General features: G+C 37.7%; 5 protein-coding genes across 6 annotated transcripts; 3 read left to right on the top strand and 2 right to left on the bottom strand.

Moving 5' to 3' along the window:
- Positions 1-760: 760 nt before the first annotated feature.
- LOC128523953 (inactive dipeptidyl peptidase 10-like) lies at positions 761-117,776 on the top strand. Of its 2 annotated transcripts, none has more exons than XM_053496192.1 (26): positions 761-986; positions 61,039-61,153; positions 61,934-62,029; positions 81,232-81,326; positions 83,193-83,267; positions 86,568-86,620; positions 86,716-86,797; positions 87,470-87,590; positions 90,081-90,235; positions 90,429-90,526; positions 90,957-91,080; positions 91,525-91,563; positions 91,765-91,872; positions 93,608-93,699; positions 94,716-94,763; positions 95,017-95,138; positions 95,847-95,891; positions 96,879-96,977; positions 97,217-97,286; positions 99,904-100,098; positions 100,212-100,266; positions 110,289-110,388; positions 110,656-110,714; positions 110,844-110,916; positions 111,016-111,089; positions 114,208-117,776. In XM_053496192.1, exons 1-26 carry the CDS (start codon positions 930-932, stop codon positions 114,343-114,345), a joined length of 2,388 nt encoding a protein of 795 aa, XP_053352167.1. In that variant the 5' UTR covers positions 761-929; the 3' UTR covers positions 114,346-117,776. The 2 variants fall into 2 exon arrangements, with proteins under 2 accessions (XP_053352167.1, XP_053352168.1); XM_053496193.1 differs by lacking the exon at positions 761-986 and adding an exon at positions 34,317-34,718.
- Positions 117,777-119,082: 1,306 nt separating this feature from the next.
- Positions 119,083-185,723, bottom strand: LOC128524507 (inactive dipeptidyl peptidase 10-like). Its single transcript, XM_053497096.1, has 26 exons — positions 185,641-185,723; positions 156,995-157,106; positions 154,609-154,704; positions 148,733-148,827; positions 148,032-148,106; positions 147,457-147,509; positions 146,946-147,027; positions 144,219-144,339; positions 140,106-140,260; positions 133,192-133,289; positions 132,956-133,079; positions 132,204-132,242; positions 131,998-132,105; positions 131,593-131,684; positions 130,356-130,403; positions 130,105-130,226; positions 128,757-128,804; positions 126,382-126,480; positions 126,147-126,216; positions 125,093-125,287; positions 123,421-123,475; positions 122,700-122,799; positions 122,468-122,526; positions 121,101-121,173; positions 120,041-120,114; positions 119,083-119,936 (listed from the first exon to the last, which is right to left on the bottom strand). Exons 1-26 carry the CDS (start codon positions 185,698-185,700, stop codon positions 119,811-119,813), a joined length of 2,379 nt encoding a protein of 792 aa, XP_053353071.1. The 5' UTR covers positions 185,701-185,723; the 3' UTR covers positions 119,083-119,810.
- Positions 185,724-204,656: 18,933 nt separating this feature from the next.
- On the top strand, positions 204,657-214,285 carry ddx18 (DEAD (Asp-Glu-Ala-Asp) box polypeptide 18). The gene is made up of 14 exons (XM_053496194.1): positions 204,657-204,804; positions 205,255-205,443; positions 207,736-207,912; positions 208,018-208,153; positions 208,268-208,368; positions 208,905-209,104; positions 209,306-209,420; positions 209,541-209,680; positions 210,879-211,040; positions 211,672-211,824; positions 211,913-212,026; positions 212,135-212,191; positions 212,298-212,475; positions 213,669-214,285. Exons 1-14 carry the CDS (start codon positions 204,699-204,701, stop codon positions 213,812-213,814), a joined length of 1,974 nt encoding a protein of 657 aa, XP_053352169.1. The 5' UTR covers positions 204,657-204,698; the 3' UTR covers positions 213,815-214,285.
- Positions 214,220-225,399, bottom strand: ccdc93 (coiled-coil domain containing 93). Its single transcript, XM_053496195.1, has 23 exons — positions 225,267-225,399; positions 223,480-223,593; positions 223,270-223,364; positions 222,797-222,908; positions 222,529-222,627; positions 221,807-221,863; positions 221,454-221,554; positions 220,446-220,482; positions 220,245-220,343; positions 219,110-219,160; positions 218,906-218,992; positions 217,817-217,930; positions 217,619-217,681; positions 217,353-217,426; positions 217,141-217,222; positions 216,958-217,032; positions 216,598-216,669; positions 216,414-216,522; positions 216,177-216,259; positions 215,773-215,810; positions 215,505-215,589; positions 215,289-215,402; positions 214,220-214,554 (listed from the first exon to the last, which is right to left on the bottom strand). Exons 1-23 carry the CDS (start codon positions 225,348-225,350, stop codon positions 214,498-214,500), a joined length of 1,902 nt encoding a protein of 633 aa, XP_053352170.1. The 5' UTR covers positions 225,351-225,399; the 3' UTR covers positions 214,220-214,497.
- A 1,861-nt stretch (positions 225,400-227,260) lies between these two features.
- Positions 227,261-232,050, top strand: insig2 (insulin induced gene 2). Its single transcript, XM_053496196.1, has 6 exons — positions 227,261-227,407; positions 228,130-228,427; positions 228,773-228,897; positions 229,544-229,710; positions 229,827-229,926; positions 230,301-232,050. Exons 2-6 carry the CDS (start codon positions 228,205-228,207, stop codon positions 230,340-230,342), a joined length of 657 nt encoding a protein of 218 aa, XP_053352171.1. The 5' UTR covers positions 227,261-227,407; positions 228,130-228,204; the 3' UTR covers positions 230,343-232,050.
- Positions 232,051-243,793: the final 11,743 nt, after the last annotated feature.

The raw sequence follows: 243,793 nt of genomic DNA, 5'->3' as shown, positions 1-243,793 counted from the left end.
TTTAGAGCTAACATGTCTCTCTAGCTGAGTGTTCATAGCTGGACCTGATCCACCGCTCAAAGCCACCCACCGTATAGAGCCTCGGATGCGGGGCTTCTTCTGCATGTTGCTATCATCTCTCAAATCACTTTGGTCCCCATTAGCTTTGTTGTATAGCAGTCATTCGGAACTGTGCTGTGTTTTATTTCAAACAGCAAGTACAGAGCTGTCTCTGGTGTTAAAAATGATCTCGTAGCATGTATACAGCAAAGCCCCTCTGTTGAATTAACTGGTTTGGTGTTCATTTGGTTCACTTCAGTAAACAGTGTGGGTGTTCTTGTTCAGGACTAGTGATTTTGCAGTGTGACAACATAGACGGTGAGTGTGTGCATCTGTGTTTACACAGTCCGCATAAACAGACCTCAGCTTGATATGGTTCAGGATAAAAAAAAAAGGTTTATTTAGGTGCATTAGTTTAATCTCAGAAGGAGTCAGTTTTTAGTAGACTGAATGACAGTGACAGGTGATTATTATTGATTTAAAAATGTATACCCTGGAGGAAATCTGTTCCAAACCTGTACACCATTTGATGTGCATTCTTACATTGTGAAAGCAAACTTAAAGATCATGATGCTTAGATAAATGGTGTGTTGCTGGGCTGTGCCCTACAGGTGCGCTTATATATATATATGTGTGTGTGTGTGTGTGTGAGAGAGAGAAACAGAGGGGAGATAGTGGGGAGAGTGGAGCAGAGATCCAGCTGAGCACATTACGCATCTGATTCTCCACGCACTACCGCCGGATCGCAGGAGAACACAGGAGGAGAGGCTGCTGTTGCTGCACATGATTTATTTGCTGCTACTTGTGGACTGAGTGGATTAGTGATTTTTTTCGGCTGGCTGAAAGTCCGGCTCAGACTGCGTCTTTCGGATCGAGCTTTGAACGCAAACATGAACCAAACAGCCACCGTTTCCCAAGTGAAGTGTCAATCATCCAAAACCATAAAGGTAAGACTTTGGTGTTGTCTTTCTCTTTCTGCACGGCTGATTGCTCAGCCGTGGCTGCGGTGGTGATCCGGTGATGAAGTTTGGCGACTCACCGCTCCAAAGTTGGCAGTTGATAATGATGAGGAGGATGCTGAGAGTGATGATGAATAGTTTTGCGCAGAGGATCTCCACCACCGCGCCTTTTGCCTGATCCACACCGCTGAATATCGCAGCCGTTATTCTGTCCCTTAATTCTAGTCAAGGAAAGCTGAGCACTTTCCATTAAACCGGATTTACACCAGGTTCCGGGCGTTTTATTTTAAAAATAAATAAATAAATAAATAAAATGCATGGTTATATTGGCATGCGTGTGTGTTGCTTTATTAAATAACCACGCTACAAGGAGCTGTATTAAAAGTGAATGCTTGGGCAAAGTGGAGCAATGTTTAGGAAGCGTATTTGGAGCTGTTGGAATTCAATGCACGTCGAATGCAGCATCGAGGAGAGCGCGAGCGCGTATCACTCCCTTTGCAATGCGTAGACATAGCGCGCGCGTGTGTGTGTGCGCGCGTGTGTGTTGGGCGCGCTATTTCATATCTAAAGGATTAGTGAGGTGCATTAACACTGCGGAGAGCCTCTGCTGATAACTTTGCACAACCAGCCCTCATTTCAACAGCTGACAATGAACTATCAGTCTTTCAGCATCCACGCGGTATATTGCAATCCCCCCCCCCTCTTTTTTAAATACATATGTACAGTAACTAGTGGATTATGTAAAAAAAAAATTAAAAAAAATGGCAGTGTAGACAGAGGTGGTGGTGTTCCACTTGCTGCTGGGGTTTTAATCTGACAATGAGAGATGAGAGAGCGTTATGAGCTCTGTACTGCATGTCAGTCAATACTCGGTGACTCTAAATTTTCATTGCAGTCTGACATTAATTTGTGTTGAAATGCACAACCATGGCAAGCATGAGCAAGGCAGGTCCATCTGCATGGGATGTTGAACGGTGAAGGTTTACTTTAACTCATGTCAAGAGGCTGTGTTGATTTGAAGTGTGTGCAATTGAACGAAATTACTGTATTACTATTAAATGACTGTATTACTATTGGACCTAGTGGGTTGTTATCGTGGATATTCATCCTCTCCTTCATCCTCTCTGTGCTCATTAACCATATGACTAAACCCGAGATCTAGAGATGTTCGACGGATGAGCCGATGTTCAATCCGCCCGCTGTTCAGAGAGCTGAGTGCCTTCTTCAACTGATGAGCATGTCTCCTGATTGCAGCAGGCACACAGCATGGTCAGCTTTATTAGACCTGTTAGGTCTTGTGCCTGCTGATCTGAGCATGCCTGTTGGGTGAATGCAAAGGTCAGCTGTGACAGGAGGTCAATCAATGAAGAGTTCAGTCCAATTACAGTGAGCAAAGGATTTATCATCAGCCGGCGACTAAGCATCCTGTCTTATTCACACACACACACACACACACACACACACACACACACACACAAACACACAAATCCTGGCAAACTATATTAATATGTTCTGTAATCTCAAAACAGAAATCAGGATACGTAGGATTCACACCCACTGGTTATGGAAGCATTCACAAACACACTAATTGGCACAAATCAAGTGCAAGATCCTATGTGAATACTGAAATTATGGTAGGGCAAAGAAAGAATATCAAATAAAGAAGTGAACTGCATTTTAGGATTGTGATCTGGTGCTACTTTTAAACAGACAATTATAAATGAATGAATGATTTTTTTATGGTTCCAAAAATATTTTGCTCATTCGTTTATTTAAACCTTTAGTAATAATGTAGAAGGTGGTTCCAGGTCCATGAGCAACATGACATAAAATTCTGTTGCCGTTGCCTAAGAACTGAGAACTGTGAGAAAGTGTGAGAAAAGCCTTGAGCTGCAGAGAAGATTGCAGTATTACATTACGCCCATTGATCTGGGCTACGCTGCCATTGTTTACACATTTATGAATCTACCAAGGGCTCATCCGTAAGTGGAATAATACCAAAAAGTAGGCTACTTACACACAAAAGATGTGGGAGATCATTTTTGAAGCAGCAAATAAGTTTCCATCAATGCTGTTACACCATTAGTGTGTGATTCTCATTGAGGCCTTTTATGCTCAATAACACATTTTTTTGTCTACATGCACACACACACACACAGACACACACAAAATACACTCGCCAACTTTATAAAGCATCAAAGCATAACAAGTTCTTTATCACGTATTTTCACATATTTTCCCCAGAAGAGTACATGGCTATTAGTATTTGTGGTTTTTGGCTTCTACCCGACTTTCTCTTCACACCATTCCACAATTTGCCACAGCCTTCTGCTAATAATGTTTAGACTTGGCTGACTTAAAGTTACAGTCTGTGATTTTAGAACAAGCAAATGATCCTGCCATTCTGCTTTGCTTGTAGTTATTTTACTCACTTTATGCTCATTATAGATCAGTACAGATTAAAACCAGTAGTCAGTAATCTAATGAAAATAGGTAATTCTTTAGTATCATCCAGTTCGGTTCAAAGAGAAGGTGATGAATTATTTGATATTTTAGCTAGATCCGTTGCTCTATGTTGCTATTTAGTTTTGGTGTATCTTAAAGACAAAATGTCAAGAATAAGTACATATAATGTACTGTAGTTTCATTTATGTTTTGGATTTTTTTTTTTAAATAGACACTCATACAGTAGTTTTATGATACCATTTAATGTATGAACAAAATTGGTTGCCATTATTATGACTATTTGTTTCCTATTTGTATATATACAGTATAAGGTGTAATAAGCACTAAACATCGAGTAATCAAATGGTGTAGAGAACTATAGACTATAGAGACATCTGTTTTCTGTCTTGATCAAGTACAGTACAGTGGATATTTTCTTTCTGGACATTGCCACCAGGCTCATTTTTAAACAGTGAAATGTTCACACCATAGCCCTGACATAAAGCCCAAAGTCCCAATCTAATAACCCAGAAGCAACCACACAGTAGGCATTTTACTTATTAGAGCCATTTAAAAGAATACGACCTGGTTCTCCAGAAATTATTAAAACAAACTTTGGACTAAAACACACTTTTCATGGCAGTCCTTTAACAAAACCTTTTTTTTTTTTGCCAGCACAAGGTTTATTGCATGACTGGGAAACATGTACAGTATATGGTGTGGCAGGCAGTATATTAGAGACATGCAGCATCTTTGAGTGGTCCACAAATCAGAGATTAGTTTCAGTTGTGGTGAACTAAGCATGCTACTTAGAACTGTCTATCAGTTTGAGGAATCTGTTATAAGAAAAAAGCATTTGCTGAGCACTTAGAGAAAAATAAAGCAAAAAGAAGCAAGGAAAGAAAGATGGTTTTCCATCTCCATGCTGTTGTATATTTTCTGAAACGGAATGCAAAGTTCAGATCTTTTTTCTCTATGAATGGTGCATTTGGTTCTCTCCTTTGACGTCAAATACAGACTTTTATGTTTCTATTTGTTTGTTGATGTGCATGCTGCGAATTTTGTGCTTCTTTCAAAGTTTTGTTGTATTATCCGAAAAGGCCAGAAAAACAGGCAAGACAATAGTAGTCTCACAGTGAATGTAAAAAAAGTGTTTTGGGGCATATATGTTTCAACACCATCAGATAAAAGGTTAGTATGGGCAGCAAAGTGACAAATCTGTACTCCAAACTGTCATCATAACTCATGCTACACACCACTGGGGTGTCTTCAACTCTACAATTTCCCTATGTTTATAGGACACATGCAGTAATTTCCTGTGGGGATAAGGATGCTATGATATGGACGGATTAAAATCAGTTGGAGCACTGGAGCAAGTATTTTGGTTGCTTTGGGGAGCATCTCTGAACATCCCCTTTGCCAGAGGAAAGATAAAAATCAGAGTTAGTAAGTGAGTGCAGGAGGATTTAATGATAAGAGGGCTAATAAAAAAATAAATAAAATAGACTGGAACTTGATTAAAGATCGTTTGCTACAAGATTACAAGCAGCAAAAAGAGGATGTCACACAGAGTTTAGAGATATACATCCAGCTTTTTGAAGCCCAAGTGAAACTGGTTCATAATTACTAAAAAGTTTTAGTTTTTCTTATTTCGGGTTTTTTTTTTTTTTTTTTTTGGGGGGGGGGGGGGGTATTGGGGGTTATATGTGTTACTGGATTCAGTTAAATAAAGGATAATCACCACATAGAAAATACTAAAATACTATACAGGATGCTTGCATATTTCTGTTTTCACCCTGCTTAATTCTGGGGTTTGGGCGTGTGTACTGTCTACATTGTAGTTGAACACTTATTTTCAGAGACTCATATTTGGTTAATGCAGTATGAACTTGTTTTTGATGCAGCAATCACATTACTGCATTTAATGCTTTTGTTGCTGCTTGTTAAGTAATTATAGAAGATAATTATAGAGCTTTAAAATAGCCCAAAGATGCTTTAGAACAATTATAAAATCACTAAGACATACTAGTGAGAAGATCCAGATTAACAAACATGGATAAGTCTGGTTTGTTGATTGAGGGTTGGGGAACTGCTCAAGTGAAGTCAAGGGTAAATATTTGTTTTAGATGCAAGAATAGTGAGCAAGGTGGATTTAAATGCGGAGATTGGAAAGGCCAGGTACATAAAAAAGGAAGCAGCATTTGTGTTGTGAGTAAGGAAAATATTCAATAAGTTACAGTATTTTGCTTTATGGGAAGCCAGGTTCTTAAATATTGATGAAAAATTGGACAGAGATCAAGTATTTGTGAGGAGCTGGGCAGCTAAATCTTTGTGAATTTGGAGCCTTAGGAGAGATACAGAACAGATAGTGGTTTGATAGTTTTTGTTTTCAAAACACTTTTTTTTTACATTCACTGGGAGACTACTATTGTCTTGCCTGTTTTTTTTTGTTTGTCGATGTGCATGCTGCACAAAATTGTGCTGCACATTTGTCTCTATCCACTTGGATTGTTGCAGTTTTGTCTACAGACTTTTATATTTCTATTTGTTTGTCGATGTGCATGCTGCAAATTTTGTGCAGCATGCACATCGACAAACAAATAGAAATATAAAAGTCTGTAGACAAAACTGCAATGATCCAAGTGGACAGAGACAAATGCATGAGTGAAGGGTACATCAAAGTGCGAAAGACAAGGACTTAGTTTCTCAATGTTCTAAAAATGAAAAAAGAGCTTTTTCACTACAGAGCTGATATGGTAGTCAAAGGAGAGAGTATGCTCTAGAATGACTCAGAGGTTGTGACCAGAAAATGCTTGAAAATACAGTAGGCCTGTTATCAATGTAAAGGATTATATATTTATTTTTCCAAGAATTGCTTTTGAGCTACAGTGTTAAGATCTGGTCTTATCACTCAAGTTTGTGAGTTTTTGTTGTCCAAATCATATATTCCGTAGACAGGCAACAGTATAGGCCAGTTGCAGGTATTAACTAATATTTAATTTAAGTCTGATTGTCAACAAAAGTTCAGGGAAAGTTAAGATTAACGCCTTGTGTAAAGTGGCTAAAAAAAGGCAAAATCTAAATTATAAAAGGCAATGGACTGTGAACAGAGACTTGAGGACCCCCTTGTGCAATAGTTGAGTAATGGTTGTGGTGTTGTCCCCTAGGATGGTATGGAAATGTTTTTTGGCCTGCAGATAAAGAACATAACTAGTTCACTATGCTGTGCTCAGCTCACAGAGAGAGAGTGGTACATTATGTCAATGACTATGTTCACATCTCATTAAAAGATTAATAGAAATTCCTAAGTAAGCAGAAGTAGTTGTAGTTACACTCCCATCATCTGTCTTACCTCATGGATGTATGCTTTTGTTCCATTCTGAGGTCTGCATATTTTTGAATCATTGATTTTTTTTAATTGCCTGATGCTAACAATCCATAGACATCACCAACATGGATAGCTGTTAAATCCCAGAATGCCATGTTTCAGCTCGAGTATTTGGTTTGACTACTAAAAAATGTTTGTTTTTTACCCATTTTACCTTAAAATGCTTTATAAAGTTACTTTACTAGTATATTTCAGTAATGTTTTTTTAAGCAAAACCCATCAACTGATTTTTTTTTTTTTACTTTATCTTGCTTCCATCAGCAACCACAATATCAATAATGACGAGTCTTGCCAGCACCACATTTAGCTATGTACGCATTATCCTGACTTCTAATCAGAGGACTTAACATCTTGATTCCAGAAAAAAAACCTCATCTAATTTCCAATGCAACACACTCATCTGATTTCTAATCGTTTTAGTCATCCACACCCTTATTGTTTTTCTGTTTATTCCCAAGGTGGGTTTTTTTTTTAGCCTTTTTAAATTTTTTAAACTACAAGTAAACAAGTGTTTTAGCTTTTTTTTGTTGATCTATTAACTATTTTCCATCTTTAATGAAAGAATTACCTGCAACTTCAACCATCTCTGACACCTGACATTGACTAAATGTCTTCTGTTATAGTGAAATCTAATTCTGAGTTTGGTTTTGCAAATTTCTCCATGCATACATTGCAATTTTCTTGGACGATAACAAGTTCCTTATTAAAAAGTCTGACCTGCAGATTCAGGTTTTTTATTTTATTTTTTTAATAAAAACTGTAACTGATAAATTCAATGTTTTGTTTATAAAAAAACATGGATTATTAAATATATTTTACATTTTCTCCAAAACTGAATAAAGTTACAGGACTTTAACTCAAACTAATTTCAAAATAAAGGGAGCACTTTTTTTATTACTGGTCATGCTAAAACCCTGTGGATTACAGTCATTCATTGCATAATCAGTGTGTCTGACTTTAAAATTGAAGTCTTTTAGATTTAGCATCTACAGTATATGCCTGTATAAGTTAATAAACATTTTTTGTAAATATTTATAGGACTGGGTGATACAACGATAGCGATATATACTATGATAAACACTTCCTCAATGATGATAACAAAAATGCTTGATCACATTTGAATCCTTATTATTTTATAGCTTTGTGAGTAAGGCTTTCACATTTTGAATGCTTCTTCAAATGTGGCCTTTCCCCTAAATATGAATGGTGTAGTTGTGTATTCTTCATGGCCCAACCAGAACCAAGGATATTAAAGATAAATATATATTTAAAAAATTATAAATATAATATAATAATAATAATAAAAACTTTCGAAAAATAATGATAAATAAAGATATTTATGTGAAATGGACTCCATGACAGACAGGTTTTCATAAAACCAGGTTAAGTGTTACACAGCATTAACCAATAGCAGTTCTGTGGACCAGAGCGTCAGTTCAGCCTCTATGATCACGCATTCAGCAGAAACTGCATAATCTTCGGCCCCTGAAATGGGACACACCTAACAACAGAAGCAATGTGGAACACAAGGGAGAAGATGAATGCATGGCTAAACCTTTTGTTTAACTTGTGGTCTAGTAAACTGTTATCAGTAAGACTTTTTTCTATTAAAGTATTAGAAGAATAACAATGTCCATAAGTACATGGAGTACAAGTGAGTGCATGAGTACATGGTTCACTATCAATTAATTATTATTTTTTTGAGTATACTATGATTAAAGTAAATTATAGAATATAATAATAAGTATATTTACTTATATTATATATTTTTTTGAGTATGTTTGATCACCATTTTTGGGTCCAGATTGACCATATTTCAAAGTGATGGGCTTGTCAGGGTAAGAAAGGAAGTGCATGAAGTAATGCACCTATCTGTACAAACCTCTGGAAACAGTGTTGTGCTCTGGGGTTGCTTCAGTTGCTCAGGTCTAGACTTAAAAGTATTATGTGGCAATACAATAAAGTCTGCTGAATGGTACAAGCATATATATAAAATGTTAAATGCTAAGTTGGGGCGGTGGTGGCTAAGAGTGTTAAGGCTCTGAGTTATTGTTCGGAACGTTTGAGATTCGGGCCCCAGATCTTCTAGGTTGCCACTCTTGGGCCCTTGAGTAAGGCCCTTAACCCTGTGTGCTCCAGGGGTGTTGTAAAACAGCGGACCCTGCTCTGACCCCAGCCTGCTAACAAGGCTGGGATATGCGAACAATAAAATAATTTCACTGTGCAGTTATTTATATGTGACAAATAAAGTCTGAACTTAAGCTTAAATGCTTTACACATCAAAGCTAAATAAAATATGATAAAGTGTGTGATTTTCTTTTTGGCGTGTGTTTTTTATTTTTTTTTTCCATGTGTGTTTTGATTTTCCTTTTCAGTGTGTTTTTTCAATGTCTGCACTGTGGCTGCACACCTCCAGCGTCGAGTGTTTGAGTCCCCCATCATGTCTGTGTGCATGTTCTCCCTGTGCTTGTTGGATTGTCCAAAGAAGTGTCGAGTAGGTTAAATGGCATTTCCCCATAGTGATTAAGTATGTAAGTGCTACTGCCCTATGATGGATTGGCACCCCATCCAGGGAGCACCTTGTCCAGTGCCCAGAGTCTCCTAGAATAAGCTCCAGGTCTCCTGCATCCCTATACTAATAAGCAGGATAAAGACTGAGTGAGTGTGTATGTCTTGATTATTATTATTTTTTTAACACTACATACTGAAAAACAATAGAATTTTATATGGAATTTATTAGCAAAAAATCTCGTTTAAAATTATTGTCTATAAACACATTGTGTTTGAGTCCTTGGCAAACTGATTTACTAGTGAGATATTTAAAAATGACTTAAATCAATGCCTGACTCCACACCTTTGATGTGAATACAATCTAACCCTTTAGCAGTTCTCTATGTATTCACAACTTCACACTGTGCTGGAATTAAATGCTGACTAAACTATCTTACTGAATATCTTCTGATAATGAACTGCATTTTTGTGATTCAAAATATGTCTCTAATGCTCTAATATGTCCCTTAGCTAGGACACCTTGTCCATGTATTTAAACGCTTGCTTTCAGATTGTACATGCTTTGAAAAGTTTGATATTATAATTAATTGAATATGGAAATATGACATTATAATGAATTCTATTAAAGCTTAAAAATAAGAGGGAAAAAAAAAAGAATTCCAAATCAAAGTAAGCGTGGTCTTGACCATGATGAATGCAAATTCAAAGCACTGATTCACCCAATTAGAGATCAAAGAACTCTTCGTTCTTGCCAAAGAAAGATAAAATTGCTAAACCTCTCAGAAATCAATGCAACTAGGAGTTTATGTTTTTGAGATGGTATAACGTCGTGTATAAAAAGTAGTATTTGTATATGCACATTAAGGGTAGCCATCTGTCCCTCCTCAGCAACCCCTGTGCTTCCTCCCTATTTACCAGCTGGTCTTGAACCAATGCCATGTTTGTATTATATAGTGATTTGTGTTTTTCCTCTTATCTGCCTGTTTTTCCTCTTAGTAGAACAAATTCAAAATGGCTATGTGGTTCTGTTTCCCTTAGCAATATTATATAAGGGTAATCTGAAGTAACCGCTATTCCCATTTCCAACAGTACTGTTTATATTAAGATTAGGCATTAATCAAAATCAAAATGACACTGCATCAACATATAGATCACACTCTATGCTTTTATGCTTTTAGAAAGTAAAAAGGTTAAGTCTACCATCATGTAGGTTTCTTTACTTTGCCACTCTGGGGTAACCTCAAAAGGCAGACTTCGAGCACTCTTTAGAGAGGCTGAGACATTCTGTCATAGCCATGAACGTGAACAAAGAACATGGCATGTAACAACAGGAAATCTTTTTTTTATTATTATTCTTTGCCCTTCCTTTGTAGCATATTGACAAATATAAAAGATTACAGGGTGGATGAAAATTAACTAGTCAATATTTAATGTCTAAAGAACTTGTAGTATCACCCAATGGAGCACCACCATGTTCACTCTTACTGTGCATGTGTGGTTAGACCAGCATTTTCCAGGATGCAGACCTCATGAATGGAATCAGAAAGAAGTCCAGCTTTCACTCCATGTGATTTTTTCCTGTGGGGCTACGCAAAGGAGGTTTACAGGTCAAAGCCTTACACACCGGATGGATGTGAAGGATCACAGATTCAGGCGGTTCTAAGCAATATCCCAAATGATTTCCTTCAGAATACTGTGCGTTTCATCCCTGGCTGTTTGTGGAAACTGCTTGACGCCAGCAATGCCTATGTCGAAATTTAAAAAATTGCCTTCATTTTTCTATGTAATAAAGTACATGTACAATTTGTTTTAATAAATTTGTATTAGAAGTATGGACTTTTATCACCAATTTTTTATGCCTAGTTACTTTTCACCTTGTACAGTATAGGCATTGTTATCTTAGTGGTAGGTTTATCGCCTGTGATGCGGAAAGCTCGGGTTTGATGTCCAGTTGATGCCCAAACCCAGCCCCTGGATGCAGTGCCTGTCCCAAGCCTGAAGGAATTGGGAAGGATGCATCAGGAAGGGCATCTAGTGTAAAACCTGTGCCAATTGTTGTATGGATTGGATGGTCCACTGTATCAGCCCTTTGATGGAAGAACATCAACATCTACATTACATTATCCTCAAATAAGGATAAGTCTCTCATTACTAACTGCTTAAAAAAGCTATACTATAGTTTAGACAACAGTAGGTTATGAGCTAAAGTGTCAGGGGCATGCTCCAAGTAGCTGATTGTGTAACTATTTAAAGATTTGTTTTACTGCTGGAAACTAGCACATAAAAGTGTGTATTGGTAAGACAATTAGATTCGACCCCTAACAACACATTAAATATTATCTTATTGCAGTATTTGTGATTCTGTTGGTAACTGTCAGTTGATCCTGTATGTTTTATTATTTCAAAATAGCATTCGCAGTTGTAAACTAGTTCTTATATCAATGAATCCCCTTGTGCCCTTGTGTAGCCTTGTGTTCCAAAAAAATGAAGTTTGTAATCTACTTAAGTCGAATTAATTCTACTTAATTTTAATTAGTTAAACCTAAAAATACTAGTTTTTACTATTATAACCATTATTTATTTTTGTTCAACTTTCATGTTTTAGTGAGTGGAAATTTTTACACTTAATTTAAACATTTTGTTGTATGATTTTTTTTTTATTGTACAGTGGTATTCAAATAAAAAAAGAAGAAGAATCACTAACCTCAAAAATGAGAGATAATGCTAAGATTTGCTGTAGCTCCTTTTTTTTTAACAGAAAAAAAACCTTCCTTACCTTTTTCAACAACATTCAATCTCTTATTAATGAGAAATCCGGCATAGAAGTGTTGGAGATTGAAAACATGAAACGCACTTGCAGAATGCAACACTGCTCTATGATGCAGTTGCACTGAAACTTGGATCGATCGGTTAAAGATATAGCACAGAACAATAAGCACAATAGCATTTGATGACATTATTAATATGGAAGTTGAAACTTCGGAACCTGATCTATTTGAGCAGAGTGTACATGTGAGGAGATACTGTAAGAGAGCTGGACTGACTAAAGGACTAATGTACTTCTGCATTGCTCTCCTTAGGTAAAGAAAAAACAAAGGATAAATCAGCAGGTAGCTGAACAGCTTTATGGGTAATGGACCCTTAAGGGGGGACACAGAATAACTCAATGAAAGAATTTGAAATGAGAAATTAAGGTCAGGAAATCATTAAAGATAATGTGTAAATAAAGAAGATTAATATGCAGGTCATTCCTCCAAATGTCCTGAAGCTTTTGCTCTGAAAAGTGGAGGAGAAAAAAGGCCTAAATCTAGGCCTACCTCAGGGAAAACCCTTAGAGGTATAGGCAGAACCATACAATAGCGGATTAGAAAGGCAACGACAAAAAAAAAAACTGTTATTTATAATTTGGAACCCTAAAAACATCCGGAGAACCACGGAGTGTTGTAGTGTTGAATCTCTGGTTGATCACTGAATTGGAGAAGGAAAGGCTTAGGTGGAAAAGGTCTCTCTCTCTCTCTCTCTCTCCCTCTCTTACACACACACAGAGTAATGTTCACTTTTATATAATATTTTGTGTGTGTGTGTGTGTGAGAGAGAGAGGGAGAGCGAGAGAGAGAGATTCACACAGTCAACTTGAGGCAGGAACTCATGCTGAGCACTGCTGTTAGCTGACACACATGGCAGGTGGCAGTTATGTTTTACTGTGCTTATGGCAGAGAGAAGCTCAGGCCTATAAGTGCCTTTGAGAATGCTGTGACTAATGAAGTATTTGTACACTCTCGTCACAAACACCCAGAAAGTCAACCTCACGCAACAGCTGTAATTATGCATGAGCGAGTGGTCGGGTTGGATGTAGCTGGGCAACTGTTGCCATGGTGAGTAAACAGGGGTGATGGTAAGAGGTGGGGCAAACTGAAGAGAAGCAGTGTGTGATGAGGAAGGGCAGCTCTCTGATGTACTGAGGGTTGTACAGTAATGCACTATAACTCTGACAGACTTTAAGTGCAGGGGTGAAGGTGGAGTTAGGGAAGTCTTGAACGTCAGTCCCTTCCAATGTTATCAAGGCTTCTACAAAAAAGAAATGTATGATATACTGTATAAAATGAAAGACTGTTATAGTTTATTATCCAGATATTTATTTGAAAGCATATTCTGCATCTCCTATAAATTAGTCAGTAACAATAGTGAAAGAAACAGGAAAGGTGTACATGGGCATGGGTGGAACCAGTTATGACGGCACTGAGCTTTGGACGTCAGTAATTTCGTAAGAAGTTAAGTTCGATTTTGACACTGTGACGTTCTGGTCACTGGCTGAGCCTCTTAAGCTACAAGCTGTCTACACGCACTTTCCTCGACTTATCTGTTCAACCCAGGATGTTTAACATGGACCTTTCTAAAATTTTGTTCTGATTACTATTTGAAAACGAGATATACACCTGTGTGCTTTGTTTATCCAGAATTTGATTAATGTTGCAGTTGCCACTTTGGTTGCATCTGAATGTTTTCGATCACGTCAAGACCACTGAAGGTCACCAGTTATGAGTGTTAACGGCAGCAATATATTTTTATCTAGGCTTTACAGTTATAGAGTGCAGCGGTAAGAGATGGCCTTCTTAACAGCTGTTATGTAGGCTTCTGTATGTTTCCCTATAGTGCAGCTATGGGCTTTGCTTTGAGTTGCTTTCTATTACATATTATTAAGCTAAGCCTATAAGCACTTTACACATATTCTGTTGTAAAGCCTGTACAGGAGTTATTATTCTCAGGAGAGGTTATGTTGTACTTGTTCATGTATATTTGTAACCACATTGTATTAAGGGTTATAATGCTGCTACTGAACTCACACAGACTGAATGTGAAATCTGTCGTGATATTAGTATGTTGTGCAATATTTCCCTGATTTGTTTTGTATTACATTACTGATAAAATTCTATGTATGGCTGTCAGTGTGTGTGTGTGTGTGTGTACATGAGTGTGTATGTGCACTCAGATGTGAACTAATGGTGTTGATCAGTGCCACTTGTGGGATTAGCAGGTTTTAGAAGTGGTGTGATGCTTCACTGATTGTGTCTCCATTTTACCTCCTCGCAGCAACACAAACACGCACACACACACACACACACACACACACACACACTTAAACTGTCATACTCATACTGTTGTAAAAAAATATGTCTCATGGCAAACTAGCACAGAGCATGCTAGAACAACCATAACATGAGACACGTGCACATTAGTGCAAGAATGATCACAAACCCTGATCCTAAAGAGCTGCCTTTAAACAGATTGCAGATAACCTGTTGAGCTTGATTAGGTAATTTAAATAAGGGCTGAAAATGAAATATGTAGAATGGTAAATCTTACAGGAACAATGATTATTGCTAAATAATAAACAGTTAAATATTAAACAGTTATTCTATGCAACAGAAATAATAGCAAACGTATGTAATATATGAGGCATGCGTTACCGCATCACCTTAAAATCATTCTTCTCAAGATAAAAAAGAAACCCAGGTTTTATGAGCCCTCATGTGGGCGAAAATAGAATTTCTTTTTTAATTTCTTTTCTGTGTCTTTAAACTGGAATAGACTAAACACGCATACAGAACATAAAACCCCCCACAGTAAGAGTGAAAATTTAAATGCAACTCAGAGCTTTACAGTGTAAAGATGGAAATGAAGCAAATAAACAAAAGAGTTCCAGATTGTCAGCTTATTGGATTAGTGTCATCATCTGGCACTACAGATAGGTATAGCTGTGTATCATCTCTATAGCGATGAATATCGTCTTAATGCCTTTAAATAAACTATCCTAAATGACTAAACTAAGTCATAGGTAGCATATACAAAGAAAATAAAAGTGGGCCTATTAATGAGCCTTGGGAGACACCACAGAGAATGTCATGCCTCTCTCAAATTAAAATATTAATAAAAATGAAAAAGAAAACCTAATCCTGGTTGGTTTTTAAAATTTTAGTAAAATGAAAACTAAAAGACTTTCAAATCACATGAGCCAATATTTTGTTTACAATAGAACATAAATGATTAAACAGAGAAATTTCACTCTTTTATCCACATATTGAGCTCATTTCCAAATTGATGCCTGCTAGAGGTCTTAAAAAGTTGTCATGGGAGCTAATAAAGTTGGCCTAAAACAAGAAATTTTGAAACTATTAAGCTGGGAGAACATCTAGCATCAGGTCTGTAACATGATTAGTTTAAAAAAGATGTCTTTGAGACGCAGAATCTCTCAGAAGTAAAGATTGGGCAAAGGCTCTCCAATCTGTGAAAAAGTGCATAAAAAGATTGTGGAATACTTAAAACACAACGTTACTTAACATCAAATTACAAAGGCTTTGCAAATCTCATCATCTACAGTGAGTAACACCATCAAAAGATTCAGAGAAACTGGAGAAATCTCTGTGTGTAAGGGACAAGGACGAAGATCTTTGTTGGAAGCCTGTGGTCTTCGGGCCCTCAGACGACACTGCATCACTCATGATTGTGTCATTGACAATCGTTTAAAGGCACTGTCATGTACCAAGGCTCATTTAAAACGGATTTAAAATGATCTCATTTTGTGCATAATAGTGTAAAGAATTTCACTTTAAACATTTGTTATGTTCTCTATGTTCTATTGTGAATCAAATAATGGCTCATGTGATTTAAAAGACTTTTGGATTTTCATTTTATTTAAATTTTAAAAACGTCCCAACTTTTTTCTCACAATTTGGGTTGTACATAGCAAACCAGTTTGATACAGGACATCCTTAGTGCCAGTTGCAAGCCTAGATAAAAATGTGTCAGGAAGAGTATTCGGGGTAAAATCCTGTGCCAAATTAAACATGCGGATCAGATGGTCCTCCCCTTCATGGGAGCAGCCAAAAGAACAACTTAGAAAACCAATTTAAAACATTACCATATAGACCTAACAACAAGGTATGTTGTAAAGGCCTCACACTCGTGCTCCACAAGTGCTGAAAAGACAGCGCTACTTCAGCACACCTAATATTTTAGACCAGCATGCTTGAATTGTCGGGCAGGATAACCACAAAGGGCTAGCACAGAATTATCATCACTGCTATCTTTACTGCCATGAGGAGCCTGGAGAGGATAAAAGGGTGACTCAAGCTCACTCGGTGCCATTCTTTTCCACACATATTTTCTCTTGGCCATAGGCCATGGCTCCTCTTCCGGGAGGGAAGAATCTCAGTGCCATTGTTTCCCAGCCTTGCTACCAGGCCACTACAGTATGTGCTGACTTTCCCCGTCTGCCCCCATGCCTCTGAGCCATCTGACTTCACACTCACCTCCATTTACACTAATTCACCTCTCTCCAGTTCCCCCAAAAATATAACACTCAATAAAAGAGCACAAGTTTTTTTTGCCAGCATACCTGGCTTCGACTTTGTTCCATTCTCTGCTGCATTGATTTTCAAGGTATACATGTCATCAATTTGAAACATAAACCAGTTAATTAATGAGGTGATGAGATGTCATTAATTGCATGTGATATAATAATGTTTTTTTTGCTTGTTATTATTCATTGTTTTGTTCTGCAAGTCAGTCAGAGGATCATTGAATATGCTACGGAATAAAATGCAGGAAATTAAAGTCATATAAGCGCAATTATTTGAGATAGAGAACATAAGCTAGTTCCTTTAAGTATTAAAGTTTTTTTTGCAAAGAAACAGAAATTAAGAGGGGTTTAAAGGCAGAAAAAAAGATTATATTGCTTAGGAATTTACACATACTCTGAATAAAACAATGTGGCGGCTGCAGGGGTCTTGAGCAGTGTGTTTCACTTTAGTGGTTTCTGGACACTTACAATACAGTAGCAAGCCTATTGGTTCAGACCTAATTCACGGTCTTGTGGTTTTGCTGCTATCTTCTGTTGCATGCATTAAAAAGAATGTAATAAGTGAGTTTCTGAAGTATCTTGAGCTGGCTAATAGGCCTAGAAAGTAGATAGAAGATCTGGAGAGATGTAGAACAGCTCAAAATGAAATATAAAACGTGCTGTGCATCTTCTAAGGAATTCGATGAACTTCATGAGACTTCAAGAAAATGCCACGACTTGCAACCAAAGACACACTAAATACAATATCACTATTATTTAATAAAATTGAGTTGTTAACACTATTGATGTAGTAGTTTCCTATTATTGAGCTTAAAGACATACAGTAAGACTGCAAAATCTATAATAGTATGAAGCCCTAAAGCATACTTGTGGCATACTGCCAAGCTCTTTTGTCTGTCATTCAGTGATCTGCCTTTTGAGTGCAAAGAAAGTTGTGGCTGTCAGTGTGAAATAATAATAATAGAAACAGTCCATCTTGGCAGAGTAATGAATGGTCACATGTAGTAGTGTCATGGTCAGTTCACCAGGAAATTACATTACCTTTCCAGTCAATCTGCTGGAATATAGAAATGAGAGTAGGTGACAGCTCAGGGACAGAGTAGCGAAAGTGGTGCAGCTCTCCTTGCAGCCGTATTTTTCTCTGTTAGCTTGCGCACACAGTGATGATGATAGTTTTGACAGGCTCATTTATGTGGAAGGCAGAAAGTCCCACAAATCTATAACTACATCAATAGTTTTAGTATATTTGGCCCTTGCCCTATTGATTGAACTGGTGCTTAAGTTAAATGTGTATTGAACAGGCATAGCAAACAGGGTACATAAACGCTACAAATAGTTGCAGTGATTTAGACCTGTTTAATCACAGAAGGAAATTTAGATGTCCATGTCAGACCATTTCAATGCTGCATGAGCGGTGGTTTACCACAAGAGGGCACCAGAGCTTCACTGTTTACATCATGAGTCTACAACGTTGCAGTAATGCCCTAAAGCAAAAGTAAAAAAAAAAAAGAAGTGCTTGATTTGAATGTACTTGACAGGTTGAAAATATTTAGTCTATTTCAATACTTACAGCAGTCATCTTTAGCGTTCATGCCCAAGCTGCCATGCTGCATAAGTTTGAGTGATTATTCATTGGTTCGTATTTTAATACCGTCTTAAATCTACCATGTTAAATAGACATAATACATCTCACTGTTGCCTGATGCTTTTCAGAAAAAGGGTTTGCTTGCAATTTGTTGGCTAATAAACACGAAGAAGCCTTGTCAGTTACGAAACTGATAAAAATAAGCATTTAAATTAATAATATCAAGCTTGAGAACATTGTTGGATTAGATTAGGGGAATGGGGTATTGTTATGGAAGAATAAAATACAATGCAAAATGGTAATTATTTGTAATAACTAGTTTAAGTAGTTGCTGAATAGTCTTTTATGGTTTTAATCCATCATCATGTATCCAATGTTGATTGTTTTTATGTTAATGCAGCATGGTGGTGCAGTGGGTAATGATGCTCTCTCACAGTCACTGGTTCAATGCTGAGCTCTTCCTGAGTGTGTGACGGTTTCCTTCTGGTCCTCTGGTTTTAGCCGTCCTCCCAAAACATACTAGTAGATGGTTTGGCTTTGCTAAATTACCCCTAGGTGTGAAGTAGGGTGTGTGTGTGTGTGTGTGTGTGTGTGTATGTTCACCGTGCCCTAAAATAGACTCCCATCATGAGCTTTCTCTCGTGTCATGCCAAATGATCCTGGGATGGGCTTTCTATCCACTGCAACCCTTTTAGAAGCGCTTACTGAAAATGAGAGAAATAATTGGTATTCATATTAGGAATAAAACATAAGAATGTATACATATATTTTAATGAAAGTAGTACCATTCTACAAAAAACCAAACACATTCTTGTAAACCTATCAGACGCTATATTACTGGATGGCAGTCAACTGGTGTTGATAGTAATACATGCATATATTTTCTCATTATGTGAAGTCTTACCAGTCTCGACAGTTTTGATTATCTGGCTAAATAAGAATTATCTGTGCAACATGATTTGCATCCACTAAAGTTGCCCACTTAGAAATTTGTTTGAATGAGAGACAAACGAACGACATGTCTGATATGAAGAAATCATTTTTTCCTACTGTTGGAGAAACAATTCCATGGTAAGAGATAAGATTCTAGGCAATCAGGGGGAAAATGAGATGGTAGAAGACAGATGCACTAGGCTAGAAGAGGAGATAAGAGACTCCATATTGAGCAGTCTTTGCTTCTGGCTTAAATTAACCAGAATGAGTGAAGTGTTACAGGCGAATGAAGCTTGCATACACAAATCAACAGTGTCAAGTGAAGTGGTTTCTTCAGCACAGCACTCTAAAATGTCTCCATACTAGCCATATAACTCATCATAGTGTACCGTTGGTTAAATCGGTTACCACATAATTGATATTTCCTGAGTCAGATTTCAATGAGAGTACAGAGAGAGAGCCAGGACTTGTGGTTTACTGGTGGGATGAGTATCTACAGGCTCTGCCCACATTCCCTGCCATTAAAATTCATGAGATGTATTGGCTTTTGGTTTTGACTGCCAAGGCTTTCTGAGAGAGAATAAGAATGTGAGAGACAGAGATAGAGGCAGGCAGTCAGAGAGATTCTCTCTAGAAAACAAAGAGAAGCGACCTCATGGTCCTGCCATTACCACATTTACATAAATGAACCTTTAAAGGATCTTTTATATTTTCAGCTGTTTTTCAGTGGTAGCTTAAGAATGCACTTGATGAAAAGATTAATATTTTTTTCTTGCCATGCATACATTCTAAGAAAGAAGCCTCCATCTGTCACCTTAAGAGGTTCTTTGTTTGTTTCTCTGTATGAATCCTTCTATAGATGAATTTGTGAAGTGGTTTTAATTAAATAGCAAATAAAGAGACAAAAATGGTAGATAAGTAAACATAAGTAAAATATGTTTTGGTTTATTCAGGTCTAAACTTCTCAATAATGTGATCATTTAGTATAATAAAATGCTTTTTTGTAAACTATAATAAGGCCTGATTAATAATCAAGGCCTGCATTGCTAGTGTATTGTTTATTTGTTCTGAATAGTTTAGTGTGTTTCTGAGTAGCAGAAACAAACTTATGCACACTTATTGAAAGAGAGAAAGAGAGAGAGAAAGAGCGAGAGAGAGAGAGAGAGAGAGATATCCATTGTCCTTCCTCTAGTTTTTCCTGTCTATACTTACAGCATTGTCTTTCAGTTCTCCTCCTGTGTAGAGGAATAAAGATCTATTCCTGGAATGCAGTGAGAACAGAAGAAAGTCAAAAGAAAGAGAGAGAGAAAAAGAGAGAGAGAGAGGATCAGTGAGAACAACATGTCCTCACAAAGTCAGCTTGAATGATACAAGTAGTGCTTTACTGTACATTTGTCTTTCCTTAACTCACTATCTATTTATTTACTTTGACAAGCAGTAAACCTAGATAAGTAAACATAAGTAAAATATGTTTTGGTTTATTCAGGTCTAAACTTCTCAATAATGTGATCATTTAGTATAATAAAAATGCTTTTTTGTAAGCTATAAAAGCTGTTCCCTCTGACATAATTCTGGGCATCTATTTAGACATTTATGTGTAAAAAAGTGTGGATTCTTGGATTTCTCATTCAGTATCTGTATTAAAAAAAATTAACAAATAAAAGGTTTTGTCTGTACATTGGTCAGAACTCGTTCTTTCAATGATATCTTTACATTTCATACATTGGTGGACCCGAAACCAGTCTCAGACAAATTTGGGTGTATGTCTGTCCAGCCAATTTTGTTACAGCATCACACAAAACTGGCTTGACAGAATTTAATTAAACCATGCCAGTCTTTCGCTATTTGCCAGAAGTTAAACCTGCACCTTGAATGAAATCTAAATGTTAAGTAGAAAGAACGTGTTTTGTTTTTTGTTTTTTTTGTGCCAGATTACATTATAGCAGCCAGCGCCTGTTTGGATAAATATAGTGCTTTTTACCCTCGGAGTGGGCGTGCCTATATGCAACACTCAACAAACCCAATCAAGGCAATAATTTACTGTATATAAACAAAGTATGCAAAAGACACAGAAACGACCATAATGCTCTTACAAACACCTAAATCCTTACAAAACACAAACGAACGAGCGACACAGCAAAGCTTACTCCAAAAAAAGCAGAGTACCTTATGAGAACTGATCCTACAAAGATGTATGGACAAATCATTGTATGTTTATGTACAAAACGTGGGCTTTAACCTGAAATAATAATTATAACACTAATTACATTAAAGATGATCAGCTTTAACCTTTTAACTTTTTCTACAAACTCTCTACCTATTACCGGAGAGTACTAACGCTAGTATTAATTACATTATTGAGTGCATTTCTTGAAAACGGTTTGTACTAGTGCAACCCTTTGTCATGGGATAATCTTACCTGGACGCTGTACAGTAGTGGAAAAAAATATTGACACAAAATGAAATTCAATGTTGTAATGACCACCAAAATATTAAGAGTAATATGTTATTTTATGCAATAAAATTGCTATAGAACAATCATTAATAAGTATGAACTCAAAACATGCTGGATTCGGTTGGGTATAGAATCAAAAAGACATCTGTAGTACTCTGGTGTAACTTGTTCAATCCATGTCTGCTTGATTGCTTCCTTGATTGCTTCATGTGCAGAAAGATGGGTTCTTGACTGCTATAGCTTTCTTCACCGCTATCCAACAGCCCCAGAAGCTGAATACCATGCTGCATAGCCGCTTTTTCATTGTTAACTACCACATCTCTTTAATTAGTAATGCTATAGGAGTTATAATACATTTCTAATTTCAATATATTTATTATATATTGAATATCAGTTATTCATACATTTCATAGACTGCCTTAATACTTTTGGCAAAATACTGTAGGGGTGAAACTTGGCAAAACCTTTACTTGTGTCAGATGAGGAGCAAAAGCATCAAACTGAATGTGCGACACCTGGATGCTCTTCTATATAGGCCCCCAGAAAGCCTTACTCAGATCTCTCCAAGATATTGAATTGATGATAAAAAAAAGTCATATCATTGAGTAAAGCCTTCTCCAGCACATCCCAAAGATTCTCAAAGGGGGTTGAGGTTAATCCATTCATGTGTGAAAAGGTGTCTCATACTCCCTAAACCATTCTTTTACAATTTGAGCCAGATGAATCCTGGCATCATCATCTTGGAATACTCCCATGCATGCATCAGGGAAGAAAAAATCCATTGTTAGAAATACTGAACTATATTCAGTATATTCAGGTCATCAACTGACCTCATTTTTGGGCACATAACATGATAAACCCTAAACTTGATCAAGAGAAGCAACCGCAGATTAAACACTGGTCCCACAGGGTTGTACAGTAGGCACAAGGCATGATGGGGACATCACTTCATCCCCCTCTCCTCTCACCCTGATGCAACTCTTTCTTACCACATGCCCTTTTTCCAATGCTGCATAGTTCATTCTTTATTACAGTAGCTGCACTGATGAGTGGTTTCCCTAAGGCTACACAGCTATTTAGTTTGCTTAGTTAAATCCAGGTAGTAACTTCTTTCGGCTGGGTAGTATATAATAAGTGACATTAAACAGAGAAAATAAAAGACAGTAAAAAAAAAATGTGATTAATAGAAAAGTATTGTTAAACAGACAGGAGAACTGATCTGTTTATGTTTGATGTTTATTTTACATTGGAAAAGAAGTAAGGTCTTTGGTTTTTCTTGTTATATTGAGCCAGTGTACCGTGGAAAGTTCATTTTAGGCTACTTTACAAGCACTTACGCATCCCCGAGTTCCATCTCGCCATCCCCACTAAAGCCTGCATTGGGCTCCTATCTTACACCTCCTTCGGAGCCAAGACATCCTGCACTGCCTCTCATATAACGCTTCCTGTCTAATCTCTTTTTTTCCGTTCTCCTTGTATTTTGACCCATGTCCCTTCTCGTCTATGCAGAGATAAGATAAAATCTAATGATGGTTTTATTAAATAGTTTTTGCTTAGAGAGTGATGGATATGAGAAGATTAGGCAAATGAAGTTTTACACAGTATAATTCTTCTTAAAAACCCCGAAGAATTTGTCTGGCATTGCTCAAGGGTGTCTCAGGAGCATCACAAATCAAAATGTGAAAAATACTCCTAATGGTTTTAAGCTGAGACTGTTGGTCACCTTATGCTAGGATTTTATTTTTTTGCTGCTGCTGTTGTTGTTAGAAAGTCTCCCCACCAATTAAGTAAAAGATTGAAGGAAGGAGATGGTGAAAGTCGACACGATTTAAATAACTTCATTAATGGTGTGGAATCCAGTGGGTGCTTCAGCAATTATCACTGTGACCCAGAGAAATTAGCTGCCAGTCCCACAGGACTTGACCCAATCTCACGTTAACGAGAACAGCTGCAGCTGTATTGCCCATCCCTACCCCCACTGCACAGGTAGACACACAGAATACACATCAGCAACTGCACCATCAATACACATGAGGTGAGAGGAACTGCATGAGAGATAGAGTTCAGGTCAGCACTGCCTGCATTGCTAGTGTATTGTTTATTTGTTCTGAATAGTTTAGTGTGTTTCTGAGTAGCAGAAACAAACTTATGTACACTTATTGAAAGAGAGAAAGAGAGAGAGAAAGAGAGAAAGAGAGAGAGAGAAAGAGCGAGAGAGAGAGAGAGATATCCATTGTCCTTCCTCTAGTTTTTCCTGTCTATACTTACAGCATTGTCTTTCAGTTCTCCTCCTGTGTAGAGGAATAAAGATCTATTCCTGGAATGCAGTGAGAACAGAAGAAAGTCAAAAGAAAGAGAGAGAGAAAAAGAGAGAGAGAGAGGATCAGTGAGAACAACATGTCCTCACAAAGTCAGCTTGAATGATACAAGTAGTGCTTTACTGTACATTTGTCTTTCCTTAACTCACTATCTATTTATTTACTTTGACAAGCAGTAAACCTCAGTATTTATTAATTATAACCGTAAAAATTAAAAATGTTCAACCTTGCAATAATTGATTACTGACAAACACCTGCAATATGTAATGTTTGTTCAGTGCAAGACTAAAAATATGTCCACATAAATTTTAGTCATAAATTCAATTACAGGATGTTTCTATATTTGGATAACTTAGATTGTTGCCAGGTCTCAGCAAAATGTCCGTCCATACTGACTCCCACATCCCAACGTCTTTTAAGTTTAAAAAGGAAATAAAACTAGCACTTTGATGTTGGCAGTATATGACAGAACATTGACAATGGACAGTAGTTTAAATTATTTTACTTAGTCCTTGGTTATGCTCCATGTCGCTGTAGTCCTGTCCTTAACTGAGAACAAAAACACTTTTTTCAATCTTAGCAAACAGGCCCATGAACTATTTTATAACCTGCATAAAATAATGACATCCACAGACTTCATTCCAAACTCACCAATTTGGTATTACAAGAACATGACCATGGCAGATGAGCAGAGTGATACACACAGTGAAACATCCCAGTGCAGTTATTTATTGGAAAGCACTGTTGCAATGTTGCTTGACCAGTCAAATTGGTGGAAAAGAAAAAATTGTCATATAATGTCAGTTATAGGAAGTTTAACGTAACCTGTTACCATATGACATACCCAATACATTAGTTTAGTGAAAGGTCTAATATTATGTATTTGTAATCATTTGTATGAATTCCAACAAACGTCATGCTCTTCTTATAAATAATGTATTTTCTGTAAACTTATAGTTTAGTACATAAGATAATCATTGGAAAGGGAAATCAGAATAAAATTGTTGAGTCATGTAGAGAAAGACCAATAGTGCTTATGTAATTGGCAAAAACAGCCAAAGTGGTGTTACACTGCCTCAAGAGAGGAAATAGACAATGATTGTCTGCTCCTTGGAGTGGGCTGAAATAACATCAAGGACAAAGTAAAAAGAGGATAACTTTCTGTAGTCTGCTGAAAGCTCAGTTGAGCTGAAATGTGTTGGTGCTCTGTGTCTGAACAGTTAATGAATACTTTATGATTTGCACTCTACAGTGCTTTTTCTCCCACCACAACTGTCTCTTTTTGATATCTGTGTAGAGTACATTACATGTTTTCTACTCTGGACTTGTTAAAAATTAAATAATAAGCCTTAATCTTTAATTGAAGAGCTTGTTTTATGATTGCAGTTGTTAAACATCACAAAAGTCTTTTATATCTAATTATTTTGTATATGCTCAAACAATGTGAATGGCTTCTTTGGTTGTGGTGTGTAGAGTGTGCATTTTGGTAGATGTCTGAAAAGTACAGTAAATATCTCACTGTCACAGAATCTGTTGTTGCTCCTCGCTCACTCTGTAGGCTTACTAAGTAGGCAGCCTCCCCTTCTGCAGGTGCAAGAAGGGGCAGGGCCGCTATTTCTAGGAAATAGGCACGGCTGGTGAATAATCATCTTTAATGGATCTCGGGCTTCCTCTACATTATAAGAACAATGCAGGGAGTTTAGATTGAGGTCCGGAGCAGAGTTGCGCAGCGGATGTTAAACTTTAGTGAGTGGCATGGGAGTGAGGTGATGTCATTCACCCAGGGACTGCAAAGGAAAGAATGAAATGCTGCCTTCTGATCGCCGCATTTAGGACAGCCAAGGAAGGACTCCAACAGCACATTCAGTCTCGCACAGAAACAGATTTTGTGATTCTGCCCCCAAAGAGGAAAAGGCCACATTAGGCCAGCTGTGAAAGCCACCTGATATCACAATGGCTGGACTCAATGAGAGCTGGTGGGGGCCGGTTGGCCAGTCAGCGAGAGTAGCTGTTCTAGGAAGCATACAGGAGCCCCCGCCCATGCAGGCTCACTCTGGCACTCTGGCCACCAAGTTCGCTCACCAGCCTTGTGCCCGAATGCCAGCGCAGCACTGACTCCAGACCCGCACATGCACACCTTCACCACTTTCCTTCCTCTTTTTTGTCCTCCTTTTTAAACCCTTTCCTTCCCCGCTTTTCCAAATAAAATTGCTCTTTTCCTATAAGACAACGCCTCGTGTCCGAGTGTCTGTGGTGCCACCCATGCATTAAACCATTTACAGTAACCGTTTCCTTCTTGATAGACAAAATCTAAAAGCAATATGAATACTATACTATAATAAGCAATACTATGAAATTACCATAAACCAAAGGTATTAAACACTAGTGTATTAGCCTCACTTGTATGTGCTCTAGGAGCATCATTAAGCTGTGAAAATGGATGGTTGTACCTTTGAGGTGCCATTGACATTAACTGTGTCTTTAATATCAAAATAGATCTGTACAGCATCACTGTGCACTTTTTCTGACAATGAGCTGATTATTGTAAACTATTACACTCTGCATACTAATTTGTCCTGGTCGGATGCCACTGCTTTTTAAAAATCCACATCACATATCATTCATTAAAAGTCATCCTACCTGGCTAATTGTCTCCAGTGTTTAGCAAGCTGTGCTTGTTTTGGTAGCAGACAGCCTGCGGTTGTATCCCATGCAGTTACACGCCTAATGATCTCATGAATATGAAATAACAATCACACAGTTGTCACAAATACAAAATGACCAAGAATAGCAGAATAACCCCAATACATAGCTATTGCACCAAAACTTTAAAATATTTTTATGTAGTGAATTAGCATATCCTGTTTTTGAGTCCATTTTTAAGGCTGAAGATGTGACAGTTTTTGAAAGTAAAAGTCGTATATTTATTTTAATACTTGCATATGATGATATTAAATCAACTAAAATATTTAACATTGTTTTTCATTTTCCGATGAGGAAAAACTAGCCCTAGTGAGAGAAAAGCACCATGATACTTACTGGCTATGTGCAGCACTTGACTAATTTTTGTTATTACTCACAAGGACTCATGCAGTCAGCCCTCCATTACTCAGCCATGTTTGAGCCCTTAGACACATTCCTCTTGGTAACAGCCAGAGCTAATCAGTAAAGAGAGACAAGAACCTTCAAGCTGAAGGATGTCATGAGCCAATCGATTAGATATAGATGATCAGACCAGCTAGAACAGATTTGTAAATTCTTTCACTGACACAAATCGCTGGATTTACACAGATTAGAAAACCGACATTAAATCGATATATGTCTGACATTTTTTGCATGGAGGGTTCTTTGCATGAAGGTGAAAATGCTGAAGTATATAAAAAAAAAAAAAACAGACAGACAATCACAGAAAGATTGAGTGAAATAGATTTAGAGGAGGTGGGCCTGTACTATTGGTATTGATTGCTTCTGTAAAAGACAGTTGACCATTCTGATTCTTAGTTTATTCACATCATAAAATTAGAAGTGGTAATATTTGTAATGTCTTTAGCATTATTATTGAATCTGTCTAATTAACAGGCCCTGCCAAAACAATAGAGTCTAAAATTAAGGTACAAAGTTAGGATGAAGGCTGGAAGCATGATAGGGCATGCTAGTCTCTCTGGCACCAGCAGGACCTGATGTGTCACTGTGAATGCACTGAAAGCTGACCTGATCTTAATGACTGGTGCCTTTGGGTCTGCGATTGATGAGAATGTACATGCTTTGTGATAGATTGAGTGTAATTGTAACCTCTTTTTATTGATTTAAGGCAAACTGTCACATCTTGCACCCTGAGCATACAGAGCACTCTCAGAAAAAGGTACTCAAGCATCCCTTTCAGGGTTTAAATGCTTGTCACTGCAGTGGTAACCATAAGGGTGTTTCTTTTGTACTTTTGTATAGAAGAAAGAGAGAATATAATGTGACTATAAAAGTTATTCAAGGTGTATAATTGGACCTGAATATCAACATTTACATTGCTTTTACCTAAGGGAACAAAAATGTACCCCTACAGTACCATTTTTTTCTGACAGCATAAACTCCCAGGTTTATGGTGCACATCCATTACTATGCCATAAAAGGAAACCTTTGTTCCATATACTGTATGTGCTGACATATTAGAGCCACTTTGTTGTATAAAGACATTTTCCATCCTCTCTTTGGACAGTCTTAGAATCTAGTCGCATTTAGCTACAGGACACTCTGTATATGCTTTGCTTTTTAATTCTGGTATTAGTCCCATTTTTTTCCCCCTGTGTGCAGTCTCAGTTGTGATCATTTTTGTGTTTGTTTGTCAAGTCTGTCAGTGCCTGTACTAACCACGATGAGCCAAACTAGATTTCATAGGCATTAAGGTTTAAGCTTAACTCCACCATTAATCAGCTGCTATTGATGCTTGCAGTTACATTCACATAACTGCATTTTAACTACACATTTTTTCACATACTGCACTCATTAAGGCAAACATGCAGTTGGCATGGAACACCTAAACACCTAGCTGCTAATGAAATTTATCATATGGCTTGTTATTAAAACCTGATGCCTGCACATTTATTTATCAGAATTAATTGCAATCTGAAACTCCTAATATTCTTTTTAAATCAAAACTCTTGCCATTTCGCAACATTGTACTTAACTAAATTCAACACATAGGAGTCTTATTGATCCTGAGGTTACCTACAGTGTTACAATCATGAGAAAACAACCCAATATTTTTAATATTATATATCTGTAATCTTGGCTCAGAGGGTTAAGGCACTAAGTTACTCATCGGAAGGTCAGCGGTTTAATCCCCAGATATGCGAAGATAGAATTTTACAGTGCAGTAATGTATATGTGACAAATAAAGAATTAACTTAACTTGACTATGAAAAATCTTTTCCAGCACACACCAAAGACTTTCAATGGTATAAGATCAGGAATCTGTGATGCCATTTCATGTGTGAAAATGATTCCCTATGCTCCCAGAACAACTTGTTCACATACTGTATGCTTGTGCTATTAGGAAAGGGGAAAAACCCTTTAGATGGGATAACCTGGTCATTCATTACATTTAGATAGTTGACTTCATTTTGTTTTCACATAATGTTGCCTAACCAACTGAAGCAACACCAGAGTAACGATGCCTCAAGAGGCTCATACAATGAATGCTTGACACGCTTCTCTTCAGAACCCACAGGACTCTTCAGTAACATATTTTTTCAATGGCCATAGAATACCTTCCAACACGGCTGTTTAAGTAACAAGAAGCCACTCACTTCATCAGTTAGCGTTAAAAGTACCTGCTAAAACTTATTAATGACTGCAGTAATAATACAGTCAAAGGTTGAGAAGTGTTTGCTTATCTACAGTCAGATTCATAAATTTTGGAACAAAGATTTTAGATAAGATTTTTTTTGGCGTTTGGGATCACATATAAAGAACATACGGATTATATATAATCAACACAGAGATCCCTATGGTAGGATAAAAATCCTTTTCAGTCAACAACTGCCTGAAGTCTGGAACCCATTAAAAAATTTTTTTGGGGGAAGGCAGTTTATTTACAACAGATCTCATTCATTTATCGTCAGTCACCGCTTTATCTCGGTCAGTGTATGAGTCATATCCTTGTAACACTGAGGCAGAAATGCACCCTTGAAAGAAAACCAGCTCATACGTGCACACATTTACACCTCAGAGCAATTTAGAGTATCCCTTCCAACCCTCAGATGCTTTTGGGAGTTGGAAGGAAACAAGAAACCCTAGAGGAAACCCACAGGGGGACACGAGGGACATGCAACAGACAGTAACATACGCTCAAGATTGAACCAGTGACCCTGAAGCTGTGATGAGGACACACTACTCACTGCACCAACCTGTCGCTGTGCAGTGAATCTGATGACTCTAATTAGTGTATAACGAACAAAAGTAGATGATCTTGATCACCAGGTAGGTGCCTTGTTGAGTTTGAATTTTAGAGTGAAGTTAGCAAATATAGAAAGCTCTTTTTCTACAGTAAAGTGGTGAAAAAATACTGTAAACAAATCAAGAAAGAAAAAACAATGTATGTAAGAAGCATAGTGCAACGTACCGAGCCCAGCAACACCTGTTTTTAAGAATCATAAGAATATAAAAAACAGATATTTCCTATGCGTATAATAAACCATGCTTCGTATCTGTCTTTCATCTGTATGTGTACTGTATGTATGTATGTAAGTGCAATTGTTTGTGTATGACATGAACGTACATGGCTGTGATCTGTCTGCTCATGCACTCACTCAGCCAGGAGTCTTCTGCAATTTAGATTACATTATAGTAGAGAGAGTGAGAGAGAGGAAGTACTGTAGGTCGGTTGTTGGCTTTGTGAGTTGCTTTGATGGTTGACTGTACACCAGTGTGACAGGAGCAGATGTTTGTATTTCATTTTGTTTTCACTGAATTTAATTTCTATGTTGAGAAATTACTCACATTATTTAATCATGACTATAAGCTGAAGCCACCATGCACTTATGGTCTTTGCTCCGAGGACTTTCTTGCAATTGGGAACTGAAATCAATAGCCAGCCAATCACCTGTCTTCACATTATCCCTGGGGGTATTTACTGATTCATGAACTCGATCTTATTTGTTTAAATGAGCAGGAAAAATATTTTAATTATCAAGGCTTAGTGGTATTTTCTGTTTAATGTGTTCTAATATGGCAGAAAGCCACACAACTGAAGTGAAAAGATGAGCAGGTGCTGTAACATCTGTTTAATTATCAGAATGTGGAATTATTTATGAAATATGGGTCTTGTGGGCTTTGATTTTGCATTTCATATGAAAATCTCCTGAAACCTACCTTTCAGCTGTACTTTGGGTTTTGGTTTTTCAGAGACAGAAACACCTCCATCTCTTAGAAACCCTGTCTGACCCTACTGAGCTGCTTCCTCTACTTCTCTATCAGGAATGAGCTGAATTAGATGACCTTTAGAAACCATGTACATGGGTACACTCACACACACCAGTGAAAGTGCAGTCTGTGATGGAGAAATTACTACTGACTTTACAGGACAGAAAATCACGCATCATTGATTTTAGGTTGCTATGTGTGCTTTCTATATTAAAATTAGAGATATACTGATTTGCAGAATATTTACGGATTTATCTTAATTTAAAGTGACTGCACCAAGGTCAGAAGTAAATGCATGAGGCAGATCTAATACTGTGGTTAATCATGCAAATGTTGCAACCTTGCCTGGCATTGGCTTGAATTGCAGAGTTTAATATGTGCTGTGATGTTGCTTGGCTAATACTTTCACAACTCAACTCCCATTCAAGTTTCTACAAAACACATCTTCTTTGCATCTAAAACTGGGCGCATAAAAGATCAGGCCCTGAATGCCTTAAAGTATGTACTGTATATATCCATTTGCCTAATGTTTCTTTGAAAAACATTTCCCCTTGGCTGCAGTAACGGCCTTAACTGTTTCACACTAGATATTGGGGTGTTGAGGTTGAGATTTAATTCTATTCAGCCACAACAACTTTAGTGAGGTTAGGCACTGATGGGATTTCAAGTCATACACAGTAACAAGAGTTGTAAGCTGTAGTAGGGACTCATAGTTGTAACGTTTTTGACACTTTATGCACATTACTGCTAGTTTCATCATGCTGCCTTCACCCACAGACACTATTGATTCATGTCTAAATGTCAAAACCTGCAGGGTATGGTTTGGACAGGGATTTGTCCCTTAGCTCTGGTCTTCCTCAACAGATTGTCATTTCGTATCTTAAAATATGATAATGTTAAAAATAAACATTTGATACAGCTTTATAATTTATACCATATTTCTTGCTGGCAATGTTTTTCCAATAGTATTCCTTTATGTCGGTCCATCTGTAATGATTACCTGCAAGCCTTAAACTCTTAACTACATGGGCACTTTGTCCGGACTCGCATTTTATAATTTATTAGACTTACAGTATGATGTGTGAGGACTGTCAGCTGCCAGAATGTATGACTGTAGGAAAAAACTAATACATACATTTTGGTCATACTGATCAATTTTGTCTGGAAATGCAGTATTTCATACTGGAGTTAGAAACTCTGACAGTTTTTTCAAATACATGAGCTTATTCTTATACATAAAGTAAAAACATACAGAGGGGCTTACAGTATATGGTGAGTGCTCCTAGACAAACTAATTAGAGACACACTAATATATTTATGAATTTTAATTTATTTTAAAAACATATTTGGATTTTTCTTCTTTAAAGCTACTTTGCAAAAATGTTCAATGTTAAAAGCATTATATATTATGTTTTAAAAATGACTAAAACATTGTTATTTAATTAATAAAATATGTAATCATTTTCTGATAACAGCCCATCCCACACTGTTTCCCACACTAGGCCTTCCAAACCGTCATCCAATGCATTAACTACTGAGCTATTCCAGACCGGGATATGCTGAATGCAACATTGTTAGAGATTGGCTTGCATTATTATTTTGAAAATGGTTTGAATGTTTTGTGATCCATCAAAAACCCCAACAAAAACACTTATCTAGATGTGTGAGACTGGTCACACATAACATCTCACTGTGCATAATAATAAAACTTGTAGGCATCTGTTACATATTGAACCTTTTGTGATATCAGTGTAAAAAAAATAACATTTCTGTGAGAATGATGTCTTATTCAAGACAGCAATGCCTCTTGTTGACAACATATTATCTATTAATGGGTGTCCTAAAAACCTCTTCTCTCCTGTGTTAGAAATTCTAGTGTGAAATTCTTATCACTAGGTCGCAATCTGAAGACCTTTACATGAAATAAATCTACAATCTGAGACACATCATAAACAATAAAACTTAATGGGCATTTCAGTGTTGCTGTAGATGAATGGGGGATAGCATAAAGAATAAATATAATCAACATATAAAGGGTATACTGTAAACTCCTGTGGTTTGGGATAATTAACTGTCCCTAATTAAAGTGGTGTTTACAATCATTGCTAAACATGTCCAGTACACACACACACACACACACACACACACACACACACACACACATCACCTAGGAGGTTGGGAGAGCAAAGAGATTCTCACAAATCCAATTTTTGTACCATCAGGATATATGCCTTATTTGTAAAGGTAATAGGTTGAGATTTTGTATTCCATTAACAAACAGAGATAACCGATATGTGTACATGTGACTGCCTCTCTCTCTCTCTCTCTCTCTCTCTCTCTCACTCTGTGCATGTGTGTGTTTAGAGAGAGAGTATCATGAGTGAATTGTTCTGAGTGGATTCAGACTGAGCTGTATCACGGATGAAAGACGTTATGTCTTGTCGTTACACACAGTGCTGCTGTGACTGAGTGACAGGCAGTGTTGAGCTCTTCATGATGGCACAGCATGAGCATTTGTGGCCTGTTCGATTGTGCTGTGAGAATAGGTTTGCTATGAACTACGGATGCAATCTACAGCAACACCAAACAAAAGCACCACTAACATCACCAACACCAAACAACAACACAGAATAGCACCAGCAACATAAAAATAACGCAGAAACAACAATGCCAAATAACAGCAACAGCAGCATATAACACTGTCAGCACTTTCAATACCACCAAGACCGAACAAAACCATCACCAATAACAAACATCACATACATCACCAAAACTGCCGACACTAAATAAGCCCAGCAACAAGACCACTAACAGCAACAACAATGATAACACTAGCAGGATCAGCACTATCACTAACAAAGCATAATTTACTACACCCCCAACCTTGACAATGACAACACTAACTTGCATACCTTTTTTTTCAGCCCGCACTCCTTAAAAAAGAAAATAATAAGTAAAGCCCTAGAAATTAACCTTAGTTACCGCCCCTTTACAGCCCCTCTGCATGCTGGTAATGAATACCAGTGAACTATAAACGACTGGGTGTGAGAAGTAGTGCGCTTGGAACTAGCACCATGGACAGCTTCACTCACAACACCAGTAGATAGACTGCATCAACTTCACATAATAATAATAATAATAATAATAATAAGTATTATTTTTTGACTGGATAAAGCGGAAGGGTCAGCTTTCTTTAAGGAGAGTGCAGTGCTTAATGTGTGTGTGTGGGGGGGAGAGAGGAGTGTGCACGCGTTTGTGTGTGTGTGTGAGAGAAAGAGACAGAGAGAGAGGAGAGAAGAAAGCGTGTGTGTAAGAGAGAGATAGAGCGTGTGCGCGGGAGACACTGTGTGTGTGTGTGTGTGAGTGTGTGAGAGAGAGAGAGAGGTCGAGCTCCCGCCCCCTAGAAGGAGCACCATCATCATCATCATCACACGCTGCTGCTTTCTTGATCACGGCTGAAATCTCTAAATTCTCTTAATTTTCTCTGCTGGAATTAAGGGGGGAAACAGCACAGCAGACGAAGGAGAAGAAGAAAGAGAAAGAGAAGGAGAAGACGTTTCCGTTCATGTTCGCCTGTAAATAGCGCGCACTGGCCGCGTCGGGACGCCGCGCGCGCTCCACCAAATACCCGGCTCATCTGAACACGCTCAACCCGAACAGCTCTCCTGATCCTCTCTATAGTTCAGTAGTGTTCGGGGAGATCTGTGACAGTGAAACTGCCTGCTGCCACCTCGACACCGGCGACAGGATTTAAGCATGACGGCCACCAAGGAGCAGCAGATCCAGAGAGCCAGTGCGCAGCAGGACGAGGTAATGTCCGTGTGTGAGAAAAAGAGAGAGAGAGGGGGAGAGAGGGAGAGGGAAACACTACCTGCGCCTTACTGTCATGTTTAGAAACCAGGCTAAATGTGGCTTTCTCGGTCTTCCCTTCTGAGTGCGCTTAGATGGTCACGGTTAGAAAGTCACGCTTGGTTTTCACGCTGTTCCTGAAAAGCACAGCAGGTGCGCAAAATGGGTAATCTCCGAAAAAAACACAAGATCACTAGCGACTATAAGTCGTTGCAGTTGTTTAAAGCTTTGCAGAGGTAAAACAAAAGAATAAAAAAGAGGAGGTGGTGCTGGACTCATCTCTTTCTCTCTCTCTCTCTCTCTCTCTCTCTGTTAGCTTTCGCTTCGCGCGCTATTTGTGGGAGCAAATGACGGGACACGGTTGAGCTCCGGCGGCGCAGATGTCACTATCAAAACAATTAGCGGCCCTCAAAGCGCGTTCCAGGCTTCACGCTTTCGGAATGCTAATCCCCACCGGTATCTAGCCTAAGGCTGGGGCTAGGATTTCTAGCCTGGGGCTGAACGTGTCGGACTGAAATGAACTGCCGACAGTATGCTTCACAGGGTAGGAATAGTAAACTGAGCGGTGGCCTTGTGCGAATCTGCATCTGAAGTCGAACCTGGCGCAAGCTTTCTCTCGTGCGCTAACTAACATAAATGTGGGCTGTATCGATAAGATCATTAATAACGAGCCCAGGAGAGAGCAAAGTACGAAGCTCTAATTTCCCTCCTCTCATCACTCAGTCTGAGCGTGCACCCCTGGAGAGGCTCAGCAAGGGAATAACATCACCTGCCCTACGCTAGAGGGCCTCTGGACGTGACGGCTAAAACAGTGGTAGGGCTTTTCGGGATCCTCAGGACGCAGTGGTGCTGAATAATTGATGGTGCGCTGTTGTAAATGTTTCTCCGTACATGATTATAACGTTGTGCTCGCTGTCGCACCTGCGCATCCGGGCTCTCCGTGCCGCAGGACTCACATCAAGGTTCTAATAAATGTTTGATAGAAGCATCGCGGCATTCCGGGACACCGCAGGCTTCTTACACACAGAAGACCTTCTTAAGTATAGAGACCAGTTTTAAACGTAGATCTCTCCGTTATCAGACCCCATTGTAAACATACTGTTAAGCTTTTTTTAAAACACAAAGTCAATTTTAAACAGATCTCATATCAAATATAATACCCATTAATTAGGATATTTCTTTATGAACACATATTTTAAATATAGATCCCATCATAAACAGATCCCATCTGAAATGCTGATGTCTAAACCAATCAAACAAACAAACAAAAAATAATTATAAAAGGTATTTCTATTGTATTTAGTAGTACTATGATGAAACTGGTTCTCATGAAGACCATTTTGGGAAACGAAGACCAAGACTTAGCACTGCTGCAAAAGAGAAGTTCATTTAGAGTTTCCAGCCTCAAAATCACCAATTAACAGCACCTCATATTAGAAGCCTTATGAAGGCTTTACAGAGCCTTACAAGTAGCACACGTCTAAACATCAACTTTTTTAAATGCGATTATAGCATGTTTTGAATGTCTTCACAATGTAAACATGACATAAAAATCATGAAAGACAAGAGAAATAGATGATGTGTCCAAACCTTTGACTGGTAGTGTATATAGCAAGTTATTTTTATTATTATTATTATTATTATTTTACAAAATAATATATGGCTGTGTCTAATTTTAGGATAAACAATTAAAGCTCATATTCATGTGGAAACTCATATCACATATCATGACAATTTCCCCCAGATTTCTAGTTATATCTTTCTTATCATTACTCTCTCTACCTTTTCATCTCTCTCTTTCTTTCTGTCTATCTCTATTTTATTGTTGGTGTTTTTAATTTCTGCATTCGTTTTACAGTTTACTTACATCATCTAGCAAATGGCCAATTAAAGATCTTAGTACCCACCAGTCAAATATTATAAAGTCAAAGGAAAAACAGAGCAGAGTGCAACATTCAAAATTCAGTGGACAGTGTACCAGCATGCACGAGTAGGCCTATGTAGCCTACAGAGACTCGATCTCATTATGGAATTTGTAGCTTCTGAACTCTTTTTTCAAAGCACAAGGGAAAAGGGATGTTTCTTCCGTATTTTTAAACACTGCATGCTAAGCAAACTTATGTTATCTGATATGCTTCCACTAGCATAGCTTTATAATACCAATTTGGTGGACAACACTTACATTTAACAAAACACTTTTTTATGGCATTTTAAAATACATACATATACCCTGTGATTGTGCTACAATGTTCAATAAGGTCAAAGGAAAAGAAAACACAATAAAGCTATGAAATGCTCTAATGATACTTCAGTGTCACTGCTGCAAAACTCTGCAATGCTCGGCCTCAACACCTACGAGACTTTATAATCTTCACCTCATACAAAAACTCAAGACACACATGTTTACTCAGCAAGTTCTTTCTCCCACACACAAGCCTAATATGTTCCTTGCTCACTCTTTTCCCTCCCCCACACAAGCCTGAAACTTTCATAACCTTCCTCCTAACTATCTTTACCTATCTCTGGCGATTTATTTTGCTTGTTTGTTTTTATGCAAGATCTCAGCCTCTTTCTGAGTTTATTTGTTAATTTGTACTGTTCATTAATTTGATTTCTTTTATATGGCTCTTGAACTTGTACTCCAAAGTTCATCAGTACCTCACTAATGCTCTTGCGGCTGAATAAGCAAATGCCTACAGCCATGCTCTAAAATCTAGTGGAAAGCCTTTCAAGATATTGCTTACTGTATGTCAGACTCAGTTATGAGTTAATGTTTCTTGATGTGATCTGACAACAGTGTCTGGAAGAGACCTTTCTCAACAAACTTGCACTTGATTTACATAACTACAAAGCAAGTGATTAAGCAGGGTTTAGTGATAAAGCTAGTTTCACAGGATGACATTCCCCATGATGCATTAAGGCTATATTTGATTGTTTGAACAGTAAGCTTAAATGCAGCTGTATGCTTTTCAGCTTATTTTGATTGTTTATGTGAAATTATGGCACACTGAACTTCCTTTGCTAAAATTTATGAAAAAGACACCAATTCCATAATCTTCTGACTCAAATACTGGTTGACATGACTCAAGTAAATTCATTTAAAAGTAGAGATGCATAACTCTATTTACCAGCTGTTGACATTTCTAGATATTGCTCTGGTTGGCTATCCAGTGAAATCATACAAAATATGATTCTAAATTTGCTGTTGCATAAAATTACATATCTATTGCTGTTCAATGAAGGATTATGATAGGATCACTGACCAAGGCTTACTGATTTCTAGCTCCTTTAAAAATGATCGACTTAAATAAATTAAAGCTTGAATGAGAAAAACAGTTTAACTAATGAGGAGTTAAATTAACACTGTTTTAACTGATTAAACAGGCTTAGCCATGTGCTGTAATACTGTATGTGACAGGATATAATGGTAAAGGTGAGACTGTAATCTGTGGTTTTCAATAGAAATGAAATCTGTAGAAGGTACAGTCCTTTTTATATCATCAGCTTTATATATCATTAAATACAGATCAAATGTTTCTGGTGGTAATCTAATGTTTCTAGTGGTTTTAGGGTCTGGTGGTTTCATGACTATTTTTATTTTTAGTTACTCTACAGAGACGATGATGTAGTGGTTATCACTGTCACCATGCACCTCCAGGTTCCAGGTTTGGTTCCTGCCTTGTGTCTGCGTGCTTGGAGTTGGTGTTTCCTCTGGGTACTCCGGTTTCCTTCCACAGTCCAAAGACATGCAGATGAGGTTAACTGGTGTTCCCACACTGCCCATATTGTGTGAATAAGTGTGTGCGTGTGTGTGTGTGAGTTTGCCCTTGCAATGGATTGGCACTCTGTCCCGGGTGTACCAAACCTCTTGCCCTAAATCTCCTGGTTTAAGTTCTAGGCCTCCGCAACCCCGTATATATGATAAGCGTTATAGATAATGAGTGTGTGAGTAAGTAAATTGCTCTACAGATAATTCTATTTTTTATGGGAGTGAGGTCCAGTGATTTTCTCTGGACAGCGCTCTGTTATGCTGAGTGAGCAAGTGACACACAACTCTAAGAATTAGCTCCTACTTGAGGGTTAGAGGATTTTAGTTTATTTTGTCAATGTGTTCTGCTTGGCCATGAACCACACAAAGGCAACATCAGAGTCTGGCCATTTTATGCAAAAATATATTTAATTCAGGTGCACGAATTATTGACATTGGTCATTGTTCATAGATTGTTACTCATTTTGGCAAATTATTATTTTCTATGGAACACAAGGTTGTCTATAACAAATCATTTTCTTTGAAAATCGCAGTTTAATCTAATTAAAAAAGATATATTTTACGCTTTGAGAAAAGCATGACTTTCATCCCTATTTTCTGTCACATGATTAGTGAAATAAGAGTAATTCCTTTGCAGCACAGTGGTTGCCACATGTGGTTTAAATATGTTTAAAGGTTTTTTGAAGAATGTTGAAGCTGGAAGAAGAAAGCTTACATTGTTTGCCATTGGATTCACTCAAACAGCAATAAATGACAGGTTTGCATTGCTTAACATCTGCAATACATTATGTGAAATAGGACATTATACGATTTGGATGTTGTTTAAACACCATTTTAAATACTTATTCAAACTATGCATGATACTACAGTGTAAGTACTGTGGTAAAGCAGAGAAATAATGTTATGTAACTTAAAATATATATAAGACAAGAGATGCACACACTGTGTATGCGAAGCTGTTGGTTAAAGGACATATCTTATATCTTATGGTAAAGGAAGAGGGTGATGATGTTATATTCTAAAAATGTGGTATTGCTTATAATGTTTGTCAAGATCTTCAACAATATTTCTAATTAAAAAGGTTTTGTGTGTAACTCACAACAAAATTACAGTCAGAGGATTAGTTATATGCTGTATTTGTTATTAAAACTCAAACGACATATTACTGATCTTAACTTGCTTAATTAAATAACCACAAACACTGGGTATTGTGACAGAACCTTGAAAAGTGGAGTTATGGCTTTTTGAAAAAATAAAATAAAATAAATCACACAAAATTCACACTTATATAACTCCAAAAATTTTGACAAAATAGTTTGCCATATTAACAGCTTTGTGACTCAAAGCAAACCTGTACCAATTTTTTTTTTCAGTATGTAATATTTCTTGCTTCGTGAGCTTCCTCCAGAAAAATAAAACTAAAAACCATGCAACTGAACCCATATTGTACTTTCAACCATAGAATGTCTGGCAGTTTTTAAATGTCTTTACATATGTGGGTTATAAAACATAAAATATATATTATCACAAACAAGCATTAAGTGTAATGCTATGACTGCACTCTCAGACCCTTTTTTCCTCCAAGTGAGGAGAAAAAAAATCCCTGTATACTCTGGTTAAAATTCATAAGTTAAAATTCACATACATTTTTGTATGCATTTGACGATCCAATTATTAGTAAAGCATATATCATGCAAGAGAACCAATAAGAAACACATAGAATGGTCTAAGCTAGGGTAGTGTTAGCTGATTTACAACATCAACTTGTGCATGAAATCACAAGCAAGAAATCATTCCACCTGCTAGTGCCCTCTCAGCAGCACAGAGAATATAGCTGTGTTACTGACTAGCATTACCAGGGACACTGGCGGCTCAGGCGGTTGAGGCTCCAGGTTGCTGACCGGAGGGTTGGAGGGTGTGACCCCGGTCACCGCAAGATCGCCACTGTTGTGTCCTTTCTCTTATGCACCATGCAACCCAACCACATCATGCAGTGATGGTCCTAATGCCAGTTAGGAAAAGGGAGCATTGTGACAGGAAGGGCGTCGGGAAAAAAAAAAAAAAAAAACTATGCCAGTTCTTGCTGGTCAAATAATCTGATGTGGCAATTTCTAAAGATAAAAGGATAAAGCCCAAGAAAAAAAGACCAGCTAGCATTAACTAGTAAAAATAAGAAGGCAGCAAAATGATCTTTTACTTTTTGGAACAACTCAAAAGGTAACAGTGAAGACTTTGACGGAATGTAATAAAAGATATGGACTGTATTTCTGTGGAAATTAAAGTTACTACTGTAGTAAACTGGAATGTCTGAATCTAGTGAAAATATTTCGGTGAGAGTCATGCTGTATTCAGTTAGAGAGTATTTTTAAAACGGAGTACACAGGACAGACAGTGAGGTCTGTCATATTGCACAATGAAAATCACTTGGAGCTCAATATCAGCAGAAGCAATGAAGTAGCGGTGCACGGTGAGAGGGAAAGCAGACATGTCATCCAGGGGGAAAAACTGAAAAGGGTTGATTTTTACAGGTACCTTGGGGTACAAATCACTAACAAACTGTACTGTTGAGCTACAACACTCAACACGAGTCCTCTTCAGGAAAGGACAGAGTGGACTGTACTTCTTGAGGAAACTGTGATCCTTTAATATGTGCAACAGGCTCCAGGATCTTCTATCAGCCTGCAGTAGACAGTCTGTTCTTCGTCGTGATGGCATCAATGATTGAAGGTCAGTAGTCACAAGAAGCTGTTACGGAAGGCTAGGTAGGTGAGGTCAGGTTAGAAGTGGATATTGTGGAGGCATTGGTAGACAGGACAGTGAGAGACAATATCAGACTTTTTGGGTAGCCTTTATTTGCCTCACTGAGGATACAGAGGCTCTTGAAAAAATCTGTATATATTTTTACATTTACAGTAGGTGCCACATCTTTGTTGTGTGGATGGGATTGCCATTCTCCACAAGAGAGACCACATGGACAAGAATGCGATTGATGTGAGATCACCTCTCTTGACCTTTGACTCTTAAAATGTAATCAGTGCATCTCTCCGGAGTGACTGTGCTGACCTTTGACAAGCAAAGTGTACTCAGGTCATCTTTAATTCAAATTGGAAGTTCCTGCCAACTTTAAAGAAAATTCCTTATATATCACATTACCTGAGGGAGGTGATGCCAGAGTGCCATTGACCCTTGACCTTAGACCATCGAAATGTAATCAGTCACTCTTTGAGCCCAAGTGAATGTTTTTGGCAATTTTTGAAAAAATTCCCTGAAGGCACTCCTGTGACATTGCGTTCATAAAAATAAGACAGACTGACTGGGATGGACGTAATGCCAAAGGGAACCTAGCTAGCTTACAACAAAAACTCCAACGTTGTTATTGTAATATTGTAACAACTCTGCTGGACTCTAAATAAACCGGACGTTTCTGGTGCTGGCGTAGTGATACAGTACAGTATGTCGACCTTCTGTAGTAAAAGTATACTTCTCCTAACAATACACCAAAACCTGATTGGTTATTTATGTAACCAATCTTAATTTGTGCCTGTTGCGGGGCAGGAACTAAAGCTTTAAATTCAGAACTTTTCTGAGAAAGCCTTTAGTATTCAATAACCATTTAGAAACATCAAAGATTGGCTGAATAGGATCCACCGAATCCTAAAGCCGCAGACTTTGCATAATATGTCTTACTCACTTATTCATTCATTATCTATACTACTTTCTTCTGTAGACAGGGTTAGGGGGGCCTGGAGCCTATACCAGGGGACGTAGGGCATGAGGCGGGGTACACCCTGGACGATGGCGCCAATCCATCGTAAGACCCACACATACACACACACTCATTCACACACAGATTTGGGAATGCCAATTAGCCTAATCTGCATGTCTTTGGACTGTGTAAGGAAACCCAAACAGGGGTACATGCATACTCCATGCACACAGACTCTGAGGCAGGAATCAAATATGTATAATATTTTATAATACAAGTGTTAAACAACCCAAAATGTGTTTTATTCAAGATTGCCTATTTAGTTTTAATGACAGCCTCACAATGAATGGTTTTCAGGTCACATGTGTACCTTGTCAAGAGTTAATTTGTGACATTTCTTGCCTTCTTAATGTGCTTTAGACCATTAGTTGTCTTGTGCAGAGGAAGAGTGCGTACATAGCGTCAATAACTCTATAAGTGCTACTAATGAATGTCAATCAATCTCAATCTTAAAAATCTCATGAACCTTGATTATATCCCTAATTGCAGTCACCAATACATTCTATGATGAAACTGGGTCTAATGATGACTGCCCCAGGAAATGAAGACTAAGACTACCTCGGCTGCAGATGATAGGTTTAGCAGAATGACCAGCTTCAGAAACTGTCAATTTACATAATATGCTTCTTGGAATTAAAATGGTAGACATAATACAATATCCATTGTTCACATTATCCAACTCTGTGTGAGTTAGGGCATCATGGTCAGACTGCAGCAAACAAACCATTACTTTGAAAAAACAACGAGCAGGTGAGACTTGCTTGGGTCAAGAAACACAAGGGATGGACATTAGATCAGTGGAAAACGGTCCTTTGGTCTGATAAATCCAAAGTTAATTTTTGGTTGCAACTTGCCATGTCTTGGTTCCTGAATGTGTGGTTCACAGTGTAAAGTATGGAGGAGGATGTACTGTATGATGAAATGGGGTGCTTTGCTGGTGCCACTGTTTGTGACGTAGTCAAAATCAAGGGCACACTAAACCAGCATTGCTACCACAGCATTTTGCAGCGACCTGCCCTCCCATCAGGTTTGCACTTCACAGTTTGGATGTCTTCAGTACTGTATGTACTGTATGTACACTGTTAAAAACAATAAAACACTGCAGGAGATTGTGTGTCCAACTGTTAACCTTTACTGTACAGTATATAATTTCCATCTCCCAGCAAAGACTTTTACTCTTGTTTGAATTTATCCCTGATGAGGTTATGCCAGTGCTATAAGCCAAAGTCTCCACTATCTCAGCCATGCCAAGAAAATTCTACATCATTGATCTTAAAAACTAAGAAACCCACAATGCATGAGCAAGATATACCTTAAACAATGGCAGAGTCCAAGTATTCACTCTCATTGAACCCTATCTCTGACTATAATACTGTATTGTTCACAGAGTGAGTAGGTGCATTGATTTGTTGACACATTTTATATATTTGTGTGGGATGATACATTCCCTGCTTTTGAGAGCAAATGCATAATTCCAACAGAAACATAAACTGAATCATGTATATATATATATATATATATATATATATATATATATATATATATATTCAGTGGTAGAACCCTTGCTTAGAGAAAGTCTGATTTCACATGGCTTAGGTTTAGTTCCTGGCCCATGCACCAAACCCAGCCACTTGGGTTGCACAGTTTTCAAAATGTCTGGCTTAGGCTAAGATAAATAAATATTCAATAGGATATAAAATTGGATGATTGCATCAGAAATACATACACTCTTACTAACTAACTCCTTCTCTATACCATATATCCTGTACAGGGCTTTGGAACCTATCCCAGGAGACACGGGGCACACACATATACTGTACACAGTCACACACTCATTTAAACATAACAGTTTGGAAACAGGCAATTTGGAAATGCCATTTAGCCTAACCTGAATACTGTATATTTGGACTGTAGGAAGAGATCAGAGTACCCGCCAGAAAGCTACCAAGCACAGGAAGAACATGCAAATTCCATGTATACAGACACAAATCAATCTGTCGACCATGGAGCTGTGAGACCACAGTGCTAACCACTACTCCATTGTGCCACCAGAATGATATTCAGTCAGTGCAAAAATTTTTGCCAAGATAAATATGTGGAAAGGAATTTCTACTGTGGCAACCCCTAAAGGATAATATATTATAACCGCCTGCCTAATATTGAGTAGGTCCCATTGTGCTGCTAAATCCACAGCACAAATCAGACTGAATGTGCAAACCTTCACTACCCACATGTATCAGTGAGACTTGGGCGCCCATTTCTTGCTACCATGGAATACTGGGAACAACCCAAAACAATGTTTTTGGTATTTGGCCATATAAATGTATGTACTGTATATCTCAACATGGAATTTTAAATGAAACATTCGAGATTTGAGCAAAGTCAAGACTTTCAGATTTATTTTGAGGGGTTTGACAAAAGTATTTCTTTAACCATTCAGATATTACAGCCTACAGCCCCTTTAATCATCGGTCAGGTCAATAAACAATCTGCTGGCAGCCATACAGGTTTCTGCTATAACACTGCCTCTACTGTGTTTGACATATGATGTGGTATGCTTTGAATCATGAGCTATTATTATTATCTCTTCCCATCATTCTAGTTCAAGTTAATTTTGATTAGTCTAAAGTATCTGGAATCAGTAAAGTATTTGATCAGTCTTAAGTATCTGGAAACGTTTTCTGACAAAGTTTAATCTGGCTTTCCTATTTTTGAGCTTTACCAGTGGTTTACACCTTGTTGTGAAGTGCCTGTACTGTATTTACTTCATAAAGGTGTTTCTATGGTTGACTATGGACAATGACATGCCTACCTCCTCAAGAGTGTTCTTGACTTTACTAGATGTTATCTAATGGTTCTTCTTCACTATTGACAGGATATTGCGGTCATCCACTTTAGATGACTTCTGTGGTCTTCCAGGCCTTTTGTTGTTGCCAGTTAATCACTTTTTTAAAGAATGTTCCAAACTATTGTATTGGGCACTTCAAATGTTTTTGATCTTTTGATTGGTTTGTTTGTTTATTTGTTCATTCATTCATACATTCATTCATTCATTCATTTGTTTAAGCCTTTACGTGCACAGACACCTCTCTGTAGCTCATGTTGAGTTGGAGTGAACAGCTGCTGTACCACATGCAAATGTAACACCAAGAAAAACTCCCAGGCCTTTTATCTGCTTGTGGAGTAATGAAGGAACAGCCACATCTGGCCATACAACTGCTTGTTAGTCATTTGTTCCATTATTTATGAGTCATCAAAATGTGGGTGTGTATGAAAATCGCTATAATTTCCAAATGGTTAATGTCACAACTGTTGCTTATTCACTTTACCTGTCAGTGGTTTTATTGTTATGTCTAAGGTGTTAAATAATTGGACCCTAGGTGCAATGACTGAGATTGTAATTGTATAGAATGAGTATGTATATGTATGAAAGCGCTATGTGCACATACATACAAGATTATACATACTGTAATCAAAGCAGCTCTGTCAAACTCCAAGAATTTAGAGCTTCAAACCATTTGGGCTAAGATCTTTGACCCCCTTGTTTTCTCTTACTCCTTGCGAATCCTACTGTTGCAAATATGCTAAGAGCCTGTTTACACCATAGCACAACATAATGGGATACAAACCTTTTAAACATTCTTTTACACTCCCACGTGCACATTAGCATGCTAACATCTAATTTCTTATGCATCTACTGTATTTACTACACACCGCAGCCTCTGACATAAAATCATATAATCATAGTGCATGACAGTTTTTGGAAATATTTTCATACAGAATTTTAGTAACTTAAACAAACATTGAATAAAGTAAAGTAAATGGATCGAAACCTATTTTATAAAACTGAATAGATTTTTGATGTTAAAATGCCAGCATCATAGCGTTGCCAAAGAAGAAGCTGAAACATTGTTTAAGAAGTACATTTGTTCTTTTTTTGGCAGCGTACAGCACAGTAACAAGCCTGGGAGTTAGTCACAGACCTACACAAGGTCTGTAGTGTAATGGTCTGTAATAGTGTAGGGCAGTGGTTCTCAAACATTTTCTGTCATTCCCCACTTAAAGGGGTGGGCAAATTTTCAAGCCCCACAACAAAATGATAATGAAATCAACCAAGTGTACTATTTATTGAAATATCAATTTCTAAGCCAATAAGATCAAATAACACCAAGTTCAAAACAGATAAAATACCTGTTTTGGTATTTTATCAATTGTTATAACAGGCTTATCTAGAGCTTTCTTTCAAAGAAGTCTAGTGGCTTATTAACGTGACTGGGGTGTGTTTAAATTATACATGTTTAAAAGCATAAACACCATTATTCTCTACGCCGTAACAAATGATTTAGGGATCATCGCAAAATGCCGCACACCAACAAAAAGCGTAGAATGATATTGATCTTCCCTTCTGTTCAGTGCCTGAAGGAGCAAAAAGCAACTTTGTTGCCGCACTGAACACTAGAAATGCCAGACTAGTACTGCCTGATAAAATATAAATTTTTTACAAAAATACAAAAACATCAGAATACACATTGGAATAAATGAAATTACATACATAATACCGAATGTTTCTTATATATTGTTCCTCTGCAATTAACATACCGACGTTAAACCGTTATTGTTGCACTATAGTTCCACTTTTTCTCTGATGTTATTTTCATTTACTTGTATTAATGATCCATTTCTTTGCGTGTAATGGTTTAGTTTCGAGTGTCCGATCTTTATTGTCAATAAAGAAAAGCATGAATTAGAATGGGTCCTATTATTTTCCACTAATTCCCTCCTGTTCATTGCGCCCCACCTGTCATGTCTGTATTCCCCACTGGTGGGGCGTGCCCCACACTTTGAGAACCACTGGTGTAGGGTTTGATTTGGCTAATAATACTGCTCCAGTTTTATTTATATTTTTACTTTTTAAATGCACCATTATCATTTAAACGTGAGTGAGAGATAATTCAGTCATGCAGTCTGCTGAAAGCTGAGACTATTTATGTTTCTTACTTGTATGAGGTGCCGTATAGGGCTTTAACTTCACTCATGCACACACATATGAAACACTTGCATACACATATATGAAACACTCACACACATACATATATACTACTAACTGCTCAAACAACTACATTTGAAATGCGCATGCACACATACGTTCATACTTTCCGCGCACACACACATACCTGTACACACTTTCCACATACACACATACTGTACATACTTTCCGCGCACACACACATACATACTTTCCACACACACACATACAAACTTCTCAGTGTAACCGGAAGGCATTTTGGTGTAACCGGAAGGCATTTCAGTGTAATCGGAAGTAAAAGAAAACTTTAAGCACGGAATCTGTAGCAAATATGGCAGAAAGTTTATAATGTGTGTGTGTAAAAAGTATTTGATGTGTGTGTGTGCGCATTTCATATGTAGTTGTTTGAGCAGTTAGTAGTATATATGTATGTGTGAGTGTTTCATATATGTGTATGCAAGTGTTTTATATTTGTGTGCATGAGTGAAGTTTGATTTAAGCCCTATACAGCGCCTCATACACTTGTTTGTTAATCATAGCACCAGTGGAACCTCATAACTCCAGTCACCAAATATGTTTTGGCTGATAAATTACATTTGTGATAAAGGGAAAATTGTCTAAATGTCATTTTTGACTGATGCGTTGTTGAAATTTTATTTTAACATGAACATAGGTGTTATATTGTTAGCTGGTACATCATGCATAAAAGGAGTTATGATATATAGTGTCCTCGTTGTGGGCTCGTAAATGCTTAGTTAAGTCAGTTAAATTTATAATAGTTTTATTAAATTTTTTGAAAAATCTGTTATTCGTTGTTTTTAAAAGAGAAGGTTTTACATATTTATTGTGATGGGTTTTTGCTCTTTATGTTAAGAGTTTTCTTTTCTGGTGATTTACTTGTTTTATTTTTCCTTAAAACAAAGTATCTGAGAGTGCTGTTTTTCCCCAGAAAAATCTTATAACAGGTCACCTTGAGTTACATCGTCCACCATTTTACGCAACTATGCTGCGAGCATGTAGTTATCTGCATTATATGCATGCACGTCCCGCTGACTTTTCATGCGTTTCTACTACACAGCAGTTGCCCAAATGTGCAAGAAAAAAAAACATTGCAACATGGCGCGTTTCAAGGATTTTTTAAAATTCAAATCAAATACCATTTTGATCATATTTATAGTACCTGCAAATGTACTATAGACGACATTCTAACCATGTGATAGTTAAAAGTAAGTAATACCTGAAGTATTTTAACTAAACATAATATGCTTTTCCATTCACATTAGACAACGAAGAACCGGAATCTGAGGCTATCATGAACAGGGACTCACACCAATAATTGGAAAAATAATGTAAATAAATAATAATAAATAAATAATAATAATAATAATAATAATTTAAAAATCATTATCGGCATTACAGGTGTGCACGTTCCTCAGACCCGTTTCTTCACTACACATTAGTTGCCTGGGTGCACAGAAACAAAAAACGTGCAACATGGTGTGTTTTAAACATTTAATATTCTAGATTTTGACATTAATCATTAATTAAATTATTTGATCATTGACTATAATTAAAAATCATCTATTCTATATATAATATTGCATCTTGTGGTAATGGATGAAAGGAAGTGTTTAATGATATTTTTAGTTGAAACCAGCAGTTGTGCAGTAATGATGCCGTTAATTATAATCACAAGCACGCAGGATTTTCTGAAGCTGTTTCCTCAGAACTTTTCTGAACACCAGGCACGTTTCAACTCCAGCTTGTGACCTCTCATCTAGTGTAGTATAGCATTCTGCTCTCAATGCTGAAAATCAGAGTCTGAGCAGGAGGAGCATATCAATGCAGGCATTTAAATATCCCAAGATGTGTGCAGCTGATTCCTAATACCGGACTGCAGGACACGAACTGCTAGGAGAATAAAATTCGGTCTCCTTTAATCCCCTGTAAAAATGTTTTATCTTGCTATGTTTTCTGAGTGGTAAAGAACAGAAATGAGTGGTTTGTTATTAAGGACAATGTGAGACTGAAGTCAGCAAATTCTTTACTGGAAAACAGGAAAATTCCCAGGTAAAACAAGCTTAGCGAAGGGAAAGCTAGTGAAGCTTCTATCAAAAAAAAAACTGCTGGGTCACTATTGGAGAACACGATCTGGGTTTTTTTGGGGGGGGGGGGGATTTTCTCCCTAATTTTAGTCGTGACCAATTCCTCCCCGTCACTAGGGGGCTCCCACATTAAGGCTACTACTACCATTCAGCCAGGAGGGCCGAAGACTATCACGTGTTTCCTCCGAACCGCGTGACGCCAGCCGACCGCATCTTTTCGAACTGCTTGCTCACGCACCGTTAGGGGCGGAGTAACACACTCGGAGGAAAGCGCTAGCCGCTCCTTTCGTGTGCCCGAGCTCACAGACGCCCCTGATTGGCTGTAGAGCCGTGATTAATGTGGGAGCACAAAGTACGTCTTATCCCCTCCTTCTGAGAGAGCTCAGCCAATCAGCTCGGCCAATTTCACTCTCCGGCTGTGAGAGGTAACAGCATAACCCGGGGCTCGAACCAGCAATCTCTGGATGATAGGGCAAGCACTTTACCACTTTACCACATCTGGGTTGTTTTGACCCAAGTGCTGGGTTTAACCACTTAATCCAGAATTCTGGGTTGTTCATCTGACCCAACCCCTGGGCTAAATTGACAATCTAGCTTGGTTAAATGTTTAAGTGCTGGGTTATTTTATTTGACTCAACCAGATGGGTAAAATTAATACTCTTGCTAGATGGACAGTAAATCCGAATACAGTGTTTAAACACTTTTTATATAGACGTTTTTAATACAAATCTTATAATGCCTACATGACATCAAACATTCCACATTTTAATATTTTACCTATTGGTTAATTAACTATTACTACAGTAATTATTTCCTTCAAAATGACATTAAAAACAAAAACGATAAAACTTTTTCTTAAAATTATTAATTAAATGTGGGGTGAAAAAACTGTTTTCCTCAAAGATTTTACAGATGAATACTCGTGTCTATCAATCTGATCTACAGTATGCTGGAGAAACTCGCAGGTGAGAAGACACTGCTTTGTGTATTTAACATCAAAGATAAAAAAAAAAAACATTATCTTCCTCCACCAAACAGTCTGTATCAATAGCATTGCCTCCAACAATGGAAAAGGTCTGTCATTTTTGTTAAGGACATACAGTAAGCTACATATGTATTTAATGCTAAATGTTTTTTCTCTCTTGTCAATACATAGAAATACATATTGTGAACATAAATTTTGTGTATATATCTGACTAATTTACCTCACTATTTAACATGTGAGGGTTAACAGGATACGGCCCTCCATCTGGATTTAATACATTTAATACAAAACATTCCACCCTTTTAAAACTCTCAACAAAAAGAAAAAGCTCGTTTTAAATACGACTTAATGATGATGCATACTCATTTTTTGAATAATAGAAAACAGAATGAGATGAAAATATTAATCTCACCATATCAAATACATTACATACATTAACTTACCATAAAATACTGAGTGCTCGGAATATGATCCAGTCAGAAGTGAAGAATCCAGAAAGTTCTCCAAGTGGCACTGAAGAAAAGACAGGAGGCAGAGTTGGAGGTAGCAGAGCTGAAGATGTTGAGGTTCTCTTTGGGAGTGACAAGGGTGGATAGGATCAAGAATGAGTTTATCAGAGGGACAACCCATGTTAAATGTTTTGGAGAGAAAGTCAGGCCAGATTGAGGTGGTTTGGACATGTTCAGAGGAGAGACAGTGAATATATCGGTCGGTAGAAAAATGCTGAGGTTGGAACTGCCAGGCAGGAGGTCTAGAGGAAGACCAAAGAGGAGATTTATGGATGCAGTGAGAGAGGACATGAAGTTAGTTGGTGTGAGAGAAGAGGATGCAGAGGATAGGGTTAGATGGAGGCAGATGATTCGCGATGGCGACCCCTGAAAGGAAACAGCCGAAAGACAAAATAGAAGAATTACTTTAGGATTACATTTAGTAAATTTAGTTTTTTATTTGTGTGTGCTACAAGCGCTCTTTTCTCATATAATACAGTACAGTCGACTACTCTAACAAAATATAAAATCATGAACTTCCCACACCACCATATCAAAATGCGACTTAAGAGTACATGGAAATGAGCTTGCTCCTACCACAACTACAACATTTAAAATTTAGGTAAAATTTTATATTAACTTACCATAAAATACTGTCAGTTTTAAGTAGCATGCACCTCGCTTCGGAAGTGAAGAATCGTTATAAAGAAAGTTTGTTATGCCGTATCTGAATTTCAGGAACGCATAGAACAGACTTGACTTGGAAGTGCACACTTGATAATGCGTAGCGTACAGGACTCGTCACATAGCCGCGATATATTATACCATAACCGTATTATACAAAAAAATTGCCTTTTGTAAATACACAAAGTAAAATAATTCTGCTGTCTTAACCACTACAGGGACATCACAACCAGCGGTAGTTTTCAGAAGTTCTTTCCGCGGTGAGGCAGCGTTGGGCAGATACATGAGTGCAGGGCACCTGTGTTGTCTGCCTGGAGCTCAAATTTCTAAAATTGTTGGGGCAATTTTTTAAATAGACGCTATCTTTAATAACTGATGGGGGTTTTGAGCTGTACACAAATAGATTCTCGCTGAAACAACTCTTAAAGCTACACTTTGTGACACAATAACAGTAGTATTTTAAATATTTTGCAGACTTGCATTTGGAAAAACCAGAGAATAAAGAAAAAAACAGTTGTTGGGTCAAAATAACCCAACCAGGTGTTCATTTGTAAATGACCCACTACAACCTATTTGACCCAACGTGAGCAACCCAACAATGTGTTTAAAGTACCCGAAATAACCCAGAATTTTAACCCAACAATGTGTTTACAAAAACAACCCAGCTTTTTTAGAGCGTAGTGTGTATAATTGGTGGTATTAGTATGTTATCTCTCGTCTGCTTGTGACACACTGACCAAATCTTCAACCTCAGACTTTTGTTTAAATATTTTATTAAAGAGAATTTAAATCATCACAGCAATGGAAAGTTAAGGAAGGGAAGGAGGAAAGTTGATGACCAATGAAATGAACCTGGTTCTGGTCAGCATAATACAGCATGGGGAATGGGGGCAAGAGATGTTGTAGAGTTTAATAATGTACTATGATTGATTGCTAATCAGAGAATTAGTACAGCATAGGCTTGAGCTTTGACCATCTCTTGCCCCCTATTAATCAATATATATATATACAATATCTATTTATTTATTTTTATTTTTTACCCTTTTATACACATACTGTACTGTAGTAGACAGAAAAATAAACTTACAAGTTTAAACTATTCCGTTTTTATTTCAGGCTTCTTTTAAATCCGTGCATGAAATTGGACTCCAGAACTATTTAAAATATCTCAATGTAAAATGCCAAAGTGAAAGATTCACTCTGTTATTTCATTACTTTAGTAAACATTAAATACAAAGTACATGACCTGCTGGTAACTTACCTTTTTATTTGATACTCAGTGCAAAAATGATAAAAATTCACATCATATAACAGACTGAATGCTAGTGTCACAGAGGTCTGCTGTGCTCCGCTCTCCAGTTAAAGTAGCTATTCACTCTGAATCAGCCTTTTTCTCAGTATTTGCGTTCATGATGGCTGAATAGGGATTAAGATTTGATGTGATAGTAATAATGGGATGTTGGAATGGCCGTAATGAGGGAAGGAGGAGAAAAGATTAATCTTGTGTCAGGCAGTAATCTTTCTGTCTGCCTGCATGTCTGACCATGTGCTCAGCAAGGTCGGACAAGTGGACGCTGGCTAAAAATAGGTTTCTTATTAACCATGCAGACACACTCTCTCTCAAACGCAGACAAATACGCACACACACACATACAGACATACACACACACATACAGTATACACACACAATGTCACATGTCTACTGTATATGCATAGTAACTTAGTTACTCAATGACAGGTGCAGAGGACATTGCAATTTATGGAATTGTCTTACATTAGCCAGTTCACATTAATCCAGTTGTATTTGCAATGAAGAGGAAGGTCAGTGCGGTAGAAAATCATCCTATGTTAACAGTAAAGCAGGGACGTCGTCTCATAAATGTCTAGTGAAGGTTATGATATAAAAAAAATCTGAATACAGTAAATTCGAAAAACAAATGAATTCTGTATTGTTATTACATTAATTTACACTGGCAGCAAGATGGAGGAAGTACTGAGGAATTGCATTTAAGTAAAGTCAAATAAGTGAAGCTTGTAAACTGTACAAATGCAAATGTTAACTTTCTCTAGCGTAATTAAACATTTATTGAGCTCGGGTCAAGGAGTGCTCAAGTTGCTCAAGTTCTGCACTCCAGTCTGGTAGATTATCCATCTGCAAACACACACAGACAGTTATTGTGCCAACTAAATCGTTTAGAATGAAAAGGTCAATACAAATGAGGAATTTTGTCTATTTTTATGAACTTGATTGAAGTACAGAAATGTATGATTTGTAACAAGTACTTTAAAGGTCAACATGATAATGTACAGGGTCAGACGTAAGTCTTTTTTCTTTCAATGTAATTAAAATTTGACAAATATTAATTACAAATGTAAGTAAATTTTAACAAATATTACATTTCAACAAAACTATAGTAAAATTAGTGCTGGTCAGTATGACCTCAAATTAATGTCATGATCACAATTGAACACATTGATTATGATTAATGAGCAATTGTTTGATTTTTCCACAATGTTGCTCCTACAGAGTAGGGTCATGTACTACACACACAGTAGTCTTAAGATAATAATACTGTACATGATCACACCCAGTTGGAAAAATAAATAACAGAATTAAAAAAAATAATAATTAAGATGGCATAGTGGTTAGCGCTTTTGTTTCACACCTTCAGGGTGGAGGATTCGATTCCTGCCTCGGGTCTGTGTGTGTGGAATTTGCGTCTTCTCCCAGAGCTTGGTGGGTTTTCTCTGGGTACTCTGTTTTCCAAAGACATCCAGATAGGCTAATTGTAGTTATCTGTAGTGTCTCCTGGGATAGGCTTCAGGCACCCCTTGACCCTGTAACATGATGAGCGTTATAACAAAATTACATTGGTAAGATTACATTGATTAGAGGTTCTGAATGATGATTCCGGGTTCAATTTCAATGAATCACCCCGCCCTGGTGTAAGTATTTTAAAAGTAATATAAAGTGTCGTAATAAAGTAAAATATCTAATGTATTGGCAACCCGTAATACAAGGCAACAATATTAAACATCTTTATCATACTCTATGAGCCTATCCCAGAAGACTTAGGGCACAAGGTGGGTTACACTATGGACAGAGTGCCAATCTATCAAAGGGCACATATACACACTCAGTCACTCATACCGGCAATTTGGAAGCACCAGTTAGTCTAATCTGCATGTCTTTGACGGTGGGAGGAAACCAGAGTACACAGAGAAAACTCACCAAGCTACTTCATGCAAACAGACCCTGAGGCAGGAATTGAACCCGGACCCTGGAGGTACAAGGTGGCAGTGATAACTACTACACCACCATGCATGCCTTACGTGATTTTAACTACTCTAAAAAAAACAATATTTGGGTCAGTAATCAGTATGTTAAATGAAAAATGTTTATTATTATATATATATTGTGAATTTAGAAATGTTGGAAATGCCTTTTATTATATTAGAAGAAAATAAATCAAATGTAATTGGAAAAAAACATAATCTTTATCACAGCTTTATGTTTCACAGTTAATGTTTGCAGCATGTACAAATCTTTTTACTATGGGTTTAATGAGTTTACACTCCAAGTGTCTCTGTCTGTAATTAATAAAGCATGAATTTATAGTCATATTAGGATCAGAGAGAGAGAGCGAGAAAGAGAGAGATTGATAGCTGTTATAATGATTAATCAAACATATCAAACTCTGAGTTTTGATGGTCAATTTAATGTAATTGCAAATAATCATTCTCACAACACAATAATCCTGGTAGTCTGTTTTTCTAAGTGAACAGCAATACAAGTAATTAAACACATTCCACATTTAGTTGTTTGAAGCATTTTTTTTGGGGAAAACTTTTTGCCTGAGCACCTTGGATTCAAAAGGATAAAACTTATAATGATGCTCAAAAAATCCATATTATAAAGTCTTCTTTAATGCATAAGGGTTGTATGTAAACCCTATACTTCTTACGTTTCAAATGTTTGAGGTCAAATTAGCATTGTTTTACAATCCTCAGAAGGTTACCCAAAATCATTTTTATCGACACTGTAGCATGTACATTGTACAATGTATATTGTGGATGAACCTACATTTCTCCTGTACCAAAGAGGAAAAAATAATTTACAACTCACTCAATTCTACATGCAGCTGTCAATCCATCTAATACTATACAGTACTGTATGTGACTGTGTGACACAAACTCAAAACTACAATTGTAAAACTCAACTAAATCAACAACAACAACAAAAAAAAAGCAAAAAAGGCAACATTTAACTAAATAATAATTTAAATTGGGTGCCACTCTAAAAACTTTTTGTTTGTTTAGAATAAAATTAAGGTCATTTTTGTTTATGTGTTTATTTTGGCAACACATAACCCAAAATCCTTTCCTCTTAAAAGTTCATTTCAATTTTTATTCTAAAATATTTTGTTATTATTAGTTAAAACTGCCCTTTGACTTCCATCATGACTAAGCTGCAAGTACATTAGCATTCATTTTTCCCAAGGCAGGGATGATATTGATACCACATTTATTACCTAACCCACTAGGCATGTGAAATCTCCAGCATACCTCCATAGTTTTGTTGCCTGCAGACACAATTTATTATGCATAAAAACTCAGAAATATCTTTGCTTGATTTTGTAGTGGTTAGCTCTGTGTCCTTGCACCACCAAGATCGAGGGTTTAATTCCCACCTTGTGTCTGTGTGCATTACGTTTGCATGATCACTCCATACAAACTAGGGGCTATTTTACCCTAGTCCACTGGGTTTGGCTACAGGCTTCTTGTACCCCTGTGCAGGATAAGCGGCATAGTAACGCAAAATTAAATTTCATTTAATTAGTTTACCAGAAACCTACCAATTACTTATTTTACAATTAAAATTACTTCAATGAAAATTTTGTCCTTTATTTAAATAGGTTTAAAAGGATTATTATTTACAAGCTAACTATCTAAATAAGCACATTACTACAGGCTGTGGATAATAATATACAGTACAATCATTATCTTATTATAATAAGAAATGGGATGGAGCACATTGTTTATGTGCCTTTGCCAAAAAGTCAGCATTTTGCTGATGTAAATGTTTTGGCTGCGAGTCTTTCCATGCATTGCCCATGAATAATATTACCTGAGTGTCTTTATTTTATCTGATATGACTAACTGTGAGTTAAGTATGTGTTGTGGCAGCAGGAGTACTATAAAAAAAAAGCTTGTGTTTTGCTGAAGTCAGTAATGATTTTTTTGTTGTTGTTGAACTTGAACCAGTGTGCCATACAACTGTAAATAAAACCTCACAGTTATATTTTTGACAAGAGCTCTGCCAGTTCCAAGCAAATAGGCTGATTATTTGTCCAGCTGTTTTGTAATCTTGTGAATATGTATCTGAATTAATGTCAGCAGTAATCATTCACTACCCACAGAAGAAGTCAATAAGGTTTGAGTTGAGAAAATGCTTCGATATTCCACCAAATAAAATGTATGTTGTTTGTTTCAAATCACAGAAATGACTGTGAGAAATACAAATCTCTAGATGCTGGCTATCTTGCCTGGTGAAGTCCTGTAAGCATTTAATGCATTGATTTTTTAGCTTCTGCTTGTTTTCCCTTTAGTCTTGTCTGTTCATTTATTATGCATTTTCCTCAAGGGAAACAGAAACTTTTATAATAATAATAATAATAATAATAATAAACACTGACTTTTTGAAGTCTTTAAGCTCTTAATCACACTATCTTTGAAGGAGCACACATTCCATCATTCACTTTATAAAATTAACTTTAATATAAGTTTCTTTCACATGGCAGATCCTTTAACTGTTGCAGAAGCCCTTTTAGCCTCCTATACACGTACCTACTCAATATGAAGGTCATTACAGTACTTTCAGTACATAGCCCAACAAAAAGCATTCAGTATAACCTACATGTAACGAATGTAAAAGAAATGAAAAAAATATATATATATAAAATTCTTGCTTGTAATTACTTCTCTTACTAGAACATGCCTTACAAACTGCATATTGCTGATCTTTCACCAAGACAGTGAAATACTCCCAGCTTATCACAGTCCACCTTGCACAACAAGAGAAAACTCAAACTTTAGCAGTGGGTGAAATTTGGAATCACAGATTCATCTACTGGACTGTTTTTGGTTTGTGGGAGGAAACCAAAGGGAACCCATACACTGGGACACTGGGAAAACCTGCAAAGGATCTCCACAAAGACAGGAACCCGAGTTCAGATACTACACCTGCCCCGCCATACCATAGGGTAATAATTTTTTAGAGAGTTATTTAGTTTCTCTGTTACTCTCTGTTACTGTTGTAAATATATAAAGTTATATAAACAATATGCTTAGGGTCCACTTTCACAGAAATCAAACTACATCTCTTTTATGCAAAGACCTAAAAAGCAGCAATGCTCTAAATAAACCATATGATTATATTTTCTGGAGATTTGTCAGATTTGATAGGTTTAATTATTAGTATACTTATTTTTTATCACATATTATGGTGTGCTGGCATTTTGTTGATCATTTATTATTTTCCATTACACTTACACTGAGAAGATTCCTTTAGGTTTTAGGGATTGGGTTCAGATTTGAGGGAATAATTGTCAATTTTAGTGTGTTAACAGCTGGTAGATTTGTTAAGACAGACAGGAGTGCACACACACACACACTCACACACACACACACACACACATTGACTGTCTCTCTTTCTCTCTGCCAGGTGTGAATTTATGGCTCTTTCTTCCTTTGCAAAATAACACAGTGATGGCCAGAGAGAGAAAGAAGCACATTTGGAAGATATAATGCAGCCGTGACAGAAAATCAAACATGAGAAAGTAAGACTCAGAAAGAAAAAGACAGAATCTGTGTACATGAAATGGATGTCCGTGCCTGTCCGGGTGACCTCGGCTTTATAGCCCTGCTGTTTGTTTGGACTGTAAATTGTAATGGAGGCTTGCCTTTTGGTATAACCGATGTGTGTTTGTGTGTTTACTCTATGCCTTCGAGGGCTCATCTAAGGCACTTTCTTTCTTGCTCGTAAAGCACATTATAAATGAACCTAGAAGGAACCGACGGAAAGGGGAAAAAAAGATAGTCACACATTTTTCAATTTATAATCACTGTCATTTCACAAGGACACACTCTCCTACTTACATACATGTACACACATGCACACACAAATGCACACACACACATCTTCATTGTGATTTAGTGGAGGTCAGAGGAAGCCTGAGTGAGATGAGTGGAGTAGAGGAAAGTGAAACACTTGAACCTGCACTGGCTTTTTACAACACAGCTCAAGTCTGCAGTATGAGAGATATCAGACTAAACTGAATATGGACAAATGCTTCAGTTCAGAGCCAGTCTTTCACAAAAAAAAAGGCTATTTTACAAACAATTACATTATTGTTTTTGTGTGAAAAATATGATTTCCACTTCCAGCAGCTTGGAAACCATGGTGCCCTTTTTATTATAGTCTGACAAGACTGACCTCATTTATTCTTTGTTGTTTTAGAATTGTTTCTGGATATAGATTGTACACATACAGGCATGACATAAAGGCACGGCGGGTACCATCTCACATCCTTACAGTCACCAGGTTGATCCTGAGCTGAGGTGTGGAGTTCTGCCATGTTCTCCCTGTTTTTATGAGTGATCTCTGGACCTTTTCAAAAAACAGGGCACTTGATGGATTTAGCCCTGTGTGTATGTGTGTGTGTGTGTGTGTGCGTGCGTGCGTGTGCGCGTTTGTATTTTCAGTTTTGTCAAGACTGTCTTGGGATCAACCTCGACCCCAGGATCCTTGCTATAAATGATGAAATAAATGATTATCCACATACTGTAATAGTGTAAAAACTCCCAAGACAGGTCTTAAAATGATTTGTGGCACACAAACAACTTTAGGCAGTCTAAGGTGCGGTTTAGCCAGATGTTATCCAAAAATTAATTTGTTATCCCAAGACACAGTTGACCTTATGTTACCTTCCATTAGAGCTGTAATGAAAGCTGCCAAAGTTGTCAGTCTTAAAGAAATTAAAACAACATACTGTACACTCCCAGACAAAAGTTGAAAGCAACTCCATGTTCCTCATTTTTACTTCTTTCTACATTGGAAAGCACTGTTAAAGGCAAACTAGTGTCTATACTGTACGTTTGACAGGTGTGTCCAAACTTTTGACTGATACTGCAAAAAAAACTTGGAATGAAAATAAAATATAAATAAGAAACAATTACATTATGTGGTTGAATGCAGTGAGTTGGCGTATGTCTAGACTAGGGAACAATGAGCCACATTGGTTTTGAATGATAATTGAAGTTAAGAATGTGAATTGTGTATGAGCATGTACAGTACAGTAAATGTAAATGCAGAATAACAGTAGACATAAGCAAAGTTCTTTTTAGAGGTGTAAGTAAGTTACGAAGAAAAGACTGTCAAACAATTGTGCTTTTTATTACATTTCGATTGAACATAAGATTCATCAAATGAAATAACAATAAATTGTTCCACAACTATCAGAAATTGCAGCTTCTATCCAAAACTACATTTAAGAAAGAAGCCTCAAAATCACATATTTATTCTCTTACAATGACAATGGCAAAAAAATTAAAAAACTTTCATTTATTGTACATGTTTAATAAATAGGTGGAACGGTGGGGTTGTGGTTAGCACTGTCCCCTTGCATCTCCAGGGTACAGGTACGATTTTCAGCCAGGTCCAATTTCTGTTTCTGTTTGCATGGAGTTTGCATGGGTTTCTTCTGGGTACTCCGGTGTCCTTCCACAGTCCAAAGACCTGCAGATTAGGCTAATTGGTACCTAAATTGCCAATGGTGTGTGAATGTGTGTATGTGTGTATGAATTAGCATCCTGTCCAGGGTGTACCTCGCATTGTGCCTTAAACCTCCTGAGATAGGCTCCAGGCCTCCTGCGACTCTGAATACAGGATAAAGCGGGAGAGACGGTGAGTGAGTGAGTGAGTGAGTGTGTTTGATCCACGTGTTGTAACTAGGGCTGGGTATCATTCAAGAATTGTTTTATACTGCTACTGGTACCAAGTAAAAATTTGGTAGTATTGTCGAATCAAAGTTCGGTATCCAGACACAAAAACGTTCCTCGTAATCTTTTTGCACATCAGCCTGAAAGATTCTTGTTGTGACTTTTATGCAGTCCAGATGAATTATGAATCACATCAGATGGCTGTGTACAACAAAGAATGACAGGCTAATATATAATACACAGATGGGGTTTAGTAATGTCCTGAGGCACATGGAGCAGAAAGAAAACACACATGCATGTTTTAGCAGCTTGAAACATAGACTGGCATAATCAAGCCCTCTAGCCATCTACTTAATCTCTGAAAAACATTTCTGCTGCGAATAAAGGCTGAGTATTGACTTATTGTTTTTTTTTTCCTTCTGTGAACTAACTCTTTATGTCTCTGTCCCTCTCTACAGGACTTGGGAGGAGTGAGTCCTCCTCAGAGAAACTGGAAGGGGATCGCCATTGCCTTGTTGGTCATTCTGTTGGTCTGTTCGCTTATAACCATGTCCGTCATTCTCCTCACTCCAGGTACACACACACAAATTAAAAATCATATGTCTTTATTCAAAGCAAATAGCCTTTGTATTTTCCTGTTGTTGTAATTTGGTATTTGTCAAATGTTGTTTGAGCAAATGTGCACTTTGACACTATTTAATGGTTTAAGACAGCGTTATAACCGCTGAAAGAAGGCATTACTTAAAGAAGAAGAGGCATGAAAACAAAGGCATTTGTATAATGCATAACCATGAGTTCTAAATAGCTTGTGTGTATTAATCCCACACAATATTTTACATTTGCCCACTCACACAAATCACAGTTAATAAGATTCGGGAAGCTACCAATATGCTGTAAATAGATGCCTTGTTTGTGTGAGGAATATATTTAATAGATTGTCTTTCACATTTAATTAAATGTGGATTAGAAGGAAAAGTCTATTCAAGTCAAATCTAAATACATAATTATGCGAGGATTTTTGCTGACAAATATTTTGCTGATCAGATTAAAGATGAAATTAACCCAATGTAAGTACATGAAAATTCGCTGACATACTCTGATAAACACAGTGTAGATAAAAAATATTCTCCATCCGAAATAGATGTGGTGTCCCTGAATTAACTGGTTGAATATAAGTTATGCATACTTAAGTTATTTCATTTAAATGGATAAATGAAAAAGTTTTTATTCATTATTAATTTTGATTATGAAGTTATAATTTTTAATATTACTTTTTAATGTTAATTCCTTATGAGGTTGCATTTGTTGTGTGTGTGTGTGTGTGTGTGTGTGTGTGTGTGCATGTTTTGACAGCGGACACTCTGGCTGGCAGTGACACTAAGCTGACAGTGGAGGATCTGTTTAGTCCTGATTTCTATGTGCACGATCCTGAGGCTCGCTGGATTAACGGTAAGACAATCTACATGATAAAGGACACTTTAGGACCTGAGTATTGTCAGTCCTGCTTTTTTTCTCTCTTTAAAACCTACACATATACAAATATATATATATATTGGAGTCTAACTCCATGATGGTTCCTGATTTTTATTTCTTTCTACATTGTAAAGGAATGCTGAAGGCATCAAAAATGCATTAATCTCCTTTAAACAATTGATATTGAGATGTATCTGCTACTTATGCTCTGTAAAGACGTCATAACGCCTCTAATCTGAGGTGCTGTTAATTGGTAATTTTTCAAGCTGATAACTCTAAATGAACTTCTCGTCTGCAGCAGAGGTAGGTCTTAGTCTCGTCCTCCTGGGATGGTCTTTATGAGAGCCAGTTTCATTATGGTGCTTGACAGATTTTGCAAATGCATTTGACAATTCTGTTCTTGCAAGAACTATTACAGAAAGGCTGACCTCTGTGTCTTAAAATAACAACTATTTGTTGTTTTTGTTGTTGTTATGTAATTACCTAATTCCATACAGTATGTGTTATTTTATAGTTTTGAAATCCCCAGTGTTGTTGTAGTATGTAGAAAATAAATCACTAAACAAAAACAAAGAAATTAGCAAGTGACCCCAAACTTTTGAACGTTAGTGTATATATATATATATATATATATATATATATATATATATATATATATATATATATATATAAACTCTCAATGGCACCTCTTGCTTTCTCCTGTACAGAAAGCGTGCATGTCATGTCAGTAAAGTGGAAAAATATGGTGCGTTAGCTATGGATAGAGCATGGGTGTAAAGGGTATTTACACAGATATTTGTATAGGGATTTTCTTAATTTATGATAACATCAGCTGTGTATAAGCTTTACTACAATAATCCGTATGTGTTATAGATAGATATATTCTTTGTTGAATAACAAAATGACTTATATCCAGTTATAGCCTTGTAGCTGCTGTTGTTAAAAACTGTCGGTATAAAGAATTAATCAGCATTGTGCTGTAAATTATATAACAGGTTGTACAATGTTAAACCAGAGACTTTTGGCAAGCTTTTTGCTTACAGAACCTTAATACTGCTCAGTTAAAAGTTACATTAATGGGCTCTCAGATGGCACAATAAAAAGCACCATCCTATCATTCAGACATTGAAAGTTCTAATCCCCATGATGCCACAGTCATCCATGGTCTGGAGTCCAAGTTTAACGCTAGCCAATCATAAGCATCCATAAGCTAATGCAGGTGGAAGTGGGTAGACAGCACTTTCAGCCTTTATATTACGTTGAAGGCTGACATTTTGTGAGATACGGTGTGAAAAGGCTTCATAGCTTCTGTGCTTCTTATCCGTTGGCCATGACAGAATTAGGGAGGAGAAAATTATATCAATGCAAATATATCTTCAAAGGTTTATTGGTATTTCAATAGTGTTCCAAGCTTTTAAAAAGCTATCTCTGAGGATATCAGCTAGTGTCACGTAGGGATTTAGGAGAAAGACGCTAATGAGATCACTGTTGATGTTGGCTTTGGTGCAGACTGCATTATGGGCACAAAATGGGTTCCTGGCGAGAGACATTTGACCCCCAAAATGAAAAAGGGACATTGTATGGTCTTCTGAACCTTATGTGCAAACAAATTGGGTCCACAAGTGCTTTAGTGCACCAGGCCTTGTGAATACTGACATTTACATTTATGGAATTTGGCAGATGCCCTTATCCAGAGAGACTTACAGAAGTGCCTTGAAGTCTCTATTAATAAATACATCCTGATAGTGGTTCACTAGGTCATGGACTAAGAGTACCATCAGTCTGAAACTCTGTTGGAGAGGTCGTATAGTAAGAAAAGCACGGAGACAACACATTTTTGAAGTGCTAATTTAAGCACTTCAGAAGGAGTTAGGTCTTTAGATGTCATTTGAAGACTGCCAGTGAGTCCGCTCTTCGGAGGAAATTCATTGCACCACTCCAGGTGAGAGGACAGAGGAAAGTCTTGCTGCATCCCTTTCTTGAACCCTGAGAGATGGTAGCATCGGTTGAGCAGTGCTAGATGATCAAATTGAGCAGGTGCAGTGCATGGTGCTTTGAGGTAAGTAAGTTCTTTGGCTTTCTAGGCAGGATTACTGTTTTAAGTCTAAGTCAGGCGTGACAGGAAGACAGTGGAAGGGGGTGGGGTATAGGAATGGGGTGGTATAGGAAATCCTGGGAAGATTAAAAACAATCAGAATCAGTTGCAGAGGGTGAATGATGCTCAGGAGCGGACCTGCTATGGGTGAGTTGCAGTAGTTAACTCTTGGAATGAGGGGACAGAATGAGCATCTGAGTGTCCTGTGGAGAGTATTGGAGGAATATTTTTTTTGATATTGTAAAGGAGAATTCGACACGAGCATGTCAGAATACCAAGGTAAGTTAAAAGGAACAGTTGGTACATGGTTACCCCAAGGTTGCATGTACTGACTGAATATGTGAGGATTGTCCAGGGAGATTACAAGATCCTGATGTGGGGATGAGTCACCTGGGACGAGCAGCATGGGATTGCTGGTATCAAGTTTTAGCCGATGAGCAGCCATGCATGATGATATTTCGGCTATCTGTGCTGTGAATCTGAGCAGAAACATGAGTGTTTGAGAGAGATGGAAGGAGAGGATGAGCTGAGTGTCATCAACATAACAGTGGCATGAAATCCCATGTAAGGATTTTATCAACTGAAGATACTGAAGCAACAGATAATATATACAACATAATATATTTGGACACTATGCTATGCATCTGATTCCACATAAATCATGAATTGTCCAGATGTTTTACGCCTGTGACTGTCATATGCTTGTGATTTCTGAGCCCTTGAAAAAGAGTATTTATTGCATGTTAAATAAATGTAAATGTATAGCATAAATTCTAAATCTACTGTGGACTAAGCTTTACTAAAAATGTACATCATCTGACTGAAAACCTCCAGAGACACTCATTCAACAGCTACTGTATGTGAGAGAGTAAGTGAGTGACAGCAGGGCTGATGGCTTGATTTACAGCATGCTTTAGTGAAGCTAGTCTCAGTGTCCCGAATGCTGTCACTTTTCCATTCTGAGCATTATGATAGATGGAGTAGAGGGTTGTGCTTGTGTTGGAAGTGCTTGTCTATTACATGATTAGAGTAATCTGTAGGTATTTTATATCTGATGTATTTTGGTTTGGTGATATATTGAAATGTTTTATGTATGGGGTCCGTGGATGTCTAAGAAAGAAAGGGAAAAAACTATTTAGTGTGTGTTATATTTTATAATGGTTCTGGGGTGGATAAAATCGTCATTTTTCTTGTTGATTTTGGGATTGGCGAAACAGTTATAATGTACATTGCCTGGCCAAAAAATTTGCACACAAGGACTCAATAAGGACCAATTTATGTAAGAGAATGAATCCTCATGTTTCCAGAACCTCCCTTTCACAGTTTGAATCATGAAATATGCCCCTGCCATTAGGGAAGAAAAAACTTACTGCTGTGATACCCTGGTCATTCAGTACTGTATATCCAGGTCATCAGCTGACTCCATTTTATTCCCACATAATGTTGCTGAGCCTAAACTTTACAAACTGAAGCAACCCCATTATTATAACACTGCCTCTAGAGGCAGTTTCCAGAGGTACAGTGGGCACTTTGCATGATGGGTGCATTGCTTTATTGCACTTCCCTTCTTACCCTAAAATGCACATAATTCTGGAATAGGGTCAATCTGGGCTCATTAAAGTCCAATCTTTATGCTCCCGAGCTACCTGAAGCCAATAACAAGTGGTTTCTTATGACCACACATCAGTTTAGTCTCAATCCTGTGAGTTCTCATCAGTTTGTGCATGTGTGCAAATGCTTTTACTTTTACTATAAAACAAAGCTGTGATTTCCTTTTATGATGCAACTTTACCAAGCTTTTAAGTGATCTCTTATTACATTTATTCTTTTTGTACCACAATTCTTCTGCAAAGTTGACAGTTTAATGATATCCATCCATTCCAGTTTTAGTATTTATAAATGCTTTCTTTCCTTAATCCATGCCACTAATATAACCCTTATGAAATTGTATTTTCTTTAGCCAAGCAATGTATTTAATCCAAGTTTTTTTTTTTTTTACATTTTTACTCAGAACTGTGCTAATCTCAGATACACCAATGTACTTTCATGATTATTATGAAACTATTTGTGTGTTTGTGTGTGTGTCTGTGCGCACATGGGCATGTGTTTCTACCTTATTAACCTCTTCAAAGCAGAGATTAATGATTCAGATCTGTTGGTAAATATGTCCCAGTCTAATAGTCTTTTGCGATCTCCATACAACATAGCTGAGAGCCTTCACAAGCAACAGCACTGCACATGCAATAAGAAACCTGAGTTATAGCTCAATACCAACCCTTACTGAGGTGCAGAATGAGGTATTGCGCTTTCAGGGTTTGGCCATGAGTTGAAATAGCTGTACGAAGGTTAAATGTGGTACTAAATTTTTGGAAGGAGTTTCATTTGGAAAGCTTTCAAAATGAATAATCAATACATTAATGGACAACGTAACCCACAATTTACTCATAGTCATTAACTGATCAATACGCCAGGAGAACTTAGACGCTGGGAACTGCTAATGGCAAATATATAAATATAGAATAGTGCTGCTGAAAGTCACTGACTCGCTCCAATGAAGCAAGTCCAGGTGAACCAAGTGTGTGTGTGTGTCTGTGTGTCTGTGTGTGTGTTTATAACTCATCTCAATTAGATAAATGTGAGAAAGAGAGAAACTGAAAGATGTGTAGATTGTAAAGTAGAAATTGGACCATCCCTTGAGCTTGTGCTGCAATATAATTTTTTTAAAACAAATTATCCTAAAATGCACACTTTTTAGTAAGTAATAGTAATAGTAATAATAATAATGATATAATAGTAATAGTAAGTATTTAACTATATTCTATAAAAACTACCCAGGACGCTTTAGACTCCAAGTAGACATCCAAGCACCTGCCATACACTAAAAAACGTTTTCAAACCCGCAGTAAAAACAAGTTAAAATAAGAGTCTGGTGTATTCTTAGACATCAGGAAGTAGTCGTTTCTATCGACCTTGTAATGTTTTATAGCAAGGGAAAGCAGACAGCGTCTAACAAGAATTCTAATCCACCTAACAAACACAGTTAAATATTAAAAAAGAGACATTCGGGTACTCGGACATGACATCAGAAGGAGCTGGGTGACAAGTATAAGGGAAATAAAGATATTAACAGAAACTACAAATGAATGAAAAAACACATTGGATGAGTAAAAGGAGTGTTTGGTGTATAGCTTTGAAATGGTTTAAATTTCCTAGTTCAATATTTTCTACAGATAGAACACACACACATATACTGTACAACAATCAGCCATAAGATTATAAGCACTGACAGGTCAAGTGAGTAACATTACCTCTTTATACTCACACCTATCAAGGGGTGGGATATATTAGGCAGCAAGTAAACAGTCAGTTCTTAAAGGTGATCTGCTATAAGCAGGAAAAAAATAGGTAAGCATACGGATCAGAAAGACTTTGGCCATATTTGATGGGTAAAAAGCTGGGTTAGAGCATCTCCAAAACAGCAGGTCTTCTGGGGCGTATGCTGTGGTTAGTACCTACCAAAAATAGTCCAAGGAAGAATAACTGGTGCGGGAGTCATCGGTGTCTGCAGCTCATTATTCTGCATGGGAAGCAACAGATAGCCAGTTGTAGAATGTAGTCTGTGCTACCAAAGCTACAGTTTGGAAAAAAATCTTATTTTTGGCTGTGTTATTAAGGTGTCAAAACCCATAGTGCTTGTTGTGTATGGGACAAGTTTAGTTAGTTAGTTTTTATAGGCGTTTTTGTTTTGGTAAAATTAACTATTTTGATTTATTCCACAAACTAAAGAGAACATCTCCCAAATTCCACATAGGAATATTGTTATTTATTACATTTATTTATAAAAAAAGGACAAAACTAAAAAATAAAAATAATAAAGATGCAGTATACTTATATATCTTGGCTTGCAAATTTTAAATGGCTCAGCTTTGTTTGATGGATTGTGAAAAATCACCTTCCTCTTGATCACTTTCCAGAGGTTTTCTGGTTAGGTCTGACGATTGGCTGGCGATGACAGGGTCTGGGTTTGGCGTTACTCCATCCACACCTTGCTTAATCTGGCTGTGTGGCATGGAGCATTGTTCTGTTAAAAACAATGCAAAGAGTTAAGAAACATAGTCAGAACAGAAGAAAGCAAATGTTCTTTGAGGATAACCTTGTACATGGCTTTGTTCACATATCCTTCACACACACACAAAAAAAATCTGCCTAGTTTCAGTCCTGTTAAAGCATCCCAAGATCATCACCAATTCTCCTTTGCATTCCATATTTGGTGTAAGACATTGTGGAATGCTTGTAATTCCAGGTCTTTGTCTAACCATACGATAACCATGTGTTGGGCAAAACTGGAATTTGGAATTATACAAGGTGATCTAACTTTGGTTCTCTGTGCTTTAGTTCCTTGTGTCTTTTGCAAACCTTAGCACTGCTCTTCTTTGCTTCTCTCTAATAAAGGCCATTTTCTGGCTTTGCATGACTTCAGCTGCACCTCTAGGATCCTGTTTTGAACCGTCTTCACTGTGTGCTTGACTCTGGCTTCAGTTTGTGACACTGTGTTTGAAGGTCACTCGATGTCATCCTGTGGTTATTGAGTGACATTTGAATGAGTTTGCAGTCATCCCTGTCAGTAGAGATTTATTTTTGCCATCTGCCAGTCTGTAACTTTGTTGTTCCTAGTGTCTCCTGCTTGACCTTGTTCTTGTACTGCCATCTTTGAAATTTTAAGGATGGTATGCTTAGGAAACCTGTATCTCTGTACCAGTAAAGTCAGGACTGAGCCCTTCTTTTTAAGTCATTTGGCATAGCGAATTTATTTTTTTTTTATTCCAGTTAGCTTTAAGGTACTACTAGCACTGTTTTTGCCATCCAGGTAGTTAAATTGATGACCACAGCAATATTTTTATACTTTTCCTCCTTTAATAAAATTTGTTTCAGGTCAACACCTAATTAGTACATAATAAAGCAGTATGTGTCAAGTTATCTGGGAATTTGCACATCAGCTTCTGCTTCAAACTAAAAAAAAAAAAGCTATTAGCCAACTATAGGGGACATGAGGATCAACTCTGGAATCACTTTTGAATTATTGTGTTTGACAGCTTTGCAGGTTTCACAACAATTATTCAAAGTAGATTCAACTAAGTGGTCGATAACCTTAAACGAAAAACCACAACAAAGGTACATCACTAGTTCTAATAAAAAATAGGTAAATCACTACTTCTAATAAATATGAGTTAAATAAAATGTAAATTATTTAACTAAGCTTAACACATATTATTCCATAAACTGTTTAGTAACCATGTAATACACATCATGTTACATTCTTTTTAAATACATGGAAACAAATAACAATCATAACATAACATAAGTCACTTTTTCTCTCTTTTATTGAGCACAATATCAATTAAATCAAATAATAAAAAAAAACAAATATTAAGTAACTTAAATTCAAGTCCTTCGTATAAGTAAAGAGCGGTATTATCATCATTACCATCAGTATCCCTGAGATGACCAACAGCCGATGCACTTCCTTGTCTCACATGTTACTGACAGGTTTTTATGCACAGACCCTATACTGTTACATCATAGTTACATCATAGTAGAGACTGTGAAGTGGCGATTCTCTATCTTGTATGTTGAGTCTGTACCTTTGCTCCATTAGTGACTGTGAGGGGATGCATACTGTAATGTCTTACAATCGTGTCACAGTTAAACCTTGTTGAATGACTTTAGCACCATCATTTCACTTATTTGCGGTATGTGATGTGCTTGTGTTGGAATTCAACAAGGAAAGGAATTGTTAGAAAGGAAATGTTGCCATACATGTAAAGATGCTGATTAAAGAAAAAAATTAAGAAAGTCTAGAAAACTGTATTCAAAGTGCCAACTAAACATTTTCAGAGCCATCACTTAGTTCTTGGTTAAAGCAGCTTTGGCAGCAATGACAGCCCCGAGTCGACTTTTAAATGTTGCTACAAGCTTGGCATACCTTACTTTTGAAGGATTCTTTCATTCTTCTTGATAGAATTGTTGGTTGAATGGATTTATCCAATTGTTGGATGGGTCTGGGTTGGATGGTCAGTGTTGGTGTACAGAAACGTTCAGGTCTGGACTGGTTGGGCGCTCCAGGACTTTCACAGAGTTGTATTGAAGCCACTCCTGTATTTACTTGGTGATATCTTTTGGGTTGTTAAAATGTGAACTGTTGCCCCAGTTAAAGATCTTGAGCACCTTCAAAAGTGTTTTTACTCAGGATAGCTCCTTATATTTCTACATCCATTTTCCCTCTATATTGACTAATGTCCCAGTCTCAGCTGCAGAAAAACATTCCCACAGCATGATGCTGCTACTACCGATTTTGACTGTAGGAGTGGTTTTAATAATCTTTATGTCATCAGACCAGAGGATTTTTTTTTCTACGTTCTTAAAGTCCTTCAGGGCATTTTTGGCAAACTCCCAGCAGGCTGTCATGTGGCTTTTAGAGGAATGGGTTTAGTCTGGCCACTCTTCCACAGAGGCTTGATTGGTAGCATGCTGCAGTGATGGTTGTCTTTTTGTAAGACGCTACCAACTCCAAAAGTGAACTTAGAATCTTATTTATAGTGACCCTTGTGTTCTTTGTTACCTGGCTGAGCAAGGCCCTTCATCTCTGATCACTCAGGTTGGCTGGGGGCCAGATCTGGGAAGGGCATTGGTTGTTCCAGATTTCTTCCATTGGAGAGTGATGATTCTGTTTGAGTTCTTGAGTTTCTTACATTGTGCCCTGCCACCCTGATGACCCTATGATGTACAATATTTCTACCTGATGTCAAATTCACTGTAAATGAAACAGGATTTACTACATCCTTAATCCGCATAAGTAATTAACTAGTAAATAACAAACTTTAGTTATTTCAGAAACACATTTAAAGACTGATGAGATATTATCATACGATGATATAATATTGATAGTAATATATCACAATAATTATCATACTCTCATATCACATGCCCTACTGTGTCAGTATTTTATAATAAATTTTATCTGACCTGGATAACAGTGTAAACCAAATTCAGTTTGGTTCACATCTAATGTGTGCCACTTTCCTGTTTAGCAAATTATAGATGAGAGTGAGAGGCAAATCAAGGGATCAATGCTAAATAAAAAGGTGTGTGTTTGTCTAGGTGTGTGTAGAGAGGAGGGCGGGGGGAGTTACATAGTAAAATGTTGAATAAAACATTCCTGTGCTGCTCTGTATCCACGAGTTGTATGGGAATGAGCGAGAGCTGCACTGAATAGTATGTATTATTAGTGGGCATGTGATTGCATGGTTATTGTGTCTGGATCTGGCAGATGAGTGTGTGCACGTGTGTGTTTGTGATAGACGGAGGGAGAGGGAGGGGGGAGGGCTCTATCAGAGTGAGAAATGTGCAGTCATTGGTTGTTATGGTAACAGGATAGAAGGATGAAGCATGTGGGGCATTCAGGTCTTTTTTGGCGATAGCATAAATATTTTAGTGGGTCATTTCCCTCCTAAGCATGTGTATGTTTAGGATCTTCAAGATCTCTCGAATGGTTTAGGTATGTTAACAAAATTTCATTGATATGTGTGTGAAAGAAATAAGGAATGGAGTTGTTGGAATGGTGGGATGGTGCTTTTGCTCTACAGAGACACACAGACACACAGTACAATTTTAGGACCCTTTTTTTTTGACCAGTCCAAATAACAATATGGAAGTCTTTGATGTCACATCACAGATGGTTAAGTAATTTAGAGTACGCTGAAGGAAAGTACTGATGAACATGTAGGAAGAGGTGGGGCTAGACTATAGGGCTTATTCATTCATTGATCATATAAACAAAGAAAACAAAGGTAAAGAAAAATGAAAGAAAGAGCTAAATATTATTGCAAATAAATAGTAAAAAGCATACATAATAAACTTTATTCAGATAATTTCTTTTGATGTTGGCCAGACCAAATGAAGTTTGCATAACATCTCTTTTTTAAAATTATTTAATTTTTTTATGGCCATCCAGACACTTTAGCATTCAATATATTGCTTTGTTTGCTTGAACACTACCTCTACACTTTATTAGAAACACTTGTACATCTGCTCATTTATGCAGTTATATACAGTAATGAGCCATTGTGGCATCAACACCATGCAAATGCAGTTACAACAGGTCAAAGCTTCTGTTAATGTTCATATTTAACATTAGCATGGAGAAAAGTGTAACCTTTGTAACTTAAAGCATTCTTTTAAAGTTAATTTTAAGTTAAGCATTTCAGAATGTGCTGATTAACTGGAAATTTGACACAAAATACACTTTAGTGTTTATGCAAAATGGTTGAAATTGTTTTGTAGGAGGAAATGTGTTGTTGATAAGAGTTGATAAGAGTTGTAGTAAATGGCCTGATTGGTTTAAGCTGCCAGAAAGGATATAGCAACTTCAATAATCACTCTTTACAGCTGTGGTGAGCAACATAGTGTGTCAGTATGCACACAACATTGAAGTGAATGCTACTGTACAACGGCAGAAGAACAGATTCAAGAAAAAGACCCTGCAATTTTATTTTTTCTTCTAATCTTTAATCGTCAAATTTCCTTCAGTCTGTGCCCATGATAGCTTCAGAGCTTCAGATTCCTGTTCTTGGCTAACAGAAGTGGATCTTTACTTTAATTATGGTGAGAAGGGATCTCAGAACACGATACATCAAACTTGGAGACCTTGTAGATGAGCTACAACAGCAGAAGACCACAGAGGCCAAATGCCCCAAAAAACGCATGTGTTCCAAAATTTATGGACCTGACTGTGTATAGACCATGGATTTGGGAGAAAATATTACCTCCTTATATGAGGACATTCAAGTCTCAAGAGTTTAAAACACCAGAGCTTGGCTACAATGCCAAAAACAGACCAGCGCCCACAAAGCCTTCTCCACCTGATCTATTGCTCTGGCACAGCTCAACTTGTGCCACCATCTCTCAGGCTACAAGACAGGCATGCATCAAGAGACTTTTCTGTTTTGGCTTGCAGGTGGTGGATGAAATTTCCTTGAGATGTCTGAACAGCTGATTCACTCGCAGTCATTATTACTAAAGGCCTTCACTTCCTAAAGAACTTAAATTAGCGCTTACTGTAGATTAAAAAAGTTTTGTGTGTGTGTCCCTTACTATACTAACTTCCCTATAGAGTTTTTAGACTGATAGAGAGAATACAGTTCAGAATGTACTGTATTTATTGCTAGAGACCTCAAAGCACGTCGTTAAGTTGCTTAGCATGAAGGCATCTGACAAATGCTGTGAATGTCAATATAAATGGTGGCACCAACAGGACTTACTGTCTGCATTTGGCCTTATGTGGTCTTCCGCTGTTGTAGCTCATCTACAAGGTCTCCAAGTTTGATGTATTGTGTTCTGAGATCTCTTCTCACCATAGTTTTAAAGAGTGTTCATAACAAGTTCTATAGGTTTCCTGCCAGCTCAGACCAATCTGGTCATTCTGCTCTCATTTCTTTCATCACCAAGGTGTCTCAGCATGTCAACCTACTGTACTGCACATACTGTAGGATGTTTGTTTCTTTCCTATTGTCCTGTGTAATCTCTGATGGTGTATGAAAATCCCATGAGATCAACAGTTTTAGGAATACCCAAACCAATTCACCTGGCATCAATGATCATGCCGCATTTAAAGTCGTGTTTAAAGTCAAGTTTATGGTTTCCAAAATCAGATAGTAAATGTGAACCTTAGCTGAAGCTCTTGACCTCTATCTGCATGATTAGGTAACTGCATGAATGAGAGGGTGTGTCTAATAAAGTGGATAATGTGTGTGTGTGTGTGTGTGTCTGTGTGTGTGTGTGTGTGTGTGTGTGTGTGTGTGTGAAAGGAATGTTAGTGAGAGAGGCAGAAGGAGAAAAAATGTTTCCTGTAGGATTTGTCTGATCAGATGTATAGCAGGCATAATTCTGACGTCTGTCCGATTGAACGTTAATTACTTTCTTACAGTTAAATAAATAGTATAAATGCTTTCCAATGCATAATGTAAAAGAGAGTGGTGGGAAAAAGAAAAAAAAGGAGAAAGAAGAAATGAGTACATTCCTTCCTATACACTATCTGAACTGCATTCAAATATCTGAATAAAATATGCAGACTCACAGGATATCCTGATCAGTAAAAAAATAATGGATATACAGTACACCTCTCTCATAAGCCAGTAAATCCCTGACTTAACTATGATTGTTCAGCAGCTTACTGGTGTGCGATTTAATGCATGAGTAGTGTTAACCGAGAGTGCTAATTTTAATTCCCGTACAGTTGTCACTTTCCAATAACTTTCCATCATCAAAATCTTTTTTTGAAACACAAGGCATTTCCGTTTCTCACCCATGCAACAAGGAATCTATCTAAATGACCCTATGTCAGTTGTAAAATATTAACTGCCATATGAAAAACAAGAAGGTGTAAATCTCTGGCATCACTGTGTTTCTGCATATAGAATTTTTGCCTTTTTGGTTTTCTTAGGTTTCTAGGGATGTTAGTCATAAGCAATTTCCCCCTCACAGTAGGTGTCCTGTAAAGATCTGATGCATTTTTCTTCTATGACATATAAAAATGATCAATGCCGCTTTCTGAGATGTTGATGCCTACACTTTGTACAACAGCTCCACCAGTTTAACACAGAATTTCAACTGCTTGCATGTTTATGTAACAGGGAACAGGCATTCCCAGTATAAATATATCCAATGTGATAACCACATGCATCACTGTGATGTACTATCTAATCTTTATGGGCAGCCTAGATTTTGACTTGTGAGATTGCCCATGGTTATGTATAACCTTGTCTTAATATACATACTGTATAGTGTCTTATATATACCGTACTGGGCAAAAGTCTTGGGCACCATATTATATTTCTTTCTTTACTGCCCAGCATATACTGTATTCTCCTAAACTGTTATTTATTTATTATATTTTAAGTTTTGTATGGAAATACTGAATGGTTATGATAAACATATATAAATACAAAATTCAGTGTTTCTATACACAACTTAAAATATAATAAATAAATAACATTATAGGAGAATACAGTATATGCATGGCAGTAAAGAAAGAAATATAGTACAAGACAGACCAGTTTTCAGATGGAAACAAAAAACCTAATGTACGTTCCTAGGATTTAAGAACAACTATTTTACTTATAGTACTGTGCAAAAGTCTTGGGCACATACAAAAATATGGCATAAGCAAAAGATGCTTTTGAAAACATTTCTGCATAAAAGAAACTTCTATAAAGAGAAATAAAGAGTAATAAACTAAACAGTCAATATTTGGAGTGAAAAATTATTGCATAAAATCAGGGGGTTTAAACACAGCTTTGTGCAGTTGTTTAAAAAAAACAGCTGTTAGGTTTTACTAAGCATGCTGGAGAATGAGTTCTTTTGGTAATTTTGTCATACTCGCTCATTGCTCTTTATTTCTCCTTTAGCTCCTTGTATGCGATTATTTTATACTATATTTTTTTCTTTACAGCCATGCATATATATTTTTCTGTAATATTATTTATGTATTAATTTTTAAGTTATATATGGAAATACTGAATGATTTTGTACATAATTATGCAGACATGATAAACATATATAACAAAATTGGTACAGCATATAATATGGTGCCTAAGACTTTTGCACAGTACTGTATATATACCTGGTCTTAGTAAATAAATTAGTAAAAAATAAAATAATAAAAAAAGTAAAAAACTTAGTAAAAAATTTGGTATGTGGCCAGTTGTTGCACCAGTTTTAAATTACCAGCAAGAAAGTCATGATTCTTATGTCTGTCCCGAGTGGACAGACAGTAAGTCCTGTTGGTGCCACCATTTACATTGACATTCACAGCATTTGTCAGATAAATATAGCAATAAATACAGTACATTCTATACTGTATTCTCTCTATCAGTCTAAAAACTCTATAGGGGAGTTAGTATAGTAAGGGACACACACACAAAACTTTTTTAATCTACAGTAAGCGCTAATTTAAGTTCTTTAGGAAGTGAAGGCCTTTAGTAATGATGACTGCGAGTGAATCAGCTGTTCAGACATCTCAAGGAAATTTCATCCACCACCTGCAAGCCAAAACAGAGAAGTCTCTTGATGCATGCCTGTCTTGTAGCCTGAGAGATGGTGGCACCAGTTGAGCTGTGCTAGAGCAATAGATCAGGTGGAGAAGGCTTTGTGGGCGCTGGTCTGTTTTTGTCATTGTAGCCAAGCTCTGGTGTTTTAAACTCTTGAGACTTGAATGTCCTCATATAAGGAGGTAATATTTTCTCCCAAATCCATGGTCTATACACAGTCAGGTCCATAAATTTTGGAACACATGCGTTTTTTGGGGCATTTGGCCTCTGAACACCACCACATTAAATTTGAATGAAACACTCAAGATGTGAGCAAAGTCGCGACTTTCAGCTTTGACAAAAATGTGTCATTAACTATTCAGGAACTACAACCATTTTTATACACACACACCCATTTTGGGTTCATAAATACTGGAACAAACTCAGTGTGGTGGTGTACAGAGGCCATTGAAAAAAAGGTTTCAAAATCTATGTATCTGGCTGTATCCTTGTAAGTTATTTTTTTTGCCAAGTATTTATTAAAAACTTTGAAACATTAATTACGTTCATAAGCATCAGGTGCTAATAAACAGAAAAAGTAAGAAGAAACAGTATGTAGAACAGTAAAGTCTGTATCTTAGGAGGGTAAATCTGATGCAAGCAAGCACCTACAGGAAATCATTGGTGGGAGAGTAGCAGTATGGTGGTGCAGGAGAATGTTGAAAGGTTATAAAAGGTCAAGCAGCGTTATTCTGGATCAGGAGTTGAATGATGCTCAGATACAGACCTGTACAAGGAACAAATTGCAGTAGACTAGTCTCAAAATGACAAGCCGAACCATTCACCTTAGAGGCCTGTAGAAATGGACAAATCCTTCTAATGAACCACTGATCACCCAGGATTTAAGAAGCAAATACAGTAATCTCCTCCCCCACAAGAAGAAGAAAAAAAAGATTCAATTTGACTCGTTAAAAAAATCAAATAATAATATATTGGCTAGTCAAGTGAGGCAAAATAAAAGCGTTCATTGTTGGAAGATCGCGAGTCTGAATCTGAAAGGTGCCACAGCCACCTGTGGCCATGAGTCCACAAGAGGCAACTTTTTGTGATTTCTGTGTTGGAGGAAATGCCATTAGTTTCTAGTTTCTGTCAGACAGAGTGGCACTAATCAATCATTTTCCCTTGTGAGCTCATATGTGAGGTGAGCAGGCATGAATCATTGGTCTATTCTTACACCCCTAGCAAGTATTTCATATCAACTATGACAAAAGGAACTAGGTCACTTCCCACACATTAAGAGAGCAGGTGCTCTTTTCTGGATGCCTGACCATGTACAGTATGCCAGAGGCACTGAGAAACTGTGCTACATTGGTAAAAATCTAATGTACACTTTAAAATTCTGCTTTCCTACATCAGTAATGGGCTATTTCGACAGGCTGCTGTTGCTCATTGAAAATAAGCAAGAAGCCAGACAAACAGATCATTAGTTTAAATTGAACTGTGATGTATTAATTCAGCTGCTGACCCATTCTACATCCAATTTATCATATGAAACACAAGCACCAGTTTTGGGTCGATGTAATTGTAGAGTTTGTTGATTTGGGGTGTTATACAAATCATAATCAAAGTTCTCAGCAGGTGTCACATTGTAGGCATACAGTAATCACACACTGATCCATAATCCAAACAGATAGGGTAGCACTGAAGCCTGAAAACCCTACAAATACAGACATAACCAGGGACTGGAAAAGGGCCCATGGAGAACAGATTCTCACTGGTAGCACAATTTCGAACTGCAGCAGTGACAGTAGGTCTTCGTGATAGATTGTGTTCTAAATATCAAAAAGAAAATACTGGCATCTAAGGTTGTATTATGGTGGGAAGGCATGTTGGACTAGGTGTTTGCACAGACTCCGGAGCGTATTGTGACCAAATATAAGTAATAGAAGTTTTCTGAATCTGTTTTGAAATTTAAAGGAACAGCTGGTATAATCATGGAATATTTGTTAATTTGTTTCCCCAAGGCATGTTTTTTTTTATTTAATCTATAAACCTAGTCTGTTTGCAAAATGTAAATGAAGAAGATAGTCAGAAAACTAACAAGAGACAGGTAACATATGTTAGGAAATTGCCAGGTAGGAAATAGAACCAGGAGGCTTATAGCAGTTTATACCTCCTGTGTATTAGCATTTGTATGTCTATTAGCTTTGTGCTATGTGAATTTAAATAAGAATTTGAATGTTATTTTTTTTTTGGAAATCAGTACAGTGGGGCAAAAAAGTATTTAGTCAGCCACCAAGTGTGCAAGTTCTCCCAATTAAACAGATAAGAGAGGCCTGTAATTTTCATCATACTGTAGGTATACCTCAACTGTGAGAGACAAAATAAGAAAAAAAAATCCAGAAAATCACACTGAGGATTTTTATTCTCAGCAGACCTTCAATACACTCAAAAGTCTTTTTTTATTCATTTCTTTGGAAAATCAGTGTCAAAACATTAAATGGACATCCTGTACATTATTACAAACATTATCTATTTATTAAATATAAGACTACAAAGCAAATAGCTTTTTATAGGACAAATAGTATGGCAAAGTGGTGTATGGCAATGTTATTAGGTTTATTTCACACTTAAGTGTTAGGCAAATTTTTGAGAAATATAAGTCAAATGCAGCATTTCAAAAAGCTACAACTATCTTGGATGTACTTTTGCATGGAATATGTTCGTGTACAAGCAAATCTCTGATAGTTGTCACTTCTTGAAGTGCCGCACTAACATTTATATTTATCAAAAATGTGCATAAAACTTAACTTAAGTGTGAAATAATTTTGTCCTTATCTGTCCTTATCCAGGAGGGACTTTGCATCTATTTTAAATCATTCTTCTGTGACTGTTTGATTATAGACACTGTTGTTATGAAATACTTGCTCAGGTGGCATGTGGTGCTCCTGCTGTCTGATAAAGCACTACCTCTTTCCTAATAGTAGCTTCCGAAACAGTCAGGTTCCTGTGTGTGAGATCAGTTGTGATTTATCAGCTGTGATGGTTCGGCTGCCATGCAGCTTCCGTGATTAAGAGCTGCAGCTGTATCTAAAGCTAGTTGGTTTTACTGTCATGATACTAGAGTTGTCTATTTTCCTTATCTAAAGGGCGTGTTATGATCTACCAATCATCCATTTCATAGTGGCATTTTAAATATCCTATTGTGGAAAAGACACATCTTTATATTAGCTTGTGCAATACATTTTCCACCATTCATTTTTAATTTTTGTTTCTGGAAATATTAAAGGAGCATAAACAGACACTGAAACCGGTGTCATAAGATCCGCCAAATCCAAACCATTAAATACAGCAGTGGCCAAACGTATTAAGACAACATATTTGCTATATATTAAAGTATTCCCTGAGGACAAAAGAAATTAATTCACTAATTAGTTCTAGCCTGTCTGGCTGAAGAGATGTAGTAATTAATAAAAAAAAACTGGAAAAGTGACAATGATAATCAGTTTCAGAAACTATGGTGTAAGTCATCTCCGGACCTAAAACCAAGAAAAAACTGTTAAAAATAGTAAAAAACATTCAAAAAATCATCTTATGTACATGATCTTTAGGAGACATTGTAGTGGGCATGGATTGAGGAAGTGATACCAAAGTACTGTACGGGTCTTTTTGACTCTATGCCCAGCTGGATCAAGCAGATTTGGGGAAAGAAAGGATTTACTAAATACAGATTGTTATATAGCAGTTTAGTTGTCATTCTTAAAAAAACTTTAGTACAGTATGTGATTTAAAAAAAATAAAAACTTTTTTTGTCTTAATAGTTTTGGCCAACACACGTATGGTTGCAGTAGTGGAAAAGTCAATGCTCAGTGGAGAGCAACCTCATCAGATTGTTCAGAAGAACCCTAAGTCGTCTGGTGTCTGCAATAGGGAAAAATGAATGCTGCTTCTCCCTGGGGCTTGAAGAAGATGAAATGAAAATGGGTTTTCTGGATAATATTAGACAGCTGCTATAGAAAAGGGGGAATTTAGAAAGATGTGTGATTGAGAACAAGGGTGGACAAGCAGCTGGCTATAGTGGCAAAGGAAAATGAAATGTTTAAAGGTTTTTAAAATGCAGTTGAAGAAATTATGAAAGCGGCAGGTGCTCACGGATGATAAGGGAGATCTGACGGCCAAGACACTTCCTAAAACGTGCAACATCACACCACCTACACAAATATTTTTGCAACTGGTTACGCAGATAATTTTAATGACATGACAATAAAAAATGTAAAAGCAAGAAACGAGGAATGTATGCTTTGTTATGGAGATAAGGCACACAGATGTAGATCTCATTTAACTCTGAAAAGCACTGGACTATTTGTGTGGTATGTTTGTGCTCCTCTCCTGTCCTGCTCGCTGCCCTTGAACACTTGAACAAGCTCTTATGCTTACATCAGGCTACAATTTATCGACTGCAGCACTGCCTTCAATACATGCCACTATTTACTCCAACTAAAGTTTGCTTCTAAACTCAGGGAACACTGACACGCACACGCACACAGTTACAGTCCTGATCTGACCTGCATTGCAGGGGTTTATATTTTAGCATTCAGCACAGTTTGAAACTTTGTGAAAGACAGTTCAAAAATATATACTGCATATTCATTTTAAATATTTTATGCTCATCCAGCACCAGTAATCAAAATCTAATTTAATATATATGGAATCAGCTACGTAAATCTTTTGCTTTGATATTTAGAGTCTCTCTCTCTCTCTCTCTCTCTCTCTCTCTCTCTCGCACACACACACACACACACACACACACATCGCTCTTGGTGATGGAAACAGTTGGTGTCATTTAAACACACATTGACTAATTAACTGAAAATCTGACTTCTTGCCATCAAGATGCAAAGTGCTTAAGAGAGCCAGGAAGTTCACATGCTTGTTCTCTCTCTCTCTCTCTCTCTCTCTCTCTCTCTCTCTCTCACTCTCTGTTTGTTGTACCTTTTCAGAATCTGAAGTTATCTACAGGAACCGCCATGGCCATGTGATTAGGTTCAACATCCTTACAAATGAAACAGAGATCATCCTGATGAACAGTACATTTGTGAGTGATTTTGTTTTTATCCCTGTGGTCAGAACACACAACACACATACAAGAAATAAATAGACACCCATAGCTTTATGATAAAATATATGCACAAAAATGCAGTTTTTGAGCAAAAAGGGTTTAGCTATAAATATATTTTTTATACTGTGCTGACTTTCCGTTCAAGAGTAACACCTCCCCTAGGCATGCAGTGAGATTATTGTCTCTTATTGTCAACAGAGTTTTCAAACCGCATATACAGTAGACGTCTTTCGAAAGGCCCAGGCCGACCAGGTTATGATTCAATTGGTGTTTTAACCTTTTCTTTAAATTGACATATAAGTATGTAAAAAGTGTTTAAAAATTCCAGGCTATTCATCTCCGGAACAGTCCATCCCCAGAATGACCCACAATCTGGCCTTTTGAAAATCAAAAAATTCCTTAGTATTTCTTCTTTTGGGTGTAAGGTGAAGTGTCGTTTAAAAAAAATTAAACACAGTCTTAAGGCCAATATGTGTTCTTTTATTAGATTCTTAAGAATCAAGCAGTGAATTAAAGCACTGCTGGAGACATCACTTCTCTGTGATCTTTTATACATAAGCCTATGTGACTGAAAAGATACACGCTGTTTATATTTTATTCCTTTAACCAGGACGGCTTATCGTCCGCTATATGGAAGGGTGGGGTTTGATTTCCATTACCTAACCCAGCCATTAGGGATGTACAGTATCCTCTGTGCTGGTTCCAATCCTAAAGAGGTTTGCATTAGGTAGGTCAAGGAACGTCTACTGTAGTGACCCCATAAGGGGAGCAGCCGAAAGAACAGCAACAACATTTACTATAAATAGATACAATGCCAAAATGACCAATGTTAAATGTCACCCCGACTGCTCAATTCTTAATGAGCACCACACCTTAAAACATATGTACAAATAAATAATAAATGTTTATACAATGATCAGTTCCGACCAAGCAATCGGTTTGGGTGAGAGGCATTACATGAGTGGTAATAATGGACGGTAACACCACTGGGATGTTTAACCTTATCCTAACCATATCATTTTTCCATCCCAGTTGCTCTACAATCTTTAACTACACTAACTGTTGGTCGCAGCATTGGTGAAAGTAGGTCTGTACAGAGCAATTGCCTGCCAAACACCACGTTTAAAACCAGGCACAGAAAAGACATCTGATAATGTTGAGTTTTATATACAGAGGGGGAGTGCTGTACTGCTGGATATAGCACGGCTGTGATCTGTGATGTAGTCGTACGCATGAGGGCATAGCCCAAGTGCTGAGGGCATCATAGCCTTGTTATAACTAGCCATACAGCATGACCTTGAGTGTGATAGATTATGATTTGTTTCTTTATTTGTTTCTTGTTTCTTTTCTCTTAGGGTGAAATTTCCCTTTAAGCAAACTCAGTGATTTTATCTTATTATAGGCATGCTTAAAGATTTCAACCTAAGTGTAAATTTTAACCTAAGAGAAAGGAAGCAAAGAGTAGTAGTAGTAATAATAATAATAATAATAATAATAATAAGGGCAATAGTTTTTGGTGCTTTGGTGCTCTTCCGATCAGTAACACAGTGCCTTAGCCCTCTGAGCTACCACTGCAATAAAAGGGTATTTTCCTGTGGAATGTTTAATAAAATGATTAATTATTCAAATATATTTGAGATGAACTTTTGCCTTTTTAATTTTTTTGGAAAATGTAGAAATATATATAGTACAAATATAAAGTTTAATATATACGCAACACACTTTACACTATATGTATATTGTTTAAAGCAAAACCATTGATTCTGAATAAAAATTAAAAATAAAAATAAATAAATAAAAAAGAATAATTCAAAATTGTTTATTGTATTTTTTTTTTCTCAGGTTGCTTTTAAAGCCACCAAATACTCAATAAGCCCTGATATGAAGTATGTGCTCTTTGCATATGATGTTAAACAGGTATGTGCACTTTTGTCTTACTTTGGTTGGACTGGTAAAATTATGTAAAGTCATGTTTGAGTGCTATTATTATTTTGTACCTTTTGAATAGATGTATGTGATTTCAGCTTTTACTACAACGTAGGAGAATGTGTCTTTGTTCTTTTTCTGGCTGACTTAAATTAAAAATTTACTGTAAGTTCTAAAATTCTAATTGGATTTAGGATGGGCAGTTTGTAAACAGTTCCTCTTCTCTCCCTAGTCATCTATTTCTAAATCTAGAGATGGATTTAGAGCACAGAATGCCATGTTCTAGAAATAGCACTTGGATTACAGTAAATCACCTGTGGAGCACAAACATAGTACAGTACAGAGATCCTCACAAACACAGGATACACTCTTCATTTCCATGATAATGTGAGATGTCTGGCAGGATGGGATTCAGACAAAGAGATTGAGAGAGAGAGAGAGAGAGTTTCAAGATAAACTCATCCAGGATTACACACTTTAATCTTGTTACTGTAGCGATTAATCTGATAAACACTTCTTTCCATTCACAGAGACTGGTCAGCTCACAGCCCAGTAATCAATCAGTAATTCTTTTAAGGATGTGTGTCAGATGTGTCTGTATCAGTGTGTGTATACAGTACGCTTGCAAAGTAAGAAGGGGACTCATGAAATAACGGATTAGTTGTCCAATCTCCTGAGGTTAATGCAAATTTGTGGATGTATTAAGATTGTGTGTCCATGAGAATATTATCTGAGCAGCTTTGCAAGAGTCTTCTAAAGCAAACACAAGTTCTCAGAACATTCCACATTATTTTTGGAAGATTAAAGCCACTAAAGCAACGACAGAGACACATCGAAAGATCACATTGATACAGCACATGAGGGAAACAGAGCTCAGGTGTGCCACATTAGTAATTTCCCATGTAGGTTGTCCCCTGAACGCCACCCTCCTGCTAACCCGCACCCACACCTGCTACACAAACCTGTTCACAACCTGTCAAAATGTTTTAATGGCTGTATGGGTACTGTTCTCTGTTTTCTGCATCTTTCTTCAGTGTTTTAAAAGACTATGATGATAATTGGTGTCACACTGTAAAGCTCACTCATTATATGCAGTACTGTAACTGCTCATCTTCACTAAATTTGTTTGTTGCAATTTATCGTCCTTTATCAAGTTTACACTCAGAAAGCATCATTTTTTTCCTTCTAAGCAGACTGGTTAGTCAAAGCCAGCAGCAGAGCCACTGTCATTACTCATTCTTACTCCGTTTCTGCCAGTGAGAGCATCAGTCATCATGTTGTCTCTTATTTCCACTTTTCCCTCTCTTCTTCCGCCTCCATCCATTCATCTGTTGACTTCTCTTGTCCTCATTTCTCATTCAGAGCACTTTTTGTTCAACTCATTCAGAACACTATTTGTCTCTGGGAGTGAAAGAAGCAGTTTTGTTTTTTTAATCACCCACACAAAACTATCTGTATCTATCACTGTATCTCTCTGTTTGTCTCTGTTTGTCTCTTTACTGCAGCTGTCTGCCTGACGTTATTGTTGTTAAGCGCTCTTTCTCTTTCTATATCCAATTACTGATATGTGTACAGTACTATCATCAGCTTCATATTTCCTTTAACCTGAACCTGTGAAGGGGTTACAGAAAATCAATGAATAAATGAATTATTCATAATAAAGCTGCCCAGGCTTTAGATTGTTGCTTAAATATTTCTCTGCTGTACTATAAGATTATATACTGTACTATAAGTAATACTGTTTAAATCCTGACTCCACATAGACACTAACTTTTAGACCCTTGGATTGAACCAAGGGCCCTTGGGCTGAGATTAATTTAAGTTAAACGGGCCTTCTTCAAGGGCACAGCTATTTGATTTGATCTGCACTCATACACAGGAGCTTATAGTATATCTACAGTATCAACTTTTTATCTGAGCTCATACGAATCCAATCAGGTAAATGTAGGTCACAGAAAATCAATGATTAAGACATTTTGATCTAAGCTCAACCCATAGTGCATATCTATTTAGCAGTCTGATCTAAGTGCATATAGAGTACAGTAGGAGCCTAAAGTTGACCAGCTATTTAATCTAAAGTAGTACAAGGGCTTACAGCCAACCAGGCTGCTCAACTGAGCTCATACAAGAGCCCATAAATGATCAGCTCTTGATCTGGGCTTACATGGTCCATATCCAATCAGCTGCCTGATCCATCTAAAAGCCAATCAACTGTCTGGGCTTAGTCTCCGAGTAGGTGTGGGTCTGCTGTACTCCTCCATAATGGCTTATGAATTTTGTTTTGTTTTTTGTTTTTTTCCTTTTTTGTTTGTTATTTAAAACTCCTGCCAGCACTTAATTAATCTTTTCGTCACTGTGAAGCCTGTTGATGCTATTCAGGCTGTTCTCTCTGATCCTCTACCACAGTGCTTTCTCATTATTCTAGACCCCTGTGCTGTGTGATGTAGTGTTGATTTTTCCTGCACCAACAAAATTGCACGTTACATTTATAAAGCAGTTGTAGCTTAGTGGATAAGAGATTGGACTTGGATTGAAAGGCCTTTAGTTCAGATCCTAGCACTGCTAAGCAATCTCACTGTTAGGTGCTTGAGCAAGGCCCTTAACCCTGATCAGTTGAGAGAAATGAGAGAAATTTAAATTGACCTGCCAAATGCCTTAAATTAACCAAATTACATGCAAAAGCATGCACTTGAAAGTGAATCTGTTTTTTTTTTTTTTTGGAGCCGAGATAAGCACATGAATTCAATTTTATTTGTATAGTGCATTTGCATTGCCATTGTTGCAAATCAGCATTACACAGTCAAAAGAAATTTATGGAAGTTTGTATGAAATAAAATTATGTATATTAATGTGATGAATGTATGAATCAAAATGATTAGATAGTCCCTGATGAGCAAGCCGAGGGTGAATCTCCCTTCTTGAAAAACATTTAAATATTTACAATTTAGAAGACGTTAATACTTTTTAACACACAAAAAAAAACCAAGACACTTTTCACTTTTTAAGTTCACATTCAAGACCATTACACATTTGGGCTCTAATAAATGTTAAAAGGGCTACTAATGTACAGCCCATGTCGATGAGAAGAATAGGGTAAAAGGTGTTTTTTGGTATAACATTAATTTAAAAACATTTTTTCGCACACTTTTCTTTAACAAATTTTCCTAAATTATTTATACACCTCTAGGCAAAGTGTAAGGGTTTCTACAATCGAAAAGCTTCTTTTGTGGGTGTGTGTGTACAGAGTGTCTGCTTTGATTTTTTTAAATGTCTTTTTGTTTGTAATTTTAGATTTACCGGCACTCCTTCACAGCTTCCTACATCATCTACAATATTCACACCAGGTATAATTGATGCTGCTGTAAAACCTGTACAACTACCCAGTCAGAAACAGGACCTGGTCTGTCTTTATGTGCATTTATACGAGGGTGTATTACAGGGAGGTGTGGGAGTTGGATCCTCCAGAGGTGCTTAACTCTAGATTGCAGCATGCTGCTTGGGGAATGCAGGGACAGCAGCTGGTAAATGACACAAATACATTCAGATACAAATACATTCCATGTCTTTGTTAAAGTCAGTGATATCCTGTCTCATGCAATTTATTTATTTAGCATTTACATATTTCCAAAATTCTATGAATGATGAATGATTCTAAAATCTGTAAAAAGGGGTCTAATTGTAGTGTAATTATTATGTGCATATACTGTAGTTAGACATGCTTTCTAATTCAAACTTAGTTAGCAAGTTTGGATCAGATATTGTCTAACATCAGCAATGTGTGTAGTTTGATTTATTTTCGCCTAGGAACTTCATTTTTTAACAAAAGCCAATTTAAGCTCCCCACAGGAAGCCTTGGTTTCAGAGTGTTAAATGCTATCTTAGCCTCGTTACAGGAGGTTAGCATGACCTTCAGATGGAAAAGCATCTGTATTTAGTACAACTGTCTAGGAGGGCATTTTCAATTATGTAGTGCTGACCCAGTGCTCTGCTCCATCTTGTACTTTTCATTCTTCGCACGCACCTGATTCAGCTCACAAAATGTTTGCTAATTAGCTACTCAGTTAAATCAGTAGTGTTAGAGCAGGAAAGACAGAGCAGTGAGTCCTCAGAATAGGAACTGCATGTGTACTGATTCTCCACTAACCTGTCAAGATCTAACTTGATCCTATTTACAATGTATCCTCTGTATGTAGGTGTATATCTTTGAGAACAATATATATTACCAGTCAGACGTGAAGAGCAACTCACTCAGGCTGACTTCGTCAGGAAAAGAGGGTGTTGTGTACAACGGCATTGCTGACTGGCTCTACGAAGGTATGAAAGCACATGGTTTTGACTTATTCTGACAAATCCCACACTTCTTCATTAATCTGAACTTGTTGTTTGCATTCTCTGGTGCGTTTAAGAAATAACATAGGTAAAGAATGTGTTATATTTATAAAAGTATTAGAAAAACTGTGTTCTTGCATCATTCTGTGCCTACATTCTCAGTAATTACAATGCAAAAGATCAAAGAGAGTACACTAACGAGACTGTCTACATTAATTTAATAGTAAATCAATTGAAATTATAATAACTTAAATATCATGCAAAAATTATAAAGCTGCTGTAGAATTTATTTTAATAAACTTGTAGAAATTAAACATAAATTATTTTTTAACATAATCTCCTTGCTTTTCAATATGCTTTCATAATTCCCCATTAAAAAAAGTTTTAAGCTGAGCTGCGAACCATGAATGCACTGCTGTCTTTACTTCTCCATCAGAACTGAATCTTTGTCCTCATAGGGCTGCTTTCAGCGGACCAAACAGATCAAAGTCTGATGGAGTGGGATCAGGATTATAGGGAGGATGCTTTAACAGTGCCAACAGTGTCTGAAGAAGTGTGTAGATGTGCATAGTCTTGCAAGATCATGACACCCTTGGATAAAAGTCTTCTGGGTTTAATCCGAAGTTTAGACTGCAGCCCTTCAATAAGCATCTCACTGTAACGAGCGCTGTTGATTGTTGAACCTTTTCCTGATAATGTTTCAAAAGCAGTCTAAGTGGGACATCCATTTTAGCTTGAGCCGCAGTTACGATTAAACTAATGTAACATGTTTACACCTGCACTGCAGTAACTGGGGGGACAGTAGCCTTGAATGGAAAGCGCTGTTAAGACTTGCAGCCAACAGAATTTTTAATATAACCAGAGTGCGAATAATTTTTTGACTGACTCTCGTTAGAGGGATTTTAAGGTTGTTTTTACACCTGAATATTCTGGTATGCACCCAAGACTCTAGATTCTAGGCTCATTTGCGAAAAGGGCTCGTAATCACACATTTTCTTTAACATTCAGGATTGAAATTTCTTTTGAACACCAACTTAAATGCACAGTTCCATATTTCACGTATATCATGTGTGCATGCATATTGTGTTTGTAAAATGATAGGCACTTGATTAATCTGTTTATGTATTTATAGATATATATTTTTTTGCTTTGGTACCAACACTCAAGTGGTAAAGAGCAGTGGTTTTAGATGCCTTACGGATTATACCTGCAAACTGAGACATTCTTTAAGATTTTAGTGAAATTTTGAAAATAGCTGAAGTCATTTATTTTTCACAGTAATCTCAGTGACAAAACATTACATAAACTATTAACACTTCTTTCATTCTTTGGAAGATTATAAACCCATCTCTGGCATTATAAAGTCAAAACAGTAAGTAAAGGCTCCTGGACTTGAAAACAGCTTCCACACCTCACCAATCTTATTGAACTCAGAACTCAAACAGCCATCAGTCTAGAAAAAAAATGTAAGTGTAAAACATGACCTAAACCATCTGTGTGTGGACTTTCAACGATCTCTAAAACAGCATTCTCTTGCTCAGAGCTGTGAAGTTAAATATCAGGCTTGTGTCAGCTGAGAGAAGTGTTTGGGCTGGGTTACACTGCTTCGGGAGATCAGCAAGACCTATATGCCAGAGCGAAACTGTGTAGAGATTTAAACATAATAAGAAAGACGTTGTCATTTTGGAGCCTAACAGGAAGTCAATATAAATGTAATAAGACTGGGGTAAAATTCAGGGCTTTCCTTTCGTCTAGCTGAACTCTCAACTAGCTTAAGCTTGTTTAAAGAGACAGCGAAGCAGCCAGACTGCAAACTAAGTCTGATCTAGAGGTTATAAAACCATAAAGCAGAGTTCCAGTAAGCTTATTATATACCTTATTTAGTGTAGGTTCCTTAAATAACAATATTCTGCTTTAGAAATGTTATGCACGAATGTCATTAACTGTAGTTTCTCGTTTCAGAAAGTATTAATCAAGCTTTAGGCGTAGTTCCCAGATCCAGTACTTCTGATCGACATTCAGAAGAAGCAAATTTCTGTTTAGTTTGACTTCATCTGACTGAGATCAAATAAAACACTTTATCCCGAACACTGATTAAAGATACATTTGTTCTACATGACTGATCTGGATCCTTGTGGTTTGTGGGTGTGTGAGAGTGAGTGACGGAATGTGAGGTAGTGGATGCAGACATGCTACTGAATGTTTATGCATTCACATTTTGTAATTAAATTGTGGAGCCTTAATTCTGCTCTGACAGATAATGCTTAGATTATTACTCATCTAACCGTGGTGAACTGATACACACACACATAATGCTCCGACCCAAAGTGTTAATGAAGGGTCTAATCAAAATGCCACTCACTTCATCATTGCATTAGAGTCACATAATTATACTATAAGTCATCAGTCACTTACAAGCAATGGACATTCTACGTGTCTGTCTCTGTGTGTGTGTGTGTGTGTGTGTGTGTATAGAGGAGATTTTGCATACTCATGTCGCTCACTGGTGGTCTCCTGATGGAGAGCGATTGGCGTTCCTGGTGCTGAACGACAGTCTGGTGCCCAACATGGTTCTGCCCACATTTACAGGAGCGATGTATCCCAAAGGCAGACAGTATCCATATCCTAAGGTACATCAGAGACACATAATCATTCTCATACATTATTATACACACATATGCACACTATTCCCAAAATGCAAATCCTTTGTAATCAGCTGTAATAGTTATGTGTATCTGGGCTGCACCGTGTGTGTGTGTGTGTGTGTGTGTGTGTGTGTGTGTGTGTGTGTGTGTGTGTGTGTGTGTGGTGCTGTGTTTGAAGGCAGGTCAGCCCAACCCCATGGTTAAACTGTTTGTGGTGAATCTTTATGGACCAACACACACCCTGGAACTCACGCCCCCTGATGGGCTCAAACTCAGGTGGGTGTAATTGTGTATCCTGGGAGATACAAACAGTAAACCTGAAAAACAATTCATATTTCTAAATAAAAATATGAAATAGTTCAATTCAATTCGATTCAATTTTATTTGTATAGCGCTTTTAACAGTTGTCATTGTCACAAAGCAGCTTTACACGTTCAAAAGAATTATGGAAATGTGAATGTGTATGAATCAAAATGATAAGATTGTCCCTTAAATAGTGTTAAGTTTTATTTGTTAGACGATAGCTCTTAATTCATTATTAGTTTTTTTTTATGTTCTTCCAGATTAACGGGTTAAACAAATTAGTGTATAGTGTGAATTAGTTCACTGAGATTTCCATCTTGTCAGACATCAAGGTTATTACTCCTTTTTATTTATTTTTTTAGTAAATGTGTGTAGCCTTATGTTTGTGTGTGTGTGCTGACAGGGAGCACTATGTAGTGATGGTGAAGTGGATCAGTAAGACTAAGACTTCAGTCAGGTGGATGAATCGAGCTCAGAATATCTCCATACTGACTGTGTGTGACTCTACTACTGGAGCCTGTGTCAAGGTACACACACACACACACACACACACACACACACACACACACACACACACACACACACACACACACACACACACACACACACACAGATACACACACACACACACACAGATACACACACACACACACACACACACACACACACACACACACACAGTTACACAAAACACATGCGTACCTGCGCACCTGCGTATGTGTGTACCTGTGTCAAGGTACACACACACACACACACACACACATACACACACACACACACACACACACACACACACACACACACACACACAGATACACACACACACACACACAGATACACACACACACACACACACACACACACACACACACACACACACACACACACACACACACACACACAGATACACAAAACACATGCTCACTCATATGAATTCACTCTTTGGGTAATAATAGGTTTGTGCATTTTAGAGACATGAAGAGACATCAGAGCTCTGGCTCTCCAAACAGGTGAGATCTCTCTCTCTCTCTCTCTCTCTCTCTCTCTCTCTCTCTCTCTCTCTCTTTCTCTCTCTCTCACACACACTTCTGAGAAGTGTTGCCTTTAGAGTGCTCTTCAGTTAAAGAGTCCTACACAGCTTTAAAGCATTAACACCTGGCCTGAGTTTTTGTGTAGCACCATGTGTGATATGTTTCCCCCTCACTCTTCAGGATCAGAAGCCTTTTTTCTCACAGGATGGAAGCCGTTTCTTTCTAACCGTACCTGTAAAGCAGGGTGGCCGTGGAGAGTTTCATCATATCGCAATGTTCACTACACAGGTAATCGTTTCACTTTTGCTGTGCTGTGCATAAAAGTCACGGGGAACATACTGTAGCAGATTCACAGTTTTAAAAGTAATAATTCAGTATGTCACTCGGTCAAGGCTATGTAATAGAATATGTACTGTAATATAAACGAGATAAATGCTCAGTACAACATGAATGTTTTATACGAATAAAAACAAGAACAAGAGATGACCGACTTCAGTGAACTGTATTATCACAGGGTCATGTTTAAAAGAATAGCCCATGACTAAGTCGGCCTTTATTTGCTTTTTGCTAAAGTCATCATAAACCTAAATCTAGAATGTTTTCATGACTAAGGGGAATAAAAGTGTGAAAATTGTCATCGCAGCGTTTTTTGTTTTAGAAAAATTGTGGACCTGGAAAGTCTTACTAAAAGAGTCTGGGGAGAAAATTAGAGTTGGTCTGAGTTGGAGTATCAGGGGTCTTTCATGATCCAAAATGCAAACACTGACTATGATAAAGAGTTTTATCACAGGAAGACGAAGGACTGGGTATACGATCAAGAGCATTTGCATTTTTCTTCAGAGCTTTCCCCACTGTGTAATTTTTTTCACAATGACTACAAAATAATTGAATTATTTTGCTGTAATGAAAAAAGATATGGCACCAATTTTGTGTGACTTTTAAATCTGCATTCAGCAACAAAAATGTTTTCTTTTAGATTTTTAGATTTTTAGATTTCACGACAGCTTGAAGTGACTCAATTCCAACTTTTTTATCAAAATGACACAGATCTGTTTTTTTTTTGGCTGTCTAAATGCACAAATCTAATGTTTTTCAGGGCAGATCTTTTTCTGTGGTCCTAGATCACATTCATAGCTGACACGTGGAGATGAGACCTGAATGTGATCAGGCAGATCGGAATTCATGTGACTTTTAGCCTTTATGTATGCGAGGGGCGCTCCCTAATGTCAGCCAGAATTGGCTTTCATAGCAGTGCTGGCAGTAACTGATAAAACAGCTAAGGCGAGGTGTCTGGACTTCTTCCTTTTTCTGGACCACAACAAAGACTGCTGACTGGTTGTGATCCTGAAGAGCGAAATCTTTATAATGTTTTGCTAAAATTCCATCCATTGTTTAAAATGAATGAGGGGTCGAACAAATATAACATGTTTTAATCCCGATATCATAAACAAAGACATGTGATATGCACATTAAAGTCAGATAAAGGTCTTTCATAATAATGAATTTAAACGTTCATGACATGCAAATCTGAACTGACCACAAAATTCAGAATGAGGCTTGTAATGTTAGTTGCCCTGAAAGACTTGATTATCTGAATCAGGTGTTTAACTCTTTAATTGTCAACGTTTTATTGTGTCAAATATTGTTAAATAATCAAAACCTCTAAAATGAAAAAGACTGCTACCAAGTTTAAAACAAGAAGGACGAAGCAGAATAGAGCACTACTATAAGAGAGCATGTTAGTTAGACTACATCACTAAAAACATTTGAGCTAGATTTCAGGTGTACCAACATCTTTTGTCTACTAATTGGCAAATTCACTTAAATTACTGCGTATCTCAGTATATTTCTCCTGGAATGTATAAAACTGTGTTTAAGCAGAATTTCTTCTTGCAAAGCCGATCTTGGCTGGATGATAATTAATATAAATAAGTTAGTGTGATGATCAAATAAAATTGTTTACATTGGTGAATTAATAACTTAAATAATAACGAACCATGGTGATTATTATTACTTTCCTCAGGTTAGGGTGGATCAAAATGATGTACGTCACCTGACATCAGGTAACTGGGAAGTGACTGAGATTCTGGCCTACGATGAAAACTCCCAGACCATGTAAGTACTGTAACTTTGTAATCGGTCAACTCACGCTCACTTTTATATTAAACCCTAAATACAACAGTAGGGGTGTAATAATACACAATTCACAACAATGCACAAATTTAAATGCCAAACAATTGCCAAAAACCCTTGTGTTCTGATACAATACATATTGAGGCAGACATTGTTGCCTTCTTATGTGCAATTTTAATTGATTTTATATATTCAATATTTTATATATTCAATTTAAAAAATACACACATCAAGAAAAGAAAAATTGCATGATGTATATTATATTAATATAATATTAATAATATAATCATATTAGTATTAGCATAAAATCAATATATGATGTATAGCAATAAATTAAGTATTTAAATATTTTTCTTTTCCTGAAATGTGCATATTTTTTTGGCTTAATCTGTATATAATTGAAACCTAATAAGAATGTTTAATCTGACTCTTTATCATGAGCAATGTGCATGTGGGATATGGGACTTAATGTACTATTCTCCACAGCAATTTTGCTTTAAAAAAACAGGTAGTAGTATTAAAAACGCAATAATAAATAATTTAATTCCAGTGTTTGTTTGGATTCAAATTATAGACCTTTGTTTTTGTTATTAGCAAAGCAGGAGTTTAAGAACTAAGGTCAAAATAATGAGGTAATGCTTTCTGTGAAGATCATATTCATAAATTATAAACGTGCTTATTAATTTTTGTCATAGGCAATTATTCCTTGTAAGCATTTTTATTAACCATAATGATGCCCCATAGAGCTCTAATTATGAGTATAATGTTCTAATTTCTTAATAATGTATAATAAAATTGTGACTCAAGTACACCTATTCATTATAATGCATGTGGTTTACTGCAACAGCAACGTGAATACGCTAAATTATTACTGAGACTAGGTAAGATTTAAAATAATCTTTTATGCATATGAGCTTCACCTGAAAGTGGTATCATTTGGGTCTACTATAAAATCATTGCAAATTTTCCATAAATATTGGCATGCTTTTACCCAACAGATATTTCCTAAGCACTGAAGGATCCTCAAGAAGACGGCAGCTCTTCAGGTCCGGATCTTTACATGTTCTTTACAGCATACACATTGCTTAAATTTTCAGCATACATATTGTTAAATGTGATGTTAATTTCAGTTATCCTACAGATTGCAGTTTACTGTATGCACAGTACTCTATCATTCGCTAAGCATTTAAGGCAATCCTTAGTTTTTCTTTCATGTTAAAGTACTTCCTCTCTGGGTTTGTTGAGCTGAGTTGGAGGTGATAAAATAAAAATGAAGGCATTTGATGGCTGTGTGTACAGTGTGTCCACAGTTGGTCTTTTCCCACGGCGATGTCTGACCTGTGACCTGAACAAGGCCCACTGCACTTTCTTTAGTGCTGACCTCAGTCCAACACAACAGCATGTTATACTGAACTGTAAAGGTACAGCTCTCACATCCATCTACTGTATAAACACCCTCTTAGGAAAGTTTGTAAAAGTTAAAGCGTTAATAATATATTATCATGATACATTTGAAGTGCTACCATTTATAAATGGCATTTATGCATCTTCCTAGTTTTATCCTTTGACTCATCCGCGGTCCTCTGCACAGTCCTGTGGTAGCTTCTTGTGCACTGAAACATTATGTGATTCATTGACGGAGAAAGCTGCGGCTGTTTTTAAATTGAGATTACTGAACGTCTGTGAGTAACCATAATTATCTTGAGGTTACAGGGCATTATGCGGATGAAAATTGGAAACCGCACTCACATGCGCTGATGTAATGAAAACAGAAGTGAGGCACTTTGGTGAGGCACGAGCCGAGAAAAAAGACATTAGGCATGCTTAGCAGAGATTGTGCAAAGAAAATGATGGCAGCAGTGAAATGTCAGGCTTTTGAACACCTGTCCTAGATCTTACACAGTATCCAGAGCATTATACAGTAAGCATCTTTTGTAAAAACAAAAAGTAGGTTGAACAGGAGAAATATACATTGGTTTATACTCTATTATGACACATAAAATCATGAGAAAAAAACTGTGGTTCTCAACACAGTATTTAAAACTTCCCTAAAATCCTTAAGTGTCAAATTTAAGCAAATAATCCTTTGATTTACGTGGAATTTTATGTGTGTTTTTTGTTATATTTAGGACCTGGAGCCCCTACGGTCATCGTCCATACACTAAACACAGCCAGTGAGTGTTTATTTATTATTAAATAAATAATAAATAATTATGCATGTTCTCCCTGTGCTTAGTGGGTTTCCTCCGGGTACTCTGGTTTCCTCCCACAGTCCAAAGACATGCAGATAAGGCTAATTGGCGTTTTCAAATTGCCCGTAGTGTGTGTGTGTGTGTGTGTGTGTGTGTGTGTGTGTGTGTGTGTGTGTGTGTGTGTGCCCTGCGATGAATTGGGACCCTGTCCTGGGTGTACCCCGCCTCGTGCCCTAAGTCTCCTGGGATAGGCTTCAGGCCTCCCTTGACCCTGTATACAGGATAAAGCGGTATAGACGATAAGTGAGTGAGTAAAAAAAATAATTATTTATTAATGAGTGTACATATTCATTCCACTTTTCATGTACACACCCACACACTCAAGTCCTTGAGTACATTTTCTTCAAGCTGTGTTAAACTGACTACTGCTTAATTTACCAACTGGACTCATATAAACACTGCTGGGTGTTAATTCCACATTCTAAGTGTTAATTCAGCACTGGGGAATTTGCTGTGTGTGTGAGCCGCACCGATTAGAGAATAACTATATTCCAAAAGTAATCAGTGAGTTATAATGTAGTGTATGTTATTGGCACGTAGAGAACAGCGCTGCTCCATTAATAAGCAGCAAGGTACTAGAACCTTAAGGTTTTCAATAAAGCCACCTCAGTACTCATCCTGCACTGGATTTAATGCTGTTATGGCAGTTGTTGTTATGATTAAATGTGGCAATGGGGCCTTTGTAAACCTCAGATAACTCACTTTTATAGGTTTTCCCTCTTGAAGGCAAATTCCTGCAGTGAATATATGGTTGGGAGACATTTACTAAATCACAGAGTAGCACACAGAAGGAGAACCATAGTGAGTGGCTATGCTGGAGTTATAGAAAATTTAATTAAAAAGAAATCAAACAAATCAACAAAAACAAAAAACTTACCCAGTTTGATATTTTATGCTGTGTCTGCGCAGATTATTTTATTCTGGAGAATAATTCCCTCCTGAAAGCTGCTCTGAGATACAAGAGAATCCAGATCACTGAGTATAAAACCCTTCAGACTGACCGCTTTGGTAAATATCTCTTGCACATGTTCATTTCATATATAGCAGACAACCTTTGATTTAATCCTAATGATTTAACATTGTGTAATACGTTTAGAATGCAGATGATGTTTTTAATAATGCAATTTCAAATGTAGACAAGAGCATTTATGTGATGTTCTAGACTAACTAAGTAGGCATCAATCATGTAAAAAACATAATAATACTTTTTTTCTAAAGTGTTTCTTTTTTCTACTTCTTTTTTTCAGATCTGCCGCTAAAGATTTCCTTCCCGCCAGACTTCTCTGACTCACGCCATTATGGGCTACTGCTGATGATGTAAGCATTTTGTTTCTGCCTCTATTTTAAAGGACAACTTCATCGATTACCTTTTTTTTCCTCTCAGAAATGAGTTGAAATGCAAACTTTTGTAACACATGCACATACACACATCAACTGTCTAGTCTGCTTATAGGCGGAGTTTGACATTTGCAGTCCAGCTACTGTGTGGTGTGTTATGCATGTGCGTACAGTAACGAAAGACAATAGTTACAAGCTTGCCATAAAGACAAACAGCATAACACAAAACAACACAAGTCTATCGAATCAGTTTCTGAGAACTCTGTACTATATCTCATAGGCTTACGCAAGGAATTTATCCTTTACACATGAGCACACACAACTGAAGTGCAGAGTAAAATATCAGTTGATTTATATTATACTGTTATAATGTGATTTCCAGTGTCTCATGTCACAAAATAAAGCTATTACAAAACCAAAAGGATAATACAATTCAATAGAATGTATTTCTTACAGTCATTTTATTTCAGTGCATTTCCATTTTTATCTTCAACGAACTTGTGACATTGAAAAATATACATACACTATATTTAAAAAATGCCATTTAAACTGAATTCCAGTGGTCTAAAAAGGCTAATGAACAGAAGTCAACTATATGAGTTGAGTTTAAAATTTAAAATCTTAGAAACTAAAGGACATTTTAAAGCAAAATAATAAACATTTCAGACACAGAACATTGAGCAGACTGTAAGACTGCCTTGCTGAGTGTGGATCAGTACAAGAGAGCAATCAACAGAGGTACTATCACACAGTGGAACGTTACCATGTGATCACGGTTTCATTTGAGGTGGAAATAAATGATGGTGCATCAATGATGCTATCATATGTTGATTTATTTATTGGAAGGGTCACCGTGTTAGTTTCCTTAGCCCTGACACCTACAGTAATATGTTAAAGAAATGTTTTAACTAGACCTATTTTATATTCAAAGTAGTGGCATAGTGGCACCAGCAAATTATAATGGTGGGGTGGCTATGCCCTTCCTGCCACCCCCCACCAAGTCCACCTATGAGTTTGGGTAACCATGGGTGCTCATGATAGTCTCGAATACTTGTTGTTGGTTGGCAGGAGTGGAACTCAATGTGGTCTTCTTGTATGCTTTTGTATGCAAGCAAATTATGCAAGGGGGACACCCTGGATGGGGTCCCAGCCGATCACAGGGCACAAACACACACAGTCATGTTTACGCTTAAATTAAATTTACAGCATTTGGTAGACACCCTCACTCCGAGTGACTTGTACAGTAGAAGTGGTCTAAAGTCTCTATCAACACATACAGTAGCACACAAACACATCCTGTTACTGATTCCCTGACAAAGAGAACCATTGTTGGGGAGGTTTCACACACACAGCCAAACACTACAGGAAATTTGGAAACACCCATCGCCACATGTTTGGACAGTGGGGAAAAACTAGAGTATCCAGAGGAAACTCAGCAAGCACAGAGACAACATGCAAAGTCTACACACACTCATACACACACACACAAACAGACTGGAGGCAAGATTTGAAGCCCGATCCCTGGAGAAGCCATCCTTATTCCAATATATCCAGTATTGTTCTAAAATGGTAGACAAAGTAGAAATAAAAAAAAAACCCTTTATTTTTTTTTATTGTTGCTTGTGACACGCTCTTCACTTTTAGGCAGAGTGCCCTTAGTTTTTATCATGCCACTTGTAGTTTCAAGGCAAAGAAATACCCTTTGCTATTAAGGATTGAAAAGAGAGAAATGGAAATGAGGACCCATGAGATTTGAAAGAGGGGGGGGGGACTGAGAGGCATCTCATAATAATCATCACCATGCAGTGCAGTTACATTAAGAACTATTGTGATGAGTGAAAAAGGAACTCAGCTGCAGGTAATTTTGTATTTAGACATGAACACCTTCTGTGAAGGAAGGATCTGCTGTCTACATTAGTATCAGCACACACAGCAAGCTGATATTTATCCACTTATGCTGATTGTGTTTAATGCTGTAATCATAGTCCTGAAAGATGCTAAACTCTTAATATGCTCTTCAAAGTCTTCTGTGGATTTTAATTTGTTTACCTTAGTGACAACAACCCGAGACATCTCTTGAGGTGCTAATTAAATTGATCATATATTTTAATATTATTATTACCAGTATATTTTTGCACTTTTAACATTGGATGTGACTTAAGAGTTCACCTCTTACAGTATTATTGATATCAAATGTTTGTGGTGCCATATGTGCATGCTTTCAATTTCTTTGCTTTTGAAATTAGTCTAAAAATGTGAAGCCCCCAGCCATATGGGGCAGCCGTGGTGCAGAGGGAGTCTAGTCCTGGGCAAGAAACACAGCAGCTCAACTTATGTTGCAATATGTCTCTGTGAAATTAAGACATCATTTATCATTTATTAAGCACTTACCGCAGGTTAGTGTGGGCTTGGGGAGTGAGCTATTTAAAAATAGTTTTGTGCATATAGTGCACTTTTGTAGTGCTGACTAGCAGTCATTATTTCTACCTACTCTCAGTATCCTAGCAGTGAAACATTGTGAGCATTTTCGACCGTTGATGGAAGGATTTTTAAACATCTCTGTCACACTTTATACGTATGTTTCTGTGTATTATAGAGACAGCGTTCCTGGGGGTCAGCAGGTGGATGACCAATACTCAGTGGACTGGGACTCTGTACTTGTGAGCTCGGACAACGTGATTGTGGCTCGTCTAGATGGCAGGGGAAGTGGCTTTCAGGGACAAAAGATTCTACAGGAAGTACACAAGCGCCTGGGAGTCGTGGAGCTCCAGGATCAACTAGCCGCTTTAGAGTAATCACCCCATGCTGGTTATTTATTTTGATTCGCTTTATTCTTGGTCAATTGTGTAAAGATCTAAATCTTATTAAGTGTCAATCATGTACTAACATGAAGCATGTTTGCAGATACCTGATGAAATTTCCATACATAGATCAGAACAGGATAGGAGTGTTTGGTCGGGTAAGTCCTCATTTGTGTATAACTCAATTGCACAGAACCTCGTGTGTTGTACTTTTTTACATTTTTTCAGTTTACACAACCTTTGGCAAGACATGCTGTATGTAACCCCAACACTTGTACCTAGCACACAAAATAATTTTATTTAATAGCAGAACATTGTAAGTTATTGAAAGCTCAAACAGGTTAATTAAAATATCCTTATAAATTAAATATTTTATTTTAAATTAACTAGAGGAAAAAATTATGGAATCAATGAACTTAATCAAATGAGCTTAAACTCCATGTTAATGAAAAAGTATGGAATAAAAAATCACAATTAGTACCTTGTTGTTTTTCCTTGGGACTTAATAGTATTAATAGCCTGAATTCTTTAAGGCATGGACTTCACTAATGAAAAACAATATCTTACATCAAGCTGGTTCCAATTTCCTCCAAAACAGAATTGCAGAATAGTCAATGGCCATTTTTCCATCATAAAATTAAGATCCTGACCGTTTGCTGGCCATGTCATTAAGTCGATACATTTTTCCTGAATAAGTGCTTTAAAAAAATTACTTCATCATCATGAAGCCTATACTTTATCGATGGAACGAGAAAAATGTCCAAAATGTCATTATATAGTTATGCATTGACTGTTCCTTTACCTGAAATGCAACCTCATATCATAAATGAGTCGGGAAATATTTATATGTTTCATTAGAACATCAGAAAAATGTTCTAGCATTATCTCTCTGGCCACTTCTCTGGCATTTTAATTCCTTCTTGAAGGAGTTCATAATCCATTCATTGTTTCTGATGACAATTGTCTTTTTGGGGCCAAGTTTCTGTTGAGTTAACTTAGTCCAACAGCTCATTAATGCCTGTAAGCGTGCTCTTTCAGCTGCAGACTAATTTGAATTTTTTGACTTGTGTCAGTGTTTATTTAAAAAATATATATTACTAAAAAGAATTCCATATTTCTTCCTTTAGTTAATGTTATGATAATCATATGCCATTAATTAAAAAAATATTTTATTGAATGCGTTTAAAGTGACTATGTGTGGTGAAAACACATTTTTGCCAGATGTTGTAGTTACATTTATGTATTAGCCCTACATGGATCTGTCAATTAGTTTTGTACTGTAGAAACACTAACATATTAAACATTGAATACAACCCTTTTTAGCCAGAGCTACTCTCAGAGCAGTTGTCAAAAATGATCAACAGCACTTGACTTGTCAGATCTAAGTATAACCCCCCCTTTTCAGCCACCAAAGGGTGTACACTCAACTATACATTAATTAAAGTTAATCCAAACAAGATCCTGGGTTCCAAGTTCTTAATAACGGTGGCTGCAATTCCCTATTTACCCGCTCAAACAAAATTTTAAATATACATCTAACAGAAAGAGTAGCGCGGTGCCTCCACTGTGGAAATATTAAACTGAAATGAAGCTATTCAGTATATACCATATTTCCCCAGAATACTAAGAAGAAAAAAACAGATTATCACATCCCCAATAAAACACATTCAACAATACATATACATAACCAGGGCAATTTATTAAACCCAAGGAAAACTACCAAAATTTGTTAGGTAACCTAAGTAAACAAAATAATAATAAATAAAAAGAAATAAAGAGCAGAGTACAGTTAAACTGTAAATTTACATTTACCCTTCACTGCAGCGCCATGAAAACGTGGAGAGAAAATAATAAAAGAACCAGTTGCTCGGCGCAGGACGTTGGGGCCCGTTCGTTGGTGCACTTTTGGCCGTACCAAGGGAAAAAAAAAAGTTACCACAGTACGTTCTCGCAGCCAAGTCGAGGGTGTGTGTGCGTGTGGGTCAGTATCAGTGTAGATGTAAGTTACCCGCAACCTTGTTCAGGGTAGAAACTCAATGCAGCGAGGCGCCCGCGAGCAAGTTCTGCCGAGGAGGGATTTCTTTCAGCACGTCTCAAGTTTGCGCAGCGTCACGGTGCAGACAAACACGCAGCCGAACACTTCCGAGTCCTGGCGTATCGGTCACTCTCCTCTGTGGTCGGGTTTCCCGTCCGGCAGTGGAATAAAGCAGCAAAAACTCCAAACAACACTTTTCAGAAAGAGAAAACTGCTCCGAACCTCCGCACGTTGCTCTCGCGCTCTCCTTCCGCGCTCTCTCTCTCTCTCTTTCTCTTTTTTTTTCCGCTTTTCCCCCCCAAAGAAAAAAACTTCCCCCAATATTTAGTCACTCATCTTCTCATTGGTCCATTCACGTCTCATTAGCAAACCAATCAACATGGATGAAAATTATTGGCCAACACATTATAACAAAAACGCGGCAACTCTTACCAAGGCATTCTGGGTAATGTAGTCCCAGTATACAATACAGTAACATCTTAAAAAAATACAGCACAATGGAATTACAAAAACAAAATATGCAATTCTCCGTATTACATTTTCACAGGTCCTTACACTCTCCCCCCACCAAATAACAGCATGCCCCCAGGCTGAGGGATAGAGGAAAGAGAAATAAACAAATAAAAAAATAAACATCTAAACAAATCACAGTCTGACATTTACCCAGGACAATGGATGTAAGGCAAGGGACAGGAGAAACCCTTCTGCATGCATGTATTACAAAGTGCATGGAAATTACACCACCAAGCATGTGACCTATTATACTTGGCAGGGAAACTGAAATTCGTAGCAGTCATGAGATGAACGCCACAACATTTAGAACCTACTAAATAATTCTTAGCTGGCCCACCGGGTTCATCAAAAGTTAGACGGGCAGGGGGTTTTCTCTCTCTGTTCGACCTGCGTACAACTTCTGAGGAAGATACCGTGCTAGCTACAGGTTGAACATCAGAAATGCACACATCCTGATTTACAGGTACAGAATCCTCTACAATCTCTACAGTCTCTGGCAAATCAACAGGGATTTCAGTCTCTATATGATCAGTTTGTGCAGGAGTGGGTAAGTGACATGGAATGGAGGTACTGGGCACCTCGGACGCACTGGGCACAGCCTTGTTGGGCTGAGGGGGAGGCTGGTCCTCAACATAACACCCAAACTCAGACTCTGACTCTGAAACATCACCGTCATTTTGAGCATTCACCTGAGGATGAAGTGGTTCCGGTTCAGAAACCTGACATTTCCCTTTTTCCTTCCTAGGCCTTATAGCTCGGGGTCGGGGAACATCTGTATGCTCAACCACAGGACTCAGTCTCACATCCTGTGCCAAAGGCAAAATATGGTTACGATGCATCACCTTGACCCGTCCAGGACTATCCATAGACTTCAATCTGTACACAGGGAGGTCAGACAGTTGACTGTCAACTATATAAGGACAAGAGCCCCATCTGTCCGCAAGCTTGTGCTTACCTGTCAGACCCAAATTGCGAATTAAGACCCGATCTCCTGGGCTTAACCTATGATAGCGAACCTTCTGGTCATACCTTTCCTTATTGCTTTGATTCATCTTGTCAGCAGATGCTTTGGCTAACTGATACGCTGCATGCAATGACTGCTTCAACCTTGTCACATATTTTAGGTGCGAGGATGAGGAGGTGTCATCTGCGGATGCACCAAAACAAACGTCTATGGGGAGCCGGGCTTCCCTACCAAACATTAAGTAATATGGTGAATACCCGGTGGCTTCATTAGGAGTACAGTTATATGCATGTACCAGATGGGTAATGTGCTGGCTCCATTTTGATTTCTGCAATGAATCAAGAGTACCCAACATGTCTAACAGAGTTCTGTTGAACCTCTCAGGTTGTGGATCACCCTGAGGATGATACGGAGATGTCCTAGACTTCTTCACCCCCAGCACTGTCAACATCTCAGTCACCAGCTTACTCTCAAAATCCCTGCCCTGGTCTGAGTGTATGCGAGAAGGCAAACCATAGTGTATGAAATACTTGTCCCATAGGGTCTTTGCCACTGTGCAAGCTTTTTGGTCTGGTGTGGGAAACGCTTGGGCGTAGCGAGTAAAATGGTCAGTGACGACCAACACATTGCCGACATTCCGCGAATCAGGCTCTATAGAAAGAAAATCTATACAGACTAAGTCTAAGGGTCCCGAACTCTGCATGTGTGAAAGGGGAGCAGCTTTTTGAGGCAGTGTTTTTCTTTTAATGCAGCGTTCACAAGTCTTACAGTATTTCTCAACATCAAGCTTCATTCGAGGCCAGAAAAACCTGTCACGAACCAAACTGTAGGACTTGTCAAACCCCAAATGGCCAATATCATCATGCAGTGACTTCAGAACAAAGTGGTGAAACTGTTTAGGCAGCACCAATTGTCGGACCTGACGGTCACCAAACTTTACTGTCCGATATAGCAGCCCCTTGTCAACAGACAATTTTTCCCACTCCCTTTTCAGGACTCGAGTTTCTGCATTCCCCAGTCGGATGCTGTTAACAGGTCTCTTTTGACTGATCACTTCCCATATCTCACCTATGTACGGATCTTTCTTCTGAGCATCTTGAATCTCATCAATGTTAAACACAGGTAACTGCTCAGTCACTAGTGTAGTAGCATGACAGTATGCTTCAGGGACAGCAGACACATTGCAACCAACCATCTCTACGAAGCATGGAGAACCAGAACCCACCCCCCTTAACAGACACAGCCTGACAAAGAGCTCGCACACCTGGTGCAGGAATTTCTAACCACTCATCATCTGAAGGATGACTGGAATGAGGACGCCTAGACAGTGCATCAGCATCAACATTTTTCCGCCCTGGCCTGTACTTCAGACTGAATGTGTAGGTGGACAATGCAGACAGCCAACGGTGACCAGTAGCATCCAACTTTGCTGATTTTGTAATGTATGTGAGGGGATTGTTGTCAGTTCTCACCTCAAAATTTACACCATAGAGGTAATCATGCAAGCGGTCCACAATCGCCCACTTCAGAGCCAAAAATTCCAGTTTGTGAGCTGGATAATTCCTCTCTGATGGAGAGAGACTGCGGCTAACAAAAGCAACAGGACGCAAGTCACCATCATGCTCCTGATACAGAACACCACCTAACCCATCATAACTGGCATCAACATGTAACACATAGGGTTTTTGTGCATCAGCAAAAGCGAGTACAGGTGCCTGAGTCAGCTTTCCTTTAAGCTCCTGAAATGCAGCCTCACACTGCTCACTCCACTGGGAACCAAAAGGCTCAGAGGGTTTCACCCCAGGGCGCAACGAGCCTTTCAGCAGCTCATTCAAAGGTCGGCACAGTGTCGAAAAACCCTTCACAAAACGGCGGTAGTACCCGCAAAAACCCAGGAATGATCTGAGCTCAGTCACAGTTTGGGGTCGGGGCCAAGAAACAACAGCCTCTATCTTGGAGGGGTCAGTGGCTACTCCATCTTGGGAGACAATGTGCCCAACATAGTTCACAGATGCCTGACCAAACTGGCACTTGTCTAAAGATATTTTGAGACCTTCAGCTCTCAATCTATCCAAGACCTTCAAAAGCCGCTCTTCGTGCTCCTCCAGAGTATGCCCAAACACAATCAGATCATCCAAGTACACTAAAGCCTCCAAAAAATTCATGTCTCCCACTGTCCTCTCCATGACTCTCTGAAAGGTGGCAGGTGCCCCGCAGATACCCTGAGGCATGCGTTCGAACTGGTAAAACCCTAAAGGGCAAATGAATGCGGTTTTCTCCTTATCAGCATCACTCATAGGAACCTGATAGTAACCACTCCTCAAATCTAAAACCGTAAACCACTTGCTACCAGAGAGACAATGAAGGGCATCTTCAATCCGAGGCACAGTGTACTGATCAGGGATCGTCCGCTGATTGAGCGTCCGATAGTCAACACACATTCTGACCTTTCCTGACTTCTTACGCACAACAACAATGGGTGATGCATATGGACTCCTGGATTCAGCGATAATGCCATTTCTCTGAAGATCTTGTAAATGTTGACGAACGTCCTCCCAATCAGCAGGAGCCAAGCGACGGGATCTCTCCCGAAAAGGGCGAGGATCTGTCAACCTAATTTCATGCAAAGTGCTCTTTGAACAGCCCAAATCCCACTCATGACAAGAAAACACTTCCTTTCTCTGCATCATTTTCTCACACAAGCGCAGTTTAGCCTCCTCTGGCATGGGCGAGGCTCCAAAATCAAAAGCTGCAGGAGAAAGCTCGCCTACACTTCTCATGCTACCAGAGAGGGGAATCTGTGACACCCCATCCACCGGGAATATGTGAGCAAGGGGACTGCCACGCCTCACCACAACATCTCTGGAGGAAATATTCTGCACTGTGACAGTTATGTGCCGACTGAAAACAGCAGCAACTGGATGAACCTCAGGTCTCACCTGCAACTCTAATGAAGACACATCATCATCGGCACACACTTGATCTACGAGCACTAAAGAATCCTTAATGGGCCCTGGGAACTTGGGCAACCCTGGCACCTGCAACACCTGTCCTGGTTTTAAGATGGCTGGTTTACGCTTAGTGTACCACACAGTTCCATGCTTCTCCAGATCTTTAGGTGCAACCAATGATGCTTTACAAGACTCAAAAGCTTCTCGGATCAGAGGATGTACCTGGAGAGTACTGATAAACCCCTCTCCTCCATGTTCCTGACAACACTCAAACAACTTCTTCACTAACTGTGTGTTTGTACCCACCAGAATAGCTATTCCACCTTTAGCCAGCGGGTCAGGACACACAAGAGCTAACGTGTCCACCACCTGATGCACGCCTGCAACAGCTTCCGTAAACTCAAGCTTGAGTGACAAATATCCATCATACGGGTATCTATGTGAACTTAGACCCCAAATTTCTAGATTCTCCAAAGGCTGTATGGGCAAATGTTTCAGATAGGCATCATAAAAACTACGGTACAAAATGGTAACCTGAGAGCCACTATCGAGAAGAGCTTTAGCATAAATCCCCTCTATCTGAACAGGCACCTGAGCTGAAGGTCCCACCAATCCAACAGGTAACTGCGGAGGACTGACTTTAATTGAGGACGTACAATGAATGGAACGCGTTCTTTTATTGGGAGCCCCATGCCGTTCCCTCACTGAGCTCCCAGCCAGTTTCCCTGCGGCCTAGCCCCTTTAATGAGCTTCTGATTTACCAATCTAAGATTCTCAGAATTTGCACAATTTCGCTTTGTATGGCCATCCTCCCCACACTTGTAGCAGAAAATGCCAGGCAAACTAGAAGACAATGAAAACTGTGGCATTTTAACCCTCTGGAGACCCTCTGGAATAGGGTTCACAGCTCCCAGATTACCAGCATTCTGGGCGACACGATCGGCTGGGGAAATCACTGGAGCTGCACTCAAAAGCTTCATCTGAGTTGCAAGCTCCTTAACTTCCTTCCTTAAGCTGTCCAATTCAGACATCACAGGACCGGACGGAACTGACGGAACAGCAGTCATGGCGACTGAGACTTTTGCATTTGTTCTAGCACTTAACCAATGCTCTTCCTCTCTCACCTCCCGCATCAGCTGGGAGAAAGAAGGTGGGTCTTGTAAAGTGTGAGTCACACGCACCCGCAAAGCCACCATGTCACTGGGGAGTGCCCCTTTAAACAGTTGTTCCATTCGTGCACGATTTACACCCACAGTATCAATGCCACCCTTCAGGAGAGCCCGATGGAGAAGTTTGTCCAATCTATACAAATAAGCAGAAAGTTTTTCACCATCGTCCTGAAAAGTGTGACGAAATGTGGCCATAAGATCTGCTCCGCTTTCAGTAGATCCATAAGCTGTGTCAAGAGCACATAAGTATTCAGTAGCTGTAGCAGAAGGATTACCAACTTTGAGGAACCTCACAATGTCTGCAGCAGGCCCTCGCAAACTCTCAACAATGCGTTGTCGTTTTGCCGCATCGGTGCATTGCCATTCACTGACCATCTGAGTGGCTTGCTCCATCCAGGCATCATACTCTTCCTCCCCTGGCGGAACAGGCTTTAAACCAGAAAACAACCTCAGTTTTCTATAGCTTGGTCCATCATTAGATGACTGAGTGCAGCGATCTACTAGCTTGCCTATGGCATCCACTAAATCAACATTAACGACAGGCTTGGTAGACTTATCTCCCACAACAGCCCTCACATCACCCATAGATTTACCTTCCTGCTGTAACAATGCCAGCAGCTTGGCCTCAAAATCATCACCTGCAACGACAGCCGGGTTAGGGGTTACCAGGCTACTCACTACATGAACAGGCCAAGGCCCGACTTCACCCTCAATCCCAACTTCAGGAGGTACACCAAGGCTTGGCGCCAACTCAGCAGAAGACTCCACTAAAATGAAAAGTTGCCTTCCAGTCACATCACCCCGCCGTCCACAGATACGTGTTTGACCAAAGACTTTCACAGTATTCAAAACACGGCTAAGCACGCCATCACTAACATCCAGTGGTACTCCACTAATCACAATGGCACGAGCCAAATCCACATTTTCTTCCCGGGTCCACTCGACTGCCTGACTAATATCCATATTACACACCAAAGACAATTTAAAATAAAATGAACAGACCTCAATATGGAATTAAATAAATCAGAGAAAGGACTGAATTTGGGTAAACAGGAGATAAAGATCCCAGCGGTGCCTCCAAAATGTAACCCCCCCTTTTCAGCCACCAAAGGGTGTACACTCAACTATACATTAATTAAAGTTAATCCAAACAAGATCCTGGGTTCCAAGTTCTTAATAACGGTGGCTGCAATTCCCTATTTACCCGCTCAAACAAAATTTTAAATATACATCTAACAGAAAGAGTAGCGCGGTGCCTCCACTGTGGAAATATTAAACTGAAATGAAGCTATTCAGTATATACCATATTTCCCCAGAATACTAAGAAGAAAAAAACAGATTATCACATCCCCAATAAAACACATTCAACAATACATATACATAACCAGGGCAATTTATTAAACCCAGGGAAAACTACCAAAATTTGTTAGGTAACCTAAGTAAACAAAATAATAATAAATAAAAAGAAATAAAGAGCAGAGTACAGTTAAACTGTAAATTTACATTTACCCTTCACTGCAGCGCCATGAAAACATGGAGAGAAAATAATAAAAGAACCAGTTGCTCGGCGCAGGACGTTGGGGCCCGTTCGTTGGTGCACTTTTGGCCGTACCAAGGAAAAAAAAAAAGTTACCACAGTACGTTCTCGCAGCCAAGTCGAGGGTGTGTGTGCGTGTGGGTCAGTATCAGTGTAGATGTAAGTTACCCGCAACCTTGTTCAGGGTAGAAACTCAATGCAGCGAGGCGCCCGCGAGCAAGTTCTGCCGAGGAGGGATTTCTTTCAGCACGTCTCAAGTTTGCGCAGCGTCACGGTGCAGACAAACACGCAGCCGAACACTTCCGAGTCCTGGCGTATCGGTCACTCTCCTCTGTGGTCGGGTTTCCCGTCCGGCAGTGGAATAAAGCAGCAAAAACTCCAAACAACACTTTTCAGAAAGAGAAAACTGCTCCGAATCTCCGCACGTTGCTCTCGCGCTCTCCTTCCGCGCTCTCTCTCTCTCTCTTTCTCTTTTTTTTTCCGCTTTTCCCCCCCAAAGAAAAAAACTTCCCCCAATATTTAGTCACTCATCTTCTCATTGGTCCATTCACGTCTCATTAGCAAACCAATCAACATGGATGAAAATTATTGGCCAACACATTATAACAAAAACGCGGCAACTCTTACCAAGGCATTCTGGGTAATGTAGTCCCAGTATACAATACAGTAACATCTTAAAAAAATACAGCACAATGGAATTACAAAAACAAAATATGCAATTCTCCGTATTACATTTTCACAGGTCCTTACATAAGTATTCATCAATGGTTATACATTCATTCCAAAGATACATGTCTTAGGATGAAAATTATAAATATTACACAAATGAAGCCTGATGTACAAATACTGTATATTTGAACAATGAATTTAAAAACACATTCCACAAAAATACAGTTGTCGTAAACATTATGGCAGCTGCCCATAGACTTTCATTAGAAGCGACTTACTGCATTGTGGTGATACACAACGCACCGCTGTGTGTTTATATATATCGTTTGTATTTTGCTGCAGGGTTATGGAGGATATGTGACACTCCTTCTGGTGAAGTCCACTGAGAGTTTGTTTAAGTGTGCTGTGGCCATGTCCCCAGTCACTGATTGGACTTTACACGGTAAAGTATAATCTCAGCTCTCCTTACAGTGAACCTTTAGCTTTGACCAGTAGCTTTACTTCTTACAACAACACCTATGCAGTCGATACATTTGCAGACATTGATTTAACTGTAAATGTTGTGAAATGCATCTTTATAAGCACAATTGCTTTTAATAGAACTCTGTATTCTGTAATGTCTATTAGGCCATTGAGGTCTCTCTTTCTTTTTCTCTCTCTTTCTCTCTCTCTCTCTCTCTCTCTCTCTCTCTCTCTCTCTCTCTCTCAGCCTCAGCATTCTCAGAGCGCTACCTAGGAGTTCCTTTACAGGATGACAGTAGGTACCAGGTGGGTTTGTAACTCTCTATACTCAAGCCAACAGCATTCATTTTCTTGCCTGTCAATGTAGCGCTCTAGAGCATTATAAATGTGCTATAAAGCAGTTAAGCTATTTTAAAATACCTGCCTGTTTTCCAGTCCTCCAGTGTGTTACAGAATGTGCAGGGCTTTAGAGACCAGACTCTGATGCTTGTACATGGAACTGCAGATGGTAAGAGAGAAACAGAGTAAGAAAGAGAGAGAGAGAATTGTTTGGTTGGAAATGATGTTATACTGAGATTTTCCATCTCCCGTGTTTACTTCCTCCTAGCAAATATTCACTTCCAACACTCAGCTGAACTCATTAAAAACCTGGTGAAGATCGGAGCCAACTACACACTGCAGGTACTGAAGGAAATGCAGCAAATACTGCACCATTTAGTCACTCTTAGGGTTGGAATGTCCAAAAAACTAAAGCTATCTGTGCAAGACAAACAATATTTATGTACATATTTTGGGTTTGTCTAGCCCACCATTTTAAAACTAGTGGATCACCTCTCATGAGTGAGAAATGCTGATGTATAATAAAAAAGAAAAAAAAAATCCAGAAATAGGATTTACCATCTACTGTGAAAGTAGACTGATATATAAAATGTAAAACATATTCAGGTCGATAGGTATTACTACTACTGATAATAATCAAGCTAAATACCCCAAAAGTTTTAGCACTCATTGTTGTTCTTTCTTTCTTTCTTTCTTTCTTTCTTTCTTTCTTTCTTACGTACAGTATACTACCAATATATATATAGACTCACCTAAAGGATTATTAGGAACACCTGTTCAATTTCTCATTAATGGAATTATCTAATCAACCAATAACATGGCAGTTGCTTCAGGGTTTACAAAGAATGGTGTAAAAAGGGAAAAACATCCAGTATGCGGCAATCCTGTGGGCAAAAATGCCTTGTTGATGCTAGAGGTCAGAGGAGAATGGGCCGACTGATTCAAACTGATAGAAGAGCAACTTTGACTGAAATAACCACTCGTTACAGCACTCGGTATGCAGCAAAGCATTTGTGAAGCCACAACACGCACAACCTTGAGGCGGATGGGCTACAACAGCAGAAGACCCCACCGGGTACCACTCATCCCCATTACAAATAGGAAAAAAAGGCTACAATTTGCATGAGCTCACCAAAATTGGACAGTTGAAGACTGGAAAAATGTTGCCTGGTCTGATGAGTCTCGATTTCTGTTGAGACATTCAAATGTTAGAGTCAGAATTTGGCGTAAACAGAATGAGAACATGGATCCATCATGCCTTGTTACCACTGTGCAGGCTGGTGGTGGTGGTGTAATGGTGTGGGGGATGTTTTCTTGGCACAGTTTAGGCCCCTTAGTGCCATTGGGCATCGTTTAAATGCCATGGGCTACCTGAGCATTGTTTCTGACCATGTCCATCCCTTTATGATCACCATGTACCCATCCTCTGATGGCTACTTCCAGTAGGATAATGCACCATGTCACAAAGCTCGAATCATTTCAAATTAGTTTCTTGAACATGACAATGAGTTCACTGTACTAAGATGGCCCCCACAGTCACCAGATCTCAACCCAATAGAGCATCTTAGGGATGTGGTGGAACAGGAGCATCATACCTTGGATGTGCATCCCACAAATCTCCATTAACTGCAAGATGCTATCCTATCAATATTCTAAAGAATGCCTTCAGCACCTTGTTGAATTAATGTCACGTAGAATTAAGGCAGTTCTGAAGGCGAAAGGGGGTCAAACACTGTATTAGTATGGTGTTCCTAATAATCCTTTTTAGGAAGAGTATATATATATATATTATTTCTTTATTATTTGTGTAAACAATTCCATAGAACATGATTTTAGATATTGCATTTTGTCAGTAATTTGTACTGAATTGAAAACAGCTTGTTACCAAAATGGATATGTTAGAACACAAAGCAAAAATAAATAAATAAATAAATCGAATTTGGGATAGTGAACATCTAGAACTCAAATTTTTTACATTAAATCTTTATTATGTTTCTTAACCTCTAATACCCAGGAATCATCAACAGGTTGAACTGTTGCATTAAATTAGTTTAATGTAATTATTGAATAAATAAATTAATAATAGTTACAGGTTTGCAGGACTTTGACTACGATACATATTTGCTTGCTTATAAACTAAAACCTACAAGACACTGCACTTGATTACTAAATACTGTATCTAATATATTCACAGTCCAGAAAACTATCCAAGTTCTATACAAAAGAGACAACATAGTGTAAAGTGCACATGGAACTTTGTAAACAAGAGTGACAATATGACAATTCCAATTTATATACTGCTACATATCCTGATTTTAAACTCTGCACCTGCATTACATATTACAACACAGCATTAAAGAGGCAATCACAGTGATTCTTTGCATCACTTGTACAGTAAAGGGAGAACTATTGATTAGACTAAATAGCAGCTGCATTTGTGATTTCTGCTAGTAGTTTTCCCAGTTGTCATAGACTACTATGATAAGGTGCTGTTGTCAAAGAAACTAAATCTGGTAGAATTGTTAATTTGAGCCATTGGCATTGATTTGACTCATTCAAATGATCCTTAGGACAATTCAATGTAAAGTAGAATAAAATGTAAGCAGAATTCAGAGAGTTCTTATCAAACCAATAAAAAGAGAGGAAAGGACCAGAAAAGCAATAATCACCAGTTTAATGATTTTATGTTTTTTTTGATGGTTATTATTTCTAATGTTTTATGTTAAAATTTACTATTTAAGGGTATTATTTATTTAGTTTGTAGAGGTTTGATTTAGACGCGACATAATGTGAGAATGTCATCCATAATGCAAGTTTATCCGAAATCATTTATTCCAAATATGACTAATATGACTAAAATATGAATAATTTTTTCATTTTCAGATTTAAATGATTTTATCAGTTTTTTGAGGATTTGTTTGTTTTCAGCTGAACGGAGTACATTAAAATTAATTCACTGATGCTGACCTTATCCATGCGCTGAGGCTTTTTGTTTACTAATATGAGTCCAAATGCCACAACCAGAATACTGGAACTGTGCTTTAACATTTTTTGTAATTAAAATGATTTTGTGAACACCAAACCTCAACCCTTTTTTCTTGTTTGTATTTGCTGCCAGCGATTCATTGCAATATGATTCATATGATTTTATGAATTATAATATAGCGACATATTATTTATATTACATTGAGTATTTACAAGACCTTAATCACAAATGTTGGCTGATTTATCCATTCTGACAAAAATGGTGGGAGGTGAAATCATAATTATTTTTATAAACTTTATTTATAGTGCTTATATATTTAGAAACATAAATATTATACTTATTTTTTTATAGTTTTTCTCAAAACTGACAAAAGTGATCAAATCTTTTAGTCAGTCCTTACATTTATTATGATAAACAGTTAGCTTGATAATTTGTACTTCATGTTTACAGCCCTGATGTGTGTTTGTTGTGCAGATTTATCCAGATGAGGGTCACTTCCTGTCAGAACAAAGTCGGCAGCATCTTTCGGCATCGCTGAGTAGCTATTTCAGATCCTGCCTGCAGGAGGACATCTTCCCACTTAGTGATGAGGAAGAAGAAGAGGAAGAGTAGTCTAAAGAGTGCATAAACAGCAGGACCTTTAAACACACACACACACACACACACACACACACACACACACACACACACACACACACACACACACACACACACACACAAACCATTATTCACACATACAGTACCTGTATAACACACACACATAGACACACACGTACACCACTGTTCCCTGTAGGGTCCCACATTACAGAGGCCTGCAGCTCTAAATTTTTAGATTTTAGATAAGCGTGTGTGTGTGTGTGTGCCTGAGAAAGACAGAGAGAGAGCGAGAGCGAGAGAGAGAGAGAGAATAGATACTTATGTATATATGCATGTGGGTTCATGTGTTAATGTTTAGACAATATGGAGTTTGAAATATGGGCCTAAAAGGTGTGTAGGTGTTGTAGAGTGTGTGTGTGTGTGTGCGTGTGCGTGTGCGTGTGTATATACTTGCTGATAATGGACATTTGTAACTGGAAATGAACTTGGTTGCTAGAACAACAACCGAATCTTTCACATATTAAAAATCACTGCTATCTCAAAGCCAGATGCTTCAAGCTTGGACCAATCACAGCACAGGTTTTTAAATGGAATCCCGACATGGCGAATCACAGCACAGATTGTCTGTTTGCGTGGACTTGATCCAATCACACAGCTGCATGTTTGTGTTTGTTTTGTTTTGTTTTTTCTTTAAAACTGTGTAGACATCGGGACAAAAGTGCTGCACTTTGTTACTGCACAAGAAAATGCTCACTGTTTCCATGGTAACAATCCTGTACCAAGAAGAAGTGATGTTTCCATCAACGAGCTCTAAATCACACTGAGAGGTTGAAACGATGAGTTTGACTCTTGCACACACACACACACACACACACACACACACACACACACACACACACACACACACACACACACACTGAATGGACTAAATGCTGTAAAATACAGACGCCCTGTCCACAAACAAAACTGTCCCCCACAGGTGAACTTTTTTGTTTCAGTAGGACATGTTTCTGGATCAATATTTCACTATTGTAGCTCAAACAACATTGATTTTAACTAATATCTGCTATCTGAGATGACACCGGGAGTCAACTACTCATTTGAATTCACATTCTCATAAGTCACTTAAAACTTCCACTGCAGGTAAATGTTGCCATGTGCGCAGTTTTGCACAATCTGATGGCTTACTTTTGTTTCTTTTTTATATTATTTTTTCAGTTGATGACTTACTGACTTACTTACTTATTTGACTTATCTACAAATCCTAAACCTCCGAATGATCACACACATTGTCATGGAAACACCCAACACACTCCTGAACTCTATGCTCTAGCTGTGATGTATCCCCTGGTTCTATTCATCATTAATCTGTAACAATGTGAAATGTTTTGATAAACTATAAATACTGCATTACATACTGCTTAATTTAAATGCATGGCATGGTAATACTAGAATATGTCAGTACTGGTGCTGTTCATATGTGGACTTGTATAGAATGTATAGAATGTGGAAAAGGCAGCTTTTCAGCTTTTATATTGTTTCTGGGCTGGTTTTATTGACATGGCAACCGTGTTCCAAAATATGCTTTGCTTCCAGAAAGAAAGAAAAATGGATGTGTAGATCTATTTGTTCATTCATTGTCATCACAGTCATGAGTATAGCATGTTTTTGGGAAGTGGAAACCCACACAGTCAAGAACCCAAGCTAAGGATTAAAAACTGGATCCTTTGAGCTGTGAGGTAGTATTACCATTATTGCACTGATGGCATCAGATAGCAGTGATCAGTTGTATATACTGTAATATTATTCAAGTAACACACACACAAAAAAGTTGTTCATCCAGGAACATGTGCTACTTGAACAAAACACATTGACAATGCTAGACACCAGTTTTCAGTCATCACTAAGCTTTTTGCACAATTTTGTTAAGGTATTTAAACTGCAAGCGTGTTTTAGATTTGTCTAAGTAAAGCGCAGTTTGCACAATTATGTCACAGAAAATTAATTAAAACTAGACAGAGGATCACACATGGAGATCGCGATAGCTTTAGAGCACAGTAGTGCTTCAGAGCAAAATGGCTTTCCGGGTAGATGTCATTAGTGTAGCTTATAGGGTGATAGAGCAGAAGCGTACACAGCAAGACGAGGGATTGTTTTCTTTGTAATCCTCGGATGTAAATGATTAAGGTGACAGGAGCACATTAACAGACTGTCTGAGAGCATCATGCTAATAGCACCGCGTGATATACTGGAAGCTTCTGTAGCTTTTGTGCAAATGAAATACTGAAACCTGCTCAAACACAACTCGAGGACAAATTTTACACAATGTGAGTTAAATCTGGAAAAAACTAAGTGAGAACATTCTGTACCATATTCGCCATGTTTAAATCCGTAGTGCAGACATTAAAGTCATAGTGTGGACAGGCGCTGTGTAAGAGCGCATGTGTGTATATAGTAGACTCCAGAGACGGCAGTGTGATTTGTACAGAAATGTGTATTCAGTTTATACATACAGTATATTTTTGTGATTTATCAGATATCATAGTAGTTTAGCCAGCAGGGTAGATATTGTCATCAGTACATATCTGTGTTGATTTGATTGTTTATCTCTTTTGTAATTCAGATTTACTGTTTCTTTCTGCTTTATTTTTATTCGTTTGGTTGGGATCAGGGCGATGAAAAGGAAGGGAGGTTGGAGGTTTGGGTCTTTCTGTCCTTGAGTAATGACTATAAATAAACAGCTCATCCAAACTGATGCAGAATCAGTGATGTTATACGTACATTTAATGTCATCACCTTATTATGAAAATCATCAGTTATTATATTTATTTGAACAGAAAAAATGTGTACGGCAAGAGATGAAACAAACCATGCATGCCTAATAGTATGTAAAAATCTTTTTTTATTTTCATATTTTATGCAAGTCTTTAAATGTTTCTTTTTTTCTGGGTTGGCTAAAGAAAATGGCATCTTTTCAGCTATGAGGCTTTAGCATTTTACTGTAAAACAAGCACCCCCAAACCTGAGTTATCCAAGTGAACTTGACTTGTCTTGGTATTTTTTATTTGTGTAAAGTATTACGTTGCACTACATTAAATCAATATTTAATTGATTTCTGTTAAACAAATATCATGACATGCACTTAATTTATTTTCTATTTTCTGTAACTAGCTCAGCTTAATTTTTTTAACCACTGACTGAGTATCCATTCTAATTGAAGTCTAGAAGCAGTTAAATTCTATTAATAAACATTTAAAATGGGCACTGTATAATGTGAATTTTAACCACAGCCGCTAAGGTATTAGAAGACTGACATGACCAATTTTCTTAGCATAGCTGTTCCTATGTAACTCTAAATCCCAACAGTGGAACAATGTAGTAAAGTAATTGCTGCTTTCCTGAAGGTTTGTAGCACTGCATAAAACTGAACTACATACAGTACATTGTTACCAATAAATTGTTCACTCTAAAAAATTTTGTCTTTTAAAGGTTAAAAGTCTATCTTCATTTTTTCAGGAATAACCATTAGAATTCTAATATAAAGTTTCCATCAAAACTATTACGAACATTGGTAAAAGTAGAAAAACAGTTGATTATATCTTAAATCACTTAATTTCATAATCTCTCTTTGGGTTTTACTAAAAAAAAAAAATATTTAGTCCTGACCAATTACTGCCCAGTAGCCATTTCTCTCACTGTACTACAGATACCGACTGGGGAGAATGAGAGCTACTAAAGTACATGCTTTTTCTGAAACACATAATTCCAATCGGCAACATCTTTTCGAAACTGTTGCTCATTGTGCATCTAAGGGCAGCTATATACACTTGGAGTAAGTGAATTGTTTTTGCCCAAGATCTTGTATTCATGACAATACACATACCAAAGCCTGTTAAATGAGAACATTGTGTTGGCAAGTTCATGTGTAAATGATTTCACACCACTTTTACCCATTGCTCCAAATTCCAATATTTATGTTCCCTAGAAAACTGAGGGCTTTCTTACGTACAAATGGTTTTCTTATGGCCAGACAGTTCTTTAGTCTGAGAGTTCAGATCACACTGTGCATATGGAAATGCTCTTACTTTTACCAATACTTATAGCAGTTATTTCAACTCTTTATTTATTTATTTATTGAAAATTATGCAACATCATCAAGCGTTTAAGTGATCTCTCATGGCCATGCCTAAATAATGCATTGCAGGGTCATTACTCAAATTCTAGTCATTTCAGCAATCTCTTCAGGTGCTTTCTGCACTTGATGTAGGACAATAATTTGACACCCCTGAACAGAAACATCTTTTGACGTGTTTGTTTAAAAAATGAAAAGCTACTAACTACATCAGTTAAGGTTAAAAGCCTGCTGAAAATACCAATCACTGCAGTAATTATCCTGTCAAAGGCTTTTTAAATATTAAATCCAAACTGCAACTTTTTTTTGCTGGGCAGTATACATTAAATCATAGACAACTGCTTTTCTGGGAGTCCTGAGTTACTGTATGATTATTAGAAATGTTTAATAGAAATGTACTGGACACTTGGGTATGTAGAGGTTTTATAACAATGATCTAAAGTACAGTATATGCCAAAGAATATCCAAGTGTCATATGAATAAGACACGTAATATATATTAGACACATAATCTAACAAAGCTTCCAGGTATACTGTACATGGACTGTCAAATTAGAGGGCAAACACATTTCGTATGCTACGGTTTAATTATGTTTTTATTACAATATGACATTTGCCTGACATTTGGCTTATGTGTAATTATATAACATCTTCAGTTCACGACTTGAATGTCTACACAATAACATTTACACAAAATGAGACAGCTAAACAAATGTGGACTGCAATAAAACAGGGAATTTTACACTCAGTGTTTATCAAGGGTAATAGCGACTATGTTTGCAGGATGACATATCATTAATTCCAAAGAAGCAGTAAGTTTATACAACATTACAATACATTTCAAACAGTCCAGAATTTAGATATAAGAAATTATTAAAAATAAACAGGATGACAAAAGATCCACAGGTGTAGAGGATTTATTCAAAGTCCATTTGGTGCATAATGCTTAACAGAAGAAGAAGAAGAAAAAAAACAAAAATACTATTTTCTTTTCCTTCACCTGCCTTCTGCATGGAGGGTCGAGCATGTTATCCACATATTCTTGTATACATGGTCTTTAAAAAATATATCATTGGTCTAGCTTTATTGTAGTTCGTAAGTGAAGAGAAAGTAGAGCTGCCCAACTTATCTTCCAATATCAGACAGACTGTGCACATCTGGACAGTGTGTGACTCGGTGTGTTTGCTCCATTGCTACAACTGACAAGAAAGTCTTCTGTGCCCTTGTCAGGTAAGACTAGGACCAGTGGGATTAGAACGAATGCACCCATATCAAGGATGCTTGTTATGGCAGCCATCTTGTCCTCAAATCCCACCTGAGTCCAAGAGAAATCACTTAAGCCACAGAAGCTAGTCTTCCTCACGGGTTTCCATGGTGACAGCAGAGTTTTCATGGAAGCACTCACTGAAGAAGGTGATGACAGAACTCAGCATGTAGTGTTTGCTGCTAATGTCATGGCCCTCATCAGGAAAAATCTAAAGCAATTCAAAAGGAAAGTGGCTGTATGCATACAGTTACAAAATAGATTGCATGGACAAAAGTAAACTCCAGGCTCTATTCATAGGGCCGCCATACTGACCTTTAAGGTATAGTTTACATTATGCATAGATAACAGCTTCACCAGCTCTGCTGTATGTTGGAAGTGAACAGAAGCTGCAAAAGAGAGAGTTTTAAAGTAATTACAGTGTGGAATAATATCCATAAATAAAGGGCTGCCAAGAGAACTACCAACTAACTTTTTGTTCTGGTATTTTCTGCCTATTTCATATCTTCATTTTTAAGTGGATTAATAACATAAATTAATTTGCATCATGTCACATCGAGATTCACATTCAGCAGCAGGGCTTGGTTGTCAGCAAGAGCTGGTTTATGTCAGTTTAACTGTCTTAACTGTATGGTCCTTGTGCAGAGTTCTGCTTAGCACTACAATAAAATTACAATGGACCACTGTTATTATCAAGGATTTCTAGTCAAATACCGTAGTTTACCAATCTGGCCAATGTCTGATTTCTAAAAATGGGCAGGAAAGCCATAAACCCAGCAAGTACCATGATCACATCTCTGTCTCTATCTCTTTAGATTAGTGGTAGTGTTCGGCCTTACACCAGGAAAAAAATATATAGATGGAAAATACTTTTATCAGATTTTAAAAAATCCAGCTCAGCAACTGTAGATGATTTATGCAGTCTCTCCTGCCTTTCTGATGATCCCCCTGCAGTTGGAATGAGCAGGGCTCTCTGTACCCATTTTTTTAAAGGTTGCGTTGAAGGTTGATGTTCAATAAGAACTTGCATGTGAAGATGAAAACCTCACCTTGGATTGCATCTTTGATTACTCAATTAAATTATCTAACCTTAGATTGATTACATCTTAGATCTTCAGCAGTTACATCATATGTATTTTGAAATAGTATCAACAGTCAGTCTGAACAGATCCCACTTTAAGAAAATACAAACAAGTGTCTTGGATGCTACAGGCAGGTGGCCTTGCAATACAAAGAAGTACAGTACAAGATTTGATCTGAGTGGGCATTACTGCCTCAACTCAAACAACCAGTTTCATCCAGGACATACTGTAAGAAGTGTGCATGTACTGTGAGCTCTGCTGATAGATGAAGGCAAACTGAATCTCTCACTTACCATCAGCTGTCCCATGTAGGATAAGAAACGTCTGCTTCTCAGAGGTGCTGATGTTAGACAGCAAACTAGAAATCTGACAAATACAAAAATCTATACAGTACCACACTATATACTGTTTGTATATGCATGCGATCTCTGATCTTTACTGTACCTATGTGCATGTATTACACATAACATTGCATAAGCCACATTATGATGTTACTTTCTGCGAAATTTATGATATAATAATGTGATCATATCATCAAGGACAATGCACAAATATGATGCAGAAAAAAAGCCTATCAGTGATGTTTATGTTAATTAATTAATTAAGTTGTGAGCACAGCATATGATACAGCATATCATAGGGGGTTATTGTAACTAAGAAGACACACTGATAAGCTATCAGCTAAGGTACAGCTAAGCTTATTCTTTTCAAAAGGACTTTCCCTTATTAGTTCTTGTCACAGCTATTACATTTAAAACTTTAAGCAGACTAGTTCTTAAAAACTGTTAGAGCCTAAATTGCATATAAATAAGTGGTGTGAACATGACCCCACTGCGTAAGTTATGCTTATCACATTTGGACCATCTGATAGCACCTAATGGTATAAAGGGTTAAATATTATAGATACGTTGTGATTAAAGACAGTGTGTCCTTTTCTCTTTAACTGTATGATTTATAATCCCCTTATTTAGTGTCACCTAGAAGTGGGTGGTTTGTCTTTCAAGTCTGATTCCGCTTAATGTTTTTTTCTGTCATGTTTTCTCAGCGAAGCCTCTGGCCTTTGCATTACAAATTTAGATCAACATATTTATTTCATTAATGTTATCATTTGCTTTTTATGCTTAAATGATTCATAGATCATTTTATGGCTTAAAAAACTAAAACTATTCCTCTGAAACCGGACAGGAACAGGGACTTGACTGAACATATAAGCCAAAAACTTACTATTATACTATACTAATATACTACAAAAAAAAAAAAACTATTTCTTAAGACTACATTAAAAATACAGTACAAGAAAGTCTGTATCTTTGAACACAAAATAAGAAGAAATGATTGTGGCTCAAGACCTTTGCACAGTACTGTACATCTTTCCTCTCCACTTACTATTAACCAGAAATACTGTAGGGGTCATAAATCAGGGTCATTTGAACATCTTCACTGCTTATAAATGTTTTTATTTCAATATAGGCCTTTAAATTGGATTAAAGCAACATGTACATAAATGTACATGAACACCATGCCAATATTAAGCATTTTTTATTTATTAAAAAAAACTTTTATTTTATTTTATCCATTGCTGTTTGTATTATTTTTAAAATCTCTTTATACATGATATTTTAAGAAGAAGACGGCAATAGAGCCTGGGTCACTAACTTACCTGATACTTGTTTTCATCCATGGATGGAAACCCAAAATATCGCTCTGTAAATGCTGAGGCTTCACAGATAAACAAATTAGCAACTTTTTATTACAGGTCACATACTTATTCTAAATTAGATATTTGAAATGGCTTTTCAGATCTCTAAAAGAAGACTCATACACGCATGGTTATATAGTTTGTGAGACATGATATGGTTAGTATGATTGTACTGTAATTGCTTCTGTGGTACCATAGAGTCTCCAGTTAGTAACGGGTGCCATGGCAACACCACAGCGGAATGGAGAGATGTCAGACAGGAGGAGAAGGGAGCTAAGGAAACCACCATATGCCTGCAGAACCACACACACACACACACACACACACACACACACACATACAGATATATTCTAAATGTTTGCACAACACACTTATGGCAGACTAACGGGTATAAAACTTAAAGGTTAAAATCTTTAATAGATCCAAGAATATGGATATCAAACAATGAAATAATGTAGGAGCGTCTTTTCTCACATCATTTATGTCTAATAAAAGGGCTCTACCTAAAGAACTGCAAAACTGGGTATAACATTTTTTTAACTGACATAGGTAATTCAATTTGCAAGATAGTAGAGTAACTTCCTCTATACAAAGGTACTATTAAACATAGTTTCCATCACACGCAATGCATTTGCGCCATCATTGAACCTGCTTCTTGAATCCACTTTGAAAATCCCCATCGTCACAGTCAATGGTCTCCCACTGCTCTACAGAATGTTACGGAGATAACAACAGCAATGTGCACAGATTGATGAAGTAGTGTAGAAAAGGGGAAACCATAAATGAAGGCCAACCACCTAGTGGTACACCATCTATTGCAACAAAGAGGATTTTCAAAAAGCATTAGAGAGATGCGTTCAATGATGCTAAGGTTTTATAATTGAAACAAAATATAATAACTCTGATCTCTTCACCTTGCCGAAAACGCCAACCCTGCTTCCATCAATGTACAACTGCTTTACTAGATACCTGGAAATACAAACAAGATTACTAAAGCTGATTTAATCCATATTAAAGGATTAAAGGTCATCAGATAGACTTAATGATATCATCAATCTAGCCAAGTACAATAGAAAACATACCTTAAACTAATAACCTTATGAAAACCATACTATTTTAAATAACTGTATGAATACTTGACTCCATCACAGTAATTTAACTCTGCATTACCTTACCAGGTTTTAAACCAATAATACTCTCACACTCTTCTGTCTATGGAATACCCTAATCATGTTGCTTAGCAACCAAAGTTTAATGGTTACAGTCTGTTTTAGGTTAAATATTATGAATAATGAATTCAATTACCTACTAAACATCGAATTTATCATTTTGTTTTTGCCACTGCTTTACACACAACACACAGCCTATCATGGCTTCCTAAATGTGTTTCCTCTCTTGGTTTCCTCGAAAAAAGGTTTATCCTTGTCACTGTGGCCTGTGGTTTGTTCATTAGGCTCCTAAATCTAAATCTTTAGCGGAATCTCTGTAAAGCTTCTTTGTGACAATTTATATATTTATATCTATTTAATATATATATTTCATACATTTTATTTATATAACCCTTTTTTGTAAAAGAGATATATAAATAAAAGTGAATTGAATAAGACTTTTATCCATAATGATAAGAAGCAGTACAATCTTATTATAACTGTAAAATCATAATAAATTATATGCACACACATACTAGATAGTTAAATGTACTCGTAGTTATTTAACATATTCACGTTGTTCCTAAATTGTCTTGAGCACCCTTCATTTCTTTGTATTAAATTTAATTTAATAAAATTTATAAAATGGGAACAAATATTTTAATGCAACGAGCTGTAAAGTGCCATTGATTAATTTATTCTCAATACCACTTTATTCAGTACAGGGTTGTAGGAATCCTATCCCAGGAGACTTCAGGCACTATGCGGGATACTCCCTGAACAGATGTACCTGTCAATCCATTGCAGGAAACACACACACAAAAAAGGCAATTTGGGAACACAAATTAATCTTGCATGTCTTTTGACGGTGAAACCCACAAAGCAAGGGAGAATAAGGTAGAACTCCAAAAGGTCGAAATTGATCCTCTATCACAGAGGTGCGATGCCACAGGGATAACCACTATGCCACCAAAGCCTCAATCTTTTAAAAAATGGTTGTTTATGAAACAACCTCAGAAACAAACTCATTTCCCCTCTTATCTGTTCCAACCACTCAGCATTCAGCATCATCAGTATACTAATCACCGGCCTGACCATCTGTCATTCTCTGCACCTGTTTCTCACTAGTTCATGCCTTATGTTAGAAGCTTTTTTACACTTGAATGATTCATGGGTCACACTGAATAAACAAAAACATTCCTCTGAAACAGATCAGGTACAGGTACAGGCACTGGACTGAAAATGAGAGCCTAAACCTTCCACAAATGAGAGCCAAAAAAGACCTTCGAGAGGCCTGGAGAACTAATGCTCAACTCTACATTAAAAATACAAGAAAGGCTGGCTCTCTGGGAGCAAAGTATGAATAAATGAGTTGTGGCTCGAGACTTTTGTGCAGTACTGTGTAAGACATAACAGATAGAAGGACACTGTCTCTTACTCTAGAGCAGCAAGGTGATCCTGGAGCTCCACCACTCCTAGGCGTTTGTGCACTTCCTGTAGAGTCTTTTGTCCCTGGAAACCACTACCTCCACCATCCAAACGAGCTACAATCACATTGTCCGAGCTCACAAGTACAGAGTCCCAGTCCAGATGAAATTTTTCACTCACCTGCTGACCACCAGGAGCACTGTCACTAACAAAAAAAAGGAGTTAATGCTGGTTGGTTTGTGTGTGTGTGCGCGAGTATACCACATTGCAAACAGACTGAAAGCAGACTGAACAAAAGTGTCATGAAATCAATAGCAGGTGATAGGTAATCAGTGATGTGCCAGGATTAATAAAGCACTACCAGAGTGTGTGTCACGCTTCTGCAATACACTGCTCTAATTAGACACCAACAGCAATGTGGGAACGCTCCCACATGTTTAACGCTGGAATTTGCAGAATGAGTATCTACATTTAAAATGATTGGTTTTGAATGCAAAAACTAATTATCGATGTGATAAAAAAACTGAAAAATTATGTTCCTTTTGTGATTTGTTTATAATAAAAATCTTGTTTATAATAAAAATTACTTTTCAAATAATTGAAATGAGCTTAATTTTCATAATTATTAAAAAGTAATCTGTGTAATGGGTTGAAAAAGTTTTTTAAATGTTCTTTCCAATGTGGTTTAATATAAACTATTACATGATGAAGCTAATATTAGCAAAAGCGTTATTTAATTGATTACACAATTTCACTAATGCGTTATTTGATTTCAATCTTTACCATATGTTTCATTTAATAGGTGTTTAAGAAAATTGAAGTGTTTTTGTGACATTTCCTGAATGAGTGTTTTTGCTTTGTGACTAATAAGATGAATAAGATTACCAAAAAAACAATTACAAACTTTCTTTTTAATTGAACAGGTTTTAGTTGCGATTTTCTCTTTTGTAAATGTAAAATGTCTTTTAAGGCTTTGGTGCTGTTCATGCTTTTTGTCCTGAACACACAATAGGTGTTTATATTTTGTGTGTGTGAGTATGATGGAGAATAATGGGTGAACGTACAGTATGAAAAGCAGAGGATACTGATTACTCTCATCAAAATCCACAGGGAAGCTGAGCTCCAGTCGCAGTGCTGCAAACACACAGCTCATTATAACAGCTTTCACTATGAACAAACATGCATCTCAGTACCATATTTAGTGTACTTTATGCATGGTCACAAACTGTCTAAAAAAATCGTTATGTTTTGGCTGACCATTGTATCTCATATCAGTGTTGATGACAGTTAATTTGTTACCATGGTTATTAGAGGGTATGATTGTGATTTCTCTGCGGGGGATGTTCTTCTGCCTGAGCCAGTCCCTGAACTCCAAACCAGAATCTACTGTCATATAACCTAAAAAAAATAAAAGAGGAAACATTTCAGACATGTAGCCTTAAAACTTGCATAAAAATCCTCTTCATGAGACAATTTTCCAAATTTGATATGAAAGACATATTGATAGTTCATAATAATAAATACTTCATTAAAACGTAAATAGATACTATACATACACAGTATATATAAAGTACTGTATATATTTACTTTTTAATGGGAAAAAACTGAAGGAAATCTGAAGGTACTGTAGCTGTTGGGAAATCAATAAATAATTTAAAATTCTGATAACTCATCTTTTCAGAATAAAAAAAAAAAAGCATTATACATTTAAGAATGCGTTAATCTGTTTATCAATTTATTTATTTATTTTTTGTCATCCCATTTGTGTCATATGGCCAGAGATTCATGGTCATCATGACAGCTGTATATATACGATTTTGGTCATATTGAATTTAGTTCCAATTCTTTGGTAAGGATTTGCACTAGGTGTGTGCCCATGTGTGCCCACCATGTGCCCATTGGGATTTATGGTCATTCAGTCCCAAAAGCTGAGATAAGGCACTAATATTGGGTAAAAAGATCTGGGACGCAGTCAGTGTTTCAGTTCATTCCTAATGTTTTCCAGTTCAGACCACATGAGTTCTTCTACAGCATTTTCGGCAAACTTAAATCGGGAACAGATGTGAACTGCTGTAAAGGGAATTTTTAATGCTACATCATACAAAGCCATTCTATACAGTTGTGTCCTTTCAAATTTGTGCCAACAGTTTGGGGAAGACAAGATCGTGATTTAATGGTCAGGTGCCCACATCCCTTTGGCCAATACAGGGTAGCTCATCCAAGTAAAGCTCCATTAATTTAAATTCTGCATCTCACCACAAAAGCTAAAAATTCCATTAAAATTCCACTAAAACATGCCCACTTACTGTACATTTATATCCATAACCTTATCTATATATGGAAAACAGCAATGGAATTATGCCAACCCATAAAGGAATGCATGTTTACAATAAGCAACAAGGAATCGCTCCGATTATCAGCATCATCCACATCAGTCTCTTTCTCATAACCTAATATAAAAATCACACACATCTGTCATAGTTGTACTGAACTATACTTCACATCAGCCCCAACAATTCACTGATTACCTGTGTCATTCATTTTTCTTGTTTAAACACCACTATTTATGTTTCTGTTTTCAGCATATCCTTGTCAAGTCTCTCACTTGTATGTATTCGCCAGTTTCATCCATTGTCTGTATGTTCTTACATTAAGTCATCGTAAGTGTGCTAAATTATTGTTAAAAAATTGTTCACTGTGTTTATGCTTCACAAAAAAAATCATCAGTATTAAGTGAAAGCTACAACAGGAAATGCGTAAGGAAATGCATTAAAGCCTAGAACAAGCAGGTTCAGGGAAACCAAGCGTGGCTTGACTGGAGCAATACCAAAATGTCCCCATCATCCCTTAAGAAATTTTGGTTTTGGTGGTGGTGAGAGGGAATTTGGTGAGAGGCCAACAAGGTGGCCTTTCCAGCACAGCCCAAGCCAAAAATACAATGTGTGGCCATGCAAGCTGCAGACAAAACCTTGTGTATTCAACCTCGAACAATGACTCTGGTGAAGATGTCTTTGCCCCACAACCTGCCCAACTTAAACTGTACTTTTTTTTCATGAGAGTCATTCCAACTTTCTGTTACACCGCAGACATTGGTACATCACTCAGCTTCACCTCAGTTTTTACTCTGTCTCCTCACTATATAGAGTACTTTGCTTTGTCTTAGTCCCCTGAGGAAGTCGCTCAGGAACAGGGTCATCATGGACAATTTGACAGCCCAAAAGTTGCAAAAAAATAAATAAATAAATACACACAGAACTACTATTCCGAACATAGGAAATTAACCAGCATGCACACTGTAATCCAAAATAGGTTTCCAAAAATATATTGCCATAGGCCTAAAATGCAAATACTGTTCTCACCAGTCAGTGTTATGTGTATGCATTAAAGAAGGTCAGAATGTTCCCCAGCTATGTTTTTCATTGTTAGGTAAAAATCAAGTGCAGCAATTATCAGGCTGAAAATCAAGCCAGTAATTATCTGATCATTCGCATGGCATGTAATAATTTCATTTATTTCTGAAGACATTACTGGCAATAGGCCCAGGAAAGTAGAAGACAGTCAAAAAAGACAAAAAGAATCAATGAAAAGACAGAAAGTGTTCTCTAATTAGGGTTGTAATTATGGTCTAAATCATTTATTCTTAGTGACTGTGTGTGGGTGTGTTTAATACTTACTGCTTATGTTAGCAAGCTGGTGCACAGTAGTTCTGGGACTACCAGGCCCTGAGGAAAGACAAAACTTGAACACTCTTAACCACTCAGCAAAATAAATCACTTGAGGTACTGTATGTTCTTACTGCACTGTAAGAATCTGCAGGATATTAGCAGAAAATCACTACAATGTGTTGTTTCAAATGTAAAAGAAGGAGCATGTCAGTGCTTTTTTTTTTACTTTGTGTCTGTTTACTTAAATGATTTTCCCTTTACTAATAAAACGACAGTAAGTGTGTTTACCTGAAGCCATTTATTATTGCTGTTTGGTCTACAAACCTTTCTGAGAAAGATATTTTCTGTGAATCTTTCTGAAAAAAACATATTGAATATTTTTTTTTATATATTTCTGTCTGCACATGCACCTTACAGTCCAACCGGCAAAACAGTACACACAACAAGCCAGGCCACCTAGGGCCACCTTTTTCCATTGCCCTATGGTTGAATTGTGATGCTCACATTACCAGTTTCAGCTAATTGTGCTACAGTCGCTATTCAGTGCAATTGGAGCAGACAGGCTAGCCATTGCTTCCCATGCACATCAGTGTGCCTCAGGTGGACATAACTCTGTCACCAGTTTACTGGTTACACATTCTTGGACCACTTTTGGTCGGTAATAAATATTGCACATTGGAAACACCCTAGAAGACCTATTGTTGTGAAAAAGCTTTGACCCAGTCATCCAGTCATCAAAATTTCCTTGCAAAAGTCACCAAAATCCATGAAAGTTCATATTTTTCTAGTTTCCAACACATTAACTTACTGATTGTTTTCTTGCTGCCTAATACTGTACGTAACATGGGGCCAGGGGTAGCTCAGTGGTTAAGGCATTGCACTACGATTCAGAAGATCCCAGGTTCAAACCCCACAACCACTGAGTTGCCACTGTTGGGCCCTTGAGCAAGGCCCTTAAACCTTCAACTGCTCAGATGTGTAATGAGATAAAAAAAATTAAGTCGCTCTGGATAAAAGCATCTGCCAAATGCCATACCATTAAAACCACTGACAGGTGAATGACATGGATTACCTCATTACACCTGGAAGTTCTGGGTTCACAGTGTGCAACATTATGCATAAACAAGAGTAAACACATTGAAAAAACTTGTAACTTCTAACTTTCATCCAACATTCTTATAACTTGAAGCAGCATTGTGGGTTGATTTACTGTCAAGATTAGAAAATTCCTAATTTCTAAATTCCTACAAACTTCTTACTTTAAAATTAACATGTTTTAATTTTCTGTCTGATTTAAACCTTATTTCCTCATTTAAAAAGAGAGATGTGTAAAAGCTGATGATGAAGAGGTGCGAACCTGCACAATGCAGCAGTACTGTTTGTAAATCCGGACTCAACACAGCATCATAGTATGAGCAGTGAGGCTTGAACAGGGAACATGTCAAACACTTTCGATGAAAAAGATCCACTGTCTTCACCCTAGATATTAGCAGAAATTAAAACAAGAGACCAATCCTTAGACAGCTATTCAAATGCTCAAATAGTAGATTAAGATGTATAAAAAACATAATAATCAACTACAGGAGAAATGGACATGCCATAACTCACCTGTACAGGTGTCTTTGTGAGACTCCATCCTCTGTGCTGATGTAATACCTATATAAACAAGAATGACTTGCATGTAGTCAGACACATTTTTATTTAGCCAAATGTTTGCCTGAGTCAAGAAAGTCTCTAATGTTCTGGCCACAGGTCATTGGTATTTTTGAGGACTTTCATGCAGCTTCCATTTTGTTAATTGTTATTCTGATTTATGTAATACTGTCATGTTTTTTCTCACTTTGTTTTTCATAAACACATGTTAATGTATTAATTATGCGGGGGTTCAAGTTAAACCGGGACTTTTGATAAAATTTCTTATAAATGAAGGTGTAAATCTGACATTTACGGAAGACTTTAAGTAGAGTATGATGATGAAACTGCAAAACATTTAAATTGTTGTGGTGTATTGAGAAAACTTTCTACCTTGATGGTATCCAGGCACCAGGATAAGTGTAGCAGGTGATTATACAGAGAAATCAAGGTAGTTTTTCCTCATAATTATATTCTGTTTTTCAGCACATTCAAAAGTCCCGGTTTAAATTGAACGCTCCTCTTATGTATTTATTTATTTGGAAAACTGAGCCTCTATGGCTCTATCAGTTTTATTTCTATTATTTTAATTTAGAACAGAAATATTTTTCATAAAACTAGGTAGACAGAAAGTGTGTAAAGAAGAGAAAGGGTGGTTCTGGGTCTGTGTGTGTGTGATAGATACTCATGTATACTCATGCAAAACCACAAAATGTTCCATATTTATTCTAGAAAGATGATTGGAAAAGGATTAGAGAGAAATATTAAAAAGCGAATATAAAAAATGTAACACATCTACAATCCAAGCCATATGTAAGGATCCCCAAATTCTGATGCTGCCACCACCATGGGGACCTTGCCTTTATTATATGCCTCAAAGGTTCTACATTCTACATACAGTACATAAATACATGACAAGTGTATGATAATTACTTCTCAACATAAATGTGATTTATAGTATTTATAGTAGTTCAGTCACATACCCTATTATAAAACAGTATGCACACTTACTGTATAATATCAGGTCCCTGCATTTTTCCCCCCTTAAATTTCAAACACAAGGTGTTTTTTGACTACTATAACATATTAAAGGAATAAAAAGATCTGACATGCTCTATCTTGTTTTCCTTTTTATTTCTGTCACTAAAACCTGTAATTTAATAGGGCTGTCTAGACTTTCAAGAACCATTGTACATGTCTATATGAGACTTACACAGCTTTCAGGCTTTCATCATAACCTAGCATTTTAGTAACCTCCCAGTTGCCAGAAGTCAGGTGTCGCACACTGACCTCTCCGTCAGTATGCTGTGCATCAGAGAGAGAGAGAGAGAGAGAGAGAGAGAGGGAGAGGGAGAAAACAGTGGTGACAAAAATATAGACTCTTTGTATGTCCTTTTTATAAACTTGTGTACATACAGTATACACACACACACACACACACACACACACACACAAAACACAAACACTTTGCTGTGGTAGGGAGAACATTAAGGAGAACTATAAGACAGTCAGCTCCCATATATTATTCACGTTGTCAGTTTACTTGTGAAGATTTTTCTTGGGATAATACAATAAACACTGAAGTGAATAATAAAGTGAAAAACTGTTAACGATGTACCTGTTCTGACATCATGGTGAGGTGGCGGAAAGATCCCTGGCTGCCATGTTTTATGGGTAAAGTAATAAAAAACGTTGCTCCATCTTTAGAGAACAAAGGCTTCTCATTCTGTACCACTCACACAGAAGAACAACATTTACTCCACCTAATATATTATATCTGAGGGAAGCTGAGTCTATAATAAAAAGCTGTTATCATTTGATTACCTGGCGGTCGATCCACTTGTCTGACGTCATCACATGCTTCTATAGTGGGAAAATCCCAGATAAATACTTACAGTTATTTGGACAACAAAAGCACTTGTTCACATGTACAGTGGTTACTCATGCGGTATACTGATTCTACCGCCACGCCTCACGATGGCAGCATTTGGGTTTGTGCATTTGCTGGCTTCTACCGCTGAGTGGCGCTATATAACTATAGACTGACGCCTCGGGCATCAGTTTATTCTCTCAAGGATTAATGAGCCACGTTCCTTTAGAGCTGCACGTAGTAGCGGATAAACTACTAAAAAGTGAAACATTGTAGGTGAACAAATTCATAATCACAGTATTAAAATTACAGTACAACTGTACAAAGGATCGAATTTAAGCAAAGTAAACGTTAACACAGTGAGCCTTTAGATTTTATCATGTGTAATTAAAAAAGCTACACATGTATGTTTTTTGACATCTTATATTCTGTGTTCTTTAAATTAGATTTATTAACTGAAATAAACGAAAATAAATGACCATAAAAATTTTAACATTGTCAGGACATGCTACTGCATCAGCAGATGTCGATGTGTTTTTGCGTTAATAAATACTTATAAAAATAAATACTTACAGTTTTTTGGACAACAAAAGCACTTGTTCACATGTACAGTAGTAGGTGTTCGCATGTGCATATTTGCATGTGCATTGTTCAAGAAGAGCAATGATATTTGTGTGTCTGTAAAGCCGTGTCAGATGTCACTCACCCGTTCACACTCTCCAGTGTGTATGTGACACAACGTGAGGATGGAAGTGTTCTGAGCTCTGTTGAGCCAGCGCACAGTCACATGTTGCTCAGTCACCCACCGGACCATGGTTATGTAGTACTCACTAGCAATTAAACCCCACCAACACAAACATTTTTACGAGCTGCATCGACATGGCACTTATTTCACTGCAATTAGCCATTATCAGACATTTAGGTGGTTTTCTTGTGTGGTACCTTTTTTCTAGACTACTAGGGGGCAGAAGCTCGATGGTTGGAGATGAACCATTCAGAGTAACCACATTCAGCTTCACTGTAGGGTTAACCTGGCCAACCTGATGAACACACACACACACACACACACTTGTCTTAGTAACCTTATGTGAACTTTCCCTTGGCATAATTAATAATGAAGCTAATTAACGTTATGACTATTCTTCAAAGGCTTGACCTTAGTATGGTTTCGCTTATTTAAGTTTTTTAATATTAAAACTGAATAAAGGTTTTATTTACTTTTTATTTACTATTTATTTATTTATTTATTTATATATATAAGTACACAGCTAAACATGCCTACAAGACACAACTCTTGGCTATTCTTATTCTTGTGGTTACATTTTATCCCCACCATTATATAATTAATTACATAGAACATTGGGTATTCAAATGCATTAAAATATTTATGAACCTATAACGTTTAACTGCCACTGACAAATGGCTTCCCAGACAATATATATATGCTTATACAACACCACAGTTGAATTTTCAAAGATGGGCATTAATTTTCTATAAAACCATTGCTCTTGGCTCTAACGTAAACCAGGCAGTTGATAAATAGCTTAATATTAATGCATTAGTTCTAATACAGTATCAGCTCATTCAAGACGTTTTAAAGGCAGACACTCAACAACACATTTCCAAAATGTGGAAACATTTTCTGGTTACCGAACTCGGGTGTCAGAACCTAGTAAAAGTCAGTCATTTCGACACAGGAGTTTTCAGAACAGAAAAGATTGTGGTTTCTTGTTTCACCTTGCATGTATCCTTTTCACATAGCAGCATGGTTTGTTGTTTTGGTGTTTTTTTCCTTACTCAATACATAAGGTATAAAATTGATTTTAGATGACAACAGAAGACATATGGAGAGTCATCCATAGAAGAATGATAACTATCAATAAATAAATAAATAAAAAAATTTTTACAAATGTTTTAAAAATGCTTTCATATTCCATTTTGGATTTCCTGCCTTTAGATGCATGGTAAAAAAAAAAAAAAAAAAAAACAGGAAAAAAAAAGAAAAATAAATAGCAGCTAAATTCGTTCTGACAGAACTAACACACTCACACAATGTAAGACTCAAAGTATCACAGATTACTCTACTTATCCCCTACAGGTGTTCTGTAGTCTGGCAACAGTTCATATAATTAGTTAGGTACTGGGTAGATAATATGCATATGAATGCAGTAATGCAGCAGCTGAGGCTTGGACTTTGAGCCAAATCCTGTCAGACCTTCCACAGACTTCACAGCGAGAGCTAATAGGAACAGAGAGACGAAAGAGGGGGAAAATGTGTCAGACAGTAAGCTGTGCCCTTTACTGAGGTCTCTGAATAATTGAAATGGTAGTTAAATGTGGTAGTGAAACAGCAAAAAATTCAATCATAGTTGAAGATGGTGTGCATACTGATTACCTGTCTTAAAGAGTGTGTTGCAGTTATATGCCACATACTATAATGAGCGATGGGAAGTTTAGTAGTCTCATTTGATGTGACTCAAAGTTCTCTGATGGTCAGATGCTCCATAAATTCAAAGGCATAACCATCACCATAATTGTAACATCGAAAAACATAAAAAATTTAATATTATATATACTTTCTATCTCTCTCTATTACTGCTGTCATCTGACAGTTACATTCAGTCCTGAGGCTATTCTTCCAGTGTAGTGTAGTGTGTGTGTGTGTGTGTGTGTGTGTGTGTGTGTGTGTGTGTGTGTAATGATGTTTTTGTAGTCGTGTTAGGCTGTAGTGCTGTCATTATGCATGGTGCTGTTTTCAGGAAAAAATGAGCTGCTGTCTTCTTTACAGACACACACACACACAGTGTTCACAAAAACACTGAGGGTTTTCTACAGAAAATGTATTACTTATACACATACAGTATATGTATAGAGATACATGATGTGGATTTATACAGTATGTGTGTATATCTATTTATTGTATATCTATTGTGTGTGTGTGTGTGTGTGTGTGTGTGTGTGTGTGTGTGTGTGTGCTTCAATTTAATTAGAATTGCTTTAATTGATTCTGGTGCCCTTGGACTAAAAAGCATATTTATTCTGAATTCATTCCATCTGGTTGTCCAAGCTAAACATGAAATATAAAAACACTCTACATATGCAAATGTGCCTTTATGGGTCAGCTGAGCTATTCGAGTACATGTAGTCTGCAGTTCTATGAATAAAACAGGAGTCTCAGCTGAATGATGAAGGATGTACATTATTAACCTCTTACTCTCTGGAGCTTTGTGAGGAAGTTCAGTCAGAAAGTAAGTTTATGTGTTAGCATGTGTGGATGTGCACAATGCTTAATCTTTAAAGCTCCCATGCTTTACTATGTTCTAACAAGTTAGAATAGGTTATTAATGTCCCTCTAAGTGTACCTGTTAAAACTCCAGCAGAAATATCTCTTACAGTTCAATGTCTAGGTATCCTTCGCTGAAGCAGATTTGATGTCTCTGTTCAGTTTCCCCAGTGCTGTTTTATTTATTTGGCAACAGTGCTAACACACCCTTTACAGCACTTAAAAACAAATGGCCTATGATATTTATAATAATCATTGTTGTGTTTTAACGTGAATATCACTATAAAAAACAATCACAAATTGACATTCCTATCAATACAAAAGATGCTAGGTTAGCTGTTTGCAATTAACCAGTAATAGCTAACCTGCCCTTTTTTGGCATTCAAAAACAGACTATTAAATATAGCTCTGCATGAATTACATTTTATTACATATTAATTTACACAGATTAAAACTGAGGACATCATGGCAAGGTAAGGTATAATACCCATATCCACACAAAAGGAGCTGAATTTGTTGTTTATGGTTGAATGCTAACAGCTAATTCACCCTTCTTAAGCTCTTAAAAAGATGTATCATTAGAATTAACTTTATGTTTTACACGTTTCATTGCTAAACAGGTGAAATTATCAAAATGCCCTATTTTATTTTATTGTGTCTAAAGACCTGTATTAGCCTCAATGTTTAGAGACTATTCTGCAGTATTACTTTTTAAGTTTAAACTGTTCCGTGCAGTCTATAATAATCTGAACATGTTCTTTGTGACTTTATTAAAATGCTGATGGTTGTCGAATTAATTAAATACATTATAAATACGGAAAAAGTCACAGTTTAAAAAAAGAATAATAATAAATAAACTACCTATTACCTAAGCTGTTGTATTTTTATAATATTGTGTGTCTGTAGTAAAATAGTAGTACATTGAAGCAATTCCGTCTCCAATTATTGTTAGATATATTGTGATTGTTTTACTACAAAACCTAAATTTTGAGTAGCAAATAATATTAACTATTTTATTTATAATATAATTGTTCATAGACATGTACTGTAGAATGAGAAAATAATATGCAAGGGGTGTTCAAGTCAAACTGGGACTTTTTTCACAGTGAAATTTCTTGCGTATGAATGCGTTATTATGTATTTTAAGTTACAGTATGTATTTTTGTTGATAATTACATTCAAGATGGGGCCAGGGGTAAGGCATTGGATTACGGTTCGGAAGATCCCAGGTTCAAACCCCACAACCACCAAGTTGCCACTGTTGGGCCCTTGAGCAAGGCTCTTAACCCTCAACTGCTCAGATGGGTAATGAGATAAAAATGTAAGTTGCTCTGGATAAGAGCGTCTGCCAAATGCCTAAATGTAAGATGTATTTTGGAGAAAGTAAGATGATAGCATTAGCCTTGAATATGTAGAGAAACGAGATATAATTAAACCTCTGAGCTTACCACATTTAATACCACACATAATTTATACCATGCTAAACAATGTTTCTTCATACAGATGCAGTGATACGAGGTGGTAGGAAAAAGTTTTAAAATTTGCTCTGTTTACAAGCTCAGTTTTTTGCCATACGTCCTCCCTCAGATGCCTTTAAACCTGGCAGTAGAAATCACTATTGACAGTCTAGCCCCTAGGGACGAATTCTGAATGCACAATGCCACGAATGTTGAAAAAGATGATGAGCTTGCACTTAGTCGATCTGTGGACCTGCCCCAACTTTTTTGGTTGTGGAGATGATATGCTCTTTCACTGTGAAGACTGATGCTTCATTTTATGGTTGTACACATACATCCAAGTTTTGTCACCAGTAATGATCCTTGACATGAAGGACGAGTCATCCATGGCTTGCTTTTGGACTTATTGGTGGACCTCAATGCGATGTTCCTCCTGCTCCTGAGTCAGCAGCCTGGGGACAAACTTGGATGTTTAAATCACTTGTGAGAATTGCCTGGATGGTTCCGTATGACACACGAACAATGGCAGCATTGTTGTGGATTGTTCTCTGATGATCTCAGATGCCCAGTTTTATGCAGAATTTTACATTTGCTATTTGTTTTAACTTATGTGGTAGCAGATGTGGTAATGCACTTGGTCAGAATAGCACCAGTTGCACAGCTTCCGATATACACATGACAATGTCTTTTGGCACACTCACTTATAAAGGTCAGTGCTCCCTGTGACTAAGCCTACTGCCTTGTGCTTGCCATCTGTTGGTGTGTTAAAAAACTATATTACCTGGTATTAAAGCACGCAAAAGCCTTGCTGTCTACCAGTACTTTGCTGCGGGCTGGCAAAATAAAGACAGGCTATAATTTCTTGCCTAATGTTATGCTTGATTTGTCATTGTAACATCATACTGTAACTGTCATGTGACAGTGTACAAATATGTGATTTATACTGGATCTTTTGTAATTTACTAGAAATAGTGTTAGCTCATGCTGTGCTTCTAATGCGAATGAGACAATTCTATGGCATATGTTGTGCTTTATGCTTTTTTAAATCATGTCCAGGTCCTACGGAGGTGGCGGATGGGTCCTTCTGCAGGTGTTTGAAGAGGCGGAGCTGCCTGATTCCGCATGGCTGGTGACAAATGAGGAAATGAATGATGGATCTCTCGCTTCCACCACATTAAAAAAAGCAGCGTGGTGAGCTATGTCTGGGGTCCAATGTGTCAGAGTAACAACAATTAAATGTCAGAGCCTATTGTTGGAGACTTACAAAAGGGCACATGTCCCTTCTAAAGCATGTGCTGTCGCAGCACCAGCTATTTCAATCCAGCCACTGATGAGGAAGAGAAGTCATAAGAGCTCGAGGCCGTGTCAATAGATGGCTTTGAGGGGCCAGCTAGACCAGGAGAAATCATTCTGTCGCTCCAAAGCCGCCAAGGAGGATCCTTCTGAAGACGCGAGTGGCATGTAAGCACAATACCCTGCGTGCCAGGGATGGTATTAAAGCGAAACTGCAGTGCTGTTGATGCACCAGCTCAAGCATGCTGTGCACGCTATGCTTTTGATGCACCAGTTCGAGCTCGCTATGCATGCTACGCTGTTGAGGCACCAGCCCACGTATACACTGCCACCCTTTTTCCTAGCTCATCTTTATTAAAGAGTGTCACCGCCATATCCACCCGAGCTCGCCATATAAAGGTAAGAGGACAAAGTGTTACCCTGTCACCTGCTCAAGCTTAGCTTTGGGACCTGTGTGCTGCCATGCCAATCCACCTTATAGAAACCACAGCATTAAGGCGGCCAGACGGAACACTCATCTCACCTGTTTGAGTTCAGGACACCAAGGCAGGTTAAATGCCTACCACTGCTCCATGCACTAGAGCTCACGGCACAAGGTTGGACAAGACACTGACTGACCTGCAAAAGTAGGATGTAGCATGGAAAAAGTGCCATGGACAATTAAATACCATAAGCAAGCACATCCAGGCTCTCTGCCACTCCATCACTGTCCATGTCCAGTGCCCCTCTGCCAGCTGGGCACTGCCAGGACCTGTACCTGTGCCAGGTCCTCCCTCCTTTTACTTTATTCCTCCTTAGTTTCCCTCCCTTTTCCCATTATCCTTAATAAAACTACCCTTTTCCCATAAAACCTTGCCTTGTGTCTGTGACTGTGGTGCCACCCAAGTCAAAGATTTTACACAAGCTTTCTATGATTAATAGCTAACTGTTCTGTGGTACTGTGGAAAGCTAGTGCACTATGTAGGGTATAAAATCACTCAGAACACTTTACCACCCTACTGTACATATACACCCTTACAAATATCAACTAGTGCCCTTGATCAGAGGTTTGAGAAAGATTTTGCATTTAGCCTTGTGTTAAAAGCTATTTAGCTTTGTAGATTAGATTAGCCTTGAATAAAACAACATGGATGATTCAAAGGCAAGTTGGAAAGACTTGCAATTGCTAGGGTGACAAAGTGTTGTTTAAGATGCAAAATGTTATCAGATATATTTTCTTGCTGAAACTGCTACAGTACCATGGCTGGTTTTGTGCACTTTAACAATATACATTATCCCAAAAAGCTTTACTGAAATTTGAATATAATTTTTTTAATATAATATATAATATAATTTAAACATAATATATAAAAACTTTTAAGGAAGAAACTTTGGAAGCAACCAGACTCAAAAGAGCTTCTTCGAGATGACAACAGATAATATGATTTTAATATAAAATTCAGATCTGAGTAAATTATTTCTTTAGTATGTAATTTGGATTCACCTCCAAACACATGGACAGTTTTTTCCTCGAATACTAAGCTCCCTATAACCTTCTTACAGTAAGTTCATTCTGAAAATCCACCTTCTGTTCTCCAAGATCTACACACACATACAGAAAGGTAAGTTCTGAGTAGCTATTTCACCAGGGTGGGAAGAGAAACACAGACAGAGGGAGAACCTCTGGGCAACAGCCTAGGCTCAAATCCCAGGCCCTGGAGCTATTAGACCGACTGTGCCCTCCTTGTTTGATTACTGCCAAGGTTTTAAAAAATAGTCCAAAAGTACCTGTAAATAAATATTAGGCCTTTCAATGAGTGTACATAACTGTGTAAAGCGTGTACCTTTGGGTAAGGGTAGGACATTCCTCGTGGGTAGAGAACCCCAGTAAAGCGAGGTAGCAGCATGTTTGGTACAAGAGTATCATTAATGGTGAGGAATGCAAGGCTGGATCCAGATGAAGACCACCAGTGAGCTACCGGTGAGTGCAGCACCTCCTCTACCAGCCAAGCAAAAGCAACAGAAATCACAAACATATGAATTAGATTCAACAAACACATGAATTAGATTTGAACATCCCACTTTTAATGTTTACTACATGTGATTTAAAGAACTGCATTATACAAAGCCAGGCCAAAAAATAGTCACTGTTTCAGGAACATCAAATTGGCCTGGATCAAGCATATAGGTCTAGCATGTGTTTAATAGTGAAAGTAAGAGCTTCCCACGTGCAATATATGACAAGAACTTACAGATAGTCAAATCACAGGTAGAAAACCACTTAGTCATGAGACAAATGAATAAAGTTTAAATATGCCAGGGGGCATAAAGATTGTACGGTTGAACAATGAAAAAATTTCATGAGGACTGATGAATCCAGATTTACCCTCTTTCAGAGTTATGGGTAAGTCAGGGTAAGAAGGGAAGAGCATGAAGCGATGCACCCATCATGCATAGTGCCCATGGTAAAATCCTCCAGAGGCAGTGTTATGATCTGGGGTTGGTTGAATTGGTCAGATTAAGCAAAGTGATGGATGACAGTGAAATGAAGTCAATTGACTACTTGAATAGACTAAATGGCCAGGTTTACCATCAATGCAGTTTTCTTCACTGATGGTCAGCTGAAATCTATCAATCCCTGCAATTATCCAGTGTAATTATCGAATCCATACTTGCTTATTTCATCCTAAATGGCGACTTTTAGAGATAGGCAGTGTATATAGTCTTTGAACAATGTGTATATAGTCTTTTTAAAGTGCACTTTAAATATCTTTTACTTTTTTTATCCTTTAGAGATCTTTCAAGACATTGTAAAATCATAGTCATTATGGACCACACTAAGTGATTCAAGCTTCTTCCACATACAACCACAGACATGGCCTTATTAACCTAATTGACATTACATGTGCACTGCTGCTTTACAGCTAAATCAGTGCAATCATAAGCAGTTCAGGTAATTATATTTAAATAGAGGGAATTGCCCTCGATAATGAAAAAAATAGATCATGGCTGCAAACAGCAGCATATTGCAGCACTGCTGGAGTGCAATCTGTCCAACAGCAGAACGTCCACACAGGGAACACATTAAACATATTTATTTTAGCTTGGAGTGAAAAATTGATGTGAAACACCATATATTTCTTTTTCATTTAGAAGCTTCTTTATTTTACTGTAAATCTACACAAATAATATATTCTTAAGAAATTCATTACAGAAGAAATATACAGTATTTATGTGTGAAATCTTTCTGTGTCAAATACACTGACTGGCCAAAAAAGTAAAACTACATTGAATACTTCATTCGCAATATTTTGTTGGGCCGACTTTTGCTTTGATTATTACCATGGAATCATTCTGATGAGCATATTTAATGTCACAACATTTTTTCTTTATCCATAGTCACATTAATTTCTCTCCAAGATCTTGTATTGATTATGGGAGAGTCTAACTGCTGCAGCACATCAAAAAGATTCTCAAAAGGGTTAAGGTCTCGACTCTATAGTGGCCCATCCATGTACGTAAAGGATGTCTCATGATTACTGAAACACTCTTTCACAAATTGAACCTGGCATTGTGATCTTAGAATATGCCCATGCAATTAGGAAATAAAAAAATCATTGATGGGCAAATAACATTGCTGAACCTAGACCTGACCAACTAAAGCAACCACAGATCATAACACTGCCCCATACGATTGTTTGGTAGGCACATGGCATGATGGGTGCATCACTTTATCTGCCCCTCTTCTTACCCTGGTGCATCTGGAAAAAGATACAGCAATTTTGGACTCATAAGATCACATGACCTTGTTCCAGCTTTTAAGCTTTTTTTTCAGATTAGCCTCACTGATAAGTGGATTTCTTAAACACAGCTGTTTAGTCCCAATCCCTCAAGTTCTCTTTGCACTGTGAGTGTGGAAATGATCTTCCTTTTACTTTTAAACATGACCATGAGACATTTTTTCTAGAAAATGATGGTTCACCACAGAACTTAGTTGTTTTCTTTTCTGAAAGAGATTAACATCTTTGTAACAACCACAGGATATAGTATGTCTTCTGACACGGTTGTTTAGGATTATTTAAGCTACTCACTGCATTGGTTACAGTTAAATTGTTAAGTAACGTGTTGCCAGCTAAAACATATTAATCACTTTGGTAATTATCCAATGGAAGACTCTTAAAGGGATCATCCAGAAACATTTTTCATTAAATGTTAATATGATCTTTAGGGTCCTAATAAAAAGTTTGTAATATATTTAATAAAAAAATTCTCAATGGTTGTGTAAAAAACAAACACTACTTTTAACTGGTAAAAACTAGCTCTGTTCTCAGCAACCTATTTCAGTACATGTTCCCTTAAATGCTTATGATCTCTGCTGAGCCCGCCCCCCAGTTCTGTGGGGCGTGTCTTCACACGGGATATAGCCACGGGAGTGTAGTCCAGTGCGGCCAATGCTTTGGACTGCAATACCCACAAAGCATTGCCCACAATGCAGTGCTTTGTGGGTAATGCAGTCTAAACTGGAAAATGCTGGAATATAGAGGCTGAGCCTGTTTTCTTAAGTAGTTTTTGGCTTGATTTAAGTACGGAACCTACGCAGAAGTTTGTAATATCGCCTGACAACGCAGAAATTAAAAGAATGGACATGCATCGACTCGATTTGTCTTTCTCATGGGCATGAATTAAAGGGCTGTTACGCTGCCGCAAGCAACAACAACAAAAGCGGAGAAACTTACTGAGAGAGATACGGATGCGATGTGTTTACTGATGTGTTTACATGACTATGTTACAAAGGTAAGCCTAATATAGTTTTCCGACTACTTACACAGTTTGCAACTAGACAATCACCTTAATGCATTGTTTATTATAAACGGGCGATTAGGGATTATATAGAGATGGATGTACATAGAGAAGAAGCCATAACCATGTTCTATGAGAGTATAAGTTAACTTACACTCCGCATTCATCGTGATTATTAGAAAAGGCGATTTGCAAAGGAAAAAGGAATTACACTCACCGAGCCTGGTGAAGATGAAGTAGGAACACGAAGCGTTAGTACAGATCCATTTTTAGGAGCTGCTTCCTAGTAAAACCTGCTTTATATTGACCCGCATTTCTAAAGCAGTCTGGTGAAAAATGATTAGCGCAAACATGAACACATTTACGTAGATCGGCGGGGACGTTAGCTTTAAAAACAAAATTCAGCCTTTGTGTCCTCAGTGGCTCAGATGTCGGTAGTGAATGACGACTGCTATGTTCCCTATTACACCCAACAACTGTACACCACACTCGCTTAGGCGCCATTTTGCTCCAGCGGCGAAAAACAATGGCCGACAGCTTCTTCTCACTCGGGGCGGGTCTTTGCTAAAACACCAGTGTCAATCAACTAGTGTAGGAGCGGCCTCTTGTGGTGTGGCGTCACAGTGACAGGCATTTGCGATTGGCCTGATTTCAGAAGGGGCATGTTATTGTAATAAATGAAAAGAAAACCACTGGGCGGCTCTTTATCATCGTAGAGTGGTTGTGTACGCACTCTCCTAACACACAGTTCAGTCCAAACACCTTAAAAAAGTGCATGTAGGCCTGTATGACCCCTTTAACTATTTTGCAGGTGGTGACTTTTTTGGCCTGGCAGTATATGTGTCTGGAAGCATATTAAAAATTTTACTAAATCTTTGCACAAAATATTTATTCTGATCTGGGTCTGACCTAATCCTTGTGTAGGTCATCTTGAAAGATTAAACTAAGTGTTTGTTACTATGGTAACTTAGATCAAACTGCTCCCTATAATGAAACATTGAGCTATCCATAAGTATGGAAATTAGACACGTTTAGAAATAAAACAATTAATATTGTCAAATACTGTAAGTAGACACATAACTATCTGTGATATCAAGCTGTTATTTTACAGTCTATACAATATATTTTACAGTCCATTAATATGTTTGTCTTTTTACCTTCATACAGCCAGTCAGGAATCCCATTGAACACTAATCCTTCTTGTCCAGATGAAGTCAGCCTGAGAGAGCTGCTCTTCACATCTGGCTTGTAGTAAATGTTGTTTTCAAAGATATAAATCTGAGTGACACAGAGACACACACAGATGCATTTTACATGTCAAGATGCAGAAATTATCACTATATTCAACAAAGTGTTTAAACTGCCTACAAGACACTCTTCATCTGATGAACCTTTCTCACTCTGAGTTCTGCAGGTCTTTTAGGCACCTACAGAAATAATGTTACACAGGGTAGTAGGAGGAAATTGCAGAATCTTTTTAATAGGGCACTAGATGTCAAGAAATAAAGGACAGAGTAAATGTGCACATACCCGTATTAAAAAATGAAGAGAATCAGAAAGTGGAATATCCGTTTGGATTTGGATATTATTTGGATAGCGCACTTTGGATTGACACTGTACAAGCCTTTGCGTGTCATGAATCAATCTATTAAGTGACTCTCAACAACATCCAATACTGTATGTCAGTGATGTTTATTTAGTTGTAAACATGTACGAAAACTTACTGTATAAATGCAATCAATCTACATAAACTGAATTTCAAATGGAAATGCTGTATTTGGTAGTCTAGATATGATCCACTAAACAGCAAAAGCTAGATTATAAAATGGACATTACAAATAATGTAAAGAATGCACATTATATACTAAGCATCTCCAACCAGAAGCTCTTAACATAGTTTTAAGACTTGTTAGAGTCGACAGTCTGAGTTTTGGCAGTCATCTGCCAGATTAATGACAGTCTATGTTTGATTATAAATATAGCCGCACACATTTCCTTACTGACAGTTATTTTTCATTCTCTATAATCATCCACTTACCTTCAATCACCAGGCCATTTTCTATTTCCTGTTTTTACCTCTCTTAAGCCACCCACTGGACTATCACCCATCCCTATATTCAACCGGGGTCTAAACCATTCTCTCTATAATCAACCACTCTGTATCCACTTACCGTATAATCACTCTTTCTATAATTCCTGCAGTTAACTTTATTACCTGTTTATTAGGGCAAATAGTTATAATAGTAACAGCAGCATCTAGTTCACCTAAGAAAGGTTCATAGTTCAGCCCTACTCCATAAAAGGCTGTTACATAAATGGGAAGTCAATGGAACAGCAATTAGCTATAAGTAGCAGAGCAAACACGTCACCTGGCTTAAGCAGCGAGTTCAAGTGTAAAACATATTAAAGATAAATGCAGTTATGTAACTGTGCCTACATTTATATTCATTCATGTGGCTGTTGACTAAATTCAAATGAGACCTGAGGCAATTCATGCGTGAAGCTCAGTAGTTTTAATGGCCCTGATCAAGGATTTAAACCCATACCCTTCCAGTTATAAGCTCTTAGTCAACAAGTCACACTGCTGCTCGGTGCTGGTTTTAACAAAGTCAACAAAGTAATTAGCAGTGCGGTGTTGTTCGGATAACTGAATTTCTTTTATGCAGAACCTTGTCTAATAGGGACAATCTCTATTTTAGGTCTCTAGGTAGAACTATGAGGTTTTCATACCAAAAAAAAATGCTTAAAGCTTCCAGATTAAACCTTTTTATCAAGAGTGCTGGAGGACTGCAGTCTGTAGATGCATGAGCCATGTACATACATATGTCATTACTTACTTAATTACTTTCTCTTCAAGCACAATGTAATAATGGATGGTAATTATGTGGTTCTAAATCAGGGCTGCATTGACTGTGCATTTGTATGTAAGCCCTGAACCCTAGGTTGCCTGCAGCATCTCTGGAATTATTCAATACTCAACTATTTGGAGAGCGAGAGAGAGAGAGAGAGAGAGAGAGAAAAATTTCACTGCTTTTACAACATACACAGAATTTACAGCAACGGAGGTGTCAAATAAAATATATATCCCATATTACTGATCGGCGCTAATACTTTTATCTTATCCAAACATTGATAAATGGCAGCAGTGGTTTAAAATACTCATAAATCAGAGCGTTCAAAAAGGTCTGCATATGTCTAAGATATGCAAATGTTCATGAATACCTAATTCTCTTTTTAAGGTTTGTGTGTGTGTGTGTGTGTGTGTGTGTGTGTGAGAGAGAAAGAGAGAGAGCGAGAGAGCGAGAAAGTACTGCATGTTGCTGGAGGTCTGACAGTGTTCTGTGCAAATGCATAAGAAGAACAGAGATACATCAGTCAGTAAGTTCTTAATCACATTGCCTGTAAGCACAATATAAAATTAGTAGCATTATGTAAATTCTGCACGTTAGTATCATACAGTACTAAAGAAAGTGCCTGTGATGTTGCTACAATTTAATAACTTAGGAAGAAATTTTAAGCATTTCTTTTTTAAAAAAAAGTAATGATTTCGCAATAGGAATTTGGTCTCCATGCTTATGCTTGATATCAAGATTCTGATTAACTAGTGTAAACAAATAAATAACCACCTCACCTCACAGATTGCTTAAGGCAAAGTACTCCAACACCCTACTAATTGCACACATGTGACCATATCTTCCCTTCCTTCTTTTATTTCTGATGCACAAGATAATTAAAGGGTGTACAGTGCTGTGGGCGATGTGTTAGCTGTTGTTGTTTGTTCTGCATGGCTACATGGTGCTGTATAATGTTACAAGAGGTTTCAGTGGGTTCTGCTCTGCTGCTCAGTTGGACAGTGTGATTATGAATAGTCTGTAATTACTCACCAGCTGTTGTCCCAAAACTCCCCAGGAGGCAAACTGCAGCACTGAATCTGACACCTCAGGTGGGTTCAGCTCATACACCTCTCTACAATCACACACACACACACACACACACACACTGGGGAATACTGGTAAAGTGGGACACTTAATATTGTCCTACTTTTCTGATATGCTTACATAATTATTAATGCAATCATTAATACAATACATTCTAATATTAACTGTAGTGACCAAAAAAAAAAATCTGCCACTTTTTAAATGAATTTTTTCCTTTTTTTAGCAGCAAAAGTGAATAAAATCTACCCTCAGCAATCTGTATATAGGGAACGAACAGTCTTTGGTCTTCTTCTTGAGAGCTGACTAGGTCTGTTGGCGTATTTGCTGAAATAAGTCCTATTTTATTTATTTTTATCCAGATCTATTTCCTGCTGTTTTATTTTTTAAGTTACTTCACTTTATCTTTTTTAAAAATTGCCCCTTCCCTGTTTAGCAATATTTTGATGTGCCTCTGTACCTTGTGTGCAAATTGTAGATCAGGTAAGACGCCAGAAAGGAGTATTGATACACCTAAAACAGCAAACAGTATCAGTGTGAGGTTTACGCATTTAATGGTGTAAAAATCATGTTACTCAGTTTGAAATAACGCCCTCCTGAAGAAATGTGAATGAAGAGCAATGTTATAATGATAAAAACAAAACTATAGATTGTCAGGGCCTCATGCGCATCGTACTATAGGTTATATAGTGCAACATTTAAACCACTGACTTCAACTTGACATTTCTAATGCATCTGAATGTGCGTGTGTGTGTGTGTGTGTGTGTGTGTGTGTGTGTGTGTGTGTGTGTTCATTTCAGTCATAAATGGTATTGATCTGTTAAAATGGATAGACTTCAACCAGTGCCTGTAATCTGGACTATAATGTCACTCAACCTGAATCAGAGCTTTAATTTATATCTAAAAGTAGTCTAGCTGTATTTATTTCCTAAGAGAGCAGGTATCACATTTAAATGTTATTATAGCTTGTATGCTGTATTTGCAACAAGAAAAAAGGGGGAAAAACAATGTAATTCACAATGTAAAGCCTCCGACCTTTTTGACATCATATGTTAGAAGTACGTAGTTGAGATCTGGTGAGACTGCAACTTTGGAAGCTTTAAATGTTACCTGTAACAAAATACAGTTGACAAAAAAAATTACACAGGCATTGGTATAGGAAAAGCTCATTGGGTTACATTGCAAAAAAATAAAATAAATAAAAAATACTGCAGCGGGTGAAATATTCTTGAATCGAACCAAACCTATATATGTTTCTTAAAATAAGGTTACAGAAAACCATATGTAAGATTTCTGAGCTTATTTCAGGTCCAATGTTACTAAAAATGTAAGTAAAACAAATATTGTTTTATTAGCTAAGAATGTTGCTTCCTTTCTACAGCTAGCAAAATTTCTGTCAATAGAGCAAGATTTTATTTTATTTTATTTGTTTAAAATGTTGGTAAAATGTGATTAGAATTAATTATATTTTAGGTTTTAATAAAATTATATATTAGATACATCTTTATATGTTTTAAGAAGATAGAGATTAAATACACTGTATTTAGAGATATTTTCACATGCTATCATTACCTACAGTGTTTAGTCAGGTAAAAAGAAAGAATTTAGAATAATTAAAAAATTATTCATAAAATAAAAAATACCAATATGCAATAAAGGCAAAAGCTTCTAGGACGTTATGAAATAGATTAAAATACTAAAAGCTGTGTTCAGTAATGCTAGTAAAAACGACTCACGAATGTAGTGTTTTTCATCAGAAGCTCAGTCTGATTGGTCTGGATATTAGCTTTCATTACATTCCCATCTCTGCTCCTATAGATGATCTCGGCCGCTGAGGAGACAAGTGAGATGGAGAGAGAGAGAGAGACCTGAATGTTCAGACAGACAATGTTCTGTTGACAATACACTACTGTTTCCTGCTCACTGACGTCTGTGTTTTTACAAATCAGAGCACATATAGAAGTAATGAAGACATCCAGTCAGTTTTCGCGCATCACACTGACATTTGCTTTAACTCTGTGCACTGCAGTATTAACCAAGCTGTGTGTGGGATCATTGCCTATGTTCCTGTGTGTATGTGTAGTTACATATACAAGTGTGTATTTATAGACACAATAAATTCAAATGTGTACATTGTCTAGAAATCTGTATTGCTTTTTCAAGTTAATAGTCAAAAGTCTGCTTTTCTGATTAGACAAATTATTAGTTAGCTGATGTAAATGTGTGTGTGTGCGTGCGTGCGTGCGTGCGTGTGTGGTTGGTTGGTTGTGCTTGTGCGTTTGTGTGTAATTAAAAAAGAGAGCGTAGAAGAGAGAGAGATTGTGTGTGTGTGTTTGTGTGTGATTAAGAAAGAGAGAGAGAGAGAGAGAGAGAGAGAGAGAGAGAGAGTAAGTACTAGGATTTTGAGTAGCATGGAGAATCAGGTCTGAGGAGCGACTCTGTACTCAGACTGCGTTTAATGAGATTTCTCCAGAGCCTGTACAAAGCCTGGCTGACACATGAAAGCAGCTGGTAGCATGGAGGGCAGAGAGAGGAACCAAAAATGACAATCCTGTCAGTGAATGACTGACTCCACAAAGCAGGACGAGATAGACAAGCATTAGGAGGACAGTGAAAGAGACACAGAACCAACGAAGTTACTTAAAAAGAGGCGGGTAAGCCTTTGAGAAAGCAAGGAAGTGTGGAAAGACTATACTAGAATGACAAAATGGAAAGAGAGCCCTACAGCAGCCCAGTACAGAGCTTTTAAGAAACATGTATTACAGAAACTCAGAAAGATCTACACAACAGAACCAGTAGAGGTACAAGGAGATTCGTGCATTACAGAGATACGGAAAAATCTCAGTGTCTAAAGAACTGCATGCTTTTATTGTTAGCGAGACTAGATGAGAACAGGAGCATTAAAGTGAGTGGAGGAGATAATTTAACAACAACAGAGAGAGTAGAGGTGACAAAACAAATCAGCAGTAGAGAGAGACAGCATGGTAACTGACCCAAAGCTAAAAAAAAAAACTGACGAAGTACAGACTCGCCGAGCACCGTCTGGTCGTAGAGACAGGGTGACAGAGATGGACCTGGCTGCCCCGGGAGAAGAGATTCAAGAAAATGGAGACAGAGCTACACTTCCTACCTGAACGCCCGAAATATTACCACATTCGCACCGAATTCTTCACCAAATTCAATAAAATCATCCCAAACCTAAAATTTTATCCCGACCCTGACAAATTGACCCACCTCCTGAGAGAGCACAGGGAGAGCTGTACCCTAGCAACACAACACACACACACACCTGCCACAAAGTGAGGGATAGCGAGTGACCACACAATATCACACACACACACGCACACACACAAACATAACAGATTAGTTAATTACTGAGCTAGGCTAATATGTCCTAGCATGGCTTAAAGCTTTATATAATGTTGTTGAAGCCATTTGCTTCATCATTACTAAATAATTAAGTTGGCTTAATACTGTCATAAATATATTTAACATTAACATTAGCCAAACAGTGTTCCTGTTGTTTCAGGTAAATGCTTGGTGCCCAGTTTCGCTGCACTGTACAGTACCAATCGTAAAATGAATAAATGAACAGTTAAAAGTAAATGAACAAAATGCATAGTTAAGTATGCAACTGCAGTTCTCCAAGGATTCATCATCACTTGAAAGTGACCCTATTTGCGTCGACTAAAAAAAGAGTTCCTGCTATATCTTGCTCCTCCTAAAGCCCTTCTTGTTAATCAGAGTGACCCAGCTGGCACGGATATCTCTCCAGTAAGTCATAGATCTATGGTTACACACTTAACCTTGAGGAATAGTATAATTTAAGGTGCTGATACTGTCATCTTTTAAGGATGCGAATCACCCAGAATGTTAATGCTGTGTTCTGTTAAGGGGTAGCAATGAAAAATGCAAGAAAGTCTGTAGAATATGAAAAAGGTAGACAGTGTAGGTCCACAAGTGACACTCCTCTTAACGCTCTCCCTGAGGTACTTATACAGAATGCTGAATGGTGTTTAATGGAGGAAGGCGCCTTGTGACCTTTGTTCAAATATGCTTGTGCAATCACTTCCCTTACCGAATGATCTAACCTTTCTATAGACAGCTGAGCCCTTATATGTACGGCTCCGTTTTCCCACTGCCGTACTTTTTCCTTCAACCTTTCAACAGCTGTTTGGTCGAGTGCCCTGATCTTCATCATTACTTCAGTTCAAATGACTGCCCTGGTCTGGGTCTCTTTTTAAATACTAATGCAAATTGGGAAATAAGAAAAGAATAGCTGGTTTCTTTGAGGGATCACTGTGCCTCCAAGGGCCTTCAGTATGATGGATGTGACTAATGGTCCTATCTGCTATAAATTCAGACTTTCCCAATTTCTATCCAATTAAATAAAGATAATTTTGGATTTATTTTGGATAAATTTAAATTTTTAAATAAAAAAATGCACATTAAAGTTTCGCAATTTTATATCTAGTTTCTGACATTTAATAGGAATCCACAGTGCTAGCAATAAAAGGCTTGATTCTTTGAGCCTTAGTCCTGAGTTTGGCTGGATACATATGTGGATGCTTGTTCTTGTCACAATCAAACAGACAAAAGTGTCTTTTATGCATGCAAAGAACAGAAAATGGTAAATTTTCCCCAATAGCTCAAGGAAAGAACAGTGCATACTGTATTTTGAATAGATGGGGAAAAGACTGAATTGTTGCAGTATGGGATAGCCTGGGAAACTGAAGAACAAAGTATGAATGCTACTGATCACAACTAAAAAATACAAACACATACAAAAAAAGTAGAGAAATACATAAATGATCTAGGATCAGTGAGGTGAATTTGGGTCGCTCACTGTCCCACAGGCTGTGACATTCTGCATTTCATTTTCTTTTCCCAGGTAACCTGTAATTCCTTATTCTGTATTCTGTTTGTTGGGATAAATTATAATTCTGCTAGTTTAGGAGAAACTATAGAAGTATAGTTTTGAGGCAGGGTTTCTGGTTTGATTTTTCAAGTTTTGTAGCATTTCGGTTTACTAAACAAACCAAACCTATTCCAGAATAGCAATCATAAAGCAAGGTCAGTGTAAACATGATTTGTCAAGGTTCGGTGTGGACAAAAACTGGACCTCAACAACACTTTTCTGCTGAACTGCAATTTAGAGGTGCCTACTGTATCCTTACTAATGCTCTTGTATCTGATTAAGCAAATCCCTACAGCCATGCTCTAAAATCTAGCGGAATGTCTTCGAAGAAGAGTGAAGGTTATTAGTACAGAAAATGAAAAACTAAAGATGCAATGGGAGGTGAGAAAAAAGCACATAAGTCCTAATGTAAGAGTATCATTAGTTTATATTATATTGTAATTAAAAGTATTTTCTTGGTAAAAAAAAAAAAAAAAAAGGTCCTCAAAACAGAAAACACATACTCTCACTCATTCAAGATGCATATACAGTAGCCTGTGTTTTCTGTTTTGAGGATCAGGAAGGTTAGTTGTCCATGTTGACCTTCATATTTTTGTGCAAAATAAAAAGGAAGAGGCAACCTCCTACCTGTGTCATCTCCTTTATACATTCTCAGAAGAAAAGGATTTTCTGTGTGTGTATGTGTGTGTGTGTGCGTGTGTTTTCTGAAAAGAAAATAACTCTTGACTTTTTAAACATTCTGAAACTGTCTAAAAATGATAAAAATCTGAACAAACCACTCTGATTTGCCATGAAACATATCATTGCTTTGATTTGATGGATAACATCCCCTCACAGACTAACACAAAGACACACAGAAACATATATATGTATGTAAGAATGTGCTGTATTTACATTTTGGTGCATTTTTAAATTGTGTGCTTGAGCCTCTTTACCATAACAAAAGATTTCATCACATGTGATCCAGGGATGACTTGCATGCCCCTCGTTCATTGTCAGTTTATTTCTGCAATCTGAGTAAAATAAATAAATGTATTATCTTAATATGTTTATTAATACTATTTCACTATTTTAATATCTTTTTTTTTCATCTATGCAAAGAGAAATTTAATTGTTCGCTGTATTACAAAACTGGGAAAAGATTAAATTAGACTTCTTCTGCCAGAAGGTTGAATTCAGGCTGGGAATTGCATCACAACTTGTGTACTTGTAAATTTGGACTGTTGAAACAACAGTAGTGGACCAATTACAGTATACTGATTTGTACAAAAAAAGGGAGCGTAACAATAGGGCTTTGGAGCAATGGGAAAAGATCATATGGTCTAATGAGTTCAGATTGACCCTATCTCACAGCGATGGGTGTTTCAGATTAAGAAGAGAAGCATGTAAAGTGATGTGTCCATTATGCATAGTGTCCAGTGTACAAGCTCCTTGAGGCAGTGTTTTAATCTGGGGTTGCTTCAGTCGATCAGGTCTAGACTCAGCAATGTTATGTGGCAATAAAATGAAGTCAGATGATGACCTGAATGCACTAAATGACCAGGTTATCACATCAATTCATTTTCTTGTCCCAGATGAAACAAGCATATTCCATGATGACAATGCCAAAATTCCTTGCGTTTCTTGTAGCATGAGGAATTAATTTTAATAATGACTGGCCCCCATCAAGTGGTTCGACTCTCCTGTCATCAGGAAATAAATGTTGTTCCATTCCATTAATCTACTAAAACAATACAATGGAGAATGCACAATGTTATTAAAGCACAACAAAATATTGGAGTGAGTGACTTGGTCATGTGACTGGCTGACAGGAACATGAAAAGACCTGTGTATTCATTTGTGGAAGTAAATCTCATAATCAGTTCATTTCACATCTTCCACATGACCTTCACGCTAATGCTATGCTACAGTATCCTCTTCTAATATTTATTTACCTAAATATTTTATATTGTTTGCTAAAAATGTCTCTTTATCACTATTGACAAATGTCAATGTTACAGTACATTCAGCTGTCATCAGCTGTGATATCCATATGCAGAGAATGTGAATAATAGAAAACTTCCTGCAGATCAGAGTTGACCTGACATAATAAAACCTTTAAAAATTGTTTGGTCTTATTTATTTCTGACATCAGACAATTCAATTGTGCAGCATGAAATGTTTCTATAGGGGCTTTGTGTATGTCTATCTATCTGTCTCTGCTTTCATTTCAGTCTCTCTCTCCCTCTCTCTCTCTCTTTTCAGCCCACGCCTCCTGTCTCTGTGCATCTGACAGATCCATTCTTCAGCACTGACACGAGCTGTCTGGAGATCTGATAATTACACCACACATCTGGACTCATCTCTTTTCTGGTGTGTGTGTGTGTGTGTGTGTGTGTGTGTGTGTGTGTGTGTGTGGGTGTGTGTGTGTGTGTGTGGGTGCGTGTGTGTGTGGGTGTGTGTGTGTGTGTGGGTGCGTGTGTATGTGTGTGTGTGTGTGTGTGTGTGTGGGTGGGTATGTGTGTGTGGTGTGTGTTTGTGTGTGCGTGTGTGTGTGTGTAACACCCTGTAGTCCAAGATTGATAGTGGAAGCAGATGGAGGATGTTTATAATGGCTGATTTAGACAAAGACCCAAAGACTGGTGTGAAGACGCACACGCACATACACACTTTGATGAGAAAAAAAAAAAAAAACATGAAATGGAGGTCACTCACCACTGATCCACTGCACTTCGGAGGCTTGAACCTGAAAGTCTCTGAAGGAAAGGTCATCCAAGGTCAGATGAGATTTCAGAGTTTTAGCTCCATCATCTGAATCCAAATGTAACACACACACACACACGCACACACACACACACACACACACACACACATTTGTGTTACTATTCCTGTTAGGACCTTTCACCAGCATATTTATTACTGCAGCTAATTAATGCTATGCATGCTCATAAATACTTCAAGTGAAAGATATTCTTTGAACTAATTTAATTTAATTAAAATAAATAAATTAAATTAAATTAAAAAAGGAGGATTTTAGAATTTGTTTTGTCTCGGGCCTGGTAAGGTTCGGTATGTTCGTATAATGTGAACGTTCTGTAGTGTGCCCAGGCACGGATTACGAGTGCTGTGCTGTGTCATTTGGGGCATGAAACAGAATCCTTGGGCATGGTTCGAATAGAAAATGAAAGCCAACTGTATCTAAAAACAAAAGTGGACCAACACGTCTGCGACAATCTCACCCTCAGATCTGCACATCCAAAAATGATAGAAAGGTACAATAGAGGGTCCCTTTTGAAATTTTTTTCTGAAATCTTAATAACATCAGCATAGTATGAAAATCAACTTCATTTTGATTAATGACTTGATACAAACCAACTAGGTGCACCCTGTCACCGACTGTATCAAAGAATTTTAATACACTAGTGTAAATTCTGGCCACCGTGGAAGAGCGGAGGGGTGGGCATTTTACGAATTTCTTACAACGTCTTTCAAAGTGAAAAAAATAGCCCTAGGTAAAAAAAAAAACTTTCCTCTGGAGGATTAGACAAATGTCTCTATATTGCAGCCCTGTCATATGTTTGGGATCCTTATGCATATGTAGAAATTATGATAATGTTTATTCTCTTTACATATAATAATAATCGTATAACTTTGTGTGTATGCATATATATATATATATATATATATATATATATATATATATATATATATAGTGGGGGAAATACTGTAAGTTTCAATGAGGGAAATAAGTATTTGATCCCCAAGCAACCAACAATAATTCTGGCTCTCACAGACTGTTATGTGCTCATATGGTACACATATTAGTTTAAGAAGGAGCTCCTAACAACAACGCGTAATGTGTATAAAAGCCACCTGACCACAAAATCTCTATCTCCCATTCAAATCTCATCACTATCAGCAAGACCGAACAGGTGTCAAAGGAAGTCAGGGACAAGACTGTAGACCTGCACAAGGCTGGAATGGGCTACAAGACCATGATAATATTATTTACAAATGGAAGAAATACAAAGTAACCATTAATGGCCCTATATGCAAGATTTCACCACATGGACTAAGAATGATCTCAAGGCAATGGGGAGCACAGTCACCAAACAAACCATTGGTAACACAATACATCTGCATGGATTGAAATCCTTCAGCGCAGCAAGGCTTCCCCTTCTCAAGAAGACACATGTACAGACCCGTCTGAGGTTTACCAATGAACAGAGAAAGATTGGAATAAACTGCTGTGGTCAGATGAGACCAAAATTGAGCTCTTTGTCATCAACTCGACTTGCTGTTTTCGGAGTAAGAAAGATGCTGACTATGAAACTAAGAACACCACAGTCCCTACAGTCGATCACGGAGGTGGAAACATTATGCTTTGGGGTTTTTCTCTGCTAAAGGTACAGATTGACTTTACTGCACTGATGGGCCAATGGATGAGGCCATATGTTGTAACATTTTGGATGAGAACCTCCTAAAGATGGATTGTGGACGAGTCTTCCAGCATAAAAATGACCCCAAACATACTGCCAAGGCAACTAAGGAGTGGCTCAAGAATAAACACATTAAGGTCATGGAGTTTTCTAGCCCGTCTTCAGACCTTAATCTAATAGAAAATTTACGGGGAGAGCTGGAAGTTCGAGTGGCCAAGAAACAGGCAAAAGACCTTAAACATTTAGAGAAAATCTGTAAAGAATAGTGGATCAAAATGCATTCCAAGATGTGTGCAAATCCGGTGAACAACTACAAGAAACGTCTTCCCACTGTGCTTTCCAGCAAGGGTTTCTCTACCAAGTACTAAGTCATGTTTTGCTTAGGGATCAAATACTTATTTGCCTCATTGAAATGCAACTTAATTCATAACATTTGTATCATGTGCTTTTTCTGCGTTTTTGGTTGACATTCTGTCTCAATCCTTTACCATAAACCTATGATAAAAATGTCATGTAAGTAGGCAAACGTAGAAAATCAGTAGGGGATCAAATACTTATACTTATTTGTAATACTGTACAGTATTATATGTATATATGTATGTGTATGTATGTACTGTATGATTCAGAAACCTTGTGTGCATGTGTAATTGTGATTTACTTACCTTTAGAAAGAAAGAAGATTGAGAGACTAATGAGAGACAGCACCACTAGAATTACCAGCAGAGAGATGCCGATCCCCTTCCAGTTCCTCTCTAAAACACCATCTCCTAGATCCTTAAAGAAAAAGAGAGAGAGAGAGAGAGAGAGAGAGAGATTGAGTGTGAGTAATAGATAAAGGGAAAAAAAGAACAAGAATTTGTCAATTCGGTGGAATTAGTATTAAGAGTGTGAGTTGTCATCCATCTGCTTATCTCTCATTCAACACACGATGAGTGTAGCAGCTACACAGTCATGTTTTATTAGTGAGGGCTTTCATTCCTTCCTGCTCAAATCAAAAAAAGAAATTCTCTCCCTTCCTGCACTTACCATCTGGGAAGTTTTCTATAGTGAGATGCCAATTAACAGGCAGACAGGACCTTTAAATTGTTGTGTGAAATCTGAAAGTTGACACCAACTGTTGCAAACAGAACTGAGCATTATGAATTGCTGAAATGGAAACACAGCAAAGATCAATCCAGCACTAGATTATTTTAAATGGATGAGGTCCTCCAGCTTAAGAAAAACACAACAACTCACTAATTTGTTAACTAATTAGTGCAAAAGATAACTGTTGTTTCAGAAAATGTGTCTTAAGAGTCAGACACAGTTGCCTCCCACTGGCCAGCTTTCACATTACTGTAAATTCAATTAAAAATTTTATTTGTCACATATTTTATTTGTCATATCACAAGTATGATATGAAGTGAAATTCTTATACAACCATTGATGACATATATTAAAATAGAGTTTTCAAGTAAAAAATATTAAATATTAAATAAAAGAAAAAATATAAATATAAAAAAACTACAGAAAAACTGATAAAAATGTACAATATGTACAAATAATAAAATAATACAATAAAATAGAATTGAATTGAAATGGCTTTTGGATATGGAAATGCATGTCCAGTCATGAGCAAGAAAATGTGCAGAATAATGTGCAATGTTCAAGGTTCAAATTTCCAGGGTGTGCAAAATGTGCAAATGTGATGAGTAGTGAGAATGTTATTGTGTGAGTAAAAAGATCAGAGTGTTTAATCCTGTGTGGTGTTGTGATTGAGAGTCCGTATAGCCTGCGGGAAGAAGCTTCCACTCTGTCTCTCTGTGTTGGCCTTCGGGGAGCGGAAGCACTTTCCTGGTCACAACAGAAAGAACAGTCCATTGTTTGAGTGGCTGAGGCCCTTCACGGTCTTCCTGACCTTGGTCCAGCACCGCATGTTGTAGACTTAGTGCAGATCAGGGAGCTTGGTACGGATGATGCACTTAGCTGATCGAACCACCCTCTGTAGAGCTTGTCTGTCCTGCATGATGCTGTTCCTGAACCAAGTTGCAATGTTTCCCGTCAGCATGCCCCCTGGAGCAGGAGTAAAAGTTCCTAAGCACCTTAGAGGACAGTCTAAAGTCTCTCAAACCTTGACAGGTCCTGTGTGATGTGAACACAGTGGTGTTCCATGTGATCTAAAGCTGTCCACTCTCTCCACTGGCCTCTCGTTGATGATGGGGGTCTGGTTCCCTTTCAGTCGATTCACTCGGTACAACACATATAGTATGGGATATCACGCCCTCTCGTGTCCTGGCTGAAGCCACCTTTATTCACGCCGTAAAGGCAGGCAAACCTGTGGTGACGTAGGTGTAGCCCCGCCTACACCTATAAACCATCGTCGCCACGGTTGACCCTCAGTTCTTACGCTCTTCACCTCGCTGTGAACACCTTTTCCGTAGAAGTTTTCTAGGTGCTGCTAGTAAACTCTACGTTTTACGTTGAAAGACTGCGCTTAAAATCAGCTTAACTGCTCTTGTTGGCGTTAGCGACAACAGCCTCATTTTGGTGAGTCGTCTACCCGCGGGGCGCTGACTTTTAAGTTCTCTGACAGTCAGAACATTAGCGACATCTCAGTTAGTTGGCTTCTGTTTAGCTGTGCTAACAGCGCTGGCTAAGATGAGCATGCAAGCTAATGTAGTTAAGAAGAGGTCCGCTGTTCGCCCCTGTCCTCAGGAGTGCGGTTTCTCCTTGCACGAAAAGGACCAGCACGAAGCGTGCCCCGTCTGTCTGGGGATTCTCCATGCTAGGAGAGCTCTAGCTGAGCCAGAGTCATGTGAGCTCTGTCGCCAGCTCCGGCGTTCAACGCTGGAAAGACGGGTCACGTTCGTGGAAAGGACCCTGGGGAGAAATACAGTCGCTCAGCAGGACCCCCTCCTTTCCGAATCAGCAGTCCCAGCTTCGCCTGTGTCTGCTGACGAGGAATTTTCGTCAGAAGTCCCCGCACCTAGCTGGGCGGACCAGATGGAGTATCTCGAGGGTTCGGAGAACCGTGGGCTCTCCTACAGCGCTGGCCAGCAGCCAGGCACCGAGCAGCATGCTTTCGAGGACGATGACGTGCTCGACATCGGCCTAGAAATGCATGGCTTGTCGGAGGACGAGCATGAAATTGTGCCGCCTGCTCAGAGCTCCGCTGCTACTGCGTTAACCGCTCGGGACGACACTTCATTTTTTGCTCTCTACCGCCGAGCGGCCGAGAAGCTGGAGGTGGAGTGGCCCTCCCCGCAGCCGGCTCAAAAACCGTCAAGGTTCGCGGGATTTTTTCTTCCTCCGGAACCGACAACAGTTAAGAACTGCTTGCCCATGTTTCCCGACTTTGTCGGCGAGTTAACGTCGTCATGGAGCAAGCCGCTGTCGACCCGTGTATCAGTGCCCGGTTACGGACAATATTTGGAATTAGACGGAGCTGAGAAGGCAGGGCTAGTTAGCCCACCGCCAATGGAGCCATCTTTGGCTGCTTATTTGGCACCCTCGCACAATCATGGAGTGTCTGGACCTACTCTCCTTCCGTCTAAACATTGTAGATTCTCCTCTGCCCAGCTGGAGAAGATTTACCGCGCTCAAGCGGGCACTGCTCGTGCGCTCAACTCCGCTACGCTGCTTCAAACATATCAGGCAATGTGTTTGGCAGAGCTCGGCTCACTGGTGCCTCAGGAGAGCCCGTTCTGTGCGCTGCTTAACGAGGTCAGGACAGCGACAGACTACATTTTGCGCATGTCTCGTTGTGCGGCTCTTTCCCTCGGGAGAGGGATGGCGAGCGCAGTGGTAGCACAGAGGCATTTATGGCTCACGCTCTCTGACATTCCTGATAGAGACAGGGCTGTCTACTTGGACGAACCGCTGTCTGCTGAGGGTTTGTTCGGCCAGTCACTCGATGCCATTCAGGCAAAGTTTGACTTCAGAAGGAAACAGGCCGAAGCGTTGCGAGACATTATTCCGCGACGAGAGGTGAAGCCCAAACAGGCTCGAAGTATGAACACTCCGCGACCACCTCATAAGAGACCACCGCCGGCAGCTAGCTCGAGCTCTCGACCGGTGAAACAACAGCCTCCCAGGCAAAACCCACGGCAGTCGGCCTGGGGTATGGGCCCCCCACCGGGCGTCCGAAAGGATTCAGCGACTAGGAGGAAGAATCCTCACTCCTCCTAGCTCGGATTTTAAAGAGAGAGGAGCTCTGGCAGCAGGGAGACACTGTTTCTCCTCTCTCAATGCCGCCCAAGAGGCCGCTACGTTATGTTCAGGAAATCAGTCCCAAACGGCGCTGCACTTCCCTAACACAGTCTCCCAAGCACAATCCCCCCCCCTCACACACAAGTGCTTATGTTCGAGTTATGAACCCCAGTTGGGGCGTGTTAAAAAGTTCTCAGGGACTTACAGCAAGTACCCTCGATGTTTGCAGTGTGATTGCCCCAAAAATGGTGCATTTTGTAAATCATGTGAATGTTACATTATTAGAACCAATAAAGAATTTTCCTGTTTACAATGTTGCAAAACAAAAAAGCCCAGTGCCATCGATGAGGCTGCACTCTGGCGAAACGCCAGGGGGCAGCAGACCCCTTTCAGAAACCAATGCGGGCCGGTTGGCGTCCCACGTTCTCGAGTGGCGCGCATGCGCAGTCTCGACATGGGTGCAAAACACAGTCGCTATGGGATACCGACTACAGTTTCGCGTAAAGCCACCGCGCTTCTCTTCCATAATCAACACCGAGGTGTCGGACGATGCCGCAGCGGTGCTTCGGGAAGAGATAAATTCTCTTCTGAGCAAAAGGGCGATTCAAGTGGTGCCTCCTTCGGAAGCGAACTCAGGTTGGTACAGCCGGTATTTTGTCGTTCCGAAGAGGGGGGGAGGACTGCGTCCTATTTTGGATCTGAGAATATTGAACACGTTTCTAAGAACGTACAAGTTCAAAATGCTTACTCTGAGGCAACTGCTAAATGCAATAGGCCCGGGAGATTGGTTCACTACGATCGATCTCACAGATGCTTATTTTCATATAGCGATCTTTCCGCGCCACAGAAAGTTTCTGAGGTTTGCATTCGAGGGCGTGGCCTACGAGTACCTAGTGCTGCCGTTCGGCCTGTCACTAGCTCCCCGAACGTTCACGAAGTGCGCCGAGGCGGCGCTGTCTCCTCTTCGGGAGAAAGGCATTCGCATATTAGCCTATTTAGACGACTGGGCACTGATAGCGAGCTCAAGCGAGCAGGCAGAGAAACAGACAGCACTAGTTCTGTCTCACATTCAGACTTTAGGGTTCTCAGTAAATATGCAGAAAAGCTCACTGATTCCGAGTCAACAGTGTTCATTCCTGGGTCTGGAGATATGCTCCGTTACCAGCCGAGCACGTCTCTCAGAGCACAGAATAGCCGCGTTTCAGCGCTGCCTTGCTCTGTTTCAGTTGCAACACAAACTTCGTTTCCGGGTGTTTTTACAACTAATGGGAATGATGGCGTCTATGATCACTGTGGTGCCTCTCGGGCTGTTGAACATGCGTGCGTTTCAGCGCTGGGTGCGCTCTCACCGCCTATGTGCGGCGCGCCACCTCAACAGGAGGCTGACGGTGACACCGTCATGCATGTCAGCCCTTCTGCCCTGGAGGGAACCCAGGCTATTACGTCAGGGCTCTCCGATAGGCAGGGTATCGTTTCGCAAAGTGGTGTCAACAGATGCCTCCCTCAGCGGCTGGGGCGCTCTGTGCGACGGCTCCGCGATCAGGGGGGCGTGGTCACAGGAACAACGCAGGCTTCACATCAACTATTTGGAGCTGTTAGCAGTGTTCTTAGCCCTGAGACATTTTCGTCTGGCTTTAACAGGCCATCATGTTCTGATCAGGACAGACAATACAACAGTGGTGTCGTATATAAACAGACAAGGGGGGACTCGTTCACTTCCCCTGCTGAAACTATCTCATTCTCTATTGCTATGGTCCAGTGTTCATCTTCTGTCACTCAGGGCCACTCACATTCCAGGGCACCTGAATTTGGGGGCGGACCTTCTATCCAGAGGGGGCCCGCTTGTGAGGGAATGGAGATTACACCCATGGGTGGTAGCTCAGATCTGGGAGCGCTTCGGCAGGGCAGCAGTGGATCTTTTTGCATCCAAAGAAAATGCTCACTGCCCACTATTCTTCTCCATAACGGATCGCAATGCCCCACTGGGGATCGATGCGCTGGCACACTCATGGCCCCCAGCTCTATTGTATGCTTTCCCTCCGGTAGAACTGATTCTGCCTGTCACAGAGAGGGTACGTCAGCAGGGCCTGTCACTAATCCTGGTGGCACCTCATTGGCCGGCGAAGTTGTGGTACGCAGAGATAGTCAGCCTGCTAGCAGCAGAACCATGGAAACTTCCTCTCCTCAGGGACCTTCTGTCTCAGGCAGGGGGAGAGGTAGTGCACCCGCGTCCCGAGCTGTGGAACTTGCACGCTTACCTGTTGAAAGGTCCAATTTGTTAGCAAAAGGGCTTCCCCCGAATGTGATTGAGACAATCCAAAGTGCTCGGGCCTCGTCTACTAGAGGTTTATATGCTTACAAGTGGCGAGCATTTGAGCAATGGTGTCAAGAACATAATGTTCTTCCATTTCAGTGCTCCATGGTGGAGATTTTGTCTTTTCTACAAGAACTATTAGAGAAAGGCCTTTCCTTCTCTACTATTAAAGTGTACTTGGCGGCTATATCAGCCTGTCATGTTGGTTTTGACGGAGTGTCACCAGGGGCTCATCCGCTGGCAGTACGGTTTTTAAAGGGAGTGCGACGTCTGCGACCCACTACGAGGTCCAGTGTTCCGTCTTGGGATTTATTGTTAGTGCTTGAGGCCCTCTGTGGTCCTCCTTTTGAGCCAGTTGAGTCTATAGATATGAAAATTCTTTCATATAAGACGGCACTTCTTCTTGCTTTAGCATCTGCTAAACGAGTGGGCGATCTCCACGCTTTGTCCGTGCATCCATCCTGTACGCAGTTTGCTGCTAATGGGTTAAAGGTTACTCTACGGCCGAACGCGGCCTATGTACCGAAGGTCGTCTCCACTGATTATAGCTCTATGGTCTTTGACCTTTATAGCTTTTTTCCTCCTCCTTTTGCTTCTGATGAGCAGAGAAAATTGCATAATTTGTGCCCCGTACGTGCACTACGAGTGTACATGGACCGTACAGTAGATATCCGCTTATGTGATCAACTGTTTATCTGCTTTGCCAGTCCAGTAAAGGGTAAAGCGCTGTCTAAACAGCGGCTTTCCCATTGGATTGTGGAGGCTATTACACTAGCTTATAGTAGCAAGAGTGTCCCATTGCCTCTGGGTGTGAAAGCACATTCAACGAGAGCTATGGCAACATCATGGGCTCTGTTCAAAGGAATGTCTGTGGGCGAGATTTGCGCGGCAGCCAGTTGGTCCTCACCACACACTTTTGTCCGGTTCTACCGACTTGATATAACGGCCCCCTCGGTGGCTCATTGTGTCCTCTCTGCGGGGTCCATAATGCAGTAGAGTAGCTGTCAGGGTTCTTGTGACTAACTTTGATAGATACTCGGCGGGGCGTGAATATATGTCCCATACTATATGTGTTGTACCGAGTGAATCGACTGAAAGGGAACGAATGGTTATGACTATAACCTCTGTTCCCTGAAGGAGAGGAACGAGGTACAACACATTGCTGCCCCGCCTCATAGTTACGCTCGGCGAAGAGCGGCTATCGAACTGAGGGTCAACCGTGGCGACGATGGTTTATAGGTGTAGGCGGGGCTACACCTACGTCACCACAGGTTTGCCTGCCTTTACGGCGTGAATAAAGGTGGCTTCAGCCAGGACACGAGAGGGCGTGATATCCCATACTATATGTGTTGTACCTCGTTCCTCTCCTTCAGGGAACAGAGGTTATAGTCATAACCATTCGTTTTTTCTTTCCTATTTTGTGCTGAAGTCCACTATCAACTCCTTTGTCTTGCTGATGTTGAGGAGGAGGTTGTTCCTCTTGCACCAATTCTCCAGATTTCTAATCTCCTCCAGGTAGGCCGTCTCATTGTTGTCATTGATCAGGCTCACCTTGACGGTGTTGTCACCAAACTTGATGATAGTGGTGGAGTTGGTAGTGGCCATGCAGTCATAGGTGTATAGTGAATACAGCCGGGGGCTCAGAACACAGTTGTGATTATCAGACATTTAACTCAAACATTTTTTCTAAAGACTAAAGCACCTGCAGAGCTTTCTGAAGTTACTGAAAATTTGATAAATAGGCAAATAAAAATGTCTTTTTATCCTGATTGGTTGGAAGTTGATGATCTACTTTATTTATTTGTTTATTTATTTATTTATTAAGTGTATTTATTTTTAAATATTTTTTCTCTCTCTGAGAAGTTAATTAATAGACAGGTGAGGAGGGCACCCCAAAATATATAAAAAAAAAAAATGTGTCTTAAAACAGCTTTGGTTTTTCTTAAAACACCAGACCTTTAGTAATCACTTGCCTAAAACAGGTACTATAGAGTATGGCAAGTAGAAGGGCAGTGGTGGCTCAGGCAGTTGAAGCTCTCGGTTGCTGATTAGAGAGTCCTGCCACCAACAGGTCACCGCCGTTGGGTCCTTGGGCAAGACCCTAAACCCTATAACCGTACAGCTCAGTGACTGCATGCAGTTATGGGTCCAGAGGCTGGTTATGAAATGGAAGGGGGTTGCAACATGTAGTCAAATCTTGCAGATCAAATGATCCAATGAAGTACCCTCTTGGATAAAAGATTTAACTCAGTAGTATACAGTATACAAATGGCTATTGATACTAATAACATGCCATAAAGCGTCTAAAAACACTATAATTTGTCAGATCTGTTCAGCAAAATTAAAAAGCTGTTAACATCTACATTTAGAAACAATGCAGCTATGTTATTCTCCAATGTTTAGTGTAGGAGTTAATATCGTTTCTGCTGTGTGGGTTCTTTGGGCACTTTGTGGGCAGTCTTATCATGTTATATAATTATTCATCTTCCTTTCTATGAACTGTGTTGGTGTGCATATTAAATATTCACTAGAATGCAGAAAGTCCTCAGGCTGTTTGTACCAAAACAAGGATAGAGAGAAGTAAGCAGTTGGGTTCAGCAGCAATCTAAGATGTGGCACACAGTAGGGTTTCGTTTGAACACAAGACTTTTCAGCTGAGTAGAATACATGAATACATTCAGTGCAGAAATCAAAAAGGCCAACTGTAATATTGAAAAACCTTGTATTGTTAATTTTTTAAACAGGGATGAAAGCCTTACCAAAAATTCAATTATCCTGCAAAACAATATAATTATGACAAATGGTTCTTTTACTCTTTTCAGTTGGGTTTGTTTACCATTCTGTGTTATTAGAGTTGTGCTGCGTTATTAGCTTTGTGTGTGCTGTTAGCTGGTTGGAGAGATTATATTAGTGATGGCAAGAAGGGATGATGAATAATCCAACCTCTAAAGAAAACCCTGTGGGTAGTGTTACAGTCTGCTGATCTCAGAACTGCTGCAGCACCACTGAGCCTTTCATTATGGAACAGAATTCATAAATAAACGTCCTCCTTTTCTCTCTCTCATTCCTCTGCTAAAAGACAGGACTATTCAGAAAAAAAAAAAAGATAACAGAACTGCCTCCACATTAATGTCCTCTTTTTGTCTGTATCTGCTGAAGCACTTGTCCTTCACAGCATTATGTTTGTGTGCGTGTGTGCGCGTGTGTCCTAGCCATGATAAAGGTTAAAACAGTGCATTTGCTCTTTGCCGGGAGTGCCTGTCACATTGAGCAATGACTCTCTGCTCCCCGATACACACAGACACACTCTCTCTCCGCCTCTCTGCAGGGTAGCAGTGTTATTTTGACCTCTCTAAAGACAGCAATATCGCTCTAATGCGTGACATACTGTACACCCGCTGAACAGTCTCATCTCTCACAATTGACCTCCAGTGATCTTCATCAGTATGTTTGCATTTGTTTGTGTGCGTCTGCATGTTCGTGATAAAAGAAAGTGCCTGAGCATGTTCACTTCTTTGTATTCTCTCCTCCCCTGCCTTTCTTACCCCCCCTACCTAATCTCCTTTTATCTCTCCAATTCTTCTCTGCCTCATTCTCACTGTTCTCTCCAGATTAAAACAATAAATCTATCTCTTGTGGATTATAATCAACTGCAATATAAAATCCACAATACTGTATGTAATGTTTAATCTATTTCCATTACTGAATACCAGAAGAGAATACCAAGCACAAACTATATGTACTGTAACTGGGGAGAACAGATAAAGTATGATTGTAAGTACAAAGTACTACATAATTATTTTCGTAAAAAGACAGCAAGTATGCAGAGTGTGACATGAAAAGACACAAACGAGTATGCAGGTATTTGTGTAGTCTAAACACCAAAAGTACAGATTAATTTTTTGACATAAAATATTGCAACACGTTTCTAGATAAAAACAACATAAAAAGTCCATCACATTGCAACGAAGGCCATAAAGTTCCCACTGGGTCCTGACAATATCGAAGAATGCAGCTGGAACCGGGTCAAAAAAAACATTTATCAAGTCTATACTACTTCCTAGATAGGTAGCGAGGTAGGAAAAACTTTAATGCAGTATAGCATCTACCAGATACTAGTGCAAATAGTAATGTATGTACATCAGTGCAGCAGAGTTGTGCAATAATAGCGGCTATTTTAATAGATAATGTCAAGGGGGTCTTTTATATTGGCACACTATTCTAAATGTAGCAACTCAGGTTTAAGGAACCCCATCAAATCATTAAGGATTCTGCCAGGAAGACATGCAAAAAACGTTTAAGTACGAGAGGTGTTCTCAGGCAAAAACTTTTCACTGTGCTGAATAACAAAAAACAATTATGAGAGTAAAAACTTCCTTTATTTCTTTATATAACCTCCTGCTACACTAATGCAGTTACACCAGGATTTTACTAATGCTTGGATACCATTAAGGTAGAAAGTTTTCTCAATATCCAGAGCCATGATCAAACTTCCTGCTGCACATATGAAAGACTGGCCTCCCAGGAACACCTTTAATTGGAATTGGAAATGGCTTGGAGCGAGGTCAGGACTATTACTTCCAGCCGGGTTTCTGTAAAGTGTAAGTGGTTTTCATGAATGGTGACAAGTTATCCTTCGATTTTCAGCTGTCAGGCATTCCACTCACTGAATGTTCACCGTAACAACCGCATTGACCTCCAGACCACCTCGGCTGGGATCCTCATTCACAGACGTATGGCCTTCCGTTTGCACCATTCAAATGTTTTACACTTTCATTTAGGAGAAATTTCATCAGACGTTCCAGGATGACCACCGCACATAGATTTAGGTTATTGAACACATAGTTGCACAGCAGATTATAAATAACTGTTTGCTTTCATTTAAATTAGTTTAAAACAAAAACAAAACTTTTTTCTTTTGATTGTATAAAGCTGCTTTGCGACAATGACAATTGTTAAAAATGCTATACAAATAAAATATAATTGAATAATCTACTGATTTTTTTTTTTTAACCCTATGGCACTGGAAAAAAATAAAAAGCTAATAAAAACAAATTTCCATTCTTTTCCATCTCCTATAGAATCAGATTGAACTCATTCTTTAATTCTCCATATGTTTGCCTAATAACCATCCTGGGTAACAGATCATTGGCATCTTCAGTAATTATACAATATTAACAATAATATATATCGCAAATCTGCAATAACATCAAGGTATATATAATTCAATATGGAGTTTTCCCTCTTACACATCAAACCCGTCAATCAACCATGTTTATCAATTTTATAGTCCTTGCTTTGTGTACTGGGGCATAGATAGCATTGACCACGATCTTTAGGTGTGCCTAAGCATTAAGATTGCCCTTCACTAGGGATAAGTGGCCTGATCGAATGACCTGAGTTCATTTATTAACAGGTTTGGCAAAATACTTTTGTCTATATAATGTACAAAATATGACCAACATTATTATGCATTTGTGTCCTGCACATCTTTCCAGTCAGATATACTACTGACCAAAAGTCTTGAGCCACCCCTCGTTTCCGCACACGGTTTTTTTGCTTCCAAAGAGCCAGACGTTCTTGATTATTTTTGTTTGTTAAGCTAGACAGTGACCTACGAATCATTCATGCATTAAACAAACATTTAACACGACATAAACCAGTACAGATCATAATATGATTAGGCCAGTGATAAGTATACTGGTGATGTTACCTTATTTCATTTAACTTAATATGAAGAAATGAAAGGCAGAGTAGAGTATGCATGTACTTACTAAAGGTAGTACTTTTAACTGTAAAGTCATTATTATTTTATGCACCATATACTTCTGTAAAACGAGGTTGTTTGCACATATATACTATGCAGATACTATATGAATTATGAACTGGCAATTACATCTTACTTACTAGCAAATGCTAAGTAATTATTATACAATAAAATAAATATGGCGGTAGACCGACATCATATACTGAACAACACAAAATCAAGTTCTGCTTTAGGATTGTTGTTTACTGGAGCTGTGTGTTTGTCTGGTGCCTCACATGCCCTGTATTGTGCAGTGCACAGACTAGTAGGTGGCTGTCAGAGGAACTGAAATGTTAAATATAACTGAATGTTGAATATAACAGGCTGTGCGCTGCCCTGCTGCTTTATTTTGCTTTTAAAGTATTCATAATGTCAACATTTTCAGCACATCCCCTGTTCTCTCTGTCACTCTTACCTTATTCAACTCAATTGAATTCAGAAAACCTTTATTGGCAGCACTGTATGTAGTACATTACTGTCACAGTATTGAAAATATGATTTGAAGACTTGATAAGGTTCTTTCTCTCTCTCTCTCTCTCTCTCATAACTAACCAGCTGTCAGTCTTTTCCATTACCATATCAACATCATCATTCTGCTCAGAAATCATGCTACACACACACACACACACACACATACACAAAGCATGACTGCACTATGCCGTACATCAGTGTGTGCTAACATCAGCCCTAAGGTGTTTGTTTATTAATTTGGTTATGCTCACAGTAATACTAAAATCTGACTTGCCCTAGTATAAGTTTATACTTTGCCGAAACAGTTGAATTTTTCCCCTTATTGTCCCATTACATATTGCGTTTAGTTACACATATGCATATTTACATTCGTAATGAGCATAAGTGTCAACCAGCTAGTGATTAAACCTGTTTCTTGACACTTTTGTGTTAGCTTTAATCATTAATGTATGATATTTGATAGCTACTGCAGTCAGCGTGTGATCAGAGAGAAAAAGATCAGAGTGGGGGAGTGGAGAGGGTTTTCGGTATGACTGAAGTGCTCGTTTCTGTACCTGTGGGAAAGCATGACTGAAAAGGAATAAAAGTTCATCTCAGAACCTTTCTCATGAATGTAATCAGCGCAGTCATGTTCTGCTGCCCCAGCTGCATGATTGGCAGTTACATTATACTTTGCTGTCGATGATCCATTCGTCGCACCCGGATCCACAGGCCACCCAGAATAAGTTATTCCTTTTAGCAATCTACATTAATGCTTTTCTTTATTTCACACACACACACACACACACACACACACACACACACACACACACACACCACCCTCACTAAGCAACACACACACTGTGCACTAGTCAGGGCAGTGGAAAAAAACAGTGAGGCAGATGAAGAAACCAGTCAAATGTCTGGAAATATAGTGTAGTTCCTGTATTTTTTTTTTTTTTTGTCCTCTTTTATTTCTACATATAATTTAGAATTCTTGCACTTTGGCAATTCCCTCATGAGAACAGCACATCACCGTATAATCCCACTTGACCAGTTAGGAATCCTCAGTGGTGTATGCCAGCCACAGCAGCTGAGAGTGTCTGATCCAGGCACGTTTTCCTAAGCTTCCAAGGCCAGACCTGAACACTGCGGTTCAATTCCCAGTCACTGTCAGCATCGGAAAACCTCCAAGACACTGATGTGAACATTGCCTCCTCCAGCCAAGGAAGCCTGGGCTTTGAGCTCTGAGGACGGCTTGGCAGACAGACATGAGTGTAACACAGTCTGTGGAGTCTGTATGGTGGCTTTACAGTGTATATCACTGGGTATACTGCTTTTATAATTTGTTAAAGAAAGCATTGTCGGTGGAATAAGATAACATTTGAAACATTAGTGCATAATAGATGGATGGATGGATGGATGGATGGATGGATGGATGGATGGATGGATGGATGGATAGATAGATAGATAGATAGATAGATAGATAGATAGATAGATAGATATATAGATAGATAGATAGATAGATAGATAGATAGATAGATAGATAGATAGATAGATAGATAGATACTTTATTGATCCAGAAGGATAGCTAAGACTACATGGACAATTTTTTCTCAAACCAATTGAAGTTATTATGGTTAAAGATTTGCAACTTAAAAGAGTATAAATTTCTTGTTGCAAAAGTTTCTGCCTGCTGTGAAGCATTTAATCTGCTGAAAATATAACAGAAGGAGATTAGGTTTGTTTTTTATTATCAACTTTGAGGTTAGGTTATGCTTCCCTGCTTCCCCCCTTTTCTGATGAATCTCACCTCCTGCATTATGATTGCTTACAATATTTAGTCTCATTTTTGATTGCTTATATACTTACAGAGTATCAAATGTTGAGCCAATTTGTACAGTGTGTTGAACTGTTAATTGAAATACTGTTTGATGATTCATTGATGTTGCTTGTCTACATTTAACCTAAATACAATAAAATTTTATAATTATAATAAAAATTGTTTAAAATAGTCATGCCCTAATCCAGGTAGTATGTTATCTATAAAGAAGACATGTAGATAACTTACCCAGAATGACTGGGTACAAATAATAATAATAATAATAATAATAATAATAATAATAATAATGTACAGTGTAATTTGCAAGTATAAAACCATGTTGAACGCAGACCTGGCTTTCTGATCCTCAGTTTTGGTGCAGTCTGGCCGGACTGATCGTGGACTTGCTTTAATGTCTGTTGTTGTTTTGTCTCACACAGTTTCCCTAAAGCTAAACTCTCAGCATGCAGAGGATTCTGACTAGCACACACTCTCACAAGTTTCCCTTAGTCACAGTCTATGGCAAGATTTCTACTAAAGATTGGAGCATTAAAGTCAGCCTAAATAAAAGGTGATTGTACTTACAGCAATTTGTGAAAATTAATTTGAAAGTAAAGAATGTGTGAAAATGTTACTGCGGCGACTTTGCTGCATTCTTTTAAAGTAATCAGGAGCTGAAAATCATATCAGAGCTAGACATAAAAAGTGCCTAGAGGCGTGACTGCATCATAAAATTTAAAAGCCTATCATGTTTCCTTGCCATCACACAGGTTTACTATAGGAATTGGGGCAAACACATTTAGGTTTGGGGCTTTGGTTACATATAGACTCTGAACTTAGTGATGAAGGAATACATGTAGACACGAATGTTATTGTGTTGTTTTTTATTGCCTTAAGACATGACAAGACCATATCAAGCAGTTTTTGATCCAATCTAAATAAATATAATAGACATAGAGCTATTTTAATGATAGTTGTTATGGTGAAGCCAACATGTAGTGTTCATTTGGGCTGGGATCTGGAGATAGAGAAGTCTACGACATGCTGTATGATTTATATTATTTTCTTATTCATCAAATCTTTCAGTAAGTCTTTGTCTTCTGTGGATGGAGATATTGTTACCCTGGAAGAGACCCCTCCAGTAGGACATTATTGTTTTAAGGGTGTGTAAAAAAGTTGACGATTCAGAAGCACCTAAGTTTGTTATGTTCTTTATTCTATTTAATGAGTTTAACATAAACATATCAAATTTTATCGTTATTTATTTTTTCGTTCACCTCATGATCATTATCATCTATACTGCTTTATCCTGTATTCAGGGTCGCGGGGGACCAGGAGCCTATCCTAGGAGACAAAGCAGGGTTTACCCTCGACAGGGTGTCAATCCATTGCAACTTACACACTCATTCACACAGTATAGACAATTTGGGAATAATCTGCATGGTCTTTGGACTGTGGAAGGAAATCGGAGAATCAGGAGGAAACCCACCAAGCACAGGGAGAACATGCAAACTCCATGCACACAGAAACAGGAATTGCAAATGAGTGGAAATCGAAGGTGCAAGGCGACAGTGCTAACCACTACACCACCGTGTTTTTTCATTTTACTTACATAATTAATTTGAGTGGAAATTCTGCCCCAATTTAAATGTTTATACATATTTTTTTCCAGTCTATAACAAAATAATCCTAAAGCTGATCACGTTTCCGTAATGTAAGGTAGCCCTGCTGTTGTAAGCCATTGAGAACATAAATTATCCTCTAAATTTACTGCCTTTAATGGAAAATTGCAATACAGATGCAATGCAAATCAGTCATGCACATGTTTTGTGAAACAGATGTTTCTGACATGGAAAGTTGCCTCTAATTTACACTGCACCACAATTACAGGCTGGCTTTCCATAAATAATCAGTTTAGCATGATTTTTGAATGTATACATTCACATATATTTTATGTGTTTGGAAGGGGTTGTTTTTCTAAACTTTCAGTGTCAGTGATTTTAGATGGTTAATTGTCTTCATCGTTAGAGAAATTTGTTTTAATATTGCACAGCCCTAGGCTTTATGAAAAAATTGTGCTTTTTTTATATTACATGAAAACAGTTCAAGCAAGAAAGAATAATATGCGAATAAAGCACATATTTCAGCATTCCATCTGTTTCTAAACAGTTCAACCAATTTTCATTTTCAACAAACATTTTTATAAATAATCTAATTAGAGTCGTTAAAAAACATTTAAATAATTTATTACAGGACTAATGAAGGCTATAGTCCCATGTTTTTGGTTTTGGGAAAGAGTAAATCTCTTTAGCTTTGAGAGAATTTTCCTCCTTAAACTTATTTAAGCAAAAGACTTTAACTGCCTATAAGCACAAACATAAATTTAAACAAATGCCACATAATCAGAGCACAACTTGAAAAATTTCTATTCCTACTTGACATATTCAGTGAGAAAGACCATCAAGGAGAAATATTTGCAGAAGTGTTGCCACATTCAAATATTCATTAATGCTTTTATTGCTGCATTAAGATCACAATAATTACTTTTAACAGTGCCCTTTATCAAACGCAGGGTAATAATTCTCGACAGAATGCTAAAATATGCATTACTTAGAATGGCAGTAGTCTTTCTTTTCAGCAGTAAGCAACACAAGTCAGTCCCTGTTCCACATAAGTGACAAGAAGTGAAACACATTCAACAAAACGCTTCTTTTAGTTTCTTTAAAAAGGAAAATGACAGGCAAAGAAGAGCAGAGCCAAGATCTCCCGTTATAACAGAGAAATCAGAGTGCTTTCATATGTCTGACTTTAAAACACCTTTAATCTCTCTCTCTCTCTCTCTCTCTCTCTCTCTCTCTTTTAGACATAACTAGCCATTATATTATAGTTTTTCTAACAGAGTTTTTGCTCCAAGATGATTATTAATAACAGATTTTGCTTTGTATACAATGTAATCAAATTATCATTATTATTTTTAAAAAGCACATCAAAGAACAGGTTAAATTAAGAGGTGTTAAAATTAAACATCTTTGTTTTAAGGACAGGTAATTTAAATTTTTAATTTTCCAAAAAAACATTTTAATGGATTATTTAAACCTAACCTAATTTTACTTCCTAATGTTATAGCGTATGTAGTATGTGAGGTGTTAACCCAACTTTTGTATAGTATAGCACAACATAAGAGCTACAGTGCCATTACAGCCCAGTGTTGGAATTAATTGTTTATTTTAGAACCCTCATTTACATCAAAGAAAATCAATCCATGTACTGTCATGTTCTGGTGATGGGGAACACTGCGTTGGCCCAGCAAGCCTCATGCAAAGTAATAGTTTGAATCCCAGGATACCTAGATAAGTAACTTATTTTCTGACTTAATTTTTATTTTAAGATTTAGTTTTTTTTGTAATTTAATGTTTGCTAGCATATTATATCTAAGCATATCTATATTTATCATTTTATATCTAATGTTAGTGAGCAAGCAATAGACTTCGATTAACTTCACCTGTAGAAAGAGAGTGTGGCTATAACCAGGTGTGTGTGTATATATTTAAAAGGACAGACCTTCTAATTCAGTGTCCTTTTCTAATTTTTATTTTTTTTAACATTGTAACAATGCTGATGACAATAATTATGCAATAATCTCCTTTAAACAGTTGATATTAAGATGTGTCTGCTACGTATGATCTGTAAAGCCTCTATAACGACTCTAATCTTGGAGGCTGGTAACTCTAAATACTCTAAATGAATTAAATTTTTACAAAAAAAAAAAAAAAAAAAAAAAACTGAATATCACTGGTGTGACCTTCCATATCATTTAGTGTTTTATCAACCCTCAGTGAACACAACATTCAATAGGACCTCATAGGTTTTGACACTTTGATTAATACAACACTCTATACCCTCTCTCTCTATATACAGTAAGAGTGAGAGAGAGATCTTGTCTTATGATCACAAGAACTTGTTGAGTGCTAAGTGCAATTATCACGGACTATAAATACTTAGGTGTTATGTATTTATCATGATTTTTTGTTTTGTTTTGTTTTTTTGCACCATTGGAGCGTGTCTAGGATTACTCTTAATTCATTTCTCAGCACCATGCATTGCCCCAAGCCCTGGATTAATTATCTACATTTGTATCCAAGTCCCTTGTGGGTGTGTGTGTGTGTGTGTGTGTGTGTGTGTGTGTGTGTGTGTGTGTGTGTGTGTGTGTGTGTGTGTGTGTGCGTGTGTGTGTGCGTGTGTGTGTGTGTGTCTGGGTGTGTTGTACTGTGCAATAGTCTTAGGCACCATATGATTTTAATACAGATTTTTTTCATATAAGTTTTGTCTGCATTATCATGTATAAACCATCCAATTGTTTTATATATAAATTAAAAATTAATATGTTTATTGATTAAAATAACAGGAAATAGCATTTTCATAACATTACAAAGAATTTTTGCGTGCCTCTAAAGAAAGTATTAGGCTCCATGATAGACCAGTTTTCAGATGAAAACAAAAAAACCTAATGTAGGCTCAGGGTTTTTCTGATAAAGTTATGAGAAGAACTCATATTCTCCAGCTTACTCCGTAAAACCTAATAGCAGATTTACTCACTGCAAAAACTCTGTACCTAACATTACTGAATATTTTTAAGCAAAGAGTTTTCATACCAAATATTGCCTGTATATATTTTATTACTCTTAAGTGATCTTTTTAGAAATTGTATCATGTAAAAAATTTTTTCAAAGGCATCATTGCTTATTGCTTTGTATGTATGTGCCCAAGACCTTTGCACTGTAAGTAAAAGCTGTTAGGTTTTACTGATTGTGCTGGAGAATAAAAGTTCTTTTGGTAACTCTGTCACATTTGCTCCCTTCTATTTTCATTCATGTAGTCTACAGTAGGTTTTTTGTTTCCACCTGAAAGCTGAAATAACTTTTTCTGACCTTTTTTGTGTGTGTGTGTGTGTGTGTGTGTGTGTGTGTGTGTGTGTGTGTGTGTGTGTGTGTGTGTGTGTGCATTTATCTTTTTAGTGACAATGTTGTAATTACAGAGTACTTTTACAACATGTATGATTTACATAAGGCCTTAAGTGTGTGGGCACCTGATTATCACACCCACATGCAGGCATTCGGCAAACTGTTGCCCCAAAATGACAAAATGTTTGCTGCAGCCTGTCAGTTTACTTTGACTGAAAAAAAAAACTTATTTCAGCAGAGCAATCTGGAAGTAAAGGTCGGTGTAAACATGATTTCCCCAATTTGTTGTGGAAGAACTCGAGTGGCCTGAACAGCACCTTTGTGATGAACTGGAATATCAGGCCTCATCACCTGACATCAGAGTCTGACTGCACTAAAGCTCTTGTGGCTGAATGAGCAAATCCCCATCGTCACGCTCCAAAATCTAGTGCAAAGTCTTCCAAGAAGAATGAAGGTTATTAGAACAGCATACAGAAAGGTAAATATGCAATGAGAAACTCAAAAAGCGCATACAGCTGGTTCTACAGTAAGTATAGCCTTAATTCGTATGATATTGAAAATAATTGTGCTGTCAATCATTTTTTTAAATAACGTTTCCTTTTTTTACATGTCTATACAGTGTTAGACTATATGCATCTTAGATGGTGTGTGAGTGTTTTGACCTTCTGTTTGAGGATCAGGAAATGTTGTTGTCTACGATGACCTTCATTCTTTTGTACAAAATAAAAAGAAGTGGTTCTGTAGCCTCCTACCTGAGACATCTCCTTCACACATTCACAGAAAAACTGGATTTTCTACCAGGACAAAGGCTGTGGTGTGTGTGTGTGTGTGTGCTTCCAGGCCTTTGGCAGATTTTTATTTTTTCTGCTTGTATCTTACTGCCCTCTAGTGTTTGCTTTGTTTATGCATATATTTCACAAGTAAGACATAAATTCAAGTTTCAAGTTATCATTTAGTTTGAACATTTTAAAATGAATTGTGTAATTAATCATACATGTCGTTGATGTTAAACATAACTCTGTTGTGTAACATGTTAGAACACAATAGAGCTGCTATGCTTGTTAAATATACTGTATATGCAACTGACATATAATAGTATTTCTATTTTAATTAAATTTAATTAAAGATTATACTGCCACATAAGATTAAAACATTTGTGATGGTGGTTTAATGCAATGGTTCACTGTAAAATCAAAAAGTGCAAAATTATAATGTTATTTTAATACATAAATAGATTCAGCTAATGTCCGTTTTTGTTATTTTTTTCCTGTTGAAAAACGGTACAGTTTGTGCCACAGGGCTGTCAAAGATTTATTTATGACTACATAGCAGGGAAGTGTTTAAAATTCAACACTGATCACATTTCTAGCTGTGTGACCAAGACCGCAACACTAGAAGGCAGTGCTTTACTGAAAATAGTAATACCCTACTGATCAAAAAACCTAAACAAAACACACCTGTCTAAACCAAAAGGGAGCTGGTGATACTAGTGAGTGAGAGAGCAAATATATATATATATATATATATATATATATATATATATATATATATATATATATAGAGAGAGAGAGAGAGAGAGAGAGAGAGAGAAAGCAATAATAAACTGAAAGGACTTACACCTAATTGTGTATTTTCTCTGTCCATGAGATCCATACTGAAATAAACACTGTTACTATTATAATAAAAATTATTAACTGTAATTTTAGGGATTGCATTTGATGTGCTGAACACACTCTCCACTAGGCCAATTTGTAAGGCAAAAAGAAATACATATTTTCTCAGATATGTACTGTATGCACTTTTAAATCAGTCAAGTCTAATCCATTACACATGTGTTTTAAAATGAAAATCCATATTACCATAATATTAAAATAATATGACTTAAATTTTATGACTGAAATTACTACTCAAAATACTTTCATATTTGACCATAGGGTTATCTGTTATCACCAGACCTGAGTCTCAGCACTGACAAAGAAAAAGTTGAGGGTCTGATTGAGTGCCCTCAATTCCATCTGGCTAATATATTCTCATCTTATAGAGCAGCTAACAGTGCTAAGGAGAACCCAAAGGGTAAATTGGAATGCCTGTCCTTGAAGAACCGGAATGCTTGGGCAATGAGGACATTAAAATAAGCATTTCACAGGTATGCTTACATAACTCAATCTTGTAGTTGCATGGAGTGGATGACAACATGTAGAAGGGGGCTTTAAGCATTTTTGTCAACCAAAATATAGAACTGGATAAAAACCAACATCTTTATTCTGAACAGTGTATTTAGTGAGGCTCTTTATTTTAAACTACCCATTTAATTACAGCTCTGTCAATTGAAATAACAAGTTTTTTGGGTCAGAGCAAGGGTCTGATTTTGACCCTAAACCCTGAGCCCCAAGAGTGCTGTAGAACTGGGGTTTGCTTTGTTTCCCTGTCACAGATCCCACTGATAGTCACAGCCCAGTGGACACAGTATCCCATTATAAAGTACAGAGTTGCCCCAAATCCTAGTCTAGACATCCCACCTCTGGAGGCAAGGTGTTTATCATGTTCATACCAAGGTACAACCTTCTCAACAATGGAGTGACTGTTCCTGTATAAGAAGTAAATTGGCTAATACATTGCCAGTCCTTGCTATGCACTATATATACGGTATATAGGTCCTCTGAGTTGTGCAATCTCAGCTTCATCGATTTTACTGAGCCATGTCCGCCACCAAGGCACTAATTGGCCTAGAAAGTAACTCGGATTGCTTTCTGCGCTTCTTGTTATGCTAATCAGTTGTTGAGTCAGATCCAGTGAAAATCTGCTAAACCAAGATTTCATGTTGGCATCAGCATCACCACACACAGCTATGGAGGCGTCCACATCACACACATCTTGCATCCTAACAATGGTTACTTTTGATGGCAGGGAGCATAAATTTAATGGGCATCTTCGTTTACAGGGGACTAAGAAATAGGCTTACAGAATCTAAAGTCTTGAAACATGGCTTGTTATACTCAATTAATTTCGATTAAAAAAAAAGATGAAATTTGACCCACAAAAATGTGTGATGTACAGAAGAAAAAATCCTCTCCCCAGAGCTGCGTGCCATCAGCATAGAGGTGTAGATCTGCTCATCTGTCTGTTCAACAGTGCAGAATGTAGTCTACATCTAGGAGATAATGTCTCACCTTGAGGCGAGTGCTTCTCATTGGCAGGTTTACAAATATAAGTCAACTCTCTGTACCATAAGCCAACTCGAAGGTAGTGACGGCAGTGATTGAGTTTGCAGGGTTTCGCTAGAAAATGTGCTGACGATGTATAAAAAATACACTCACCCAGGTAAAAGAGATGAGAGGAGACTATCTCAAGCTTAAAAGAGAAGGAAGTAGCATCACTGACAGCATAGCATTGACAGCATGATTTTTTTGTAAATACTTAGTCATGCATCATTTTGTGCTGCTTGATGCCTCTGTATGTTTTTGCATGCAGACTTCTCTATCACTCTCAACTACAGTACAGTACAAAACTGTTATTTTATGAATGTGCATCAAAAATAGCATCTACCCTAAAATGTTTAAGCTGCCTCTTTACTTTGCTGATCAGTGAATTTGCATAGATAGAAGTATGTACGGTCACTGGAAATGCATACTTTTGAGTTTTTTTAGTCAATTAAGGTAGAAGTTTGCAGATTATGGTAAGACGATAGCCTTAATAGGTGAAACTGACATGAGAAACTTGAATAATTTCTTATGACTTAAGCACCTGTATGGACCTTTCACAAAAGATATCACAAAAGATGTACAGTATGCATACACTCTCACATGTCAGTACACTGACCTCCGCACTGACAGTGGCTCACTGGGGAATGCTGTGTACCCCAGGGACTTATAAGTAGTTAATGTGAAGTGATACCAATGTACTGTATGTGCGTCTATAGTCTAAGTGCAGGCTCAAGGATTAAGATTTAAAGCAGGATTATAATCCATGTATAAACCATCAATAAGTAAAATAACATTTAAATGTGTCTCATTCCAATCTCATCAGGTTTCTGGCCCTCATAATTTGAGATAAAGCATTACCTCTGATGAGCAAGACAGTAAAACAGCAGTGTGCATGTCAAAAGGCTGTAACTCATCTTTCAATCCAATAATATATCCATTTCTCATCCAAACATATTTCATGAAGGGACTTAGCAGTCAAGGTAAGAGATATGACTGGAAGAGAAAAGAATGAATCACTCTTCTTTCTCCACTACATTTTCCCCTTTGCTGTCTCGTGCTTCCTCAGATACCTTATTTTCAAGCATTTTGTATGTAGTCTCAGGAGACAATCTTGCTGCTATAAATATGAATAAATCCCACAGTAAAAAGTAGGCCAAAGCTCTTTGCTCTGGGGCTTTCTTTCCGAAATGCTCTGCTGTGGGTTGGTCTTGTGTGACTGCTAGACCCATACCTGCCGTGAAAAAGTATTTGCCTGACATATTTTTTTTTAGCATATTTGTCACACTTAAACTATTTGAACAAATTTTAATATTACACAAATATAACCTGTGTAAATATAAAATGCAGTTTAAGTGATGATTTTAATTATTAAGTGACAAAAAAAATTTCCACACCTACCTGGCCCTATGTAAAATAGTAATTGCCTAGTAAAACTCACTTGCCACACACAGGCCTGATTACTGCCAGACCTGTTAAATCAAGAAATCACTCGAAAAAATCCTGTCTGACAAAGTGAAGCATGCTAAAGGATCTACAAAAGCATCACAATCCAAAGCAATTCAAGAAGCGACGAGAAACAAAGTCATTGACATGTATAAGTCTGAAAAGGGTTGCCAAGCCATTTCCCAGGTTCTAGGATTTGTGCAATATTAAAATTTGTTTTATGATCTGTTTCATTTGAGTGTGACAAATGTGCAAAATAAATAAATAAATAAATAAAATTAAAATACTTTTTCACCGTTATTACACTGATTATGATTTCTTAAATCATACGATTAGGAAATCATAAAACAACACACTGTAATCATACCCATACTGTAGCAGAACACGTGGATATGTGCATTGATAAATAACAGACGTGATGGTGATAGGTCTGACTCACTCTTTCAATCACCTGTTTAGTTTACATGAAATAATTGATGCTGGGTTTCAATATGAATGAATATAAATAAATCATTTTGGGTATACACAGCTTCAATATGCGCAACTGATCTACATCTTTTTTCATTTTTTTTCATTTTTTTTATTGAAAACCATCCTCATTGATGTTTGTACATATATTCCATAAGAATTAAAATGTATAATATAGCAATTCTACTGTATGTTAATGTAGTTTAATGAATTTTAATCTCCTGAGCATTTAAAAAGTTGCATTAAGTGAATGAGAAAGTGTTGAACACCCTGAAAATGAATAAAAAATGAAATAATTGATAATAATCATAAGTAGTTTTTATTCTTATTCCATAGTACATGTCTAACAGCATCAGGAAACCACTACACCTGTCAGAGTGTGTGTGTGTGGTTTGTGTGTGTGTGTGTGTGTGTGAGAGAGAGAGAGAGAGAGAGAGAGAGAGAGAGAGAGAGAGAGAGAGAGAGAGAGAGAGAGAGAGAGAAAAAGAGAGAGAGAGATGCAGTGCTGTATGCAGATGACGTGACACCTTCCATTAAAACGCACAGATGAAGTAGAAAGAAACAGCCACGTTTAAACTTTCAACTACTGTTTATGCTCACTGTTGGTTTTGCGATTCCTTTTGCTATATGTTGCTTTCTGATGATGGAAAACTACAATTTTGCAATTTACCAAGTTATGTAAGATTAAGCAGGGGTAGCTCAGTGGTTAAGGCATTGACCTACGGTTTGGAAGGTGCCAGCCTCAAATCAGCACCACTGTTCGGCCCATGAGAGAGGCCCTTATCCGTCAAGTGCTTAGAGGTATAATGAGATAAAAATGTAAGTCACTCTGGAAAAGTGCATCTGCCAAATGCTGTAAATGTAAATGGATGGTTTAAGGTAAACCCTTGCCTAAAGCAGCTGAAAGACCAACAACCTAGATTTTCGTTAAGGGAATAAGTAATTAGCGACACAGTGGCTTAGTGGTTAACCGCGTCGCCTTGCACCTCCAGCCCTGGAGGCTGTGTTCATGGAGCAAGTATAAGCAAGTAAGCGTGTATATGTGTGCCCTGTGACGGATTGACACCCCATCCAGGGTGTCCCCTATCTCGTGCCCTAAGTCCCCTTAATATGCATATGAACTTGAGTAACATACAATTCTTAATCTATAGGGTTTAATATGATAATAGCCCACCCAACTCCACAAGGTTTAGGAGTTTGTTCATCGACATTTGTTGACCATTCTTCCAGAAGTACATTTTTGTGGTCAGACACTGATGTTGGATGAGAAGTTCTTCCACACCAAACTTGCTCATCCATGGCTTAAGGGACATTTGTGAACTGGTATGCAGTCACATTGAAAGGGGTCACTTCCAAACTGTTCCCACAAAGTTGGGAGCATGAAATTGTCCAAAATGTCTTCGTATGCTGAAGCATTGAGAGTTTCTTTTACTTGAAGTAAGGGGCCGAGCTCAACACCTGAAAAACAACTCAAATCCAACATGCCTGAGCACCTGACCTCAACCTGCTGTTAGAGAATGGTCAAAATTTCCCATAAACACACTCCTAAACCTTGTGGAAAGCCTTCCCAAAGAGCTGAAGCTGTTATAGCTGTAAAGAGTGAGCCAACATCATATTAAGCCCTATGGATGAAGAATTGGATGTTACTCAAGTTCATATGTATGTGAAGGCATGCGAGCAAATACTTTTGCCAATGTAGTGTATGTGTGATCTTGAGCAATGAAGAAATTAAGTGTATGCTGTATTTTAAAGATTCTGCACAAACTTACCCACTAAAAAAGCATTTTTAATACGAATTTAAGTTGTTACATACTGACTCGATCTCATGCTCGCGTTATTATAGATAGAGTGATCCATCAGTTTTTAAAATGAAATATTCATGCATTTTAAAGATGAGCGTTGGACTGTGTGTACAGAGTAAGTGTGAGAGCAGTGACATTTCTGCAGGTTGTGTTTATAAATCACCTTGCCTTTATAGCATTTCGCAGTGAAAAACATAAGTTGAATTTGTGTAGCAGGTATTTACAGCAATATCTCACTATCTGTAGGCATAGGTGTGTAAATCTGTGAATATGTGATTGCTAGTATGTGGAGGGTTATTGTTAATAATGTAATTGTAAATCCCCTTTTACTGGGAAACAGTATATTTTAAATATCTAGATTTATAAAAATCCTAAAATTTGCACCACTCAAGTCATTTCGAGTGGCTGTACTTGTCATATGTAACAAATTAAGAAATATCCAACTACTTTGCCTTGCTCATTTACAGTAAATCCATGCAGATCTTTAGTGGTAAGACCCTCGTCCACACAAATTCATGCACATCTTTTTAGAGCTTTAGTAAAGTGCAGGAGTCCTTATGTTTTTCTGCCACACTAAGTCACTAAGCCTGTGAATATGCAGCTGTGTTGGGCCTTCATGTTCCTGCAGAAGCATCTGTAGCTGTGATCTAAAACATCCCATAGGTGCTATTTAGGGTTAGAGGTCGATATAGAATACTCAGATCATGGCTGCTCATCTGTGCTGCCCATCTGTTACAACCTGCACACTGGAGCAGATTTATTTTGTAGTTTTTGGTAGAGGATACAGGACTTATGTGTGTGTATTGCATGCCAATTACCCTCTCACTTCTAGTGACATTTGAGAACTTCAATTCATAAAAACTGACATTTTCTAGCAGTGACCTAAGCATTGAATTAAGATCTTTTTAACCTCAAGCTGATTAAGCATTGTCATTTATTTGTGTGATTGGCAAGGTGTAATATTCCATTGCACAAATTGCAGTTATTGTCATAGGACTTAAGACAAACTGACACATTTCGGATAAGGTATGCAGTCTACGTATGACATAAGATTATTTATATTATAAGACTACCACTATACGTTAGCAAAAAAAATAACATCCATGAGTTCCACGCCTTTATTAAAGATAAAGAATTCGAAATTGTAATACTCAGGCTCTACAAGCTTACAGTAACAATAGATAAATTAATTAAAATGTAAATGATTGTAAAAGTGGGTTTAAAATCCTGATCACTGCTTAGAATTTATTTAAAAAGTGTAATTGGATTGTGATCATGCCCTTCATACCAAACCCTCAGGCTATTCTGGCTTTTTTTTTTCTTTTTGAACTTTTTATTAGTATCATATGGGTCTCTCTCTCTCTCTCTCTCTCTCATGAGGTCATAAGGTTAATTATGTTCTTAACTGAACATATCTGAAATCTTCAAGTTTCAGATTTGTTAATTTACTTATTTTTATTTAGAGAAATCCAAGGATGGTATTTAAATACTGAAGAATTTAATGCATTCTCCTGCTCAACCCCTGCAAAAGCTAATTTACTCACTGTGGAAATCTCATTTTAAATGTTTCACTAAAACACTGGCATGGACAATGGAACCTATATAATAGTGTTACTGAAAAAGTAATAAAGTTTAATGTGATTTATAAGTTAAGTTGATATAGAGATATGCATACTGTAAGCAGCTCCACAATTAAATACAGCATTATTATTTTATAGAAATAGTAAATGCCAAAATGTTATTAGCCCGAAACGAGGAAGAAAAAAAAACACTTATTCCCTTATGGGAGTAGTAGACTTGTTTGTTTGCCTCATTAATCACTGAATGAAAGTCTAGTGATGGCACTGTAGTAGCGTCCTCTGGGATCAGATTCCATCGTTGTTGTTTCAGTACAGTGATCCCGTTTCAGAAACACTTGCTTTGAGTCTGACACAAAAATATGGAAGTTATATCTGAGACAGTATTAAAAAAAAATCAGTAGCGTATGTCTTTTAAAGCGTAAAATGCTTTTACCTTAATATTAAGGGTCTTACCTTAAATATGTATAACACTGCAGAGAAAAGGCAAGATTTTTTTTTATTACAGTTTTACAAATAAGATTTGTAGTTTTTAAATGTATTTTTATTTTTATAATAATTTTCGAACTATGTAATCATGTGCAACCTTTTTTTCAGACCGTTGCTGGGTAGTGTCATGGGAAGCTGGAGCCTATGCCAAGGATGTCACGGTACAGAGCAGGGGTAACCTTGGTGTGGGAACCAACCCATCACAAATCTGGACACACCAATCAGCCCACAACTCAATGCAGAACAGTACAAGTATTAAGGGTTTCAGTCACCTGGTGCCACTCATCGTCTTGTCTATACTGCTTTATCCTGTACACAGGGTCGCAGGGGGCCTGGATACCCCCCCTGGGAGACCCAGGGCACAAGGCATACCCCTGACAGGCTGCACACTCATTGACATTGAAACGCCAATTAACCAAATCTGTATGTCTTTGGACTGTTGGAGGAAACCGGGGAAACTTACCAAGCATGAGAAGAACATGCAAACTTCATGCACACAGAGGTGGGAATTGAACCCAGATGATTTTAAATTTTTAGCCCAAAAGAAATTGTAACTGACCCCTCCTGAGACAGACAGAAATATTCATTCTCAACGCAAAGCTACACACCTAACTACATTTTGCAAACTTTTTTTTTTTTTTTTAACCAAAGTTTATTGGCTTTGCGTCGGGTGTTTTTTCTATGACTATTATTTTTGGATCAGTCTATAACCGGCGAGAAACGCACAGCAGAAGTCCTGGATCAGGACGCGCGAGTTGTACACATACAGTAGAGTATAAACCTACCTTGATGTCGGCTGAGGGGCGTCTGCGGCACTGGCTCGGGACACTGGCGGTCTGGTTCATGGTGCTGAAGCTGATCAGCTCTCTCAGTCAGCTGGAGACGGAATGAGAGAGACTTTAGTGCGCAGGTGCGCTCAGTCACTGAAAGAGAGTTCACCGTCCACACTACACTACTCACACACAGCTGCATGGAACATGTGGAAGACCAAAAGGTCCAGAAATATGTCACATCTGCTGAGTCGGCACTGGTGATGCAATTACTCCTTTAATGAATTTAATTAATAACTTAACTGCAGGAATAAGAGATGTAGTGCAGAACAGGGTCTTAATAAAAATAATAAGGAAAAAAACGACTTATCATTATATTAAATGTATTAGACTGCATTGCAAACTCACCACCTTGAAACAGAATATTTTGCTCCTCTTCCCCCTTTGAGCTATCTATACAGTATATATATATGGAATAAAATATATATATATGACCTATGATACTATCAAAAATCTTTAAAACAATATAAAAGTTATTAGGGAGAAAACAACCTTCTTATAGACTAAATAGTGCACGGCTTTATTTCATCTGTTTGCCAGGAAAAATAAGAAATAAAAGAGCAACTACTAAATACAAGTAAACTTGGGCACCCAAGGCTCATCCATGCCCGTTGGGATCAAACACCAGCTTGTCTTGTCAGAAAAGCCAGTGCATCAGAACTTGCCAAAAAAAGTCAGTGATGGCTCCAGAACATCCAGTGCCCTACAGCCCCTACTTTCAGCTAGTTACATCAGTCACAGTGTTATAAAACAGAAGGCAGTGCTGTTTTAGACACCTTAATTTGATTTAATGCTAATTTTCTCTTAGACGTTTATTTTATGATTCTGCATTACTGCATTATTTTTGATTTCCAAACATAACTTCTATACTGTAGCTAAAAGTCTCGGAGGAAAATATGTGTATGTCAGCAAGGAAGGTATAGAATTAAATAATATACCACTTTCAGACAAAAAAACAAACAAACAAGCTGTCAGCTTTTACCTGCAGAAACAAAAGATTCACATTCTGACATTGAAAGCTTCGAGAAGAATGTTCAAGATGCTCAGAAAAGCCTTCCACCCATTCTCATTAAATGAAGTGTCCATGAGTGTAATAATGTTTTTTTTTAAAGGCAAATTGTTTTTGTGCCAAATATTTACTTTATTTAGGTGGGTGCTGTTTGAAGCTCTTTATAGTGTATTTTCTTTTAAACACAGAAAATGTTTAATTTAATTATAATTAAGGGCTTCTTTATGTTACCTATGCCTAACACTTTTTCACAGTTCTGTATCTGCAGATAAAATATGCTACTATTGCTTTTTTAAGTAATACCAGTTGGTGCTATTGAATATAAAACTCCAAACATATATGCAATTCCGAACAACATTAATACTGCAAACACTTCACATAAATCTGCCGTATTTATGGACCATTAGGCGCACCATAATGACATGTCCTGTTGCACAATCAGCTGTGCTTAAGCACTAATGGTCCACCAAAACTGATTTTGTCAGCACGTTCAGTGAGTGAGATCATTCATTTTTAACATTAGTTCATTTTACATGACAATTTTATTTCAGGTAGCTCCTTTAAAATTCCTTTGTGTCTTCAATTTTTCTTTGTGTTTTTGACCTTTCTGGCGGTATTTTTTTATTGCTTGTAAACCATACGGTTGTATCTGTAGTAATTGTTTTGTTGTTGCTTTCTTAGATTATTCCTTCTTTGTGTGGTTTCTGGTTTTCCTCTCTGTCTGTTTGCATTCTTAGTACGTATTTGCCTAAGATAACAACATCATCAATATAGATTACGACTCTAAAATGACATTGCATATATATCCAGTTTCTCTAATTCAATATAAATTTGATGTCCAGTTGATTTTGTTCTTGTATTATTCTGTCTTAAATGTGGTCAGCATCATGGGGTAGTGCTTAGCACCCATCTTTTAAGTTTGCATGTTCTGCCCTGCTTGGTGGTTTTCCCCTGGGTATTCCAGTTCCCTCCCACAGCCTAAAGACATGCAGATTCGGCAAACCGACATTTGCAAATTGCCCATAGTAAGAGACTGAGTGTGTGCTTGTGTGCCCTGCGTTGCACTGGCAGCTCATCCGGGGTGTACCAGAGTCTCCTGGGCAACCCTGTACAGGGTAAGCGCTATAGAGAATAAGTAAGTGAGAAAAGCTGAGAAAAGTAATGAGTACTGTACGTAATAATAATAATAATAATAATAATAATAATAATAATAATAATAATAATAAACAGTACAGCCATTGCACACACATGCCTTAACATGCATCTACTCGCGTGCCAGTGCTAAAGACTGTTAATGCTAATGCAGCATTATTAATCCCAGAGAAAGAGAGAAAGCAGGGAGTAATGGAGAAAGAGAAAAAACATTACCCCGATGAGTGGAGCATTAATATTAATCTGAGCTTCAGGCTACTGTTCATGGTTCAGAGAGCTTTTTTTCAAGTCTTACTAATGTTCAAAAACCCTATGTAGTGTGTGTGTCCGTGTGTGTGTGTGCCCATGCGCTCATGTGCATTTCAGAGCCAGGGTTGTGACTGTGAATGAGACATAGCCACAGCTCAACCTGCTCCTTCAGGGATCACATCAGCTTGCTCCCTAAACACATTGCACACAAAAACTCTCTCTCACACACACACACAGACACAGCTACGGCAGTCATGTTGCAGTAAATCCTGTCTAGGTGATCTACTGCAACAACACGCTGAGATTGCATGTCCAGTATGTGTGTGTTAGTGTGGGGGATGGACGAGATGTTCTTGTGTACTCTCTTAACTGGATTTTTTATAAGATAATATTCGTGTGTGTGTGTGTGTGTGTGTGTGTGTGTGTGTGTGTGTGTGTGTTTGGCATCAGCCTGTCATCTGTTCTCTTCATCTGCTGTCTCTTCTTCTGGGTTTCTGTGGTTTGAAGTGACATTTGAAGTGTGACTGAGCCTCAGGTAGAGAGATTAAAGGTCAAAGGTAAAGCTAAAGTGAGAAAGCCTATTGATCCACAGCTGCTGAAAGGTCATTCATGTATTTCAGTTGTGGTAGGTCTGCTCTGGTGTGTGTGTGTGTGTGTGTGTGTGTGTGGTGTGGTGTGTGCGTGCACGTGTGCACGCATGTGCACGCACGTGTGTGTGTGCATGTACAAACCCAAATCTTTTTCAAGCTGGGGTTATAAAATTAATTTCATAAAGCTGTTAATACTTAACAGGGTAATAAATTAATTTAATTACATTTTATACTTTTATTCTCTTTATTTCACTCATCCTCCAAATGCATTGGTCCTTTTTCAGTGCGTCCTATAAATATTTAATGATCAGAATCAGAAACTTTTATTGACAAGTGTAAGAAGCACAAGAATCAAGTGACAACACAAACTCCAATAATAAAAATGGATTCAACATACATAAGGCAGTATTCATAAGTGTTTATAAAATACCTTTAAATATATTGTGTTAAATATATATATAATCCTGTGTCATAAGGTTAATATAAGCATGTTTTAAAGTGCCATGTAAATTAAATCCCTATCACTATCAGCTATCACTAACATTCTATTTTGAGTGTTATAAGAGTTGGGTTACCATTACTGGAAATGCAGTGCATAGACAAGACTTTTGTCATTCTGTAGCAGATTTAACAATAGCATGCTCTGGTACACTGAACAAAAGGGATTCAGCAAATTATTAGAATTACTTAAATGCAGTAAGTTATGTATTAAATTAATTCATGTAAATATGTGACTAAAACCTAAACAGTATATATTATGTTATTTTATGATAACACTGCTTGTTAAAGTGGCCCAATTCTTTTATTCATATGTGACTCAGATGTGTTTATTTTCCTTTTATGTCAATTCAACTCAACAGTTTCATAATTTCACGCTAGGAAAAATGGAGGATGACATTGAGTTGTGGCACTGTAAGATAACAAACCTCACAATCATTAGGTCTGATGTTTTGAAGAAACTAAGCCCAAGAACCAAAGACGTGACTGAATAACATACCCTGTATACATCAAGCTTGAACTTGAATTAATTCTAATTAATATTTTATTTGTCACATGTATGTAGTGAAATGCTTGTACGACCACCTATGACCTAAAAAGGCTACTCTATTCAAATAAAAAATGAAAAATATAAAATAAGAATATAATAAAAATATAATGTAATTTTACAATATGTACAATAATAAATTAGAATTGAAATAGAATTGAAATAGAAAAGCAAAGTCTAGTCACGAGCAGAACAATATGCAAAGTTTCAGGTGTGCAAAATGGAGACCATGTGCAAATGGGTGTTAAATATGCAATGTGCAACGTGATGAGTGATGTATGACTAGGGAGATTGTTATTGTGCTATTGTTGAACAAAGGAAGCAGATTAGTTGAGTGTTGAGTGGTGTTATGATTGTCTGTATTGCTCCTTCTCATTCTCGCTCTGTTGGCTTCAGGTAGCAGAAGTGCTTTCCTGACTGCAACAGAGGAAACAGTTTATTGTTGGGGTGGAGGTCCTTCATGATCTTCCCGGCCTTCCTTCGGCACTGTTTGCTGTAAATTGAGGGCAGATCAGGGAGCTCGATGCAGATAATGCACTCAGCTGATTGCACCATGATGGTGTTGTCAGAAAACAAAATGCAGTCATAGTTATATATTGAGTACAGCAGGAGACTTAGAACTCAACCCTGGGGGGCTCCAATGCTGAGGGTAATAGATGTCGATGTCATCTCCAGTGCATAGATGTCGTCTGGAGGGAAGCATATGTTGCTCTAAAACCTTTATACACCTTTCACCATTCATAGTACCTTTCAAACCATGCAAGCTGCCCATACCGTACAGTATGTACTCATGCACCTCCATACAATCAGAAATGCTGGCTTTTAAACTGAACACTGATAACACGCTGGAAGGTCTCTTTCCTCTTTAGCCCGGAGGACACGGTGCCTACGATTTCCAACAAGAATGTCAAATTTGGACTTGTTTGGCAGTAGATCACTTTTCCAGTTTGAAACATTCCATCTTTTTACACACTCTTTCATAAATTAGAGAACCTCTGCCCATCTTTACTTCTGAGAGAATCCGCCTCTCTATGACACCCCTTTTATAGCAAATCATCTTACAGACCTCATACTAGATGTTCTCCCAGCTTAACATTTTTTACATTTCTCGATTTTTCAGCCCTTTGTTGCCCCTGTGCCAACTTATTTTAAGACCTGTAGCAGGCATCAACAAGAGAAATAGTTTTGGCACAATATTAAAGAATTGATTATATCAGGCAAATCTTTCAAGTGTAAGAGCTTTACTTTTATAGACAAAGAATCATAATACTGGAATGTGTCCTGCTAAATGCCATCTCTAACTGGGTTAAAGAATGAATAAGGGAAGAGTTGCTGTTTTATGAAATATATGACTAGCTATTCACATGACTATTAGTCTTTTTGTCCCTTATTTTTTTTGTTTTCTTTGAAGAGAAGAACTCTATTGTGTTTTATGTACTTTCAATACACCTCAAAAATCAGGTCAGTGGTCTGAAAAGCTCTGTTAAAAAGCTCATCAATTGCTTAAATTCTGAACTAAAGCGTTGTCTATTCTGAGCATTTACTTTTAAATGTATTAATTAAAAAAATAATTAACATCCAAAGTATTAACAACTTTTTTGAGAAAAAGGTTTTTCTTTCAAAACTAATGATATATGCAGATGCATGATTAATTTAGATTTCTCTCTTCCTATGATTCATCTGATATTTGATCCGAACTTCAATTAATCATTTCTGAGCATGTCAAAAAAGAGAAAAAATACCACGAGATGGAATAACCAACTGAGAGCAACTGAAAAAAAAAAAGCTGTGAGGCAAACTCTTCTCAGAACAAACACCACTGAGCCATATGTAATCGTTATTTGTTTGGGGGCAAATGTTGAAGAAGAACAATGTTTTAAGAACTGCAAGAAAGGCAGTTTAACCCTTATTATACTGTTAATCCATATACTGTAGATGTGTGTAGGGCTGAAAGTGTGATTTATTCTCATCCATATATACCATGCATCTGGTGGAGTCCAACCTATTTTATAGGTTGCAGCAGAACTCAGATATTGCTCGCTATCATTTAAAGTATGAGTCCCATGATTCCTACATAGGACAAACAGAAACAGAAAAGCAACTGATGTTACAGATTAATTTCTTAAGACAGATCAGAAATCTGAAAAAACATTTGTAATATGTTTGATAAATATACTGTTTCAACTAACAATTTAACTCGAGTACACAAATGATAAACTAAGCTCGACCGGTTGGATAATGGAATCTGGATCGTTTGAATAAGCTTGGTTGTGGAATATCAGAGCTCTTTCATGTATGACAGAAGCATTATCTTTGCATCTGAAAAAGAGCTTCAAATTCCAGCTTCACAACAGTCTTTCATCTTGGCGATCTCTATAGTCCAATTACCCAGAGAGTGAGGGAGAGAGAGAGAGAAAGAGAAAAAGAGAGAGAGGGAGAGAGAAATAGAGAGAAAACATGTGCTGTCTCAAATGCAGCATTGGGGCTATTTAAAGGTTTCTGTTGCTCCTCTACATTGGTTCATCAGGGACAATAAAGAAAGAGAGATCCTCTATTTCTCTCGGGAGAGGACAGGAAAGGGCAGGCGAGGAAAAGTGAGGAGAGTGAAAGAGAGATATTTAGGGATGCATTAGGACAGCTCCTGCCTCATAGTCTCCTTGTCCTGTCAACTGATCCATGACACAAATCAAGGACGATAATCTGTGTTATTTGATTCCTACTTTGTATAATAAAATATTATGACAATCACCATGTGTGGCAGGAAAATCAACATGTCATTTTTGTCCTTTGCTAAAATAAAATAACCTGTTACTAGAACTAGCATTTGGCAATCCAAAAAGCTTCTGATTGTAATTATATTTTCCCGTTTGAATATCATGGAATTAAACCGCTGGAGGGCATGGTAGACTATAATTAAACTCATAATGAAACCATAACTCACAATGTCCTATTATCATGAACACTACTTTCAGGTTGATTGTTTTAACCTAATTATAGCTGGATTCTGGAGAACAGGGAGGCTGTGGTCCTGAGAGTCAACACTTCTGAGATTGGCACAATGGTGGGTTTTCTTATTATTGATGATTTTTGTTGTTTTTCTTGTTGTGTGTCTGTTTATGTCGGTTTATATATAAAACATAATATATATAATTTTATGTAGAAAACACTGATTTACAAAAAAAAACTTAATGTACAGTAAGTTGAAAATTATAGTCTATTGGAGAGTTTTCAATATTGTCTGGTCTGGAAATGCTTTAGCCTTGTTTTAGACCAACAAAGCTTCCTGACTTGAGTCCAATTCTTTGCCAGTCCCATGTTACGCTTCAATAATATGTGTTTTAACCTCAACAGTCTGAAAATGTGTGAACTTCAGACACGTTACAGCTGGAAGTGCAGGAAACTGCTGCAGGCAAAGTACATCATCCTACACACACACACACACACACACACACACACACACACACACACACACACGCACGCACACAGTTTTGTAATAGGTTTCTGGATCATTCAGTTGCATAAAGTTACTGGCTGCTATGCCCTCACCTAAACGTTGCAGAAAGAAATTGAAGAACTTCGGAAACTTGGGCTGGAGATCAGGCACGACTGTAAGAGTTTGAAAGATGTAGGGTGTCATGAAAGGTGAGCTGAAACAGATGCAAATACAATTGGGGCAACTTTTAATAAAAATGCATACAGACAAATCCAAAACTTATTTTAAAAAATCAAGGACAAAAAAACTAACAAAAAAAACTGTCAAAGGGTGAGTTGAGTTGCACACATCAATAAAAGGGCAAAAAGGTATTCTATCAGGTTGAGGTCAGGGATTCAACCAAGGTTCTACCAGGTCAGGGCCAGTCAAGTTCTTCCATACCAAACTCACTCATCCATGTATTTATGGACCTTGCTTTGTGCACTGGTGCACAGTCATGTTGGAACTGCTGTCGGGTAGTTTTTCAGGTCTTTTTCAGGTTTTTTTGGCCCTATTTTCAGTGAAATGAACTCTTAATGCTTCAGAATACCAAGACATTTTGGAACATTACATGCTCCCAATCTTGTGGGAACAGTTTGGGGATGACCCCTTTCTTGTTTCAACATAACTGCACACCAGTGCACAAAGCAAGAACCATAAAAACATGGATGAGTGAGTTTGGTGTGGAAGAACTTGACTGGCCTGCACAGAGTCCCCAACCTCAACCTGATAGACACCTTTGAAACAAAGACTGCAAGCCAGGCCTTCTGACCCAACATTAGTGTCTGCCCTGGCAAATACACTTCTGGAAGAATGGTAAAAAATTCCCATAAATACACTCCTAAACCTTGTGAAAAGCCTTCCTAGAAGAGTTAAAGCTGCAAAGAGTGGGCCAACATTATATTAAACCCTATAGATTAAGAACTGGATGCTACTCAAGTTCATATGCACATGAAGGTGAGCAAATACAGTGTTAGGCAATATAGTGTATGATTTGATGATTACATGATTATGTGATAACTCTGAATATTCCACAATCAAATTCTCATTCATTAGCTAAAGAGTCAATATTTGATGACATGCCTGATTCTTGACATGATACAGTATGATTTATTTTAGTAACCTACAAATGATACACCTTGATAGATAGATAGATAGATAGATAGATAGATAGATAGATAGATAGATAGATAGATAGATAGATAGATAGATAGATAGATAGATAGATAGATAGATAGAATCCAGCAAGTACTTTATCATATTCAGTGATTGAGAACAAAAGTAAAACACTCGGATGCAGCGGTGCACAGTCTGATGGCAGTCAGTGAAATAAATTCCTAATAGCTTTTCTCTTTCAATATCCTAATGGTATACATTCCTAGCTGAATGTGTTCCTGGATAGTGTACCTTGGAGAGAATTTTGGAATATAACATCCAAATTTTGCCACCGCACTATTCCTCTTAATAGCCTTAAATGATTCCAGAGATAAATGCAGCATATGCACACATAATGAAAACATTACATGAAACATCAATGATGAAACATACAGTAAGAGCATAAGCTAGGTGTCAGCTGCAGAGCTGTTTGGCATGTTCTAGTTGCTGCAAGATAAGTCACTTGATAAATTCTTATTCGTATTAGTTCATTATATTGTTTCTTATTTAATGAGTGAGGAAAGAGAGAGAGAAAGAGAGAAAGCTGTTTTAATGAGAATTAAGCACTCACACTCTCTTCTTAGGAATAATCTCTGTGAGAGAAAATCTTTACCCAAGCCACTGTTATTAATACTCATAAAAAAAACAGTCAGTGCTCTAATTAGAACAAACTTCATATGAAAACATGAACAGATGAATTCAGTTCTGAATTCCATTTTTTGCAACATATTTTAATACCATGACAGCTGGCTCATTTTAATTGTTGCTTTTAATGGCTGGTTGTAAAGACATTACTGGGGAAAAAAGATATATACAGTATTCAAGACATGCAATGGATCTAATAGTTTGGATTTTTGGTGGTGGAATTTTATCATATTTTATCACACTTACATCCACATATCGCTCTGAATGAGATTGTCTGCCAAGAGACATTAAGTGATTAATGTACATTAATGTTTCAACTTGTATAAAGTTTTTTTCAACTTCTTGTAAAAAGCATAGAAAAGACAATCTAAAAGGACATTATAAAATCATTAAGGTATGTTAATAGTGTTGTATTAGGCTTTTGGATTTTTTAATAAAGTAAAATCTATTGCACCAGCAATAAATGTGGAATGAATTTATGCTAACTAAGCAGGGCATTTCCCTCTTTATGCCTGTTTCCTCTCAACTCTGTTTTGCATAATGATGTGTCTCTGTGATCAGCTTCCTTTGCTTCAAACGGTAGGAAAGATAAAAGTAAGTTTATATGTTAATCATGCAGTGACGATTAATAGTGTATGAGGTATAGTTGAGTCCTAGTGTCAGGGTAAATACTATGGACTGTGAAGAAACTCATGGAATGACCTTCCTTACGTTAAAGTACAGAATAGGGATGACAAAAGAAAAACAAAACATGCATGAACCTGGAGGTTTCAAGCAGAATCTATGCTAAAATATTCATGAGATATGTGGAAACCTCTTGAGATTGCAGTAACCCGGAGGGTTAATGAAAAATAAAACAGTTTTGATCTGAATATGTTTCTTAGTCAAACATACAGCAATTAGATGCTGTATGCCTGCCTGTAGGCAGGGAAAGATACAAATATTTAACCATGTGAACAGGCAAATACACATGAATTAGATCCTGTAGACAGACAAATACATATGGATTCGATGCACACAGAGAGATGATTAAATACACATTTCCTAAAATGTTCATTAAGAAACCCTACTTTTACATTAGCTGCAGATTGGCTGTATTAATCACACAAAACATCAACATCCACATAAATCACATTTCACTGATGGTACCTTCACAGCTTTTTGTGCTGTGAGTGATGATGAATCTTGTTACAGTGCTGTAAGTCAATCTTTTTTTATCAGGTTTACCTACCACATCCTTTGTCAATATATAATTACTGACTCTAATCCATATGTCATTATGTACTCAGACTCCACACAGAACATCAATGTAAAGTGACCACCACTGACCAAATATTTGGTGGATCATTTGCTGCAATGATTTCTTTTTTTTTAACTATCAACAATATCTTGCAATTAACTTAGTAGGTTCTATTTATTGAAATATAATTTAAAAAACTAAGTTTTTAAAATGCTTAATTACCAATGTCTACTTTTTACTTTAAGTGTAGTAATCAATTCCAAGGTTTTGGTTTACAGCATTGCTATGACTAGGGATTTCCTTCAACCATCTTAAGTAATGCCTTCATTTAATTCAATTTAATTAAATTCTCAATTATTTACATTTACATAAAGGCATTTGGCAGACACCAAAAATATATAGGGTTTTTATTAATGCTTATTGTTGCAAAGCAGCTTAATAGGATAAAACAATTTATGGAAATTAGTTAAAAGTATGAGGAAATGCATATAAATCATAATTAGCAGATAGTCTCTTTATTCTGGATAGGGTCATGGTAGATCTGGATCCTATCGCAGGAGCAAGACAACAATACAACCTGGATGGAATCCGAGTCTATCTGAGGTGAACATCACTAGATGATGATGTCAATAAAATGCCAGCATCATGATGGCATTAAAGAATTTTTTTTAAAAAACAAGATAAATTCAACCTTAAGTGTAAATTTTCCCAACATGAAAAATTGCTTGACTAAAAGTCAAATAAATTATATACTATATTTAGTAGATAAGTCTATAAAACACATTGATTCATTCTGATCAGTGTCCGTATGCACGTGCACAGACATACACTCATTTATTCCTGGGGGCAGTTTTAGAATAAATAATATCCCTATGTCCTTTTTTTCAGAAGGCAAGATGATGCTAAACAAATGTACCTGAGTAAAATGTATATACGTATTTGTAATTATTCTATAAATTTCATATATGGTTAAAACACTCCACTCCTATGATGTTTTAGTTATATAGCTCTCTGCTTGTTAAAGAACCAGACTATCAAATAAAAATCTATAACCAGCAGTTTTCCTAAAATCTGACATGGATAAAGGAGGACATACCCGACTAATACTTGAAAGAAGAGGAGCTGTACAGCAACATGATAGTGTACAGCAACATGATATGAATCTCATCTAATATATAATAAAATAATTGTATCTAATGAATTGTCCAGTAAGTGTACACCTTGTTAAAAAAATCATCTAAGATGCAATATCGACCACCCTGCAGCTTCCAGCTCAGTGTCACTGCTGTGCTGATGGTGTTCCTATTGTAGACTGATATGATCTTACATAGTGCAAAGTTGTACGCTTGTACAATTATTTACCTAGTGTATATGTGAACACACACACACACACACACACACACACACACATGCACACACACACATACACATGCTTAAAGGGATATTTAGTTCTATAAAGCCTGAAATAGAAACAGGACGGATATTTCATAACAGAAAATCAAGGCACTATATGGGGACTAGAGACAAACTAATAGCTATAGTCTATACATTTTTCAATTTACTTCCTTAAATTTTTAATTAAGGTAAAGCAGCTTTGCGACAATGACCATTGTAAAATGTGCTATAAAAATAAAAATGAATTGCATTGAATTTTATTTAATATAACTGTAGTATGAGCAATCACAGTTTTATACTGTATGAATAGGCAGTGGTGGCTCAAATAGTTAAGGCTCTGGTTTACTGCTGAAGGAAGGATGGGGGTTCAAGGACTGCCAAGCTGCCACATGGGCCCTTGAACATGGCCCTTAACTGTCTCTGCTTAATTATGTAATAAAATGCTTAATTACTTAAATCTTTTGTTGACTAATCAATTCCAAGGTTTTTGATGAATTAATGAAGCCAAGCTGCTTTCTGAGGAAAGCAGGAATATGTGCATTACGTCTAATATTGACTGGTTTAATTGGGTATAGAATCAGTATTAGAATGTCTTAAAAAGGAGTGAGAGAGGAAAGAGAGAATTGGAAAGAACAGAATTTATATAGTATATGATTATATAATATTCATGAAACAAACTGGCTGTTAATTGGTTATACATGGTCATTGTATCAGTATTTTCATTCGTTTATTTATTTCTTTCACACTTCAGTACGAGCTAGTAGTCATCCTTAAACACATTATTATGATCCTGTTGGGTTATGTTACGCAAGAGTTGTCAGAACTCCAGAGTAGTTGGGCCTTTTCTTCTTGAATATTATATGCGTATGAAATTATTTTATTTGTAAAAGGAAAGACCAAGTTTTGACAAGTAAATATTGTAAATGTTCACCTGAGAGTTTAAGGGGTTAACTTTCAGCATTTTTTATTTTCATGCTGCAGGCATAGGGTTTGTAGTGTGTGATTACAAGCACTGAGGCAAACAGACATTCATATCGCTGCTGCCACTGGTACGGGGTCATTAAAGAAAGTAAAAGTGATTGAGAGGGAGAAGAGACAGATAGAGAGAGATTTTTTTTTAATATATTCATTTAACTTATGTGTACAGTTAGGATTTTATACCAACAGTGAGTGTGAAACCAGGAATGATTGCAGCCCTTCAGCCAACATTAAACCGAACGACAGTTTTATGTGAGTGCATCAAGTTTTCTGCATGTTGTTGGTTTGATCTGCCAGCAGCCAGTCTAAAAAGCTGAGATGTGTGGTTCTAGGAGTACGACTGAACCCCTCACCACATCAGCACATACAGACACATTAAAACTGAAAATGGCCTGGGTCCCTTTATTTGTGTCCCACGTGCCACATTCCCATTTATTTTACAGACTTGTCTCATGTTTCTTGCAATGCATTATGTCTCTGCAGAGACACAAATATAAAATACCAATCTTCATGAATGTGATTAATGTACAGCTTGTTTCTGTCTCGGACCACAGGATCGTGTTCAATCTATTTACTCTACTCCAGTGCTGGGCCATATACAATATTTATGACTTGGAAATGCTTGTGGTGTAGTTACAAATCTTTTCAAGCCATCTACACATACGCATAGACTTTTGATGAATGGACTGCAATAGCCAGTCTGCAGAAGGAAGAAACCACCTCCCCCCCGCAGTGTTCATGCATATTGAAATAACTTGACCTAGTGTATTTATGGGCAAAGGATGACAACTGAAGTACATGTTCAGTGTGCTTTCATGATGCTTTTCGATTAAGATGCATATTCGCCTTATCTCGATTTTTTACAAATACATTTTCGCAGGAGCATTTGATGATGAGATTGTAGTGCCATGGGATTGAAACAAAATACAAGAAACAAATATCTAAGTGTGCTAACTTAATCAAATAAATAAATAGATGAATAAATCTAGCTTCTATATGCTATACATCCTGCATATCTGTGGAACTCTGAATTGTTCAACTGTTGATTGATACTTTAAAAAAAACATTTCATCTAGCACAAGACAGAATTATTTGCTTCTTCCTTCTGGAACAACCATAAAAGCTAGGATGTCACGTACAAGACCCACCAGTCCTATAAAGGTCTAATCCAGTCTACCATGTAAATTCCTACTACGGAAAAGGGCATTTTTGAGTAGTCAGTCTACTTACCCATGTGAAAACAGGAAAAATATGCTCATAAACTCTACACAGATAATAACACAAGATACCAGATGGTAATCATAATCAAAGTATCCTGTCTGGGTCATTACAATAGGATGAAAAAAGCATGGATACACAACTAATGTGCATCAGCTGCTGTTCACTTGCTTTTAATGTCAAAAAATCATATGAAAGTTATCTGATATCCAGGATATCTCATATGTTGCAGTCATATAATTGATTAGGAAGACTAAAAGAATTGCTACTTTTGTCAGATGCTTGTTAGTTGACATAACAACCTCATAATTATATTGCATTTCTGATGTAATACGCTATGTCATGAGAGCAGGCAGCAAGCTCTTCTATCATCGCACTTTTTCTTTTGATCTCCTGTTTGTATTGAGGCTCTGACAAATATTTGTGATCACTGTATCTAAGAAAGATGTCTTAATGCCATCAACGGTTGACAAAGAATTCATAAAAACATTCATTATTTTTGTTAAATATACAGTGCTTGGTTTGTGAAATATGACTTTCACTTTTTTTTAAATAAACCCGAACCTTGTGCCCCTGCAAAGTAAGTCTTCCTAAAATTTTTCCTTTTTATTACATAATCCTGCCATCCTGTCTTATATAAAACACCCAGTGCATTTTGTGATGTTCATCTGAAGGTTCTGCTGTAACTGATTTTTAAAAGTCGTTTCTTTTTCTATGTCAAAAGGGCTTTTTGTACTTTTCCTGAGAGTTCACCATAAAAAAAACATTAGTCCTCATTTTATGCAAAGAGGCAAATGACCTTTGCTACCTTAGTTAAACCCTTTCCAGCAGTACAAAGACACACAAATAAGGAAACTGAATTGTGTTTTAAATCTATAAATAGCATCTCATAAAATAACACCAGTAACCAGTTCAGGCAGGATATCAATACTATTGGTCCCTCATGACAGAGCTGAGCACATTTTAACCATGTTTTCAATGATCGTCCTGAAAGATGACCCTTTAATTACCTCTGTATATAAAAAGAAATCAAGGTTTTGCTGTGTCTTTGCTGTGCACATGGTTCTAAACATTGGACTAAGGCATGTTGCGATTACCTAATCTGATAAATAATATTAGAAGAATTTTTTAAAACATGTCTTAAATAGACTTTTAGAGTACACTTACTTTATACTCCATTTTTTTAAAGCAGAAACAATACTGCAAACTGCTACAATTCTGTGCCATTTCTTGCTGGAGAAACATATCAGCACCTGAACTTAACCTCCACAGCAAAAAGACATGGGGAACATAATTTACAACTGTTTCAGGTCAGTGATAATAGTTAAAATACTATATATACTGTTTTTCTATTATATAGCTACTCCATACTGTATGCACAACCTCTTAACAGGATCTCCCGTAAGAAGAAGAACAACAACAACAATACTGTGGTTAGACATCAGTATATACAGTATGTACATTTCACGATATACCTATAAATACAATTTTAAAATCATTTAGATGGTTTTCACATATAAATCTGCACTAACCATTATTTATTTTTTTCTCATTTTGCTGATTTTTCTTAATGGTCAACTTCCATGAAATATACAAACGGTAATGTGAAGCTCACCTGAAACAGAATTTGATGATCTGTAGCTTAAAGTAAATTTTTTGCACACTGCATAGGTTACTTTATGTAGATAATCTTTATATATGTACAGTATATGTTAATAAATTAGTTGTTGGGTTATAAGAAGAATAAAACATTGGCACATGCTATTATACAGTAGGAAAATAATCAACATCATCTCTGACTGAGATGCATCACAGCACATGATTTTTTTCAGTTTGCTAAATACCGTAGATATATGTTATCTTATGCCGCAGTTCCTGTTATCTGATTTAGTGTCCAAATAAACAATTTTTAACTTGAAAATGATTAAAGTAACAGCTATGCCTTGATTTCCCTGATGGTTTAGATTGAGGAGTCATTAAATAAGACCTCCTGCAAGGACAACCCTCAAAGCTGTCTAAGCAAATGGTGGAAAATAAAAACTTCAGACCTTCGGAGACTCTCTGAGCACAGGATTAAAGCTAGAGCTCAAAGTATAAATAACTTTAATGGGGACCATCTCATTGCTTCTACCTGCCTGAATAAGCAGCCTGAAAGCCACCACTTTTAGATTGCTGTTTTTCTCATCTGCTTAGGTAACACATTTTCCAGTCCACATCATCTTTTTAATAAAACAAATATATCTGTCCTTGGAGGGGTCTTCCTTTATTTGAAAGCGCTCTTAGGAAAATGAGACAGAAGGAGAGAGAGAGAAAATAAATGAAAGAATATGATTCATACACTTCAGTTACTGACCAAAAAATTTAATTACTACAATACATATGTCAATGTGTTTTATTTTTAATCTTTAAACAAATAATAAAAACAGATAAATTATAATGTTTTATTTGTTTGCTTTTGGTCATATGAACATTACGGCTGTAGATGTGGTATATTATAAAGTAATATGTGTGTGGTGATCTGCATGCAAAGATCATCTTGGGTATGGAGTTGGTTCAATGAACGCAGCATCAAATACAGTCAGTCTGCCTAACGATATGTATAAAAAAATTATGTATGCTTTTCTGAGGTTTTTGGTTAGCAACATGGACATATTGCACATAGCTAAATTTACATATTGTTTCATTGCTATTTTTTAAGCACTCTAAATGTCTGCGATACACCTGCCCCAGCACATGATTATTTAGGTTCTAAAATGTTTAAATGATTGAATTAAAGACATCCATTCATTCATTAATTCAGTCATCCAGTCAGGCAGGCAGGCAGTTGTCTTCACCAACCAATTTATCCTGTGCAGGGTCATTATGAGGGATCATTTAGGGAACACTGGCCAGAGGGCAAAAATCCACAGGGCACAATTTATGTACACTCTTACACTCTTACACACACACACACACACACACACACACACACACACACTTTATCACCTTGGGATAATTTAGCATAGCCATTTTGCCTCAGGTGAAGAAAAAAAAGATTGATGTTGATGGAGCAGGTAAATAAAGTGAGAACTTATCTCTCACTGAAAATATACAATACTTTACATTTTTGCAGTACTGGTGTTTTCCATAGGCAAAGCATCTTTCAGTTTAATTAAAATAAGATATGATTTTCTCTGTTTTTGATTACATATATAAAACTGGTTGATCTTCTGTGGTGAAATAAAGAAACATACAGAAGAGTCAAATTTTTGACAAACCTGAAGGATAAGATGTGGCTGGGTAAAAAATAAAAAAAAAAAAAGCAAGGTTTTGCAATTGTTTGTAAAGTTGTATCACATTATTGCCCAAGGGCCCAACAGTGGCAACTCAAGTTTATATTAGGAAATATCTGTAAAGAGGTTTCCCAGGTCATCACAGGGGTTAATTATGAAATGTTGCCACCATGTGGTTGTTCTTTCCATAAAAAAAGAAAAGAAATCCACGACTTGGTGGAATTGAATTTAATTTGTGAAAGATGCAGAGACCTTGAAACATGGTGAAACATGACTATTTAATGATCAGTTGATCTTCTTTGGGTGTTTTTTTATCGATAATAATACTAATACTAATACTACTACTACTACTACTAATAATAATAATACAGTACTTCTTTAAAAGCCACAAAAAACAAGAAGATAAAACAGACAGAGTCTATATACTGTACTGCATGTGCTGTGTGAGGCTAAAATTTTTTGGTAATATTACTCTTCATCTAAACTTGTGTTTAATTATACTTGAGTAATCTGATTGGATGACATGCTTTCCACGAGTGTTGATAATAAAAAGTAACATCGCTGGGACATTTAACTATACTGTACATTGTAGATATGTTCTTTGCACATTGTTTGCCTAAATGTATTTTGGATTCTTGATAACATGATTTTGGCTGGCACTAATTTTTCTTAAAAGACCTCTGCCTTAGTCATAACCACCCAAAGTTACACTTTCTCTACCTACAATGTTATTCCAAAACTATAATAAGATAAGATAAGATAAGATAAGAGCCCCAGATGCTGGGGAGACAAATACTTATACGAGAAAAACAAGAGGGCACTTCACACACATAATGACGTAATAGGGCTGATGTCATAGTGCTGGGCCCTAAAAACATAAGATAAGATAAGATAAGATAAGATGAATCTTTTATAATCTCAAGGGAAATTACAGTTCTGCAGCAGCACTGAAAAACACGCTAAATGATAGAAGTGAAGTGATATAAGCTAAATGATGTAAACAGTGAAGCTAAATGATGTAAACAGTAGTGAAGCTAAAACATACACAACTACTTAGGGGGGAAAGAGAAGGAGAAAAAAGAAGGATACCTTACAATAAAATAAACCAAATTTACAAAATTACTATAACAGAAATTCAGTTTGGACAGAGTGTGTTTATTTGGCATTCTTTATTGCTGTTCCTCACAGGCAGGTCATACTGTCATACTGTGAGCAGGTAATGGTAGCACACAGGTGTCAGGATATACTGTATATAAAGTATATATATTCACTTTATTTGTAGCAGCATTGCAACAATACAAACAAACATATACAAAAGTTTAACATTTAAAAGTAAACAAAATAACAACAACAAAAGCACTGAGGCACGTATCTTTGTCAGCCATAATTATTCTTTCTAAACAAACTTAGCAAATAATTGCAAATAATATATACTTTTTATTCAGGCAGACGTTTTCCTTATTTCTTTTCACTCAGGCACTACGAGGTCGCATAAGTTGGAATACGGGTGGGGAAAACCGACCAGTAGGAGTGTTTACTGAAGGACCCCAGCCTCTCACGTTCACTCATACACGTGTGTGTGTACATGCAGACATGGCGGATCTTCAGATGAAGCTTCTTCGGAAGAAAATTCAGAAAAGAAATGAGAAGAATAAAGAACGCAAGCTTAAACAGAAGCGGAAGCAGGAGGAAGAGAGCGGTAGGTGATGTGTTTGAGGTTTATGTGTGTATTACTTGTGTCTGGATGGTTAGCTGAGCTAGCACAGGAAGCGTGTTAGCATGGACACACACATAGGAGTTATGTTGTTTGTGCAGTGTTAGATATTTGACCAGGGTTTATATAATGGACTATTTTGACACGCAGTTGTATTGTGAATGCTGACTTGCTCAATTAAACTCCAACGTTTATTGTAATCGAGCTTGATCTCAGTTAAGTTAGTAGTGTGAACTCACGTGTTAAATGTCATCACGTGTTAAATATCCTAAACCTGTTACTTTCTCTTGGTGTTTGTGTGCTGAACAGTTTCCACATGGATGGAGAGCAGTGATGTGTAATTCTGTAAAACTCACAGGAATGTATTTCTTTACAGCTTTATTGAAAGTCGAATTAGTTTGAATCACTTTCTGTGATTTCTGATTTTTCTAACAGAGTCCAGAATAATAAGTGAAGACGAGACGACTGAAGAGACTCCAGCTGCAGACATCAGGCAGGAGCTGGCTGACCAGAATCAGGAGAATGAATCCTCTCAGGAAGACAACAGCACACCAAGCAGCAGCAAGAAGAAAAAGAAAAGGAAGAAGAGGAAACTAAACGAAGCTGGAGATCCTAACAACATCTGTGAGTGTTATTTATATATTTATTTTTACAGTCACATAATACAGTCTGTAACGAAGATACACAGCTGGAGCGCTATAAACATTTGCATTGTTAAACATCTTAATGATCCTTAAAAAAAGTTTAGTTCTTAAAAAGATATAACTAAATATGAATATATAAAGTGTATATAACTGTTGTCTGTTTAGTCATTAGCTATAATTAACCATATTGAACATTGGTTTATTATACATCTGTGCTTTCTTGACAAAACAAAAGACGACAGGTTTGCTAAACTTAGGAGGTTGTTAATTCGGCTCTTCTCTTAAAACGACTCTGGGCTGAGGTGATGTCGAGCTATTTGTTGTCTCCCAGCTTCTGGGCAATCTTACACACAGTAAGCACATATTTGTCCAAATGTCTTGGAAAAATCTATAAAGTATGAATCGAGATTCTTTTCTGTGGAGATTCATGTATTGTCTAATCATCTTCGGCTCATTCACCAGTAATAAATTGTGCAAAATTTGCACACGTTAGAAGCCGCATGCGACCACTCAACACGCATTCTCACTGTCAGGTGGAGTTTTTAAACTTTGGAGGAATTTAAGGATCATTAAATCCCTACAGGTGGTACACTGTTTACATCCCGTGTGGTAGGAGTGAATTATTTGCTAAGTTTGTTTAGAAAGAATAACTATGGCTGACAAAGATACGTGCCTCATTGCTTTTGTTGTTGTTTTTTTGTTTACTTTTAAACGTTAAACCTTTGTATATGTTTGTTTGTATTGTTGCAATGCTGCGTTTGGTTTTTAAGTGAAAAAACTAAAGTTATAAGAAACTGGCTAAATTTCAGTTATCCTTAAACTTTTTTAAGGGTTTAAAATTATAACAAAATCAAGGATAGGGAAAGGGGTTCATGAGTTAAACCTTAGAATAATGGTAATGTGCATGCCGTTATTCTGCCACAAACATGACTGGCCATGCGGTGCGTATTGACTAAAGTCTGCAGCACTGTGTATCTCTGTTTAATGACGCATAAATATCACCACTTTATTTTGGTGGGTATAGGTTTGATTTATTTTTATTTTGCTTGGACAACTTGATGTTCTTTCACTTACCCTTTGCTCATTCTGGTCTCTTTTTTTTGCGATGACATCCTCCAGTGTTGCCTTTAAACAGTTTGTTGCTATTGTGCATAACTATTAGCAAACAACTTTTTAGGAATAGCAATAAAAAAAAAAAAAAAAGGAAATTTTGCACGCCCTTCAAAATGCAATAGTGCACTCTTTAATCAGCTGATCAATCACTTAATTTTTACAGATCAGTTGTCTCTCAACTGGTAGATTACATTAACCAATACTACTGTGATGATGCAAATGAATTGATTCAAGCCATATCAACATGCCATTGCCAGTCTAAAAATATTACCTAGTTTCATATTATTAGTCACTTTAAATGATGCCCAAAGCAAAACTAAGTGAGGGAAGGTCTGCCCAAAACTTTAACACAATAAACTTTATTCGCTGGTTTAGAACAACGCGGTGCGAATAATCTGAGTATGCAAGGTTATCGGCAAAGGCAGCAGGTAAATCTTGTAAGTCGACCCTCACTTAACCACCTATAGCAGAAGTTCTCAAAAAGGTTGAGCCTTACTCTGCAAAGAATAAACTGGTTAAAAGCATTATCACAAAAATAATTGAGAGAAACAAAGAGCGGTTTATCTTACTGATCCTACTAATGAGTAGCCATGATTGGCTCACCAAACACTAAGTGACTGAAGTGTTTTTTTTTTTAATTATTATTATTATTTTAAAACATATGGTGCAAAGTTTCTATTTGTTATTCATTGACGTAGCCATATGCTGCATGTTATAACAAGTAAGTATAGTAGGACAGTCGCATTAAAGACAAGGATTTTAGCGTGTGAGTGCCCCTTGATGCTAGTTAAGGGATGGAACATTTTGCTCTTGAGTAGAGTCACCTGTAGCTTAAACAGTGCTTTGAGGTAGGAAATGGACATAGACATTGATATGCAAGTTAAAAGCTACAGACAAATTAGCTGCTCTCATTGGTTTATATCTGCTGTTTTGCTAGCCTGTTAGAGCTATCTCTATTGATTTTGACAAATCATTGTGGTACAAATTAAATAACACATCAGACACTGCTGTTTTGCAAAATTAATCCACTGCACTTTGGTTCGTAACATGGACTCATAAGTGCCTTAAACCTTAATACTGTAGATAATTTGTGGTCTATTTATAAGAAATCAGTTAACTGTATTCCTTGTTTATTCATGATGAATAACTTATTTTCTAGCTGTGAAAAAGGTCAAACAGGAGACCAGTGAGTGCAATGGTGCTGGGCTTTCTGAGGGAGAAGAGGAACAAGAAAGTTTAAAAGGGGAATTTAAGGAAGATGAAGAGGATGCCGAGAAAGATGGAAATGATGAGGACGAGCAGGATGATCTACCAGAGCTTCCATCTGGTCTGACAGGTGTGGCAGAGCCTCCTTTAGACTGTGTGTAAGATGTTTGTTTGCCTGCCTGACAGTTTGTTGCACTCTGGTCTGTATGTTTATGTATTTTTCCCTTTTCCCCAGGAGCATTTGAGGACCAGTCATTTGCATCTCTGGCAGAGCTTGTGAGTGAGAACACACTCAAAGGTGTTAAAGAGATGGGATTTGAAACCATGACTGAGATTCAGCACAAAACCATACGCCCTCTACTGGAGGGAAGGTGAGTTTACAGCAACGCATCACATCCTAATTATTTTCATTATTTGTTTTATGCATTTCATTAGATGATTTGGGAAAGTGAAGCCATATCATTGAACTGTTTGTCTCTCTACAGAGACGTTCTTGCAGCTGCTAAAACTGGCAGTGGTAAAACTCTGGCCTTCCTGATTCCTGCTATTGAACTCATCTATAAACTCAAGTTCATGCCCAGAAATGGTGAGTAGACACAAACACTGTGTCCTGGCATTGATGAGTACTCCTTAAATGAAAGGTTTATCCTAAAACTCTCCTAAAACTTATTTTAATAAAACCAAATCCTAAAACCTATTTTGAAAATATTTGTGCTTTCTTTAGTTATCTGGTGCTAATTTGTTGATTTATCCGGTGTTTTGCCTTATTCCTGTGTGAAAGCATTGGTTGATCATTAGTACAGTTACAGTAGCAGAACTGCCAAATTCTTAAGTACAGTGTATGCGTTTCCATGGCAGTTATGTAAAGTATATTTACAGCCAAAATATATATTTTTTTTTCTCCGATCAAATTTCCAAAGTAAATGGGATCAACATCGGTTTACATTTCTTTATGCCTTTTACCTGATTAACTGTATTTTTCTCCTATCTTATGGTATGCTGTGCTGTGCAAGTATTTGTAGAGCACGCCATCTGGAGGATTAGAGAGGAACAGCAACATTTTACCACTTTAAATTATATAAAACAATTATTTTTGTTGAATTGTCTGTTTTTCTTTGGCAGGTACTGGAGTGGTGATTTTGTCCCCAACGCGTGAGTTGGCCATGCAGACATATGGAGTACTGAAGGAGCTAATGACTCACCATGTGCACACATACGGCCTCATTATGGGCGGCAGTAACCGCTCAGCAGAAGCCCAAAAGCTTGGTAATGGAGTCAACATCCTGGTGGCCACCCCTGGTAGACTTCTTGACCATCTACAGGTCAGAGCAGTGTTAACATTGATCTTAATTTCTCCAAATTTGCACTAGGATTATGAATTGTATATAATTTTTACTTCATCAGAATTTTTGCACATCAAGCATTAAAATAAACATAAAGGATGCCTATCCCGGAGGTCAACACGAGACATAGTCTGTCCTTGGATTAACTCTCCCTGCCTGTTTGTGTCTTCCTCTCTGTAGAACACTTCTGGCTTCATGTATAAAAATCTGCAGTGTTTGATTATTGATGAAGCAGACAGAATTCTTGAGGTGGGATTTGAAGAAGAACTTAAACAGATCATCAAACTGCTGCCAAGTAAGGTTATCTTGCTTTCAAAAACAGACTTTAGGATTTAAGTTGCCTCTAATAACCATTGATTCAGAACTTGACATTATATGTGGATTGATTTATGCTTTTATAACTTTCATTGCTTAGAGAAGAGACAGACCATGCTGTTCTCGGCTACGCAGACAAGGAAGGTGGAGGATCTGGCACGAATATCTCTGAAGAAAGAGCCTCTGTACGTGGGAGTGGACGATAACAAGGATACAGCCACTGTGGAAGGACTCGAGCAGGTAAAATATTTCTGATAATGGACCTGTTCAGGAATACAGGAAAAAGGTGCAGTTTAGCGTGATGAAATTTAAGCATAGTCCAGAATTGTCAACTTCCCAGAACAAATGTGGTCAGGAAAAAAAATTTGCAATTGGAGATCACACTTGAAGTTGCATCGTAAACAGTCGACGGTAGAAATCAGCCGTTTTAAAAGTGAAAAGAAGTGCACCTCAATGCGTCAATGTGATAGGAACTCTCAGAATTGGAATTTGGGCTGTAAGAAAACCACTTGTTTGTAAGGCTAATTCAGATAAATATTGGACTTTGAAGCAATCAAAAAAGGTCATGTGGTCTAATTTCAGATTGACCCTATTTCTTTTGATCCTTCTTGCACAGCATTCCCGGTGCATTAGGGTAGGACAGAAAGCGCATGGGGCGATGCACCCCTCATGCCTCGTGCCTGCTGGAGGCAGTGTTATGTTGTAGGGTTGCCTCAGTGGAGCTGTTCTAGGCACAGCAGCAACATGTGAAAACAAAATAAAGTCAGCTGGTGACCTGAATGTAGTAAATAACCAGAAAATTGTATCAATGCTATTTCCTAGGGCTGGGCGAGTAATCGAAATCGACAATTAGAACCTATAATCGACTGAATTTTCCCAGGTGCATTATTTCGATTACTTTCCCTTTAAAAACATTACCGTGTGTGGAGTCACGTGACCCCGCTTTGTTAGGTTATTTCGCCAACATGTCGAGCATGGAGCAACAAGAGCAGCTTGTACTAAAGAAAAATGCAGTCTCCGTTATTTGGACACATTTTGGCTTCAGTAAGGATGACACTGAACAAAATGAAGTCAGATGTAGATACTGTAGAAAAACAGTTTCGACGCCCAAAGGTAACACCACCAGTTTATTTTAACACTTAAAGCACAATTATGTGTTATGAGGGCAAAAAAATAAATAAAAAATAATCGTTTATTAATCGTTATCGAGTTAAAATGGCCAAATCGCCCAGCCCTACTATTTCCCCCCCTTTTCTTGGTTTAAAAGTATTTGTTTGGATTGTACTAATCAACATGTCCTTTATCGTTCCTGCTGGTATAGTGGAGTTTATCAGAGTAAAATACTGTGTTGTGAATGCTGCCTTTGTGTGTTACTTGTGTACTTGAATTGCTTGTATTTTTTTTTTTTGACTGTGGTAAATTTTGTATTTTGCCTCAGGGCTATGTGGTTTGCCCATCAGAGAAGCGCTTCCTGCTGCTTTTTACATTCCTCAAGAAGAATCGCAAGAAGAAGCTGATGGTGTTTTTCTCATCCTGCATGTCTGTGAAGTATCACTATGAGCTGCTCAACTATATCGACCTGCCTGTTATGGCCATCCATGTGAGTTGTTTTGCAGATCTCGTACACCTAAAAGGCTACACAAATACAGAGAATACACAGCAGTGCTGGGACTTGAAACACATTCCCTTTAATCAGTGACTCAAAACCCTTAACCATTATTGAGGTGCCACTGCTCTAAACTCTTTCTACAACCTCTGCTGGAGAAGCTGAATTGCCTCAAGAGGCTCTTTTCTCTTGTAGCAGTTTTATTTCTATTTATGACACACTGTGTGTAAGGAAGTACTGATGTCTACAGTCTATTTAAGCTGGTGATTTGTGACTATGGTGTGGTGTCAGCCAGGATTGTGATCCGTAAGGGCTGTTTTTTAATGTTCACTATATTTACATTTAAAAGTAAAAGTAGTTTATTTTCTATTTAAATGTTTGGTGATTTGTCAGCTAACATAAGTGGCATTTTAGTTTAATGTAAGTTTGTCTAAATACCAGTTTTCCTTATTACTAAACGGTGTATGCATCATGCTAGGTAAAAGTGCTGTTTTGAGGTTCAGGCTTATTTGCCTCAGCATATTAGGCGCTGTGATCCTTCATCACAACTGCTCAGATGTAAGCTGTTTTTGATAAAAGCATTGAGAAAATGAGTATACGTAACTGTTCTTTTGTGTTTTTACAGGGCAAGCAGAAGCAGACAAAGAGAACCACCACATTTTTCCAGTTCTGTAATGCAGACTCTGGCATCTTGCTGTGCACTGATGTTGCTGCCAGAGGACTCGATATCCCTGAGGTGGACTGGATTGTCCAGTATGACCCACCAGATGACCCTAAGGTATAACATCAAAGGCAAACAATACATGTTTTAGCTACTCTGGGCATGCATAATATGCTAATTTACCATGATTAATTAAATTTGTCAGGAATACATTCACCGTGTGGGTCGAACTGCTCGAGGTATTAATGGCAGAGGCCATGCCCTCCTCATCCTCAGACCTGAAGAGCTCGGCTTTCTACGGTTCCTCAAACAGGCCAAGGTAGCATTAATATAGTTTGAAAGTAACTTGAATATTTTGAACAGTTACAACAGTGGCTATTTCTCAGATGCATGTGCTTGTTTTACATGTTTTTTGTTTCCCCTCAAGGTGCCATTAAGCGAGTTTGAATTCTCTTGGAGTAAGATCTCAGATATTCAATCCCAGGTGAGTCTGTCTAGTTACTTTAAATAAAGCATTAAAGTGTTTTATTAAACTGATCCCATCCAGTATCAGAATTACTAACAGAAGCTTGTTAATGTTCCTCTGTCAGTTGGAGAAGCTGATCGAGAAGAATTACTACCTGCATAAATCAGCTCAGGAGGCATACAAGTCGTATGTGAGAGCGTACGATTCTCACTCCCTCAAACAGATCTACAATGTACAGACACTTGACCTGCCACAGGTGGCGCTGTCGTTTGGCTTCAAAGTACCACCTTATGTTGACCTCAGTATCCTTTTAATATTTTGCTATTTTGTGTTTTTATTCTCATCACAAATTGTGTATAATTTATTTTGTACAATTAAAAACCTAAATGATTCTAGGCTTGCACCAACATAAAATGATGAAAAGTTGAGGAATACTACATATTAGGGTCAAATTAATCGCTTACATCAAGCAAAGAAAACTAAGGAGATTAAAAATTACTCCAACTGGGTTAAGAACTATACAACACATTTTTAATACCTGGAAGGATAGTGCTGAGCCTTTACATTTTTTCAAGATATATGATCATAAAATCATGAATGGAGATCACCTAAACACTTGATGAAGGTGCATCGTAAAATAAATTGACCCTACTAATCACAACTAGGTTTAATATTGAAGTAAGATGGTTTCCACATGCACCATGTGACAAGAACTCAGGATTGGGACTAAATGGGTGGTTAATTGTGTTGTAGCAGTGAAACTAATTGGAAAAAAAGGCTTCAGTTTGATAGAGAGCTTAAAGATTGGACTTTGGAGGAATACAGAAGTCATATGGTCTGAAGAGTCCAGATTGACCCTATTGCAGAATTACTTGGTGTGTCAGGGTAAGAAGGATAAATGATGCACTCATCGTGCATAGTGCCCACTGTACAAGCTTTGATCTGGTGTTGCCTCAATGGCCAGGTCTAGTCTCAGCAGTTTTTATTTTATTGCCCCATAAGTCAGCCGATTCCTTGAATTTACTGAATGACCAAGTTGTCCCAGTTAGGTTTTTTTTTTTTTTGATGGCACAGGTATATTCCTAGTTGCAAATTTTAAGAATGGTTGTAGGAGAATGAGGAATCATTTTCTCACAAGTTTAATCACCGCATTGTGTGGTGTAATCAACTTAAAGACTAAATCTAGTAGTTTCACTAAAAATGTTTGTTCTTTGGTCCTATGGTCATAATGGAACAGGTTAATGCAGAAAGCCGTGCTCATCTTCATTAATCATTTGGCTATATTTTTTTCTATGCTGTAGCATGTTCTCACTGAGCACTTTACACAGTTATGAGTAATTAACAATCCAATAATAGTTGCACTGTTGATTTGAAAATGTTCTGTGAACTACACATCGAGTTTTTAAAATTGCAACTACTTTTTTTTTTTAATGCTCCTTTGAATTAAAAGTATTGTTGAAGTGGTCTGTGATATACCTTAACATGTTTCTCTCAGATGTTCACAGCAGTAAAGGTGTAAAGCTTCAGAAGAGGGGAGGAGGTGGAGGCTTCGGCTACCAAAAATCTAAGAATGTGCATAAGGCTAAGATCTTCAAACATGTTAACAAGGGCAAGGGAGACCGCAGACAGTTCTCCCGCTGAGTTTGCCGTTTCCTCCCTAAATGTGTTTTTGAATAAGTTTTAAATGCTTCAGGCTAGACAACTCTTCCCATCTTTGCCTGTGGTTGTGTTTTCCTGTCTATTTTGTATGCCTATTCACAAAAGCTGGTGAAATAGTTAATTTGTCTGCTTCCATTCCACATAATTGTGTGGAGAATCTATAATGCTAGATTCTACTGAAACTCTTTATAATCTGTATATTAATTTTTCATAACTCTAGAAGTTTGTACGCAACTGATTAAACATCTTTTCAAGAACCCACAGATGATTTGTTAAAGGTTGCATTATTCTAAATATTTTTATAAAGTTTTGTGTAAGTTATGTTCAAATAACTGTATAGCAGGAATTCTTCAGAGACAGGAGTTCAAAAACTGGTTAAAATAAATGTTAAATGCATGATGGTTTATTTAATTGTGTAAACATTTTACAAAATAAACTATGGTGGTATCACAATTTACATGGAACATGTGCAAGTATGCTTGGCATTGTAGAAGTTAAGAAAAGGCTCAACAGGGTCTGTCAACATGTATGCATGGTAGATTTATAAATATAATTCAGAGCCCAGTCAGGTGCATGCTGTTACCTTTCCTACTACTGGAATATTAGTTTGTGTATACAACATTAAACGTCCACAGCTCTTAGGTAATAGTGAAAAAAAAAAACAGTTAGGATGCTCCCTTTGCTCTCAGCTTGGAAAGTAGCATCTCATTCTTACGGCATTCCTAGAACAGAGCAGAAGCAGTGTGTGTATGAATATACATGAGGGAGATATATATTTGTATTGCTTTATACCAACTGAGTTACAGTACTGTTAATAAATGAGCTGCAGAAGAAGGTGCTTAGGTCACGTGTTATCTGTACAAAGAAATCTCCATAATTTTTAGTTACAAACCTCTCAGTGTATAGTGTGTTTAATATCAAAATGAACAAGTGGTTAGATTTATAAGCATATTTATGCAAAGTGCCTTGCAGTGAAAACACTGCAAAGTACACCATTCAGCTGTAGTTCAAGGGCTATTAATTTGTCAAAATGTTAAAAGCATAGCTGCAGTTTGGTTTTACTGTTCATGATTTGTACGTTCTGCAAAAGTATCTGCTACAGAAAACCTTTTCCTTTGCCCATTTCACCAGGGCATATCAATATAATATAATCACGGGAAAGCTCAAGGCTTGTTCAAATAACACAAAGGGTGAATTATAAACATGTCTCAGTCTAACTATGACAAGGTGATTAGGAACAAGTTCTATTTATTATACCTTGTAAATTCACACTAGTTCACATGAGCTGCCTAGGATTATGTCATGACAAATTTTAAATGTCATAACACTTCCTAATTTTACACAAGAACAGAATTCTGATTTTCTTCATGCAATGCTGATAAATTGCATGGCCCTGATATAAGGTGAATTTCACTGCCAAACAGTGTTTAAAGAATGTGCAGTGCACAGTTCCCACCTCTTTAAAGTCTTTCACAGTCTTAAAGTAGAGTCTCTGTTTATCCAGCAGTTCCAGATACTCATCATTAAGCTGGTCTCTCCTCATCTTATTTTCCTGTTTCTTCTTCTCCATCTACACAAGGGTAAAAAATGCATTACCACAGCCTTAAAAAAAACCAAGTCAAAGTTAATACCTACAACATCTGTGCAGAAGTATAAAGTTTAACTCATTAACCTTTATTCGACTCTGCTTAATTCCTTCCACTATCTGCTCCATCTGCCTAAGGAACTGCTCTTTAGCTCCTGATGATGCCATGGCTCTGAAAAGCACATACACAAAGACACTGATCACATGGGGGGACACATCCAGCTTCTACTTCTCAATAACAGCAGCAGATAAAATGGTCAATTGATTTCTTTGGTATATGTTGATTTATATAGCTGAAACTGTTACCCTGCTCGATAATGCTTATCAATGTTGATGTGATTCCTTTGATACTCACTGTTGGAAGTTGTCATGGATGGAATTGAGTAAATTCACCTGCGAAAGAAAAAGTGTCAAACAGAGCTAAGCCTAAAAGAATCCCACTAAACACTTCCCAGGAAACGCACAAAATATGCTATCTAGGAACATATGTGAATGATTAAAACAAGACCGAAATGTGATTAAATCTGATGCAGATTAAACATCGTCTGAATTTGCTTATTAGACTGATCTTAAAATAGTTCAATAGACATTTCATGTGTATATGTTAAATAGATTATTCACCAATTATTTACATTTATACAGGCACATTGTTTCTACAAGAACAACACTGACCATTACAAAACAATCACAGATGCTAGTTTCCCGGGCCTTGCAAAAAAAATAAATAAATAAATAAAACCATAAAACAGTTTCTTGTACCTCTTTCTCTAGGTAGACCTTTTTATCATCCAGAGTATTATAGAGAGTGAAGAACTGTTTGGTTTCTTTGTGTGTTGCCGCAACTGTAGGGAGAAAAAAAAAATCTTTAATTTCCAATTGAAGTTTACCAATGAGGGTCAATAACACCATGTAATTCTAATGCTATTGAGCTTAGAATGTAAAGCAAGCTCATGCATAAATCATGAAGCAAGGTTGGCAGCCAACATACACACACACCTTGGCTGTAGAGTTCAATGAAGCGTTTCTGGTACTGTGTAAGCTCAGCTCTGCTGGGAACCTCATCAATCTTCCTCTGCAGAATGGCGATCTCTCGATTCCTCCGGGCCTGCAGGGGATAACATTAAATAAGCAGAAACTCTCCTTCAGTCTGAAGAGTAAATGCTGATTCTCCACGTCTTACCATCAGAAGGCGGATCTTCTGCAGCTTCTCCCGGTCGGTGCTGTACTGCTGATCTATCAACCGACTTCTTTCCTGAAATTCACAATAGACCAGAGTGGAGCAAAAAAGGAACGTGAAGTTCATGACAAACATTTTAAGAACAATGTGAATGTATACTGTGTGAATGTGTACTTAAACAGCCTAAGAATTATTGTTTTATTTTAATCATTTCATGCTGTAATCATTGTCTTCTTTGTCTGTCTATCGATCAATAATACTGTACATACATACAGAGATTTTTTTTCTTCTAGACAGAATTATGAAGCAAGAGTTAACTTTTTTTCGTACAGTGTATACGCTATGAAAGCTTGCTTTAATTACCTTCTGATCATCAGCCTCATCTCCAAACTCTACCTTTAGGTCCTCAATACTTTGCTGTAGCCGTGTCATCTCCTCCTACATACACAGAGGAGTGCAATTATTGTACTGACACACAAAACCTTTTTGTCCGTCATTCAGAAATAATCAGAACATATGGAATACAAGTCAGCTGACGTTACGTACACGGCAGTGTGTGCGGAACCCCTGCTCTTGCTGTTTTAGGTTCTCATTCATGGCCACAAGAGCACGCAGCTTCTCAATTAAACTGCAATGGAAAACTGCTTTAGTTCACCGTAAACCAGAACGTACAGGTAAAGAGCAATCATTCCACCTTGTTTAAAACTGATGAGACAATGATGCTTTATTAAAATAAGACTTCAGAGCAGGAATTGTACCCAGAGTCAGCTTGAGCCTCCACATCTGCCAACGAACTGAGCTCTTTCTCCAACTGCTCACCCATTTCACTCGCCTACACACACAAAACACCAGTAAGTACCATCATAAACAATCCGAGTTCCCCTTTTAAATACTTAGCATAAGTAATAGACATCTCACCTTCTGCCTCCCTCTTAAATATAATACTGTACAGTATATATTAAGAGTAATAAACACCTTGGATAGTAATGTGTTAAATGTATTTTATACAATTACAGTATGTTACCTCAGTGAGTTTGCTCTTGGCCTCTTCGCATGCTGCTTTCATTTCCTGTTGCTTTGCTTGCATCTGAAACAAAAGCAAGAAACAAACCGAAGTCTAAAGCTGAAACAGAACTCCATGCTGTTAATCAATATCTTTCAGTAACAGCATGTGTGTGTGTGTGTGTGTGTGTGTGTGTGTGTGTGTGTGAGAAAGTCTTACCTCCTCAAGTTCTTTAGTCTTCTGCTGGATCTGTTTGTTAAGGGATGTAACCATGCGCCGATGCTGCTGCACAGGGCCATACCGTTCTGTACGATCCTCAGCAGAGCGCTCTGCCTGCAGAATCACATACTTTTTAACCATGTAAAACATCATTACAAAACAACATTATCCACATAAAATCCAGGTGGGTCTAAATTCACTAAAACAGATTATCGCTGTAGAAGCCTGGGTAATGGGTTATTAAGTGTGTGTTATGTGTGAGTCATAATGATAAGATTTCAGTCATATGGCATTTCCACAAAACATAACCACTGATCATTGAGAGTACTCTCCAAGTGGCGCAGTGGTTAAGTGCTCGCTCTATCATACAGAGGTCGCTGGTTTGATTCCCAGATGGATCTGTAACCTTTTGCAGCCAGAGCCTGGAGAAAGCTGATTGGCTGAGCTATCTCAGAGGGGAGGGAAAAGAGGTATTTTCTCACATTAATCATGGCTTTACAGCTAGCCACGAGAGACTGTAAGCTCACGCAAGCACTATCCTCTGAGTGTGTTACCCCTAAAAATATACAAAAATATGGCTTAAAATTTTTTTAAAAAAAATTAAAACTCCACATGACTCTACACTACTTGGTAGTGGTATTAACCACCACTTTAATATAATAATTAGGGATGCACCGAAATTTCGGCCGCCGAAAATTTTCGGCCGAAATAGCATTATCGGTTTCGGCCGAAACGTAAGAAAGCGCCGAAAATAAAAGCCGAAAGTGTCGCCACGCCTCTCCCATCCTCCCGTCTCGTTCGCGCTGTCATTACGCATCAAACACGGAGTATGTCGGCGGTTTGGAAGCACTTCAAAGTTTCAGATGAGGACAGCTCATATATGCAACATTTTTTTAATACAAACAAAAAGAAAATATTTTAAACATGTTTTTTAATGAAGCCATTTTCGGTTTCGGTATCGGTTTTCGGCCAAGTGCATCCAAAAATTTCGGTTTCGTTTTCGGCCCAGAATTTTCATTTCGGTGCATCCCTAATAATAATCATTTTTTTTTGCACATTAGCAGTGAGTATAATAATCAGACTACTCACCTTTTCAGCATATTCAAAAGCAATCTGTTTTATTTCCTCAGACTGCAGCCCTACAATCTGCCCCACTGTGTTAGCCGTCAACCTTCCCTACAACAGACAGATACAAAATCAAAGCAAGCTCGGGTTATCTATTATGTACTATAAAAGTAGTACATTGAGCCTGCTTTCACATGAAAGCAAAAAGATCTATGAAGCTTTCAGTACCTCCTCTGTTGCCATGGCAGCCATACCAGTCATGAGAGCTTTGATTCTGAGCTGGGAGAGAGAAAAAATAAAACGTTAAAAATATTGAAGTATATGAGCTCCGAAGTTCAATAATAAGCATCATAAAACGATACAGATAGAAATCTTTAACGTGTTCATGAACGTTGTATAATTTGGGCACTCTCAAAGTGATAATGTTTGCCAGTCTAAAATGGCAGAAGGTAATTAAGCAATATCACACAGGAGGGAATCCTGTACTCATCACATAAATCCAGTAATACAGCATGACTACAAGTGTGATATTGCTTTTTTATTATAGCTCTTTAAACAAAATTTATTATCAACAGATTATGATTTGTTAGTTTATTTTGCTCTATCAACACATATTCTATGACTGGCGGAATTAAGTAACTAAATGCAACAGTGGCGACCATTATTTAGCAACTGAATTATCAGGGGTTAAAGTTTTAAATTCTTACCGGTGCTACGTAGGCAAACTGTAATTGGTGGACAGTCCTGTAAATCTAATAGGTTTATCTTTGTATTTCCACTTATTCCGCTTTAGTGCATCAGCTCCATTAACGTTCGGGTTGCAGGCTTAAACGCCAAATAGCGTTAAATAGAAAGCTAGTGCTCTAGGGTGTCAATCCATTGTCACATACCCAAAGTAGGGACCTTGATCAGGGCTTGAATTTGAAATTCCTTGTGTTAAGAGCTACTTAGCTACTCCTTTTCCTTACTATGGCAGACCGTACAGACCTGCTTTCAGCAACTCTGACAACAGACAGTTGAGCGATACAGATAGTTAAACTTTCCAATACTGTTACTAAAATCTCTAGATGAAGGCCTTAAGTCCAATCGGATTGCTCGGTCAGAACTAACTGTAGTGTAATTTAATTTAACTTGCTCACATATAAATAGCATCTATTTTTCGCAATAGAATTCTATTTATTAGCTTCTTGCATATGTAAATTGCTGTACTAAGTTATTTAAAAATAATAATAATTTTGAGTCAATTATCAAAACTTATCGAGGTGTAAATATTTGTAGATGAGTGCTCCGAAAAAAAAAAACATTCTCTTAATCTTATAAATCAATGCTATTTATCACATCACTGTTTGGGCGGGTAACTGACCTCCTCTGCTGCTTGTAGGTCCTCCTCCTCTGAAACTTCAGTCTTGCCCGGGGGCAGACTCGGACCTCCCTGCACCAACAGGAGCTTCTTCTCTTCAGCCTGCAAAACAAAGTGTCATAATAAACACTGCTTTTTAGTATAGCTGCTTAATAAATTATTATTTACAAAGTTGCGCAACAAATTGAGAGATATAATACTCACTTTGTCCTGTTTAGAGTTCTTGCTAAATCCATAACGCCTGTCAAGAAAGGGAACGTAGCACTTTAATTTAAAACTGTATAATTTACCATGAAAGCTGGTAACAACAAAGTTAAAAGTTGTTATAATTTAGACACTGTACATAGAAAAGCACATAATATTTTAGAGCATTTCTCTTAAAAAGGTATGCTAAAAAAGAGACAAAACAAGAGGTATGGCTCTCTAAGGACTGGAAATCTTCTAACTAAACACACATACTTACTGCATGTAGAGGGAAATGGTTAGACGTGAACTGATGAAATGAGGAAAAAAGATGAAAGAAGAGGGTGAGTTGAAAGTGATTTGAGATGAAGCAGTCAGATCTTTGGAAGTGTTTTTAACACAGGTGCAACAGACCAGAACAAAGACTTAAAGAATTGTATTACAGTGTGTATTGTAAAATATGTGTTTTTTGTTTTACATAATATTTTAACTGGTTAGTAAGAAAAAGTAAAAAGCTTATGCACTACAAGGTAAAGACAAAGATTGCAATAAAGTATAAAATCACAAAAAGTAGAGGGAATGAATGAAGTGCAGGAAAATTAACTAAATTATGAGAAAAAGATAAACCATAAGTGAGTAAGTAAAAAAGGAGAATGACGTGGCACGCTCCACAGGGGGCTCAAAAGTCTGCATCTATAGATTTTTTCCCCTTACGTACATGTAATTGGATATTTTTCCTTTTACTGCAGACCAAAGATGCTTCAATACTAACAACAGAAGATTAAACAGAATCAGAACTTATACCACCTTTTGCTTTGAGGTCACCTTAAGTCTATCAGAATCAGGCCAGAACAATCAATGCAGTAAAAAAGGAAATCATCTTGCATTTATCATTATCGCCACTACTAATGTTAAACATTTGTGGATTCAGTGTATACATGTGCGGAGAGCCAGAGTTTTAGGCCACCCTGTATAAATGTCTGTATGTGCATACCTATCATATTTTAGCAATGTGTGCATGTCTGTTACCTGCCATACTCAAGCAGCGTAGAGTGGACCCTGGACTCTTCGTCTAGCAGCTCACCTGCATCACCCTGTCTCTTATAACGCCTCTGAGGAGCATACACACCCTACACACACACACGATTATGCTTCTTCCACTGGATATTTAAAATTCCTCAACTAGCCAAGCCAAAAAAATCTGTGTTATAGGCAATTGTAATGCACGGTAAAATGTAACATACAGACTACAAACAATATAATGCAACTACACTGATATAGGAAATGTGTCATCCAAAAAAAATCCCAGTGTCAAAAGGTACAATTAAAGATTCCATGTGAAGGAGTGATTTCATAGAGAACAACCGTAATGAGATACTCACAGATACATCCACTACTGTTCTTACTGCTTTTTGTTTTCTCTGCTCAAATTCTTCATCCTGCAAGAACATTCATTCGTGATGCAAAATATGTTTAAAGCAGAGCTCTGATAACAATCATGTGCAAGCTAAATGTTAAGCTCCGGGCAGTCTGATTTTGATGAGGATGTTAAAAAAAACATGACAAGGCAAGTGGTTAAAAAAAAATAATCAAAAAACAGGCAAGGTGATGCACAGGGCAAAGACACTGCCACCCTGAAACTGATTATTTTTAATAACAGTATGCATCATCATCAAGCATCCTTTTATTCCCCTTACTACAGAGATTGCATTTTATTTATTAAAGAATTGTTAACAACTATAAACAGTCGTTCTGTCTCAGGCTTCACTTTAGTTCTTTCTCTTAATCTAAATACGTCAAAAAGAAAGACATCAGCTATTCATGACAACTTTGGGATTCACTGCCCTGACTGAGTGTTACAAAGCACTGACGAACAAGACTCATGCACATAATTAATCGAGAAACATCCCCATTTAAGAAGCTTTCTCACACCAATAATTATTATTGATGTGAGAAAGAAAAGAAATAATTATTGATGTGATATTTAATTATTACATTTTATTAAAATACATAAAACATCTACTAAATAAATCCCTGCAAATTTAGTGTTACTACAAAAAAAAAAAAAAAAGACAAAAGAATGTGGATTTTAGTGCACTCTCACCTCAGGAAAGGTGTGTGTTTTCTCGAACTGAGAAACGGAGTAGGCACGTATGAAGTCTCCCATTTCCTCCCGGGTCTCTATGGCTCTCTTCACCAGCCACTGCAGCAAAGAGGTAGAAGCACTTAGTCATTTGTACAGTACTGTGTTTATTATATATATTCATATCCAACTGTCAAAGATTTAATTAACAAGAATTATTACTAATATGGAACTGGCAACATCGTTGCTTATGGGATGTCATAATAGTCATCTTCATCTTCAAATTCACCTGTATAACAGGAAAGATGTGGATAAAGTCAAGGCCTTGGATTTGATGTGGCTCTAGTCTGTGAGGACACTTCATCTTGGGTAGCACAGAAACTATCTTCTCTGTCAGAGCTCTGGAAAAAAAAATAAGAATATGAAGTACCTGATACAGTACAGTTAGGCCTCTGTGACTAGCACAGAAGAATGCTCAGACCATAATATCCACACTTGAGCAGATATTTCTGACCCAAAACTGCAGGTAAATTAAGAAAAGTTATTTTAATACAAAAAAGTCCTGCAGATAAATGGTGGTGGGTTGATCACAATCTGAGGGTGAAAGCTTTTGAGATGATGATTGATGACTATTTTTAAATGCACTCCACACTGTGAAAAGTGATGAAATATGGTCAGACACTACCTTCTTGCCTGGACCTGAAATGTCATTCCTCATATTTTGAACTTTATCAGTGTCTTGCTATGTAAAATACAACTTACATCTTCTGTCCTATGGTGGAATTTTCTTGAAAAAGTAGATCTACATCTACGTCGAAGTTACATGTTGTGATACACCAAGTCATGCCTCCAACCACCTGTGCGAACATGTAAGAATAAAAAAATAAAATAATAAATTGTGTCTCAGAAGAAATGCCGGGTGGTATATTTTAAGTCCAGAAAGCTTGAGTAAATGTAAACATGTGACTGAACCTTATCAAACGGTGAGAGGCCCTTGATGCGTGCTCTGAAATACCCAGCAGCCAACAACAGCTCAAGAATTTCTGCCAGCTTGATGCTCTGTTCCTCATCTTCACGTGTCTCAACCTGTTCAATATCCACAACAAATAACAAATAAATGAATAATCTAATTTTAAACTCTGTCTTTTCATACTTTTTCAATTTCAGTGGTACATCAGCACTGGATTTAGATCTGAGACTCGATAGCTGTTGTGCATTTGATTTAAATGAATGAACAAACAAAAATAACTTCTGTTTCCGGTTCATCTTGTGGTCTACTTAATTTGAGATTTGTTAACAAACATACAAAGTTATCAGTCACCTACAAAACAACTCTAATGGCTTTCTGTGGGGTTATGTGGTCTCACAATAAGGTCAGCAGTGTTAAGCAGCTGCACGAAATATAAACTAATACAGGTGTTTGGTTAAGGCAATAATAGAAGAAGAAGAAGAATATTCAATTATTTGTTACATGTACTTTACAGCACAGTGAAATGTCTTCTTCGCATATCCAAATTAGGAAACTGGGATCAGAGCACAGGGTCAGATAGGGTTAAGGGCCTTGCTCAAGGGCTCAACAGTAGCAACCTGGCGATGCTGGGGCTCGAACTCCCGACCTTCCGATCAGTAACCCAGTAACCCACAGCCTTAACCAACTGAGCCACCAGTGCCCCTAATAATAATGCTTTAGAGCTTAAGTTCTCAGGCAGAAGTAATAACAGTACTGTGATAGGAACAACAGTAATTGTATAATTTGGTATGCTGCAAAATACACAGTACTAAAACTCTTGCATCATGGATGCGCAAAGCTCCAGACACACATGTTCCCAGTAGTGAAAAGGAAGTTGTGTTGCGCATTTGTTGTTGGAAATGAGTCTCCTGAGTTGAATATTATTACCGCTCATACTGTACGTGGTTGTGAATAAAGACCAGGTTTAAAAAAGGTGCCAGAACTATTCCTTCCCATACCCGTCCCATTCCCACAATCACCACCTGATGCCTACTTGTGAGGAAAGTTAAAGGAGAGTGTGTTAAACTGTGAATATCCGCTAAAACATGTTCCCACATTACGCAAGCAAATAGTATCCTTTTGCAGGAGTCTGCAGCATCCTTTGCTGCACACACTTCGAACACTAACACACTCCAGGAAATGCATACCATGGTAGATTAATATGCCAATAGTGTGTTTGTTAGCTTCTTTCAGGAAAAATAAATTCACAGATGGCAACAAAGTAATATTATTTTGTCTTTTCGTTTTAGTACTGTATATTTTGGCACATACTGCTGTACTTTTAGTATAAATGTGTGATTTATGCACAGTATGCATGTATAATCTCACTCATCGGCTAAACAGGTTTAGCCAAATACTTTTATCCAGACACCATTTGGGTCCTCTTTAAGGACTGAGTGAGGGCTGGATGGGAACACATCCTGAATGAACTGCTTGAGGCAGAAGTCACATGATGAGGGTGTGTTATTTTCATACAATTTACGTTGTTATTTGGCACGGGTTGCAACGTTCGATAAAAACAATCGAAAAATAATTTTGAACAGCAGTAGTTGTAGGCACTTGTAGGTGACTGTTAGCATTTTGATTACTTCAGCTACTGAGCTGCACCGTTAACCAGTAGCAGTGACTAGTTATGCTACATCGCTAGCAACATTAGATATGACAGCACAGAACAGACGCATAAATTAAATAAACTGAACCCTCATTGGATCTGTTCGGTATTTGTTTCTGAAACACATAACACCCATACCTGGATGATGTTCCCCTCTTGGTCGTACTGAGCACCAATTTTAGAGCCTGTTCTGACTCTCTGAAAGACAGAGGAAGCCGCCATATTGGATCCGAGTTATCACGTGACACGCCCGCTGTGGCTGAGAGGTTTGCTCCAGTCATTACTGTTTAACCAAGTCTTGGTCACATACTGTAGCTGCTTACTCAATATCATTTGTTTACTACTCGATTTCATCTATTTCCGTCAATGTATACAATTGGCAATGTTGGCAAAATATACAAAATATTTGTTACTATGGCAGAAAAAGAAAATTATATTCTATCCTAAAAATAATTTAAAGATTGTATTTTTTAGGCCCTTAAAATTACTAAAGTATCTTTTTACAGAACAGAACATTAATTAAAACAAAACAATGTTTGTAGGTGCAAACATTATTTTTGTTTTTTTAACTACAGAAAATAAATAAGAATAACAACAAAACAAAAGTGTACAGAAGCACAAGAACCTTAACTCATGATCAGTGTATATGTTTGTTTTATATAGACTGTATACTCATTCACTCACTCACTCATGGTCTATACTGCTTTATCCTGTGTACAGGGTTTCGGGGCCCCTGGAGTCTATCCCAGGAGACTTAGGAGGTGGACAGGGTGCCAATGCATCGTGCATCGGAGGACACACATACGCACAATAAAAAACTTATTCACACCCTACAGGAAATTTGAGAGTGCCAATTAGCATAATCTGCATGTCTTTGGAATGTGAAAGGAAGCTGGTGTACCCAGCAGAAACCCAGCAAACCATGGGGAGGATATGAAAACTCCATGCACACAGACCTAAGGAGGGAATCAAACCCTGGTGGTGCAAGGCTAACCACTAAACCATTATGCCATCTAGACTGTAGACATAAACCAAGTGGAAAAACATATATAAGAGGAAAAATATATACAATCTCTCTCTCTCTCATATAATTACAATATTAAAAGAATATTGAAAAGTGTGAAAACATAAATTAAATAATTAACTATTCACAGTTAACAAAAAAAAGACATACAGTATAAACAAACTTAACAAAAAATATGTAAATAAATGCCAATTATAGGCAGAATAAACCCATTAAAAATATTAGGAAAATAAAACGGGGGGAAAAAAACGAACTAATAAACTGACTAAAATGACAGTGTTTTATTTATTAAATCCGAATGTGAAGAAAATAACAGAAAAAGATTTGTTGAAATTCATTACTATGAATGTAAAATTCCATTATTGAAATATAAAAGTTGGCACTGTATACAAAATATTTGTTACTATGGCAGAAAAAGATAATTATATCCTATCCTAAAATATCATTATTTAAGTTGCTGATAAAAAGATTGCATTTTTTGTAAAAATAAATAAATTAATTAATTAATTAATAAAGTGTTCTTAGTTTATTACAGAATGTACTCTGTTTTTTTTAAATGCATTTTATTTATATATGTTTGCATTTAAAGTGGTGAAACACTGTTTTTCTATACTCCTGAAGGTGCTGAAAGGCAGCACAATATCCTGTGTGGTAAAAGCGAATTGTAGTATTATGAGTTAGTTTAGAATTGTACAAAAAATCTTTTGTACAAACTTTTAATGCTTATAAAAACGTGATCCTAACACGTTGTGAATCACAATACAGATCTAATTGGCAATCGCAATAATATTATTTCAGCTGGTCCCTGGTGATTCCCTCCACTGCTAAATGCAGTGTGATATTTAAAAATTAACCTTGTTAGGAATAGGGTATTAAAATGTACACATTTCAGGGGGAAAATGCATGTTGTATATTATGTAAATATAATATTAATAATATAATAATATTATCACACATATCAATAAATAACTAATCATATCAAAACATTTTTAAAAAATTGGTCTGACTCTTATTTTATTTTTTATTTTTGAGGCGAGAGAAATTACGTTAGAAACTACGAGTTTGATTGGACGTTATTTCAACCAATGGCAAGGCGGCGGGGACGGAAGTGACCTAGTGAAACTGAAATACGCAGCCTTGGCACTGTGGAAGATTGTAAATAAAACTGAGCGTTAGCAAACTGTATGTTTACGACGTATCTGAAGTTTTATTGGCTTACGGATTTACTTCCTTAATTAGAGCGAAGTTAAAAATGGTGGGTAATTTAGATTTTCATGTCGTGTCGTTAGTTAGTGTAGATTAAGCAGTATAGTAACTACGGAAAATATGAGGTCATGTGTGACTGCGTCAAAGTCCGTGTGTGTGTTAGCTTTCGCTTAATATAAAATGTACATTAAACATTTTATACCGCGAGGTGGGTAGTGTAGATAGCTAGAGCAGTTCGGCGATGTGCTTCATGGTGATGATGTGGCCTGCTCGTGTTTGTACTATTCAAACACAGGATTGGAACTAAACAAATAAAAGTGAAACGTACAGTATTAAAGTATTTTAATAACAACTGATCAATGATCCATATGTCTGGGCTTATTAAGAGATCAGTAGTCCTGTTCATGTAAAACAGAGCTTTGATTTTCATTTAAAGTCTTAAGAAAATGCAATTTGGGATAAAAAAAATAATAACCTAATGCTTGGAACAGTTCATAACTGTAACAAAGTGAGCCCGTAACCAATGGTCAAGAGTTCATGACCAAAACTATTTAACAAACAGTGTAAACAGCAATGCTTCTTATTGTTTTATATTTGACATGGTGATAGACTTGCCTTGACTTTGGTCAGTGCAGGTCTCCTCTGTTACTCATTTCAATTAAGGGAGTGAAGACTGAGATGGTGAAATCATCTGACATGATGACTCCATAAAATAATGACCTGAATTGTTTATAGCCTATTCCTATACTGATTTTATTGTGTGTTTTGCAGGTAAGGTGTGAAAACAGCTGACGGTGGTACTGCAAGAGTGGTGAACTATCCGGGGTTTGCTCTGTTATTGCTGCTATGGCAGAGGTTACCGGCGGGGGTCCCTACATAAGCATGATAACCAACCGCACAACTAACCTGCTGATCCGGGGGGCCATGCTGTTCGGTGTGGGTGTGTTTCTAGCCCTGGTGCTAAACTTGCTGCAGGTTCAGCGTAATGTCACGCTTTTCCCTCCTGATGTCATCAGTAGCATCTTTTCTTCCGCGTGGTGGGTACCACCTTGCTGTGGAACAGCATCAGGTAACACACACTCTCATAAAGTGATAGTTTGCGACTTACTTTGTTTGTAGAAATGACTGAACAATATCTGCTAATACATTAATTTTTAGACTATTATATGTCTACATGCAGTTATTTTGTGTCATTAGGTGAACCTTTTTAAAATAGAATAAAACATTGAAAGAAACCTATACATAATTAAAATATAACTTATATTTTTGTGATTGAGCTTTGTGGGTTATAAATCTCTACTTTTCCCCTCCCTTCCTTCCTCTATTGTCTATGGTCTTGCTGTTGCTTTCTTTTTATCTGTTTTTGTCTCTCTTTTTCTCCATTTGTTTTTTTCTACTTTTCTTTCTCTCTCAGCTCTGATAGGGTTGCTGTACCCATGTATAGACAGGCGGTTGGGGGAGCCCCATAAGCTGAAGCGTGAATGGTCGAGTGTGATGCGCTGTGTGGCTGTCTTTGTTGGCATTAATCATGCCAGTGCTGTATCCTTTACAACGCCCTCACTATGCTTGTTTTTTACATGCTAAACTTAGGGGGAAAAAATTCTCAAGATCCAAACAATTTAAAAGTTCCTTGAATAACAAAGGACCTTATGCATATGCATTGTGCATATGCTACATGTGTTCTTTAGAAAATGCCACTCCACTGTCTGGTCTAGACTCTAGTGTGTGTCATAGGGAACTTGGTAAATAAATACAAACTGGGAAACAAACTGGCATAATTACTCTCCGAGTTTAAGTGTAGCGTTTAGTGGATTTTTGTGTTTGTGATGACTGCCAAAAGTACATATGGCACAAAGGTGCCCTAAGGTTTTAGGAAATTTAAGATTAGCCTAACCTTCCCCATCATACATTGTGTATCAATTAAAAATCAATGTAGTTGTAGCATAATCCTTGCACAATAATTATTACTCACATTTTTCATGCAACGTTTTCCTCTGGGGAAATAAGCACAGCAGGTTGAATAGAAATATTGTGATTTTAAAGCATCAAAATGGATAATGACTTGTGTTTATGTTGGTGCCTTGAACAGAGATCAGAGTGACTCATGAGGTGCCTCCAGGGTTACTACAATATATAAGAAACCTGAGTGTATCTGGTGTATTTTCTTTAACTTCCTGGCTTGCAGAAAGTGGACTTTGCAAATAATGTCCAGCTCTCTCTGACCCTGGCTGCACTCTCAGTGGGATTGTGGTGGACATTCGACAGGTCGCGCAGTGGCTTTGGCCTTGGAGTCGCCATTGCATTTCTGGCAACCATCACTACACAGCTGCTGGTGTACAATGGAGTGTTTCAGTGAGTTTCTCTTTTAAATTCAGCAATTACAGGAAAAAAAAATTAAAGCTCAGTAAGAAAGTGACCCCTTTAAAAAATGCATATCCATATTATTTTCTCTCTGTGTGTATGTTCAGGTATACATCTCCTGACTTCTTGTACATACGATCTTGGCTGCCTTGCATCTTCTTTGCTGGTGTGATTACTATGGGAAATATAGGACGGCAACTTGCTCTTGTAAGCACGCACACACACACACACACACACACACACACACACACAGTTACTAAGGATGCAGCTGTGCAGTATAATACCACCCAAAACAGCCTCCTTTGCCTTTGGAGTGAGGAAGAGCCAGAAGCCTGTACTTAGCAATAGCCCTAGGATTGCTGATTAGCATAGACAGCCGAAAACTCACTTGTGTAGGGAGTTCCACATTGTACCGTTATACTGGTAAAAAAAATAAATAAATTAATCCACACATGTTCAGTATCCAGGACGCAGTATCCGAAACTTGTGTTTAATGAAAGTGTCTTGATGATGATTGTCAATTCATTACAAAAAAGATTTTATCTTGTATTACACTAATAACAATTTGCTTCTCTTTTCAGTATGAGTGTAAAGTTGTTCAAGAAAAGATTCATCAGGACTAAAATCTACAATCCTAAACCATGAATAAAAAAAACAAGAGAACCTGCACAAACTTTTACAGCAGACACGGACAAGCCTTGTCTGCATTTATATGGCAGGACAGTTTGGAGATCTGTGGCCATGGTCATTGGCTGCCTGTTCAACCCCTCTGAAGCTTAAAGAAGCTAAAAATGGGATTAATTTACTGAAACATCTTTGCAAAGTGTATTTTAAACTTGCATACACATCTATTTTGGATATGATGTGCCAAAGTGACTCAGACATGGCTGTTCTTTCTGGAATATTAACTCATGACTATAAACTCATAACTTCATATATGCTGGTTCCTACACAAGGTGCTGCCAGACAGTGTTTTTGTAGGCATAAATAAAAATTACAGGGAGGACATCAGATATGCAGTATACTGAGGTCAAAAGAAATTGATTCTTTACCATGTATGTGTATTACTGTGCAAAAGTCTTGAGACATGAAATAAAAAAGTGCTATAATGGAAGATAAACACTTACAAATTAGTAAAAGTTTCTACAAAAATAAAATAGTTTAAAGAGCAGCAAACAGTATAACATTAAAAATTAAGTATTTTGTGTGAATACTTTGCTTTACAAAAGGTATAATTTGTGCAGTTTTATAAGGAAGTTTGCTGATTATTTTATTGAGCATCTTGGAGAATCTGATACAAGTCTTCTAGAGCCTTTGACTTTCTCACACACTTCTCTTTTGTATGAAAAACCCAACATCCATCATTATTTTTTGCCTTTTGTTTGTTTAAAAAGTGATCACCTGTTGCTTTCATTACCTTTTTATTTGTAAAATATTATTCATTACCTTTTTAAATGTAAAACATAAAATGTTTTTATAGAGAGTACATAAGGTTCCTAATAATGCAAGGCTGTGTAACAGATTTTTTCAGCATATGTGTATAATCTAGTTACTCTTCTTTCTGTGTGTGGTCTGCATACTTACACAACATCTGAACACATGCAGGGCACTGAGTTGTTATGGAGGATTAACCCGAGACGATTTATGGAGCTGACTGGGTGCGAACATACTTATACACATACATGCATTCTGCTTGATTCTGAAATAGGATCTACACACTGTGAAAAATCCCACACAACAGATAACATGAGGATTTTAGGTTGTGTTCTCAACGGCCTATGCTTTTGGTTGTCCTCTGAACATTTAATTTGTGACATTTTGGACATAATTTCATTCCAGGTTTTACAGCTACATGCATTCTTTTTTTTGCCAGGATATCAGGTAGTTTAATTAAAATGAAAACACATCTGTCCATCTTTTGCAGGGTTCTTTGGGTTTGTTGAATCACATTTCATATGGTAGTCTTGAAATCCGTTGATTCAAGCCATTTTGCACTAGCTCTATGTAACCCAGTTTTTTTTGTTTCTGTTAAGATCTATATTATTTGCCAATCTAGTATTAAAATATCAAGCTTATTTCTTCCAATTGTATGTGTATGAACTAAAGTGGCAATCAGAACATAGAAGAAAATGAATTACAGTAACGTGTAATCACAAAGTATAATCAGCTGCTCTCCTATTTAATATGTCCTACTATTAATACCCATCTGGATTAAATACACTTTAGGATTATGTTGCATGAGATATGGTTGATTGTGGGAAGATTAGTATTCAAAGGACGGTCACCATCATACTTTTTCTGGTTAAAGAAAATAAAATTTTCACAAGTTTTTATTGTGCTTGTGTTCATTGTGCCCATAATCCTAAATATAATAAACTTCCTATGCTGCTTTTAACATGTGCATTTTTTCAGTGACATGCAATGCATCTGGCTTACTGATTTCAAGAACAAGTCCACAAAGAGGTTATTTCTACATTCTCAGAAAAAAAAGGTACAAAGTGGTACAAATAATGTTCCTCGAAGAACAGTTTTGTATCTTTTTGATAAATGTACCCCTAATGGTACAGAAAAGACTTTTAATGGTAAAATTAAAATTAATATTACCTGTTAAGATACAACTGAATTGAAGGTTCCACAGTCCAAAGACATGTAGGATAGGTTAATTAGCGATCCTAAATTGTCTGTAGAGCATAAGTGAATGTATGTGTGTGCCCTGTGTTGTACTCTCCAGGGTGTACCCCACCTCGTGCCCTAAGTCACCTGGGATAGGCTCCAAGCCTCCGTGACTCTGAATACAGAATAAAGCGGTATAAAAGAAGTGAATGAGTGAATTGAAGGTACAGAATTATTCTAACGCAAATTCAATTCAATTTTATTTGTATGGCGCTTTTACCAATTGACATTGTCACAAATCAGCTTTACACATGTGTATGAGATGTGAACGTGTATGAATCAAAATGATAAGATTGTACCTGATGAGCAAGCCGAGGACGACGGCGGCAGTGGCAAGGAAAAACTTCTTGAGATGGTAATAGGACAAATCCTTGAGAGGAACCAGACTTAACAGGGAACCCATCCTCATCTGAGTGAAACGGATAGCAGGGATTGATTGCTCTTACATTATACTGTGTGAGACTTGAAGTTCAGTATAACAGAAGATGTGTTGAGGTTAAAATTGAGTCCAGTTCGTTACTGGAGGCTCAGGTAGACTGTAGGAAACTCCAGTCCGAAACTATTAAGTGAAGACCTCAGAGAACAGCTATCTGCATCAGCCAAGGACAGGAAAAGTGAAGGACTTCTTGGAAAAGTGAAATCGTCCCCAGTCACCACCCGCATCCCAGACAGACCACACGGCGCATCCATGTGACAAGATCTCCAACCAGAAGGAGGACACCAGAACGAGTCAGACAGCTGCAGGGGGCAGAGGGGGTCTGGATCACTGGCAGCTTAGGAGTGACATGTATAACTCGACAGAGAGACAGGTATAGGGAAAGAGAGAGGAAGAGAGAGAGGAGAAGAGAGCAGAAGAGAAGGAGAGATGGCAGTTAGGTATGGTCACAGTCAAACAATGTGAATGTAGTGTGGCGTGGGCGGAGCAGCGGCTGACGACAAGCACGCCTTGCGGGGGTTTCTATGTGTTCACCCTGTTGGGGAAGGGTGTGTGACCTGATGAATGTGCTCCGGTTTATGCTTAGGCTGAATTGGATGTACATTGGTGTCAGAAGTGGGATAGAGAGTAACGAGTTGGAGCGCACTACAGAGGACCTACAAAAAATCTAAGCAGGCCGTCGAGTAGTGGAGCAACTACTGGAAAAGAAAAAGCCCTTTCCTGACGGAGCTAGCGCAAGCACACCACGGCGACCAAAGCGGAGCGACGATATGAAGATCCCGGCACTGGATCTCAGCACTGGTTGACGCTGCGCAAGCGCCGGAGCAAGCTACAGCTCCATGCGCCGTCAGCCTTCCTTCCCACAATGGCGCCGTCGAACCCCACACATTCCTTGCCCAAGTAGAGCTAGCTGCCAACTTCGCGGGCTGGTCCCCGGCGGAAACAGCCGTTCGGGTAGCTCTCTCGCTGGAGGGGGACGCGCTCCGGGTGCTGGAAGACCTCCGGACCGATGAGCGAAAGGACTGGGCAAAACTGCGGGAGTCGCTCCACTTCTGGTTCGGCACGGGTGACCGTAAGGAGGCAGCGTGCGAGGAGCTGGCGGTCCGCGAGCCATGGCTATCCGGAATTCGAGCACGACAAGCAGAAAGAGCTAGCTCGTCGCGCATTTGTCCGGGGACTCCGACCGCCGCAGCTCTGTGAGCACATCAGGTTAGCAGCACCAGCTTCCCTTTCTGAGGCGCTGCGCGAGGCCCGAGCGCGCTGAGCCCATAATGGCGGAACATCACGGCGAAAGAGCCGAGCAACTGCCCGCAGCTCAGGGGCGCTCGGTAGGTGAACCTAGCCGGGGACAGGGCTACCTGTCGCGGCTAGGCAACGAGCAAGCCTTAGAGGTTTCGCGGCGATGCCGCTGCAACGTCCTCAGCCCTGAGGGGCAGCATACTCCAGCAGCCGCTAAACTAGCGTCGGGGGGTGCTAAGGGGAAGCTGCCTCCCGCAACCGTCCTTGTTCCCCCAACTGGTGGATTCAATTTCCGTTTTCCGGACACCGGCTCCACTGTTTTGCTGCTGCGCTCTGGATTACTCGGACAAAGCGAGCGCGTTTGCAGACTGCCTGATCCCACCTTCAACATTCGCACCGTTACAGGGGGCTCCGTGAAGGTACGGGCGTGTCGCACGGTGCGAGTTCAAATAGGTGAGCAAACTTATTCACACGAGTTCTTTGTGGGGAATGTCGAGGAGGACTGCATTTTGGGGTTGGACATTTTGGAGAGATGGGGTGCGGTGCTGAATTTGGCTAACTGAACTCTGCGTGGTAACTTCGGGGTAGCCAGGTTGCTAAGACTCAAACCACAGCCAGACATGTTTGTAGCACACACCTGGGGGGCGGCTGGAGCGCCGGTGGCGACGTAGACCCCACGACTTAAAACATTCTCCCCGTGCAGTCCTCCAGGCTCTCCGGCAGTGATCAGCCATTCGAGCCGGCGTGCAGCCGAGTTACTGCATCACCCAGAGCGTCACCCATAGTCGCTTCGCTGGTGTCACAGCTGGACCATGATCCGCTCATCGCCAAGCAGGGGGTCAGGGGTAGCTCAGTGGTTAAGGCATTGGACTACGGTTCGGAAGATCCCAGGTTAAAACCCCACAACCACCAGGTTGTCCCTGTTGGGCCCTTGAGCAAGGCCCTTAACCCTCAACTGCTCAGATGTGAAATGAGATAAAAATGTAAGTCGCTCTGGATAAGAGCGTCTGCCAAATGCCTAAATGTAAATGTAAGCAGGAGAAGGGCCCCACCCAGCGCTCGCGGGCACCGCTGCAAGACTTTCGGGTGGGAACACCTATGGAGCGTATGGGCGTGGACACTCACAGCCGGGGGCGAGATTTTGCTACTGGAGAGCAGGTATGGGTGTGTTTCTCCGGAACGAAGAGGGGGCTCTCGGCCAAGCTTATGTCCCACTGGGTGGGCCCCTGTACGGTAATTGCTCAGCTCTCCTGGTGCGGTTGACGGGGCAGGCACGAGTTGTGCGTGCTTACCAGCCGCACGCCGGCGAAACATCGAACTCTGTGGAGGCTGGACTGCCTCAGGACAATGTTTGCGCTCATCTCTCCCCCGCCAAAGGACTCCAGCGTTCCCAACGGCAGCGCCGGCCGCCTTCACGACTCCGAGATGGAGTTCGTCATGGTGACCGGGGACGGTCACAGCTTGGGTGGGGGCAGTGTGCCGTGGGTGGGGCGGCAGCTGACGACCAGCATGCCTTGCGGGGGTTTCTATGTGTTCACCCTGTTGGGGAAGGGTGTGTGACCTGTTGAATGTGCTCCGGTTTATGCTTAGGCTTAATTGGATGTAGGTTCTCAGATAATGAGAAAGAACCAAATTGCCTATCACAGCTATGCTGATGATACCCAGCTTTACCTAGCCTTATCTCCAAATGATTTTAGCCCCATAGACTCCCTCTGCAAATGCATTGATGAAATTAACAGTTGGATGTGCCAGAATTTCCTTCAATTAAACAAGGAGAAAACTGAAGTCATTGCATTTGGAAACAAAGATGAAGCTCTGAAGGTGAATGCATAGCTTCACTTTAGGGGTCAGATAACTAAAAATCAAGTCAAGAGTCTTGGGGTGATTCTGGAGACAGACCTTAGTTTCAGTAGTCATGTCAAAGCTGTAACTAAATCAGCATACTATCATCTCAAAAACATTGCAAGAATTAGATGTTTTGTCTCAAATCAAGACTTGGAGAAACTAGTCCATGCCTTTATCACCAGCAGGGTGGATTATTGTAATGGTCTCCTCACCGGCCTTCCCAAGAAGACCATTAGACAGCTGCAGCTCATCCAGAATGCTGCTGCCAGGATTCTGACCAGAACCAGAAAATCTGATCACATTACACCAGTCCTCAGGTCCTTACACTGGCTTCCTGTAACATTTAGGATAGATTTTAAAGTACTTTTACTTGTTTATAAATCACTTAATGGCCTAGGACCTAAATACATTACAGATATGCTCACTGAATATAACCCTAACAGACCACTCAGATCGTTAGGTTCGTGTCAGTTAAAAATACCAAGGGTTCACGCAAAACAAGGGGAGTCCGCCTTTAGCCATTATGCTGCCTGCAGTTGGAACCAGCTTCCAGAAGAGATCAGATGTGCTTAAACATTAGTCACATTTAAATCTAGACTCAAAACTCATCTGTTCAGCTGTGCATTTATTCAATGAGCACTGTGCTACGTCCGAACTGACTGTACTATCTTATGTTTATCTAATTTCTTAAACTGTTTTATTTTTATTTGAAATTATGTTTTTATTAGTTTTACCCAGCCTTTTATTTTTATTTTTATAAAATTTTAATTAGTTTAAAGTTTTGTTGCAAACTGCATTTATTTTTATTTTAAATGAAATTTAAAAGTTTTTGTTAAAATGTCTTATTGCTATTATCTTTTATTTCATTTCATGTTTATTTTCTTCTTCTATGTAAAGCACTTTGAATTACCATTGTGTATGAAATGTGCTATACAAATAAACTTGCCTTGCCTTGCCTTCTCGTGTGAATGTGCTGCTCATGCTATACATGCTGTGTGCAGAATAAAGTACTCCCAGCCATTGCATTGGGCAGCAATTAAGCTCACTCGTCTCTCCAACGTCCTTTTCGGCGGTAAAACACTACAGTATATTTAGGGCAGAGTGCAAGCAGGGACTTCGGCAAGACTGAAGAGCCAGTAGGAAACACAGACATGAGGGCTCCCTGAAATGAAAGCGACCAATCACTTCACCATCAACAAACCTGAGTGATCACTGGGGAAGACAGCATCTAGACATACCGTCACCGTAATACTCTATGTACATGAGTCCCCCAAAGGGTACAGAATGTTCTGGACAGTGTGAGGAGTTTAGTTTTACCCCAGAACAACACTGAAAATGCAACAGAGAACAGAGTAGGAGAATCCAGCAAGCTGTTACTATGGGTAAGTTATTATGGTAGGTGTTTCGCCTGCCATGCAGAAGGTCCGGGTTCGATTCCCAGCCAGTGCCTAAAACCCCACAGCCAACAGTCTCAAGCCCTGATAAATGGGAGGGTAGTGTCAGGAAGGGCAACCCCGCGCCGGAAGCAGCCGAAAGACCATGCTAACATACTGTCTCATGTAGGCTAGCACTGTCTATATGTTAGCTCCCGGTGGCTAAGACAACGATACAGATGTCCGTCAATGTCAGCTATGGTGTAAATGTTTTAATGTATTTCATTCAATTAGTTACGGTAGCTATTTGGTTTAGTTTTTAATGGTTCGGAAAAGACCTCTGATTATATATTTTTTTACCTTTTAAGGTACAACTGAATTGAAGTTACATAAAGTAATTATTCTAACATAAAAGGTACAGAATGTTCTGGACAGTGGGAGGAGTTTAGCTTTTTCTCAGAACACTGAGACCAAGTTGTCACCATGGGTGAGATTATTAAGTCTCATATAATTCTTATTCTAATACTATAAAACTGATATTATTTTATTTTTCCCCGTTTTGGCTAGCTTCTACCAGCCTATATGAAACATTGTCTTTGATTCTTTGCCCAATCATGCCCCAATTATATCACAAGCATTAACCAGTCACAACATACAACAACAAAAATGTGCAGACTATTTGAACATTTTATTGCAGTCATGTACTGTAAGTCATGTCAACTTTTCAGGGAGGCATGACAGTGCTTCGTTGAATGACTCCTTTTACCATCTTTGCCACTGTGTCTCCTAAGACCAATGGTTCAAAGCTTTGTATCATTTTGACACAAATTTAAAGAAAGCCCCAAAGCTTAAAAGGTCTTCATTCGTCCATCACTACTTGTATTTTTTTATGTCATGCTGATTTGCAATTCTAACAAGTCATAAATGACTTGTAGTGTTAGGGTTATTGGTGTTAATAACCCTAACACTAGGGTTAGTGGTATAAAATAATTAGTTTGTGTTTATTGTACTTTTAATAAAAAAATGTTTTTCTCCTTTTAGAATTTTTTTTCTTTGATAATGCTTGAGAATAGCAAATATTATCCTGGGCGGAATCTTTTGAAATGGTCACTCCAAATAAACTTTGAATATCCTAATGCCGATTTTATGGTTGTCACTTTTCATGCTCACACTAATTATAATACATTTTACTGCCATTCTTGTTCATATTGCATATTTATGGAGGTATACCAAAAAAGTGCCAAGATTTCTCAAAGTAAAATAAATTGGTAAATTACATGACCTGAATAAAAACTTATCAAAATAAAAAAATGCATTGCAATTTGTTCTAAATGGAAAATGTACAGCATTGTAGGGATTTTCCCCCTCCCCTTTAGATTACAATTGATCATTGCAATTAAACATGGTATTTTGCTTCTAAGAATTTTGGCACTGATATAATCCATACACATATTTATTTAAAAGTGACAACAAGAATTGTGGTACAATTTAAATTACCTTAAGTGGTTTGTTATTTAGCTAAGACAAACTATAGGAGTTGGCACTGGCACGCCTGTATCCTCAGTTCCGGGTGTTCTCCAGGGCAGGTAAAAGTTGTGTTGAAGAAAAGGAACTGTCACATAACCACATCAGTAGCAAGACACATTGCACAATCAATGCACACCGAACACAATGTCACACACTTTTATTTATCGTTCTGGTCATCCTGTATTTTTTGCAATGACAATTACATTGTCATCACTGCCACAAAGCATTGAATGCAATATGAGTAGTGTGTAAGCGTACGTGTGTGTGTGTGTGTGAGAAAGAGAGAGACTTGATTTTGCTGTGATGCATGTCTCAGTCATAGGAGTCACTAGTAAATCGTATGCTAAATAAGGATTCGAGTAATTAACTTTTTCTCAGATTGGCTGGAAAGCCTTGGTGCTTCATAAAGCCTCATTTGGCCATCACTAGGCTTTGATGCACTTCAGTTCGGGTAGACAAATTGACGCATGTGCAGAGAAAGCAGTCACTCAGGGTGTGTGCGCTTTGATTGGCAGGGGGTTCATTTTCTGCGCCAAGTGGCTGAACACAGGGTGGGCTGAAATCCCATTGCGCTTTCTTTGACACTCTCTATTACACAAGAAAGCATGTGGTTAGAGTGAACCACTTAAGCAGGCATTGCAGCATTCATGGTGAATTGGAAACAGAAGCATGTCACCTGATTTACAGTGATGGATACAGCTGTAGACAGAGAGTCTCTGTTCCACAGAAGTCACATGGACCAGCAGAGCGCTTACTATCTTCACTGTTTTTAATACACCTGCTACAATGGAGATAAAACAGGGGAGACTGTTTGCCCAACATGTTTATCATGAAACACAAGATAACCAGAATTCTCCCCAGTTCTGTGTGATGTGTTTCCATGCATCCATCCAGAAAACATCTGTAGTCCAACTAGTAACCATGGAGGCCAATGGTGTGTTACAATATTATATGTTTTTATCCATCACCATTAAAAAAAAAGTATTGTAAAATCAGAAATTCGAAAATCCCTGGTTAAAAAACAACAGCTGCAGCAGATTAAACAATTACAACAAACCTGTGTTGTTCAGAGACCACAAACAGCACAGCAACTCTAGGTGTTAATGATGAAATTCTGCAGCCAGATGAGCCAATATGCACAGCAATAAATATAGATATGAACAGCATATGGTTATGCAGATTTTGTGAAATAGGATATTATGTTGGATTATTTATATAATACTGCATTACCTTTTTTGTCTGAAGGTGTGATACGTCAGATATAACATAGTTTTTTAAAATAAAAATCTTATAATTAATTGTATGATAATCTGATCTAGTGGTGTTTAATAGGTTGTGACTCTTTGATTTGAAGGTCATGAAGAAAACAACTCAAGCAAATATCAGGGGAAATTTTAGAACTGATTAATATTTTACAGCCATTAAGCCCTTTCCTTTACTAATAAGTGTGCTAATATTACACATTATTTAAACTTAAACAAAGCAAGTATAATTTTAGTTTACCTTTTATGTACTTATTAGAGACATACTAAAGAAAATAATACTTATATATTGTTTTCAAATAAATTGTATACAGAAATGTTTTAGCCTATTGGTACTTAGTATGTAGTATGACAAATATTTGATATATTTAATATATTTTAAAAAAGTATAATTTTTTTATTTATAATTTAGTATTCTTGACTTATATTTAAAGCTCGCGTATATTTTAGTAGTTTAGTGTGCAATAGTTTTGAGTAAATAGTACAAAGGTGGAAAATCAACTTGACCTTTATTTATACAGTGTTATTAACCCACACAAAAGCAGGTAAACATTTGGCTGATTTTACTGACAATTCCTCTAAGGTGTAAGTCAAAATATTGTATGGCTTTGTTTCTGCAATGTTATAAGGAAAAAGAACAAAAAACCTATGGACATCTGGTTTCATATTTAAACTCATACTCACTCACTCACTCATAGTCTATACCGCTTTAACCTGTATCCAGGGTCACGGGGGCCTGGAGCCTATCCAAGGAGGCTTGGGGCATGAGGAGGAGTGCACCCTGGACAGGGTGCCAATCCATCGGAGGGCACACACATACACTCATTCACACTCAATTTGGGAACGCCAATTAGCATAATCTGCAGGTCTTTGGACTGTGGGAGGAAACCCACCAAACACGAGGAGAACATGCAAACTCCATGCACACAGAGACGGGAATCAAACCCGGACCCTCAAGGTGCATGGTCACTACCTCGTGGTGCAATCCACTACACCAATTTGCCGCCTAAACTCATACTGTGGAGTAAATAATAATTCTAACAGTATTACCATTAAGTTCAGCGTAACTTGTGACGGCCACCAAACATTGTTGTGTTAGTGTTGTTTGTGTACTACACTCTTCTATATAACTTACCACTAACCCACTGAAAGTATTTTCTTTGTGATGAAATGTTATTAATAATTAATTCTAGTTAATGCTAGTTACTTTCACTGACTTATACACATGCAATCATGCATGAATGTAATGAATTTGTCATTCGATTTAATTAATTCTTCTAGTAAATGACAGTGTGTAAATATGTACAGGATAGTACATGCCAAAGGCTGTTTTTGGATCTTGTTTAATGAGCTTGTGTCTTCGTTAATGGGTGTTGCTTCATTATATATTATTATATATTAAATAGTATGATATCATTGCCATAAATATTTGCCATTTTTTACATGCTATGTTACAATATTATTTGTTTTGTTTATTTTGATAAATATAAATTTGCTTTTGCAGTATTAATAAGCAGGAACTTGTCTAATGTCATGTGTATACACTGCTTAAAGAGTTTTAAATATGATATTGTACTGCCTGTTTATTTATTTTTTTTGTTTCTTTAATTATTCCCCATGAGTGTGTGCAGGCAGTGTGGTAGGTTTTTTCATATTTGTTTTGTTGTGCATATTTGGTTTCTACAGTGTGAGTGTGTGATGTGTGTTTATTTTGTATGTCATCATGTGTTTAGAACTGTTTAACGGTGGATTGATGATATTAACGTGCAATATGCACAGGAAGAAGATTAGGTCCATCAGTAACAGAAGAACCATAGTGTCGTGTATTTTCATGGGGCAGTGATGTTACGTAAAATAACTAAATCAAAGGATACCTCACTGGATTTCCAAAATAGACCAAGCAAGGCATGGCAAATATGACCATGTTAAAAGAACAATTTTGTTTCTATTTTACATTTAGGCATTTGGCAGATGCTCTTATCCAGAGTGACTTGAATATATCTTTTATGTGTACAAAAACATGCAGATTAGATTAATTTGTGTTCCCAAATTGTCCATAGTGTGAGAATGTGTATGTGAGTGTTGACCTGTGGTCCTACCATGATTGTAAAATGGAAATAAATACAATGGTAATCACTGTTATCCTCCACGGCCCCTAGTTGTACTACACAGGTTCCTAGATGGATGGTATGTTTGTGAACTAAAAAGTGGGCTAACTTAGTGCTATGTAGTATTGAATAAATAAATTTGCGTGGATATTACTAGTACATTAATATTAGTATACTGACAAATTGAGATGGCACTGTTATGTGCAGATGAATTACACCCAAAATCACTTGAGGATCCGAAGCCATCAAAATGTATGCAATTATGGTTTAGTGTTTCTTCAATGTTTCTTGTGAATCATCAGGCAGTTTGGGACAAACATGATTTAGCCCTCACTTATGATTATATAATAATATGATTAAATGAATAAAATAAATAAATAAACAAACAAATGAATAAGGTAAAATTACTTGAGTAGCAGTTTACACAATGCCCCCTGCACGTTTTTAGATATATACTGTATATATACGCAAGCGCTGCTATAAATATAAGCGCCAGCAGAGGGCGCTGCTCTCTCTAGACTTTATCTCTCTCTCTCTCTAGCACTCTATACAAACTCAGTCCTGATGTAATTCCTTCTTGCTTGCTTTCTTTCCACATTTCTATTTATTACACTCACGGGGTGACCCCAGGTCAACACCAAGCTCTGTTTCTGATTTACTAAAGAGTCAGTAAGAATGCAATTTACAGCTTTGAAAAAACAGTATGTACCACCAGTGTATCACGGTTCTCATGGGAACACACACACACACACACACACACAATGCAATGTGTGAACGAATATGATAAAGTGTTTTTCTGTTGAGATCAGCACTTTTGCAGCTGTATATTAAAGGGTCATAACTCTTCAGACACACAAAGACTTTCAGGTAGGGTTCCCAGACATCACGTGACTCATTTGTTTTTCAGCCCTAAACGAATAAAGTGGCAGAGACAATTCCACATCAAGAGTCAGTATTATTTGAAAGTATTGTAAATATTGTAAAGAGTACAATTCACTATACGAGTAAAGAGAATGGACATGTAAACTGCATGTCCTCTCTGTGCACTAAATTCATTTTCAGGGCAAAAAGTGTGATAGGATGGAAACCAATTTAGCTGAAATTATATTTCTATAGATAATTTCAGGTCCCTCTATCGATTATGATAGGTAAAATATTTAAACATTACAAATGTCTTTGTTTATTTTTATTTTTATGAAATCCAACTATGGGATTCATGAATCAATCAATCTGTCTCTCTCTCTCTCTCCCTCCCTCTCTTTCTTTCTTGGCCAAATTATATTTAAATATTTTATTTAAAATTAATAGTGCTATATACTGTTTATAAACACCTCTCTCTCTCTCTCTCTCTCTCTCTCTCTCACACACACACACACACACACACACACACACACACACACACACACACACACACACACACACACAGCTGCAGTAATTTATATTGCTGTCCCTTGGGAGTGTCATTCGCAGCATGTATGTGCTTTGAAAATCAATTACCCTGCTATTGTGATCCAGAAAGTGCTGTTCTTTGCCAAATAATTAAACCCTTATGCTTAAATTTTTAATTCTTAAATTTATAATATTATGTATATATATAATTTAAATAAATTC

This window comes from Clarias gariepinus, chromosome 5 (genome assembly GCF_024256425.1).
Source record: "Clarias gariepinus isolate MV-2021 ecotype Netherlands chromosome 5, CGAR_prim_01v2, whole genome shotgun sequence".
Classification (NCBI taxonomy): domain Eukaryota; kingdom Metazoa; phylum Chordata; class Actinopteri; order Siluriformes; family Clariidae; genus Clarias; species Clarias gariepinus.
Note: the sequence above shows the minus strand (reverse complement) of the source record. Positions and strands in the feature narration are given on the sequence as shown.

What these genes read in the sequence shown, in the direction of transcription:
- LOC128523953 (XM_053496192.1), top strand. Translation starts at nt 930, where the DNA reads ATGAACCAAACAGCCACCGTTTCCCAAGTGAAGTGTCAATCATCCAAA. An exon ending in GATGAAAACTCCCAGACCAT is followed by an intron (nt 93,700 to 94,715) that starts GTAAGTACTGTA and finishes TTTACCCAACAG; the next exon opens with ATATTTCCTAAGCACTGAAG. An exon ending in GAGCCAACTACACACTGCAG is followed by an intron (nt 111,090 to 114,207) that starts GTACTGAAGGAA and finishes TTTGTTGTGCAG; the next exon opens with ATTTATCCAGATGAGGGTCA.
- LOC128524507 (XM_053497096.1), bottom strand. Translation starts at nt 185,700, where the DNA reads ATGAACCAGACCGCCAGTGTCCCGAGCCAGTGCCGCAGACGCCCCTCA. An exon ending in CGAAGTGCAGTGGATCAGTG is followed by an intron (nt 148,828 to 154,608) that starts GTGAGTGACCTC and finishes TTGTCTCCTCAG; the next exon opens with CGGCCGAGATCATCTATAGG. An exon ending in ACACTGGAGAGTGTGAACGG is followed by an intron (nt 132,243 to 132,955) that starts GTGAGTGACATC and finishes TTCCCACTATAG; the next exon opens with AAGCATGTGATGACGTCAGA.
- ddx18 (XM_053496194.1), top strand. Translation starts at nt 204,699, where the DNA reads ATGGCGGATCTTCAGATGAAGCTTCTTCGGAAGAAAATTCAGAAAAGA. An exon ending in GCTTCCATCTGGTCTGACAG is followed by an intron (nt 207,913 to 208,017) that starts GTGTGGCAGAGC and finishes CCTTTTCCCCAG; the next exon opens with GAGCATTTGAGGACCAGTCA. An exon ending in CAAGTTCATGCCCAGAAATG is followed by an intron (nt 208,369 to 208,904) that starts GTGAGTAGACAC and finishes TTTCTTTGGCAG; the next exon opens with GTACTGGAGTGGTGATTTTG.
- ccdc93 (XM_053496195.1), bottom strand. Translation starts at nt 225,350, where the DNA reads ATGGCGGCTTCCTCTGTCTTTCAGAGAGTCAGAACAGGCTCTAAAATT. An exon ending in GAACAGTAGTGGATGTATCT is followed by an intron (nt 221,555 to 221,806) that starts GTGAGTATCTCA and finishes GTGTGTGTGTAG; the next exon opens with GGTGTGTATGCTCCTCAGAG. An exon ending in GAGGCTCAAGCTGACTCTGG is followed by an intron (nt 217,223 to 217,352) that starts GTACAATTCCTG and finishes TTTCCATTGCAG; the next exon opens with TTTAATTGAGAAGCTGCGTG.
- insig2 (XM_053496196.1), top strand. Translation starts at nt 228,205, where the DNA reads ATGGCAGAGGTTACCGGCGGGGGTCCCTACATAAGCATGATAACCAAC. An exon ending in TTGCTGTGGAACAGCATCAG is followed by an intron (nt 228,428 to 228,772) that starts GTAACACACACT and finishes TTTCTCTCTCAG; the next exon opens with CTCTGATAGGGTTGCTGTAC. An exon ending in GCATTAATCATGCCAGTGCT is followed by an intron (nt 228,898 to 229,543) that starts GTATCCTTTACA and finishes CCTGGCTTGCAG; the next exon opens with AAAGTGGACTTTGCAAATAA.